The sequence below is a fragment of the Cryptomeria japonica genome, chromosome 6 (genome assembly GCF_030272615.1).
Source record: "Cryptomeria japonica chromosome 6, Sugi_1.0, whole genome shotgun sequence".
Taxonomy (NCBI): Eukaryota; Viridiplantae; Streptophyta; class Pinopsida; order Cupressales; family Cupressaceae; genus Cryptomeria; species Cryptomeria japonica.
In genome coordinates, this window is record NC_081410.1 from 443495722 (window position 1) to 443757756 (window position 262035).

Genomic DNA, 262035 nt, shown 5'->3' on the forward strand with positions numbered 1-262035 from the left:
TTCAATTTCCTGATCTACACATAGTTTCAGCAAAGGGCATTGAAGTGGATCCAGCAAAGGTACAAGCCATAATGGAGATGCCACCACCAAAGAATATCAGCCAACTCAGATCTCTACAAGGACCGATCCAGTCAATCAGAAGATTCATCGCCCAACTAGCAGATAAAAGTATACCATTCAACCATTTGCTACATAAAAATGTACCATTCAGATGGGAAGCCAAATGTACACAATCATTCTATCAAATCAAGCAATATCTAATGAACCCACCAATTCTAGTACCACCAATAGAAGGGAAGCCACACATTCTCTACATTTCAACAATAGATATATCATTGGGGGCATTATTAGCACAAAAATATCAACAAGGCAAGGAACAAGCAATATATTACATCAACAGGACATTAAATGGATATGAACTCAACTATACATTCATTGAGAAGGCTTGTCTAATAGTGGTATTTGCCTCTCAAAAAAATTGGCATTACATGCTAGCTCACACAATTAAGCTAGTTGCAAAAATTGATCCTCTCAAATATGTGCTCAGCAAAGTAGCTCTTACAGGCAGATTGGCTAAATGGGTCATGATTCTCAGTGCATTTGATATCCACTACACAGAGCAACGAGCTATCAAAGGACAAGTAATTGCAGATCCACTAGCTGAAGCACCACTACCGAGAAAATAACCAATAGAGATTGAATTTCCAAACAGGGATGTTCTTACTATTTCCACCGAACAATGGACCCTATACTTTGATGGATCCTATACTCAACATGGCTCAGGTGTTGGCATTCTATTCATCACTCCTGATGGGCACACCATACCAAGCTCATATAGGCTCATGTTTCCATGCACAAATAACGTTGTTGAATATGAGGCACTAGTTATAGGCATCAAAATGGCCATGGAATGGAGAATCATAGAATTAAAAGTCTACCAAGATTCACAACTAGTCATCAATCAAATCAAGAATTACTATCAGAAAAAGGACGACAAGCTGCTCCCATACAAATGAATGGTGGATGATTTCAGACAATATTTTTTACACATCACCTTCAAACAAATACCAAGGTTGGACAACAAAGCAGCCAATGCAATGGCTACTATCGCTTCACTACTGCAAATTCCAGAGCAACAAAGTCGTTATGAGTTTTTGGTAGAGCAACCGCTCTCCCCAGCCTATGACCATTCTAAATCCCACATTATCTATGCCTTGACTGGTTCTGACTCTCTGTTATACGGACTGATATACGACTATCTTAAAAGCAATATCCTACCTATGGACCTATCCCGAAACCAAAAATGCAACTTTATCCAGCAAGCCGCCCATTATACTCTCACTTCTATTACTCTGTACCATCGAGGTCTAGATGGTACTCTTCTTCATTGTCTTGATCATAATGAATCTGACTTCACTTTACAAGAGCTTCATGAAGGTATCTATGGCACACATTCAAGTGGTCCTACTCTTGCTAAAAAACTTTTGAGAATGGGATATTACTAGCCGACAATGGAAAAAGACTCTTACCATTTTGCAAAGTGTCCTAAATGCCAAATCCATGGCAATCTTATACATGCACCAACACAAGAACTACAACCATTCACAGCATCCTGGCCCTTTTTCCAGTGGGGACTGGACTTAGTTGGCAAAATTCATCCTTCATCTTCAAATGGACACAAGTTCATTATATTTGCAACATAATATTTTACCAAATGGATTGAAGCGGTCCCCATGACCACAGTAACTGGGAAACAAATTGCCTCTTTTATCCTTAATTATCTAATCTACCAATATGGCATTCCATGTTCCATCATCACAAATAATGGACGACCTTTCAAGAACCAAAATTTGCAAGAACTATGTGACAGATTTAAGATCCAACATCATTTCTCTACACCTTACTACCCACAGTGGAATGGTCAGGCAGAAGCATCCAACAAAACAATATTAAAAATCCTAAAGAAAATAGTGAATGATGGAGGCAAAGATTGGCATGTACAACTCAATCCAGCACTTTGGGCATACAGAAGTAGCATCCGTACACCTACGAGAGCTACACCATATTCATTCAGAAGCAATTTTACCCCTGGAGGTAGAAATTCCATCTCTTAGGGTCTCTTTGAAAGGCCTAATTCTAGATGAAGAATATCGAGTCAATCAACTACAAGAGCTAGAACTTCTAGATGAAAGATGCCAACATGCCTACACTCACCTCAAAGCATATCAGCAATGCATGTGCAGAAGCTACAACCATGAGGTCATTCCCAGAATTTTTTAAATTGGTGATTTAGTACTCAAGGAAAATCCTAGAAATCAACAAGATCAGGAAAAGAAAGGGAAATTTGAACCTAACTGGTTAGGTACCTATGTCATCATATTAGCCTATAGATTAGGTGATTATCAGCTAACAAATTTAGAAGGAGATGTGCTCGATGAACCAACTAACAACATCCATTTGAAGAAATACTACACTTGAGCAGTCTAATGCACGGAAAAGTCAAAAATATCAAAAAATCAAAAAATATCAAAAATCAAGAAAAAGCAAATAAAAAGGTACAATAAAAGCAACTGATGAAAACTTGGCAACATGCACTATTGTGAGAGGATAAATCCTCTATCTATCTATTGTAACAAGTCATTATATCCATAGTCAAGCACTATCGGCCATCGCCCACCATTTTATCACATTATCCAGGTTATACTTAGCGTAGTCATTATCCTAGTTTATCCACATATCCCTTCACTGCATCTCACCATGGCTTGGCAATCACTATACATATCTGCATTAAGAGGAAAACTCAGCTAGGGGCAGAATTGATCAAAACTTGTAGTACATTCAGAACATCGAAAACTTGTAGCAAACTTAGAGCATCATATCCAACAAACAAATCAACAATCACAAAAACAAACATTGATCATTTAAAAGGATTCACAAAACATAATGGATGATTTTCTAAAGTGTCAAATATATGCATCTTGCATGAAGTTTTGACCATTTTTGTGCTTAAATGTTTTGAACTATTGGATCCTCTACATTTTCTCAACGATGCATCAAGCTAGAGAAAGTCATGGGGACTCCAATATTTTTTTAGTTTTCTGCCTGTGAGGCGATCACTTGTACTATGCAAATACTTGTCTCGAGACGTGATTCAAATAAATCACTAAAGACATGCTTCTACTTTGCGCATACAAGGTTTGATCTTGTCTATTTATACGCAAGCCACATTCAAGTCGTCCTAGTTCAATTAAACCTTGACGGTTGTGCTATCTTGCAAAATCAAAAATCATGTAATTTTTTCTCAGATCATTATGGTTCAATTCTACCATTATGCTTGTATAAATTTTCAACATATCCCAAACAAATCAATGCTCAATGATGATACCTACAAAGAAAGAAAAAACATGTGACTATACAGAGATGACAAACGGAAGAATGAGGATGCTCAATTAGTTGCATATCATTTTACAATTAGTTGCACATCATATCATACATCGCATTTTCAAGATACATCTCACAGCATATCATATCATACATCTCATTTGCAAGATACATCTCATATCACATCATATCATACATTTCATTTTCAAGATACATCTCATAGCACATCATATCATGCATCTCATTTTAAAGATACATCTCATAGTACATCATATCATACATCTCATTTTCAAGATACATCTCATAACGTCATGCACTGACACATCATATTCTTCACATATCAAATCACATACATCTAAGCATTGCATCATCATCATAGAAACACCAAAATCATATAGAAAGCATTATCCATAACAAATCACATGAGGATCAAGGAAAATGGTGTCATATATATATCTCAAAAATGATCAATGTACAAAATATGTCATGTTTGTGCCAATACAAAAAAATGATCAAAATACAATGGAGACAACGTCTCTCAGTTGTCACTATCTTCTGAGGGTGACGGTCTCGCAGCTGATGTCCCAATACCTAGATCTCCGGGTGGATCCTATCTAGTAGGCCCTGTCACACCTCTACTCTCTATCCTCGAACTAGTCTCCCTAGATCGACTGGATCTCAAAGCTGTGAAACTCAGCACTTGGTGCTCCCTGGGCACCACATCCTCGTAATGCCTCCAGTAGTATTCCGCCTCCTTGGCTCTCAAAGCCACCCATCTCGAGGTATCTGTCATCGATCCACCCACTTCCACTCTCTCCAAAGCCTCTGCTCGAGCCTCAGATCAACCCAACCTCTCTAGAACTGTATCCCGCTCAGTGGTCAGCTGTGTAATCTACCGCTGATGTGCCAGTAGTTGTGTCTGTAGGTGTTGCACTGATAACTGCAGCGACCTAATCTGTGCATCCTCCCAATGCGTCAGAATCTGCATCTAGACGGGTACCTATGAAGTGGTACCCCTATCCCTCTCCCTATCCTTGGTGCTAGTGGGGGTAACACATCAAACCTCCTCCTCTGAGCTGGGTATCTAAACTCGTCAGTCCCTCCCACTGCTGCTATCACCCTCCAACTCTAATAACTAAACCTCTTCTCCCTCTATCCACTACACCTCACCACACTACTCTCTCCACCTAAATCCCTCTGTCACCACCATCACCACCCCTATCTCCTCTCCTCCCCTGATCTCCACCCCTATCTCCTCTCCTCCCTCTATCACCTCACCGACCTCAACCACCTCCTCTAGCATCTCCACCATCATCATCTCCACCATCCCCACCTCCCTCATCCAGCTCCTCTCCATCCTCTCCCTATCTCCCTAGCCTCTCAGGTTTCTCATCCTCATCATCATCAAAAGCAGGAATCATCTCCATTGGATCTGATATCCTAGCCACAACATGCACCACAAATAGTGTGGCGAACTCCTCTATCATCCCTACATCCACTACCCCATAGGCGTAGTCCCATATCTGGTCAACTAAGTGAAATAACTCCTCAACTAACGTCGTGCTATCAATAGTGGGCCCCCACTCTGGTATATCCTATCTCCAATGAGCATATAAGCATGCTCCCTGTGGAAATCCTGGCTAATGACAATACTGCTGCAACACTCAGCTATGCAGGAATCTCTCAATAACAAAGGGTGTCCACCCTATAAAAAATCAGGAGATGTAAACATAGGGCATCTCCATCCCATCCTCTACCCATACCTCGCACTCTATGTACGGTCTCCAGACAATATCAATATAATCTAAAACTCTCCTCCAATGCTCTAGTTTTCCCAACTTACGCTAGACAACTATCCCTTGATATCCGTATGCATAAGCACACCCAATAGGACTATCTCTATCCGCAAGTGGCCTGGCTATGGGAATATGCTCCCACACCCATACCTGTAGTAGTGTCACTCCAGTGGATATATTGTTGTACCCCAAGTAAACCACTTGATGCAGATCCCTGTATAGGGCCAGCATAGCTGACCCCCATGCAAATCGGTGACCCTGTGTCACCATGTCCTCTAAGACCAACCCCCATCCTACTACGAGTCCCTTCAACCTACGGTCAGGACATAAGAAACCACCTATGAATCCTGCCATCACTGATGGTAGAGGAGCGTAATCCAAATCAATGAACTCCTACCAGGGGATCTCATATCTGCAAACCATATCATCCTGTAGAATTCGGCGAAGTGCATCTGTTCCGCCTTCCTCTGTCTACTCATATGGTAACAATGCACCTACCATAGGAATCCGCAGAATCCAGTATTAATCCTCAGGTGTCACTGTGATCTCACCTATCGCCAAATGGAAGGTGTTGGTGTCACTATGCCACCTCTCAGCCAACACTGTCAATAAACCCCAGTTAATGATAAACCAAGGCATCTCTAATAAAGAGGATAGGCCACACCTCTCAATGATATCCTTGTCAGCCTATGTCAATCATGGTATCAATGACCACGGTCTCAGAAATCGCTCTCGCGACTAAACAACCTTAATGCACTCCTATCACAAACAAAACAAGCCCAATATCAGTTTTCTCATCAAATCAATTCATATCAAAATCAAATTCATATCAACTTGAAATATCAAAAATGTAATCAAGTTCCACATCATATCAAATCCATTTCCATATCAAATCATATCAACTTGTAAAACAACTCAAGTTCCATAATCATATCAACTTGTAACACAACTTAAGTTTCACAATCAAATCAACTTGTAACACAACTCAAGTTTCACATTCATATCAACTTGTAACACAACTCAAGTTTCACATTCATATTAACTTGTAACACAACTCAAGTTCCACAATCATATCAGCTTGTAAAACAACTCAAGTTCCACATATATATCAACTTGAAACAAAGCATATCAAATCAAGTTCATATCAAAACATCCATATCAAAAACCACATCAACATCAGATCAACATCAACTTGACACATTACAAATCAAATCAAGTTATCTATCCACAAACCATATCGGAACTCATATTGGACAACTTGTCAAAACAATGATAGCAGACACACAAACTGAAATTTGCACCCATCCCGACAAAACTGGCAAAAACCTACCTATTTTTCTTCATCCAAAAATCCTACTGTACCCAAATTTTTCTGCTCATGTGCTAAACAATCTTATCTATGCACTAGCCTACACCTATGCGCTATCTTGTCCTATCAATGCACTACATCATTAACCCTACACGCTAACCTGCACCTATGCACTACCCTATCCTATCAACGCGCCACCTAAACTACCCTTTGTGCTACTTCTATGCTATGCACTATCCTACTTGGTCCCTTTGTTGCGAACCTAACCCTACGCGCTAGGTCATGCCTACGCGCTATCCTACTCTACCAATGCGAGACCCTCCTAACCCTATGCACTAGATCTTTCCTACGAGCTAACCTTTTTCTCCTATGCACTACCCTATGCCCCCAATGCGCTAACCTAGTTCAATGTGCTACCCTAACCCACCCCTGCGCTATCCTAATCTACCTGGACGCTACCCTACTTCATTGAACTCTATGCACTACACAACTTATCTTATGCGCTACGGTTTTTACCCAACATGCCTAAAAATGACAAAACAAAAATAAAAAAGGGGTAAAAAATGATGACTTACCTGTGGTCCATACGTGGCGGGCCTCCGATACCTCCGAACACGCTCAAATCGATGAGAAGCAAAAGGAATCGGCATTTTGTCTTTTTCTCCAAGTGTCACTTTCTCCAAAGTCAACAAGCACAAATGAGACAAAATAGATCACTTTTTACTTTTTTATAGGGTAAATGAAAATTAGGGTTGCGTGGACAAACATGTAAATTGCTCGTGGTCTCATTTCTAACCCTCGCAAACATTATTATTGGGAAATGAATCAACTTATCGCATTCAACATAGACAAAAATTTAAAATGCAATCAAATTTTCAAATTTTTGATTCATCTCCTGAGGGGGCATTATCAACATCATTTATCAAATATGGGGCATCGGTTATCAAATCTTGGGCATGACATGAACATCTCAACACGACATCACACTGATCATAACCAAATCATGACGACACATCATTTTCTTTGAATCAATATGTGCACACACGTCACTTCAAAGAGGGGCAAAATGTAGACGTATAAAAATTACCATATTCCTAAATGAATATTTAATGTTCATTTTACTCTCATTCCTCTATTTAGTTAAATCTAATTTAATTAAATCACCCATATTCTTCTATTTAATTAAATAAATTTTTCAATTTATTTATTTGAATTCACGGAAGACCTTTACATCATTTAATTGAATAAATGATTTTATTTAATTAAACCCCTTCTCTCTAATTTTTAATTAAATTAACATTTAATTAAATAGTTTATCCCAATTAAATAAATCTAATTTATTTAAATTCCCAACTTGCAACCAAATTGAAATAATGCAATTTATTTTAATTAAATTCTATTTTCTTCACCCACTTGCATTTTCCTACATCTCCCACTTGCATCTTAACCCTCTTCCTAATTTCTTCTAGATTCCATCTAATCCTAATCAATTAGCCTAAACCCATCCATTATCCCCTTTCCCTAAATTTGAGGAGGTCACTTCTCAAATTTGGAGTAAAGTCTTCAAAAGGCATTAAAGCCTTTATGCCTTCAACAAGTTAACTTGTTGAATAACCCCAAATTTGGAAGGACTCTTACAAATTTGTCCCCAAATTCTTCAAACAATTAATGGTTATCTAACCCTTAGTGGCATGGTTAGAAACTTTTTGCCTAACTGAACCCTCATCTAACCCAGGGGTCTCATCTAACCTAGGGGTCTCATCAAGCATTCATTTCTTTGACCATGGTTATTCCTTTAACCCTTGCACAAGAGTTTATCCTTTGGGTAAAATCTTTATCCAATGGATAACCTTAACCTAACCTTAACCCTTACCTCCTAAGGTAACCATGAGGTCTTCTCAAGCATTTAATGATTCTTACCTCTCCTCTCAAGCAGTCTTATGCTGACAATTGTCACCATTTCATTGGTGAAAATTGTAAACATGGATTGATAACTTTCAATCCTGACCCTTTATTAACTCCTTCAATCTTGACCATCCATTGCCCTATATTCCCTATAAATAGAATTATGATTCCTCCATTTTAGGAATCCAAGCTTTTAGTATCACATTTATGCTCAGTTTTATCAATACATCTAGCCTCTCTTTATAATAGAAATTAATCTAATAATCATTTTAGAGTATTTATGTTATCATTAGCTTAAATCATTAACAAGTATATCATGTTAGGATAGTATTGCTACTAACCAAGTCATCTTATAATCTAGTTTAACTCATTTATAGAATCATGCATAAATAGGATGCATTCATGTTAAAATCAATCTAAAGCATCCCTCGTTCTTGCATTCGTCATCCCTAAGTCACTTTTCTCAGTGATCTGAGAGCAAAGGCATTGGCTTGAGGGACCTTGTGAGATAGAGAACCATGGAACCTACCTTGGGAAGTTGTGTCATTCCTCATGACTCCATAACTTACACCAAGAAGTCCTATGGGTGTGTGGACTATCCCTTTGAACATCTTTTTTTCACATTTTGAATTTCATTGACCCGCTTTTCCCGCATACAGCAGTAATAAAAAGTTGACCGGTTAAGGTCTTACGAAGAGCTTTGCTAGGAGTGAATCTTGTTAGAGATCCCAAGCTTGATTAGAAGCTTATACCCTATTAAGAGTACTACCCTTTTAAGAGTAACCTTGCTGGAGGATTTTAGAATCCAAACTAATGGATCATCTTGTTAGAGGATTTGTACAATGAAGCTTGTTAGAGCTTACCCAATTAGGGGATTTAGTTCTGTTGTAATGATTAGAATTCAACAAGAAAGATTTTTTCTGTTCTAAGTAGCACAAACTTGCTTGATCAGATCATTCTAAGTACATTCAACACTACTCTCCATCTAAACACTTATCGGTCTTTAGCAAAAGTATTCGCATAGATCACCTCTACTATACTTGTTCTCTCTTTTTTATCTCTTTTTAAAATGCTTTGCTAAGATGTCTCTAAATAGGCATTCAAAGCTTATGTCATCCATATGAACACAATTTCCTAGGTGCAGTGTATCTAGACATTTAAATATAACTCATCACAAAAATGACCGCCAAACAAACGGTGCTAGTAACGCATCACAAAATTAGATACCGGTTAGAGCAGTCAATACAGGTTGGAATAAAACTAGTGAATCATTGTCTAGGAATCTTCCACTTGATCTTCACCTTCAACTTCATCTTCACTTTGATGTCGACTTAGTGTTACCATAGGTTATCTCTTAGGCACATACCAATTGACACAAAGTACCTGTTAGAGATAGACCTTAAACATACCGGTTGGTAGTAAAAACCAATTGAAGTTATACCGGTAGTCAATGTAATCATATATGTGTGTGAGAGTGTTTCAAATAATGACAATAAGTGATGAATACATTACAATTATCATCAAGCCAACAATCTCCCCCTTTGGCAATGATGGAAACACTTAGAAATTTTTAGAGTAATACAATACCGCTAAGTGTGCATACACAACATATTCCCCTTTTAATGCAATACTCCCCCTTAATCCATGCATAAATACAAAATTTTCAAAAACACACATACATATTGTATATGGTGAAAATGGATAACAATAACAGCAATATTGAAAGGCTAAATGAATCCAACCACTAAACCCTAGCCCAACAATGAACAAAGATCCACCATAACATATGAAGATTACCTAAGACAATGCAAATAATTCAAAATCACAAAGATTATACCATCACATGTCCAATAGGGTTTTGATCTCCATTCTTCCTATCTCCATTGATCTTGCTTGATATATTTGCTCTCAGATTTTTGTATGCACAAGAGCTCAACAAAGAACGGAATGTGGTTGCAAGTAGGATCGTAGTGTAACCAAGTGATCATTAGCATGAGTCATTAGTCATTAGGGCTTGACAATGAAGGAAGTATCTCCTTAAATAGAAGACACAATAAGAAATGGAGGGTTAAGATTGAGAGGTGTAAAAAGAGAGGTCGGCTAGGATTAGAGGGTAGGTAAAAGAAATACCAAAATAATGAAAGAGGTAGGTAGTGTAGGAATTAAGAGATGAATGACATGTGTCATGTGTAGAAAAAGCTAATGAATTAATTAAATAAATAAAATTTATTTAATTAATAGAAGAAATAGGATAATTAAATAAATAAAAATATTTATTTAATTTAGGAAAGGGTAATTTAAATAAATAAATGTATTTATTTAAATGAGAAATAAGGCTAGAAGAGGATAAATGAATTAATTAAATAAATAAAAATTTATTTAATTAATAGAAGAATTAGGCTTAGATAATTAAATAAATAAAATATTTATTTAATTAAACATGACAATTTTAGGTGTCTACATTTTGCCCCTCTTTGAGACAATGCGACTTGTCGCGTTGTTTCAAAGAAGATAAGATGAACTGATACAGAGTTGCCCCAGTATGGGAATAATATGCCCCCTCGAGAGATTGGATGAAAATGTCTGAAAAAATTGCAGACAATCTCTCGATAAGAAAGAAAGGCTAGAATGGATTGACCGAATAAAGTGACAAAGTCACAGGATGAGAATATTGACTCGGGAAATGAAGGCGAGGGCTAGGGTAGGCTATAAGATAGACCACGGGAAAAAGACATCCTCATTGTCATCCACACCCTTACAAGATCACAGTGCAGAGCGAGAAAAGAGCAGCAGCAGTCAGCAGCGATGGCCTTCGTTCATAGATTCGACCGCGTTCGCTGATTCCAGAGGCCAGCAGAGGCAGGAGAGCCGGTAAGTACCACCAAACCTCCTCGTACTTTCACGCATTTCAATTTTTGTCATTAATGCTCAGTAGGTAGCAATAAATGCGCTAGGAATAGGACATTAAAAAATGCAAAAACGTAGAACCGCGTCTGTGTCAGTGCCAGGCACGTCTGTGTCCAACAGGCGCGTCTGTGTTGGTTCCAGGTGCATATGCGTCTGGGACCGCGTTTGTGCTTTATGCGGGTGCGTCTATGCATTTCAGACGCGTTTGTGTCCTGTAGGGGCGTTTAGGTTCCGAAGTCACGTTTGTGCATGATGTAAGCAGGTTTATGTCCAAAAAGCGCGTCTGTGTTGCAGAAGCGCGTTTGTGCAGTCAAGAAGCGCGTTTATGAGTTTAAAGCGCGTTTGTGTGTCAAAATGCATGGTTTTGGTCTTCTAGGTCAAATCGGCAGTTCTGTGATGAACATACGCTGTCGATTGGATAAGCTGCTGAGAGGATACACTCAAACAGGTCCTCTAGGAAGACTAGGATAGATCAAGGCACTTTGTGATGAACAGGGAGCACCAAGATAGAGTACTTTGTGATGAACAGGGAGTACCCAAAGTATGAGCAGCACTTTGTGATGAACAGGGAGTGCGAAATGTGAGTAACACTTTGTGATGAACAGGGAATGTCACACACGTAGTACTTTGTGATGAACAGGGAGCACTACTAGGATAGATAGCAACACTTTGTGATGAACAGTGAGTGTCACTAGGATAGATAACCATATGCATTTAGATAGCAAGTAGCATTTTGTGATAAACAGTGAATGCCACGATAACTGACATGATTGATTGTGTGACTGCAGGAGTATCTGCCTATGTTAGAGTCATGGGAGAGATTCCCGTCTACATAGAGATTGCGACCAAAGTTGTCGTTTGAGGACAGAGCTACTATTGAGGAGATGGGCCTTAGACATGTACTATATGTGCCTGAGTTTCGGGCAAACATGGGTTTGCTGACTGCGCTGGCGGAGAGATGGCACTCCGAGACTTGCACGTTTCACTTACCGATGGGGGAGATGACAGTGACCCTCGAGGATGTATACAGGATACTGCACATACCGATCGATGGAGAGCTGATCCCATACGATCGAGATGGAGATAGGGAGGCATTGAGACAGGTATTTCAGGACCCTGGATTGGAGATGAGAGCAGGACACGTGGCATGGGATACCATGACCGCGACAGGTTTAGCTTTACCAGCTGTGATCGGAGGAGCCATCAGTGGGTTCTTGTGTCCTGACAGGGCTACACGGGGATTGGTAGTGGGCTGGGGAGGAGCACTGGAGACATTGGTGACCGAGCACACTAGATATGCATGGGGGCCATGTGTCCTGGCACATCTATATTATGAGCTGCATCAGTTTGTCTACCACGGATCAGTGGGACTGGGTTGCCGAGTGACACTGTTACAGGTGTGGGCATATGAGCATCTGCCGATCACACGACCGATTCACTTCAAGGGTAGAGGGCATGGACGGAGCTTTGTACATCTGTACGATATGATTACTTCACAGCCTCGGATTGGCAGGCTAGAGCACTGGAGGCGTGTGATAGATGACATTGATGTAGTCATCTGGAGGCCGTACCTGGGGTGCGAGGAGTGGGAGGATGACATCATGGAGCTGCCATATACATTCAGGAGCAGATATCTGATTGGGCGGACGCCCTACATTTTGGAGAGGCAGCTGGTAGACAGGGTTGGCAGGTAGTTTGGCAGGATCCAGAGGATGCCACGAGGCTCGGGTATGTATGCCCGTACAGTCAGGGATCAGGCACAGTTCGGGCCATTGTTATCGTATGATCAGGCCGTCACACAGCTGATAGAGATGATGCCACTACCCTGGGATATGTGGCCGGAGGTTGAGGATGCAGGTATGGATGCAGAGTACTCTGCATATTGGGCAGAGCATCCGTTTCCACGGTTGACAGATCCAGGAGAGCTGCTGGAGGGAGAGGTTGGAGGGGATGATGATGATGATGGTGGAGGGGATGGAGGCTGAGGCCGATGGAGGCGGAGGGGAGTAGTGGGGGAGAGGAGAGTGGCACCTCGGAGGGAGGGGGGACAGGAGGGAGCAGCCCAGGTGGTGAGGGGTCGCGGTGGATTGCCCCTGCAGGTACCAGCAGCACAGGGACCTAGATAGGGACAGGTGCAGGGATAGGTGCCAGTACAGGCACAGGTACAGAGACAGGTGCAGGTTCCCAGGCATGTACAAAGACAGGCACCAGTTCAAGCACCGAGACAGGTACAGGTACAGGCACAGGTACAGGCATCTGCAGAGGAGGAGGCACAGGCCGAGGCTGAGGGTGGAGATCCAGAGGAGGATGAGCTGCTAGAGTTGAGAGAGATCTGCCAGGGCCAGGCAGACGAGATCCAGGAGTTGGAGCGGGAGAGGGATCATCTCAGGATCAGGCTCAGGGACACAGAGCGGGAGAGGGACCAGGCTATCCAGCGATATACTGAGGCTGAGACAGCTCTGAGGGTAGGGAGGCAGGCGGCAGAGGATGTAGGGGCAGGCTACGCATATGTGCTGCAAGCCGGAGAGGAGATCACCTATTGGAGGGACCTCTACTATGGTGCAGTGCCAGCGGATCAACAGGCGAGGAGCTTCCATAGACCATCGCGGACAGCGACGGCTACGGGAGGGAGTCGGAGGAGGTAGACATCTAGTGGTGGGGTCATGGGTCCTCCACCACCACCAAACAGGCAGGGTGATCCTAGAGTGGGTCCTTCTACAGCTCAGCGTCCGTCGAGGCCAGGCGGCTCCGAGGGAGGGAGTTCATCATAGCCATAGAGGGCTCCCCTTTGTATCAGTATATGTACCATTTTTGTATTGTAGACACCTGCGGGTGATTTTGTAGCCATATGATTCTTTTGACATCATTGTATCATGACACATTTGATTATATATGAGATGAGTCCCCATTTTTGCGGCAGCTATATGCATGTGTACCTTATGATGAGATGTATGTTTTATGATATGGATGCTTATATGATATGATGCAATGCAATATATTTTTGTTCTTTTATGTTGTATATGTGATGCATGATGCAAATGTGAATGTATGTAATGCAAATGAATATGATAATGCAAATGATTATTTACATGATGGAAATGTAAGATGTGCTAACATGTGTTGTATGCAGGATGTGATGCAATTGTGATATCTATATGTATGTATGAAATGCTTATATGTGGTGATGCAGGTGTAAACTATATGAAATGCAAGTGTTTTTGGTGTGTCATTATACTCAGTCATGTGATAGCGGGCTACGCGGACTCAAGAAGGATGATGGAAGTCAATCAAGAAAGGGGGATGGAAGACAGAAGATATGAACGTGAAAGAGCTTCTTGTGCGTTATCATCATTGAGCTTTATTATGGCAAAATAGGTTATGACAATCGAGGCATTTGTTCGACCCAGAAAGTCATTGTACCTGTTTGCATGGAGATAAGACAGTCACAAACAAGGAATGCCCCAGTTCATACTAGACTCACAGTGTCCTCATATCCTTGGACAAGTCATAGCATTACTAAGAGACAATCCACAGACAGCAAACAAAATAGGTGATGATACCCCATCCTCGCCTTTCTAGTCAAAGACATCTTGGAGATAGTATCTCTAGTCAGAGACATCCCAGAAAAGCTAAAAGACATGTCACCAAAAAGATGAAATCAAAAGAAAACCAAGACTTGACACCAACATCCACTGTAGTCCTCAAATTTAGTGTCTCTTGTCACTTGTATAAGTCATGTTTGATTGTGGTCACAATGTTCACTTTCACAAAAAGGATAGATTAACACTGAACCATATGTTGTCTAAGTCTGTTGAAAGATTTGATTTTGTTGAGGCCCATTGTTGCTGCTGTGTCTCATCTGAAACTGACTGAATCCATGAAACTGATACTTTATTGCGGAGAAGACGAAGCTTTATTGCGGATCTGCGATGCAAATGTTGCTTTACTGCGGATTGTGCGCGAATAGACTTGAAGAAAGCTGAAAGAAACTGTACTCCTCGAAACATGTGATGTTCTTAGTTCCACACCCATTACTAGACGTAGGATTTGCCTTAGTCACAGATAGGATCTGATTTATTATGGATGGAAAGGGAGTGAAAAGGGAGGTTTATTATGAATGGCTAACCAATCTTAGGTAGATCAATAACAAGCCATGATGGGAATAGGTAAGTTTATTGTGAGTGAATAGGTTGTGAGTGTGTGCAATGTGAAGGATGAAAGAGAATCCTGAAGGAGGGAGGAGCAAAGTCTCTACGCATGGCACTGGTGACCCAGTTTTCACCATGGTACTTGCCCAGGGCGCCACCGAAGTGGTTTTCACCATTGGACGAAATTATTTTTCTTTACTTTTTTGGATTTTTCAGTTTTTTTTGTGTCACAAGGCGCCTGTTTGCCAAGTTTTCACCAAGTAACGATTTTTTTTTGTTTTATAATTTTTTTTTGTATTTTTGAAGTTTTTTGATTTTTTTGTATATTTTTTGAATTAGAATACTCTGAAGAGCTATGTGTAGAACCTGCGAAGATGCATGCTGTTGATAGGATCCTCCAAGGGTTCACCTTCTGTAGTTGAGAGCTGATATGCCCCAGATCCATATACCGCTGTGATGATGTAAGGACCAAGCCAGTTTGGTTCGAACTTGCCCTTCTTATCTCTGTCTTGCTGATTCTTGGGGTTCTCTCTGAGGACTAAGTCACCTACCTCAAATGTGTGAGGCTTGACTTTGTGATTGTAGCTGCGACTCATTCTTTGTTGATAAGCCTTGAGATGATTAAAAGCAGTGTGTCTTCGTTCATCCAGCAATTCTAGTTCTTGTAAGCGAGAGACCCTGTAATCTTCATCGTTGATTATGTTTCTCAAAGAGACCCGTAAAGAAGGTAACTCGACCTCAATAGGCAAGATGGCTTCAGTGCCGTAGACAAGTGAGTAGGGTGTAGCTCCTGTAGGTGTGTGGACACTTGTGCGATAGGCCCAAAGTGCAGGATTGAGTTGGATATGCCAGTTACGGCCAGCGTCGTCGACTGTCTTTTTGAGGATTTCAAGAATTGTTTTCTTAGACGCCTCAGCTTGGCCATTACCTTGGGGGTAATATGGTGTGGAGAAATGATGAGAGATATGGAAGCGCTCATAGAGTTCACGAACATCCTGATTTTTGAAGGGACGCCCGTTATCAGTGATAATGGAAGTGGGAATACCATATCGGCAAATGATGTAGTTCAGGATGAAGGTAGCAATTTGTTTCCCAGTGACTTGTGTGAGAGGCACGGCTTCAATCCACTTTGTGAAATACTTTGTAGCTGTGATAATGAATTTATGACCATTGGAAGAAGGAGGGTGAATCTTGCCTATGAGATCGAGTCCCCACTGAAAAAAGGGCCAAGGAGATGCAAGTGGTTGTAGTTCTTGTGTTGGTGCATGTATGAGGTCTCCATGAATTTGACACTGCTTGCACTTCTTGACAAAATGATATGAGTCTTTTTCCATAGTGGGCCAGTAATATCCAGTCCTGATGAGTTTCTTGGCCAAGGTAGGACCACTAGTATGTGGACCACATATCCCTTCATGCACTTCCCGTAACGCAATCTGAGCTTCATCACTTTCTAAACATCTAAGAAGAGTGCCATCTAGACCTCATCGGTATAGGATATCAGCTAGAATGACGTATCGAGAGGATTGGCGAATGAAAGCGCGGCGTTGGTTGTTCGATAGATCGGGAGGTAAGATATTGTCGCGAAGGTATGTGAATATGGAACCATATAACTGGGATTCAGGACCAACAACGCATATCATTTCAGTAGGAGTGATCTCGTATGAAGGAACCAGCAGGTTGTCTACCAAGAACTCATAGCAGGTCTCATTCTGCGGTAGATCAATTAGTGAAGCAATTGTAGCCATGGCATCTGCAGCGCGATTCTGTTCTCTTGGTATCTGCTCAAAATCTATCTTTGTGAAGTACTGTTTCAAATCATCTACCAGTTGTTTATAAGGCATTAGTTTTTCATCCTTTGTTTGGTAATCATCAGTTGCTTGACGGATGACAAGTTGAGAATCCCCAAAAACACGAAGTTCTTGGATCTTCCACTGAACTACAATTCTTAATCCAGTTGTTAATGCCTCATATTCTGCTATATTATTGGTGCAAGGAAATGATAGGCGGTATGACTTTGGTATAGAATCGCCTTGAGGAGTTATAAAGAGAATACCAGCTCCTGCCCCATGCTATGTGTATGAGCCGTCAAAGTATAGTTGCCATGGCTTTGCATGTGATATTGTTAAAAATGATTCATCTGGAAATTTTGACTGTAGAGGAACATCATCTATCATAGGGGCATCTGCTAATTGATCTGCAATTGCTTGTCCTTTTATTGCTTTTTGATCCACGTACTCGATGTCGAATTCACTCAGGATCATTACCCACTTGGCCAGTCGTCCAGTAAGTGTAGCTTTGTTGAGAAGATATTTTAGTGGATCAATTCTTGCAATCAACTTAGTTTTGTGAGTGAGCATATAATGTCGTAATTTTTGTGAAGCAAAGACCACAGCGAGACATGCACGCTCAATTGGTGTGTAGTTTAGCTCATATCCTACCAATGTGCGACTGATATAGTATACTGCTTTTTCCTTGCCGTCAGCTATTTGTTGTGCTAGGAGTGCCCCCAGTGCTGTTGGAGTAGCTGATATGTATAGTAGCAAAGGCTGATCTGGAATTGGTGGCATCAAAACTGGCGGATTCAAAAGATAGTCTTTGAGCGTCTAAAAAGCTTGTTGACAGTTCTCATCCCATTTGAACTTTATGTTTTTAAGTAGCAGGTGCTGGAAAGGATTACACTTATCTGCAAGTTGTACTATGAATATTCGTATGGACTGGAGTCTCCCTTGTAAAGATCAGAGTTGACTGATATTCCTGGGTGGTGGCATGTCCAAGATAGCCTTGACTTTTGCTGGATCGGCTTCGATTCCTCTTTTAGACACAATGAATCCTAGGAGTTTCCCGGAGGTTACTCCAAAGACACATTTCTTTGGGTTTAATCTTACCTTGTATTTTTCCAACCGATCAAAGATGACTGAAAGTATGTCCAAATGTGTATCTCTGTCTATTGATTTTCTCAAGAGATCGTCAACATAATCTTCCACTGTTATGTGCATGAGATCATGAAAGATAGTGGTCATTGCTCTTTCATATGTAGCACCTGCATTTTTCAGCCCAAAGGGCATGACATTCCAACAAAAAGTTCCCCATGGACAAGTGAATGATGTTTTGTGTTGATCTTCAGGTGCAATCCTGATTTGATTATAACCAGAGAATCCGTCCATTAAAGATAACATTTCGTGACCTGCTATGAGATCAACGATCAAGTCAATGTTTGGTAATGGGAAGTCATCTTTCGGACAAGCTTTGTTGATATCTTTGAAGTCTGTACATATTCGGATACTGCGATCTAGTTTGCTGATAGGTACTAAATTAGAGATCCATTCGGGATAATCAATTGGGCGTATGAATCCAACATCCAATAATTTCTCCAGCTCTGCTTTGACTAGTAATGCCACTTGCGGATGCATTTTCCTTAATTTCTGTTTTACTGGCTTTGCCCCCGGTTTGACTGTCAAATGATGCATTACCAAATCCGGATCTAGTCTAGGCATATCAGCGTATGACCATGCAAAGTTGATTTGTCTTTCCTTGAAGAAGCTTATGAATTTTGCCCTTTCAGACTCTGTCAAGGATTGAGCCAGGAAGATGTTGTGTGGAACCTCTTTTGTACCAATGTTTGTCTTTATAGTCTCTTCTACCAACATGGATGATTTTTCCTCATATGATGTTGGGAGAATGTCGAGCCTTCCATCTTCGGGTGCCTCAGAGAGGTTTTCGCCCTCAGATACGTCCTTTCTTTTTACTTTTTTGGGATCAGATAGCGCCACAGTGTGGTTTTCGCCATAAGACCCTTGTTTTGTTCTTATTTTCACATTTTTGCGACTGGAAGGTCCGACACCCTCACCAAAATATGCCATGTTGTTGAGCTCTATGGTGTATCCTTCCTTATGGTCCCCAGGGGGCAGATTATCTCGTATGCCAAGATAGTCGATAATAGCTTCGTCATTTTGAAATGTATCAAATTGTGCTGGTCCTTCATAATCCCAGTCAATGAGTTGGGGGTGAACAAGGGGAAGGTCTTTAGTGTTTTCAGAATTTGCAGGGCGAAGAGTGAAGATGTGGTTATATTCGGGTATATCGAGGCAATCGTCGAGGTCATCGATGGCACTCTCCTCATCAGTTTCGATTGTGAGCAAATCCAAATTGTCATCACTAGTAGCGCCTTCCGGGACTAGTGTCCTCATCCTATGTGATTTCAACCTAGGACCTTGAAATGAAGACTGTGCGGGATCCTTATGGGTTGGTTCTTGACCAACTTTGAACTTTTTGTAAAATTCCTCTTCTTCTGTGGGTTCGTCTGGCTCTCTAAATGTCTCGGTGAGCTCATAGTCACTGGAGGATTTGTCTGAACCCCATTCCCATTCATTGGAATCTGTAGAATAGTAGTCCTCTTGTTGAACTTCGGCAACTTTGATTTGTGAGGTCCTTTCTGTGTTTTTATTGTGTCTCTTAGAAGTCAGAAAACCAAGTCCCTTTGAGCGTTCCCGTCTTACAGTTAATTCAGGTTGTAAGGGCTCCATGGCGCCTTCTTTGTGTAACCCAAGAGGGCTTTTTCCATCATACCCGAATCTTTGTAGAATTTTGAAGCCTTTGCCATAATTCTCACAGGGTAGAATAATCTGATCATGTGTGTCCTCTTCAATGTCTTTATAGAGCATTTTATATAAATTTTCTTCTTCTAGTTCACCCCATCTTTGAAAGGTAGTAGGATCCCATTTGAGTATCATGATGGAGATTTGCTTGTTAGGATGTGGCCTCCCATATTCTTTTGGAGAACTCATGACTTGTCATAAAAACATGGTCTGATTCAAAGTGTATTCTCCCATGCCTTTATCTTGAAATTTGCCTTTAAGTTCACCTTGTCTTGAGGTCAAAGGTTTCAATGACTCAGGATCAATGTATGTCGAAGAAGGAGTAGCCTCACGATTACTGGGAATGATGGTCTCAGTATGTGATCTCAAGTTATTGCAATATATGAACGGATTTGGATCACCGTTGACCGTTACCTCGACTCCATTATGAGGAAACTTAATGCATTGATGATATGTTGATGGGACTGCCCTCATTTCATGAATCCGAGGACGTCCTAGCAATATGTTATATGTGAGATCTAGATCTAGGACTTGACAAACCACATCCTTTGTGACTGGCCCTATTCTTAGCGGTAAGGTGACTGTGCCCTTGGACGAGCGCTCTTCATCATCATAGGCCTTGATGGTGATTTGATTTGTAGAATTCACAGCCTTGTCAGAATATCCCAATTGTTTAATGGTGCTCAAGGTACAAATGTTTAGACCTGCTCCTCCATCTATCAGGACTCGCTTTATTCGATGTTTATGTATGAAGGCTTCAACATGTAAAGGTGCATTATGTGGCTGACTTATGGAGGTGTCATCGGCTTCTGTGAATGTGAGGGAGTGTGGAACGGATAGGTATCCCACCATGGCTTGAAACTGGTCCACATTCAGATCAGTAGGGACAGTTGTATCTCTCAAGATTTTGTCAAGGATAGCTTTATGAGCGGGGGATATGCGTAAGAGCTCAAGAATGGAGATGAGCGCAGGTGTCTTCCCTAACTATTCTACAAGGTCGTACTCAGGTTTTGTAGATGAAGAAGCGGTGTTTTTAGTTGAGGCACCTGGCAACATAATCTTACCTCGACGGGTTGTAAAATGACATTCAGAGGTAGATTCGGATGAGGATCCAACACCTCTTAGGACAATCTTAGGTCACTGAGGAGGATTCTCAGAATTTTTGTTCTTGATAGTAATAGTAGAGATATGATTGTCCATTGAGATGTGGTTGATAGTAGAATCATAATTATAAGGTGCTCTAGTGTAATTGGCTTGATCATCTGTGACTTTGCCTTTTCCTTTGTCATGTTTTGGGAATGGTTCCTTAAACATCTCATGTTCTTGATTAGATGAATGTCCCTCAATCTCAATGTCACCTCTATTAATGAGATCTTGCACAATGTTCTTCAATCGATGGCAATTACCTGTTTTATGACCCTTGCTCTTATGAAATTCACAATACTCATCATCATTCCACCAATTTGGTTTGACCTTCGGTTCATATGGAGGAAAATCTGGAACTGTGATCACTTTGTTTGCCACAAGCTTTTTGAATACTGATTCGAGTGGTTCTCCCAATGGAGTGTACTTCCTTCGTGGTCTAGAAGTTGTTTGATTGTTCACTTGATTGTTGGTAGAACTTGATCCAGAAAAGATAAAATTTGGTCTCACTGTATTGGCATCAACAACGCCATCATTAACTGTATTCTTGTTCTTGTTCCAAAATTTTGGTTTGTCCTTTCCTTTAAAGTCCTCTTTGTTTTCTTTAAATATCTTAATGACTCCTTGCTCAATTAAAACCTTTTCTGTTGCTAGGCCCTTTTCAATAACATCCTTGAATGTAGACAAACAAGCTTTTCTGAGGTCATATCCAATGTCCTTATTAACATTTTGTGTGAACATTTCTACCATTTGTTTCTGTGGGATTTCACAAGAGCATCTGCTAGCTAAATTTCTCCATCTTTGTAAAAATGTTGCGAAAGATTCTCCTTCCTTTTGTTTAGTATTGCACAAGGTAGTGACTGAAACATCTGTTTCTATATTGTAAGAGAAATGCTGAATAAATGCTTCTGCTAAGTCGCCCCATGACTTAATACCGGGAGGTAATTGAGAAAACCATTCCATAGCTTGATCACCTAAGCTCTATGGGAACAACCTCATCAAGTATGTTTCTTCTGCCACTACCTCAATGCAAGCTGTGAAGAATTGTCTTATGTGTGCCTTGGGGTCTCCTTTCCCTCTATACTTGTCAAATTTTGGCGTCACAAAATGTGCAGGAAACGGAGGCATTGGAATGCTCTTATCAAAGGGATAAGGACATATATCTCTCATAGTGTATGTTGGTTTTGATGTACTCATGTCCTCCATTTTCTTTTGTAAATCTCTTATTTGTTGCTCCAAATTATTCTTGGGAGGAGATTGATTTCTTGTAGCATACCCCGTGTTTGAAACACCCATTTGAGGAGGAGCTTGTTGCATGTATGGATGATACTGATCGTAGACATGTCCATATGGAGGTCTATATTGCTGCAGCATATATGGAGCACTTGGCATAACTTCATGTTGAGGGACCCCATATCTATTTTGTGCATATATACCATATTCAATAGGTATTTCATTTTCCATTGTGTTGCCCCCAATTTTGACATGAGGTCTCCTTGTGTCAAAATTTTGAGGATGTCTTTGAGTATCTACTTGTTTTGAGCATGTGATTGAGCATATCTATCCACATAAGGCTTCCATGATGGTCTTTGAAGATAAGTATCATATGTTTGAGCTTGTGTGTGTGGGATTTTTGGTTTTTGAAGTAAAACTGATGGTGACTCTGGCATCATATTCAATGCTCTATTTCCTCCACTATTTGGTCTTCTTTGATCCATGTTGGATTGAGTTTGTTGTGAGGGTCGACTTTCCATAAGTTGAGACATGTCAAAGTCATGAGGTATTTTAGCTCCACTTTGTGCCATCATGTGTAAGAAGTATTGTCGATCTCTCCTCATTATCTCTTCAACCAATCTATTGAAATGAGGATTCATTATGGATTCTTCTATGTCTGCTGATAGTATTGAAAGGCTGTCCACATTGTCATTGCGTGTAGCATTGTTGTTTGTGGTGTTTGTGTTTTCCACATTTGGATTGTTTCTATAAACATCCATGTCTGGTAATGTAGTGTGCTCAGGATTATAAAATAAATCATTGTCATACTCATAAGAACTCATGTTTGCGGATTCTTGAGCTTCTTTAGCTATTCTCCTAGATTTTTGAAGGTGGGTTTCAACCATGAACTAGGTGTTTGACCAATATGTGAGAGACTAGATGAAAAATATAGAAAGAGTATGGAAGACCAAGAGTTGTATGGAGTGTAAATGAATCTTGAGGTGTACTTGCAATGTCCAAAGTGTAAGACCAAGTATGTAAGTAGTAGAGTAGGTGTGACTTCCAAAGAGATGATCGTTTCTCTTGATGAGGTAAGCTGACCTTGACTCTAAGTAAGACCAAATGAGACCCAAAGGTAAGAAACCTTGATGAGGGACCACTTAGCAAAGTGTAGTTGTATGTAGTGTGTTGAAAAAGTATAGTGAGGACAAGCAAGTGACCCTTTTGACCCAAGTTTAGACAAGTATGAATGTAAAATGAAATGTGAAGCAATGATGGACTGTATGAGACCTTAGAACAGGTTGAATGCTAGATGAAACCTGAAGAGACAACCTAGGAAGCTCAAGTATGCCGAAACTGATTTCCTTTGTTTGTTGTACTGTCAAAATTTTCAATTCCTGACACAGACGCCTCTGTATACTTCACAGACGTGATTCCCAGACACAGACGCTTCTATGTTAGACACAGACGCTGCTAAAAACACAGATGCTATTCTGCCCTTCACAGACGCACTTATATGATGCAGATGCAGTTAAAACAGACATAGACGCGTTTCTATAAATTTCATGCAATTTTTCCAATCTGTGAAGTTATTTTGTTGTGACCAAATCCAACTGTTTGACTGTTTTTCGTGACAAGAGGAAACAATGTTGATGACTCAATGTTTGCAAACTGTTTAGACTCCAAAAGTGTGTTGTGTGATGTAAAATGTTTTGCATACACTTGAAGACACAAAAGACACAATGTTTTGTTGTTTAGTCTTGAATGTTTGAGTGTTTAGCATAAGACAAGCACAAATCTTAAGGTTGGCCAAGACAATAGTTGTTGATCCCACATAGGGTTTTACCCCCGAGGCTACGCTATTCAGAGCGGATACTTAGATGCTTGACCTCACTGGCTCCACCCTCGGCACTCACTTCTTGGGTCAGCCAAGCATCAATCCCCATGAAAACTTCCCATGGCGAACTTTGTATCTCTACTAAGAACCGTATGTGTGTGGGCCGCTACCAGAGGTCCAACCTCCTGCCTCAACAACTAGAAGGATTTGGGCTTCTAAAACAAAAAGTTGCTAGTAAGGGCATCCGCTCGTGTGGCCATACATGCGGCACTTTCAGCTCTGTAAATACAAAAGGCTCCCAGCTGGTAGGGGTTACGCCCTACAAATGATCAAATAAATTTGATCAAACGGGTTTATGGGGAGACATAGTGTCGGTATGAACTAATCAGCACACGTTATTCATAGTTTTCACCATGAATACATTTGATTATAGTGGCTTGGAAGAAGATGGCTTTTCTTTTGCTACCACTTGGGTCGTTCTCTTCTCACTAGTAGTCCTAATGACCACACGGGAAGACAAGCCCTCTAAAGATTAAACAAAAAGAGCCTATTGCTCAAGACACAAAAGACAATGATTCAATTTTAGTGCACCAATGTAAGTGTTTGCTAATCTATGAAAACAAGGCACACAACAAAATTACAAAACCCTAGCTAAGGCCCTGCAACAAAATTGTTAGTAGTTTGGGTTGTTTCAAATGATAACCCCTTCCTGCAAGCACACAAGTTAGGTAAATTTTAGAAAACCCAAAAGACTTTGTGAAAAGGGGCCTTCAACAAAAATGTTTTTTGCCTCCAAAGCAAGCTGCACAAACTTAGTTAGCTAGATCTGCAAGGGTTAGTGCAAAAATAACCAGATCTGAAATCCTAAGTATAAAATCCGAAAACCCGAATCAAAGAAAAAATTTGAAAATTTCAAAACAGAAGACACAGACGCTGTTATACCAGACACAGACGTGGTTCTGTGATGCACAAACGTGCTCAGAGAACACAGACGCTCTTCCAGAATGCAAACGCAATCAGATTCAACCCAGACGCGTTTTTAATTCACAGACGTGGTTCCAGAAACCTGCAAAATAAATTTTGACAAAAACACAGACGCGATTCCTGATCTCGCAGACGCTTCTGAAACTCAGAGACGTGATCCGAACGCTCGCAGACGTGGAAATACCTAAAATGCCGTCGAAAAATGTCCGATCTGCAACTTCAAAAATGCAAAATCTGCAACAAAATGTTAAATGCAAAGGGACAAGAGTCCCACCGGGCGTGCCAAAATGTATATGGTGAAAATGGATAACAATAACAGCAATATTGAAAGGCTAAATGAATCCAACCACTAAACCCTAGCCCAACAATGAACAAAGATCCACCATAACATATGAAGATTACCTAAGACAATGCAAATAATTCAAAATCACAAAGATTATACCATCACATGTCCAATAGGGTTTTGATCTCCATTCTTCCTATCTCCATTGATCTTGCTTGATATATTTGCTCTCAGATTTTTGTATGCACAAGAGCTCAACAAAGAACGGAATGTGGTTGCAAGTAGGATCGTAGTGTAACCAAGTGATCATTAGCATGAGTCATTAGTCATTAGGGCTTGACAATGAAAGAAGTATCTCCTTAAATAGAAGACACAATAAGAAATGGAGGGTTAAGATTGAGAGGTGTAAAAAGAGAGGTCGGCTAGGATTAGAGGGTAGGTAAAAGAAATACCAAAATAATGAAATAGGTAGGTAGTGTAGGAATTAAGAGATGAATGACATGTGTCATGTGTAGAAAAAGCTAATGAATTAATTAAATAAATAAAATTTATTTAATTAATAGAAGAAATAGGATAATTAAATAAATAAAAATATTTATTTAATTTAGGAAAGGGTAATTTAAATAAATAAATGTATTTATTTAAATGAGAAATAAGGCTAGAAGAGGATAAATGAATTAATTAAATAAATAAAAATTTATTTAATTAATAGAAGAATTAGGCTTAGATAATTAAATAAATAAAATATTTATTTAATTAAACATGACAATTTTAGGTGTCTACACATATTATTACTCCCCCTTTGACAACAATGTCAAAATGATAAAGTAAAATACATACATATATATAGAAAATCTGTATCAAAGTGTTCATCATATATTACAATTTTAAACAAGTTCATTCATTGGATATTCTCATGAAAATATTATTGAAATTCTGTTACATATGGGATAGAGCATTCTTCCATGATTCCAGTATGTTGTCTGTATACTCAGAGGTAGAAAATAGTTGAGAATATAATTCTTCCATTGAATCTAGCATGCAGGTTTCAGGAGTAGCAAGAATAGCTTCTGCATTGGAGTAGGCTCTCCGAAGAATGTCAATCCGTGAGGTGAGCTGACTCTTGAGCTCTCTTAGAGATTGGAATCTCTTAGCTCTCTCATTATCATACTTGTTCATTTTGTCATGCATTTCATCTATAGACCAGTTAAAGGCATGAATAGAGTCCTGGATTGGGACATATGCCTTGCATAACCTTTCTATTTACTGCTCAGTCTCAACTTGATTCTTAGAAATATCAGAATAAAAGAAAGTAATATTGGAGGTAGATGCAAGATACTTTCCTCTAGATCCAATATCTTTCTTTAACAGAATGCCATTATGAGGTAAAGTCATTTTTCTATTTTCAATGTGCTTAGCCAATTTATCTCCATATGCCTTCTTGTGGCTCTTCTCATCAGATATTTGAGTAGCATCTTCAAGCAATTTGATTTGATCAGATGCATCTGCAACTAGTTGACCAAGTTTGCTGATAGGAGTAGGAAGATGTGCAATAGAGGTTTCTGGTAGTAATCCAGACATAATTTCTACAGCATTCTAGATTGTCTCTGCCTCAATTCTTTGCTCTTTCAACCTCTTCTTGTGTGCACGAAATTGCATAACATTAGCAATCTTTATCATTTCAGATGCACTCAAGGTATTCATGTCAATAGGTCTTGAAATACTTAAAGAGTCTTCATCATAATCATCAAGTAGTTCTGGCTTTGCCGATTCTGGGGGTGTACTCTTAATGATGGCTCTTTCTGTGCTCTTCTTTGTTGCATCTTCTGTTTGTTGAGTAATAACTTCCTCGGTAGACTCATTTTGAGTAGTCTCAATGACTGATGGAGATTGGGGTTTCTCTAGTTGTTCAGTTGCCGGTTCACTGACCTCTTTTAGTTGACTACCAGGTTGATCACCTGATGTAACCTGTACTTATGTGATTGTAGGAGGATCCATATCTAGTGCAGAAATGTCTCCAAATAGGTCTACTGTGTCCTGAATATCTTCATCAACAAGAATAATGGAATCATCCTTCTTCTTAGTTGGATAGACAACGTCAGCTTGAACAATTTCCTCTTCATCCATTTTTGGTCAAGGAACATCTTTTGTGGTATCATCCTTACTGCTTGAGTGGATGAAATCTTCCCTCTTTTTTATTATATAGGCTAGTTAATGTGTCTCAGACTCAACAACTAATCTTTTTCCATTAAGAAGCTTCAATCTTCTTACTTTAAAATCAAAATATGCTTTGTATTCCTCAGTTAAAGCATTAATTCCATTTGATGATACATTGGGAAAATACTGTACAAATACTTCATCAAAAATCTTCTTTTCTATTCGAATGGCTTCTTCCCATTTATCTAACAAAGTATTATACAAAGAGACTGAAATATCTTTCTCCAAATCATGTGGAAATCTACTGTAATGACCCAAGTACATTAGTACCTATTGAAGTACTTGCTTCTGTTCATCTTTAGTCAAAGAATCGTAATGTTCTTTGACACTGTCAAACTTGTTTCTTCCCAATGACTTCATTGTTCTTTCAAATGTTGTGTCAGGTTTGTAGGTGGCAATGTCTATAGGTGTAGTTTCCTTTGGCATTACCTATACCTTCTTAGGTGTTCTACCAGTTTTCTTTTCCTTTTTAGGTTCTTCTTCAAAATCTATACCCTCAGACTCTGGTTGCAAAATCAGTTTCTTGTTCCTCTTCTTTGGTACACACTCCTTCTTCTCAGAAATTTTAGGTGCTCGTTCCTTCTTGGTTAGGACACTTAGAGTCACCCTTGTAGTCTTCTTCATAAGAGATTTTTCATCACATTTATTTTTCTTTCCTTTTGCTTTTTCTACAGGTGCAATACTGGTTTTAGTTGGTGTATCTTGGACTACTAAGATGTCCAATTTTGCCTTCTTTTTGTCTTTGGGTGATGCTAACAAAGTATTAGCATAGCCAACTAGTAAGTCATGATTGACCTCGTAGCTCATATCTTCCATCTCTTCCTCCCTTGGTTCAATTGCTTTCATCAAGCAAAAGTCAGTGGTAACCGTGAAGATTATGTCTTTTTCAAAGTGTTTTACCACATCTTCAGGTAACCTCATTCTCAAGCTCATCTTCTTCTGGAATTCATTAAAGTACCTCTTCATGGCCACTAAAAAGTTATTCTTCATAGCCTTAATGTTGTTCTTGATCTTTGCATTGATCGGTTGTTCTTTGGACCATTCAATGCCACCTATACCAGGTAGAAAGTTCTGAAAGTAGAAAAATAACCCAGCTAACAGCTGACCATATTTGAACTTCTGAGTATTGTCCTTCTTAATGGATTTCAAATTTTGAAATAGCTGGAGTCTAATAGCTTCACAAATATCATAGTCTACATTATCAATTATCATTCCATGTGTTGTATGAATTGTTGCGGATCAAACACTGTTAAGTCTACTGGAGTAAAACACTCCGTAGCCTATCACCATTGCTGCAAGTTTCATCGTAGGGTCCCTGATATTGTTGATAGAAAAAGCATGCCTATCGGATGTAGAACCAGTTAACTTGAAGATAGTATCTTTTGAAATTCTCCTCAACCCAAGAACTTTACCGGTTGAGCAATAACCCGTTACAGCCCTAATAGCCTCCTTGGTTATTGTGTGAGTCCTCTCCAGATACATATTTTCACCATGGACTCGACTCAAAATTATTCTTATGTGTTCATCCTCAAAGTCTTCAAGAAAGTAGGCAGCATTATGAAACCCTTTTTCAAAAACCCTAGCATATTTAGCTGCAATCTTTCCATCCTTATTACAGAGTGATTTCAGCTGAGTATAGATGTGAAGAGTTCCCAAATCTTCAATTTTGCAATCTATATAGCTGGATAAATCACCTTTGACCATGACACCACTCGGGACTTGCAACAATGCATTATAAGACATAATTTCATCTACCTTTAGAGCTTCCTCAAGCTCAGCAGTGATCATCAACCTCCCTACAGACTTAGAAGTAGATGCCATTCTAGATAAACAAGTTTCGAGGTGGTATACAAAGAAATACCTAGAATCTTGCATGTCACTCCGTTTCCCGGTTGGACTGATCAAATGCACTCCCGTTCACTTCTCTGCAGCTGTTGATTCAACTTGATTTCTCTTAATCACAAAGAAATTCACCAATTCACACCAAGACAATCTTTCTCTACTCTGTAATCACCAAAAATCACCAAAATTCAAAATTCAAAAAAAATTATTTTCCACTTATTTTACAAAAGGGGTTCAGAAATGTTCTACCGTTACGCTCCCCTTAGCTACATTAGATAGGCTTAAGTCACCGGTGCTGGATTCTCTTCACTAGGTGAAGGAATGATTTCCTCTACAGGCAATTCTTCACTTTTCTTCTTCCAAGTCTGGTTCATATCTTCTCTTGTTTCCTCAACATCAATTTTATGTTTGCCTTTCTGATCCTTGAAAGAGTTGACAAGTTTATTGTTCTTTGATCTACAAAACTTTGCTAGGTGCCCCAATTTTTTGCAATGGTAACAGACCATACTAGATGATCTCTAGGGTCTTGCATTTCCTCTTCCTATTCTTTTTCTACAGTTCATAGCCACATGACAAAGGTTATTACAAAAGGTACAAACAACATTTGTTCCCTTTTTCATTTCGAATGGACTAAACCGGTTGCCATAGGATGTTTGCCAGTTCCTGTTTACCCGGTTATCAAAATTCCTTGTTTGATCACCATATGGTCTAGGATGCATGTGTGGTATAGGATTGTTTGATCCATATCTGCACTCAATATGTTTATGCCCATACATTCCACAAGTGTAGCAATGTCCATCAAACTTTCTAGACACATACCTAGCATTAATATTGTAACTTGCATTCTTGTTAGGTTTGTTCCTACAAACATTTGTAGTATGACCAGGCTTATGGCAAACAAAGAAGATGGGTTTGAAAGCCTTCTTACCGGTAGTCTTATTGACATTACAAGCAGTTTTGTTCTTTGGATTATTGCTCTTTGTGCCAGAGGATTCACCTTTTTCAGTTGTATGAAAACCAAGTCCAGAGATATCACCCTTAATTATCTATGATTGAATTCGTTCTTCCAACATGGTAGAAATTTTAATGAACTTCTCTAATTTCTCATTGGCTTCAATAATCTTTTTGACAAGATCTTCATTATGCTTAGACAAGTTCTCTTGTAGAGACGATGCCAACTCAAGATCTAGCTTTAAGTTCTCCTTTTCTTCTGTTTCAGCTATTAAGTCCTCATGCAAAGTATCTTTTAAAATCTCATTTGATCTTTATGATTTCTTGATCTCTTACCTTGATAAGATCTTCAGCACCTCTTCTGGCTTCCAATTCCTGACTCATGCAGACTGTGAGACCTTCCAGCTCTCTTCTTAAATTTAGTTTCTCACCCTGCAACTTTTCAACTTCTTATGATAAAGCATCAATATTAGCTTCATCTGAAGAACTAATGTCAGATATTTCTAACAGTTTTTTAGATAGCTCTCTCCTCTTGACTTGAGAAGCTTTCAGTTTTCCCCTAAGGGATTCAACTTCATTTCTACTAGCTTCTAGCTCTCTAGCCATCTCGAAGTAGCTTTTGTCCCCCATGGTAGTTTCAAGATTCCCTTCTAAGTGGTTAGGCTTCAAAAAAGTTAGGCTCTGATACCAATTGATGGACTTGAAAAGCACTAAGAAGGGGGGGGGTGACTCAATGACACCAAAACAAACACTACTTTAAACACTAACTGGTAGATGAGCTTAACCAAGAAGTTAAACAAAATATATGCTATCCAAAATGAAATAACAACATCCACATAAAGTAGAGCATCCATCATAACACAAGTGTTTATACGTGGAAAACCCAAATAGGTAAAAACCATTGTGAGATGGAACTCACAAGTTAACTATCCACAGTAATAGAAAACTGACCGGTTAAGGTCTTACAAAGAGCTCTACTATGAGTGAATCTTGTTAGAGATCCCAAGCTTGATTAGAAGTTTATACCCTGTTAAGAGTAACCTTGCTGGAGGATTTTAGAATCCAAACTAATGGATCACCTTGTTAGAGGATTTGTACAATGAAGCTTGTTAGAGCTTACCTGGTTAGGGGATCTAGATCTCTTGTAATGATTTGAAAACAACAAGAAAGAGTTGATCTGTTCTAAGTAGCACAAACTTGCTTGATCAGATCATACTAAGTGTAGATGTATAAAAATGACCATATTCCTAAATGAATATTTTGTTGGCATATGTGCAAGAGTATGATGACATGATGATATTGTATGTTGTCATTGATGTCAATGTGTTGAGAAGTGAACCAGTATATTGAAGTTAAGCAACTGACAAAGAGAACCGGTATGGTGATGTAAACCGGTATGTGTGCAATAAGTGAAGAGGTATGCTTGTCCAAGTGAACCAGTATGATGTTGTGAACTGGAACCGATATGTCAAAACAAGAACCGATACATGGAATGTGGTAGGACTACCGGTTGGTAGTCTTAGCTTCAGGGTTTCCGGTTGAAGTGTTCCAAGCCTGTGTGATTCAATCGATGACATTGTGTGATGAGTTAGCATTGTAATGGAGATCAGATCATGTTGCCACATCAGCCTCATGCATGTGAAGGATCTTGCATGAAGGAGATTGATCCTATCAACCTCGAGAATGTGCGAAGTCTTTGCAAATGGTGGAGAATGCATGATGGGTTATCGCCTCCATGAAGCAGTGAAGAACAAACAATGGAGAATATCTTGAGATCTGTTCAAGACCATTGTATTCAAATGCAAAGTGCTCAATGGTTGGGATTGAACTGATCAATTGCTTAACCTAAGTGTTTAGGGTTTAGGGTTTATGCTACCGACCTATCTATGTTCTATAAGGTCAATGTTGTGTTTCATGTTGAGGTTGTTGGCAAATGTTGTATGTGTATCTAAGTGCAGAGATACGTGATTCTTGCCAGACCAGATAAGAGGATTGATACCTGCATAGTGTGTGTGTAGAAGGAAGGAACTAAAGCGGATCTACATTGCCATTGAGTGCTATTACCAGATCATTGTAATACCTGTTGATCTTTAACTACTTCAACAGTTGGAAAATCCCTTAACCGGGTAGCTTTAACCAGCTTGTTGTAAATCCTTTAACAGGGTGACTCAAAGCCATTGAGTTCATAAAATTCTCTAACAAGGTAACCTCTAACAGGGTTTAACCCTTAACCGGGCATTCTAGCCATCCCTTAACCGGGTGATCCCTAACTGGATCAGTTCCTAACAGAACCTGTTGTAACAGTCTTTAACTAGACTAGGCTTCTAACAGAGCAGAATTCTAAAGAGTTCAAAAACAACATGTGGGTATTCATCCCCACCGTGGTTTTTCCCAGTTGGGTTTCCACGTAAAATATATGTGTGTCATGTGTGAGGCCTCTTTCATGTGATGCTTTGTTATTTTCTGTCAAGCGGTGAATCATGTTATGCTAGTAAATTATTGTATCTCTGATGATAGATTATCTATTTATGCATAAGGATAAAGTGGAAATGAGGGAGTAGGTTGTATGGAAAGCTAAGTGTTGCTGGTTTATGTCTTTCACAGTAGCATTGTGTTTAACCGGTAGTAATCTAGTTCTGACCGGTGTTAGTGATTGCCAGTTAAGTTCACTATTTGCAGTCAAACTAGTTAGGGAAAATTTATTGTGCTTGTAATGATTCACCCCCCCCCCACCTCTTAGTACCAGTTTGTTACTCACCATTCATCATTAAGTTATCAATTGGTATCAGAGCGTCCTCCAAGTCCTCTATGTTGTAAGCTTAACTGCTTGAGGGAAAGATCCTATTGTAATGATGAAGAGGGAAGGTCCAAATTTCAATAGAGATAACTTTAAAATATGGAAGGATAGAATGAATATATACATCAGAAGTAGGGGTGCTCAACATTGGAGCTATGTTGAGAACGTTTATGTTATCCCTACCGGTACTCTCACCGATGACCAAAAGAGAGAAATTTAGGAGAATGGGCAAGTCATGAAGGCCCTAATCAGTAGCTTATCTGACATTGATTTTATTGATGTCCAGGATAAAGACAATCCCAAAGAAGTATGGGATACTCTTGAGAATATCTATGGTGGTTATGAGCATGTAAACCAAGCTAAGGAAGAAAGCCTTAGAGGGAAGTTTGAAGACATGCGGATGGTTGAAGGTGAGACCATTCAACAATATGGAATATGAATCAAAACCATTGTTGGAGATATCAAGAGTGCAGGTGGTAAAATGGAAGATTCCACTATTGTCAGCAAACTTTTGAGATCCTTATTACCGGTCTATGCAATAAGGGTTGTTGCTATTTAGGAGTTGAGATCTATAGACAAGACTAAGGTATCCCTAGACTCCATCATTGCAAAGTTGACAGCCTATGAGCTAAATAGTTTTGATGATAGTATTCAGAACACTGAATCAGCTTTTAGAGCATCTGTTTCACCATCCAGAAAAGGAAAAGAAGCAAGAACCAGTGGTGAACCAAGACAAAGCAAAGAAATGGATGATGAGGAGATTCTGATGGAATTTGAATCTCTTCTTGCCAAGAGACTTCCTAAGGGAACCGGCAAATATAGAGGTAAGCTTCCTTTGAAATGTTTGTCTTGTAATTGGATAGGACACATTGCTATAAACTCTCCTAATGGTGACAACAAGGACAAATTGGAAAGGTTCAAGAAGTTCAAAGGAGGAAATCAGAGAAACTATTTTGTAGCAGTTGATGAAGGTGTCACTGGATAGGAGTCAGAAGCTGAAGAAAATGAAGATATTATGTTTGTTGCAGTGAAGGAAGATGTGTCAGACAAAAAGGCTCTTGTCTCTTGCTTTGATAATTCAAATGAGTGGATTATTGACAGTGGTTGTTCTCACCATACAACTGATGATCGGAGCAAGTTTATATCTCTAGAAAAGTATGATGGTGGTGTGGTTCACTTTGGTAATAAGGCACCATGTATGGTCAAAGGCAGAGGGTCCATCTCTCTAAATGGAAAGAGCAGTGCTGACAATGTGTATTGGGTGGAAGGTCTCAGACACAATCTATTGAGTGTTGCCCAGCTGAATGATGGTGGACTCACTCTAGAATTCAAAAATGGAGTCTGCAAAATCAAATGAAAGAATGTGAACTGATGGCCACCGGTATGCAAACCAAAGGTAACTTATTTCAGCTAAATGCAAATATAAGTACATGTCTTATGGCTAAGTTTGATGATAGCTGGATATGGCATAGGAGACTCTACCATATAAACTTTGATAACATAGTAAAGGCCAGTAAGATCAAGGCAGTTAGAGGACTGTCGATTCTAGCAAACTGGAAAATCCTTTGTGCAGAGAATGTCAACTTGGGAAAATGGCTTCCTCAACCTTCAAAGGTAAATCTTTCACTGCTAACAACTTACTCAATCTTGTGCATACTGATTTGTGTGGTCCTATGAAAACTAGGAGTGTGCAGGGAGATAGGTATTTTATGATTCTTACAGATGATTTCTCAAGAATGATGTGGGTCACATTCTTGAAGGACAAGTCTGAATCCTTTGGAAAGTTCAAAGATTTCAAAGTACTGGTAGAAAAGGAAAGTGGTAGAAGAATCAAATACCTTAGAACTAATCAAGGAGGGGAATTCACTTCCAGTGAATTCAACAAATATTGTGAAGAGAATGGCATCAAGAGACAATTGTCTACCCCCCAGACTCCATATCAGAATGCCCTAGCAGAGAGAAACAACCGGACTATGGTTGAAGTGGCTATAACTATGTTGATCCAAAGTAAGGTCACTCACACCTTTTGGAGAGAAGCGGTGAACACTGCAGTCTACACAATGAACCAGGTACTCATCAAAAAGGGAAAGGATAAAACTCCTTATGAGTACTGGACTGGTAAGACACCAATGGTAAGCTACTTTAGAGTGTTTGGTAGTAAATGTTACATCAAGAGGAGTGAACATCAGAGAAAGTTTGATGATAAATGTGATGAGGGAATATTCCTAGGGTATTCCACTAAGAGAAAAGCTCTCAAATGTTTCAACAATAGGACTCAGAGAATTGTTGAAAGCATCAATGTTAGGGTTGATGAAAACTCTAGGAAACCTGAGGAAACCGGCAATGAGCAAACTGGTAGTAACCTTCTGGGAACCAGTTGCAAATCAGCCCAGTACCAGTAATTATGCCCCTACACTGGTGGATGTTGATGCTAATGAAGATGAGGATGAAGAAGAAAAGCAAGAGGAATCTGTTAAGAACATACCTAGGTATGTCAAACTCAATCATGATCCAAAGCAAATCATAGGAGACAAGGATGCAGGAATCCTTACAAGAAGAAAGGTCAGAGAAAACTCATGTATGATCTCTGAATTTGAGCCTAAATCATTCAAAGAGGCACATAAAGATGAAGATTGGATCAAGGCAATGAAAGAGGAACTTGATCAGATAAAAAAAGGAACATGGTCCTTGGTACCCAAACTAGAGCATAAAAATGTCATTGGTACCAAATGGGTTTTCAGAAATAAGCTGAATGAAGATGGGACAGTGATAAGAAACAAAGCCAGACTGGTGTGTAAAGGGTATGCTCAAGAAGAAGGATAAGATAATGGAGAAACCTTTGCTCCAGTAGCCAGATTGGAAGGAGTTCGTATGCTTCTTGCATATGCAGCTTTTAAAGGATTCAAGGTATACCAAATGGATGTAAAATAGGCATTCCTAAATGGAATACTTGAAGAGGAGGTGTATATAGAGAAACTAGATGGGTTTACCCTATCAGAAGACAATGACATGGTGTGTAGGCTACATAAAGTCTTGTATGGACTAAAGCAGGCACCTAGAGCATGGTATGAACGCTTGTGCTCCCATCTGGTGAAGATTGGATTTGAAAGAACAAGTGAAGATAGCAATAGCTACTTGAAATAAGAAGGAGATCAAATTCTGATCTGTGAAGTATTTGTTGATGACATCATCTTTGGTGGAGATGACAAGATGAGTCATGATTTTGCAAATGAGATGAAGAAGGAATTTGAGATGTCACTCTTAGCAGAGATTAAGTTCTTCATTGGACTGTAGATTCAACAAATGAAAGATGGAATCTTTATTACTCAGTCCAAGTATGTCAAAGAGGTGTTGAAGACCTTTGGCATGGAAGACACTAAACCGGTTGGTACACCAATGGTGACCAGTTGTAAACTATCAAAAGAAGATGACACAGCACTGGTAAATGAGAAGAAATACCAATTAATGATTGGTAAGTTGCATTATGTCATGCATAGAAGACCAAACATTGCACATGTAGTGGGTATTATCGCTCGGTTTCAGCAAAGCCCAAGAGAATCCCACTTGGTAGTAGTCAAGCAGATTCTTAGATATCCGAAGGGAACTATTGACTATGGGTTATGGTATCCATACAATAATGAGTTCAACCTGAAAGTGTTCACAGATGTTGATTGGGCTTGTAATGTAGATGATCGAAAGAGCACAATCGGTAGTGCATTCTTTCTTGGTGGTAGATTGGTCTCATGGATGAGTAAAAAGCAGAGTTGTATCTCTCAGTCTACAGCAGAAGCAGAGTATGTTGCAGCTTTTATGAACTGTACCCAGACTATTTGGATGAAGCATGTATTGAATGGCTTCAAAGTTCCTATATCTGAACTGGTAAGTATATTTTGTGACAATACAAGCTCAATTAACATATCCAAGAATCTGGTTTTACATATTAGAACCAAGCACTTTGAACTCAAGTATCATTTCTTAAGGGAAAATGTTTAGAACAAAGAGGTTGTATTGGAACATGTTTCCAATAAGGAGCAGTTAGCAGATATATTCACCAAGCCTCTACTGAAGGCTTCATTTACCTATTTGAGAGGTGAATTAGGGGTGCTTCCCCTTCACAAGGTGAACTAAAAGTATGTGGTCCACATCAATCAGGTATTGTAGTGTCCAATCTTTTCTAGGATTGATGTGTTGAAGGATGCTACTCCTCAGGGGGAGCAACATAGTGGAACAGGGAAGCTTGTGCCTCCACTTTGGCATTGTTGTCAAAGGGGGAGAAGATGTGAAGCAGGGAAGATATCTACAGCAATAGGGAGAAGATGTGATGCTGAGTGATATCTTTGTATATTGCCATCAATGACAAAGGGGGAGATTGTTGGAATATGTGCAAGAGTATGATGACAGGATGATATTGTATGTTGTCATTGATGTCAATATGCTAAGAAGTGAACCGGTATATTGAAGTTAAGCAACTGGCAAAGAGAACCGGTATGGTGATGTAAACCAATATATCTGAAATAAGTGAAGTAATATGCTTGTCCAAGTGAACCGGTATGATGTTGTGAACCAAAATCGGTATGACAAAATGAGAACCAGTACATGGAATGTGGTAGGACTACCGGTTGGTAGTCTTAGCTTCAGGATTTCCAGTTGAAGTGTTCCAAGCCTGCGTGATTCAACCGATGACATTGTGTGATGAGTTAACATTGTAATGGAGATCAGATCGTGTTGCCACATCAGCCTCATGCACGTGAAGGATCTTGCATGAAGGAGATTGATCCTATCAACCTCGGGAATGTGCGAAGTCTTTGCAAACGGTGGAGAACGCGTGATGGGTTATCGCCTCCATGAAGCAGTGAAGAATGAATGATGGAGAATGTCTTGAGATCTGTTCAAGACTATTATATTCAAATGCAAAGTGCTCAATGGTTGGGATTGAACTGATCAATTGCTTAACCTAAGTGTTTAGGGTTTAGGGTTTATGCTGCCGACATATCTGTGTTCTATAAGGTTGATGTTGTGTTTCATGTTGAGGTTGTTGGCAAATGTTGTATGTGTATCTAAGTGCAAAGATACGTGATTCTTGCTAGACCAGATAAGAGGATTGATACCTGCATAGTGTGTGTGCAGAAGGAAGGAACTAAAGCAGATCTGCATTGGCATTGAGTGCTATTACCAGATCATTGTAATACCTATTGATCTTTAACTACTTCAATAGTTGGAAAATCCCTTAACCGGGTAGCTTTAACCAACTTGTTGTAAATCCTTTAACAGGGTGACTCAAAGCCATTGAGTTCATAAAATCCTCTAACAAGGTAACCTCTAACAGGGTTTAACCCTTAACCAGGTATTCTAGCCATCCCTTAACCGGGTGATCCCTAACTGGATCGATTCCTAACAAAACCTGTTGTAACAGTCTTTAACTGGACTAGGCTTCTAACAAAGCGGACTTCTAAAGAGTTCAAAAATAGCTTGTGGGTATTCATCCCCACCGTGGTTTTTCCCAGTTGGGTTTTCATGTGAAAAATATGTGTGTCATGTGTGATGCCTCTTTCATGTGATGCTTTGTTATTTTCTGTCAAGCGGTGAATCATGTTATGCTAGTAAATTATTGTATCTCTAATGATAGATTATTTGTTTATGCATAAGGATAAAGTGGAAATGAGGGAGTAGGTTGTATGGAAAGCTAAGTGTTTCCAGTTTATGTCTTTCACTGTAGCATTGTGTTTAACCAATAGTAATATGGTTCTGATCGGTGTTAGTGATTGGCAGTCAAGTTCATTGTTTGTAGTCAAACCGGTTGGGGAATAGTTATTGTGCCTGTACTAATTCACCCCCCCTCTCTGTACCAATTTAGTACTCACCATTCATCATTAAGTTATCATATTTAATTTTCATTTTATTCTCATTCCTCTATTTAGTTAAATCTAATTTAATTAAATCACCCACATTCTTCTATTTAATTAAATAAATTATTCAATTTATTTATTTAAATTCACTTAAGCCCTTTACATCATTTAATTGAATAAATCATTTTATTTAACTAAATCCCTTCTCCCTACTTTTTAATTAAATTTACATTTAATTAAATAGTTTACCCCAATTAAATAAATTTAATTTATTTAATTCCCAATTTGCAACCAAATTAAAATAAATTAATTTTATTTTAATTAAATCCTATTATCCCTCATCCACTTGCGTTTTCCTACATCTCCCACTTGCATCCTAACCCTCTTCCTAAAAACTTCTAGAATCCATCTAATCCTAATCAATTATCCCTTTTCCCTAAATTTGAGGAGGTCGGTTCTCAAATTTGGAGTAAAGTCTTCAAAAGGCATTAAAGCCTTTATGCCTTCAACAAGCTAACTTGTTGAATACCCCAAAGTCTTCAAACCATTAATGGTTAACTAACCCTTAGTGGCATGGTTAGAGACTTTTTGCCTAACTTAACCCTCATCTAACCCAGGGATCTCATCAAGCATTCATTGCTTTGACCATAGTTATCTCTTTAACCTTTGCACAAGAGTTTACCCCTTGGGTAAAAGCTTTATCCATTAGATAACCCTAACCTAACCTTAACCCTTACCTTCTGAAGGTAACCATGAGGTCTTCTCAAGCATTTAATGCTTCTTACCTCTCCTCTCAAGCAATCTTATGTTGACAATTGTCACCATTTCATTGGTGAAAATTGTAAACATGGATTGATAACTTTCAATCCTGACCCTTAATTAACTCCTCCAATCTTGACCATCCATTGCCCTATTTTCCCTATAAATAGAGCTCTCATTCCTCCATTTTAAGGATCCATCCAAGCTTTTAGTATCTCATTTATGCTCAATTTTATCAATACATCTAGCCTCTCTTTATAATAGGAATTGATCTAATAAACATTTTAGAGTATTTCTATTACCATTAGCTTAAATCATTAACTAGTATATCATGTTACGATAGTATTGCTACTAACCTTGTCATCTTAAAATCTAGTTTAACTCATTTGTAGAATCATACATAAATAGGATGCATTCATGTTAAAATCAATCTAAATCATCCCTCATTCTTGCATTCATGATCCTTAAGTCACTTTGCTCAGTGATCTGAGGGCAAAGGCATTGACTTGAGGGACATTGTGAGATAGAGAACCATGGAACCGACCTTGGGAAGTTGAGTCATTCCTCATGACTCAATAACTGGCACCAAGAAGTCCTGTGGGTGTGTGGACAAGCCCTTTGAGACCACATTTTCACTTTTTGAGTTTCATAGCCCCACTTTTCCCGCATACATTTCTGGCGCCCACCGTGGGGCTCAACCCTATTGGCATATTTGATGATGTTATTGTGATTGTCATTGATGGACACACACTTGCTTTGAGATCACTTTTTGTATGTATGAGTTATGCTCAACCGGTATTATGTATTATAGCCTTTAGGCTATCGGTTTTTGCAAAAAGTGTTTACTGATCCCAAGCGGTATGAAGACCTCAAGCAGTTTGAGGATCCCAAAGTGGTATGAAGAAACAAAGTGGCAGTTATCATTTTCCCAGTCTTCTTTTTTGTCAACCGGTAATCGGTTTAATATTTGAACTGGTATTACTCTATGATGAGTTTCCAACCGGTAATCGGTAAAGTTGTATGAACCGGTAATACTCTGTGATGGGTTACCAACCGGTATTCTTGTGATGAGTTATCATCCACCGACACTTTGGCGGTGATTCTATGTCATGTTACCAAATGTGTCCAGATGCACCAAACCTATGAACTTACAATGTAATCCTATTGGACCGACATGAAATCAGATTCCTTTATAAGGACATCATGTCTAGGGTTTTATGAGGTGTTAGGGTTTTTGTATGGTTGATAAAGTTTTTGCATGTGTGATCACAGAAGAAGATTAGGTCTATGTGAAGAAATAGAGTGTGAAGATATTGAAGACTGATGTAATATTGAAATGCATTAACAATGAACTATCAAGGATCTAACCAAGCATAATGTGCTAGTATTTAGATCACTCACTTGTTGATTACTCACATCTTTGACAAGTCTATAACCCTTAATCGAGTAGGCCTGGCAAAGCCTTTATAAATCCTCTAACAAGGTGGTTCACAACTGTGGATCTGAAATCCTCTCACAAGGTAGTCTTTGATCGGAGTTATCTCCTAATAAAGATTGAGATTCCTAACAGGATCTGTTCTGGTAAAGAACATTGTATGACCTTAACCGGTCCGGTTACTATTCTGCAGATAGTTACTTGTGAGTTTCATCTCACTGTAGTTTTTCCCATTTGGGTTTCCACATAAAAATCTATTATGTTATGGTGATTGTGCTTCTGTAGGTGAATGCCTTATTTGTTGTTTGGTTTGCATTTGTGTTAACCGGTTTGCTGGTAAAACTGTTATACCGGTTTACTGCTAAACTGTTTAAGTGTTTAAGTTTAGTATTTTTTGGTATAATAATTCACCCCCCCTCTTAGTATTCATCAATTGGTATTAGAGCTAACCTTTCTATAAGTTTAACCACTTGGAAAAAGATATGGGGGAATACACTGTGAGGGAACTTACTCATCGGCTCACTCAGACCGAGAAAGCCTATGATGGACTCAAAGTCAAATATAAGGCCTCTCTGGCAAAAAAAAGAGAGCATGCTGAAAAATTGATGGAACTAACTGAAAACAATTCCTCTGATGAAGCGGACATGGAAGCCCTAGTTGAAGAAGTTGAAAAAATGAATGAGTCTAATGCCAACCTAAGAAGGGAACTTGAAGGACTGACTATCAGGATGTGTCAAGAGCTTGAGAACCAGATAAAAGTTGAAGGTCTGGTAAAAGACAAAAATCATGAGATCTCCAAGCTAAAGCAAGAAATCAGTGCACTTATCGCTCATCTCCAAGAGAGTAAAGTGGAAAAATAAGAAATGCAAGGTGAACTAAGCTTGGCTATTTCTGAGAATGCAACCTTGAAGGAGTCCAATGTTGCTGTTTCCAAAGAACTCACTGAGTCAAAGGAAATACTTGCCAAATTCAATAAGAGCACTATTAAGCTAGAACAAAAGCTTGAATCAGCAAAACCGGTGAAGAATACCACTGGACTTGGTTTTTCAGGTTATGAGGAAGGTGAGACCTCTAGAACAAAAGATGTAGCATAAAAGAAGCAACCAACATCAAAGGATAAAGGTAAGAAAAAGTTCAAACCTATTTTCTTTAATTGTCTCAAGGAAGGACATACTGCTAATGTGTGTAGAAATAAGGCTTACAATAACTTTCCTTACTTTCTAAATAATAAGCCTAGATCCAATAGATTCAATGGAAATTGTTATGCATGCAACAAGTTTGGGCATAGAGCATTTGAATGCAGGTCTATCATGCACAACACCAGAAGGTATCCTCAAAGGAGTCAAGGAGTTTTTTCTGAACCCTCTCGAAACCGGAATCCAAACCGGTTTAATACCTACAATCATCAGTCAGGTAGCAGTGGCTATCAAGTGGCAACTGGATGGAGAGAAACCTATTTGATCTGTCATGGAAATGGTCACACTACTGCAACATGCAAGAGGAAGAATGGAAACATGAATAATGGACCTTGGAGAGCACCTAGAATGGTTTGCTATCATTGCAACAAATTGGGTCACACAACAAGATTCTGTAAAACAAGAAGGAACATATCAGATGATATACCAGTCACACTGGAAGGAAAGATTGATGTTGAAACTGTTAAGATAGATATGAAGACAACATGGAAGAAGAAACCTGAAGAAGTGTCACAAGAAGAATCGGTTTCTGCACCTAGTGTGGAAGTTGCTGAACCGGAAAACTAAGCTACAAAAAAGCTTAGGGGGAAACAAATTGATGAAATGTTTCTAACCCTTGTTTTACATCAGTAAAAGACCTTAACCGGTATGTGATACCTGTCAACTGGCAGAAGACCGAAAATAGTAAAAGGCAAATTAGGGTTTACGCCCTAATGGTGGAGCATTTATTATGGTAGGTGGAGAATTAATTTAAAAGGGATTTTCAAGTCTTTTTCACTTATCAATTTGTGAGCAAAGTTTTCAAGTGCAAAGCAACAAAAGGCGATTTGTCTTGGGATTCAGAGAGATTTTAAAAATTTGTAGAAGAATCAGAAGATAATATCAATCGGTCAAGTGTAGAACTCAAAGCGGTAATCTAGCAACCAAAGTAGTGTGTGGCGAAGCGGAATTTGCAAGCCCTAAATCTCGATGTGCGAAGGTATTTTTTGAGTTTCTCTGTTTATTATGGATTCTGCATCGCACTCTAGTTCTAGTGCACCCATTGATTCAGTTAATTTCATCCAACGGAAGGCAAAATATAATGCCCTATCCTAAATACATGTTGGTGTTATAGTTGAGGAAGGTATTTAGGATTATATTGACTATAAAATTGAAGACCTAGGATCTCTAGTGATCCATTCATAGTTAATCCTATTCTGCAAGAAGGACAAGAAGATCAAACCGGAATACAGCATCTTGGAAAAGAAGAAGCTTCACAATGTCATCTATTTCCTTGAAGAATTTACGGATGATCAAATATGCATCATTCTAAGTAGAGTGCATGGTGACAAAATGTATTTAAAGTGGAAACATGACATCACACCGAAAGCGATTCATACCGTCACCGGTTTCTGTAACGTTGGAGATGTGTCTGCCCTAAGGAAAGTCATTAAGACGGAAATGACAAAGCTCAGCAGTTTTGTGAATGACCAACAGAGAATGACCATCAATACCATCAAGGATGATATGGTCAAATATGCCTGCATGGTGATAGGTTACCAGACATTCCATGCTAGCAGAATTAACTATGTCTCTACCGCAGCAGTAAATGTCGCCTATAGGATGATCATGGAAGATGCCTCATTTGATTTATGTACCTGTATGCAAAGACAACTTTTGATGAATCTGAAGTCAATCAAATAGGACAATGCCTTAAAATTTAAATTTGGACAACTATTGGTCAGATTGTTCTTCTACTTCCAAGGCTACTTCTCAGGAATCGGTGATATTCAATGGTCTACTGACCAACCAATTACCAAGCAAATCAGATAAAGTCTTCAAGTGGTTGGAACCAGTTATCCTGGAGCCCTAAACAAATACTTTGATGAGTTTAGATGCAAGATGAGCCAAAAGGTGAGAATATCTGGTGATATTGTCAAGAAGTATGAAGAGGACATCTGCTTCACCATCAATGTAGATGAGTGTATAATGGAGGCGGTTGAGCCTAGAAAAGAAAAGGTGGAACCTATGGGATATGAGGTAATGTATGATATGCTAGATGGGTATGCTTCTACCCTACTTGTCTCACCGCTTGATCCTAAGAAGAAGAGAACCGACACCTATCTGGAAAGGGTTACACTGGTTGAAGATCCTTCAATAAAGAAGGGAAAGGAAGTGCCATCTGTATCAGCTCCGGTTACTTCAACAAGTCCTAAAGTGACCAAGCGGTCACCAGCAAAGAAGAAACCAAAAGTTGCACCCGCCAAGGTATTTGAGAGGAAGCGAAAGACAAAAGGCAACACACCGGACTCAGAGGACACAAAATATGAAGAACAGCCTAAGAAGACTAGGCAAATGAGGAAGAAGACAAAGACAACCAGCATTGAACCGACATCATCAACACCGGTAAATATTGATATTTCCTCTTACAAACCTTTGACACATTGTCAAAGAACTATCAAGAATATTAGGAGAAAAGTGTTGAGTGATTTAGTAGATTATTTTGATGATTTCAATGACAATGAGAAAGAGGAAGTAGAATAGGAAGTCATTCAATATTTATGTATTAATGACCGATCGCCATCAGAAATTAAATCTGTGACACCAGATTCTTAATACAATTCTTTAGATAACAAATGGTGCATTGCCATAGAAAAGGAACAGGAAATAAGAGAGAAAATATTTGCTCAATATTTTCCTGATGTGTCTAATTCAGAACTTTATGAAGTTATGGAAAAATATAAAAGCCTCTTCTTCATGAGAAGAAGGAGACTCTTGTTGCTAGAAGGGAAAGTCTCTGAAGTGGTGAAATATACCCACTCTCATGCCCAAGCTGCTCTAAGGTTGCACCAAGTGTCTGAAGCCAACAAGAAGGTTGAGCAAGAACCGAAAACTAGACAACCGGATGAGGTGTATAACAGTGAAGGAGAACAGGTCACTGATCAAATGGACCCTATTGATATTGATGCTTTGGATGGTGAAAATGTCACCCTGGATACAACAAAGGACAAAGCTGACAAAGAGAAAGTGGACAAGGAGAAACAGGACAAAGAAAAGGCTGATAGAGAGCAAGCGAAGAATGAGAAAAAGAAACAAGATGAGGAAAAGAGAAAAAATGAAGAGAAGAGGAAACAAATAGAAAAGGAGAAAAAGAGAAAAGAGGAGGAGGAAAAGAGAAAACAAGAAGAGGAGAAGAGGAAGCAGGAAGAGGAGAAGAAGAAATAGGAAGAGGAGAAGAAGAAGAAGGAAGAGGAAAAGAAACAGGAAGAGGAGAAGAGGAAGCAGGAAGAGGAGAAGAAGAAACAGGAAGAGGAGAACAAGAAGAAGGAAGAAGAAAAGAAACAGGAAGAGGAGAAGAGGAAGAAGGAAGAGGAGAATAAGAAATGAGAAGAGGAGAAGAAGGAAGAAGAGAAGCGAAAAAAATAAGAAAGGAAGAAGGAAGAAGAGAAAAGAAAGAAAGAAGTAGAGGAGAAAAAGAAGACAGAAGAAGAAAAGCAAAAAGCCAAGGACAAGGAGGAAGCGGCAAAGAGCGTACAAGTGGAGACCCCAAAGGCAACCAGTACTCAAGCCAAACCAACTGACATTACCAGTCCCATTGACCTCCAATCTGCAAATGAAACGAAGTTGCTGCAAAGCATTAAGGTTGCCCAAGAGCGACTGGAAGTGCTAAGGAGGAAAAAGGAGGAAGGTGTTATTCAAACTGTGGTGGAAACACTTACCAGTTTGATTCCTGGTACCAATCTCCCAACTACCAATTCCTCTCTAGCTCAACTGAAACTCCTATGCACAATTGTAGAGGACCAGGTGCAATGCCTGGAAGATGTTGCTAAAGCCAATGCACAAAAGAAGCATCAAAAGGATCTGAACACTGCCTTAGTGAAGAAGTTAAATGAGCTTTCATCATAACTTCAGAAGGCACAAAACGACATAAGAGATGCTATGGATGAGGGGAATCTACTACTTAGTAAGATTAGTTAGCCCCATCTATTTTGTGATGATGTGCTTGCACAGAAGGAGAAGTTGCAATCTGACCTGCAAGCATATATAAGCACCTTCAAGACACCCTATGATTCCTTCACCACATTTGGGCAAACCATTCACCGGTTTCAACTCCAGACTGCCAGAATAGAGTTAGAGATCAGCAACCGGACACTAAATTTGCAGGATCTTCAACTGGTTCTACTACCAAGACTACAAATACTTCATAAATGCTATCTCAATTTGGATGCCTTAACGGTCACTCAAGAGATGAGTACCTTGGATGCCATGGAGGAACAAGTTTTCCAGATGCAAACGAAAAGTGAGGTTGCTACCTCATTTCTTGAGTCATGGTCTTTATCCATGAAGACATTTATGCAAGACTTTAAATCAGTTTTTGACAAGTTTCACTCTTTATTGTCATAAACTCTTATGATTTTAATGATAATGGAAACAGGGGTTATTCAGCTGTACTTTGTCATTGTTGGCAAAAGGGGAGTAGTATTTTGTATTTAAAATTTTGATGCATGTTATGTATACTTTCATGTTTATCTCTGTAAGAGAGTAGTATACATTGTTTTTTTTCTGTAAAAGGGGTAGTGTATATTATTAGGGGGAGTAATTTTGATTATGGCATATTTTTGTTGTAAAAAACTTAGATGTCAAAAATTTTCCTAAGTGTTGCCATAAATGCCAAAGGGGGAGATTGTTGGCATTTTTGATGATGTTATTGTGATTGTCATTTATGGACACACACTTTCTTTGAGATCAATTTTTGTATGTATGAGTTATGCTCAACTGGTATTATGTATTATAGCCTTTAGGCTACCGGTTTTTGCAGAAAGTGTTTACCAATCCCAAGCAATATGAAGACCTCAAGTGGTTCGAGGATCCCAAAGTGGTACGAAGAAACAAAGCGATAGTTATCATTTTCCCAGTCTTCATTTTCGTCAACCGATAATCGGTTTGATATTTGAACTAGTATTACTCTGTGATGAGTTTCCAACCGGTAATCGGTAAAGTTGTATGAACCGGTAATACTCTGTGATGAGTTACCAACCAGTATTTTTGTGATGAGTTATCATCCACTGACACTTTGGTGGTGATTTTGTGTCATGTTACCAAATGTCTCCAGATGCACTAAACCTACGAACTTACAATGTAATCCTATTGGACTGACATGAAATCAGATTCCTTTATAAGAACATCATGTCTAGGGTTTTATGAGGTGTTGAGGGTTTTTGTGTGGTTGATGAAGTTTTTGCATGTGCGATCACAGAAGATTAGGTTTGTGTGAAGAAACAAAGTGTGAAGATATTGAAGACTGAAGTAATGCTAAAATGCATTAACAATGAGCTATCAAGGATCTAACCAAGCATAATGTGCTAGTATTTAGATCACTAACTTGTTGATTACTCACATCTTCGACAAGTTTGTAACCCTTAACCAGGTAGGCCTGGCAAAGCCTTTGTAAATCCTCTAACAAGGTGGTTCACAACTGTGGATCTGAAATCCTCTCACAAGGTAGTCTTTAATCGGACTTATCTCCTAACAAAGATTGAGATTCCTAATAGGATCTGTTCTGGTAAAGAACATTGTATGACCTTAATCGGTCTGGTTACTATTCTGCAGATAGTTACTTGTGAGTTTCATCTCACCATGGTTTTTCCCATTTGGGTTTCCATGTCAAAATCTATTATGTTATAGTGATTGTGTTTATGTGGGTGAATGTCTTATTTGTTGTTTGGTTTGCATTTGTGTTAACTGGTTTGTTGGTAAAACTGTTATACCGGTTTACTGCTAAACTATTTAAGTGTTTAAGTTCCATATTTTTTGGTATACTAATTCACCCCGCCCTCTTAGTATTCATCAAACCCCATTAATCAACTTGGTTTTTAAATCTAATCACTTTTGTAGGTACGCGAGAAACAGGAATCGACGCGTAGGGAACATCCCTTAGCGCACTTGGTTAATAGTCCAGCATATCCGACTTATTGTTCGGCGTGTGGGACTCATTCCCTAGCACGTGCAGACCATCACTTAGTGCATAAACTTTATTAACATTTTTTTGTAGGTCTCGGCACAGGAAAATAACAGAGCAGCGCATTCAGAAAATAGTTTAGCACATCGGGTCTGTCTGATGGCGCATCCCAATTATCTTGTACCACGTACAGTCTTTTCTGTAGTGCATCACAGACAGAAAACAAAAAAAAAAATTATAACCGAGCTTAAATTTAGACTTGTAGAAGTCCACAAAATCCAAGATTTTTTCTAACTATTTTGATTGGTATTTTGCAGGATTTTGACAATTTCTTGCAGGTGGAGATTAGTTTTATTTTCAGAATTACAAATAGTTTAAATTTTTACTAACTTAGTTGAGTTAGTTAAAGTTTAGAGTCTTTTTTAATTTTTGTTGGATAAAATTGAACTCACCTTATTTTGGGCAAATAAAAAGAACCGCAAAAACAATCTTTTTTTACTTTTTCTAGGAGAAAATTTTTCACTTTGGGCTCTAAAAAGAACAAGGAAATCTTTCCATTTTTGCAAACAAAGGGCTTTAAAAAGAACTTCACCATCCTTTGGTGCATAAAAGGATCCACTTAAAAAAAATTCAAAGTAAAAGAATCGCACATGTCCAAAGTCATTCACAATTAAGGAGGGAAGATCTTCCCCTTTTGATCGATTTCTTTCATTGACCAAACATCAAATTTGCTTTGTTGACCAGATTTTTTTCCTAGATCAGAAAATCATTGCTTTAAAGGGATAAAATAAACACCATGTTTTTGTGGAGCAACATCTTCGTATAGATTTTAATAAATCATTGCAATGACGAGTTAAAAAGAATAATTGTTTGCTTTGCTACGAAAGTGGAAGGAATATGCTCTCCCCTTAACTGGGTGATCAAAAAACCAGACCACTCTTATGCTTTCAGTGTTTATTGCATTAAATCCTTTAGTAGGCCTGCCTTCCTGAGGGGTTGAAAAACTTTTAAAGCCATTATTTGGCCGGTGTGAAGGGAACGACCTAAGTGGGGAATGACTTTAAAGCCAAGTGTTCTAACCCACTATAATCAAAAGTGGAAAATGATGAAAGTCTTTTTCAATGGTTGTGTGTAGCGATCCTTCCCCCAATATCCTTGAGATACGTAAAGTCTTTGTTCTAAAGGTTGGGAAGCCTCCTGAGGGAGTTTATCACTGATGACCGAACGAGAAGCCTGATTACGAACTTTAACATAGAAAATTTGAGCTGAGTCAACATCCAGACATTTGAAATATCATAGTGTAAGGGTGGGGAAGAATCCACCCCCAAGATCGCTCACCATATATCTCCCAAGATAACTACTCAATTGTGAAGCAATTCACTTTGGGTTAATTTTTGGCAAAAGGCAAAAAAATGGGTGCCCCCTAGCGGGTGACAAGGTTGTTTGAGCTGACGGAGTATCGAGACTAGTGGGCTATGATATTACTTATGACCCTTGAATAAAGAGTCTGACTGAATTGTATGTTGTTGTGTCTAAACCTGTTAAAACATTGGGGATTTGAACACATCCTCGCAGAACATACACTCTTTGTTTAGATTAAGCAAAATGGTTGTCTCTTTTGTGTTGCGCTTTCATTTATTACTTCAGAAAATCATCCATCATCATTGAAAATAAAATCCAAAAATTGCAGAAAAACAACCCAAGTCAAACTATCAAGGCAGTTTAGTGCGTAAGAGAAACCTCCTAGCGCATGGAAACCATCCTTTAGCACATTTGACCTTCACCTTAGTGCATTAAATTTGAACATTAACGCTTCATAAAATCCAACACTAGCAGTTTAAAGGAGCGCTTTTTAAAAACATTCTAGTGCATGGAAGCAACAGCTTAGCGCGTAGGGATCAAGAATTAGCGCGTAGAGACCAGTAGCTAGCGCATTAACAACCCATATTAGCGCATAACTTTTTAAACCAAGACAAATCCAAGGCAAATCAGTTAGCACATCACAAAGGGTAGCTTAGCGCATGGAATATGTTCTCTAGCGCGTTGAGGACTTTCTATAGCGCATTGCGTCTCTATCTTAGCACGTGGCAAAAACTAGAAAAACAGGGGGCAAAACAGAGGCTATTTTTGAAAAATCTGAAAATAATTTAGGAATCTTTCCTTCCTCAGCCTGAACTTCATCATCAAAATAGAGTATCAAAATCTATTCTCAAAGCAAGTTTTCCGTAAAACAAAGTTGTTAAAATACGAAAACTAGTCAAAAGATAAAACACATCTCTCCTATCAAAATCAGGAAACCTCATCACAAGTATCAACAGGTCCTTCAATCAAAAGGATTTCTATCCAAAACACACTTGTTTTTAACACTCCAAGTTGTCAAATCGAGTTTCCATATCGGGAGAGCTCGTATTCCATATCATTTGACACGCTTTGTCATGAGGAGGCATCTAAACCTTCATTTGATAAAGTAAAACTTGAGTTTCAAAAACAAGCTAAACTAAATCCAAAATAAATCAAAGGAAAACATTGATCGCTTGTGCATGACTAATCCTCATATTCTAAGAAGAAAGAGTATTTATCATAACACTAAGTTGAGGAAACATTAACCCAGTTCTCTGAAACTTGTCAAACGGAATAAATTTTTATACATCAATCACCAACTCTTCAAATCTCATCGAACATTCCTTCGTCATATCCTCTTGTATCTTCAAAACAAAACCAACAAATTTGACAAAGAACCATTGAGGAGTAGAGCATTCTGTCAAAAATCAGCATTCAGTTAATGCCTGAATCAAGGAGGAAAGATCAATCCAACCTTATTCCCCGAAGAGTGCATCACTTACAACATACCCCGATTTGAACCACCAACCCCTAAACAAAACATCAAAGAGGAGTTCATTCCCTTTGTCACAGAAAGATTCTACTAGATGCCTGCAATTACTCACTCTCAATGAAACAAACAAAGCGAAATGCAACCAGAGTCTAGCATGAATCGAAGATTATCAAATCCTCGAGTGTCCAAATCTAGAGGACACCGAAATTTCTGAGGAACTCCTCCAAGACTGCTAAGAAAGCGCTTCATTTCAAAAGCTTGTGGAAAGACTCATGGAAAATGACAAAGAAATATATTTTATCGCGCTCACATGCAAAGGAATTAAACTCCCTGAAGACTTTGACACTGACATATTTAGAACAGGATCTCGACATTATGACTATCAAGAACGACAAAGAGAGGAGGAAGCACGTGACCCTGAACAAAAACATACCTGAGAAAAATCTACTGGAACAGATTTTGCCCGAGGAAAACATCCCTGAGCAAAACATACCCCACCACACACCATTTCAGCTTCAAAACAATGCAAGGGGAGAACTCTTCCCTCAGCAAACAAATGCATCTTTGATTTCTCTCACTCAACAAATGCAAATGTTACAAAGACAAATGCAAGACATGCAACAAGGAACAAAAGTATGGTACTCTTTAACTAAAATTTGTCCTTATCCTTTTGACAGATGGTTAAACATGGTACCTTTTCCCCCAAACTCAGATATTCCCAAATTTGACAAATATGATGGGAAAAGTGATCCTCGTGATCATTATCAAGAATTTTGTATCATGAGTCTTGAATTTGCCCATGATGACACCTATTTTATGAGGTTATTCCCAAGAAGCTTGGGAGGACAAACAATGGAATGGTTATCCAAAATCACACCTCCTGTCAGATCATTCGATGAATCAGTCAACAAATTCATAACTCGATATTCCTATAACATTCAACATGCTATCACTATGCTAGATGTCTGTAACACCAAGCAAAAAAACAATGAAACATTCATGGTATTCCTTCAATGTTGGCGATGTATGGTTTCAAGATATCCTCGAGATGTTCCCGAAAAAGAAAAGATGGAAATTTTCATCAACAACTTGAATAGTGAGATGAGTTACATACTCAAACTTCAATGCATACCATCTTTCACCAAATTAATTGAAAATGGCATTCAAGTAGAGGAGGCATGTGTCAAGAAAGGAACATTGAAATTCTTCAAAGAAGGAACAAGTTCATCCAACTACAACAACCAAAACAATAACAACTTAGAAAAATCTAGGTTTTGGACCTGAAACAAAAACACTAGAAACGAAGGAGGAAATGCTCCTAATGATGCAAAATCCAAGCAACCAGTGTTAGCTTTATCAGGAAATCCTCAAACTACAAAGAATCCAAAATGTGTTAACCAAGGTACTAACATTTATGTATCGAATACCAATCAAGATCAACTCAATAGAAACAACGCCAACAATACCCAAAACAATAACACCAATCGACGACCTAATCCAAACTCACGAGGTAACGCAAATAACTTTCTGAAACGCATTTACACACCACTAGGACAATCCTTGGAATTAGCATTCAGAGAACTCCTGGCAAACTAAATTATCTCCTTACCAGCGATCAACAACTTTGAACCACAAATCAAACCACCCTAGTGGAATGACTCACACTTTTGTGATTTTCAATGAAACCAAGGTCATCAGACAAATGATTGCATGAGACTGAAAAACATTGTTCAAGACATGATTGATAGAGGCGATTTCACATTTGATGGTCTCAAGACAAATGGTGACCATGGAGCCTTTAAGAATCCTCTTCCCAGCTACAACAAGGATGGGCTTCAACATCAACTGATACACGTGGAGCTCGTATCAATCACATATACAATAACACCATCAATCATATATCAATTGAGAACAATCAAGTAAACATCATCACAATCAAAGACAAGCGTTAACATGAATCCGTCAATGTAACAACTATAGCTCAAAAATATGTCTTGAAGGGGCATACGTCAACAACACACATCGTACCCAAGATTCAATATGATCTAGTGAGTCAACTATACAAAACTCCTGCTCAAATATCTATACTGGAGTTGCCAAAACTTTCGCCAAAACACAAGGACATCTTGGAAGAAGCGCTATTGGAAACAAATGTACCTCAAGATCTGGATGCTAACAAATTCCAAGCCATGGTCGCTCATATGACAGGACCTCATAACCTCACCTTTTCTAAGCATGATAATATATCATTGAGCCATCCACACAATACTCCACTCAACATCAAAGTCTTGGTCTACAAGCATCGAGTCAAAAGAGTATTAATAGATGGAGGAGTTGGACTCAATATCTTTACCTTGAAACTTATCTATGCATTGGGCTTCTCTGAGCAATCTATTGATCCATGCAAAAAGATCACTATCAAAGCATATGATGATGAAGAAAGATCATCTAAAGGAACATTAATGTTGCCAATTTAAGTAGGACCAATACAAAAGGACACTATGTACCAAATCTTAGACATAGACCTCACATATAATATCTTATTGGGTCGACCTTGGATACATGAAATGCAAGCAGTACCTTCTACTTATCATTAGTGTGTTAAGTTCCCCTACAATGGATAGGAGATTTCTATATCAATAGATCATAACCCATTTGAACATTGTAATGCTATGGGGGAAGCCCAAGACAGCTTGGTTCAACATAATAGAGAAAAACAAAGTTCCTCAGCACCAACTATTCAACAAGAAAAGTCTAAATCACTATCTATGGATTTCAAGCATAAAATGAAAATCAAAGAGCAAGGCATGGGAGAATACTCTTTGGAACCTTTGTGTTTAGCCAACTTACCAGCATCGCCTAAATCTCATTGATTACATATAGCATCAACACATAAAGCAAACCAACCCATCACCAAGTTTGATGGCAAATTTATCCAACTAGGCACTCTAGCACATGAGGAAAAAGACATCCTTAGTTGGCTATACAAGGATGAGGAAGTAGATAGAGCGATTAGTGTGGAGGTAGCTATACCAACACACCTATATGGAAAAGGTTACTTGATCATGCAACAAATGGGATACAATGGCAAAGGACCTATCGGCAAATGACAGGAAGGCGTCACAAAACCATTAGATCCTCCTTCACAATTTAGTAAAGACAAAACAAGATTGGGCTAGGAACACACTCTACCACCAAGGAAGATACCAAGAAAATACCAAAAACCTCAATGGAAGGCAAAGAAGAAATACAAGGAAAACTCCTGGCAGGAAGCACTATTTGAATCAGCAGAGACAATACGTAAAGAACGAGAATATCAAGAAAGAAAGCAACATCAAGAGAAGCCCATCAAACAAAAGAAGGAAGTCGCTACTACAGAAGTACATCATGTTCAAGAACTAGTTTCCGACAAAGAGGAATCACCTCCTGATAACATCATTCCTCCCCGAGGAGAGATAGTATATAAACAAATGCAAAGAGTGGAAGTAGGATCTGACACAAAAACTGAGAAAACGATTAGACTTGTATCAATCATCAAAGACTTGTTTTCACCCTACAACATACCTATCCACAACACTGCCAAAATATGGGATAATACCTCTAAAACTAATTCCAATGAATATGAATGGGGCAGCTATTCCAATGTTACTAAAGATATTATTGCAAATGACAGTCATACACCCATCTCTCAAGAAGAACATGGCATAGAACTTAGACTCCTTGAATTTGGTCCACAAAATATCTATGATGCCAAATAAAAGGAGCAACGACATTACGAGCAAGTCTACATAGAAGATGATACCATCGAAGACCTCAACGAAATCCTTAACTTCTTTAACACCCCGGCCAACCACGATGATACCTCCATCTTGACACTTACAGCAGCTGAACTTGATCCACCTAATGATTCTTTACCACTTATCTTTCCTGACCTCATAGACTAGGATGAACCTGAAACTCATGACATACCAATTTTCCCGAATGATGAATCCATTATCCATTACTTATGTACCGTTAACCCAAAAACAAACTCTACCAGTGAACAAAGTAACGACAACTGCAAGCAAGGGAGTGCCAAGTCTCTCACTCGCAAAAATGAACAAGATAAAAGATCTACTGTTGAAAACCAGTCAATGGCAGTAATAGATCACAAAAAAGTAAAAATAAAGGATGCATCTGAGGGTGAAAAACCTTTTTAAGGCACCTAAATATGGGAGACTTGACACTCTTCTTGAACATTATCAGGAGTGATTACCCATATTGATTGAGCCCACTGAATCAATCGACATTGGTACAGCAAAAGTGGCCAAAAACATACACCTTGCAGAATCTTTGACAAAGGAAGAAAAATCAAAGTTTATACAATTTTTCAAAGAAAAGTAAATCAACTTTTCTTGGTCATATGCAGATATGCCTGGGGTTGATCCATAATTAATCATGCATCACTTGTCCATTGCTCCAGGAGCTAAACCAGTCAAGTAAAAATTAAGAAAGATGAATCCACATGTAGCACTCATGGTCAAAGCTGAGCTGAAGAAACTATTAGACGTCAGATTTATTCGACCTATCGACTATGTTGAATGGATTTCCAACATTGTACCAGTTTCCAAACTAGATGGCAGTATCAGAATATGCACCGATTTTAGAGATGTCAACAAAGCTTGTCCAAATGATGACTTTCCTTTGCCCAATATCGACATAATTGAAGACCTCACAGCAGGCCATGCAATGCTATCACTAATGGACATTTTTTCAGGCTATAATCAAATCAAGATAGCTCCAGAGGATCAAGATAGAATAGTGTTTACCTGTCCTTGGGGAACATATTGTTGGAATGTCATGCCTTTTGGATTAAAGAATGTTGGGGCAACTTATCAATGAGCAATGACAACAATCTTTCATGACATGATGCATACCTTGTTGGAAGACTATGTGGATGATTTACTAGCTAAATCATTTACCCGGGCAGAACATTTAAGCATCTTAGAGAATATTTTTGACAGATTCAAGAAATTCCAAGTCAGGCTCAACCCTAACAAGTGTGTCTTCGGGGTTACATCTGGCAAGTTACTAGGCTACATAGTTTCAGCTAAGGGTATTGAAGTGGATCCAACAAAGGTACAAGCCATAATGGAGATGCCACCACCAAAGAACATCAGCCAGCTCAGATCTCTACAAGATGGCTCTAGTCAATCAGGCAATTCATTGCTCAACTAGTAGATAAAAGTCTACCATTCAATCATTTTCTACATAAAAATGTACCATTCAGATGGGAAGCCAAATGTGCAGAATCATTCTATCAAATCAAGCAATATCTAATGAACCCACCAGTTCTAGTACCACCATTAGCAGGGAAGCCACTCATTCTCTATATTTCAACAACAGATATATGACTGGGGGCATTATTAGCACAAGAAGATCAACAAGGCAAGGAACAAGCTATATATTACATCAGTAGGACATTGAACAGATATGAACTCAACTATAAATTCATTGAGAAGACTTGTCTAACAGTGGTATTTGCCTCTCAAAAGTTTTGGCACTACATGCTAGCTCACACTATCAAGCTCATAGCAAAAATTGATCCTCTCAAATATTTACTCAACAAAGCAGCTCTTATAGGCAGATTAGCCAAATGGGTCATGATTCTTAGTGAATTTGATATCCACTACACAGAGTGACAAGCTATCAAAGGACAAGCAATTGCCGATTAACTGGCTGAAGCACCACTACCTGGAAAACAACCAATGAAGATCAAATTTCCAAATAGGGATGTTCTTGCTATTTCCACCAAACAATGGACCCTATAATTTGATGGATCCTATACTCAACATGGCTCAAGTGCTGGCATTCTTTTCAGCACTCCTGATGGGAACACCATACCAAGATCATATCAGCTCATATTTTTGTGCATAAATAACGTGGTTGAATATGAGGCACTAGTTATAGGCATCAAAATGGTCGTAGAATGGAGAATCACATAATTAAAAGTCTACAAAGATTCACAACTAGTCATCAATCAAATCAACAATGACTATCAAACAAAGGACAACAGGTTGCTACCCTAACAACAGATGGTGGATGATTTGAAACAATATTTTGTACACATCACCTTTTAGAAAATACCAAGGTTGGACAAAAGAGCAGCCGATGCAATGGCTAGTATCGCTTCACTACTGCAAATTCTAGAGCAACAGAATCATTATGAGTTTTTGGTAGAGCAACTGTTCTCCCTAGCCTATGACCATTCTGATTCCCATGTTATCTATGCCTTAACTGGTTCTGACTCTCCATTGTACGAACTAATAAACGACTATCTTAAAAGCAATATCCTACCCATTGACCTATCTCAAAACCAAAAAAATCAACTTTATCTAGCAAGCCGCCCATTATACTCTCACTGCTGATACTTTGTACCATCGAGGTCTAGATGGTACTCTTCTTTGTTGCCTTGATTGTAATGAATCTGACTCTGCTTTACAAGAGCTTCACAAAGGAATCTGTGGCACACATTCAAGTGGTCCTACTCTTGCTAAAAAGATTCTAAGAATGGGATATTACTAGCCGACAATGGAAAAGGCTCTTATCATTTTGCAAAGAAGTGTCCTAAATGCCAAATTCATGGCAATCTTAGACATGCACCAGCATAGGAACTGCAACCATTCACAACATCCTGGTCCTTTTGCCAGTGGGGACTGGACTTAGTTGGCAAAATGCATCCTTCATCTTCAAATGGACACAAGTTCATTATAACTGCAACAAAATACTTTACCAAATGGATTGAAGCAATCTCCATGACCATAGTGACTAGGAAACAAATAGCATCTTTTATCCTTAAATATCTAATATACAGATATGGCATCCCAAGTTCCATCATCACAGATAATGGATGACCTTTCAACAACCAAGATGTGCGAGAACTATGTGAAAAATTCAAGATCCAACATCATTTCTCTACACCTTACTACCCACAGGGGAATGGTCAGGCAAAAGCATCCTACAAGACAATATTGAAAATTCTAAAGAAAACAGTGATTGATGCAGGCAAAAATTGGCATGTACAACTCAATCCAGCACTTTGGGCATATAGAACAAGCCTCCGCACACCTACGGGAGCTACACCATATTCATTAGTATATGGATCAGAGGCAATTTTACCCTTGGAGGTAGAAATTCCATCTCTCAAAGTCTCTTTGAAAGGCCTAATTCCAGACGAAGAGTATCGAGTCAACCAACTGCAAGAGCTAGAACTTCTTGATGAAAGATGCCAACATGCCTACACTCACCTCAAAGCATATCATCAATGCATGTGCAGAAGCTACAACCATAAGGTCATTCCCAAAATTTTTAAAATTGGTGACCTAGTACTCAAGGAAAATCCTAGAAATCAGCAGGATCGAGAAAAGAAAGGGAAATTTGAGCCTAACTGGTTAGGTCCCTATGTCATCATATCAGCCTATGGATCAGGTGCTTATCAGCTAACAACTTCAGAAGGAGATGTGCTCGATGAAACAACTAACAAAATTCATCTGAAGAAATACTACACTTGAGCAGTCTAATGCATAGAAAAGTCGAAAATATCAAAAAATCAAAAAAATATCAAAAATCAAGAAAAATAAAATAAAAAGGGTAGAATAAAAGCAACTGGTGAAAACCTGGCAACAGGTGCTATTGCGAGAGGACAACTCCTCTATATATCTATCTTTACAAGTCGTTATATCCACAATCAAGCACTATCAGCCATCGCGCGACATTTTATCGCATTATCGAGGACATACTTAGCGTAGTCACTATCTGGGTTTATCCACATATCTTTTCACCGCATCTCACCATGGCTTGGTAATCACTATACATATTCGCATTAAGAGGAAAACTTAGCTAGGGGTAGCATTGATCAAATCTTGCAATACATTTAGAAAATCAAAACTGGCAACAAACTCAGACAATCATATCCAACAAACAGATCAACAATCACAAAACCAAACATTGATCATTTAAAAGGATTCACAAAACAGGATGGATGATTTTTTTAAGTATCAAATGTTTGCATCTTGCATGAAGTTTTGACTATTTTTCACTTGAACTTTTTGAACTATTGGATCCTCTATATTTTCTCCAGAATGCATCAAGCTAGAGAAAGTCATGGGGACTCCAATATTTTTTAGTTTTTTGTCTGTGAGGCGATCATTTGTACTGTGCAGATACTTGTCTCAAGATGTGATTAAAATCCTATCACTGAAGACATGATTCCACTTTGAGCATACAAATAGTTTAATCTTGTCTGTTTATTGAAATCCGCACTTAGGTCATCCTGGTTCAATTATACCTTGACGCTTGTGCTATCTTACAAAATCACAAATCATGTAAATTTTTCTCAAGTCATTATGTTTCAATTATACCATTCTGCTTGTATAAATTTTCAACATTTCCCACCAAATCAATGCTCAATGATGATACCTACAAAGAAAGCAAAAACATGTGACTATACGGGAATGAAGAACGCAGAATGAGGATGCTCAAATCAGCTGCATATCATTTTACGATTAGTTGCATATCATTTTACAATTAGTTGCATATCATTTTACAATTAGTTGCATATCATTTTACAATCAGCGACATATCATATCATACATCTCATAAACAAGATACATCTCACAACATATCATATCATACATCTCATAAACAAGATACATCTCACAACATATCATATCATACATCTCATAAACAAAATACATCTCACAGCATATCATATCATACATCTCATTTTTAAGATACATCTCACAGCATATCATATCATACGTCTCATTTTCAAGATACATCTCATAACATCATGCACTAACACATCATATTCATAGAAAATCACATACATCTAAGAATTGCATCATCATTGTAGAATAATCAACATCATATAGAAAACATCATCCATAACACATCACATGAGGATCAAGAAAAATGGTGTCATATATATATATATATATATATATATCAACAATGATCAATGTACAAAATATATCATGTATGTGCCAAAAACAATAAAATGATCAAAATGCAATAGAGACAACATCTCTCAGGTATGACTATCTCCTGAGGGTGACGGTCTCACAGCAGGTGTCCCAACACTTGGATCTCCAGGTGGATCCTATCTAGGAGGCCATGTCATGCCTTTGCTCTCTGTCCTTGACCCAGTCTCTCAGGATCGACTGGATCTCGAAGCTGTAAAACTCGGCACTCGGTGCTCCCTAGGCACCACGTCCTTGTAATGCCTCCTATAGTACTCTGCCTCCTTTTCTCTCAAAGCCATCTCTCTTAGGGTATCTCTCATCAAGCCACCCATTTTCACTCTCTCCAAAGCCTCTGCTCAAGCCTCAAATCAACCCAACTGCTCCAAAATTGTATCCCGCTCAATGGTTAGCTGTGTAATCTGTTGTTGATGTGCCAATAGTTGTGTTTGCAGGTGTTGCACTGATAACTGCAATGACCTAATCTGTGCATCCTCCCAGTGCATCAGAATCCACATCTGGATGGGTACCTGTGAAGTGGTACCCCCTATCCTTCCCCCTATCCTCGGTGCTGGTGGGGGTAACACATCAGACCTCCTCCTCTGGGCTGGCCATCTAAACTTGTCAGTCCCTCCCATCACTACTATCACCTCTCCTACCCTCTCCTCTCCCCCAACTCCGATAGCTAAACCTCCTCTCCCTCTATCCACCATAGCTCACCGCACAACTCTCTCCACCCAAATCCCTCTAGCACCACCATCTCCACCCCTATCTCCTCTCCTCCCCTAATCTCCTCTCCCTCTATCCCCTCACTGACCTCAGCCACCTCCTCTACCATCACCACCATCATCCCTTCCACCATCCCCACCTCCCACATCCAGCTCCTCTCCATCATCTCTCTGTCTCCCTAGCCTCTCGAGCTTCTCATCATCCTCATCATCATCAAAAGCGGGAATCATCTCCACTGGATCTGATATCCTTGCCACTGCATGTGTCGCAAACAATGTGGCAAACTCCTCTGTCATCCCTGCGTCCACTACCCCATAGGCATAGTCTCATATCTAACCAACTAAGTGAAAGAACTCCTCAACTACCATCGTGCTATCAATAGTCGGTCCCTACTCTGGTATATCCTGTCTCGGTCGAGCATACAAGCATGCTCCCTATGGAACTCCCTGCTGACGACCATACTGCCCCAACACCCTACTATGAAAAAATCTCTCAATAACAAAGGGCGTCCGCCCTATTAAAAATTGAGACATGTAGACATAGGGCATCTCCATCCCATCCTCTGCCCATACCTCGCACTCCATGTATGATCTCTACATGGTCATATCTATATCATCTAACACTCTCCTCCAATGCTCTAGTTTGCCCAGCTTACGCTGGACAACTATCGCTCGATATCCATATGCATATGCACACCTAGCAAGCCTATCTTTGTCAGCCAGTGGCCTAGCTGTGAGAATATGCTCCCACGCCCATACCTATAGCAATGTCACTCCAGCGGATAGACTGATGTACCCCAAGTAAACCACCTGATGCAGATCCTTGTATAAGTGGGCCAGCATAGCCGACCCCCATGCAAATCGGCGACCCTGTGTCACCATGTCCTCCAGGACCAACCCCCATCCTACTGCCAGTCCCTTCGACCTACGATTGGGACATAAGAAACCACCTATGAATCTTGCTAGCACTGATGGTAGAGGAGCGTAATCCAAATCAATGAACTCCTACCAAGGGATCTCATATCCACAAACCATATCATCCTATAGAATCCAGTGAAGTGCCTCTGTCTCGCCCTCCTCTGTCTGCTCATATGGTAACAGTGCACCTACCACGGGAATCCACAGAATCTGGTAGAAATCCTCAGGTGTCACTTTGATCACACCTGTCGCCAAATGGAAGGTGTTGGTATCACTATGCCAACTCTCAGCCAACGCTGTGAATAAACCTTGATTAATGATAAACTGAGGCATCTCTAACAAAGAGGATAGGCCACACCTCTCGATGATATCCCTGTCAGCCTGTGTCAATCGTGGTATCAATGACCACGGTCTCATAAATCGCTCTCGCGATCGAACCACTCCAATACGCTCATGTCACAAAGAAAAACAAGTCCAATATTAGTTTCCTCATCAAATCAATTCATATCAACTTGAAACTTTGAAAATCTAATCAAGTTCCACATCATATCACATCCATTTCCATATCAAATCATATCAACTTGTAAAACAACTCAAGTTTCACATTCATATCAACTTGTAAAACAACTCAAGTTTCACATTCACATCAACTTATAAAACAACTCAAGTTCCACAATCATATCAGCTTGTAAAACAACTCAAGTTCCACATATATATCAACTTGAAACAATGCATATAAAATCAAGTTCATATCAAAATCAACTTGAAACATTGCAAATCAAATCAAGTTATCTATCCAAAAACCATATCGAAACTCATATTGAACAACTTATCAAAACAATGACAACAGACACGTAGACTGACAATTCACACCCATCCCAGCAAAACTGGCAAAAACCTACCTATTTTTCTTCATCCAAAATCATAATTTACCCAAATTTCTCCGCTCATGCGCTAAACAATCTTATCTACATGCTAGCCTGCACCTATGCGCTACCATGTCCTATCAAAGTGCTACCCAATTAACTCTACGTGCTAGCCTACACCTATATGCTACCCTGTCCTATCCACGAGCCACCTAAACTACCCTTCGTGCTACTTCTAGCCTATGCGCTATCCTACTTGGTCCCTGCACTGTGAACCTAACCCTACACGCTAGGTCATACCTATGCGTTATCCTATACTACCCATGCGAGCCCCGGCTAACCCTATACACTAGGTCTTTCCTACGCGCTACCCCTTTTCTCCTATGCGCTACCCTGTGCCCTTGATGTGCTAACCTATCTTTATGCGCTACTCTAACCTATTGTTGTGCTATCCTAATCTACCTGGACGATACCCTACTTCATTAAACTCTATGCGCTACAAAACCTATCATATGGGCTACAATTAAAACCCGACTCGCTAAACCGTTAAATTTGCGTGTAAAAATTCAAAAACATGATCAAAAATGACAAAACAAAAATCCAAAAGGGGTCAAAAAGGTTGACTTACTAGTGGTCCATACGTGGCGGGCCTCTGATACCTTTGAACGCGCTCGAATTGATGAGAAGCAAAGGGAACCAGCATTTTGTCTTTTTCTCCAAGTGTCCCTTTCTCCAAAGTTAACAAACACAAATGAGACAAAATAAATCACTTTTTACCTTTTTATAGGGTAAATGAAAATTAGGGTTGCATGGACAAACACGTAAATTGCTCGTGGTCTCATTTTTAACCCTCACAAACATCGTTATCGAGAGATGAATCAATTTATCACATTCAACATAGACAAAAAATTAAAATGCAATCAAATTTATCAAAACAAATCAAATTCTCAAATTTTTGATTCATCTCCCGAGGGGGCATTATCAACATCATTTATCAAATCTGGGGCATCGTTTATCAAATATGGGGCATGACCATCCATTGCCCTATTTTCCCTATAAATAGAGCTCTCATTCCTCCATTTTAAGGATCTGTCCAAGCTTTTAGTATCTCATTTATGCTCAATTTTATCAATACATCTAGCCTCTCTTTATAATAGGAATTAATCTAATAAGCATTTTAGAGTATTTCTATTATCATTAGCTTAAATCATTAACTAGTATATCATGTTAGGATAGTATTGCTACTAACCTTGTCATCTTATAAACTAGTTTAACTCATTTGTAGAATCATGCATAAATAGGATGCATTCATGTTAAAATCAATCTAAAGCATCCCTCATTCTTGCATTTGTCATCCCTAAGTCACTTTGCTCAATGATCTGAGAGCAAAGGCATTGACTTGAGGGACCTTGTGAGATAGAGAACCATGGAACTAACCTTCGGAAGTTGATTCATTCCTCATGACTCCATAACTGGCACCAAGAAGTCTTGTGGGTGTGTGGACAAGCCCTTTGAGACCACATTTTCACATTTTGAGTTTCATAGCCCCGCTTTTCCCGCACACACTAAGTACATTCAACATTGCTCTCCATCTAAACACTTATCGCTCTTCAGCAAAAGTATTCGCATAGATCGCCTCTATAATATATATTCTCTCTTTTTCATCTTTTTTTAAAATGCTTCACTAAGATGTCTCTAAATAGGTATTCAGAACTTATGTCGGCCATAGGAACACAATTTCCCAGGTGCAGTGTATCTAGACATTTAAACATAACTCATCACAAAAATGACCACCAAACAAACGGTGTTGGTAATGCATCACAAAATCATATACTGGTTAGATTAGTCAATACCGGTTGGAATACAACTAGTGAATCGTTGTCCAAGAATCTTCCACTTGATCTTCACCTTCAACTTCATCTTCAATTTGATTCTGACTTAGTTTTACCATGGGTTATCTCTTAGGCACATACCAGTTGACACAAAGTAGCGGTTAGAGATAGACCTTAAACATACCGGTTGGTAGTAAAAACCAATTGAAGTTATACCGATAGTAAATGTATGTATGTGTGTGAGAGTGTTTCAGAAATGACAATAAGTGATGAATACATTACAATTATCATAAAGCCAACACTTTGTGGTATTTTTTGTGTCCCTTTATGGTTCCTTCCTATCCTTCCACAGGTGTCAAGCCTACATTGTTTGGACACTTTTTATTTTCCTTAATTTTCCCCAACCCATGCATGTCCCTAGGTTCTCCATGCAACAAATCCCTTAAAACCAAATGAATTTGACCTAGGGATTAGGATTCAAGGGAATCACTAGATGCCAATTGTTAAGAATAAAAAAATTCCACTCAATTTTCCCTCTAACACACCTAAGAAACAAATCAAAACTCAAGAAATTTGAGGATTGGGCCTCATGGATCTCCTTTATGAATCATTTATATCATATGAAAAATGATCGGGGATCCCTGATCTAATGTAATCGAACATCAAGCCTTATTGTTAAAGAATCGAGTGACACGTAGTTCTATGACCACCTATAGGTATGAAATCTCAATCCACACTAATGAGATGAGAAAAATTTAAGTTTTTCAAGCCTCAACAATTGGGTGTCACCTTTGAAGTTTTACTAGAACTAAGAAACCATACCCTCGATCCTCGACACCTTATGTCTGATTGGCCTTTAGTTGACTGGACATTGAGCACTGGAGATGTGCGGTAGTCTTTACACTTGGAATATCCAAAACCTTGATCCCTAATCCCTACTATCACCTTCCCTTGAAATATTTTATAGGATGGGCTTGAGGGTGACTAAGTCTACAATGTGAAAAGGTCATGGTAAAGACTAAATCTCAACCTCTACCCTTTGAGGATCCTTGGTCCCAAGTACTAAATGCCTATCAAGGATAGTCCAGGCCCAATCCTCGATCCAAACCTAAACTCCATGTTTTTTGCTCATGTTTCATGCAACTCAAAGATTTGTTTTCATATCAAAGCATGTTATGATGAATTTAGAGAATAATATCAATATATAGATCTTGTCTTACATCATGTATTTTACTAAATTAGTTATTTTGTGTAGAAGAAGTAATGTTTGAAGAAAGAGTAGCTCCAATGAATTACAAATTTCTTGATTACTACCCTCCATCCATGTTAGTGTCTTTTGATAGATAAATAATAGATACAAATATAGGTCATATTGACTTGGATGAGTTCATGAAGAGAATGGACTATCCAAGTGGTAGAAGCTATTAGATGTCATCAATAAAATCTAGACGAGTGCGGGTAGCAGCTTTTCGAATCTCTTTCCAATCCTCAAACCTAGTGTTTGGTGCCAAACTCTACAATGCATTTGAAAGAAAATTCCATGGGCCTATAGAGGAAGTAGTCCTAGATATGACCCCAAACTCAATTGAAAGAGTATTTGGTGTTCCTCCATATGATGACTATGCAAAGATGAGTGTAGTTTTTGGAGATGTATATTGTAAGAATTGTATAGACCCTATGAAATACATTAACGACCATTTGTTGGAGAGGCCAATTAAAGAACAAAATTTTTGAAGTTGAAGAAAATCCATAGAAGCATGCTATATACGGATATAAGAGATCAAGTCACTCTCCTAAGCAGAGAAGTAGGGTTACTTGATGTCAAAAAATTCTACAATTATTAATGAAATTTATATATATTAACCTTATACTAATTATTAGTTTCTATAAAATCCTCCCCCGATACCCATTGTGTTGTATTTAGAAGAAAATTTCCTTGATTTTCAAAGACTATTTTAGCCATTATTATGAAATGCATAAATGAATTCTATTTTTCCCTACCACACACCAAACATAGGTATATCCATGTGGCTTCAAAGAGTAGGAGGGAAAAGTTTTTTCTTTAGAAATGTGACCCAACACAAAAGAATATAAACTTTTGCTTCATCATTATATTTACCATCCATTTGTAGCCTCCATTTAGGAATCATGGTTCACATGAACAAGATATTTAAAATAAAGAATTATGATATAAATGTACTCAAAATCCTCTAGCTCACCAAATCATCATTTTTTCAATAAATGTTATGGTGTAAATCCAAAGTCATCTATTTAATTGTTTGTTGGTTTAAGACTTGATCATAATTCAACATTGCTCTTGATGACACTTTCTTCAATAATTTCAATTATAGAATTGGTATGAATATCTACTCCATTGATTATGGAATATAGCGAAAACAAGAGCAATCAAAAAATTAGAATAACTCATTACCCCATTACACGGTGAAAAAACAGGGTCACAAAATATAGCGAAAACAAGAGCAATCAAACAATTAGAATAACTCATTACCCCATTACATGGTGGAAAAATAGGGTCACAAGATATAGTGAAAACAAGAGCAATCAAACAATTAGAATAACTCATTACATGTTGAGGAAGAAATAATCAAAGTTATCCATTCTTTTTTCATTGAATTAAGAATATATAATTACAAAATATAAATGAAAACGATAATCATTAGACCATGGACAACAAATTAAAATTGTTATTCATAATAAATACATGTATTTTTCTTATCATTTAACACCATATTTACAAAAATAAATTTTATTTTTTCAAACTATCTATACAAACAATTTATTTCAAATTAAGCAAAATGTTCTACATTAACATAAATGACACTTATTACATATTGAAGAAGATATAGTCTAAGTTGTCCATTCCTTAGTGACCAAGATAGTTAAAAAAAGTCCTCTTTTTGTGTTCAAAATAGCCTATTTTTTAAAGTGTAAATTATTATAAGTGAGTGGTAGTTATGTCATTGTGGGTCTCATTCCATAATATTACAAGTTCACTTGCATGCTTTTGTTTTCTTTTTGGCTTACAAAACGTTCATTGGTTGCACAAAACGTTCATTGGTTGTTTGGACTTTTTTTATTTTCCCTAATTTTCCCCAACCCATGCATGTCCCTAGGTTCTCCATGCAACAAATCCTTTAATGCCAAATGAATTTGACCTAGGGCTTAGGATTCAAGTGAATCACTAGATGCCAATTGTTAAGAATAAAGAAATTTCACTCAATTTTCCCTCTGACAGACCTAAGAAACAAATCAAAACTTAACAAATTTGAGGATTGGGCCTCATGGCTCTCCTTTATGAATCATTTATATCATATGCAATATGATCGAGGATCCCTGATCTAGGGTAATCAAACATCAAGCCTTGTTGTTAAATAATTGAGTGGCACGTAGTTCAATGACCACCTATAGGTCTGAAACCTCGATCCACACTAATGAGATGAGAAAAGTTTAAGTTTTTCAAGCCTCAACAATTGGGTGTCACCTTTGAAGTTTTACTAGAACTAAGAAACCATACCCTCGATCCTCAACACCTGATGACTGGTTGGCCTTTAGTCAATCATACATTGAGCATTGGAGATGTGCAGTAGTCTTTAAACTTGGAATATCCAAAACCTTGACCCCTAATCCCTGCTATCACCTTGCCTTGAAATATTTTGTAGGATGGGCTTGAGGGTGACTAAGTCTACAATGTCAAAAGGTCATGGTAAAGACTAACTCTCAACCTCTACCCTTCGAGGATCCTTGGTCCCAAGTACTAAATACTTATCAAGGATAGGTCAGGCCCAATCCTCAATCCAAACCTAAACTCCATGTTTTTTGCTCATGTTTCATGCAACTCAAAGATTTTTTTTCATATCAAAGCACGTTATGATGAATTAAGAGAATAATATCAATATATAAATCTTGTCTTACATCATGTATTTTACTAAATTAGTTATTTTGTGTAGAAGAAGTAATGTTTGAAGAAAGAGTAGCTCCAATGAATTACAAATTTCTTGATTACTACCCTCCATCCATGTTAGTGTCTTTTGATAGATAGATAACATATACAAATCTAGGTCATATTGACTTTGATGAGTTCATGAAGAGAATGGACTATCCAAGTGGTAGGAGCTATTAGATGTCATCAATAAAATCTAGACGAGTGCAGGTAGAAGCTTTTCAAATCTCTTTCCAATCCTCAGACCTAGTGTTTGCATGTGCCAAACTCTACAATGCATTTGAAAGAAAAGTCCATGGGCATGTAGAGGAAGTAGTCCTAGATATGACCCCAAACTCAATTGAAAGAGTATTTGGTGTTACTCCATATAATGAGTATGCAATGATGAGTGTAGTTTTTGGAGATGTATATTATGAGAATTGTATAGATCCTATGCAATACATTAACAACCATATGTTGGAGAGGCCAAGTAAAAATCAAAATTTTTGAAGTTGAAGAAAATCCATAGAAGCATTCTATATATGGATATAAGAGATCAAGTCACTCTCCTAAATAGAGTAGTAGGGTTACTTGATGTCAAAAAGTTCTACAATTATTAATGAAATTTATATATTAACCTTATAATGATGATTAGTTTCTATAAAATTCTCCCCCGATACCCATTGTGTTGCATTTACAAGAAAATTTCTTTGATTTCCAAAGACTATTTTAGCCATTATTCTATTTTTCCCTACCACACACCAAACACAGGTATATCCATGTGGCTTCAAAGAGTAGGAGGGAATAGTTTTTCTTTAGAAATGTGGCCCAACACAAAAGAATATAAACTTTTGTTTCATCATTATATTTACCATCTATTTGTAGCCTCCATTTAGGAATCATGGTTCACATGAACAAGATATTTAAAATAAAAAATTATGATATCAAGTTACTCAAAATCCTCTAGCTCATCAAATCATCATTTTTTCAATAAATGTTATGGTGTAAATCCAAAGTCATATCTTTAATTGTTTGTTGGTTTAAGACTTGATCATAATTCAACATTGGTCTTGACCACACTTTCTTCAAAAATTTCAATTATAGAATTGGTATGAATATCTACTCCATTGATTTCTCTAGAAATATATTGAACAATGTATTTCTCTAATGATTTTAAGAGTGAACAAACTTGCTAGAGGAGATTGTTAATTTTATCATTCTTGTAGCCTTTTTCTTTTTTAAAACATTTAGTACTATCATAGAGTGACCTTTGGTTACTTTTTTTTTACAATCATTAAATTTATTAAAATTTAAGCCCAAAATGAGGCCTTGCACCTCTACTTCATTATTAGATCCCTCTTTTAGTTTTTCAAAAATTCTTCAATAATTTCACCCTTTTCATTTATTATGATACATATATAACTCCAAAAGATTCCAGATTGCCTTAGGAAACATCATTTGGATCCATTTTATACCAAAAATTATTAGTGGTTCCGTTAAAATTATTTTCTTAATTTTGAGTAATCAACCCTTTCAACCCCGTTAATAGGGGTTTTGAGGCCTTACCAATTTCTAACTCTTTGATTGTCCCAAATTATAAAGGTTTTTTCTTTTAAATATCGAGAATTTGTTCTATTGTTTATAACCTCTACCAAAGTTAATTCCAATTTATTAATAAAAAAATGACACTGATAATTCTTTCTTGAAAAATTTTTACATTTCTTTTTCCCAAAATTCTCATATTATTATCAAATGATTCACATATTTGAATTGATTGATTTATTTTAAGTATGGGCCAAGATTGAAATGACTTAAAATATCATTTGGTAGAGCACTCTTCCATCCTAATTTGGAACAAATATATTTCCATTTTTTTTGAGAAATTTGACAATTTAGTAAGATTTGATTGATATTTTAGTCATTCTATTTACATAACACGCATCTCAAACGACCATTGTAATTGAGCTTCTAAAATATATCTATTGTTAACTTCTTCTTTTTTGTAGATCTGCCCATGTGTAAAGCCCATCTTTGAGGAGACAATTTGTTCCCACAAGGGTGAATGGGTATGATAGTTCTTTGTTTTATAGATTCCCCCACCACACATCTAATCTTTGTTGAATATTCTTCATTTTTTTGAAAAAAAATCCCACTTATTATGCCTTCATTATTTAAAAAGAAAATTTTCTTTTTCTTTAAAATTTATTTTAGATATAAAATCTGATTGAATGAAAGGTTCATATTATTTAAATTTTTTTTATTCTTAGTTAGTTTCTCTATATTTGAAATAGAATTCGCATGATCAATAATTTTTCCCTTCTTTTTTAGTTGGTACCAAAATAATGGATTTAATCTACTGATGGGAAACCATTCGTGAATCTTCCTAAAACTTCTATTTCTTATTTCCTAGATTAGATTATTTATGATAATAGCTCTATAAAATAGAATAAAATTCTAAATATTGGAACCAAAACTTTAATTGGACTTAAAGAATCTATGTATTTACTTTTTAGAATTTTAACATAATTTAGATTAAATTTAGAATATGTGTTATAAAGCTTTGTTTTGAATAATTTTAGTTGAAAATTCCACTCCCCTTCTTTAATTTCCCAAGCTATTAATGGAATCTTTAAAATCCTTTTATTTTATACTTAATTTTCACAAGTTTTTTAAGGATGTTTATAAGAAATAGATTAATATACAAGGATGGATGATACAACTTTCAGCATAAGAATCTTATGTACCCATAACAACCACTTACCTTTATAGGATGCCATCATTTTGCACATGTTTCATTAATGGACTCTACAATTTTGTGGATTAGTAGCCTCCATATAAAGGAATACATAGGCATTATTTTTAAAGAATACTTGACTTGTAGTCCAAGATGTTCATTGCATCCTTTTATAGATTATGGTGTGCAAAGAAGAAAAAAAAATTATTTTAGATGGTTATTTTTTTTTAATTAAATCTTGTACATAATAGTTTATAGTTTTCTTAATTATTTTTCTTATAATTTCTAGATGAATCAAATAGTAAATTATTATCTATAGATTATTGATGTTCATTATCATTCATTTCCCTTCTTAATATGATACCTTTCTGTAGCGTCCTAAAATTGCGACACTTGCAATTTCGACTGCATTTCAGTCTTCACGATGGCGACGCAACACGCAACCTGAATGGAGACCCTGAAACCTGATTACGACACTAAAAACTGCATTTTTCAAGCACCCTGGCCTGAACCTCCTTGCACCCCGTTGTCCCGGGAGGTGGGACCAGAGCGCCCAGCGCCCTGGTCCTTCAGGACCAGAGCGCCCAGCGCCCTGGTCCTTCAGGACCAGGGCGCCCAGCGCCCTGGTCCCTGGGCCTATTTTGGGCCCGGTCTCTTTTGGACTTCGGGTCTTTTTGTTTGCAATTTGGAAATTATCATTTCCTGGTCGGCCTAAGGTCGGGAAAATCAGTCTATCAACCCTAATTGGCAAGTATATAAACTACATTTTCTCTCTCATTTTGGAAAAAAGAGGATGAACATATGTGAAAACGACATTCAAGCATTCAAGCATTCAAGCATTCAAGCATTCCTTCTAAGTCTCCATTCAAGGCTAAGTGTTGCATTCAAGTCAAGGATTCAACCATTGAAGAGGAGATCACTTACTACATACTACTACAACATACAACAAACAACAACATCTAAACCTTCGCACATGAGGATACAAACATCCTTAGAACAAGGTATTAGTACTTGTTTTACATTACAGACATTTACATTTACAGCATTTCTCATTTCTTGGTTAATTCCAAAACCGGGGTTTGACCTAAAGGCAAACCCCTAATCCCTAACCCCCCAATCGTCTTCGCTTTTCTGTGTGTAGGTTGCAGGTACGTGGCTGAAATTGAAGATCTGGAATCCTTGTGCAGAGACGAACGGATCCCCCTTCGTTTCGCGGATTTTTCGGAGGACCGTGGCGCCGGGCGCCATCGTCCCGACAACTTTTGTTCAAATTTGCAGGACAGCGCCGTATCGACATTCTACTGCTAATTCAAGGTCCGCAGCTTCATACTATATCCCTATCTCAGTTTATAAAGCGAATCTTTGTCACTTTCTATGCATTCCTAGCTTAATTCTCCTATGCACATTCTTTACAAAAGAGGGTAGCCTTTGCTGTCTTAACCCCTTGAAACTCATTTAGCATCCAATCTTGCATTACGTGGGATTGGATCTTGTGGGTTTCAACCCCTCTTTTGAATGTAAAGTATCTCCCTTAAGTGAAAACCATCAACCCTAGCGAACCTCCCTTCTCTCTCCTCGGAGTTGGAAGAAGGGAGAGCAACTAGGGTTCGATCGCGATTTTCCGCTTTACATTTTGGTGAACCCGATGTGAACATCCTTTCTGATTATTCATGATTAGATCTGAAAATTGATTCCTTGATTACATTTCCATGTTTGATCTTTTGCAAAATTTTAGAGGTGATTGCATAAAAACCCTAAAATTTCTTTTTAGTAATTGAACTTGTGAAATGCTTAATTGTTAATGCTTGTTTAAGATCTGCCCTTCTATTACAAATTATCAGTTCATATTTGTGCTTTAATTTTGAAAATTAAGTGGTTAAGTGTCAAAACTCTAATTTTTGAAACCCTCTTGATTCAACATTTGTCCGACAATTTCACTGATCAAAACATCTCCAAATCAGCTGTAACTTTGGATTCCGCAATAAAATCACAATATCTTTCATCCTTGAAAATTTGGAAAAAAGTTGCGAGGACCGTGTGCACTCCGAGCGCCATCGTCCCCGACATTTTTTCCGAAATTTCGGGAGCGAGATCTTACTGTATTTTCCTGCTAAAATCCAGAATTTTGGTTGATTTTGTCAATTATAACACTTTCAAAATTACAGTCAAAGTTGGTCTTGTGATTGCTTGGTTTAGGGCTTCTAATCATTCAAAAATCATCGAAATTGAAATTTTGTGTCAAAATTGTGTTCTTACTATCCTAAATCTGAAAAGTGTATTTGCATTCATTCGAAATTTCAGTGCTTTATTCAAATTCTTGCAATTTGTGACTTTTGAAATTAAGTGCTTAATTACAACAACTTTGATTTCCGCTTTCAAAATTGAATTTTGCGTGAAATTGAGTCAATTTTTGAATTTCAAAACTTGCATTGCTTTTGGCATTCCCTCTAAAATCATAAAATTCAAAATTTCAGTTTCCCTCTCTTTTTCAAAATTCAAATTTTGCATTTTTCGACAATCTTGATAGGGTTCAATTTTGAATTTGCAACTTTAATTTGGCCTATCTACAAATCGTAAAATCACTCAATTTTTTCAGATTAGCTTTAAAATCATCATACCTTTCATCCCTGCAAATTTTGAAAAAAGTTGCAAGGACCGTGTTGCACTCCGAGCGCCACGGTCCCGGACATTTTTTCCGAAATTACGGGAGACTGTCGTGATTGCATTTAACAGCTTAAATCCAGAAATTTTGCTGATTTTACTGAAAATTGCTACCTCTAAATTCAAAATCTTCTCTCTCTCTCTAGTGCATGAGTTTTACAACAATAAGCCCTACCTCCACTATTCCCGTTAGACGAAGTTGTAGAATTAAGTCTCTCCGAGGTTTAATTACTGAGGAGATGGAACCTAATTTGAATAGCCTTTTTAACGAGGACATGGGTAATTCCCCTAATCCTCCTAATGATGAAGAAGCTCTCCATAAGGTTTTTGTAGAACAACTTTCGAAATTAGATAACCAATTTGATGATTTTCACCAATGAATGTCTCATGAGTATCCCGATAGTCAAGCTCTTCCTTTAATTGAGGGTCTAAAACATATGCTTCAAAGTGATAAGAATGGAATTGATATTTTGCGTGGTATTGCACACATTGTGGATTCTAATGTGATGCCTATAAAGAGTTGTGCCGAAACTTTAGGTTATACACAACCTCCTACACAAGTCAATCATTCTATTCCTTTGACAACTCCTATTGCTAGCATACCTACTTTTACATCAAACATAATAACTACTTCTATACAAGACATTCCCCCTGTGATCACTAGTCATGGGGGCAATCCTCCCTCTTCTTCAATTAACCCTATTCCTTCATTCAATCCAACTTCTTCATTCATTCCTTCAATGAGTGTTCCTATTACATCTTCACAAATGAACATGACGCAAGGGGACAATTCATTTAACCATTCCATTCCTCCTTGTAGTGTTCCTCTTGTCCAATCATCCCCTATGATGGACTATCATAGGGTCCCACCACCTTACTCTCTACCTTCTTTCAATAACATCACACCTCCATCTCAATCTAACACACCTAATATGAACTCTTCGACTGAAGCTACCATTAACAATCTTGCACAAACTGTCTCTTCTTTACAGCAACAAATTGCCTCTATGAATCAATCTAAGTTTAGTGTGCCCACATTTGATGTTGCCAGCCCACTTTCTCTTGACATTGTTCGAGCTATTCCCCTAAACATGTTGAAATCCCGCATTTGGAGCTTTATAATGGTAAAGATGATCCTCTAACACATGTTAAGACTTTTCAAACAATTTGTACTGATTTTGCTTATGACCCAAGGTTGCTTGCAAAATTGTTTACTAGAACATTAAGAGACAAAGCCCTACAATGGTATTGCTCATTGCCTTCTTATTCTATTACTTCTTTCGAACAACTTGCAAATGCTTTCATTCAACAATTTCAAAACAATATAAGTCCTAAAGTTACTTTGATTGATTTAATGCATTGTAAACAAGGTGTTAAAGAAAAAGTGACTGATTTCATTGGTAGATATAAGCATTTGTATGCTCAAATTTCTTTTCCAGTGCCTGACAATGATATTCAAAGAATCTTTATTTCTAATTTACAAAAAGATATTCGAGACAAACTTCTATTTTCTGAGTTTACTTCTTTCCAACAATAGTGTGCAACTCTTCACAATTATCAACTGACTATGAGTCAAATGGAACAATCACATCCTATGGCTCCGAGTGATAAGGGTGATAGCAGTCAACAACCATTTGGGAAGTTTAAACCAAACAGAGATTCCATCAAATTCAATGAAAACATCATCAACAACAATGTGAATTCAGCATCAGGTGTGCCTCCTATTTCTAAATTTTTCAAGAAAGAAAGAAAGTATACTCCTTTGAATGAATCATTGCATAGTATTATGAATAAGTTATTGGAACAAAATGTGCTTACTCTTCCTCCTATAAGGCAAATTGATCCTGCAAAGATTACTTCACCTTATTTTGATAACAAAGCTTTTTGTCACTTTCATCGTCAGCCTGGGCATGATACTGAAAAATGTTTTTCTTTAAAGGGTAAAATTCAAGATTTGATTGATAATAATACTATCTCTATTTCTGGAGTGAATGATAAAGGCAACACATCTGTAGCTCCTTCTAACCAAAATCTTTAGATTTTTACTGATCCATTACCTTCTCATACCTCTAATGCGATTGAGGCTAATGATTCCTCTCTCTCATCTGATGGTCTTGTGTCTATGACTCCAAATGTGATTAACTTTGTAGAGCAGAAAGAAAATCCTAAAGAACCGTCCATCACATTTGATTCTAGTGAAACCATTAGGGCACCTGATGGTCCTTTATACATAGTTGCAAAAGTCAAGAATACACCTTGCCGTGGAGTGCTTATTGATCCTTCGTGCATGGTTAATGTTATTACTGAAGAATTTCTTTTTACTTTGCAATTGAATCAAGTGGTCTATGACAAAACAGATGTGGTTGTGAAATTATTTGATGCATTTTCTTCTCCTGCAATTGGTTCTATTACATTACCTATTGAGGTCCATAACAAATCCCTTGATGTGAACTTTGCTATTATTCCTTCGTCCGAACAATTTTGTGTGAAGCTTGGCTATCCTTGGCTATCTTCCATGAAAGCTATTGCTTCTCCTATTCATAAATGCTTGAAATTTCCCCATAATGGTGAAGTTGTTACTGTCAATCATAGTCTCTTTAAACCAGCTGAAAGAACTTCTAGTGTTCCTATTGATTACTTTTGGCCTAGACAATTCCAATCCCTTCCTCCGCGAAGTGATCATCTTTTCAAATCTTATCAAAAGTGGAAAACAGATATGATCCTATCTTTAAGTGAACCTAGAACACCTAAACTTGATATTCCTATCGTTCTTGAGAAGCAAGTTCTTCCTTTGAAAGATAAAACTAATGTCTTTACTCAAGAAGATTCCCAACCCATCCCCATGGATGTGACTATGTCTATACCTAATAAACCTTCTAAAAGTAGACCCATACCTCCTCGTCATGATGGACTTGGTCTCCTTCCTAAACCAAAAATTCCTCCTTTATATGGAGCAGTTCCTCCTCCCTCCTTCTATAGAGAGAAGAGACCTTCTTCTTCTCCTATTTTCCAGCCTAAGAGACCACAACCTAAACACCCAAGTGATAAGGATGAGAACATTCCTCCTCCTCAATCTTCTCCACTTCCTACTAATACTAGATGTAATCGTTCTGCACGTGAACGCCGACGAAAGCGTCGTCTTAGAGCTCAAGCAGCTGCTTCTCAAACTTTACAATCTCCAAAAACACCTTCAACAAGCATTATTCCATTTTCTCCTCAGCCGGAAATTGAGCCTAAATCTCCTAAACATAAGATGCATGATGGTCTTGATCCTGTGCGAGTTAAAGATCCTATTTTTATAAATTTTGATGATGCTATAGATGAAAATGTTATTCATGATGAACATGTTACTCCTCTTGCTTCTGATAGTGAATATGAACTTGTTGATATTGATAACCATTTATCTAATGAATTTTCTAAAGCACTTATCCTAGCTCCTAGACAAGAACAACGTGGCCTGGAACATGAACATAGCCCTTGTTTGGATCTTGTGATAGCTCCATCTACTATGTTGGATGTTCCTCCTCTAGCGTGTTCCCTGCCTTCTCGAAACATTGATCAGCAAGATCAGGGGGTAGATGACGTGCTAGACTAGTTACATTAGCATAGTAGATTCTCTCCTCCTCTCTTTTGTTACTTCTTCTATATGTTATTCTCATTCTTCTATTTGTTGTCCTTAGTGTTGTCTACTTGAGGACGATGCAAAGCATTGAGATCTCTTTTGGGTCTCTCTCATGTTGACTCAAAAGACACATGTGTTCCCTTCTTCTAGGTGACCTTCCTTGATTGGGGAATGAAGAACAATTACGCATACATACATATGATATATATATATACATGACTTATCATACAGCATACTGACCCCGAGGAAAGCGAAGTCACCTCGTGCTTTGTGTTTTGTGTCTATTATCCTTGGGTTTATCTCACACTTGGGGGCTAAATCTTTGCGATAACGTGCTCCTTTCCTTTCTCATTTCTCATGTGTATCACTACGTTAAAACAATCACCCCCGTTGAGGCGTGTGTGATCGCTTTAACGTAGGGGGGCATACACCCTGTCTATCCTTTCAAAATACTTGAAAATTTCTTGGCGAACTTAGCTTTGCCTTGAAAATTTTTGGTATTTCTCTTGCATGACTCATAGTGAGGGAACCTTACTACTGACAGTCATGGTTCTCCCTCGTGATTTTCCCTTTTACTTTGTCAATCGAAGTCGTAAGATCCTTAGTCCACTGGGGGCTTGGTGTGTCTTGCCTCCTTGACGTGGTGAAAGTCTTTCAATGTTGTTTCCTTGTACTTTACCGGAAGTATGAGCATACATACTCCCGCTAAAGTGGGGGCTAAATGTAGCGTCCTAAAATTGCAACACTTGCAATTTCGACTACATTTCAGTCTTCACGATGGCGACGCAACACGCAACCTGAATGGAGACCCCGAAACCTGATTACGACACTAAAAACTGCATTTTTCAAGCACCCTGGCCTGAACCTCCTTGCACCCCGCTATCCCGGGAGGTGGGACCAAAGCACCCAGCGCCCTGGTCCTTCAGGACCAGGGCGCCCAGCGCCCTAGTCCCCCAGGACCATGGCGCCCAGTGCCCTGGTCCCTGGGCCTATTTTGGGCCCGATCTCTTTTGGACTTCGGGTCTTTTTGTTTGCAATTTGGAAATTATCATTTCCTGGTCGGCCTAAGGTCGGGAAAATCAGTCTATCAACCCTAATTGGCAAGTATATAAACTACATTTTCTCTCTCATTTTGGAAAAAAGAGGATGAACATATGTGAAAATGACATTCAAGCATTCAAGCATTCAAGCATTCCTTCTAAGTCTCCATTCAAGGCTAAGTGTTGCATTCAAGTCAAGGATTCAACCATTGAAGAGGAGATCACTTACTACATACTACTACAACATACAACAAACAACAACATCTAAACCTTCGCACATAAGGATACAAACATCCTTAGAACAAGGTATTAGTACTTGTTTTACATTACAGACATTTACATTTACAGCATTTCTCATTTCTTGGTTAATTCCAAAACCGGGGTTTGACCTAAAGGCAAACCCCTAATCCCTAACCCCCCAATCGTCTTCGCTTTTCTGTGTGTAGGTTGCAGGTACGTGGCTGAAATTGAAGATCTGGAATCCTTGTGCAGAGACGAACGGATCCCCCTTCGTTTCGCGGATTTTTCGGAGGACCGTGGCACCGGGCGCCATCGTCCCGACAACTTTTGCTCAAATTTGCAGGACAGCGTCGTATCGACATTCTACTGCTAATTCCAGGTCCGCAGCTTCATACTATATCCCTATCTCAGTTTATAAAGCGAATCTTTGTCACTTTCTATGCATTCCTAGCTTAATTCTCCTATGCACATTCTTTACAAAAGAGGGTAGCCTTTGCTGTCTTAACCCCTTGAAACTCATTTAGCATCCAATCTTGCATTACGTGGGATTGGATCTTGTGGGTTTCAACCCCTCTTTTGAATGTAAAGTATCTCCCTTAAGTGAAAACCATCAACCCTAGCGAACCTCCCTTCTCTCTCCTCGGAGTTGGAAGAGGGGAGTGCAACTAGGGTTCGATTGCGATTTTCCGCTTTACACTTTCCATTTAATTTTGTTTAATTTTACTTGTATATATCTTTCAAAGGCATGTGCCATTTTGATGAACAAGAAGATGGAGATTGAATTTCCTTCTTTAAGACTTCTAGATGCTCAAAAAAATTGAAGGGCCAACATTTATCAAAATTGAATATATTGGTCTGGAAATGAAATTATGACTACAATCCAACCATTGTTTGCTAAAACCATATCTTTCCATTACTTTCATTAAAAATCTCCAATCCATATATCATAAGCTTTCTTAATATCAATTATTAGTATCATGTTGTTTTCTTAAATAAATTTTATCAAATCAGTGGCTTCCTAGATAATTAAGAATCCATCCAATATTGATCTCCTATGCACATACCCACTTTGTTATTTCACCACCTACATAGTAAATTTAATCAAAGTTCGCTAATAAGATATCCTTTTGTATTGCAAATAATAATAACTCCATTTATATAAAAGGACCCCAAATAAATATTCTACCTAGAAATGTTTAGAATCTCGTAGGTCACCCTAGTAGCATTGTCCTAATATGCTTCAACATTTTCATTCATTTTATTCAATCCATATAGGCTTACACTAACATGGTATATCATATTTAAATTCGCAATAGTTAGTTAAGGTTTAGTTCACACAATTTATCTAATGTTTATAAATACATAAGCGATCACTCAATATTGGTTTATAAGATCCTAAATATATTTATGGATTTAAAAACAGATTTAATTTGACACAACAATATCTCTTTCAAAAGAAGAAGCTTCATTGAAATAATCCAATAATCCTCAAAATTTGAGAACATCGTAAATACACTCAAAACTATGGAGAGCATATGGCAAAAGTCATAGGGCAAAAGTTTGATTACCTTATCAAGATAGTTGAAATCAGAACAACATATAGCATTCACATATAATCACTTAATATTCATTGAAATTATATTCTTTCTTTTCTAGAATTGACTACATGTAATGTCAAAATTGTTATACACCAAGATTACCTCTAGAACTATAATTAGAACTATTCAAAAAAAATGTTCTATATTCACAAAACATATTTGTACTACTTAAACTTGACATCCAATATCTATAAAGCTCACATTGTACTCCATAAACTTGACATCCTTTCTCTATATAATATTTCTAAAAAAATATCAAATCTTAATAAAAAATAATTATTAAAAAACAAATAAATTAAAACAAAAACCTACAATTCAATGAACAAATAAAGCACTATAATCAATTTGAATTTTAATTAGCCCATCGAAACAAGTTGATTTGTTAAAAAAAAATCAAATCAAATCTAATTCAATCATACTTTTAAAAAATAATTAACATATACTTCATATAATATTATAATCTTATATAAAAACAAATATAGTGACATATATACAATCTAATTATTTTTATAAATTTTCTTCTTTTGTTTATGGAGGTCATCCACAAATTACGTTTTTCTATCTGATACGAGAGCACGAGCCTTTTCAATTGGACCTCTAAAACTAAGAGCCAAGGATTAACGGGTATCCATTCTGTCAAATTCGCTTGAGGCATGATCCCGACCTCATCCTTTTTCAAGATGTCGGAGCCATACACTCAGCAAGACTTGATCCCTAGTGGGCCCATTAAGAACCATTCAACTTCACCAACAGATCAAAGGCTCATTGACTTTATAAAAAAATTAAACAAAAATATATTTGAGAAAAATTTTATCGCCCAATTGAAATCTAAGCAATATACTTTAGACTACTACAAAAAGAAACAACCACGCATTATTTTTTTATAATAAAAACAACGTTAACCTCAATCCACATATTGCTAATAAAATAATACATTATTAATGAAATCAAAGACTTAGGATACTATAGTAAGTAAACCACCACTCGATTTGATGATATTATTGAATATCTTTTTTGGTTGAATAAACATAAGTACACCAAAACTACCATACAAATAGACTCTTAAGAACATGCTTTCACATTCAAATGTGTTATTTTCCTAAAGTTAACGGTCCTTTTGACTAGAAATGGACTTACATTATTTTTATACTTCTTTGAACTTATTTTAATTTTTTTTCCTCAATGTAATATTTAGTATTTAAATGATAGCATTTTTTTAATTATAGTTCGATGTTTATATTAAGAGTTGTTTTGGATTTGATTCAATATCTTAAGAATTTATATATGTTATTAATTCTTTATTTTTTAATTATGGTCTTTAATTTAATGTAAAATTATATTTATAGTATTGATTTATTTTTTTAAATTTAAATTTAATTTTGGATTTTAGTTTATTTTATTTTGATTTGTTCTTGTTTATCGATTTAATTGTGAAAATTTGAATTTGAATATTAATGTGTCGTATAAAAACATACACGTCTAGGTTTTTTAGTCATTTAGGAATCACACTGCAAAAAATATTCGCATTCAAGTACCTACATTGTTACTTCAATTTTCGCAATCATGTGAATAAACATACAATAAAATGTATGTTTCTTGGTATGTAATTGATCACCTCAAACATTGTAGAATTGGTACAACAAGGTTTAACTAGGGCACAAAGCGCAAAAATGGTTGACTTCCCTTCCTAGCATAACAATCTCTATGGGTCTTTTTAATACTAAGCTACTGAGTTTTTGAGATTATCATACACAAACATATTTCTAAAGGAAATATGCATCAATTTTAAGACCATAAATATGAGGATCAAGTTCGAACTTGTTGGATTGAACCTTGATAGAGAATAGTCACATTTATAGTTTGTTGAATCTTAGTTAAGACATTTGATTTGATTCTAAGATAAATTATATACTCAAAATATTCCTCATCACTCATAAAGCTAAGCATTCACAACCTCTTTTATTGACTTTAACATTTATTCCAATACTTACTTTAAAATCAACTCAAATTCTAGGTTAATTGTTGAGCCTAACCCTCAAACCCCTCTAGGATTTTGAAATTATTTCTTATTGCAAATTTATTTTATCGTTTTCACCCTTGCTTAGTATATGAAATCAGTGTATGACAACACTTAAAAATAATTAATGCATCTTCTAATCATTTCTCTTCATTTATTCTTCCAATAATTAATAAAAAAAATTATTACTTAATCAAGCTAACAACATTTCTTCACTCATTATTCAAATTTGAATTTACTCTCCACTTCGATTTTAATTAAATTATTTTAATTATTTCATTAATTATTCATTTCTTCCATGTTAATTAAATAATTTTGATTATTTAAATAATTTATTAATTTTCCATCCTCGCACATTAATTAAATAATTAATTCATTTCCATTTATTCTTCTAGTTCATAATAATTAAATAATAATTTTAATTAAGTAATTGGCTAATTATTCCTCTATAATTAACTAAATTATTTTAATTTATTTAATTTATTTTTTTTCTAAATGTATTTCCTCTAAAAATAAAATAAGATAATTATTTTATTTATTTTTCCATGTGTACATGAATTGAATCATTTATTTATTTTAATTATTTTATTAATCATTCTCATGCATTTCCACCTCACCACTTAACTAACACTCAATTTCAATCTTCTTTCTAATCTAATCAGTCCACTCACAGTCACTCTTACTTATCTGATCAATCAATCATTGAGTCATGAAATCAATTAACTCCTCAATCTTCTCAATCAATTTCTCTCATCAATTCTCATCCATTGATTTACTCATGATGATGTTAATCTTACCAATGGCATCTTCCTATATTTCATGATAGTTATATATCTCTAGGTTTATTCTTTTATGTTTCATATCATGACATGAATGTGTAATATGATGATACTACTTTAGCATGTCATATATATTGCTTGAATAATGGTAATTATCCATTATTTTGTGATACATTACAAGGTGATATTTCTTCTTAGTGATGAATTCATACTTAATGATTCCAATGATGCTAATTATGTGTCTTTACTTATTAATTCATTTTCACTTGTATATTATAAAATTATAGATGGCAATGCCTTGTTAATAAACTATTTTTAAATCACTTTGATTGGTGAGCCATTGCAATGGTTGATTTATCTTGTATTTCTTATAGATCATTCACCATATGAGAATATTGTTATATTGATTATTTTCCATGTTCTTGAGTTATTATGAACACTATGGATTTGTCCATGCTTATTTATGCTACATCATCCACTTCACCTAATAATAATATAGATTACACTTTCACTCCTATTAAGCCAGCTATATTTCACTTTGTCTCACTTAAGAGAATTTTTATTCCTTCTTTCTATCATCCTTTAAACCTCTTGTGCTTCAAGAAATGCTAGATACACCTAATCATACTCCTATAATAGTTTAGTGACTTCTACTTCATAAAATTATCATGAAATCGGGCATACATATTAGACAATTAAAATGTGATAAAAACATGTACCAAATAAACTAGTTTAACTCAAATTCCTAATTTGTTTCCTTCACCTTGTTTGATAATAAAGTCACATAAAGAGTATAACTTAGTTGATCAAATTCATAATACTCAAGTTAATATGATATTTGGTTCTATGTCAATTGAAAGGAGTTATCAAGGAGCCCATGAGTGGAGGTTTTTAGTTGATACATCTAAATTAGATTGATATCATCAAATCTTATAATAATGGTCAGGTAATGTTAGAAGGGGGAACTAGAATGCAACAAAGTTTGGCCCACCAAAAAATATCTTATTTAATGATTGGGCCTAGCGGCAAATTCCACTTAGTGAAGAAAAACCAACACTCTTAAATGATGTGATTAATGAAGAGAGAAGTAGAGAATGAAAATGATTTTTTGTGATGTATGAGAAACCCTTTCGAAAATAAAAAAGAACTTGAACTTTATTCACATATAAAATTAGTTGGTGGAAATAAGAGAACATAAATAATGATTTTAATAAAACCCTAAATGATCTTAATTTTATTATAATTTTAAAATTTCAATATAGATCATAATAGTGAGATTGAAGATGTCACATTTTCATTTAAAAATACTACTCTAAATAAAATAATATGAAATTTAAAGAAAATGGAATTGAATGGAAATTTTTACAATTCATGGCTAGCTTGAAAAGGATGAAAAAGAGGGTAGGAGATTCATGAGTTTTATCAAAATATATACCTAAAAGGTTTTTCATTGTCAAATTTTCAAGTGGTAAATAAAGGTGGGAAATATTATATGGAGGTCCTTTGTTAATGGAGGGCACAAATTTTTATAGCAATAAATAGTCCAAAAACTTTGATACTATAATTTTCTAAATCCTAAAATAATATTGGTAATGATCTATTTTGAAGGATATTGGTTCTAGTTTAGAAAAGTTCAATGTTGTGATGAAGAAATCCTCAATGGTGATTTAAGAGTCTATGCTAGAATCTACATTCTAAAAGCTCAATTTTATATATTCCCAAAATACGTCTTCCTATATTCATGTATGAGTAAATCGACTCAATTGGTAGAAATTAATAAAATTTCCATCTTTTGTAGATTTTGTATGTCAAAATCTCTAGCTATAAGCTTAACTATTATCTTAAAAATGGAAAGGGAGTGGATAATGAAACAAAATTTAAACCACAATTGCAATGAAGAGGAATTATGCAGTATCTCTAGGATTTATCAAAATCCTCCCTCACTTTGATTTTAAAGTGATAACAATATTGATCCTTATTCCAGATAAGAAAGATAGTATCAATATTTTAGAAACGCAAGTGATGAGAATCTTCCCATCCCAATGTCTAAAGTATAAAAGGAGCCTTAGTTTAATAATATGTCCTATAGTCAAAAATAATAAATTTTAATCAATAGTTTGAATGATTTAGTTGATGTTGAAGGCAAGACAACCAACCAAGAAAGAGACATGGACAATTTGGTATATGTATGTACATATGTATATGTATGTATGTATGTGTGTGTGTGTGTGTGTGTGTGTGTGTGTGTGTGTGTGTGTGTGTGTGTGTGTGTGTGTGTGTGTGTGTGTGTGTGTGTGTGTGTGTGTGTGTGTGTGTGTGTGTGTGTGTGTGTGTGTGTGTGTGTGTATTCCATCACTCAAATTAAAATAGAGAAGGACAACCCTAGTTTTGGTCTCACAACAAGGAGAGGAAGAAAAAAAGTAGAGCAACTTACTCAAATGAGATCAATTCAAGGTCTCAAACAACTTTAAAATTTAAAAAACAAATAGAAAAGCAAGCAAGGAAGGGCCCCCTCACAAGCCCATATATTATATCATAGAATATTAGAGGCTCAAATGCCCCTATAAAATTATTAATTATGTTTCATCTTGATGTGTAGGAATAAGATACCATAATTCTACAAGAAACCAAGTTAAGCATTGAAGAAACTACCAATTTAGTACAAAAATGGTTTGAATAGAAAGACATTTTTACTTCAACCATTGGAAATTTTCATAGTAGAAGCACTATCTAGGAAGCATGAGAAAGTTGAAGCTTTATTATGTCTTGTCTCAATATTAAAAGAAATTTGGATAGCAAAAGCCAAAGCAGAGTGGTAGAATGATGTTACTACAAGTAATATCATTCAACAATTACCGAGTGATCCCAATAGTTTAGATAAGTTTGTTGGAAGGGAAGTGCCTTGTGGTTTTTATTAGATTTCAACCTTACAATAAAATGTCACTAAAGTAATAGACAAAGACGAACAAGTTGTCTCCAAAATATTATGTCCCATACCAAATCATGCAAATGATAATCAATGTTGCCTGCAGGCTTCAGTTGCCATCAACAAAAAGGATACATCCAAATTTTCATGTTTCCTATTTGAACAAAGTAATAGAGCTTGATATCCCTACATAGACAATGTTGTCAGAGATCAATGAAGAAGAAATAATCTTATTGGAACTAGAGTTCATTCTTCAAACACTCACAAATAATTTGAAGATTATAACACCCATTATCTCATCTAGGGGAAGAGTTCACCAATTGAAGATGTCACATGAGAAGATGAAATGTTAATTTAGAAGCATCCACACTTGACTATAATTAAGGACAATGATTCTTTGAAGAAGAGGGACATGTTATGCCCTTTAAGAATATACAAAGGTTTATGAGTAGTCATCTTGTGGCTACCCGTAATGGTCAAATTTTAAACCTTAAGACAAACAAAAACAACAGCTTTTTTCAAAACATTTTTACTAACATGTCTACCATGATCAACCTAGGAGTGTGATGTGCTCACCAGTTGTCTTTGTGCATGTGATGTCTTTGTCAGTGTGGTGCCCAAGTGTGATAAAGGTAAAAGAAAAATGGGTATATGATTCCATCCTTGCACCTCTTTAAATCGAGAACAACTGCCTAAAATGGTTTAGGTGCCAACTCAAGTGGCCCATTTAAGAAAGAGCCATGTATGGGTCAGTTTCCATAGTCCCATTATGATAAAGAGAAGGGTGAGAATGTCACGCCATCCTAATGCAACTCCAAAGATTCATAATCCTTTGAATAACTCTTTACAATCACATGACTAAAATTAACATAGCATTGACACCACTCTACACTTACAAAGAGCGGTCAAAATTACTAAAAGGAACTCCTACACTTCTAGTATTACAAATAATTTTGTGAGAAATGTTTGATTATTTTTTGTGATAAAATCCATGTTTCAACATTTTCTTACTAACCTTAACTAAACTATGTCTCACTAGTCCACATTAGGGCTCATTTAAAAACCTCATGTGTAAAATAATGTTGTCCTCGATTAATTTTTATATTGGAAAGGTGAAGGCCACATTGATTCAACTATTAGGAGTTTAAAAGATATCTTTTTTGAAGTTTTAAGCATTCACAGCTGATGGTAACCCCCTCTTTCCCCTCTTTATTTACTATCTAGGATCCCTCACTTGAAAAAACCCAACTGATTAGTTTTACCAAAATCAAGGAGTAGTATTATCATTACATGAAAATGAGTAATCAAGATAGCTTTTAACATATAAATTTCAAATATTAATTTTGTATAATATACTTACATATAATTTGATTTAATCATTAATCATGTATTTATCTTATCAATTATAAATAATTCAATGTCTATTATATGTAATCCTTAATTTAAACTATGTATTTATTTAGTTTAAAAATTTGCATTTATTTACTTATTTATATAAGGTATAGAATAGTAGTTTGTTTTTCTCACAAATTTCTCTTTTTGTGACAATCAAGAGAATTATTTATTATACGTACCAGGTATTAAAATTACTTGACTTAAGTTTATTTCCACTTAGGTGCCCCTGATTTTTTTTTTCTCTAACCTATGCACCACCCCTAGCCTAAAAAATTGCTACTTGCAAAAATCTTATACTCTTAATTTTAAATTATCCCATGTAAGCCTACTTGTAGTACCCTACCAAGGAACCCCCAAGGACATAAGACAAGAAAGCATAACTAAAACTAGAATAAATTTTTTCTGAAATGATTAAGTTAATCATAAATAAATTTTAAAAACAAACTAGCTCAAATCACTAACTTATGACATCATGTCACAACTCAACAGTGCACAAGCAACGAATTAGACTCCAAAACACCAACCAAGCATAGGGGAAGACTCAAAACACCTTAGGAAAGTTCAAAATAGGGTTTCAACCCTCTCAAGGCTTCAACAGAAGCTACAAGACTTCAGTTTGCAAACTAGGCTTTCTCCTCAGTCCTAGGTGTGGCGATCGTCTTCCTACAGACACGATCATGAAAACCGATAAATTTGACACCATAATTACTCATAAAAACACCAGTGGACCACCTTAGATGTTCCCTATACTCTGTAAGACCTAACAGACAACTTTTGAGAACAAGGCACCCCCTTTTGGGGCCTTTTTCTTTTCTATTGCAATTTATTCGCCATTTCTTCATAAACAAGATTGTCAGTACTACCACCATCAATAATAACATTAGATAATTTACCTTCACACTTACATCTTGTTCAAAATAAAATTTTCATTTTATTTGATTATTTTCCTTCATTCATCAAAGCTCTTCTTCTAACAAGTATTTCTCCACTTTTAGCATCTTTTGAGTGTGATGCGTTAGCATCTTCATCAACATGTGCAACTTGTGCATTACTTTTAGATCTCTTATTTGTCTTCCCTTTATCTAGACACGCATAAGCTCTATGACCGCCTTCTCTACATCTACAATAAGTTATTTTGTAATTTCCTCATAGAGGTCATCTGTCATATCTTTCTCTTCCTCTAAAATTTATTAATTTGTAATATGCAAACATAACAAAGATTTATTAATTGAAAGAAAAATATGATTTATTTTCCAAATCTAAGCCTATTGGCTTCACATTTAATACAAACAAATATTATTGGAATGTCTCATAACTTGCAAGAAGAAACTACAAAAAATAGCCTTCAAATTTGATTTCTCTTCATCTCCCTCCTTCATCTTCAAACCCCTAAAAAATCTATGTCTGGAAATGAAAGGATGAAAGTTGAAGTTGCTAGACTTTACCCAAGTCACCTCAAACTATGATTTGGTAACCCCAAGCTAAAGATTACACCAAAACCAAAAGGGAAGCCTCTTTTCCAATTATAAATTGCATTAAATATCACAAGATGCTTTTCCAACTCCACCTCCAAACCGAGCAATAATATTAGTCAACTAGATCGCCCACTCCACTCAACAAGACCCTGAATCAAAAACTAACCAACAACTTTTTCTTGGCCTCCATTTTGAATAGCTATCATATAGGAGGGAAACTATGAGTGGTCAAAATGATAACTCCCAAAAGATCAAACCCGAAGAGGAATGTCCCAAGTTTAAAGAATAATATGTCACATTCAAATTTGAATCACCTAGCTAAACTTGCCTCCTAAACTATAAGAACAAATATTTAATAAAATATTGGCCTTTTACTATAAATTTTTGGTTTGATCAAAATAAGTGATAAACAATAATTAATAGTAGAATTTAAAGATAATTTGTAGGGATTGTAGATTTTTAAACCAATATTGACTTTTATATCATGTGGTAAGATCAAATTTATTCAAAAATTTGAATTGAACTTTTGTGTTTTTTATTAGTAAAGCAACGTTAACTAGGACGTTAACCCTTAACATAGTAAAAACTATCAATCACATACAAACAACACCAAAATACGTGATGTTGGCATCTAAAGCAATAGCTCGAAAGCAATAAGAAAAAAAACACATTCATACAAGCCAAAGAAAACTTGCCAAACCGGAAAACACCCAAAACCCCAATCAAGGAAGGGGAGAGACACACAAATCCAGACAAAGGGGGGTTTGGGGGAGGGGAGAAGACTTCCCCTTCCGCCTGCGAGAAACCATTGTCTAGGTGATGTTGTCATTAGGACCATTAAAAGAGAGATCAATCAGGAGGGACCCCACAGGGTTACAAACAGTAGTGTCGATGGAGTGCTACAATAGAACAACAAGAGGTTATTGTAGAACAACAGTAGGTTGTGGCGAAACAACACCAAAAGCAAGTCCAGTAAGAGTAGATCATGGCTGCAGAATAGGAGAAGTTGGGGTGGGGGCCTCAGGAAAGGAGGCCACAATAGGAGGATCAATAGGAGCTTCAGCAACAGTGAGGGGCACAACTTCCTCCCGAGATGAGACATCATCCTCATGAGAGGAGCTAGTAAAATCAAAATTGGGGGCATTGACCATTAAATGATTAGTAGTAGCATTCTTCCACCAAGTAGTAGCACCCCTATGACGTGGAATAGAATAGTTCGCAGTAATATGACCTGTTGAATAGCACTTCCGACAATGAAAAGGGGGGGCCCTCATAATACAACGGTTGCGTCCAAGGCCTATCACCAACCATAAGAACCACATCCCTTGAGAGAGGTGAAGAGATGTCAATATCAATTAAAATGCGGACAAAAGTATAGTGCCCCATAGAAGACGTGGCATCATCCACTTTCAAGAAATGACCAATAGAGTTGCCAATGCCCTCATAGCAAGATTGTTCCCAAAAATGGAGAGGAAGATTAGGAAGGCGAACCCATACTAGATGCACATTAAGTGGTTCAATAAAGGAGTTAAAAGAAGTTGTCTAAGGCTTGATAGAAAGAGAGCGATCTCCCCAAGCCCACAACGTACCCAACACCAAATCTCTATCTAAGAAAGAAGTAAAAGAAGAAATGAAAAAACCTTTAGCACAGAAAAATGCTCAATGCTAAAAGCAACCAAAGGCTTCCAAGAATCACTCACCCAATGATGGAGATCTGAAGAGAAGGCCAGAACCCAGCAAATCTGCACACCAATGCACATCTTTGATAGGAATCAATATTCTCCATAACATCATGACCACAAACCACCACAAGGGAGGATTGGGATGAATCCCTTTAAGAAGAGCAATAGATTTGGCCACACGAGGAAAACTTCGCCAACCAGTGAAAGAGGGAGGTCAGGGAGGATCCAGGGCAACACCAGAAGCATTCGCACCCCCAATAACAACACCAGCAGAACGACCCCCCGAACTAGCCGCCACACCACCCAGAAGAGAATCCAGGAAGGGGGGAGGGCACATTTTGTCCGCAGCAGCACTGTCGGCAAGCACAAAGGCACAAGGGCCAGCGAGGGCATCACAATCAACAACACAGTCATCAGGATGTGGGGCATGCAAGCCACCCACACCACCAAGCACGCCAGGGAAGGAGCCGTTGCAGGCCATTGTAGATGCCTTTTTCAAAATTGCCCTTCCAGCAGGAAAAGCATCGAGAGAACACATCATAGATCGATAGGTAAATTTAACTATTGTGTTGAATAGTATAATGTAAAGAAAATAACAAATATTTATTACATGTCCTTTAAATATATAAAAATTCTTGTAATATAAACAAAAGGTGTCAACTTTAAAATCATATCAATAAACATTAGAATTAGAAATAAGTAATAGTACAATAGAAGTTGTTAAATAGTTATATTATGTTTTTTTTCTATCATTGTAACTTTAAAAGAGAATAGCAATGCAATAGAAAATTAAATATGTTTTTAAATTCAACTTTGGATTGGTTGCAAAAATTAGATTGATAAACTATTTTAATGATCCATGAAAGCTAAAATTACAATTAAAAATAAATTTATTAAAGTTTAATGTAATATATCAAAAACATTTAAATATTGAACAATATTTTTTAAAATTACAAATTATTGTAAAATGTATATATATATTCAAAATATTAATAGGTTTTTTTTGTTTTCTATAGAATAAAATTAATGTAATTTTTATATTTATTTTATTAATATAATCAATGTTATACGTTTCCTATACAAAGTAATGTGATATAAGATTATAGTAGGATAGATAAATAACTATAATTTTAAATTAGGAATAAAGTGAAACTACATGAAGTGGTGATGCATGTCTTGTTTGGATAAAAATTAGTTTTTACAAAATAGAAATGATCATGTTTCCTAATTGATCGATTTATAAAGTTATTTTGCATATTCTTTTATTGAACATATTAAATTAAAAAGTAATTTAATAATATGTTTGTAATGATAAATTTTCAAAGCATATTAAATTATAAATGAAATGAGTTTTTATTCAATTGATAAATAAAAAATAAAATCTATGTGATGCAAACAAGATGTTTATTATTTTATTTCAATCAACCCATTCGAATTTTTTGTTACAACATTATGTGATTTTAAATGACACTCATACAACAACAAATGATATAAAATAACTCACCCAAACCACTCACAATTAAAGTTACAAAACTATGTCCAAACAATACATATAAACTTCAAGAAACTCAACTCTCTTCAATTTTAATTATCGAACAACTTCAAATATGGAATAACAATAAAATAAGGTTATGAATACCTCATTTACAAGTACTTTGGCTTTAGAAAACATGCATTTGGATTGGGATACAAATTGTGCAACTTCACGGTAATTTCTAGGTTAAGTATTCAAAACGAGTAATCTTATTGATGTAGAATCTTGTCCTCTTCAACATGCAACTTCTTAAACCTCTTGTTGTAGAAACATAGAATGTATTTTAATATAAATATTAGTCTTACAAATTTTAGAATAGTGCAGCAATAAAGGACATCAAACAATGTGTTGAAAACCAACTACAATCTAGTGCAAACTATCAGAGACATCTTCTTCCATTTTCTCCCAAACCTCTGAATCAACTCAACAATATTTCCTTCTTCTTTTTCAAAATATCTCTTTCAAAGATAATTTTGTACTTCTTTTTCCTCTTTTTTGAATCAAAATTGCTAAAAATGGTCCCCCAATAACAGCCTCCTATGCCCACTTTGCAAACTCGCATCAATTATTGATTTTAAATATTGAGTATATACTAACACTAATCACCATTTGAACATTAAATATTCTAACCACTTTTATATTTAAAATATCTTGTTTATTTTATTCGCATATCCAAGTATTACAACAATAGTGACTCTTGATTTCTCAAAGATTGTAAACTTCATTAACCAAACCTACAAACACCAAAAGGAAACAAAACTAACAAAAAAAAATTTAAAAAAAATTGGATGATGCAGAATTTATCTACAGTCCAAGATGCTCCTTCATCACTATGTAATTCATTTGTTGGAGTATTTTTATGATAATGAAGTTGTTGCAATCTTAATATCAATCACATTTTCAAATTAAAACAATAGAAGAATCCAACAAGTAGAACTAATTTTAAATTGATGCATGTATCGATGTATTGATATCATGTTAAAAAAAAGGTAGACATAAATAATTTGTTTAATAATTACAATCATAGGGCACATCATAAAAATAGCAACTAACCATTTTAAAGAAACTTAGGAAATAGATTAAAAAAATTATATAAGATTTTATAATTGAAGATGCTTTTTCAAATCAAGTATTTATACATTTACTTATGGATTTGAATAATATATATGTTCATCAGTAATGGTGGTAAGACCTTCAATATAATGTTAAGTTTGGTTCTAACATGAAACTAAACTTTCTATCACAACTAACACTAAACTTTATTCTAGGAAATCAAACTAAACTTGAGTTTTATTGAATTCAACAACAGAGAAACATTATGTTAGATATAAATACACCAAAAACTAAAAAATCAATGTTAAAGTTGAATTCTTTTTGTCTAATTTTATACTATAATAGATAAGAATTGTCTAACTATTCACTTAATTGCTATTGTCTTTTTTTTACAACATATAGACATCAAGACAATAGATCTACCTTGCTAAATATGCACAATTGAAATATTATTTCTTTCTTTTATGATTATATATTATGTTCATTCTAATTAAACTGAATTATATATTTTTCTATATGCACTACTACATTCTCTTATTAATATATTCAAATTATTATTCTTTAAAATCTATCATTACACTGATAGGCATTCTACAATAGCAATAAGATTAACAAAAAAAATTTAAAAAAAATTGACTTATTTTTCATACCTTAATTATGTCTAAAATTTATTTTGTATATAAATATACTAATTTTATTTAATCAAAATTTTCTATCACATATAAAGTTTATTTACTTCTATTTAATTTTCCTTAATTCAATACCTAAAGAGAGTTAAAACCAAAATTAGTGATGGTGATTGACAAACAAGCATAAACATGGTGTGTGTCCATTGCTTGTTAACTTTTGGAAAACAACACATTTTAATAGGTTTGTAGTACTTTTTAAACGACCCACTTTTATTCTACCAAAAAAGATATTCAATAATATCATCAAATTGAGTGGGTGGTTTTACTTACTATGGTATCCTAAGTCTTAGCTTTAGTATTATTTTATTAACAATACATGGTAGCCCTCTTATTGTCTAAAGCTTATTGGTAAATACAATGTTGTTTATTGTTTTCTAATTAAAATAATCTGATTATAAAGATGTCCTATGATGATTTGTTTTTTAAGGATAAAGCTCTCTATTAATAATCAAAACACAAGTTGGTATGATTCTTTCTATATAATCTAATATATATTTCAAAAGTCCAATTTAATTTTTAATGAATTGAAAAAATTGGAATACTTTGTTCGTATCAACAAATTATTATTTAATTAATATATCCTATAAACATATGATTTGCATTGCGATATCGGATATATATATATATATATATATATATATATATATATATATATATATATATATATATATATATATATATATATATATATATATATATATATATATATATATATAAATAGTTTTTTAGATTTAAATGAAAAAATTAGTTTATTTTCATTAGGAAAATATTATAAAAAATAAAATGCAAAATTTATATAAAATTATTCTTAATCAAAATTAATTTTTTTTTCAAGTTTATATTTTCTTTTTATTTTTTGTTGAAATATTTTATTCACTTTTCATTTTTATTGATGAATATTTATAGTCTGACCAAACAAGGAGAGGCCACAATCAAGAGATGTCATAAGAAAATGATTAGAAAAAATCAAAAGCAAAATTTATATCAGTGTTGAAATTATTCTAAAACAAATTTAAATTATTATTTTTTTCTTTAAAGTTTATATTTTGTATTGATATATTTTACTCAATTATTATTTTTTATCATTGAATATTTATAGTTTGGCCTAAACAAGGAGAGGCAGCAATCGAGGGATGTGATCCCCGACATGAACGCACAATAATCCAAACTTGCAAGCACATTAGCATAAGGGAATAGAGCCCATGAGCCACCAACTCAGCGAGGGTCATTTGACATGAACATCAACAACATCAACACAAAGGTTCTAACTACGGTTTATATCTTGATGACCACAATACCACCACCACTTAACCATCACACTATGAAATGAAACTCTATTTTATTCAATTTTTTTAATCAATAAATTACAAACAAAAAGTCAACACCCCATATATATTGATTAAAAAAAATATAGGTAAAAAAACAAATCCACAATGGAGGGTTGAACATGACACCATAAACATGGAAGCATAATTTATCTTAAGAGATCCTACACTAAGATCATCATCTCTTCCCTTCTAATAGATTATTTCATCCCCAAAATTATGGCAACTTTTCCTATGATATATTCCTTCTCGATTTCTCTATGTTTTACTTATTCTCAACCAACAATGTACTTATCTCACATGGACCTACTATATTTTTTTATTTATCAAGAGCACTAACTTCACAAGGAACCCCATAAGTCTTTTTTGCATTTGAATTCGCTTTACACCAAAATCTATTTTATTCAATAATCATTTTAAAGAATTTTTTTATAAACAAGTTTTGAAACAAAAATTAATCATAAAATAATTAAAAGGAAACATTAAAAATAATATAAATAAAAAAGAAAATAGAAAAAAATTGACAAGAATAAATAAAGAGGAAAGTCAAAGGAAAAGGAAGAATTAAAGAATTAAAAAATAGAATTAGAATATTCTAGGTGAGTGGATTATATTTCATTATTATAATTTTAGATAATATTATTTCAAATAATTAATAAAAAGAAGAAATTGTTGTAAATATATTTGTTAGAATTAATTAATAAATTGTATAAATTTATTTTTTATCTAAATTATAATGATTTTTTATTAAATAAATAGAAGAAATTTTGATAAAAAGGAAACTAAATCAAACATAATTATTTATTTATTTATAAAAAACTACAACTCAATTTCCTTGAGTTCAAATTTTATTTAGATTTAATACTTTAAAAGCCTTATCTAAATTAAATAATTTAAATTTTTAATTTATTCGATTTAACATTTTTATTAAAAAAAATTTAATTGTTTTACAGCTAAATATATTTAAGTTTGAATCAATTGATTAAATTTTATTTTAAATTAAATTAAAACTTACTTGAATATGTAGTTTCTTAATTTGTGATTATTCTTGTTTTCCAATTTTTCCTTTGTCGGTTTTCCTTTTGATACGTATCTTTGCATGAGCATTTTTTCTTTGTATTGCTTTTATCCCAAATTTTATACTTTTGTACATATTTTGGTTAAACTATTTAGAAGTATTTATAATCTTTTATTTAGTCTTTATTTATTTCCTCATTTTTATTTATTTTTTCATCCTTGAATCGAGTGCAAAACCTTCACCGTCCTACCCCTCTCCTATCTTTATCTAGCCTTAAGCTGGAAGCCATTGTCTAATGATGGATCACATAATGTGATCCAAAATGTTGAAATCAAATGAAGGGCAATATTATTATACAAGAAATCACAAGGAAAATCACACTCACATTGATTATGACAAATGAATGTGCAACATAGTGTTGTGGGTCAATGGCCAAAGTTGGATTGGCAGCCATTTAACCCTCCAATTTCTTAGCTTGTCTACTTCCATTTGTAACCATTGACTCTCTTTCGTCAATTCATTCCCACAGCCCAAAAAAGAAAGGTGAAAATGTGTATAAGGATGTATGCTGAATAGTCAAGGTGATTTCAATCATCTTGTAGCCATTTGAAAAGCTTTTAACTAAAATTTCGAAAGTCAGTGTGCTCACTCTCCCCAAGGGAATACCTTCAACATAATTAAGTGTTATTGCATGCAAGTCCCAACACTTTATAGGGAACTCTACAGCTATTCTTTTTAATGAATTAATTTCTTTGACATTTATTTCAGTATATAGGTCTTTAAAATAATGTTATCTTTTATTATTATTATTTTTGATAAGTACTTCCAAAGGGGCAGCTCCCATAATATAAAAGGTTCAAAACCAGATTAAAAGCATGCCCTTGCCACAAGGAGTGCAACATAGAACAACACAAATATGCAGTCATAATTCCATATTATGATAAACAAAAATTTAATTTGATATGATCTACACAGTCTCTATACCAAGATGTTTTATCTTTCCCTTATTTCCCTTTTTTCACAGACAACCTAAGCACCATTTGATGTTTACCTATGGAGATATTTTCCCCTTAACCTCTATCCAACCATGCGCTGATTGGGAGTCCATTGAATTCTGATGCACTTCTTCGAGGGGTGACATAAGCCTCATATCTTCTGCCCTTGCCGAATCTGTATGAACCCCTGCCATGGCACCACTATCATCCTATTTTGGAACATCAGAGGGGGCAGCAAGGGAAACTAGATGCCTGAGGCCAACACACCCCAAGGAGGCCACGGTGATGTCTAAAGGAACACAATTGTTGGAAGCTTGAAGCAGAATGCTTGAAGGAATTGCATTTGAAAAATCCAATGGAGACGACACAAAAGTGCACTTGGTTGTCTAGGAAGAAATTATGTGAAGGTTGTCTTCAACACCAAACCACCATGGGCACATAGATCAAGAAGTCTGCTTTCCATAACTAGAGTTATTAAATTTAACTAAAGTTTTTAAATTTTGGGCATTTTGGAGTTAAGTGCTTTGTAGAATAACACCTTCTACACCTTAAGGCAACCTTCTCATAGTCTACTTGTTACCTCCAAAGCCACTTGCCAACTTTCAATGAAATCTCAATTGGAATGCCTGTGGAAACATCCATTTCCACACAAATCCAAGCACAACAGCTGGTACTCACATAATTGGTTGTTTCCTCTGGGGCACATAAATATCTTCCCAAACTGTTGCCAATAGTTCGCAAACACTCCAATTCCCAAAATTGAATCGGAAGGTATGGTAGTCAAACCCAAAGACATGTATTAGTAAAAATCTTTGTGTGGGGATCAAATGAAGGATACTAAGCTTTCAGGCACAAGAAATCGCCTTAAAACACCAACAGACCATTCGTTAACACCTTGTCCTTATCCTCTTGGGACTCAGACTCAAGGAAGAAGAAACTCCTTGCACGAGACAATACTAACCTCATCTTTCAGCTAGTATTTCCATTCGGGAGAAATCCAATCATGCAAATCGTTGCAACTTTGACAAAAACTTTACAAATCTACATGAGTGTATGGTCTTGGAGGAACTCCTCCCAGTCATGGACAAGCCCTTTGTTGCAAATCGTTGAAATGTGCCCAATGGGAAGCGCAAATGGATCGAAGAGAGAGATTTATCGCTGCCAGTCACAACCCCGCCAGCAAGTTTATCCCAGTCCACATTACACAACTTACTGGAAATAGAAGCCCTACCAGGCTTGAGTAAAATGCAGCCATTCTGAATCCGTAAACCCTTAGCGTTGTGTGCAACGAGCAAAGAGGGAGGGGGAAAGCCCTACTCCCAACGAAGGAGAGTACCCAGAGATCGCTGGGGGGATAGCTTTGGGCATCACAAGCCCTGGCATCACTTCACACTACCTCCGCAAAGGAGGTTTGCACAACACCACCTACACCTGAACTAAAATCAGAGCCTTCACACAGGATGCCAACGCCATTGAAGTCGCCCTTCTCACAAACCGAACCGAAGAACTTAAAGGCCTTATCGTCAATGATAGCAAGAGGAGAGAAAAGGAGCGAAGGTGTGCACTACATTGCAAAGCAGAGATTAATATTATCATTTTTATTAGAATCTTTTATTATTGTAAATATGTATGAAATTTGTTATTGTCATCATTACACATTGTTCACAGGTTGTTTACAAGTACCTACCCTACTAATAGAGTGGGGGCTTTAGCCATGTTCACTACTGCTAACTGCTTTTCTTTGACAAATCTCAAAAGTACAGTTTCCAAATGATTTTTCTTTTAGAGCCTGCTTTCTTTGCAAATGCACGTAAGTGTTTTCCATAAAGTTCCCCTGAAAATAATCATTTTTATATTATCATCCATCTATTAGTGACAAAAGGTTTATTCTCAGATTAGTGTGCCATGATTTTGGCAGCCATACTATTAATACGCCCAAACTATGAACCTTTTACTCCACATCAAGTAAAACAAATAAAGATATGAACATAATTTTTCATTTTTGTTCAGTTTTTTATAATTTAATTTAATTTGTACACCAAAGGAAATCCCAACAATATACACATTAATAGTCCTACCCGTAAGCCACTAATTAGATAAGGTCCATTACAGCCACAACCAACAGAAAACAGCAATACAAGCATCCCAAACATAGTAATAAAACAACTCAAACTGAGGAAATTTTTATTTATAAACAATACCACTACAAAAGAACAATCTAATTAAAGCATTTATTAAATATTAAACTACCATCCATAATTAGTGGCCTGGTGCTAGAAACAAAATATCAGGGAGAATTCACATATTGGAGAGCCAGGGGCTAAGATCAACAGGGATTTTCCTATTTACACAGGAAAATAAAATACAATGACACCCATGTAAAATTAATTACTTGTCTTACAACTCGCTTGTCTAAAATCGATTCTCTCTTTAAAGATACAGCTGTATTCACCATACAGTGAATTCTTACAAAAGTTTTCACGGATCTAATCCTGTGTATAGTAAAAGATCTTTTACTTGTAAAAGAAAAAGGGGAAAAAAAACTGATAGTTTCATGCCCAAAAATGTTTCGGCATACAACCAAAAGCCTCTGAAATGCAAGTGCTCAGAAAACAGCTAATAACTGAACTGTTTTGCTGTGGCACTAACTCTTAATGTTTTATTGCCTGATATTGCTACAGGACAGTTTTCTTGGTCCTTTTTCTTGATAAAGATTGGTATAACAAAATACCTGACCAATCTTTTATTTGAAACAATATACTAATTCTCTAATTCAATTTTCATTAGGAATAAAAATGGTGGTGAATAGAAAATTACAAGATAAAGAATGGATTATACGTCATCAAACAGGGTTCACCCACTCTAAATAAATGGATGGCCAAACTATTATAAGTAACATAAAATTAAAATTTGGATTCGCCAATCTAATACCTGACTGATTTTTCATGCATTTACCTCAAATTGTAGTCCACCTTTTGTGAGCACTTCTGCAAAAACTCCAATGCATCTCTGGCTACACTTTTAACATCAACGGCACAGAACAAATTATCTTGGCCATTGATAATTGTTTTCTCCAGCATTATTTCAGAGTCAATCAAAAACTCTTTAGAAAATAACGTTTCCCAGTAATCCTCACAAGTACTCTGTAATTTAGGAGAAGATAACAATTCAGTAACTTTCTCAAAGGTTGCAACATTCCGGCCGGCTCCACAACCCATTGCTGTAGCACCACCAACAGCATTTGCTAAAGCAAGAGTGGTTATTAAAGGCATTGAATTTATATAGCCCATAACAATGGCAGATGCAAAGCTATCTCCGCATCCTACGGTGTCTGCAACATGAACCTGGAATACATTTGAATTAATTCCTATATTATTTTTATCAAACAATGTCAAAAAATTAAAGTAGACAACCAACGTCATATTCTTGAATCAACATAAAGACCTTGAATGCTGGTGCGTAGTGATAACCATTTGATGTGACCATCAATGATCCTCGAGATCCCAGTTTTATAATGACCCACTTAGTGTTGAGCCCACTTTGAAGTAAATCTTGGGCAGCCAAAACAGGGTTGGAAATTTCAGTCAAGGACTCAGCCTAGCAAAACATATGACATTGACTTCAGGAGCTGGAAATATTTTCCATGGTATATATATTAAATCAGTTTTTAACAAACATAATTGTGAAAGAATCTCTAACCTTGGAAACAAGAATGATACATACAAAAAGGCTGCTTGAAGGATTGAGAAAAAGACAAATTTTACAATTATAATATGAGAAAGTATTTTTCTATATTAAATTTATAGTTATCCAGATAGATATCACTGTCTCATAGATAGCAGCATTGAGGAATATTAGTTTGGTACCAGGTAACTATCACTTCCTAATAAGAATGTACCAACAGGCCTATTGAAAAAGGCTCAGAACAGTTGTGATGCATGTAAGAGCAATCTATCACAATTATCGAAAAACTATTGCATTCTTTTGGATGTAACAATAGACAACGAAAATGAGCTAACACATAACAAATGAGAAGGCAATAAATGCTAAAGAACAGCTAAACATCCCTTATTTTGCCATTTTTCATTTCATAAAAAGACAAAGAAAGAGAACAGCAGTGAGAAGGAGACAGGAACACTAAAACTACGTCATCTGAAGTAAATTTATTATCCATTATTCATTTGCACAAATCCTTTTGAATTTGTTTTTTATTTCTTTCAAAGTTTCAAACACTTTGTACTTTTTTTATTTTTTTTGTTTTATATTTGCACTTGCAGCTGTGTTTTCAAAAAGAAAAGAAAAATATAAGCAGCAATAAGAGTTATGGTAGTGAAGATGAAGAGGTTGGGATTCACCAAAGAAGCCAAAGAGGTCTAGGGATTATTTTAGGTGTGGAAGTGTTGCAACTACTGAGGGTTCAATAACCCATTATAATGCTTCTAGACTCCTAAACTCCTTTTGCAAAAGGCCCATTCGATTTGAGCAAAAAAAACAGATGCAATTTACAACAGGTGGTAGACAAAGACAACAAAAATTCAAGGGGGAGTAGAGTTTAATTATACCATTTATGCAACAAGAATATAGGGGCAGTTACTTGGTCTCGGGTTCGACTCTGAGGCCTAGATTCACCCGATGGATCTGGCTTACGGGCAGCTTGGTTCATCTCCAGGGACTAGTCTCGCGGCACTCTCGCCTCAGCTCGCCCCATAATGGGAAACCTGTGTCGCTGGGCTGAGTCGCAGGGATACCCTGGACTGTTGTTTGTAATTAGGGCTGGCGGATTCCAATTGCCTTGGGCAACATTGGAATCCGCCTAAGGGGGCCAGCCCCTTCTCCAACATATAGGGCCAGGCCCTATACCTCTCGGCTACTCCTAAAAGGTCCCCATGCTACAAACCCAACACGCCACCATGATAGGGCCGACCCTATCCACTTCGCACAAAAGGAATTAAATAAATTAAAAGATAAATTAAAAGGTTCATTTGCAAGGCAAGCTGACTTAATTAGAAGTATTGCCACTCCTATAAATAAGACATATACTTCACATAATATTCATCCATTCAGTTTTATGTATATGCAAAATACATCTGGAGGTAGCGAACTTCTTTAGAGGCAGCAGATCATAGCGAACTTCATTAAAAGGCGGCAGAGTACCAGTCAGATCACAGCGAACTTCATTAGAGTCAGCAGGTTATCATTAAAGACAGTGATCTCCATTGAAGGCTCAAGAAAACCCCATAAAAGGACTGCGAACTAGTTGAAAGGTGCAGCTAACCCTTGTTATGCACAGCAAGTCAGATTAGAAGGACTGTAAATCATGATTTCTGTCAGTAAGCTAGTTGTGTAGACTTCTATGTCATCTTCCTTGTGACTGCAACATCTATACTCCAGATAAGTGTGTAATTATCAATTGAATCTAAAACCATAATCAGATCTGAGGATCTTTTTTGGCTGGGTTTTTCCTCCTAGGAGGTTTTCCCAGGGTAACCTTGTCTTGTCTTTATGCATTCATTTCTTACTATGCTTAAATCTGGAAAACAATAAATCTAATTAATCTAGTTAGAAACAAATTCTGATTTTCTGAGTTTTATTTAATCTGAAAGTACTAAAACTAACATGGACTACCAAAAAAAAAATATAGGGGCAGTTACAGAAAAGTTTATAGTCATCTTTTATGGATAGGTGGACAGGGTAAAAGTTTGTGCAAAAATAACCTTGGATAAGAAAGCCGAGGTGACTTGGTTGTATGTGGAGAGTGAAGCAAGAAATAAGGCTGTATCAATAGACACCACGTAATTTAGTATGGCATTGCCTAGCCAAACCATGGAATGTTGAAACTTAAAGGGGAGAGGATTCTACCAAGAAAAAGGAAAGAGTTACTAGTGTTGAGGGAGGTTCATTATGCAATGACAAGCAGCATAGTAATTGATTGCCAATTTTTCCTTTGCCCATGCCATCTCATTTCATGTAACATTTCTCCCTATTCCAAACAAATGATACCACATAATTTAGTACGGCATTGCATAGCCAAACCATGGATATTGAAACTCAAAGGGGGGAGGGTTCTACCAAGAAAAAGGAAAGAGCTAAAAGGGTGTGTCATTGCCTAGCCAAACCATGGATGTCGAAACTCATAGGGGAGAGGGTTCTACCAAGAAAATGGAAAGAGCTACTAGTGTTGTCGGGATATTCATTATGCAATGACAAGCAGAATAGCAATCGATTGCCAATTTTTAATTTGCTTTTGCCATCTCATTTCATGTAACATGTCTCCCTATTTCAATCAAATGATCAAATATTCAATTTTTTGTCTATCCCTCATTTACCCCCAAGAGAACATAAGCTACACACTAGCCTCCTTGATAAAGAGTATTCTTGTTCGGACTTTGATGTGCTATTCACTTATAGAGAGTTATTGTTTGTTATGAAGAAATTTGAGTGCAAAAACCACAATAATGTTAGTACGCTTATGTAGTAAAATGTGGTGAGAGTTAAACTTTGCAGTTTGGTTTGGAGATGTCTTATACATTGTTGAAGCCATGTAGCAACTACATGAGGTCTGATAAAGTTACTGTTATTGCATCTTGTACATAACACATTGCTAGTGTATGTACAATGCTAAAGTATGTGAGGCATTACTGGAGTGCTTGCAGCAACAGAGATGTTTTGGGAGGTGCTATAGAATACCACAACACATGAAAGTATCGTCTCTGGTACTGCAAACCATGGGAATGGTCTTGGCATTATTGATAGGAAATATTTGGTCAACAATTAAATAGTTGGATCATTTGTGAGAGCATCTAGAATAATGAGTAGCTTGTTTGTTTTGAAATCCCTCATAGGAATTGTGTGGCAAGTATGGCATCACATGAAGTCCTAGTTAAGTAGCGTGATGGTTGACATTCAATAGGTGGTTGGAATGTGGATTCAATTGTGATTCCAAGAAATGACTCAATCTACATCTAGTCCACAACATGGAAGGAATAGATTGATGTTCAAATGATACTTGTGGTGAATATGCAATTGTGAAGTGCATGTAGAGGTTGTACAGTACAGCTCTACAACTTGGAGAAGGCAAAAATAGGAGATGAATTTGGATTTTGTATTTACAAATTAATATAATTGTTATTTTTCTTTTGTAGTTGGGTTTTTTTTTCCAAATGAATTTCCCAGGATAACTTTTGTGTTTCAAGTGTTTTGTGGATTGTGTATGAGTTTATTTTTTTCCATAATGTTTTTCTTATTGGATGCTAACACAGAAAATTTTAATCTCATCGCATAATATAAAGTTTTGGGGCAATCAAGTTACCATTATTTCTCAAAATTCTAATTTGAATTTGGTGATGGAGGACATCGGTCGCACTTGGCTAAGGACAAGCTACTATATTATCATGGATGGATGGACCAATATTAACATCAGCCACCCATCCATATCATAGTCACATGTGTTGTTGACTCTTTTTTTCTTACAGCTACTGATTATTCAAAGAAGTATAAGGATGCAAACTTCCAATTTCAGATTTAGGAGACCCTAGAGGAGGTTGGGGTCTCAAATGTTATTCAGGTAGGTGCTCACAGATTCAGCACATATATGTAAGTTGGCATGATGATGGAGGGTACTTAGAAGCACATTTTTTGGAGCCTTTGTTATGTTCATGCATTGAACAACACATTGAAACACATAGGGAGTGAAGAGTGATGACAAATATAAGAAATATACACATGCTCATTTGCAACCCTCACACCTCACTTACTCTTTAGTACTTTTTCAAGTAAAGGATTCCTCTAAGATGTGGAAACTAGATATGTCAGCTACTTTATTTTGTTGAAGAGGATGTTTAAGGTGCAAGAGCCTCTACAATTAATGATAGTTAATGCAAAGTGTGGTAGATGGGCAAGAGAATATATAAAATTTAAGGCTAAGTTGTCAGTTTGGGTTTGAGGACCAGGTACGCTGGTTTGGCATAATTTTGAAAATGGGTTTTGGGTTTGTTTGGGTTCATTTGTACAAAAACAATGTAAAAATCATATAAAAATAAATTTATGCAACCTAGAAGCATACCATAAGTATCATATAAACAATGAAATCACCATAAACTTGTAATCATAGCATCATGATCATACCATATGCTCTAGCTCTGACAAGATAGATCTAGCTCTTGGGGGAGAGAGAGATAGAGAGAGGTAGTGAGAGGAGATAGAGGAAGGTGATAGGGAGAGAGATAGGCCTACAGTTCAAGGCAAATAAAGTGAGTGAGATAGAGAGAGCAAGAGAATGTTGATAGGAGCCTGCTGATTACTGAAATTTGACTAAGTTTGAAAATTTATAAGATCTTCTAAAACCTAAAATTAGCATTATAACTCTTTGAGATTTGAAACCACTCTCAAACATCCTACTAATATATACATGAAATATAACTTAAAGTATAAGAACCTTTCTTATACTTAAATGTTATATTTCATATATATATTATGGCGAGTCTGTGCGAGTCTCGTTTCTATGGTATTAATGGTCACTTCTAGGGTTCCCATGGTGTTAAAAGTCAAACTAGATGCCAAAAAAGGTTTTAAAATTGCACATTTTTGTTTGGTTTTTGTGCCTGAGTATCTTGGTTCACCCGAGTTCCCCATGACGAACCAAGCACCAAAATGGTGCACCCCACTCGAACTCGCAAACGAACCAAACCTAGATCCCGCACCCCAAGGGATGAACCTTGCAATATAGACTTTAGGAAAAAGTGTGAAGCAAAAGAGCCTTGATGATGATTGGTGGTCTATAATGAGGTCAAAATTTATTTTATTATTAAATTATCAATTTATTAATGTTTGCAAATAGTGAATAATTTTCATTTTGTAATAGAATTCACTCTGATTTTTTTTTTTAACTTTTGTTTGCAAATACATTTGCTCCCTCTCACCTATTGTTCAAGTCATTAGATATGATAATACAAGCTCTCCTAGTCTTGAGAGATTTACAAGACATTTGACAACATGGTTGGATAGATTAAGAAAGAAATTTATAGCAAGAATCTTGATTAGGATTATATGAGGAGCATATAAAGCCCACTGTGATACAATGGTACAAATAAACACCCCCTTCATATGATGGCATGTTCTCTAAATCCCAAATGATATGCAACAAGGCTTGGAAAAGTATCTCATTCTATTGATGCATGAAGGTCCTAGAAAAAATGTATAGCAATGAGGAGTCAACCTTACTTCAAATGCAATGACTTACCTTTGTCAATCTTCAAGGTCCAACATTTTGTAAACCAAAAGGATGGTTAGATATGGTTGCATTAACTTAAATTGAACCTATTGGATGGTGGACATGGCATGGCAAGGAAGCAAACAAAGTTGAAGATGCTTTGCCACTTACCTCCTTTCCCGAGTTGCTAGTTCCTCTACTACAAAGAGAAATTGATCTCGCAATGGAAGAAGGCATGGTGGTCAACGCTGAAAAGCTTACCATGGTCTTACAAGAATTTCATATAAACACTCAACATCACATCTACTAATGTCGATCTGCAGTTTGATGATTTGTGCAACAAACTCTTACAGCAAAACAGATGGAAAAAGCAGTTTGGTAGCAACAGTGATTCCCTTAGTACGGTACAAACCTTTGTAGCCAACAACAAGGGCAAAGGCAAGTGATCTCAAAAGAAAGGTCAAGGACAAACTGAAGATACTTCAAAGAATCTGAAGAATATCACATGTAATTATTGTGGTAAACTTGGTCACATTAAGAAGCATTGCAAAAAGAGGTTAGTTGATCAAAAATACAAGAGACTTCACCAAAGGCTCATGTTGCAAAGCATTTTGAGCAAAAGGAACCAGCCTTGTATGCTTTTATGGCCAAATGACTAGCAGATCACTCCAAGTCTTCTGCGTGGTACATCGATTTTGGATCATCTAGACATTTTTCACACAAGGATTGATTCATTTAGTATATGGCTTGCTCAAAATCAGCGATCTTCGATGTTGACGAGGAGAATACAGTTGTCGGCAAAGGCAATGTTTAGATTTCATCTAGAGGGAAATCTCTTATCTTCCTCAATGTACATACCATGTTCTGGGAATGGAGCTCAATCTACTCTAAAGGAATCAGATCATTCACCACTATCCCAAGTTCAACATCATCTTCAGCACACACAAGTGCCATACTATTGATAAGGAATCCAAGAAAACCATTGCACTTGGCATAGAGGATAATGGCTAGTATTGGCTTGTTGACACTGGAGAGATTCAAGAGCATGCATTGGCTTCAAAGAATTCATCTGTTATCAGTACTCTTTGCATCAACGTTACAGGCAGCTCAACCTTTCGTATCTCTCTCAATCGACTCAAGAGAATATGGTTGTAAGTTTACTAGAGATCTAGCAGCTGATATAGGTTGTTTGCAAAACTTGCCAAGCAAGGAAGCAGCAAAATAGTCCATTTTCAGAAGGACAAGCTAGGAGAGCACAAAAGGTCATTCAATTGGTTCGTGCAGATGTATGTGGACCAATGGATACACCGGTCACTAGTGCCAAGTATTTTCTTTTGTTTGTAGATGATTACAATAGGAAAATGCAGGTGTTTTCCTAAAAGCAAAATCAAAAGTGTAACAAATCTCAAAAGTTCAAGTCATTAGTACAAAAAGCTTTTGGTTCTTCAATAAACATTCTTGGGTTAGATGATGGGGGTGAATTTGATTCCAATGAATTCACTGGCTTCTGTGCTAAACACAGCATCAAATGCTAATTCACAACACCTTATACATCTCAGCAAAATGGCTTAATTGAGAGGAGTCGTACAATTAAGGAGATGGCTCAGCGCATGTTGGAGAATCACAGTGTTCCCATGAAGTTTTGGGGTTGAGGTAGTTTACAATGCAATGTACCTTCTCAATAGGTCTCTAACACAACAAATGAAAGAGAAGACTCTAGAGGAAGAATGGTCTGGGAGGAAGCAAGAGTGAGCCATCTTAAGGTTTTCGATTATAACGTGTATGTCTAGATTCCAGATGCCAAAAGAACCAAAGTTGACTCCAAGAGTTAGTAGTTAATGCTCACAAAATACAATGACAATCATAAAGCCTACAAGTTAATTGATGTGGACACTGATCGTTTGACATTCAAAAAGAATATGGTGATTGATTGAAAAATTGGGGCTTTTCAGCTCTCATTTAACATCAAAAGTTTTGAAGATCAGACCTTGAAGGCTAAAGATTTAGGTGTCTAGCTTTCATTAGCTACACCTGAAGGGGGGGATATTGATGATTCTGAAAATGTGGAATCTCCCAAACCAGTACATGTGCATGTGCCTATACAAAAAGAGTTTCTTCATAAGCATCCGGATGTTGATCCGGATCAACATCCAAATGATACAGTACTGGACAACCCAAGTCATGATGACCACACTGATTTGGATGGAGGCAATTCTTCAAAGAGACCTAAATGGTGGCAAAAACTCATTGATGATCTAAGGGATAATGAGATGATTGAAGGCAAAGCAAACAGTACATAGTAATTTTTTGCACTTATGGATAACATTCAAAGTGTTTGTGAACCCCAAGATTTTCCTAAGGCAAATGTTAAACCTGAATGGGAATGGAAGTTGAACATCACAGCCTTATGAAGAATAGGACATGGGTTCGTTCAGATCTTCGACTAGAGAAGAATCCCATAGGCTGCAAATGGGTGTACAAACCTGATGGCACGCTTGACAAGCACAAAGCACAGTTGGAGGCTAAAGGATTCTCATAAAGACAAGGTATTGATTATGAGGAGACCTTTTCTCCTACAACAAAGATGAGCATCATCTGCTTGGTTCTAACTATGGCAGCTTAGTTTGGTTGGAAAGTCCATCAAAGGGACATGAAGAGTGCCATCCTCAACGGTGACTTAGAGGAAGAAGTGTCCATGCTTCAACCTCGAGGATTTCAAGTTGTGGGAAAAAAGCATCAAGTATGCCGACTACCAAAGGCTTTTTATGGCCTGAAACAAGAACCAAAGGCATGGTACATAAAGATTGACAGGTATTTGGATGGACAAGGGTTTCAAAGATTTCCCTAAATGTCAAAAGTGTAAGTGATGACATCATCCTTCTGGTCATATATATGGATGATATCATCATAGCAAATAGTGAGGTAAGTTTGAATGAGCAAATCGAATGGAATTTGAGCAAGGTTTTTGACATATCAAACCTAAGCCTCCTACATTATTGTTGAGGTGTAGAGGTTTGGCAGATAACTGGTGGTATTTTCATTTCTCGGTCTAAATATCACAAGTGTTTGCTAGACAAGTTTAGAATGACAAATTGCGAGATCTCATCTACACCTTTGGAGACCGGGTTGAAGCTTTCAGCCAAAATAGACTCCAAAGTTATCCATGAGTCAACATTTTGGCAACTAACAGGCAGCCTTATCTATCTTACCACCACTAGAATTGACTTGAGCTAAGTTGTAACTTACATTTCCAAATTCATGACAGAAACTAAGGCAGAACATTGGATTGCAGCAAAGAGGGTATGTGAAAGGTACACTCGACTTTTGCATTCTATATAGCAGAAGCAAAGATTATAGGCTAGTTGGGTTCTATTGATGGTGTTTTACGCACTATGCAACATAGAATAAAATACTAAGTATTCTATCCTCTCTTGAACAAAGACTCCCAAATGCTAAGCTGCATGATCAAGTGGGATGACTCCAAGGTTCTCGAATGTCAGGTCTTGATGTGCTCTGGATAGACTCAGTTGTATATGATGTGATATTACTAGGATCACAAGATGGACTTACATTGAATGCTCGAATGTTGCTAGAACGTGGGATTTCACTTGGTTTGAAAAAAAAAAAAGAAAAAAGATAAGGGTTGAGAAAGCTATTCTAATCCTAGGAATGTGAGAGCAATGGACATTCTTTGATGGAACTCAAACTAAGTCTTACTTCGACATGCAATGAACATCTCCACAAGGCTAGTGCGATCTTCTAAGGATAGCTTTATGATTTTCAAATCATCACCACAAGTATAGACACCATCAAGTTGATGCATATCAATGAAGAAGAGATAATTGAAGTTAAGCTTAGCTAAGGATCCAATTGACTATGCAAGGAACTTTACCATCGGCAAGGTGTTAGTAGTATGGATATAAGAATTTCACTATTGATCGTACACAAAGTCTTCCATTCATCTAAACAACATGAAAATCAAATGAGAAGTAGAGACCATGCAAATTGTTGAATCAACATATAGAATTCACCATATCTTCAATGAAGTTTACATGCTTCTTGCAACAATATCTTGGCAACAATATTTGCCTTCTCTTCCTACTCTGCTCTAATTATTTGCTACTCTACTACTTTCTTGAGCTCTATCTATTAACTTTACAAATGAAGTGGAGCCTTATATAGTGCTCTCGTTACAATTCAGTGGCTCGGATTGATTCACAATCAATGGCCAAGATTGAAAGATAGAAACCATATTGCAAAGCATTTAATGCTTGACCAATGATAAATTTACAATTGACGTGACATGTCCTTTGAAAATTTGACCAATAGATGGTGATGATAGGTACATCGAACTTTGTGCCCATGTGATAGTTATCTTCTTTTGATGAATGAGTTAGGTACATTGAATTTGGACACCTTATCTTGAAATGATGTGACTGGATAAGTGATGACTAGGCACCACCTCATCTTGTTTGATCTTCGTAACTCATCACAAGATGTAATTGAATGAACGAGACATATCTCTTGATACTCAACATGTCCAAGCTCTCGATGTGATGATGATTTTGCTCATGTTGATCTTCTAACTTTGATTAACTCTTCTGAAACTATCTCTTGTCTTGATCACTTGCATTCTTGAACCTTCATCTGACTATACTGACAATGATTCTTGGATTTCCGAAGGAAATTCAAGACTGAAAGTTTCCACTTTGAATGCTTGATGATAATTGTTATCGGCTGCCTTGATGTTGCATTAATCTTCATTGTGTCTGAAGTCTTCTTGTATTCCCCTTGAAGTGTATGACTCCTATTCTTGCCTTATAATGCTTTAATGATGATCCTATCAGCTGCTTTGTATGAGCTTGAGACTTGACGTGATGCAATGTCTTCCTCGGTCCTTGTCTTTGCTTAGGTGATGATCTTCTTGTTGTATATGAGCTGATAAACGTTCACCTTGGAGCTGATCCTTATCACATGTTGCAATTGAAGTGTGCTAACGTATCATCATGCTGATCATATTCTTTGTATCCGCTACCACCCTTGAAGTTATGATGAAATCTTCCATGCCTTGAAACCTTGACCTTCTTCACATTCCTTTGAATGCTCATTTCACTTGCATCAAACCAGGAACCAACAAATCTTGAATCAAAACATTGTAAAAAGTACTTAATCATGCTTTCTACTACCTTCTTTAAGTCTAAAAATGAATTTTCTGATCATGAAAACATCTAATTTTAAGTCTGATTTTATGTCTCAGGCCAGATTCTTCACCAACTTGGGTCTGATTTTGTGTAAATATCATGAAATGAGCTCTCATTTCACACCTGATTTATGTCTGATTTCCCACTTTTTATGCCTGATTTGATAAATTTCAGGTCTGGGACACGTCTGATCTGCATTGAATTCATGTAGCAAAGGAGGTGTTAATCCTTAGATCGCTGATTGTCTTTGCTTGTGACGAACCCTGTCATTGCCTTGGACACACTGTATCATTCCCTTAGACAGATCTTGTCATGTCTAGGACGCCTTATTCTAGCCCAGGATGGGTAGCTTTGGTCAAAGGACGAGATGATTCTAGCCTAGAACGGGTGGTGTTCTAGCTTGGAATGACTGGTGTTCTAGCCTAGAACGGGTGGTGTTCTAGCTTGGAACGAGAGGTGTTCTAGTCTAGAACGACTTGATAATGCAATTGTATAAATGTTCTAAGTCAAGAGATGAGATGGTTCTAGCCTAGAATGGATGGTGTTCTAGCTTGGAACGAATGATGTTCTAGCCTAGAACGGGTAGTGTTCTAGCCTAGAATGACAAACTCATTTTCATGCCTTAGCTGAAATTTTTATTTTCAAGGTGACTGAATTCGATGCCTTATCAATGACTTCGCCTTGGCCTAGACATAAATCGCTGTCAATAATAAATAGTTTCACTGTGATTGATGATCAATCCAGATTGCTCCTTGATTGAAATCGCCTAATCCGCTGTAGCATAGAAAGAATTGCTGTGATCTGCAATAAGTTTTGTGCAAAATCAATTTTCACTTGATCAAATGCAACTGAATAGACATGGTAACTCATCACAAAGCCGACATCTTTTAATGTTTGATGATCATCATTCAAAATAGAAATCAGCTTGGATCATATTTTAATATTTTGCAACTTGAAATTGAATGAAAGACTATTGCATTGTTGAAAGATCAAACTTAAAATAGCGCCTTAAATGCATTCCTTCGTTTTGATCAAATCGTTTTTACCAAATTAAATGCTTTGCACTAAAGCAGCACCCTTATCAAATGCCTTGTAATCAATTCTTGAGGCCGACTTGGTTGAATATATAAAATGTTTTTTAATTTCCTTTTCGCTGAGAGGTTTACATCATGATAGCCGACTTGATATTATTGCTTACTTGATGTCAGCATTTAGGCTTTTATTTGTATAGCCTAGTCAGCATTTACCCTCTCATTTGTATTGACTTTATCTTTTCAATTGCATCATGACTTCCGCATTTACCCCTTCACTTGCATTTTGGTATTTTGCTCTTCATTTGCACAATTTGTTTTGAGGTGGCTTTACGAGCTTCATTTGTATTAGCAGATCGGCTTCTCATCATTCATTTGTAGCGATTTGCTAGCTGGGTGGCATCAAGGGTTTCATTTGCAAATCAAGGTTTGTTTGATCATTTTTAATCGCTTAATTGCCCCTTAGGTGAATCGGCTTTATAGACTTCATTTGTATGAGTTGATTGGGTTGATCAACTTTTGATGATCTCCTTGAACCTTGGTAAGTCGGCATTTTTAGCTTGATTTGTATGAGCTCATTCATTCAATCAAACTTGATCGCCCTATTTCACCAATTCAAGCCAGTATTCATGTGTTCATGTGTACCTCTTCATTTTGTCAAATTCAAATCTGATGTTGGCAAATTCTGTAGGGCCACTCGCACAAGGTCATTTGGTGGAAAGACAATCTTAACTTTGCATGGACATAATCCTCATTTCCTAATCAGTCATTGGAGCTCCATTTGCACAAGGTGATTTGAAAGATTGAATTTTACTTGCCTTCACCTATCAAGACAAATCGGACTTTGAAGCTTTGCTTGCACAAGGTGAATTTGACTAAGTTTTGATTGGATTTTTTTTAAGTTGTGAAGTGCCACCAACATGCCTAATGTCCAATTCCTCCTCATGTCTTTCAGTTTATGCAATGAGCTTAGACATCTTAAGCTGCCGATTCTGATACTCTTTGTCTCACATCCTTGTGTTCCATTCCTCATTTGTTTACAATCGTACCTGCAGAGAGACATAATTTGAATTAAAACATCATGCACATTAATCATATCTCTGAGTGTGAAATAATAATTGGTCTGATTGTGGTCTAAACTCAGAAAAATTAATGCACCAAAAATTAGAAATTGCCTTTAACATCAAAAATCTTAAGAATACTTGATCGAATTCTTTGATTTTATTATTTTTTGCCTTTAAATCAAGGGTGAATGAGGTCTGATAAAGTTCCCAGAGATCTCATAAAGGCATTGGTCAGGGACCAGCCTACTTGAGTCTTCTTTCACACGACTTATCTCTTATAATTCACCTCTTGATGCTTGAAAATCTTCTCTCCTTTGAAGCAGATCAGTAATTAAAATCTTCTTTCAATGTGAATCCTGTTTGAGCAGATACGAGCTTGGAAGTTTGGATTAAATTTGAAGTGGAGTGCTCTATCTTCTCCATCCTAAAATTTTAGTGGGGCCCAAACATGCCATGGATGTGTAAAGGGGGGTAAAGGTGTAATAGTGAAGGGGATATCGTGGCTAGAAAGGATGATGGGATGTGGTAAAGAGATGCCACGGGTTAAGGTGGAAGGGATGTGGTGTAGAGTGAATGCTACGGTGGGGTAGGAGTTATGAAAAAGGAAGTTTGTGGAAGGTAATAAAGAAGGTGTCGGGAGATGGGAGTTATAAGGGATAAAGGATGGTAGGTTAGAGAGGGCTGTAGGGTGTGGGAAATGAAAGGGGAAAATAAGGATAGGTGTCGTGGGATATGGGAAGATAAAAGAGGTTGATGGTGGGTAGTGAAAGGATAGGTTAGGATGGAATGGGGTTTAGGGAAGAAAAGGGGGTTTAGGATATAAGGAGTGGGGGTGTTGGGGAATATAAGATAGGATGATGTGGGAGGTATAAGGGGTAACGAAGGGAGTTAGGATAGGATAGGAGTAGGGGAGTAGGGTGGTAAGAGAGTGTGGATAGTGGAAGGTGAAGTGGAAAGATAGGAAGGAAAGTTGGAAAGGGAAGTGATCGGACTTGGGCACCCACTAGCAGTGCTGGGAGAGGCAGGTTAGAAGCTTGATTGGGCAAAGGAAGTGTTGTGTTTGACTTCATCCTAAAGAGAGGGAGCTTTGTCCTAATTTCCTCCTGGCCACTCAAGAAACTACACATCTTCAAAGTGAAAGGCTAATAGCTAAAAGACTCAAAAACTAGCCTAGAAGCAAAAAAAAAGTGCAAGTCCCCATTTGCAATGGGGCGATGTGTGAAAACGTCACAAAGGGTTTATAGACTTAGATTGGGCAGGTTCAATTGATGACAAGAAGTCCACTTCTAGATATGTTTTCAGTTAGGTACACGTTAAGTCGCATGAACTAATCAGAAGCAACAAGTAGTAGCTTTTTCCTCGATAGAAGCAGAGTATCAAGGAACAATCAAAGCAACATGTGAGGTAGTATGGCTACAAAGGATGCTTTCAAACATACAAAAATCTCAAGCAGGGCCTTCACCCTTGTTTTGTGACAATCAAGGGGTGCTAAAACTGGCCAAGAATCCAATCTTCCACGAACATAGAAAACATGTGGAGCTTCATTGTCATTTCATATGACTTGTAGACGATGGATTGGTGATGTCGCAGTACATTCCAATCGAGGAACAGACTAAGACATTCTTACCAAGTCTTTGAGTCCCAACAAATCTGTAAATTTTGAGATAAGTTTGGTGTTGTCAACAAATTGACCATTAAAGAAGGATATTTGTAATGAACCTAGTTAGAGCCTAGGTTGGCAAGGTCATCCTTTTGCATTTTTTTTAATAATAAATAAAGTTTTGAATAAATTGAAATTAATAAATGTAATTATTAACATTTTATCCCTGGGGCCGACTTGCATTATATAAGGAAATATTATTAATATTTTTCCAAGAGTAGATGATTGTTTTTAATATTTGTTGGGCTGACCTGTTCTGACCAACACCTATATGAGGCAAACAGATTTTATTGAGATCATCACAAAATTATATTGCTTTAGGCACTATTTGCTCTTCTTGGGAAGAAACCCTCAGGTGGGACGACACCCCTAGCTGACTATCCTTTCTTTTGCACAACATTGAAGGGAAAAGTTGAGAGGCTCACAGACGAATGAACCTCAGGAGCATCAACAAAAAGGGACAGGAAGAATCAGAAAGATTAAATCGCTCAGATCCATCAGCAACTGCAACCATAGTGAATTCAAATCATGATCCATCCAACTAGTTGTAAGGGAATTGTTTATCAGACTTTGATATTCATACAATCTCTAATTTAAATGTAGATGGAGGGCAAAGTTAGATTATGTAGATAAAACTCCTATTTTCTGAAAGTACAATCATTCTCTATAACCGAAATAAATATTTGATGGCAAAATCATGAAATCTAAATTCATTAGTTTTAATTTTCTATTATTACATATTCGTAAACCAATTGTTTTTTTCGATTCATTTTGAGGCTCAGGATTATAGGAACTAGGTTTCTTTCAGTGGTATCAGAGCCACTGTTCTGCTAGCCTATGGATTGATGAGTGACAAGGACCAAAGATACAAGAAAAGGGAAAAGAAGAAGGCAGTGGTTGATAGGGAAGAGGCAAATCCCCAAGACTTCATTGTGGAGATCAACGAGATTAATGCCAACATCTAGGATGTCTGGTTCACCTGTCCTAGCCCCAAGTTTTGGTCTAGTTCGACCTAGGTTCTGGTCTGAGGCAAGTCCGCCTGTGTGTCTAGCCAGGGTCCGTGACCACGGGGGCTAGTCCGAACTGGTTGGACCAAGTTCAAACTCGGGCCAGACCTGAGCGAATTTTGTCGGACCACAAGCACACCAAGCAGAAAAGTGACGCCAAACAATATTTTTTTGCAAATTTTATAATATTTTGACATCAACCACCCTAAAAAGTGGATTTTAAATGATTTATGTTGGGTTTTATGTCTCATTTGGTGTGCAAACAGATTGTTTTCTCTTGAGTTGGAGCAAATACGTAATTGAGCAAAAGTTTGGTTGAACAAGAGAGAGTTGGAAGATCGCTTTGTGAAGCTTGATCAAGTGTTTGTGCTTCATTCCTACTCCTTTGTAAAGCTTCTATTGGGTGAAAGAGGTAAGTTTTTTTTCATTTTATTTTGTCTTTGTTTTATTTTTTAAGATTTTTTCATTTATCTTTGATTCATAATTGTCCAAAAGATCTACCTTTTTTTTTTCCATTCTCTTGTTTTTATTATGAATATGTATAAAATTTATTGCCATAGGAACTACAATGCCATCTACCTTTTCCTCCATAGTCAATAATGAACAACAACCAAATTTTGATACTCCTTTGTCGAAGTGTGTTGATATTATAAGACCCCTTCCAGATGGTGGGGGATTCCATTGGAAATGTCTAGGTTGTGATAAAGAAGGGAATAGTTCAGATTTTAGGGTGGTAAGCCATTTTTTGTGGAAAACCTGGAAGAGGAGTCGAGAAATGCCCTGGAAAAAAAATGCTCCTATACCAAATGAGACAGTATTAACATATATCATGGAGCATGAAGAGACTAAAGAGAGAGAAGCACATAGACGGAATATGCCCATTAAAAAAAAATCAAAGGGAATGCAGTCCCCATCTTTGAATATTATGATAGAAGACCACCCCTTTTATACTACGCAGCTAAGACTGACACTGAAACTCAAGCACCCATTCCACGCAAAAGAAAGGGGCCTTTGGAAACTTCATTTCAAAATGAGAGCCAAGACATTGCCAACAAAGATATAGCAAGATGTATACATGCAAATGGGTTGCCTTTTAGTGTTGTTTGCTCTACATACTGGAAGAAGATGCTGAAAAGTGTCAATGAAGCTCCAAAAGGTATAAGGGCCCCGGTTATGACAGATACGCAACACCTTGCTGGAAAGAGAGGTCAAGGGGGTTGAAGATGTATTGAAGCCCATAAGGGATTCATGGATTGAGACAAGGGTATCCATTGTTTCAGACGGGTGGAAAGATTCAAGAAACTATCTCTTGATCAATGTCATAACGGTGTCCCCTAAAGGGGCAATGTTTTTGAAATTCATGGATTGTGAGGGGCAAGTACAAGATGGGCAATAGTGGGACCTAGTAATGTTGTTCAAGTCATAACGAACAACGCAAAGAATTGTAGAGTTGCTGGTTTGTTGGTTGAAGAGCGATATCAGCATATCTTTTGGACACCTTGTGCGGTTCACTCACTCAATCTTATGCTACAAAATATTGGGAATAAAATTGGGTGGATCAAAAATGTGTATGCAGAGGCTGAGGATATCCAGATGTTCATCACAAACCACGACGTCTCAAGGAATTTTCAGACTATTCTCAAATTTGGAGCTATTGAAGGTAAATGAACTTAAATTAGTAATTTAATTTAAAAAAATTAAAATTAGTATTTTACATTTTCTGATTTTCATAATTTGATTGTGTAATGTGCATTCTTTTTACATGTTTGTCTCTAATTAATTGTATTTTTTTCCTTTAATTTCTATTACAAGTTGTTGAGACCCGTTTTGCATCTAACTTAATCATCTTGAGAGGACTTGTGAAAGTAAAGGCGGCACTTTGCAATATGGTGATCAGCAATAATTGGTCTATATGGAAGCAAAGCAGCAGTGAGAGGGCAGCAAAAATTAGTTTATGGATATTCGATGACTCGTGGTGGGAAAATGTGGAGTGTCTCATTCGCTTCACTGAACCCATTATGGGATTGCTTCGCTACACTGACATGGATAGGCCATGCATTGGAGAGGTGTATAATGGCATCGATTCAATGCTTGAGAAGATGAAGAAAATCATAAATGACAAAGAGCAAGACCCTAAGGAGACCTTCTTCAAACAATTGCAAGCAATTATTGTAGAACAATGGAACAAGATGACCACTCCTCTACATCTTCTTGCCTATGCATTGACACCAAAATATTATAGCAACCAATTTCTTGATATGCCGAGAAGGTTCCACCATATAGAGATTTAGAAGTGTCTGATGGGTACAAGGCAACATTCCTTAGACTCTTTCCTGATGATAATATGCGAGATTTGATTTCAAATGAGTTCATAGAGTTTGTGAAAGCAAGAGGTCTAAGTATTGATGCTCTTCGTCATCAATTTAAGAAGGATGCTCCCTAGCCAACAATTCCAATTGTTGGAGCCCCTCACCATCAAAATTATATCACAAGTAAGTTTTATTTATAATTTTAATTTACATTTTCTTCATAAGTTACTAGTAATTTTAAAACAATAACAATACAGTTTTAATTGTTTACTTTGTCTTGTCTTCATTGGTTGCTAGTTCATTTGCATCAAAAAGAAATTGGAGCACATATTCTTTCATCCACTCAGTAAAGCACAATAGGTTGAATTCAAAAAGAGCAAAGAGCTTAGTATAGTGCATTCCAACTTGTGTCTCCTTTCACACAAGCAAAATGAATACAAAGAAGGGGAGTCAATGATCTGGGATATGAATGTAGAGCATATGGACTTGGATGCTTCCACTTCTCAGGTTGCAATTGCTGCATTGGAGGACTTAAACAGCCAAAATGTTATTGGTGCAAATGATCCCATTGGCCTTGGCAGTATTTGTGAACTAATGCCATTGAAGAAAAACAAGAAGAAGAATGCATTAGATGATTTAAACTTAGTATAAAGTTCCAATTGTTGCAAGTTGAATTTTGAAACAATGATACTGGAACTTGATATTATCATTTTTATATTTTGATGTTGAACTTGAAGTATATGATGCTATGTTGGTATGATCATGATGCTCCGATTACAAGTTTATGGTGTTTTTGTTGTTTATATGATATTATGTGACATTCTAATCTTAATTCATGCTTATAGACTGCATATATATATATATATATATATATAAGTTGTCGGTTCAGGTTCGGGCACCGGTTCGGGTTCAAATAACCAATACACCGATACAGCAAAATTTTGAAAAGGGGTTTGGGTTCGTTGGATTCATTAGTACAAAAACATATATATATATATATATATATATAGAGAGAGAGAGAGAGAGATGCAGCCTATAAGCATGAATTAAGATTAGCATGTCACATAGCATCATATAAACAACATAAACTTGTAATCATAGCATCATGATCATACCATAACAGTATCACATACATCACCTTTAATATCAAAATGACAAAATATTCAAGTATCATTGTTTCAACTTTCAACGATTATTAGTTTAGTTTCTTATTATTATTTCAACAATTATTAGTTTAGTTTATTAATATTCAAGTTTCATTGTTTCAACTTTTCACTTGCTTGTAGTCATGTTGCTTGTGTGAAATGAGCAAGTTAATGTTTTAAAAATCACTTTTAGGGTTATATTTTAATTTTTTATGTGGTGGATTTCAAAAAATATTAAATTTTGCAAAAGCAATACACCATTTTTGGGCCATCAGAAACCTGGTTCGACCTGGATCCTCTTGGGTTTGACCTGGGTCCTCTTGGGTTCAACCTGGTCCAAACAGGCTTGTGAATCACAGCCTTGTCCGGACCACAGGCGGACCAGACCAGGACCGGACCTGACCAGTAGATGTTTTTGTACTAACGAACCCAAACCTTATTTCAAAATTTTGCCATACCGGCAAATCGGTTCTTCAAACCTGAACCCAAACCGGCAACCTAGGCCAGTGCGAGGAATGCCATGAGGGAGATGGTTCAATTGTTAAGAGTAATGATCCAACAACAAAGTGTTGATAGGCCCATTCAAAATGATGCTGAAGGCAGCAGTTCGGGTGGAAGAAAAGCTTCAGTTGGTGGTAAAAGAGCTTCAGCTAATGGTAGCAGAGCTTCAATTAATGCCATGACCTTCAAGGCTAAATTTCTTGACAAAGAAACAGCTGAAGGTAATGGGGAAGAACAACCTAATCTAGAGGAAGACACAACAAGACTTCATGATGCATACCATGCCCTAAGCACTATTATTTGTGCAAATCTGACTTTCAAGGACTATTATGAGATGAAGAAAGCAACTGGGCATGAGAGGAAAGGGTTTAAAGAAAGAAAGGACATCCAACAGCAATTGGGAAATATTACTATCCCAATTTTTAATGGATCTAGGAGCTCATCAGCAAGAGATTGGTTGCAAAAACTAGAAACATGTTTCTCATTGAATCCAATGCTTGAGGAAGAGGCTTTCAAATTTGCCACCTTGCATCTTGAAGGTGTGGCTCACAAACGGTGTTACCATGGCCTGGTAACCCAAGGGCATGATTCAATCACTACCTTGGAAGACTTCAGCCAAAGATTGATGGAGAGGTTTGATAGGAAGGATCCAAAAACTTATTTTAGAGAGTTAGCACGGCTGAAGCAAGAAGATAAGATGGAAGATTACTCAACAAAATTTCAGATGCTAGCAATACTAATTTCTGATGTTTCAGAAAAAAAGCTTATGGTCTTCTTTATAGAAGGCCAGGCTTAACCCCTCAAAGGGTTAGTAAGAGCATTTAACCCAAGCACTTTACAAGAAGCCATCAAAAGGGCTTTGAGTTTTGAAGATTCAGTGAATAAAGATAGATGATGTTTCAAGCAAACAACTCATATGCTATCAAAGAAGCCTCCTCAGAAGAGTACAATACCACCTAAGACAAATACAGTGGAGATGTCTAAAAATGAGTTGAGAACAAAAATATTATGTTTCACATGCAGAGAATCAGAGCCACCAGGTCATAGATGTTTGGGAAAGGGGCAGATACATTATATTGAGGTCATTCACGATGAAGACACAGATCACAAGGCAACAAGGAAAGATTTGGATTCAAATCTGCAGTCGCTTTAGGGCAAGCAAAAACCAGGACAAGCAGACTATAATGAACCTACTTAGACTCTAGGTAGGCCAGGACATCCTTTTGTATTATTTTAATAATAAATGCAATTATTAATATTTTATCCCTAAGGCCAACTTGAATTATATAAGGAAATATTATTAATATTTTAGATGATTATTTTTAATATTTGTTGGGCCAACCTGTTCTGACCAATGCCTATATATGACGCACAAGGATTCAATTAAGATCATCAAAAAAATTATATTGCTTTAGGCACGATCTGCTCTTCCTGGGACGAAATCCTCAGGGAGCATTCTCAGGTGGGACAACATCCCTACCTGACTATCCTTTCTTTTGTGCAGCATTGAAGAAGGGAAATTGAGAGGCTCACAAAAGAACAAACCTCAGGAGCATCAACAACACAGGACAGGAAGAATCAGAAATATTCAATCCCTCAGATCCATCGGCAGCCGCAACCACAGTGAATTCAAATCGTGATCCATCCGACTAGCTGTATGGGAATTGTTTATCAGACTTTGATATTCATACAATCTCTGATTTAAATGCAGATGTAGGGCAGACTTAGGTTCTGTAGATAAAAGTCCTATATTCTGAAACTAGAGTCTATTCTCTGTAACTGAAATATATATCTGATGGAAAAATCTTGAAATATGAGTACATTGTATTCTGGAATATTGCCCTCTTAGACGTCTCTATCTTGCAATCAGTTCTAATTTTCTATTATATATCCATAAACCAATTGTGTTTTTGGATTCATTTTGAGGCTCAGAATTAAATTAATATGGTAATATTTAGTTATAATGGTCAAATAAGTTGTTAGGATAAAGGAATATTCTTTATTCTTTTGGCTCATCTACTTCTCTTAGTTGTTGATCTTATCCATATCAGATAAATCATTTGTAACTCTTATTTAAGGAGACTTTTACTCCTTTGTTAATATCGAATATCTTGGTAATCATTCTCTGTGTCATTACTTTTCATAATAATAATACGAAACTTCCAGACTCCCACGTCATAATTAATACTGTTCATTTCTGCTAAGTCTGGTAGCAACTACAAGCATGCATGCAAAATTATGTGATAGGAATATGAACATAATTTTCAATTCTAGCAACATTAAGGTACTGTGCCCTACATTTCATAAAAGTAAGAAACTTAATTAAATGTCAAATGCTTAGGAATCAAACTCAATCATTGTGGCACTTCAGGTGCTTGTGCTTTGTTTGCTAGACTTTTTCATTTGAATTGAATCAAAAACCATTGCAAATTTGGAACATGTAGATGTTAATATTATAGTGGCAAAAGAGAGCATAATAGAACTTGTGAAGATGACAGAATGCAATCTTCATGTCTATAATTAACCAAACCCCTTAAAATGGAAAACTTGCAACTGCCACCTCTTCCCTATTTGATATAATACTACAACCTAACAAGCTCATATTTTGAGAACGATTTAACCTACCTCATCAGCAGTCAAAAGGAGAACATCACTCATGCGTAAAATCCTTCTGAGTGTCTGTTGTTGCTCAGGAGTCCCATGAAGAAGGGACTTGTTACGTGGTCCTGGATCAAAAAAGATCGCAGTCCCTGCAACCCTTGCACATTCAAGCATAGAAACAATTAAACCAGGGGAAATCTCATCAAAAAGAAATCCGTTGCAGAACAGAACCTTGGACTGCTTAATCACTCCCTCTGCTTTTGCAGATAATTTACTGATCCATTTAAAAGCAGGCTCCTTGTTGAAATCAAATCGACTGCAAGAAAAAGAATAACAAAAACTTTAGAGAAAAAGAAAAGATGAAAATATCCCATGAAAGGAAAAAAAAGTGCATTGCATCCATAAATCAGTCAGTAATTTCATTCTCGTTTTTCCATTTTTCAGACATATTCGGAAGAAATAAATGCAAGAAAATTACAATTTTCTAAGCCAGTAAAACTATAACAAATGAAAAGCCTCAAGATAAAAGACAGCATTATTAAAAGCTGAACGGTACGAATATAAGTATCAAATAAAGCAAAAATGTTCGAATACAATTAAATAAATGAAAGAATCATATCTACTGATCCATGCCAGGGCATATATCTGGGACAGCAAAACATTTCCCCTGATTTTGGGATCATGAAGGGGATAGCTGGGTTATAGAGAATAATACACACAAATAGATATAGCACACACACACACCCAGACCGAGTGCACGCAGTAAAATTAAATAAAAATATATATTTTAATAATTTCCATTTGCATAATTATAAAGAAATGAAATTCAAATAACACCCTTAACGAGCAAGTTTGAACACTGAAAACCAAAATCAATCTCTCGTATAACAATTAAAATCAGTTAATACAAATATAGCAATTTTATTCTGCTATTAGCCATGACAAGTCACAAAATGCTTGGCTGCAACATTAAGCATCACCCTCGATAATCAGAGATGCCATTCGATGCATATCCCGTGATTCCCAAAAGCTCATCATCTACATTGGACTCTAAATCAGCTATCTCCTCCTACAAGGCCCCAACCAATTGTGGATGTCCCTATTGGTCTTCATCAACCTGTATCAACTCATAGAATTCCACTTTCCTTGTACTTGTGCATCTTCAATTTATGAGGTGCAAGGCACTGTGTTCAACACATAGCTTCTACAGTGTCCTAGAAGTAAGCATGTTCCTCTTGATAGAGTGGAAAAACCATGTGGAAATATTCCTTGGTTGAAAAAATAACAACCTATGAAAAGTGAATAGCAAGCACATCTAGCATCATCAGGCCGCCCTCATCTAGCCACTACCATCCTTTTGAATCATACAATAAAGTGAGTCAACCCTCCCTCATCATGTTGTAGTTTGTAAGACAATTGAATGTATTCCACGCAACCTAAATGCACAAAGCCTCCTCTATACTGTACATATTCGCAAAGAACTTAAATTATACTTTATTTGCCTCCCCATCCTCTATACTGTACATATTCGCGAAGGACTTAAATTATACTTTATTTACCTCCCCATCCTTTATACTGTACATATCATTTAGTTTGTACCACAAAGTTCGCTAAATTTTGCTGCAAAAACTCAAAATTTGCCTAACTTAATAAAAAGGCAACATATCTGTCAAAAATTGCCCAAAAGAATCTTACAGCACACTTTTACAAGCAAACCCTCAATAAACAATATTGCTAAGGTTTTGACTTTTATTGAAGAAAAATGAAATATTCACATGCACTAGGGCTTTTCATTTGTATTTTTTAAACCCATGACTGCCATTGCCAATCCAAAATAGCATTTATTGTGATTTTCTATGGCTTGGGCCCTATACAATATTTGTTATTTGTCATAATCTCAGCCCTCATAAGATTTGTTGTTCTTCACTTCATCTCTAGCCTCTAATGATTATATTTTATAGATGCCTATGTAAACACTGGTGTGCATGCTAGAAAGTGGAACGCTATTGTGTGTTGCCCTTGGCAAATGTCAAATGTCATTGCCATCAATGGCTCTTGCGCCTAATGTTTTCACACACCCACTCTTAATATATTTTAAACTTAGACTTTATCATATTTTTTAACCTTGAATTAAAATTTCAATAATGCTTTTTTATGTTGTATTATTAAAAATTAATTTTATAATGTTTTACAATTTTATCCCATTTTGTTTAATTTATTATTTTTAGTTTTATAAGTATTTTGCTTTTTATATTTACAGATTTTATAAAATTTTAGGAATTTTTTATTAGTTTTTATTATTTTACTTCTAATAGGTTCTAAAATTTATTTACTTAATTCAATTTTGACCTTTAATTTTTATGATATTTCTTGATTAATTTATAATTTTCTATTTAGTTTTTATTAATTAATATCCATTTGTGTTTTTTAAAAATAAATTCTATTATTTCTGGTTGACAAACTTGTTCTAAATATTTTCTTCACCAAAACTTGAACATCAACCTTGTGACATAATCTATAAGTACTTTCACAACATGTGTGGAGCCAACCTCCCTTGTAGTGTCCTTCAAATTCTGAAACTGAAATTATAAAGGCGTTGGGTGTTACAAAGTATAAGAAAGGAAAAAGACATATTGAAATGCCACTTATACTTAAATGTTATATTTCATGTGTATATTCTGGTGAAGAGAAGGAAACTGACCTGAAAAAACAAAAAATGATAATTTTTTGACATGTTTGGGCCTCTTTTTTTAGTCTAGCCGAGTTTTTTAAAGAAACTCGCCGAGTTTTTGCAAAAAACTCGGCGATTACTAAGCGGGTTTTTTGCAAAAACTCGGCAAGTTTTTGTTGCGAGTTAAAGTCATAAAAACTCACAGAGCTCAAAAACTCGCCGAGTTTTTTGAAACTCGCCAAATACTCTGCAAGTGTGCCATCTATGGGGCCCAGAATAATATCCCACCTTCTATCACCAATAGTGGAAATATTGGATGCATCTACGATCTTATTTGAAAGGAGTCACCAATAATTAAAACAACAGTAATCCTAGTATTCCTATGCCAAACTATTAATACTCCATATGAACATTAAGATATCGGCAGATATAAAGTATACGGCAATCATATGATGGAGCGGACTATTAGTGAAAGAAAATTTAATATATTTCTCAGCTCTTATTAAGTTCACCAATAAAATGCAAATCTCCAATTGATACACTCAAAAATACAATAACAATTAAACCCGTCACATATCAATATATCAATCCTTATTTCTGATTCTAATAGGAAACCTCTACAAATTTGTCTCCAATGGAGACTTCACAAGTTTGGCAAATGTAGACTCTGTCACGAATCCACTCACGGGAAGAGCCAGATTTTCATCCAACACTTTTACTAAACTCCTGAAGGTTTTCGTCTCCAGAAAGCATAAAATGCTTATCAAATCCCAAGCATGCCCTTGCTACAACCTGTTGTGACCATTTCACACATCGCCCCATCGCAAATGGGGACCCCCTCTTTTTTTTGCTTGTTTTTCGCTCGTTTTCGCTTTCGTTTTTAGGGTTTTGTTAGTTAGTTAGTTGTCTGGATTTAGGGCCAAGCCTTAGGGTTTTAAATTCTGCCTTTTCAAGCCAAAATCCAGTCGTTTTTGAGAGCTTTTGAGCTTCCTTTTCTAGGATGCAAATTTTGAATGCAATGAATTCGCCAAAATGGTCTAATTTTCAATTGGAATGTTAATGCAGAGCTTAGATTTGTCTAAGTGTTGGATGTCAATGCGAATTTTTTTCCGATTGAATATTTTGACCAAATTTTGACTTTTTTTGATTTTGACCCTGGGCATTGGAATTGGTTTGTTTTCGCCTCGTGAAGTGTTAAAATGTGAAAAATCATGTTATTTTGGCCTGTAGGAGCAAAATCGCTCCTGTCCCTCAGTGAAGGACGGGAGCTCATTTTCAAATATCTCATCATCCCTGCAGAGTCCAGACAAATTTTACGTTTGAAGTGATGGAGAACGACGAGATCTTTCCATTGAATATAAATTGAAGATTTTTATAAGCACAGAAATGCCTCCAGGAGGAAAATCGCTCCTGTCCCTCAGTGAAGGACCGGAGCTACAATTCAAATTTCGCCTTGTCCTTGCAAGATTTCGAAAACTTAATGATTTGAGGACGTCCAAGGGAGGATGCTTTGCCAAATGAATATAATTTGATATGCAAAAACGAAGGAGAATGGCCTATATTGACCAAATCGCTCCTGTCCCTCTCCAAGGGACCAGGGCGAGGTACCTTGTAGCTCTCGTCCCTCTCCCAGGGACCAGAGCGATTTCCTTCATTATGCAAAATCCAGACAAAGGTCAAGGCAAGTTTACGTTCAAAAACAAGGGAAAACATGAGATAAATGCGTTGAATATAAATTGAAGATTTTTGGGACGTCCATAATAGTGTTAAATGCCTAGTTCGCTCCTGTCCCTCAGGAAGGGACCAGAGCGATTTTTGATATAATTGCTTTTTTTGCAAAGTTACAAACAATGTCAAGGCATGAACGAATAGAGTGAAGAAGGACGAGTCCGTTGAATATAAACTTGGAACCTGGCAAAGTGAGATGAAGGCCACAAGGGGAGGATCACTCTTGTCCCTCTCCAAGGGACCAGGGCGATACAATGGTGATGATACTTCCTACGCAAGTTCAAGGTCGTTCCTCCAAAGTTCAAGGTCGACACAAGTCAAGACAAGGTGGCGAGGGACGTTTCAAGGCATTTTCAATCGAACGCAAGCATCAAGGTCGTCGCATTGAAGGGATTTGCACTCTAAGACCCAGGATCGCTCCTGTCCCTCAGGAAGGGACCAGAGCGATATTTCCATTAAGTCATCGATTTCAAAAGACAAGCAAGTGTTAAGCTACCAAGAGGATCGAAAGGACGTCATTACACGCATTGAAGATAATTGCAAGTTGATAAAAACAAGAACAAGCTCACAATGTTGAACTTCGCTCCTGTCCCTCAGGAAGGGACCAGAGCGATATTGAGTGTATTGATCAATTCATGCAAAATTACGTTGAGTCAAAGTTTTTTCAAGGTCACACGAGGTTCAAGACATCTTTTTAAAAGTGATATTCAAGGGTTTTTAACGTCCAAATGTTATTAATCAAGCTAAGGAGTCTATATCGCTCTTGTCCTTTGGACAAGGACCAAGGCGATTATTGCAAAAACACTCATACTCCTTCAAAGGCAAGTCAAGGCGAGGATGGACGAGGTAAAAAGACATTATTTCGAAGACGATAAACAATGAACCATGGTCAAATGTTACCAACTTGAGCTCAAAACGGAGAAAAGACATGGATCGCTCCTGTCCCTCTCCAAGGGACAAGGGCGATGTTAGGCAAAACACATGATATTCTTTGAAAATCACGTTAAGACAAGGACGCACAAGGTTTTAAATGGCATTTGGAAGATGATACAAGGAAAGGATCGTATCAAAATGGAGAATTTCAAGCAAAAACCTTAGGATCGCTCCTGTCCCTCTCCAAGGGACCAGGGCGATAATGGTCATGAGATGCACTTGTTCGCACAAGAAAGAAATTCAAGCTTGAAGGACCCAACAAACATCGCAAAATCAACGTGGAGATGAGGACCTTGGACGTAAAAATTGCAAGAGTCATGACAAAGTTGATGGATCGCTCCTGTCCCTCAGCCAGGGACCAGGGCGATGAGGTACGTATCTTCCCACTTTTTCATTTTTGGGCGCTAAACAAACATTTTTGAATTTATTTAAATGCTAAAATTCGATAAGTTTTGAAAATTCAATTAAATGGCATTTAAATATTGCGCTTGATATTAATTAAATTATTTTGCCTTGTAAAAAATCGAAATTCCCATTTAAAAAACGCCAGGCATTAATAGTTAATTATTTAATTAATATAAAAATCGATTTGAGCGCCCAATTAGGCAAGTCGGCCTTGTTATTTTATTGCAAATCATTTAAAAAATGGTTTTATTTTGTCAAGTCGGCCTAAGGGGTGAAAGGATGAGCGCGCTATAAAAGGGGAGTGAGAGATTTCATTTTCACACAATCATTTTGTTTTTTATCCTTCATGCGAATTGAGGAAAGCAAAGGTGGTGCGAAGTGTGCTTGAAGGGTGGAGTGCGAATTGCGTTGAAGACCAAAGGTGGTGCGAGTTTCATTCATCCAAGGGTGGCGCTTAGTTATCAAAAGGTTGTGCGAACTTGAGGATCCATTTAAGACCAAAGGTGGTGCGAGTTTCATTCATCCAAGGGTGGCGCTTAGTTATCAAAAGGTTGTGCGAACTTGAGGATCCATTTAAGACCACGTCAAAGGCGATAATTGAAGATCACGTTCTCTCCAGAGGTGGCGAAGTCAATTTTGAGGAGATCATATTGAAGATTATTTTATACCTCAATTTTTGCCTAAGCGAATTTCGTTTTTGCATTTTAGAGTTAGCTCTCTATCGAGGTATGGCGATTTAATTATTATTGTTTTATTCATTCATCGTCATATTTCAAATTTTGAAATTTTGAAATTTTGAATCTCTTAGCTCAATCGTTGTTTTTTAGGAAATGATAACTCTAGAGACTTATCATGAGGTTTCCTAAAAACTTTTCTCTCTTATTTACGCTATTTATTGCAAAATCTATTTCTTATAATGAAATGTTGTGTAGGTATGGCGACCCCAAAGGCGGGAGCATCCACCAGCCGCTCGGCTCTCATGAAAGAAGATCAGAAGACCGAAGAAGTGGAGACCAAGATCGTGTCAAAGTGGAGCAACATTGGAGATACAAACTTGGGGAACTTTAGCACGAAGAAGTTCCGAGAGGTCCCTTACATCGGCAAGCCATCACCTGTCGCCCGGAGAATAATAGAGAGTGGCATCATTAAGGCGGCCGGTTTTCCTCCAGCTATTCAGTGCCACGAGTTGATGATCGAGTGTGCCCGTCATTACAATCCACAGTCCAGGACAATTGTGTCCAACGAGGGAAACACTTTGGCGTACCTTTCAGAGGAAGCCATAAGTGAAGCCTTCCATCTTCCAGAGCACAGGGACATGATATATAAGAGCATTGAAGGAGCCAGATCAGTGTACGATGATGATCCAGATGCTTGCCTAAGCATAATCAACAAGAACTGGCTACTTAAGAGTCGTCCCCGTCTGAGCAAAGTACCGAACACACCACACAGGATTGATTTCCAAGAGGAATACAGAGATTTGATTACCATGCTCAACAGAATTACATGAGCACCTCATGCCTTCTATTTTGAGAAATGGATGTTTTACTTCATCCAGGTGATTGTTCAAGGAAAGGGTACGATACATTGGGCTAGGATAATTAGCCATTGCTTAGACGTACAGTTGAGGAGACTCAGGGCTACTAAGTCCTTCCACATGAGTTCATACGTCATCTATGCCTTAATCAGGAGCGTTGAGTACGCAGGACTACCTCACAGAGGAGTGATTGGAAGAGGACCCGGCGAGGTCAGAGCTTGTGAATCCTATACCTACTTGCATCATCCACCAGGGAAGAACTACAAATTAGTCAATGATACTTTCACGATGAACATCACAAGGACGTTGCAAGGAGGGATTCACAACAGATTATCTCAGGATGCCCAGGAATTCATCAAGAGGTACGGTGCTTGGTTCATTCAGTTTCCCAAGTTCACTTACATTAGAGTGCATGGATGTCCTTTACCTCCATACATGTTGCCGAGGTACCCGACAGATAGAATTGTGTTACTTGAAGTAACAAGGCAGTTGGCAGCATATGTGAAGGCATTCAGACACAGACATCAGAATGGAGTTCAGGTACCTATTATTTTGGGTAATTCAGTTGAGGTATGTCCCAATGTCTCAGCCATGGATGACGCAGAGAAGGAGTTAGCCTTGTATCCTTTTTCATCTTTTGCTTGGAGGAATAGTTTTGATCCACATGGACATTTAGAGGAGACGGTCGGTAGAAGATTTAGACATGAGCACCAGATTGAAGATTTTATGATGAATCTCCTAGATGATCTCGAAGTGAAACGAAGGATACATTCTAGATTGCCTTTGGATTTCATCAGGAAATGTAAGATTTACAGAGTGGCCGACCAAGCTCAGGACAACGGCAGGCACGTCCAATCTTCATATGATAGAGAAAGCAAAACAATAAGTTTGAATTGGAATGAGCCCGAGGCCGTGGATTTAGATGATTTGATGGCACCAGTCTTGTCTTGTACTCGCAGATGGGTAGACGTTCAGCATCAGAAGTTGAGAGAACAAGGCATAGCTATGTCTTTTACTTTGGAAGAAAAACCAGCTGAAGGTGGAGCCAGTGTTAGTGAAGGCAATCCTAATCCTAGGAATTCAGGTGAAGGTAACCTTCGATGTGCCAGTGAGGGCAATCTCCATTCAAGAGGTTCGAAGAGAAAGGAAAGATCAGAAAAGAAAGAGTCTTCCAAGAAAAAGCAAGGTGCCAACAAAGATCAAACACCAGGTACTTCTTCCAGACCAGAGGATAGAACAGTTCGAGTGGAAGAGTCCATGGAATCGATGGTACAGAATGACAGACAGGAGGAAGGACAGGCACAGCATGTTTCATCCGATGGATCTCTCCAAGACTATGATTTAGAAGAGGATAACGAAGTAACATCTCCTCCCAGACAAGAAGAAATAGTACATAAAGAAATTCAAGTTCAAGAGACAAGATCGAATATCCCAGATTGGTTGAAGGAAAGATTGACTAAGGTGATCGTAATTGAGGACGAGGACAGTGCAATTGATTTAGAGAGCCTCGTGGGACGTTCACATATGACAACAGAGAAGAAGAAGGCTACAAAGATGTCCAAGATGATTCGAGATGAGACTGGATCTAGAAAACTGCAGATAGCTACACCGGCAGCAGACAAATATGAGGGTGAGATCCTAGCAGAAGACTATCATATACAGACTATTGAGTTAGGACCATCCACAGCAGAGCAGACTTTAGATGATGCCACCGACACATTTGAGGCATTGAAGGACAAGCTTAGAGAAGAAGTGGAAAAGAATAGAAAGCTTGAGAAAGAGGTCGGTGCATGGAGGACATATTTCAGTCATATCAATGAACCTTTGGGACGTCAGGATCCAGTTAGATCACCAGTGCAGGCATTGCCCCTTCAATCGATCAATGAAGCAGAAAGATTCAGGAACCTGGTCCAGCGTACATGTAGTTGGATGGATAGATCTCACACGGTGGCCATTGAGTTTGTTACAAGGATGTCGAAGATCACCCATCAGGCTATCCAAGTTCTTGAGATTATTCACAGATTGATGGCAACAGTAGCTGCATTTGCCCATACCAAGGACGTTGTCATCCCTGTCTTGAAAGTTATAAGACACACATCCAGAAGAATTTTAGCGCAGGAGAGGGTCTTAGAGGGTGATTCTCACAGTTTGTTTCAGTGGTCAACCTTACTCCATATAAAGAGTGTTCTCTTCGAGGACATCAGTGTTAGATGTGGTCAAGTTGAGGAGGTGATCAATCCGATCCAGGATAGAGTATTTGAGGTACTTCGTACCATTCTTGGCAGAAGGATCGAGGTCGAGACAGATGTGGATTTACAAGAATTTGAGGATAGAATCACGATCATCTTTCGCAAGGACGCAGATGTTACAGATGAGCAGTATGATCAAATGTATGCCACCATGCTCCTGATTGATAGAACGAAGGAACTTGAACCTACTTGGGACGCAGCTCTTCTAGATGCATTTGATCAGGTTATCCACTTAGAAGAGAGTATCAAGAATCTTCCCGAGATTCCAAACACAGAAATCGAAGGAATCGTGACAAAATTCATTGCATATGCTAAGAAAGAGAATTGGAAAGGGAATAAGATTCTAGATGAAAGGTTGTTACAGATGACATGACATCTTATTTCTCATTGGTTGATACCTCCTAGATTTTTGTGCCAAATTTAATATTTGGCTATGTATTTAATGTTGTTCAGTAAAAAGGAGGTCATTTGTAACAAACCCTAATTAGGGTTTAGGTGTCATGATCTTGTCCATTGATTTATTTTCAATCTGGACCTTTCATTGTAACTGGGGATGCTATTTATACCCCCATTTTTCATTTCATTTGGTAATAGTGAATAGTGTAAGAGATAATAGTTGATGTAATAGAAGAGAGATTAGAGTTAGAAGCAATTTTTATTTTGTAGCAAGATTGAGTCTTGAAGAGAGAAATTCAAGCAATTGTTGTATATGATGACTTGGAAATCAATAAAATATTGAAGTTATGGTGTTTTGTTGCAAATTACTTAAGTTATCTTCATGGTTGTTGGATGTACTTGAATCACGCTCAATCAAAGTAGTTTGTTAATTTGAAAGACTAAGTGTGAGATTTGATATTTGGTGGGATTCGCAATCCAAACCACTAGCTTCTTGCTGATTGTAGGAACACCTTGCGTGGTCAACTGGAAAACATTTTGAGTCCTTAACCTTCAAGCATTCTCGTATCTAGGATATGTACCTTCGTAGTAGTGTCCTTGGTCTTTGATGCATTGAACACCATTATTACCTTAGAAGATCGCACTAATTTCAATTGAGTTGTTATCTTATGGCAAAATTGAAGTTGGTTGAGTCTTGCCAAATCTCATTCATGCTAAGTCGTTCATAGGGTTAGGCTAGATTAGACTTCCTTAAACCCTGTCCTTTGCCATTTTTTGAAAGTTCCTTTTTAGTTTAGTAGAATCTTCGAGCCTTTGGAATCCGTAAGACGCCTTGGAGGAAACAGCAAATCACATCATACCACTAAAAAAGCTTGTCCACACGTGGAGACCCCACTAAAAGAACCTTGGAGTCCATCTAACTGATCCTTTTTGCAGATCTTCAGCAGTTAGAGACTATTTTCTCAAGAGAGGATAAGATGCCTGTCGGTATTTTATTCTGTGTATGATTGTGTACAAAATACACGTCAACACAACCCTAGGACCTTATAAAGCCCTCCACGAAACATCTAGAAGATCAAGCCAACTGAAAAACTTTATTAAATAAAGTGACCTTATAATAATATTTAATTATTTTATTGTTATTTAATTAAATTAAATTAATATTAAATCATCGAATGAATATTTTTTTTATATTTTGATAACTTAATAAAAATCAATTTAATTAAATGACACTTAAAAATTGGGGAAATTATAGTACTCTCGGCCCAAACATTGCTTGTCCTCAAGCAATTCTCTGCTGCACCACCAAGATCCCAAACTAGCCATATGAAAAATATTACATCATTCCGCTGCTCCACTCTGACGCAACCAATAATGCCGAATTCTGCAGCTCTAATATCCTGAAGCATTCCCACTATCAAGCTGATTGATGGATCTCAAATCATCACAGTCATGCCAAGGAAAACTAGAAGGGCAAAAGTCCCTTATCATGTCACCAATGCCCAATGTCCATCCAAGTTTGTATGAGTTCCTAACGATGGGATCAATGATCATCCTAAGTGCATAATCACTCGTGATAATATACCAAGTGCTGCTGTTATAAATGAGGACAGCATCTATTCGACTTAGAATCTCACACCAAGTGAAGCAATAAGTACCTCCAATGACGATGGAAGATAGGAGTTAAGCAATAAGCCAACCTTCAATAAGAGGAAGATGATACAATCCTTTCCAACTCCTCCAATCAGCTGATGTCCCTGAAATCTTTGTGTTGTCATCTTGCCATGTATCAAGGCTCCGTTGAGACTTATCCACTCCAAGTAAATGCCACACAACATGAAGTACATTGATTATGCATACTTCATACCCTGAAAATTGAGCAACTTCACACTCCAATAGTGTCTCATGAGGTGGAAGAGTAACAATAGCTTCTCCAAGAGTGTCTACATGATTAAACAAAGCTGAATCACTAATGGTCCCATCCATTTTCACTCCTTTATAAGCTGGCCCAAAAAAAGTACGCTCTACCATGAAAGCCTCTAGGAGAGATAACTCCTCAAACTCTCCACGAATGACCAAAGGTCCAACCAAGAAATTTGTGCCTCCCTCCACAAATGTAGATATAACACTAGTGGCTGATCCACCAAGTGCGTGCTCAGCTATTCCATCCTCCTCTATGATTTGGGCCTTCAATGGATTCTCTAAAAGACGAAACTCATGAACCTTATAATGTGTAGAAATAAAAAAATTTGAACCATATCTCTTCCCATGTCCACACAAATTTGAATGATCCTCTTGTAAGTAGTGTCTTGCTTGGGCAGTCAGCCACTTGGCCTTCCTATCTCTTTGTAGCCATCAATCAGATGTACTTTGTGACTTCTTAACATCCTCCAATGTATGATGCACAAAATCAGAACCTTTGTGAGTTGAATCTTCAATACATTCCTTGCACAAAATTTGATTGCCCATATTGGGAGACTCCTCAATACCGTCATCCTCATATGAAGTGGCTGTTGTCACATGATTATGCCAAGGTGAGGAACTGTTGTTGTCAAGCGAAAAATCAGAATGGCAGTCATACCTTTCTGTAGTGTCCTCACGAGCCTAAAACACTCCCTCCTTTGTTGAGGGTTCTCCATCAAGCACTGCTCCTAGATATGTCTCTAACTGAAGATCACACCTCCATCCTCTTGGCTATCATGTTCATAGTTGTGCCATTGATTTTTGTTGTCCCAAAGTGTGTACCGCACCAAAAACCATTCTCCTCAAGGTTGTCAACAGTTCCAACTAAAATACTGTTGTCAACAATTGAAAAATCAGAATTTTCCGAATTTAGGGCAGCAACGTGTCCAACCAAGAAGTCATCCTCTCCAAGATGAGATGTCAAAACACAAGGACGTCTATTCCATTCTAAATCAAGAATAATTTTTCTCCCAAGTGCACCACTATCATCTGTTGATGGCCCACAAGGAGTATAAACAATCTTCTCTCCTTTAATCATAGTTTGAGCCTTCATTGCAACTTCTTCACTAAGAGGTTCCTCTTCAACAAAGGCTGATCCAAAAAAAGTATCCAACTGAAAATTGTTGCAAACTAAATCCTCTTCTCTATGAAGATCCTCCATCCCTTCTACAATTTTAGTAATTTCCTCTTCCTTATGTGTGGCTGCATCAATTTTAGTAACTTCTACATTTTCATCTTCTTTTCTTTTTAATGCATTAAAATATATCTCATCAAGCTGAAGGCAATGATCTCTATCCAGAATTAGGTGTATGTAATTTAATTTCATCATAAACAAAACTTCTTTTTGAACCTGTAAAAATGCAAGAGATAGTTCTCCTTGAATCTTCCAACAATAATCTGCCAGCATCTTATGAGTGTCATCAACGTGAGCTAGGACAGCAACAATCATGTCTTTGTTTACCCTCATTTGACCTTCCAAGTGATGTGACTCTTGAAGACTAAAATTTTCAAACAAATGTTCTGACTTGCCTTCATAATCATGCCATTCAAAAGCAGCTTCCTTCATAAAATGTCTATCACCACAACAGTAAGTAGAATCATTTACCTCATGCTCTTCTTCAACTGCTGATGCAAAATCAGACTGTGAGAAGTCTGAATTTCATCTTTAACTTTATACTTATCAATCCATTTGAGTGTTACATCCCACTTGTGCCATACTTGATTTTGTGCAGTATTTACGCCTTGATACATGTTAACCCTAGTGCATTTTTGATATACTTGTATGATGAATAATGTGCCTAGTTTTTTGCTTTAAATGATGAATTTGTTCAGATAATTATGCATATGTGAATGATGATAATTATGCTTTCTATGATGATTTGCTGTACTTTGATTGATTAAATTGATGAAATTGCAGTTAACAATATGATATCATGTTTCACTTCTGTCATGAATTATTAATTGTCAGAACTAGACAAGATTGGATCTAACCAATTTCTGTGGGCCAAGTGTGTGCAGGAGACCGTCGTCCTCCACGAAAGGAGGGAAAGTATCATCAGGGCGGGAGGTGAAAGGAAGGAAAGGACTCAATGCCATTTCAAACCCCTAACCTAAGCCAAGTAAACCTATGTTGATCTTGTCAAACCTTGTTAGCCAGTGCGCTAGGTAACTTGGTAGATCAGTGCAAAGAATTTAGGGTTTATAACCCTAGGGTTTGTCGCTTCTCGAGATAATTATTAATTATTTCATTAATTATCAATCAAGTTGGTTGGGACTAATGTTACTTTTATTATATAAATATATATATTTATGTATATGTATATATATGTTACATATATATCCTATACGAGTACCTGGGTACGAGAGTACGTATACATGATCATATACGTACTACTGCAGTTAGGTATTCGTAGGGAGTATAGGTTGCCTATATATAGATATACATAAATATGTATATTTAATCAATTTATAACTTGTATGGCAATGTTTATTTTTAATTAAATAAATTATCATTTGTCAACTTCTATTGGCAACTCTACAATTTAGTAATAAAATGAGAGGGGTAAACATATAATTAACCTCTCCTAAAAATAAAAATAAAAAAAAATTACTAGTCGAATTGGCTTGGTATGCATTTTAATAAATCTTACTTTATCGCCACCTTACTTAATGAATATCGAGCATAAAGAAGGTTAAAAAAAAAATAATTAAAGTAGAAAGGGAATTAAACTATTATGTCGCCATGCTAAATACATGAGATATCGGGCATTTGAAAGAATAAAACAAAAAAGTTAAGGAAAAAACACCTCATTATTTTCGACAAAGAGAAAATATTTTTCACGAGAGAGCTTCTTCAGGAAGCCTAGAAAGTGCAAAACGCGTGAGGGCTGCAATCACGTGAATCCTGAAGCTGAATTGTGAATCCACATGGTATTAGGGCGTGGCAATGAGGAAAAACGTTTTGGCAAATACATAAGCGAAAAAGGAATGGAAAAGGATTCATTCTTTCTTCATTTTTCATCTTGGATGGCAAGAACTATTGAGACATGGACCAGCTAGGACTCGAACCTAGGACCTTCCATATGCTGCTGGAGTGCTCTACCACTGAGCTACTAGCCCCTCTTGGACCATTCCATCGTCGGTCCAGGTGTGGCTTATTTCCAACACCAACACCCCCCCTTAAGCCACACCTCTCGTGTGTTTGGGGCTTCTAGCCTAGACCTGGCTCTGATACCATGTTGAGACATGGACCAGCTAGGACTCGAACCTAGGACCTTCCATATGCTGTTGGAGTGCTCTACCACTGAGCTACTGGCCCCTTTTGGACCAGTCCATCGTCGGTCCGGGTGTGGCTGATTTCCAACACCAACAAGAACAAGGGTTTGGCTCTGCGAATTCTCTTTTCTGCTATGCGTTTCCAGGACCAAGGGTTGGGCAAGAACTTGGTTGCAGGAATACATTCCAAGAGCTTATTTTCCTTCTTTCACAGGTCATGTATTATTACTAACCTGGGATTATGGGTTACATCTCTCCATTTCTCATTTAGTCTGAAATTAATGTTATGGGAACGGAAAGAAAGGAAATACTAAGCTATATGTTTCAAATTATTTCAAATTATGGATGGATTTTCTTTTAAAAAAGAAATGGGGAAAAACTTCTAAAAACCCCATGGCAGATTTTGCTAATTTCTAAGTGTGCTCAGTCTGGAGCAAGTGTAGAGAATCCTTTGTTTATTTAAAAAAAAAAAGAAGTTAAAACTGCTGTAATTTCAAAAAAAAAGATATACGTCTATACTTGCCGTGGAATGAAAGGTTATTTTTATACATATTTTCTGTATATATATATATATATATATATATATATATATATATATATATATATATATATATATATATATATATATATATATGAGACATTCTGCTATATGGGACAGCAGTGCTGTATCTGTGCATCCAATATTTTAAAAAAAAAACAGGGGTTTAGAATAAACTGGTAGAGATAAACCAGCTGGAATAATATTATAACAACAGTACTTTATACTTTTAGACTGAAACATTTCAATTAAACCTGGAAAACCTGCTAGATTTGTTCCTTATATATATTTCAGATTTGCAGAAACCTTATGTTGGATAAGGCTCTAATAGTTTGCAACTATAAGAGAATTGGATATTATGTACTGCTGTAACTAGGCTGTTAGTTTCTTTGAACAGCAAAACCCTGTTTCCTTCATAAAAAATTGTGAGCAAATTATCGTTAATGGAGTTCTTTAATAGAACTCCTAACTCTTCATTACTTCAATGATGGGTTAGAGTATTAGCCTCTTGAAGGGAGCAGTCCATTCTTTTTCTGTTATAAAGAGAAAGAGGGGGCGGTGGGGGGGGCTGTTAACTTGCATCACTGCTTTCTTACAAACTAAGCGAATAAGGGTGTATGTAGTGTTATATACATACTTACATACATATACCACATGTATAAGTACTTGCATATACATGGCTGTGTGTGTGTGTAAGCATGGAAGTGTAATACTACATACCGGTATATTTATAATATACAGATTGAATTCTTAAACTGCGAAATAAACTGAAAACAATTATAACCGCAGTGTCCCTCAGTTTAGAATCGGAAACTTGCATAGTCTCATGTTTAGAAGACTGTTGACACCTTAATCAAAATTCCTCAGTTTTGCTTAAACCTAAACAAACCGATCAGCAAAGTCAAATACACTATCTAATTGAGATTACCCTCCTGGTTATTAAACTAACCTATACCCTAGCCTAGGAAGGCAGTGGGTAGAAGAGCACTGTGTACATGATGCAGTTAGCATCACTATTGGGAGTTCATTCTCAAGAGGCCCGGACAATAGAGACATGTCCGGCAAAATATTTTCCATACTTAGGAATTGTACGTACAATTGGCAGCTCTTATGCCCCCTAACTTCCCAAGCCAGGGATTCAGTTGATACATTTTAAAACATTGCAGTTAGAATGAGGAAGAAATTAATGATAACACTTAGAATACTAAAACTGTATCCATTGAACGCTAATACAAAAGTTGGGCCTTAGTTCCCCTTTTGAGTTCAGTTGAACTCCTAAAACCTAGACTTATTGCGGAGAAGGGTGAGATCATTGACAACACGTTAATTCGTGCTTACAGTGTAAAACCTTGGCCAAGGTGGTGTTGCATAATCCATGCACTCGTCCGATCTTTAGCACCAGATACACCCCTAGTCAGAGCGTCATACTAGTAGGGAGTTACCCTTAGTGTATGACCGACTAAGAGTGTAGGTCCTAACACGAAGTCTCATATGGCATTGAGTTCTCTTTTTTCCTTTACCTCCCTGCGAAGGGCCGGGCCAATCCAGATGGATATGGCACGGGGGACTAGATAGTTCGTGGTTGGGCGGAAAAGCGCCCTAATGATACTTTCCCTTCTCACCAATATCATGACAGAGTTTGAAATTCAGAATTTAGCATCAGTTGAAAAGTACTCTCTAAACCCTATCTCTCTTTAATTTCATGCAAAGTTATTTATTTCTTAATTTTACATGTATGCTTAAATTTAGTTCAACGTAATTAATCTTTCAGTTCCTGTTATTCTTGTTCCTGTTTTAAAAAAAAAAATTTAAAATCCTACTTGCTATGTTATGTTAACGGCTATAATTGCAACAGTTAGATTATTTGAATTGATATCTCTTTTAAATTTCTAGTATGTTACATTGAGTGTCCTCAATGCAAGGTTTTGTTGTAACGTATTCACACATCGCCCCATTGCAAATGGGGACCCCTACTTTCTGCTTTCTAGGGTTTGTTTTTTTAGGTCTTTTAGGTTCTTGTCTATTAGCCTTTGCACTTTGAGAGTTGTGAGAGGGATCATTAAGATAGCAGGCTCTGCTTGAGCTAGGGTGAGTCAGTAGATGGTCTAGGTTAGGGTTTTTTTGAAAGCCTTCCCTAGGTCAAGTTTTGCTCTTATTTCTAGGTGTGACTAGCCTGAGTTTGAAGAGGTCAGTGAAGTTTTGTGAGTGTCATCTTTGAGAGTTTAAGATTGGTCCAATAGGTGAAAGATGAAGCCTTAGGTATGATTTGGTGTGAAGATGACTTATTTATCCTCTGGGAACGCCTTGTGCAAGGCCAGACTTGGTGAGATAAGCAAGAAAGGTCAAGAAACTTGGCTAATCAGGAATTTCGCTTCTGACCCTTCCAAAGGGTCCAGAGCGAAATTTCACAAGGGACCTAAGATTTGACCTAAGTCAGTGAGTGGTTGAGCAAATTTGCAAAGATATGAAAGGAAATGCATCAAAGGGTTGAGTCTAGGGCGAAGTCAAGTCAAATTCAAGGTAAATTGAGCCAAGAAGAGGAATTTCTCTCTAACCCTTCCAAAGGGTCCAAAGCGAATTCCTCTATAAGACACTCCACCTTGACCCAAACTAGGAACTAGCTCATTCCCAGGCATTAGTGAAGGCAAAACACTCATTTGGATGAGGAAATGTGGGAAATGAAGTCAAAATTTGAGCTCAAGGAGGAATTTTGCTCCTGACCCTTCCAAAGGGTCCAGAGTGAAATACATATAATGTTGATATTAATTAGGGAAAGGGCGGATTCAAATTGCCTTAGGCAACATTGGAATCCGCCCAAATAAGGTCTGGCCCCTCTTCCCTCTAACGTGGCCCTATCACCCACACTATAACAAATAAACACTCAGCGCACTATCCAATAGGGCCAACCCTATTAACAAGGCAGATAAAAGGAAATAATTGAAAGTTTAATTATTGAAAAGCTGACCCAGTTAAGGAGTTCGCTCCATATAAATAAAAGATCAAGATTCATTTGTTAATCAATCAATTCAATCTGCTTCCTCATGCGAAACCTACATGCCTAATGCGAACTCCAAGAAATCACAAGAGATTTGCACTTAAAGCAATCTGCATATTGAACGTGGTGCGAAATACATGATAGCTACAGCAACATACATATATTGGAGGTGCGAAATCATGACAGCAACAGCAACATACATCTGCCATTAGAAGGAGGTGCGAAATCCATCACAAGGAATCAGTGAACTTCTTAAAGGTCTGCAATTAAAGCAATCTGCATATTGAACGTGGTGCGAAATACATGATAGCTACAGCAACATACATATATAGGAGGTGCAAAATCATGACAGCAACAGCAACATACATCTGCCATTAGAAGGAGGTGCGAAATCCACCACAAGGAATCAGTGAACTTCTTAAAGGTCTGCAATTTAGGTTAAGACAACATCAGCATCCATCTCCCACATAATAGCAAGTAAATGTTGAAGGCAACCACCGTGATCTACCATACCTCCAGTGACAGCAAAATCTGAACCTACAAAGCACATGAGATAAGTGTTATAACTATAATCCATAATCAGATCTGAGGATCTTTTCTGGCTGGGTTTTTCCTCCTCCTAGGAGGTTTTCCCAGGGTAATTGTGTCTTGTCTCAATTTCTTTATTTTCTTTGCTGTGTTAAATCTGAAACTATAAATCTCTAAATCTAATGAATCTAATTAGTAAATAAATTCTGATTTTCTGAGTCTTAGTTAATCTAAAAGTGTTAAAATTAACATCGTATCAGAGCTATAGGCTAGATCAACTTTCAGATTCAGAATTCAGTACTCCTTTATTTTAAGATTGTTGTCTCATTTTCAGGTTAGGTCAATGGGGCTGAAAGTTGAAGATAGGCTTGATGGGAATCTAAACTTTACTGCATGGAAAGTTCGAATCAAGTTGGCTCTAGAGGAAGAAGATCTTCTCCAATTCATAGAAGCAAAAGAGCTAACTGAACCTACGGATGCAACCAAGCTAAAACAATTCATAAAGGATGTTGTCAAAGCCAAGAAGATTCTCATTGATTCAGTCAAAGACCACCTAGTCACCTCTATTGTCTCATTTACCACTGCAAGGGAAATGTTCAGCCATTTACAAGGTACATATGAAATTAACAATCTTAGTAGGGCAATTACTTTAAGACAACAACTAAATATCAAAATGGCAAAAGAAGATTCTATTATTTCCTACTTTATGAGAATTTCAGAACTAAAGAATCAGCTAAGTTTAATTGGCCATAACATGGAAGATAAAGACCTTGTCATGATTGCCCTAAATGGTCTACCTCACTCATGGGAGTCATTTATCCAAACCATAAGTGGTAGGACTGAGTTACCCACCCTTGATCGCCTTAAAAATGACTGTATCCAAGAAGAGTCTCGCCTCATCACAAGAGTACAAACCAAAAGTCCCCATATAGATGATCGTCACATGCTTGCAGCACAATGCAAGAAAGGGGGAAATTGGAAGAAACCTTATCCTAAAAGAAATAGAGAATTCAGACCATTTAGTTCCCAGCACCCTTGGAAGAATCCAAGAGATACGTCGCGTGTCCGTTGCTTTAGATGTGACAAATTTGGTCACTATGCTAAAGAATGTCAGCATAACCCTAACCAAAGTGAAGCCAACCAAAATGAAGTATCAGAACAAAATGATGATTTTTTATTCATCTCCGCTCTGTCTAGCAGTGTTCCTTCAGATAGCAATACTTGGTTGATTGACAGTGGTGCCTCCAGACACATCACTGGGTATTGTGATCACCTTTCAGACTTAGTAGAAAAGGATACCAACCTTCATGTAGTAATTGGTGATGACGCTCGTTATTCGGTAAGAGGTTCTGGCTCTACCTCTCTAAATTTAGTTTCTGGTATTTCCTTGCACCTCAGTGATATCTTGTTTGTTCCTGGAATTAAAAGAAACCTAATTTCCATTTTTGCTCTAGAATATAAAGGTTATCAAATTGCATTTTCTGATGGAAAAGTTCTTGCATGGCCTAAGAAATCTAGTTTTAAATCTACTCGCATAATTGGTCGTAGATATGATAGTCTTTATAAACTCTCTACTAACCCTATTCAAGCACTCATTAATAAGGTTCCTGAATCCTGTGAGTTATGGCATAGAAGGCTTGGACACTTGCATTATCAAGATCTTCCATCCCTTGAAAAGTTAGTCAAACGTATGCCTAAACTCAGTCAAATCCATGATAACACTTGTAAAGGTTGTGCTATAGGTAAAAATGTTAAAAGTCCATTTCATAAAAGTGAAAATAGAGCTAAAGACAAACTAGAACTTGTTCACTCTGATTTATGTGGTCCTATGTCTATAGCTTCTCCTAGTGGATTTCCTTATTATGTAATCTTCATAGATGATTTCTCTAGGAAAACTTGGATCTACTTCTTGAAATCTAAAGAATCCGATGAAGTCCTAAGTAAATTCAAAGAGTTCAAAGCATTAACTGAAAACTCCTCTGGTAAAAGAATTAAATGTTTAAGATCTGACAATGGAGGTGAGTACACCTTCGGTAGCTTTTATGATTTTTGTGTTGAGTCAAGAATTAAGAGGGAGTTTTGTGTTCCATACAATCCTCAACAAAATGGTGTTGCCGAAAGAAAGAATAGGACTATTGTGGAGGCTGCAAAGGCTATGATTCACGATCAACACTTGCAGACCTCCCTATGGGCAGAGGCCTCCAGAACAGCTGTATATATCCAGAATAGATGCCCTCACCATGTTCTAAAGAACATGACCCCTGAAGAAGCCTTCACAGGATCCAAACCAGACATCAGTCACCTCAGTATCTTTGGATGTCCTATTTATGTTCATGTGCCCAAAGAAAAGCGAACCAAACTGGAACCCTCCGAAAAGAAAGGCATTCTAGTCGGTTACAGTGAATCCTCCAAAGCATTCAGAATATACATCCCAGGTCAAAGGTATGTTGAGGTAAGTAGGGATGTTACATTTGAAGAAGATATTGCTTTTAAGAAATCAAAAGGTTCTTGTGTTATTGATGAAACTAATGACAATCAAGATATAAATGTTGATTCTAACCCTGAGATTCTGAGGGAGCAAGTAGAACCTCCACCTCAAGATGATCATGATGATCCACCAAAGCCCATGAATCCCACTGATATTCCTAGCGACATTGTCGTTACCAAAAAGAGGCCTCTTTGGGTAAGGAACACCATTCAAGAAGCTGAAAGATTTGCTGCTCCTAGTGGCACCTTTCGTCAAACTAAGAGACCTCAGGTATTATCCAACTTCGTTGATTTGATGTGCAATCTCATTGAAACTGAACCTTGCAATGTTGAAGAAGCCTTGATTCATCATGCCTGGAAACTTGCTATGGATGAAGAATATCAGTCAGTCATCAAGAATGATGTGTGGGACATTGTGCCCAAACCCAAAGGTAAATTTGTTGTTTCCTCTAAATGGTTATTTAAAATTAAACATAATACTAATGGTAGTATTGAAAAATATAAGGCTAGATTTGTAGCTCGTGGTTTTTCTCAAAAGGAAGGCATAGACTATGAAGAAACATTTGCTCCTGTTGCTGGATATACCTCTATTAGAACTATAATAGCTATTGTTGTTGCTAGGGGTTGGAAACTACACCAGATGGATGTTAAGACTGCCTTCCTCAATGGTGTCATTGAGGAAAAAGTATATATTGGGCAACCTGAGGGTTATAAGATTCAGGATAGATTAACTCAAGTGTGCAGGTTAAAGAAAGCTCTGTATGGTCTTAAACAGGCTCCTCGTGCTTGGTATGAAAGAATTGATAAATACTTGCTAAGTCTAGGCTTTTGTAAAAATGATGCTGACTCTAACATATACTTTAAGGTAGCCAATGATGAAATGCTAATTCTAGTTCTTTATGTGGATGACTTATTCCTTACTGGTAAAGATGAACTTATTATTAGATGCAAGAAAGAATTAGCTTCAGAATTTGAAATGAAAGACTTAGGTCTAATGCATTATTTTCTAGGTCTAGAAGTATGGCAAAGATCTAACGAAATTTTTCTAGGTCAAGGAAAGTATACTATTGACATTTTGAAAAGATTTAGAATGATGGATTGTAAACCCATGTCTACTCCTATGGAATCTAACTTAAAGAAGTTAAGTGTTTCTGCAGCTAACTCTGAATTTGCAAATCCATCCGAGTACCGGCAGTTGATTGGATCACTGATGTATCTAGTTAGCACTAGACTAGACATGTTTTGCTGTAAATGCTCTCAGCCAGTTCACGAGCATGCCCAAACATGTTCATCTTGTTGCAACCAAGCATATCCTAAGATACTTGTGAGGCACAGTTGGTTTTGGGCTGAAGTATCCACTTAACACTCCAATAACCTTGGAAGGTTATTCAGATGCAAACTGGGTTGGAAGAGTCAAAGACAAGAAAAGCACCTCCGGTATTTGTTTTAGCTTGGGATTCGCAGTAATCTCTTGGGTTTGCAGGAAACAATCTTCAGTGGCATTGAGTACTGCTGAAGCTGAGTATATTGCAACAAGTGTAGCTTCTAGAGAAGCAGTGTGGCTTCGAAAGCTTCTTGCAGGGCTGTTTGGTCAGGCTTGGGATCCTACAGTTATTCACTGTGATAACCAGAGTTGTATTAAGATGTCCATCAACCCAGTGTTTCATGACAAGTCAAAACATGTGGAAACTCACTATCACTTCGTTCGGGACACGGTGCAAAGAGGTGCTATTCAGCTGAAGTATGTCAGCACTGATGAGCAGGTTGCAAATATTCTTACCAAGCCTCTATCCAAAGTGAAGTTTGCGTACTTCAGGGACAGACTTGGTATTATGGAAAATGAAACCCTAATTGAAAGGGAATCTCAATCTCAGTAATACATTGTGTTGTATCAAACCACCCTCTGCGGGCAATGTAAGGTGGTATTGTAAACTTCTCATGGAGAAGTGTAATTAGTAACCATCCTCTGCAGGCAATGTAAGATGGTATTGTAAATGTTAAACCACCCTCTGCGAGCAATGTAAGGTGGTATTGTAAACTTCTCAGGGAGAAGTGTAATTAGTAACCATCCTCTACGGGCAATGTAAGACGGTATTGTAAAATGTTAAACCATCCTCCGCGGGCAATGTAAGATGGCATTGTAAAACTTCTCAGGGAGAAGTGTAATTGTTAAAACCATCCTCTACGGGCAATGTAAGATGTTATTAGTATAATTGATTGACCATCCTCTGCGGGCAATGTAAGATGGTCGAAAAGATCCTCTCCACCCTCTGCGGGCAATGTAAGGTGGATCCAGTCTAGGCTTGTGTGCAAGCTGGAAGATTGTATTATGTAATTCCATTTCTTGCTTGTGTATGCAAGATGGAAGATTATAGTTATGTTCTCCTCCCTAATTAAGAGGGAGTGTTGATCTTAATTACGTAAAGGGCGGATTCAAATTGCCTTAGGCAACATTGGAATCCGCCCAAATAAGGTCTGGCCCCTCTTCCCTCTAACGTGGCCCTATCCCCCACGCTATAACAAATAAACACTCAGCGCACTATCCAATAGGGCCGACCCTATTAACAAGGCAGATAAAAGGAAATAATTAAAAGTTTAATTATTGAAAAGCCGACCTAGTTAAGGAGTTCGCTCCATATAAATAAAAGATCAAGATTCATTGGTTAATCAATCAATTCAATATGCTTCCTCATTCGAAACCTACATGCCTAATGCGAACTCCGAGAAATCACAAGAGATCTGCACTTAAAGCAATCTGCATATTGAAGGTGGTGTGAAATACATGATAGCTACAGCAACATACATATATAAGAGGTGCGAAATCACGACAACAGCAGCAACATACATCTGCCATTAGAAGGAGGTGCGAAATCCATCACAAGGAATCAGTGAACTTCTTAAAGGTCTGCAATTTAGGTTAAGACAACATCAGCATCCATCTCCCACATGATAGCAAGTAAATGTTGAAGGCAGCCACCGTGATCTACCATACCTCCAGTGACAGCAAAATCTGAACCTACAAAGCACATGAGATAAGTGTTGTATTGTTTGCATAACTATAATCCATAATCAGATCTGAGGATCTTTTCTGGCTGGGTTTTTCCTCCTATGAGGTTTTCCCAGGGTAATTGTGTCTTGTCTCTATTTCATTATTTTCTTTGTTGTGTTAAATCTGAAACTATAAATCTCTAAATCTAATGAATATAATTAGTAAATAAATTCTGATTTTCTGAGTCTTAGTTAATCTAAAAGTGTTAAAATTAACATATAAGACCCTATTTCTTCACAAAATCTTGAAGCGAATGCCAATTTCAACTAGATGATGATAGGGGGAGGCCTGAGAAGTTATATCAAAGCCAAGGAAGGGTGAAAAAAGGTGAGAAATGAGCTCAAGGAGGAATTTCGCTCCTGACCCTTCCAAAGGGTCCAGAGCGAAATTCACATAACCTCTATATTGCTCCTTGTTATGGCCAAGTTTTGGACTTCTAAGGCATGGTTGAAATGACTTTGATATGTTCTTGCCTTTGAAAGGTGAATTGAGACGATGGAGTGGTGAAAATTAATCTAAATCTAGAATTTCACTCCTGACCCTTCCAAAGGGTCCACAGCGAAATCCTCAATTTGACCCTCTATTTTGCCTAAAACATTGAAAAGTGAGGATTTTGAGCTAAGTGGATGGCAAATAGACTTGATTGTTGTGAGGAGAGGTGAGTTTGATCAAGTTTGAAGGTGGATCGAATGAAAGAAGTGTGAAATCAACCTAGAGTGTGAATTTCGCTCCTGACCCTTCCAAAGGGTCCAGAGCGAAATTCTCCATAAACCTCATTTTCTTCCTTGTTTAGGCCAACATTTTAGTTCCTTAGGTATATTTGGAAGTGGATTAGCATGTTTTTGCCTTAGGAAGTGATTAAAAGTGAAGGAGTGAAGAATTGTGTCCTAAATCTTGAATTTTGCTCCTGACCCTTCCAAAGGGTCCAGAGCGAAATTCTTGAAAACACCTATTTTCCCTTTAGATGAGGTCAAATCCTTGGTTTCTATGGTGTGGTTGAAAGTGGATTAATTTATATTGGTTTTGCAATGGAGATTGGAGTTCAAGAATGAGAGATCTTGCCTAGAATGTGAATTTTGCTCCTGACCTTTCCAAAGGGTCCAGAGCGAAATTCTCAAAATCTCTTTTCTCTTCAAATTGTCAAGACAAATGTTGATCAAGGTGAATTGAGCTTGAAGATACCCCTAGGCATGCCTTTGAATAGCTTGTGACCACCAAATGTGAAGGAATTGAGCTAAAACTTGAATTTCACTCTTGAACCTTCCAAAGGGTCCAAAGCAAAATTCTCTATAGGTCCTGTCCTTGGCCATGATTTGGACTGAATGTCTCCTTTCAGGCCTTCTTAGGGGTCGAACAAGTGTTGCCTTCATGAGAGAGGGATCCAAAGATGAGAGTCCAGGTAAAAGAAAGTGAGAAGAATAGACCTAAGTGAGAGAAATCGAGCAAATCATGAATTTCGCTCCTGACCCTTCCAAAGGGTCCATAGCGAAATTCTCAAAATCACCTAGTTTGCTCATGATTGAGATAAAGAGATGGATTCCTAGGCCTTGGTGGAGAGAAGGCTAGTGTATGCTTGACTTGGGAGGCATTTTGGAGTATAGAAATGATGGAATTTAGACTTAATCATCTGACCCTTCCAAAGGGTCCAGAGCGAAACTCTTAAAACCTCTATTTTGCTCCCAATTTTGCATCAAGCCTAGTGTTGATTGAGATTAAAAACATCCTTAGACATGCATTTGAGTAAGTTATGGTCGCAAAATGTGAAGAATTTGTCCCAAAATGCAAATTTCCTCCTGACCCTTCGAAAGGGTCCAGAGCGAAATTCCTAGGAGGTCTAATATTTTGCCTAGGTCCTTGAGCAAAACCTATTCCTAGGCAATTTTGGAGGCGAATGACTTGATCTTGGTAAGGTAATGTTGAAAATGAGGTCTGATTGAGCAACTCTGTCAAATTTCGCTCCTGATCCTTCCAAAGGGTCTTGAGCGAATTTTATTAAAGGGTCTGTCCCTGGAGAGGATCTTGAACGAATTTCATTCTAATTCCTTCTTGTAGATGATTTAAGGTAGGAAATGCTATGTTAGAATGAATTTATTATGTGTACTTAATCACCTTTTGGTTTGTTTTGCAAATGGAAGAAAATCAGGCCAGGTCAAGGACCACCTATTCTAAGCCCATCATTATCAAGGACACTTCAAAGGCATGGAGGAGGACACTTCAAGAGCAAATGTTTCCTTCTAACTACATCTAGCTTCATATTTTCAAAAAACTTCCATATGGAACTCTCTTTTAATTCTTAATATAAAATTGTGGTAATCAAGTCTCATGAAGATTGCATAAACTAAGAATCAATCAAGGAAGGCAGCCATAAATCAAAGATGAGAAATGCCAATCTTTTACCTACTTCACTTTTACGAAATGGACCTATAGTACAATCATTATGATCAAGGCATACCTTCAAGTGAAGAAACCAAGCTCCCTCTTAAGCTTTAAGGCATGGTAATTCAAGAAACTCTTGAAGAGAAAATATCCTAATAGAATGAATTAACATGTAAAGTAACTTATCTAGACTTCCACCATTGACAACATGTGTCAAGATTGCTCAAAAGGATATTGCCAGTCTATGATCAACTTCAACCATAGTGTAAAGCTACACAACATTCTAAAATTGTTTTCCATAGTTGAATAACAGAGAGTTAGCTTATATTAGAAAACCAAGGCAAGTGTATGACTTTAAAAAAAACATTTTACAAAATCCATAAGCAAGGTATATAAGCCTAATTGTCTTTCCAGCCAATGCGTAAAATCAGATATGAGTATCGACCACTCAAAAGGATACACATTGTAGTTGAGCACAAGCATATGATCGAAAGCCAACTTCAATAAGTTAGATACCTCATTCATCTTAGGTTTCATCATCAAGAGAATACTTACTTCAAAGAATGTAATAGGTAGTATGCTTAAATTGAAGAGATAGTGTCACAATGAATATTATGTAAGGATGATGAAAGCCATGACAAAAAATGCATTAGAGCTGAAGGCAATCCTCTACACAAGAGGAGCAGAGCAAGGTTATAATAACTGCATAACAAAGAACATGAGGGCCTATTATGAAGAGCTGAAGAGAACCAAGTGTTACACAGTCACAACCCTACATGACAACCTTATCCAAACATAAAACAGAATAGAAAATGCAGTCCATACGATGTTAAGAGATTTGATACAAATCAAGAGACACACCATAAGAGTATATAATTCCAGAGCAGCAAGACTATTGAGCATTTCAAGACTTAGATAGAATACAGTGCATCAGAACTATGCAGCAAGTATCATAAGGGATCAGATCATAATATGAAGATAGTAAGGTTAACATTGGGCATAGATACTAAGTAGAATGTCTATCACACCAATGACTGAGGTTCCATGTTTCTGAATCTCCTATAATTTATTCATCTTTCTATTTGTGCTTGTTGTTATATCCATCATAATACTCCTAGATTTATATCTGAATACACATGCTAAAGTCTTAAGTGCCAAGGATGTATTTAGATCAATGCATCAATTTGGATCACCACATCAATTAGGTTGAGAGCTAAACATACTTAAAATAGAGAGTAGGGCATAACCATCTTCAATAGTTCAAACTGGATTAGAACAAATTCTTAACACAAGAACAAGGCTCGAACTAGGGTGATTGTTCCAAACCTTAGAAAGAAAGATAGGCAATACTAAGATCTGAAAACAAGTGCACAAACCAACATATGAAAGCACCCTCAAATGAAGTAGTTAACAAGCAAGAGAACCTTGTGCACTAGATAAGGCACTAATAACAATGAGGTAATCAGATGCAAATCTCCAACCAGGTGGGACCCTATAATTGAGAATAGAGGAATGAGAGCACCTGAAATCTTATTCTTGCTATCGTCCCATCGATGCCTTTAATTTGTCACGCAGACATTGTTGTTGAATTTTCTAAGTCATGGTAGACTTCTTGAATTGCTTTAGCTCATCTAGATCCGAAGGCTCTGTCAGATCCTTATCTTTCACAAACTGTAACGGACCTTCCATGGTGTAAAATTTAGGGCACCTTCAAGTCTGTCCTCGACTTTCAGACCTGTATCCATCTTGCAGAACTAACAACAAACTAAAAGTGAAGGACAACTAATAATCTGATTATTTAGAATGAACCTAAAGCTCTGATACCATGTTAATTTTAAGCAATCAGATGTTAATCTTAAATAATCAGGTTACAACAGAACAGTAACAGCAATAAAAACACAAAACAAGACACACCAATACCTTGGGAAAACCTCCCTCTTGGAGGTGAAAAACCCAGCCACAAAGAACAATGTGTATTATCTCAAATGTAGGCAATTACAAGGCAAAAGTGCTTATCTCAGATTGTTGTTCAACCAGCAAGATAACAGATCTGAATTCCTCTTTATATGATAATGGAGATTGCAGCCCTTATCATCAGCATCAAATTCGCTCAAGACAAGTCTTCATTAGCTTCGCAAGATCTTGATAGCATCACCTAACAGCCAGCCTTCACACAATGGATGAGGAGCAAGTTCGCACAAGAGAAAGAGAGAGACCGCCAAATGTTGGAGAACAGATTACATGTGTTGACAGCCTTAAGAATGATTCGCCTTGTATGTTAAATTGATTCTTTATGCTATGCAAATGGCTTGCTTATATACTTCACTTGTGGTGTCAAGTCTCAAGTCGGCCTACCTTGTTAATTTAATAATAATATTATGTATATCGTCCAAATAGGCACAGGGGACTAGTAAGTCCGTGGTGGGGTGGAAAAGCACCCTTATGATACTTTCCCTCTTCCAATCATTGAAAAGCTAATTGAAGTTCAGAATGTATTTCAAGAAAAACTATAATCCCTAATGTCTCTACTTTACTGTTTTAGTAAATTGTAGACGTTGCAAGTATGTACTGATTACATCTATCAAGATTAAATCTTTGATCATAAAAAAAATTAATATGCTTTTTTTTAACTATTTCATTTTTTTAAGATGTTAGTTGATGTAATTCTCTTTTTAATTTCCTTTTAAAATGTTGTTGTTAAAGTTGCATAGTGAATGCCTATTACATATAGTAATAAAAAGTTGAATTTAAACACGTCTGGTACTTTGCAACAATACTTTACTACCAAAGTCATTTGAACACTCAACTGTCTTGTCATAACAGTTGACCCTAGACTTGTGTTGCCCTGACCATTTCATACCTAGTATGAAATTATAGGTGCCTAAAGGTGCTACAAAGAGGTAAACTTGTAATGTCCCCTTCTCAAGCATGATGTTTCAGTTGACCGATGGCCTATTTCGGAGACTCAATGGGTGAAATTAGGGTTTCCAGTTTTGGAGGTGGTTGTTGCTCGTGAATTAGAGTTTGGATCGCGGATTCTTTTTGGGTTTTCAGAGAGCTTTGCAGTGGTATGTCTGGCTTTGCGTTCCAAGCACTTTTTGTAATTTACTATTTTTAGTAAATTCTATTTCTGGCAGTGGTCCTGATTATTTTGGCATAGTTGGTTCTCTTCTTCAGTTGGTTCAGTTGGCTTCGTCACTTTTGGCCTTGGGATGTTTTTGAAGAGATAAGTTCATTTCATTCAAATAATGTTATGTTTTAATGTTATATTTTAAAGTTGACCACTTGGCCTAGCTTCATCACTTCAAGTTGTTTTAAAAGGTGGTCTTCAAGGGTGGACGCATCATGGAAGGGATTTAATATTTCCTAAGGTCTAAAATCTTGCTTATGAAAAGCGGTGCCAACTTTATGAAGAGAAGTGAATTAAAATAAAGGTTAATTAAAGCTTTTAAAAGTGGCATCATCTCTTGGAGGAAAATTCAAATGTGAAATTAGCGCACACTTTCTAGAAGCCTCTTGAGATTCCTTGTTAAGCTTATAAATGGAGGCCTCTTCCCTTCATTTGGGCATCTTATGTCTATTATAATGTTACTCTGCTGGAATGGTATTCGGGTTGCTTCGAGGAATGAATGCCTCCTAGCCTTGGCATTGCTTCTTGCTTGAAAGATAGCAACTAGTGGTGATTTAGTGTAGTTGTGAGAGTTTGTATTGAGGATTGCATTGTAGCTTGAGTTGTGCTGGAAGTTCAGTTATTTGCATTTCATTTCATTTTTGAGAGTCGCGATTAGTAGGGCAGATTTGTAGTTTCGCTCATATATTTCAAAATAAAAACATATTCATTCTGGGTATTGCATATTTCCTCTTGTTTTGGCTTGGCGCTCCTTTGTGCAAATTTGCAGATTCTAATATGAAGTTTTTTATTTTATAGAGAAAAATCGCCATTCTTGCCTGGCGTCACTGCTGGGAATTGCCTTGGGGTTCGTGTTAAATAATCTGTTGGGTTAATGTTTGATTTCTTGGTATTGGTTTGGTCGCCTCCTTCATAGGAAGCCATTGCTTTTGGTTTTGGGTCATTCGAACTAGTATTGAGAGAGTAATGAGCATTTTAGTGATTCCATGGTGTTGCTGATTAAGCATTTCAAGTGCATGTCTGTCATAAATCAGAATATTAAGATTGATCCTTGAGAAGAATTTCTTGGACTTATCATTTTTGTTAAGCCCGAGAGAGTCTTCTATATTGTTGCAGCATTGTATAGTCTTAATCTTATGATTTTGGCAAGCATTCACTATCAAATTGTAAGCTGAACAGTAGAACTGGCAACATTTCTTCTCATTTTCATTTCACGCTTGTTATTTACATTTAATTCCATTTCTAAGTTCTTAGCATCTCCGCCATATGGTAGCTCCATTCCCACCCTGGGTTTGAAAGCACATGCTTGGTGTCGAGTTTTCCTTTCGGCAGTTGTAATTGTAAAGATCCTCTGACCATATGTTAGTCCATCTTGGGCACATTCTTGGTTAGAGTTGCTTTCAGCATGCACTAAGATCCTCTGACCATATGTTAGTCCATGTTGGGCACATTCTTGGTTAGAGTCACCTTCAGAATGTTTTAAGACCCTCTGACCATATGCTCACGCCTTGCCCAACCCGGGATCCTGGTGTACATTCTCGGTTAGAGTTGTATTCCGCATCGTTTTTGTTTAAGTGCTAACCCTAACGGATGTGTGTTGCATTACTTTTTGTAATTGAAAAATTGAAAAAAATTGGTATGGGATATCTCAAAACTTCAGTAGTGAAGTTAGGAAATTCAACCCTTGTCCCAAACAGGCATTGCTCTACCGGAGCTCTTGACTAGTTTGCATACTCAACAAACCAAGAGTTAGCCATGAAGCCAGCTCTTTTCGGAAATTTACTAAGAAAATTGGTAGAAATGAAGTTTTCAGTAGCTCCTGTATATATGAGTATTGTAATGGGAATACCATAAAGTGTACCAAGAGATTCCACTGGAGTAAAAAAGTATTCTACCTGTCGGTTATCTACTATCGCATTAATCCTCTGTTGGAAAGTGGTCTGCTGAGGTGGCAGAGGGTTCCTCTGTTGTTGCCCTCCATGTTGTTTCATTGGGCATTGGTTGGTGGAGTGGTCGCGGTTGGTGTTGTGCTTGCCTCCACAAGTATAACATCCCCCTGGGAGTCTTTTCTTTTTTGCCCTGTTTCTATTTCCCTCACTGTCTCTCTTGGATTTATTGAATCCATTTTGATCCCCTCGATTATCTTGATGGCCTCCTTTGAATCCTTTACTATTTTTATTACTCAACTCATACATGTTTCCCTTTCTCTTAAAGGTCTGAGAAGGTTATGACCAGTTTCCCTTCTTTCTATTCCCGTCTCATATAGAATCATCCTTACGGAGCTTTTGTTCTTGTCGGACAGCCTTCTCATAGGCTTCGTCCATGCTCGAAGGGGCTAAGACATCCACCGAACCCCCTATATGGTTATTAAGGCCCATGATAAATTTTTTGATCCTATATTTCTCATCAGCTTGGAACGGAGGTACATACTTCAATAAGCGGGTAAACCTCTCCCAATAGGCGAGTATTGAGTGTTCCCCTTCTTTCAAATCCTAGAAATCAATCAACTTCTATTCCAAGAATAGCTGAGGCAACCACCTTTCTCTAAATATTTCTACAAATCTATCCCATGCTATGTTGGCCGATCTTAAACCAAGTTCAACTTTCTTATTTTCCCACCAGTCAGTAGCCTCTTCGTTCAGCTAGTAAGCCCCCCATACTGTTTTCATATTTTCAGTGTAGTCTCGGATTTCGAAGTACTTTTCCATATGGGTTAGTCACTCCTCTACGGCATCTCCTCCTTCTGATCCATCATACTAAGGTGGTTTGACCTTCTTCCTGTCATCAGAGATTCCACCCACTACTTGTTTATCTCTCCTATTCAAGTTATGGGACTATGTTCCCCAAAACTCACTCTGACAAGTGTGTTCCTATTCTATTTCCTGTCTCTAGACCGAGACTCATGTTCTTCATTGTGGGTTTTTGTGTGACCTCCCTCCCTCTGCTCCAAAACTAGGAGCCTGTTCTGAGTGTCTTCCATCATGCAGATAAGCCTATCTAGCTTGGTGATTGGACTCTGTGGGGCTCTAGATTCTCCTCTGCCCTCTTGGTTTTGAGACATCATAGTGTTTCTTGATTAACTTGTTGTTTACATTAATATCTAGTTTCAGATTCCATCTAATTTTCGTTATTTAAAAGCAAAACATTGAAACAAGAATTTTTGTTTTTACACAACCAAAATTGATATTTTACTAATATTGAGCACACCAAAATTGTTTTTTTTTACATTATGTACAATGCAAAGATCTTTCTAAGAGCTACTATCTGATGCAGTCGTGAGCCGTTCCTGCCCCTCAAATTCAGAGAAAGCTATTGATCGGAAACCGGAAGTGGGTACCAATTGATGTGTGTTTTATGAACATACGAACACAAAATAATATACCAAGGTATCTTATCCTCTCTTAAACAAAGTCTCTCAAATGCTATGCTTCGCGATCAAATGAGACAACTCCAAGGTTACGAAATGTCAAGTCTTGACGTGTGGATAAGTTCAATGGTAGATGTGATATGATGTCTTCACTTGAGGACTTACGCAACTGTTTGTATTTGGAAATCTTATCATGAATTTGGAATAGGTTTTGCCAACGATTTAGGATTTTGCAATATAGCTCTTGATCTAATCTAACAAGGATTTTAAAAAAAGGACAAAAGAAATAAGGGTTTAGGAATTCTAATCTAAAACCTAGAATGCAAGAGGCAATGAACAATTGAATGGAATCCTACCAGCCAAGGTCTCACCATCAATGAACAATTTGACACAAGCTTAGTGCAATCATCTAAGCTAAATCTCATAGATGTTCAAATTATCACCATCAACATCAATACCATCAAGGCAATGCATACTAATGGACATGCAATAATTGAAGTTAGGTTCAATTCTAAATTCAAATTGACCACGCAAGCCAAGCTTACAATCAGCAAGAAGCTAGTGGTATGGACTGAATGGATTCCACACAAATGCATTCAATAACTCTTTCATTCAATCTAAGAAACTTGAAACGAATTCTAATCTAAATTCTATTCTAATCTTGGAGGCAATGAGTGAAAGATCCCTGATTATAATTCTGATCCAAACTACTGAATGTTTCCAATTTTGGTACTTTGACCAGCGAATGTGTTTTTGGCTTTTGTAAGTTTTGGGGGTTTTGACAATGCATAAAGGAAATAGCAATGCAATACAAAGTAACTAGTAACTACTAATTGAAATCAATTATCAGATTTCTGATTTTATTAACAGCAAATATTTATTGCAAGATATTAATGAATTACAACACAATAATGCCAAATATGGCCTACTAGAGGTCCAACGCCTTGCCTAGAGGGCTGCTTTATTAGCATAAATGAGTCCAGGTGCTGCTACAGGAGCTCTCAATGAGCCCTAACTGCTCCCATGAGTTTATTTCCTCTAGTAAATAATTACCAAAAACAAATCTTACATAAATAGACTCGATTGTTGCTATTTCCTTCAAACCCCCAGGAGAATTCACTGAAAATGTACAATTTTCCACATTGATCTGCTCATATCTCTCTCCTGTGACATCATAAGCCTGAAAGAATGATATCAACCCTTATTCCTACTGCTGACAATGAGATTAGTCCAAAAAGTTCCAAGTAAAACCCTTCAATTTATTTTTAATGAATCCCAGGCAAGAAGGGATAGTACGGCTGGCCCTGAGTGATGTAATTTTGCCCTTTGAATATCACAATCTGCTGGAAAATGTATGAAAACTGCTCAGATCAGACGGATCAGACCTGACAATACTGCAAATGGTGACTTCCTACTGTAATCTGACCCCAATCCTCAAATGATCGTCAGATAGTGCTACCATGGGGATGCTAGTGATGTGGGTTTCCGTCCACACAAGCAAATACTGGAAGGGTTTCGTCCTCCAATGGCTGCATAGGCAGATACGTGCTGCTGCAAGCTTCCAAAATAAAGAAATGCCAAAAAATAATGCATCAAAAAGTGTCTCCAAAAACCCACGACTTCCTGCTTTATTCACCTTTACCCTAAACGTATCACAAAGGCATCTCCCAAAGATTCCATTGGAATCTCTCTCTCTCAAACTTGGCACCTAGCTAGGAGGGTGAATTCATCATGATAAAAGTTACCACCTTTTAAGTTATATTATTTGCTTGGGGAATCGAATCAAAGGGTGAAATTAAGTTGTGACTTAAATAAGTTACTTTTATTAATATTTTCTATTTATAGAAAAAGTAACTTATAATCTTTTACAAGCTTTTATTAGCTTATAATATAAACTTTATTAAATAATTCTTCACCAGGGTCCAATAATTGACTAAGTATAGCTCCTCTTGGTGAATCCAACATCTCCTAACCCCATCATTTGTTTGCGGAGATAACTAACAGGCAAATCTAGATTCTTGAGATATCACTAGAAAAATGGGGACATTACAATGAGAACCATAAATGCATACAACACTTAAACAGAATCACCAAACTTCAATGATTGTATTCAAATCTGCAACATATAGGCAACAATTCTCAAAATATCTCGCTTACAGATGAGAGACAATGGGGTATATATAGGGTCTCAAATGAAATGAATGGCCAAGATTCATTTAGAATCAAGGTCCAAGATCATGCCAACACTACCCTAAATTTGCCCTAATTAGGGTTTACATCAAAAAAAGGAATTGCCAACATGTGACACAATAGAATGACACCTAGTCATCAAATAGGGAATCTTTAGAAGATTTTGGCCTACATCCCTCTCTTCAAAAGCATATTCCAAGAATCTGGCAAGGACTAAGTTGAGCTCCTCCATGGTGACACTAGGCAAAGCATCCTGTTGTGCATCAATTACATCCAAACAGGCATCAAAAACATTCTCCCAATCTGGCATAAGTTTCTGCAAATTGTGGATGTGGATCAACAGGGAAACTAAAACATCAATCTGATTCTTCTTCAAAGAATCCAAGTGGTTGAAGTACATGAACTTCATCTTTTCTCACAATTCCTCTAAGTGTAGACCATTGGAAGCACTGACATCTACCCCTAACAACTCTTCGATGGATGTAAGGATTTTCGATTGAATCTCATGGATTGATCCCTCCATCTCTGCACAATCTTTCCTTGCATGATCATAAGTAGACTTCCGCATGGCCAATGAACAATACCATCCCTAAAAATCATAAATAACTCCCTCATGCACAACTCCCTCGTCAATCAATGTGGGCATCGGGATTCACTTCAACACCTTGAGGCAAGGAATTGTCTTTTCCGGCACTAGCTGGAAATCATCCCAAACTCCTTCCAAATATTGTATCCTGAACATGAGCATTCATGATTTGTCAAATGCTTGGAAAAATTGAGCCAGGAAATCATCTGCTTGTTTTGTAACATCTTCAATCCACTTACCAAATTTTGTATGTATATTCCTCGCTGCCTCATGATCAAAGGGAAATCTGCGATCAAATGCAATAGGTGAGACAAAAGTGGGATCCTCATGCCTATGGGAACTCATCCCTGCAATATATTCCCTATGTCTCCTATTCTCATCCTTATACATATTCTTCTTTTCAATTGTCCTATCCAATCGTGCCCTGATTGCCTAGACTGTATCATCGAGTTCTTGGAACTCTTGTTTCTCTGTAGTTTGTCCAAGGTTGATCCTATTAATCTGGTAATCCATGGGACTAACTACATCTTTGGTCACATCACCCATCGAGATAGCCACTTGTGCAATTCGCATACTTGTTTCATCTCTAGCAACATTAGAGAATATTTTAGCCTTCTTCCGCTCTTTCTCTTTGTTATTCATCACCAATATCTTCAGTGGGTTGTGTCCCTATCATCTTTCTTTTCTCCATGCTTTGCAGTAACCAATCGGGAATGGAGGAAATCCCCATCCCATCATCGAGGCAGATCTCTTGATAGAGTCCTCTCAAAGCTAATGAGATGACATCGTCATCTTCTTCCTTATCTTTGGTCAAATCAAACACATTATTGCCCAAACTAACATTCAACTGAATGGTGGGAGATCCTAGTTGCTCTTCATCCTCATTTGGCGGTGTCGATTGTATTGTAGCATGTAATTCCTAATTATTCTCCGACAAGATCTCCGTATTGGAACATTGTTCAAACTCTTTGCTCTTCTTTGGCATTCTTATTTCCTTTACTAATGAGGAACAGATGGTGCATAAAGGAGTGCTAGGCTTGTGCTTCTTCTTCTTTGATTGCAGACTAACTACCTCCTTGCCCTTCATTTTAGATTCTCCAGGCATACCCTTCCTTCTTTTGGGAGCATGGCTCTCCTCATCATCATGTATCCTTATATCTATGGGTGTTTTTTCATCATCATCGAGGGAAGGCTCCACTTGCCTCATTTTTTCATAGGTGAGGGTGACATCCATTTCTATCAATTTGTTCACATATTTGTCTAGCCATTCCCTAGAGAAATCATTAACTTCTCTCATAAGTTCATTCAAGTCCACCACCTCAAGTTGTGTCCAACTAGGCCATAAGATGGGCTTGCTCATCTCATTTTCATACTGCGGATGAGTATGATCACTATCATCAACTACCTAATCAGGAACGGAAAAGAGTTCACATTTCCTCATGAAATCCATAAACATTCAAGACCACATTCTCTTCCTTACTGCTGGCTCATCCATGACATTAGCCTGAAAAATCCTCAATGTCAATCTTATGTATGAACTTTTCTCCTCTGATCTTCACAACATTCTTATGCAGATCAAATCGATCCCTGCCCTTGTATGTTCCAAGGTGATAAAACTCAAGTTCTCCAATGACTGAACTAGCTGCAGCTACAGCGTGGCACACCTCCAAAATCTTCCCCAATGCAATAGGGAGAGTTATCCCTATTTTGTGCTTCTCCTTCTAGATAAAATCATATTCCACAAGTTGTCTCGCCACCTCAAGTAGGATCATCTTATCAGTCAAATACCTAGGAAGTTTCTGGGGTTTGGATCTAAATCTTTGAATCCGCAGATATGCGAAGGTGGGAAATTAAATGTACTGTGATCCATATTTTTCAATAAGCTTCACTGCCGCCTTGGACAACCATTTGTGGATCGCGCCCTGCAGTAGCCTTGTGATGTACATGGTGAAAGCATCATTCACCCTTCTATAGTGTTCAATCTTATGCATATGAAGTTGTGGATAGCATTCGTAAACTCTATACTGCCTAGGTCTGTTCCCAACTTCACCTTTGCATATCAATCCTTTGTATGTGACAAATCTTGCAAGTACACAAAGTAGGAAGTCATTCCAAATGACTTGGTTTTCTCCACAATTCTCAACTAGAAGTCGAGGTTATCACTTGAAATCTTGGCCCAATTGACCACTATTCCTCTTACAGAATCCTGGACAAAGTAGAACATTCAGCCCTCAAATAAGGCACCTTGAGGCATCCTCATCACTCGATTGAGAAAGAAAATCAAGTCACCATATTCATCTTTGAAGTTCGTACATAAGAACCTCTTGGGAAATTTAGAATGGTTAGGCCTAGGCTCGATTATCCACTCTTTATTCACAATTGTCATGCATGCTTCCGCCTTCTTCAAGAATTTAGCTTCATATTCATCCTTGGTTTTCTCTCACATATCCGCACTCCTGGGGATTCCAAACACTTCCACGATCGCATCTTTGGCAAGGTATGCAAGCATGGCCCCTTTAGGTGATCTAATCATTTGGATCATCAAGTCATAGTGCTTTGCACACTCCACAATTAGCTCACTGCATTGTATGGATGGAGGAAAGCAAACTGCTTGGTATATGCCACTCTTCATGATATTGGCAGAAAGTGTGAAAGGAAGTTGATTCTTCACTCCGAACATTCTTTGTCGCATCTGCTCCATGTCTAGGAATTCCATGTTTGTGTCCGTAATTTTCTTCCATCAGGATGACAACTGTGAATCTGGATAGAAACCTTCTTGCACTATCCTCAATTGTTCCTTCCTCGCAAAGATCCCTGCCTTAGACATGGCACCTGTATGAAACTCTAAGTCAATATCATAGAAAAATACTTAAAAAGATGTGTTTCCAGAATTATCTAAGTTCTGATTTTTAATGATTTTCACAAATTTAGGGACGTAAAATCAGAAATTCTAACAATGTTTATCACAAAGTATGGAAACAACATAAGATTTGATTAGGGTTTAAAACCCTCATAAAATCTCCATTTTCAGACTTGCATAAGGTCTGATCATAAAAACAAGTTTGAAGACAAGCTAGTATACTCAGAAAATGGTAAAAGATAAGCTCGAAAAGTATACCAAAAGTTTGGAAAATACTTGGAAAATGAGGTGGAAAGGTCTGATTTTATAATTTCTAAGTTTAAGTACACCTTCCAAGGTCCAATAATGGCTTCCAAAAGTCTGAAGACACGCTGCAAATGTTAAAAATCAGTGACTGGAAGTGGTCAGTCATATAAAGTGTTTGCATTTGAATTATTTTACCTCCAAGGTCAAAATGCCTATGCTTGGGCAAAACATATGTGGCTAGAAGTGATTGATAAGTCTGAAGACAAGGCTGGAAATGAAGCTTCAGACTGTAACAACAATGGTGTCAACACAATATGCCTCCAACCTCCTCACAATTGGTGTCTAAACACAATTGCCCAAGTGTGAGGATGGCTGGAAATGAAAAATCAGTCTGGAAATGTAAATCTCAGCCAATGACCAGCAATGGTGGCCAAGAATGATGTCCAAATTCGCCCAGCAAGCACTTACATAAAAAACGCCATGGTTCCCAATGATGGTGCCAAGCACGATTCCTCCAAATTGCCCCCAAAGTCTGAAGCAATTAGCCACACCAAAATCGTAGCTTTCCAACAATGGTGCCACACTTGCAAAATTGCCAAAAATGTGGCTTAATCAGCCACTTGAATTGCTGTAACACCCTCTCCAATGGTGGCGCCCAGGTCTGGTTGGGCAAAATAGCCCACTTAAATCTGCAACCTCTCTTCAATAATGGTGTCAAGCTGACACTTGGGCAAAAATCGCCCACCTGGGACTTCTAACTTGCCTCCAATCTGCCGGTTGACTATCACAATCAGCACTTATATTATTATTTTAATGTTGGCTGGAGCAACTTAATCACCTTGATTTTTCACCACACAAGCAATGTGGGGTAAATCGATTTGACTTGGGATAAAAATTTATCATTAAATGATTGTTGCTGGGAATTAAATAATTAGCAACAAGGTAAAAACAATCAAATGTAGGCACACTTGGCATTTATAATCAATTACTTTCATTAAATTAGGGTCAACTGGGGAAAATCGATCCATGTTGGGACAATAAAATTCATTTAATTTCACCATAACTCATCACAATTGGCCATTTGGGGAAAAATGACACCCATCAAGAAACATTAAATTACATCATTTCATTCGTTAAGTCCCAAAAATCCACTTTGGGGAAAATCGACCCCCATCAAGACAACTAAATTTCGTCATTTTACTTGCATTGTCCGAAAAAAATCACCTTGGGGAAAAACATAGGTCATCTGGATACCAAATTCTTTCATTTTCCTCCACAAATTCCACTTTGGGAAAATTCGATCCCATCTGGATAACTATCTGCATTCATTTCCTCAAATTTATCCCCAAATTGGTCCAAGGGAAAAACGACCCTGATCAGGACAAAGAATTTTGTCTGCATTAAACTTCATCATTCATTCTTGGGGAAATTCACACCTCATCAAGAAAATTTCCAACACCTAGTCAAATTTTGGGCTTCTCAGTGAAAAAACGTGGTCCATCAACACAATTCTCAAGATACATGGGTAAACATGTCTCTCATCAGGAAAATGAGTGGGGAAAATCATGACCCATCGAAAAAAAGTCCTTTTAAGCCTTAAAACTCAGGAAACAAGATGTCCATCGGGGAAACTCATTTTAGACTTTAATTTCATGTTTTCCATCAGGACTTTGATGATTTTCGCACCACTAAGTATCCAGACATGTCAAATTTCATCATTATGCATCGTGACATTCACCATTTAACTGGATTTTGGGCAAGAAAATTAGGATTCCATCGGGACAAAGTGCAAATTTTGACTTAATTTACCTACAGGGAGTGGAAAAACAACTCCTAAAGGACCTCTTGATGCTTAGGCACAAAAAATATCACCAACTTAGACACACTTTGGCATATTCATGCTCAAATCACACTTGTTGCAACTTCCAGACTTTAGACAAAATTTTAAGATTACTAAAAATTTTGACATTTTTACACGCTTGATCCTACAAAATTCAAAACCCTAAATGCACCCTAGGCATAATCACTTCAAAACTAAGACTCATGCTTTTGAAATCTCAAAATTGCCACCTAATTGCCAAAAACCCTAAACTAACACGACAGAAAAAGCAAGAAAGAGAGGGCCCCCATTTGTAATGGGGCAATGTGTGAAAAGGTCACAACAATACCCCAGTTTCTTTCGAGTCTACAGACTTATGTTTAATTACAACAAAGTTTGGTGTTTTGTTGTCGGGTTTTGGCACTTTGTTGCCAAGGATTTTGGTTCTCACTATTGCCCTCCTAGAAGCAATCCAGGGTTGTCTCTCCCTTTTAAATCTTTTTATGGCATCCGCTAGGGTTTCATCATCAGATGGCAGTGAGCAGCATGAATAATCATGCTTGAGATTCATTACTCCCCAGAGCTGGGAGTTAACCGGATAACAAGCTCGTTTCCATTTTGTGGTTCGAATCCACATCCTAGCAAAATACCAAAATGTTTCGCTTCAGTTAACTACCGTAGAATTGTGGTGGCGAGCCCTAGGTTCAGTGTCGAACTCAATGCTCTGATACCATATGTAACATGCATTCACTATACAACTTTAACAACATTTTAAAAGGAAATTGAAAAGAGATTTACATCAACTAACATCTTAAAATAATGAAACAATTAACGTTAAGCATAATATTTTTTTTGATCAAAGATTTAAACTTGATAGATGTAATCAGTACATACATGCAACTTACAATTTACTAAAACATTCAAGAAAGAAGAGAGGTTTAGCGATTACAGTTTTCCTTGAAACACATTCTAACCATCAATTAGCTTTCCAATGATTAGAAGAGGGAAAGTATCATCAAGGCACTTTTCCACCCAACCACGGACTTACTAGTCCCCCATGCCATTTACAACTGAAAAGGTCTGACCCTTCGCAAAGACATAACGAGAAGTTGAACTCATGCCATCTGAGACTGGTGTTTAACCCTACACAATCCCTAATCAGTCACACATTATAGGCTACCCTTAACTAGTATGACCTCTGACTGGGTTGTATAACTGGATTAACGAACTAACTGACACTCAGAGAAATTAGCATCACCTTGGCCAGAGGTTTTTTATATAATTGCAATCATGTTAACGCATGAAGTCAATGTTCATCACCCTACTCGGCTGCAACTTGAACTTTTAGGACATAGGTTCTTTTCTAAGAAACTTAATTAATGGATGACCACTAGTCTTTCATCTTGGTAACCAATTACAATACACATAATTCGAGTATCATAGCTTATTTGAAAATGAAAGATTCAGTCTTATTGTTTTGAAGTGTATCTTTCCCCCTCCGGGTTCATTACTCCATGCTTTAGACCGACATAATACCTTAGTGTGGAAAAGATATGATAGGCAACAGGGCTGCTAGCTCTCATATTCGTGCTAAGCTTCTATGTTTTGTATGCATTATGAGCATACCTGTTTTCACTGCACTATCCAGGTGTACTATGTGTTTCTATAAATATTCCAATCTGCATTTAAGAAGTGCTATAGAGCTCCCTTATGTCTATCTAACCTTCTTCACACTAAGGGTTTGCTCACTAGTTTATTTAGGCTCGATTAAACAGAACTGGAAAAACTTCTAATTATTTCAATTAAAAAACAGAATAAAATTAAAGAGATGTCACTAATGAATTGTGACTCTTGGCACTTCTATGCAATTACTATTTCCCAGTTCACATTCTACTAATTTTTACTTAATTTCTGGGTTTCATTTCTGCCTTAAGCAAACTACCTGAATGTTCTTCTTGGTTACAATTCTGCAATTGGAATGAACCCCAACCAATAGGGTTTAGTTCAATTTCATTTCTATATTCAGCTATGAGAAGCTACAGTTAACAGAGTATAAGCGATGCATTTCCCTTTTCTATTTACTAAAGTTTCTTATGAAAGCTTCAGCTCAATAAGAAATATTTACTTGCTTCAAACAATGCAGGGTTTCTTTACTTCCGTAATCATTCTTTCTTTTGTCAGCCGAGTATTGGAGAAATTAAATCCTATTTCATTCTTCTCCTATGAAATTAACTTGCTTTTTAAGATTCTCAAATTCTGAGGGTAAAAATGCGTATTGCATTCTTCTTTTATTAGCTAAGCTTTCTCTACAATTTACATGCACTAGCTCGGTATTGGGTACATGACCTGGTCTCAGCAGCGAAAGATATGAGTCAAGGTGGCTTCCTTTGTTGAGAATTTCCACACCCACGATGCTTTTCCAAGCTTCCATGAGTGGCTTATACAACAGCGTCGCTAAGCTAAGAGATTCCAGCTCACGTAGCAGAGCAAGCAATACAAAACACTGTATATTTTCTAGTAGAGAGTTCCAATATTTTTCTTTTGAAAAAGATTACGCAGTCCTAATAATAATCTTCTTACAGATACCGAAAGACATTATAAAATATCCCCAGAGAAACAGTTGGATTCATCTTTGTTAATTCCAATTTGATTTCATTTCATTCAAATTTGACAAGCATGCCTCAATCTCCACCCAGCCACTATGGCATTACTCAGTTCGAACTTAGGTTCGAATATTGCTTAGCTTATGAGTTTCTTTCTAAAACTAACTTGCTGTTTTTATATATGCAAAGCGGTGTTTAATACAAGTAATAATCTTATTCATGAATAAGGCACCCGCAAAATGGTTTCATATTATAAACATACCAAGGATTGGTAATAATGATTTTAAAATAAACTTTATGTTGCACATGTATGTATATATTTACATATATACAACATGTATACATATCTATATACACATGTATATGTATGTATCTCTCAATGTCTTGAGTACATTCTTATATTTACTTTTATGTGTGTGTGTGTGTGTGAATTGAGTTTTTTTTAATAATTAATAAATAATAATCATCAAGGAGTTCCATAGCTATAGCAACATAGAGTAAAGATTAGGATCTGAAAATGGTTTGGTAGCAAGAAAAGAATACCAACTCCAAGACTAGGACAGTAAAAACCCTAATCATCTACAGTGACCAAAATAGAGTTACTTGGCACATATTGGTTAATGGTGACAAGGTCAACACAAATCAACACGACTCAACTTACAAATAGGATTACATATAGCATTGAGTTCTTTCGTTATCTCTCGACTTGATGATACTTCCCCTCCCTTCTCGGAGAACGACGATCTCCTACACACACTAGGTCAAATTCAAGTAGTTAGTCTAAAATTTTAACATATCTCTGTCATTGCATTTATTAATAACAAAAGAGAACATCTCATATTCCATCATGATTTAAACTAAATCATCAACATATGTTCTACAAATTATCATTCCACAATACCGAACAACAGGTATCGATGCATAAAATAACATCTAAATATCTAGGGCACAAGTGGGGTGTAACATATCCTTCCCCTTGTGAATCATCGTCCTTGATGATTTAAAGTATCAAAAAAAAAAAAACATGAAATTCAACATTGTTTATCCAGTGTAAAAAGGAAACAAATTCAACTATTGTAAACATTAAACAAATGAATGAATCTTTGATGGATCTCATTATAATCTTCCCAAGTGGCGCTATCCTCAGAGTACTGATCCCACAGGACCTTGCACTGAATGACCTCTCTATTACGTAAGCGACGCTTACGTACCTTGAGCACCCTGATTGGCTTGATCATGACCACCCTTGGGTCTTGTACCTACAAAGAGTTCCAATCAATCATGTGTGCAAAATCAGATATATACTTCTTCAGGTAACAAACATGAAATACATCATGCAACCAGGTGAGAGCTAGTGGTAGAGCAATTCTATAAGCAACCGGGTTGACGATCTCCAGGACTTCAAATGGTCCTACATAACGAGGTACAAATTTGGAAGACTTTCCAAATTTAATGGCACTTTTATTGGGTTTAACCCGTAGAAGCACTTTCTCTCCCACTTCAAATTGTCTAGGAGTTCACTTTGCATCTGCATAGCTTTTCTGCCAATCATTAGCTTCTAATAACCTTTTTCTGATCAGCCTAACTTGCTCTTCCATTTCTGAGAGCATTTCTAGACCGAGGGTTATCTGATCTTCCAACTTATCCTAGTCGATAGGAGTTCTACACCTCCTTCCATATAGTGCTTCAAAGGGTGCCATCTTAATGGATGATTGATAGCTATTATCATAGGCAAACTCAACTAAAGGAAGGTAATCTTCCCACTTGTACTGCTAATTCATGCAATACATTCTCAGGAGATCCTCTAACACCTGATTAACCCTTTTTGTCTGGCCATCTATCTCTAGATGATATGCGGAGCTGATATTCAACGGAGTCACTAAAGCTGCAAACAAAGTTTGCCAAAATCTGAATGTCAATCTGGCATCCCTATTTGAAATAATCTTTTCGGGTATCCCATGCAACCTAAATATCTCTTGTACAAACTTGTAGGCAATGGTAGGTGCCCTGACTATTAGGTTTCCTGGTATTAAGTGAGCTACTTTCGTTAATCTGTCAACTACTACCAAAATGGCATCATGCTTATTTCTACACATAGGCAATCCTTGGACACAGTCCATGTTGATTATTTGCCATTGCCAAACGGGAACTGCATTGGGCTGTAATAACCTTGTAGGGTGCTAATGTTCGGCCTTAACCCTTTGGCATTCAAAACAACTAGCCACAAACCTTGCGGCATCTTTTTTCATTCCTTTCCAGAAATACAAGGGTTTAGTATCAACTAAGAGTTTAGTAACTCTCGGATGTCCGGAGTAGGGTGTTGAGTGTACTTCTTTCCACACAAAATTCCTTAATTTGGAAAATTCGACCATATACATCATGCCTTGATATCTCAATAATCCATCAATTTCTATTTGGAAACCCTCGTATTGTGGATCTTGAGGGTTAAGTCATAGGGCTTCTTTTACCTATTGGTAGTATCTATCCCCCTCTAACTGTTGAAGCATACAATTCCTAAAATCAGTATGTACTACAGTAATGGCATTAATGTGGCGTCGACGGCTCAAAGCGTCTACCACCCGGTTTTCTTTACCCTTAATGTAATTAATCTCAAAGTCATAATCGAAGGTCAGTTATAACCATCGTCTTTGTCGTGCATTGAGATTGGGTCATGTGAAAATATATTTCAACCCCAATGATCAGATTGAAGCTCAAACAGTTTGCCTAGCAAATAGTAACGCCACATTTGTAAGGTATGTACTATTGCCACGAGCTCCAACTCATGAGGTGCATAGTTTTGCTCATAGTTTTTAAGCTTTTGGGATTCATAAGCTATAACTTGTTCATTTTGCATGAGAACTCCGCCCAATCCTTCCCCTAATGCATCATTTACTACCATGAAATGGCCTTCAGGATCTAGCACCTTTAGAATCGGCAACGAAGTCAACTTTTCGTTTAGAAGCTCAAAAGCCTTCTAACACTTTTTAGACCAGTCAAATCTCTTCCCCTTCCTCTGAAGTGAAGTGATGGGATAAGCTATGAATAAAAAGTTTATTATGAACTTCCTGTAATAACCCGCTAGACCCATGAATTTTCTCACTTCGTGCACGTTTTTTGGAGTTGGCCACTCCAAAATTGCTTTAATTTCTACCGGATCTACTACTATTCCCCTAGCTGAAATTATCTACCCTAGGTATTGTACTTCTTTATGAAAGAAGGTACATTTGGATAGCTTTATGTACAGCTTGTTTTCACGCAAGCGCTGAAGAACAATTGCAAGTGTTGTAGGTGTTCTTCTTCATTCCTAGAATATATCAAGATATCGTCATGGAATACCAAGACAAACTTGTCAAGGTTGTCAAGAAATACACTATTCATTAAGTTCATAATGGCATTCGGACTATTGGTAAGCCCAAACAGTAAGACAATGAACTTGTAATGCCCATAACGAGTTCTGAAGGTTATCTTGTGGATATCATCATCTTTCAATCTCAACTGATGGTACCCTAAGTGCAAATCTATCTTGGAGAATACAACAGCCACACACATTTGGTCGAACAAATCATCGATGCGGGGCAAAGGGTATTTATTTTGGATGGTTAGTTTGTTTAACATCCTATAGCCAATGCAAAGGAGGAGGGTTTTGTATTTCTTCTTGACAAAAATCACTGTCGCTCCCCATGGCGACACACTAGGTCTTATCAAACCCTTACTCAAAAGCTCCTCCAACTGGGCTTTTAACTCCATCAACTCAATAGTTGTCATGCGATAGGTAGCCTTAGATACTGGAGCTGCCCTTGGCACTAATTCGATAGAGAAATTGAATATCCTTTTGGGTGGCAACCCTGACAGTTGTAAAGCGGAAAATCGCGATCGAACCCTAGTTGCACTCCCCTCTTCCAACTCCGAGGAGAGAGATGGGAGGTTCGCTAGGATTCGATGGTTTTCACTTAGGGGAGAGACTTTACATTCAAAAGAGGGGTTGAAACCCACAAGATCCAATCCCACGCAATGCAAGATTGGATGCTAAATGTGTTTCAAGGGTTAAGACAGCAAGGCTACCCTCTTTTGTAAAGAATGTTGATAGAAGAATTAAGCTAGGAATGCATAGAAAGTGACAAAGATTTGCTTATAAACTGAGTTCGGATTATAGGATGAAGCTGCGGACCTGGAATTAGCAGTAAAATGTCGATACGGCGCTGTCCTGCAAACTTGAGCAAAAGTTGTCGGGACGATGGCGCCCGGCGCCACGGTCCTCCGAAAAATCCGCGAAACGAAGGGGGATCTGTTCGTCTCTGCACAAGGATTCCAGATCTTCAATCTCAGCCGCGTACCTGCAACCTACACACAGAAAAGCGAAGACGATTGGGGGGTTAGGGATTAGGGGTTTGCCTTTAGGTCAAACCCCGGTTTTGGAATTAACCAAGAAATGAGCAAGTGCTGTAAATGTAAATGTATGTAAAACAAGTACTAATACCTTGTTCTAAGGATGTTTGTATCCTTATGTGCGAAGGTTTAGATGTTGTATGTTGTATGTTGTAGCATGTAGTATGTGATCTCCTCTTCAATGGTTGAATCCTTGTCTTGAATGCAACACTTAGCCTTGAATGGAGACTTGAAATGATCAATTGCTTGAAGGAATGCTTGAATGCTTGAATGCTCGAGTATAATTTCCACGCTTTTCACATCATGTATCTCTTATCCCCAAATGAGAGAGAAAAATGTAGTTTATATACTTGTCATTTAGGGTTGATAGACTGATTTTCCCGACCTTAGGCCGACCAGGAAAGTTAATTTCCAAATTGCAAACAAAAAGACCCGAGACCCCTTAGGAGACCGGGCCCAAAATAGGACCCAGGGACCAGGGCGCTGGGCGCTCTGGTCCCACCTCCCGGGACAGCAGGGTGCAAGGAGGTTCAGGCCAGGGTGCTTGAAAAATGCAGTTTTCAGTGTCGTGAGCAAGTTTCGGGGTCTCCATTCAGGTTGCGTGTTGCGTCGCCATCGTGAAGACCGAAATGCAGTCGAAATTGCAAGTGTCGCAATTTTAGGACGCTACATTTAGCCCCCACTTTAGCGGGAGTATGTATGCCCATACTTCCGGTAAAGTACAAGGAAACAATATTGAAAGACTTTCACCACGTCAAGGAGGCAAGATACACCAAGCCCCCAGTGGACTAAGGATCTTACGACTTCGATTGACAAAGTAAAAGGGAAGATCACGAGGAAGAACCATGACTGTCAGTAGTAAGGTTCCCTCACTATGAGTCATGCAAGAAAGATATCAAAAATTCTCAAGGCAAGGTTAAATTTACCAAGAAATTTTCAAGTATCTTGAAAAGATATGAACGGGATGTATGCCCCCCTACGTTAAAGCGATCGCACACGCCTCACCGGGGGTGATTGTTTTAACGTAGTGATACACATAAGAAATGAGAAACGAAAGGAGCACGTTATCGCAAGGATTTAGCCCCCAAGTGTGAGATAAACCCAAGGATAATAGACACAAAACACAAAGCACGAGGTGACTTTGCTTTCCTCGGGGTCAATATGCTGTATGATAATTCATGTATATATATCATATGTATGTACACATAATTGTTCGTCATTCCCCAATCAAGGAAGGTCACCTAGAAGAAGGGAACACATGTGTCTTTTGAGTCAACATGAGAGAGACCGAGAGATCTCAATACTTTGCATCGTCCTCAAGTAAACAACACTAAGGACAACAAATAGAAGAATGAGAATAACATATAGAAGAAGTAACGAAAGAGAGGAGGAGAGAATCTGCTATGCTAATGAAACTAGTCTAGCACGTCATCTACCCCCCGATCTTGCTGATCAATGTTTCGAGAAGGTAGGAAACGCGCTAGAGGAGGAACATCCAACACAACAGATGGAGCTATCACAAGATCCAAACAAGGGCTATGTTCATGTTCCGAGCCACATTGTTCTTGTCTAGGAGCTAGGATAAGTGCTTTAGAAAATTCATTAGATAAATGGTTATCAACATCAACAAGTTCATATTCACTATCAGAAGCAAGAGGAGTAACATTTTCATCATGAATAACATTTTCATCCATATCATCATCAAGATTTATAAAAATAGGATCTTTAACTCGCACCGGATCAAGACCATCATGCATCTTATGTTTAGGAGATTTAGGCTCAATGTCCGGCTGAGGAGAAAATGGAATAATGCTTGTTGAAGGTGTTTTTGGAGATTGCAAAGTTTGAGCTCTAAGACGACGCTTTCGCCGGCATTCACATGCAGAACAATTTCGTCTAGTCTTAGTAGGAAGTGGAGAAGATTGAGGAGGAGGAATGTTCTCATCCTTAGCACTTGGGTGTTTAGGTTGTGGTCTCTTAGGCTGGATAATAGGAGAAGAAGAAGGTCTCTTCTCTCTATAAAAAGAAGGAGGAGGAACTGCTCCATATAAAGGAAGAATTTTTGGTTTAGGAAGGAGACCAAGTCCATCATGACGAGGAGGGATAGGTCTACTTTTAGAAGGTTTATTAGGCATAGACATAGTCACATCCATAGGGACGGGTTGGGAATCTTCTTGAGGAAAGACATTGGTTTTATCTTTCAAAGGAAGAACTTCCTTCTCAAGAATGATAGGAATATCAAGTTTAGGTGTTCTAGGTTCACTTAGAGATAGGATCATATCTGTTTTCCACTTTTGATAAGATTTGAAAAGATGATCATTTCACGGAGGAAGAGATTGGAATTGTTTAGGCCAAAAGTAATCAAGAGGAACACTAGAAGTTCTTTCAGCTGGTTTAAAGAGACTATGATTGACAGTAACAACTTCACCATTATGGGGAAATTTCAAACACTTGTGAATAGGAGAAGCAATAGCTTTCATGGAAGATAGCCAAGGATAGCCAAGCTTCACACGAAATTGTTCGGAAGATGGAATAATAGCAAAGTTCACATCAAGGGATTTGTTATGGACCTCAATAGGTAATGTAATAGAACCAATTGCAGGAGAAGAAAATGCATCAAATAGTTTCACAATCACATCTGTTTTGTCATATATCACTTGATTCAATTGCAAAGTAAAAAGAAATTCTTCAGTAATAACATTAACCATGCACGAAGGATCAATAAGCACTCCACGGCAAGGTGTATTCTTGACTTTTGCAACTATGTATAAAGGACCATCAGGTGCCCTAATGGTTTCACTGGAATCAAATGTGATGGAAGGTTCTTTAGGGATTTCTTGCTGCTCTACAAAGTTAATCACATTCGGAGTCATAGACACAAGACCATCAGATGAGAGAGAGGAATCATTAGCCTCAATTGCATTAGAGGTATGAGAAGGCAATGGATCAGTGAAAATCTGAAGATTTTGGTTAGGAGGAGCTACAGATGTGTTGCCTTTATCATTCACTCCAGAAACAGAGATGGTATTGTTATCAATCAAATCTTGAATTTTACCCTTTAAAGAAAAACATTTTTCAGTATAATGCCCAGGCTGACGATGAAATTGACAAAAAGATTTGTTATCAAAATAAGGTGAAGTAATCTTTGCAGGATCAATTTGTCTTATAGGAGGAAGAGTAAGCACATTTTGTTCCAATAACTTATTCATAATACTATGCAATGATTCATTCAAAGGAGTATACTTTCTTTCTTTCTTGAAAAATTTAGAAATAGGAGGCACACCTGATGCTGCATTCACATTGTTGTTGATGATGTTTTCATTGAATTTGATGGAATCTCTGTTCGGTCTAATCTTCCCAAATGGTTGTTGACTGCTATCACCCTTATCACTCGGAGCCATAGGATGTAATTGTTCCATTTGACTCACAGTCAGTTGATAATTGTGAAGAGTGGCACACAACTGTTGGAAAGAAGTAAACTCAGAAAACAGAAGTTTGTCTCGAATATCTTTTTGTAAATTAGAAATAAAGATTCTTTGAATATCATTGTCAGGCACTGGAAAAGAAATTTGAGCATACAAATGCTTATATCTACCAATGAAATCAGTCACTTTTTCTTTAACACCTTGTTTACAATGCATTAAATCAATCAAAGTAACTTTAGGACTTATGTTGTTTTGAAATTGTTGAATGAAAGCATTTGCAAGTTGTTCGAAAGAAGTAATAGAATAGGAAGGCAACGAGCAATACCATTGTAGGGCTTTGTCTCTTAATGTTCTAGTGAATAGTTTTGCAAGCAACCTTGGGTCATAAGCAAAATCAGTACAAATTTTTTGAAAAGTCTTAACATGTGTTAGAGGATCTCCTTTACCATTATAGAGCTCCAAATGCGGGATTTCAACATGTTTAGGAGGGATAGCTTGAACAATGTCAAGAGAAAGTGGGCTCGCAACATCAAATGTGGGCACACTAAACTTAGATTGGTTCATAGAGGCAATTTGTTGCTGTAAAGAAGAGACAGTTTGTGCAAGATTATTAATGGTAGCTTCAGTCGAAGAATTCATATTGGATGTGTTAGATTGAGATGGAGGTGTTATGTTATTGAAAGAAGGTAAAGAGTAAGGTGGTGGGACTCTATGATAATTAGTCATAGGAGATGATTGAACAGGAGGAACACTACAAGGAGGAATGGAATGGTTAAATGAATTGCCCCCTTGCGTCATGTTCATTTGTGGAGATATAATAGGGACATTCATTGAAGGAATGAATGAAGAAGTCGGATTAAATGAAGAAGAGGGATTGCCCCCATGACTAGTGATCATAGGAGGAATGTCTTGTGTTGAAGTAGTCATTATGTTTGATGTAAAAGTAGGTATGCTAGCAATAGAAGTCATCAAATGAATAGAATGATTGACTTGAGTAGGAGGTTGTGTATAACCCAAATTTTCAGCACAACTCTTCATAGGCATCACATTCGAATCCACGATGTGTGCAATACCACGCAAAATATCAATTCCATTCTTATCACTTTGAAGCATACGTTTTAGACCCTCAATTAAAGGAAGAGCTTGACTATCAGGGTATTCTTGAGACATCCATTGTCGAAAATCGTCAAATTGGTTATCCAATTTTGAAAGTTGTTCTACAGAAACCTCATGGAGAGCTTCTTCATCATTAGGAGGATTAGGGGAATTACCCATGTCCTCGTTAAAAAGACTACTCAAATTAGGTTCCATCTCCTCGGTAGTTAAACCTCGGAAAGACTTAATTCTACGGCTTCGTCTAACGGGAATAGTGTAAGTAGGGCTTATTGTTGTAAAACTCATGCATTAGAGAGAGAGAGAAAATTTTGAATTTAGAGGTAGCAATTTTCAGTAAAATCAGCCAATTTTCTGGATTTAAGCTGTTAAATGCAATCATGACAGTCTCCCGAAATTTCGGAAAAAATGTCCGGGACCGTGGCGCTCGGAGTGCAACACGATCCTTGCAATTTTTTTCGAAATTTGCAGGGATGAAAGGTATGATGATTTTTAGAGCTAATCTGAAAAAATTGAGTGATTTTACGATCTGTAGATAGGCCAAATTAAAGTTGCAATCTCGAAATTGAACCCTACCAAGATTGTCGAAAAATGCAAAATTTGAATTTTTGAAAAAGAGAGGGAAACTGAAATTTTGAATTTTATGATTTTAGAGGGAATGTCAAGAGCAATGCAAATTTTGAAATTTGAAAATTGACTCAATTTCACGCAAAATTCAATTTTGAAAGCGGAAATCAAAGTTGTTGTAATTAAGCACTTAATTTCAAAAGTCACAAATTGCAAGAATTTGAATAAAGCACTGAAATTTTTAATGAATGATAACACACTTTTCAGATTTAGGACAGTAAGAACACAATTTTGACACAAAATTTCAATTTCAATGATTTTTGAATGTTTAAAAGCCTTAATCCAAGCAATCACAAGACCAACTTTGACTGTAATTTTGAAGGTGTTATAATTGATAAAATCAGCCAAAATTCTGAATTTTAGCACAAAAACACAGTAAGATCTCGCTCCCGAAATTTCGGAAAAAATGTCGGGGACGATGGCGCTCGGCGCCACGGTCCTCGCAACTTTTTTCCAAATTTTCAAGGATGAAAGATGTTGTGATTTTATTGCGGAATCCAAAGTTACAGCTGATTTGGAGATGTTTTAATCAGTGAAATTGTCGGACAAAGGTTGAATCAAGAGGGTTTCAAAAATTAGGGTTTTCACACTTAACCACTTAATTTTCAGAATTAAAGCACAAATATGAATTGAAAATTTGTAATAGAAGGGCAGATCTGAAACAGGCATTAACATTTAGACATTTCGCAAGTTCAATTACTAAAAAGAAAATTTAGGGTTTTTATGCAATCACCTCTAAAATTTTACAAAAGATCAAACATGGAAATGTAATCAATTTTTTCAGATCTAAGCATGAAAAATCAGAAAGGATGTTCACGTCAGGTTCACTAAATGTAAAGCGGAAAATCGCGATCGAACCCTAGTTGCACTCCCCTCTTCCAACTCCGAGGAGAGAGAAGGGAGGTTCGCTAGGATTCGATGGTTTTCACTTAGGGGAGAGACTTTACATTCAAAAGAGGGGTTGAAACCCACAAGATCCAATCCCACGCAATGCAAGATTGGATGCTAAATGTGTTTCAAGGGTTAAGACAGCAAGGCTACCCTCTTTTGTAAAGAATGTTGATAGAAGAATTAAGCTAGGAATGCATAGAAAGTGACAAAGATTTGCTTATAAACTGAGTTCGGATTATAGGATGAAGCTGCGGACCTGGAATTAGCAGTAAAATGTCGATACGGCGCTGTCCAACAAACTTGAGCAAAAGTTGTCGGGACGCTGGCGCCCGGCGCCACGGTCCTCCGAAAAATCCGCGAAACGAAGGGGGATCTGTTCGTCTCTGCACAAGGATTCCAGATCTTCAATCTCAGCCGCGTACCTGCAATCTACACACAGAAAAGCGAAGACGATTGGGGGGTTAGGGATTAGGGGTTTGCCTTTAGGTCAAACCCCGGTTTTGGAATTAACCAAGAAATGAGCAAGTGCTGTAAATGTAAATGTATGTAAAACAAGTACTAATACCTTGTTCTAAGGATGTTTGTATCCTTATGTGCGAAGGTTTAGATGTTGTATGTTGTATGTTGTAGCATGTAGTATGTGATCTCCTCTTCAATGGTTGAATCCTTGTCTTGAATGCAACACTTAGCCTTGAATGGAGACTTGAAATGATCAATTGCTTGAAGGAATGCTTGAATGCTTGAATGCTCGAGTATAATTTCCACGCTTTTCACATCATGTATCTCTTATCCCCAAATGAGAGAGAAAAATGTAGTTTATATACTTGTCATTTAGGGCTGATAGACTGATTTTCCCGACCTTAGGCCGACCAAGAAAGTTAATTTCCAAATTGCAAACAAAAAGACCCGAGACCCCTTAGGAGACCGGGCCCAAAATAGGACCCAGGGACCAGGGTGCTGGGCGCTCTGGTCCCACCTCCCGGGACAGCAGGGTGCAAGGAGGTTCAGGCCAGGGTGCTTGAAAAATGCAGTTTTCAGTGTCGTGAGCAAGTTTCAGGGTCTCCATTCAGGTTGCGTGTTGCGTCGCCATCGTGAAGACCGAAATGCAGTCGAAATTGCAAGTGTCGCAATTTTAGGACGCTACAACAGTTCCTTTGGGAACACGTCTAGGAAGTTGCCATAGTCTGACTTCAAGTCAAGTTCCATGCAAGAATACTTTACTACCCAAGTCATTTAAAGCACCAGTCTTAGATTAGTTGAACTTCTTACTTGAAGAAGTATATAACTGACTTTGCACACATGATTGATTGGAACTCCTTACAGGTATAGGACCCAAGGGTGGTCATGATCGAGCCAATTAGGGTGCTCGAGGTACGTAAGTGCCGCTTGCATAATATAGAGGTCACTCGGTGCAAGGTCTAGTGGAATCAGTACTGTGAGTAAAGTGCCACCTACGAACATTATAATGAGATCCATCAAAGATTCCCTCATTTGTTTAATGTTTACAATAGTTGAATTTGATTCCTTTTTATGCTGGATAAACAATGTTGAATTTGATGTTTCTTAATGATAATTCAAATCATCGAAGACAATGACTCACAAGGGGAAGGATATGTTACATCCCACTTGTGCCCTAGATATTTTGATGTTATTTTATGCATTGATACTTGTGCTCAGTACAATAGAATGATAATTCGCAACATATATGTTGATGATTTAGTATTAATCATGATGAAATATGAGATGTTTGCTTTTGTTATCAATAAACGAAATGACAAAGATATGTCAGGATTTCAGACTAACTACTTGAATTTGACCTAGCGTGTGCAGGAGATCGTCGTCCTCTGAGAAGGGAGGGGAAGAATCATCAAATCGGGAGATAACGAAAGGACTCAATGCCATCTGTTACCTTGTCTGTAAGTTGAGACATGTTATGTCAACCCTGTTACCATCAACCAGTGTGAGCCAAGTAACCCTATTTAGTCAGTGTAGATGATTAGGGTTCTTACCATCTTAATCTTGGAGTCGGTATTCTTTTTCTTCTGACCAAACCATTTTGAGATCCTTATCTTTATATGTTCCAATAATTATGGAACTTCTTGATGTTAATTGTTTATTATTATTAAAAATAAAACCACAATTTGTGCACATGTATAAGTACATACATGTATGTATTTGAGACATTGATAAATACATACGTATACGTCCTTGTATATATATATATATATGTACTCTTGCAACGTAAAGTTTATTTTTAAAATCCTATTAACCAAAATTTGGTATGACTTAAATACGGAACCACTTTTGCAAGTGCCTTGTTCATATATAAGATTATTTCATTTATTTTATTTTTTTGGGTCGGTAATATTTTGTATTTTATTGCATTATAAAATATAGAGATTACAACAAAAATCGGGCTTCCAGACTGCAAAATAGCCCTACTTTGGATATCATCCTTACATTCTTCATCACTAAAAATTCCAAAACCCCTAGGCAAAATAAAAAACAATTAACAGCAAACCCATCCCACTTTGTTAAGCTTTGTCGCTCCTTTAAACAGGGTAAAACACAGTCCTTTACCTCCTGAACTAAATCCACCCTAACCCTATAGCATCTTGCAGAAAAGGGTTGACCCCACTAAAAGCCGCCATATATTACTATGTATTGTAAAAACAACTAAAACTATCTTATGACACTTTATATGCAATATCTATAGTCTTTAAAGCTTCAACTCGGTCTAAACAGAAACAAAACCAGTATCATCTGTGAAGCTTGCACCAGCCGCTCTCCTTCTCCTTACCCTTGATCGCCTGCCTCTAGGAATCACCTTTGGCCATGCCCGTGTCAACTCATTGTCTTCCCTCTCATGACGTAGAATTATCCCTTTGAATCTTTCTGAGGCGCGCGCTCTTTCCAACACATATGCCTCCTTATCCACCTTCCCAATCCATTGAACAAAGGAAACTATGCCAAATTCATCGGCATCCTTTGCATCTTCAAAGCCTTCTGAATAGTCCAGTCCAACTCCAAGCACAGCCCACTCCAAAATGGAGTCCAAACCATCGAGCAAAGCATCATCAAAAATGGAGGTAGCAGCCCACTTTACCGTTTTTGTGTTTTCACCAATTCCCAGACCCCAAGCTATAACCATTGATATATTCTCCATCTTGATGAATTCTCCATGAGATAAGGCCCCACGACCTCCATTGTCATGTTAACCGCCTCTACTTCCTTAAAGCGCAATAACCCCGACATTCTATCTTTACTCACAGCTCCCTTGAAACCCTTCTGCTGTTTTCTTGTGCTCACTGTGAAATTCGCCTCCATGTTTTTATTTTTAAGAACTCCAACACGCTGCCAATTCACCTCCTCCCTAATCAATTTTTGCACATGAATGTTACCGCTTCACTCTTTGACAAAATAAACCTTGCGAACTTCGCCTTTTTATAAGCCATCCACAGTCCTGAATTATTGATCTGACATGCCACCCTACTAATCATGCCATCGCACTTCCCATTGTCCTTGGAGAATTCACATCACTAGCCACCCATCTTAACATGCTCACCAATCTTTGTGTAAGATTTTGAATGTGATGTCCGAGAAAGAGTCGTACATTCACTATCATTAAAAGATTGGATACCTCATAAACGCCGCCAATTCCAACTTTCAATTCCAATCCTAAGCGGATCATCCTTCCAACCCATGTGTGAGACATCATATCAACTTTACCAAAAGAGGGAGCCGCACATATTATTATGCAAGATGACATCACTTGCCTAACATCACTCGCCCACCGTCTAAAACCTATTCATTGCACTATCGCATCATCCAATGTTGAGATCCCTTGGAAATCTTCCAATCTTACTTCGCCTTCCAACTGAAAGGACAAAGCCCATTTAGAAAGTCTATCTGCAGTCAGGTTGCCTTCTCTTCGAATCTGACTAATTTTGAAATTTTCAAAAAAATTTAAATCCTCTTTTAATCGGAGCAATAAATCCTTGTAAATGCCATGCTCTGATATCCCCATTCATTATGGCCTAAATTATGATCAGGGAGTCTCCTTCCAGATGGAGATTTCGAACACCTTTGATTCTGGCCAATCTAACTGCTAATAGAGCAGCTTGCGCTTCAGCCTCATTATTCGTGCATCTCCTTAATCTTTTTGCTCCACACTTAATTTAGTCTCTAGAATCATTCCACAAAACAAACCCTACTCCTGCCACATTTCTGCTAGATTGAACCGACCCATCAAAGTTCACTTTAAACCAACCCTTTTCTGGAGGTTTCCAATGAGCATCCAAAGCTTTCTTATTTTGTCTCCTATTGTTATCCAATGAGTCATGCCTAATTTTGATTCCCGGCCAAGCTCTCTATATATTCCTATCCATTAAGGTAAAGGGAGAAGTCAACGAAAGAGATTGGGAAGCTGCTGCACCTACAACCTCTTCAATAGCCATATTAATTCTGAGAAGTAGTCTACTTACATCCTCAACCTTATCCTGAAATATTATACGGTTACACTCTTTCCAAATCTCCCATATGACTAAAGAGGGGCTAATTCGCCATACACTTGAAAGGGTCGACTTGCTTGGCTGCCTTGGCCAACTTTCAAAGACTTCTTTGAGGGAGGATTGAAGAGGGCACTGCCAATTTAGTTTCCCTTGAAGATCATACAAACACCTCATTGCTACCTCACATCTCAATAGTAAATGATCTACTGACTCCTCCGACTTGCTGCACATCACACATTTGGAAGGGCCCATAAAACCGAGCCTTTTTCTTCTCTCCCCTGTTAGAAATTTGCCTTTAACAGCTAACCATGCAAAAGCACCAGCTTTCGGAAGACACTCTTTACTCCAAAATAGGTCCCAGATCCTTAAGTGATTCTCCTCCCTACCTTCCAGAAATTGATAACCCAATTTAATTGAATAGTTCCTATTCCGAGCTCCACACCAAATCACCCTATCCTCTACGCCTGTAAGAAAAATCCTTCTTTGTTCCAAAACATCCATGAGTCGTCGTTGAGACTGAGCAGATAGACCTGTTGTCGCAAGATCCTTCCAAACCCATTCCTTTCCAAAATCCCCCATCGACCATCCTCATATAATCTTTAACTCGATCACCCCAAAGTTGCACCAAGAGATCCTTTATCACTGAGAAGTCCCCTATATCTTTAATGGCTGAAAAACCTGCCCAAGAGTCTTCCCAAAACTTAGCTTTCGACCCTTTACCAATCTGCGAAGTGAGATGATCAGTGACCACCCCTCGGCAATCCACTATGAAATTCCATATGGCTGACCCTTTAGGGAGGTTACGAATTGTAGAAATTCTATAATCTTCTGGAGAATCCAAATATTTTGCTCCCAACACTTTGACCCACATTTGGTCTGGATTAGTGTATATGCTCCACACCAGTTTAGCCCCTAAAGCTATATTCATTTTGTGCCAATCTCTAAACCCAGCACCGCCTTGATTTTCACTTGACAGATTTTATCCCATGCCAATAAGGGGATTTTGTCATTGTCATTTGCTCCATTCCAAAAGAATTTTTTCATCCTTTGTTGAATTACATTAATAACCTTTTTTGGGATCTTTAAACATATCATTGAGAAAATTGGAATAGCAGACACAACAGATCTTATCATTAAAATTCTTCCAGCTGAAGTAAGCCATCTACTTTTCCACCAATCCATTCTATTTAAGCAGTTGTCAATCAGATTTTTCCACAGATCAGACTTATTTGCACCCCCGAAAAAAGGAATTCCTAAATATTTACCTGGAAGAACTCCCAATTTCATGCCCAAAATTCTGCAAATCTCCCTCTGTTTACATGGTTTGGTGTTAAAAAAAAAAATTCAGATTTGAACCAATTTACTTTTTGACCAGAAGCCTTTTCATACACATCCAAAGTCTCCTTAATGACTCGAGCTTCCCTTGCTGACGCATCCCCTGCCAGGAAAGTATCATCTGCAAATTGCAGGTGTGTTAGAGGATTCACTCTCGCTGCATTTTGAACACCTTTCCAAACCCCTTCTTCCCACTTCTTGGAAATGAACCGCCCAAGAACCTCTGCCATAATAATGAACAGAAAGGGGGAGAGAGGATCACCTTGCCAAATACCTTTCTTAGACTCAGAAAAACCTTGAGGGCTTCCGTTTATAATGACTGAAAATCGAGGGGAGCTGATACAACTTTGCACCCAAGCAATCCATTCCTTACTAAAACCAAATCTCCAAAGGACTTGCATAAGAAAGTCCCTATTCACCTCATCATAAGCTTTCCTTATATCTACCTTAACCATCATCTTTTATGTCCTTGTCGTCCGAATGGAATGAACAGCTTCATGTGCGAGAATGATACCTTCATAAATAGATCTGCCCAGGGCAAAGCCACTTTGTTCGCTAGAAAAGACCAAATCCAAGACTAGTTTTAATCTATTCGCCATAACTTTGGATATAATCTTGTATATGGTATTGCATAAAGAGATCGGACGGAAATCATCAAAAGATGTGTACTCTGCCTTCTTTGGAATCAAGGCAATAAAAGTGTTGTTGAAATCCTTTAAAACAAAACCCCCTTTCCTTGACTCCTCCACCACTTCCACAATATCATTTGTAAGGATGTCCCAAAAATTTTGATTAAAAAAGGGCTAGGAAGCAATCTGGCCCTATAGATTTGTCCGATCCTAATCCAAAAATAGCTTTTTTCACCTCCTCCAGTGACACCGGGTGCATTAACATTTTGTTGTGTTCTTCCTTGACACCTAAAGGAATAACCCCCAGAATATGATGCATATCTCCTCCATGGTTCACCTCACCATTGAAGATATCTGAAAAATGTTTAACTGCCTCCAAATTAATCTGATTTAAATCTGTAACAGTCACCCCTTCATTATTCTTTATGGAAAAAATCTTGTTCTGAGATCTCCGAACTTTGACTGAAGTGTGGAAAAATTTTGTATTTCTGTCTCCATCTTTCAACCATGTTTCCCTAGACTTTTGTCTACAAAATATTTCCTCTCTAGCTAACACCTCCGAGTATCCTTTGTTCAAAAGTTTTTCTTTAATGAAAGCTTCTTCATCCATTCCTTGGCTGATTATTTGTTCATGAAGTGCTTTTAACTCTTCTTCTAGTTCTAACTTTTAATTGAAAATATTCCTAAAAGATTCTCTATTCCATTTCTTGAATTGCTCCTTTAAAAATTGTAGTTTTTTGAAAAAAATAAAGGCTTTGTTACCTGGTCTTTCCGGAATATGCCTCCACCATTGTTCCACAAGATTTCTAATATTGCTATCCCGTAGCCACATTGCTTCAAATTTAAATGGGCATCTCTCCGAAGCACTGTCTTCTTGAATTCTGAGGCAAATAGGATAATGATTTGAGCCTATTATAGGTAGAATTTTAGCAACACAGTTCCAGCGGCTCTCCGTCCAATCCCCAGCAATAAAAAACCTATCTAACTGCTCTGCTATGTTCAGAAAACCACTCCTATTAGTCCAGGTGAATTCCCCTGTTCTGAAGGGAATCTCAAGCAGCCCAGAATTCATGACAAAAGCACTAAAGTCTCTCTGACTCTGCCGATTCCAGCCCACGCCACCCATTTTGTCTGAGGGGCAAAGTAGAGCATTAAAGTCTGCACCAAGAATGAACAAATTTTCCCTGTCATTCCTCATGATGTCTGATAACTCATCCCACAACTGCAATTTCATATTAGGGTTGTTAGGCCCATAAATGTTGATAAGGAAAAAACAAGTTTGTAACTGCTTTGATATAATTTTCAGCCACTGCCACCACCAAGTGGTTCTAATGACAACCACATCTATTACCGACTCCCCCCAAAGAGCAGCAAGGCCTCCAAAAGCACCTTGAGCTCCCACAAGACTACATTTCCAAGATTGAAACTTCCTAGAAAAAACACCAAAATGCTCTTCTTTGATCTTTGTTTTCTGCAAAAAAACAATGTCCGGACTCACTTGATCAAGGCACTGTTTGATCAAGCGAATCTTGTCAAGGGCATTGCAGCCGCTGACATTCCACGATAGCCTTTTCCCGATCTCAATTTGCTTTGGCCTGCAGCATTACCCGCCATTTCCAACTTGGCCTCGTTAGATTTGGCACCCCTTTTCTTTTTCTCTCCCACTTTAGCTTTTGATTGGAGAGATAGAGTCATCGCCAAAGTTCATTTTTCATGGGTTCCTACTAGGGCTGAAAAACCCAGTTCATCATCTCCATCTTGTGAATAGGATGACTCACCCTCATACTCTGAATGTAGAAGATCCCCTCCACTATCTTTTACTCCTTCAAAAGAGCTTTCCAGATTTCTTATCGGTGATATTTGAATGTCTTTAAAAACCGGATCCTCCATAATTGGGTCTGGATTTTCAATCAACATTTCAGAGACGATCGTCAAACTTTCAGATTCTGGGGCCATGGTAATCTCCTGATAAGTCATAACAATAGGATCCTCTGCTTGTTTCACAAGATTTGTTGAGGATGCATCCATTTTCTCCAATTGGAGTTCTCCCTGACCAGTGCTATTGCTATCCTGTATTGTAGGGATTTTTTCCTCTTCTAGATTCCCCCTGTCCTCCATTTGTAGCAATCTTCTATCTTCAAAAAAGGGATTCTCCAAACTCCACCCAGCATCCTGCGCACATCTCCCTTGGGTGGCATCAACACACCCTGATTTATTCAAAGGCAGGGGTTCTTCTATATCCATCATCCAAAATTTGCTTTCAGAGAGACCAAAGGAGTGTGTTTCATTAACAAAAGATTCATCGATAGCAGCCTTCTATGAATCGAATTTGTCCATCCTAAGAAACTTTGTTGAGTCGTTGCTACATTTTGAGGAAAATTGAATCGCCCAATCCTTTTCATTCCAATGTTGTTCCCCATGGTAGCCTTCTGACAACCTGATCATTTCCTCCTCTAAATGATGTTGCATCGCAACTTTGCCTTTATCATCTTTTTTGCAGAAACCCAACGGATGGATTTTGATAGAGCAGCTTGAGCACGACTCCATGTCTTCTTCCAAAATTACTTTTTGTTTCCAAAACCCCGACCTTGTTTTGATCTCTAAAGTGTCGGGGAGATTGTGGATCGGCTGCCAGTTGATGCACAACCTAGAGACCAAACTAAAATCAAAGGGGTCGACATATTCTTCGACCATCAAAAACTCACCCAGTTTACCTCCTATTTGCTTCAATGTTTCCCGATCCTTATATTCTTGAGGGAGACCAGGCAGTTTTATCTAGATGAGGACAATTTCTACCAAAGCTTTATAGGGGTTGAAGTTAGGCTTCCAGGCTGAGATGTTTAGTCCTTTCCCTTCCAGAAAAAAGGGCTCATTCTCTATTATCCAGTCTCTATCTTGCACTGTTGGACAAACAACTTGGTAGTAACCATTTCCAAGTGTTTTGAGATATATTCCCTCCCCCTAGTTTTTGTTGCACCAATCCCTAAATTTGGAAAAAGTCGGCAACATTCCTCCCCATTTTACAAAAAGAGCTTTGTCAGTCAAAAAACTAAGCGACTCCTTCCATGCTTCATTTGATAACTCTACAAACAGCAGTCTACTAACTTCTGCATTAGGGTTTACCTCTAAAACCTTTGCTACCTCGGAGGAAAGTTTTGGCCGCCAAAATTTCTCCTGAAACGTTCTGAAATCCACTTTTGGACCAGAGTAGATATCCCTAAAACCCCGAAAACCACTGTTCTTTTGCGCCCTAGGAGGGCTGACCCTGCGATCCCCAAATCTATTCCACCCCTTTGATATCCCCGGAGCCTTCCATGTCCAATTTTTCTAAATATTCTGCTTCCAATAGTTGTTATTCCAGCCATTGTTAATGTTCCTACCAAACGGCCATCTATAACTAGTTCCTCCTCTGTAGAGGAAGCCCTCGTGCTTCTTGAAATCGGACCTCCCGCACCGCTCCGCCATCTAATTTCCAAAAAAGATTATTTCTTTTATTAAAGCACCGTTTTATATATATTAAACATCGGGTTGGTATGACTCATGAGGATGAACAACGTAAGTTAAGCAATTTTCGAACCCATGAATTGAAATGGTTAACGCCACAACAGTTACCCGGAATTTATGGCATGCTTGCAAATTCATATGAAATTAACTCCAAATTGGAATGAAATTCAAATTGAAGGAAATTAATTCGAAATGGGCAAAACTATTTCTTTACGGAAGATATAGAGATCTTTTGTTTTTGGAAGGAGCATCATTACGTTTTGGGGAATGGTAGTGTTCTGAAACAAAAAAAAAAAGGTACGCTTGAGCTATTTCATCGAGAAGCATACATTGCATTTAGCTTGGTTGTTTGTTGCAATGTGAGCTGGAATCTCTTGGGTTAGCAGCACTACTGAAAAAGCCACTCATGAAAGCTTGGAAAGGCATCGTTGATGTGGAAATTTTCTGCAAAGGAAGCCACTTCAACTCATATCTTTCGCTGTTGAAACCAGGTCATGTACCCAATACTAAGCTAGTGCATGTAAATTGTATAGAAAGCTTATGTAATATCCCTACATAAATATTAATATGTAATCAATTATATTATTTCTCATCTTATTAATTTATTTCTTATATAACCAATTTCTATCTTATATTCTTATATAATCAATATCTAAATATTAATTTATAAACAATGTTTAATAGTTAATATTAATTTATAATCAATAATAATTAATATTAAGTGTAAGAGTCTTATCGCTATTGAGTTATGTCTGAATCTCTAATCAATGGTACTCCTGTGAAGAGCTTTCTCTGCAAGTATATTGTAATTTGTTATTGATTGTTGAATAATATATTGAGCTCCTTTTTGAATAAATACTGTTAAAATAATAATACAACAGATGGCGGAGCGGAGCGGGCGGTCTGGTTTTAGGAAGCATGAGGGTTTCCTCTACAGAGGAGGAACTGGACAGCGATGGCCACTCGGGAATTGCAACCAGAGGACTCGGAAATTTTGGTCATGGAAGGCTCCGGGAATTTCGAAGGGTTGGAACAGATCTGGAGACGGTAGGACCAAACCACCAAGGATGCAAAAGAAAGGCTTTTTCAGGGGCTTCCGGGATATTAGCTCCGGTCCGAGAGTGGATTTCAGAACGGTTCAGGAGAAGTTTTGGCGACCGAAACTCTCTCCGAAAGCAGCTAAGGTTCTAGAGGTAAACCCCAATGCTGAAGTTAGTAGAGTGATGTTTGTAGAGCTTTCAAATGAAGCATGGAAGGAATCGCTTAGTTTTTTGTCTGACAAAGCTCTTTTTTGTTAAATGGGGAGGAATGTGGCCGGCTTTTTCCAAGTTTAGGAATTGGTGCAACAAAAACTCGAGGGAGGGAATGGATATCAAAACACTGGGAAATGGTTATTACCAAGTAGTCTGCCCAACAGTTCAGGATAGAGATTGGATAATAGAGAATGGGCCGTTTTTTCTAGAAGGAAAAGGTTTAAATATCTCAGCCTGGAAACCTAACTTTAACCCATTTGAAGCTCTAGTTGAAAATGTCCTCATCTGGGTAAAACTACCAAGCCTTCCTCAGGAATATAAGGATCGGTAAACATTGAAACAAATAGGAGATCTCATCTGGGTGACTTCGTAATGACCGAAGAATATGTTGACTCCTCTGATTTCAGCCTAGTTTCTAGGTTGTGCATCAACTGGCAGCCGATCCACAATCTCCCTGACACCTTAGAGATCAAAACAGGGTCGGGGATATGGAAACAAAAAGTAATTTTGGAAGAAGATATAGAGTCATGCTCAAACTGCTCTATCAAAATCCATCCACCGGGTTTTTGTTAAAAAGAAAACAAAGGCAAAGTCGCGATGCAACATCATCTAGAGGAGGAGATCATCAGATTGTCAGAAGGCTATCATGGGGAACAACTTTGGAATGAAAAGGATTGGGCGATTCAATCTCTCACAAAATGCAGGAAAGAGTTAACAGAAGCAATTGATGAGTCTTTTGTCACTGAGGCACATTCTTTCGAACTTTATACAAGAAAAATCGGGACAATGGATATAGGAGAAGCCCTGCCTTTGACTTTAATAAGGTGTGCAGATGCCAATCAAGGGAGATGCGCTCAGGAAGCGGGATGGATTTTGGAGAACCTAAGGGTTGAAGTAAACAGGCCTATTTCTTTGGAGAAGAGGGCTTCTATAGAAGAGGGAAAAATCCCAATAGTTCAGGACAGCGATAACAATGCTCAGGAAATATCCCAAGTGGAGAGAATGGTGGCATCCCCTACAAATCCAATGAATCAAGTGGAGGATCCCCTTGTCCAGAATTACCAGGAGACTTCCATAGCCCCCGAATTTGAAAGCCTACTGATTGTCTCGGAAAGATTAGTTGTAAACTCAGATCCTCTTATGGAGGATCCAGTCTTTAAAGATATTCAAATCTCACCAATAAGAAATCTGGAAAGCTCTTTTGAAGGTGTAAAAGATAGTGGAGGGGTTCTTCTAGATTCAGAATATGATTTCGAGTCATCATGTTCCCAGGATGGAGATGATGAACTGGGCCTTTCAGCCCTAGCTGGAACTCATGATAAGCGATCTTTGGAGATGACCCTAGCTCTTCAATCAAAAGCTAGATAGAGTGGGAGAGAAAAAGAAAAGAGGTGCCAAATCCAACAAGGCCAAGTTGGAAATGGCGGGTAATGCTGCGGGCCAAAGCAAATTGAGATCGAGACCTCTTCCCGGGGGCAATGAGGACCTTATCGTGGAATGTCAGGGGCTGCAATGCCCCTGACAAGATTCGCTTGATCAAACGATGCCTTGATCAAGTGAGACCGGACATTGTTCTTTTGAAGGAAACAAAGATCAAAGATGAAGATTTTAGTGCTTTTTCTAGGAAGTTTCAATCCTGGAATTGTAATATGGTGGGAGCTCAAGGTGCCTCTGGAGGCCTTGCTGCTCTTTGGAAGGATTCGGTGATGGATGTGGTAGTTATTAGAACCACACGGTGGTGGCAGTGGTTGAAGATTAAATCAATGTAACTTCAAACAAGTTTTTTCCTTATCAACATCTATGGACCCAACAACTCAAATATGAAATTGCAAATGTGGGATGAGCTGTCAGACACCATGACGAATGACGGGGAGAATCTATTTATTCTTGGAGGAGATTTTAATGCTCTTCTTCGCCCCTCAGATAAAATGGGTGGTGTGGGTTGGAATAGGCAGAGTCAGAGAGATTTTAGTTCTTTTGTCATGAACTCAGGACTGATTGAGATTCCCTTCAGAACGAGGGAGTTCACCTGGACTAATAGGAGGAGTGGTTTTCTAAATATTGCAGAGCGGTTAGACAGGTTTTTTATGGCAGGAGATTGGTCAGAGAGTCGTTGGAACAGTGTTGCTGAGATACTACCTATTACGAGCTCCGATCATTACCCTATTTGCCTTAGAATTCAAGAAGACAGCGCCCCTAAGAGATGCCCGTTTAAATTTGAAGCAATGTGGCTACGGGACAGCAATATCAGAAATCTGGTCGAACAGTGGTGGAAGCACAATCCGGACAGTCCAAGTAACAAAGCCTTTATTTTTTTCGAAAAACTTCAGTTTTTAAAGGAACAATTTAAAAGATGGAACAGAGAAACTTTTAGGAATATTTTCAATGAAAAGGCTGAATTAGAAGAAGAGTTAAAAGCTCTTCATGAACATATAATTAGCCAGGGAATGGATGAAGAATCTTTTAGAAAAGAGAAACTGTTGAGCAAAGGATAGTCGGAGGTGTTAGCAAGAGAGGAAATCTTTTGGAGACAAAAGTCTAGAGAAACATGGTTAAAAGATGGAGACAAAAATACAAAATTTTTCCATACTTCAATCAAAGTTCGAAGATCTCAAAACAAGATTTTTTCTATAAAGAACAAAGAAGGGGTGACCATTTCAGACTTAAATCAAATAAATCGGGAGGCAATTAAACACTTTTCAGATATCTTCAATGGTGTGGGGAACCAGGGAGGAGACATGCCTCAAATTTTGGGGGTTATCCCTTCAAGTGTGAAGGAAGAACACAATAAAAGGTTGATGGAGCCAGTGTCAATGGAGGAGGTGAAGCTAGCTGTTTTTGGCTTAGGGTCAGACAAATCTCCAGGGCCAGATGGTTTCCCAGCCCTCTTTTTTCAAAAATTTTGGGACATCCTAGCTATTAGAATATTTAATTATATTTTAGTCACCTATATTTAGTTCCTTGTTAAATGGTCATTTAGCTTTTAAGCTTTATTTAACATTTAGCTTTTTCTTTTTAGTTAATTAGCTTTTAAGCTTTATTTAGCATTTAGCTTTTTGGTAGTTCACTTTAAACGACTTGTTCTTAATTTAGAACATCGTCTTGTAATCTCTATATATATGCTTGTATATTCAACAATATCCGATTATTGAATCATTCATTCAATTTATTTTTCATGGTATCACAACGGGTCGATGGAATTCTTTAAAGTTAGCCGATTTTTTTTTTAAAAATTCATGGCCTTCTTTCTGGAATATTTTTCAGATTTTGTTTTTAATTGTTTTTTAATAAAAAAACGATTTTGCTTTTTTTAAGGCTTTTTGAGGGTTTCAAGGGTTTCTAGTTCGTGGGCAAATTTCTTTGTTCTGGGCAGCAGTTCATGTTTTTTTAGAGCTCTGGAGATTTTTCGGGCCTACAACCAAGAGTTTTTTTTTGCAAATTGAAAATTTTCCTAGGGTTTATGCATTTTTCGACTAGGGTTTTGACCCTTCATTTCAAGTCGAAATTTTATTTTGCTTGCAGATTCTTGGTGGGTTTTTCGAGACCTCAACTGGGTCGTCGTCAAATTTTTTTGGGTGCATTGTTTTTCGTGCCTCAATTTTTGAGTCGTCAAATCTGCATTTTGTTTTCAGATTCTTGGTGGGTTTTTTGAGAGCTTTTCAAGGTTGGTCTCAAATTTTCTGGGTGCCTCGTTTTCCGTGCCTCAAATTTTGTGCCAACAAATTTGCCTTGGAATTTAAAAAACAGTGAGCGATTTCTGCTAATTCTATGGACGTCGGGAATTTTGTCTCTTTTGGGCGCCGTTTATGTTGAACATCCGACCTAGGGTTTCTGCCCCTATTTTTTTGCGTTTTTTTGAAAAAAAAATCGTCAATATTTTTCTTTTTTTTTTACAAAAAAATCAAAGGTATTTTTTTATTTTTTGCAAATTATTATTTTTTTCTGATTATTTTCAGGAAAAATTTCAGGTTTTAAGTTTGCAAGAAAATTTTAATTTTTGGGTTTCTTCCAAACCTCGAAATTCGCACCTTGGAATTCATGCCAGAGTTCTACTCCAGGGTTTAAGATTTTTTGTGCAACTACTTCTATTCTGATTTTTTAATCAAATTCTTTTGTCTCATGCTTTCACTAGGTTGACCTCGTTCAACCTCCATTTTCGTGATGGCATCTTTGACCAACATCATGTTGGAACACAAACAGAAGCTCAACAACTGCCACAACACCTAGAAACAGTGCATGTTCCACGATATCTGAATATCGTTGCCTTGATCAGATTGATTTAGGCCAGACCTTGTCCTACAGGTCCCAGGGTTTTCACATTTTTCTTCCTCAAAAATTGTTCGCAAGGTTTAGAGTTTTTTCCTTAAAAATTATTATCTGTCATCTGCAAAGCTTGCGTGGGTTTTTTGATTTTTCACCATAAAAAATCATGGGAGGGTTTTGCTTGATTTTTTTCTCAAAAATCAAGGTTTTACCACGTGATGTTGTCTGGTGTTTTCCCGCATGATGTCTGATGTTTTACCGCATGATGTTTGGTGTCTTACCACGTGGTGTTTTGGGTCTTGCCATGTGAAGTTTCAAGGTTTTGTTCAATTTTTTCCACAAAAATCATTTTAAGGGTTTTTACCATTTTTTTCCACAAAAATGATGATTTGTATCTTCAGTTTTGGAGGGTTTGTCGATTTTTCCTCAAAATCATGGTTTCAGGTTTCAGTTTGGTTACCCAACGTCGGGTTGGATGGATTCTGGTATTCTTGGTCATTAACACTTTTCAGATCCAGGGAGGGTCTCCACCGCAGCAGAGTGTTCTTTTCATTTGTGATCAAAAGACCTGCAATGTCTTCTGTAGGGTAGTTAGTAGATAGAATGACCATTAAGGGAGGGTATTAGAATACTTAATTATATTTTAGTCACCTATATTTAGTTCCTTGTTTAATGGTCATTTAGCTTTTAAGCTTTATTTAGCATTTAGCTTTTTCTTTTTAGTTAATTAGCTTTTAAGCTTTATTTAGCGTTTAGCTTTTTGGTAGTTCACTTTAAACGACTTGTTCTTCATTTAGAACCTTGTCTTGTAATCTCTATATATACGCTTGTATATTGTTGAATACATTATCCAATTATTGAATCATTCATTCAATTTATTTTTCACTAGCAGATGACATTTTAGGAGTTGTAGAGGAATCAAGGACGGAAGGGTTTGTTTTAAAGGACTTCAACAACACTTTTATAGCCTTGATTCCAAAGAAGGCTGAGTTCACTTCTTTTGATGACTTCTGCCCGATCTCTCTATGCAACACCATTTATAAGATAATATCCGAAGTTATGGCAAACAGACTAAAACTAGTTTTGGATTTGGTCATATCTAGTGAACAAAGTGGATTTGCCCCGGGCAGATCTATTTATGAAGGAATCATCCTTGCACATGAAGCTATTCATTCCATTCGGGCAGCAAGGACAGAAAAGATGATGGTTAAGGTGGATATAAGGAAAGCTTATGATGAGGTGAATAGGGATTTTCTTATGAAAGTCCTTTGGAGATTTGGTTTCAGTAAGGAATGGATTGCGTGGGTGAAAAGTTGTATCAACTCCCCTTGATTTTCAATCATTATAAATGGAAGCCCTCAGCGCTTTTTTGAGTCTAAGAAAGGCATTAAGCAAGGTGATCCTCTCTCCCCCTTTTTGTTCATTATTATGGCAGAAGTGCTTGGGCGGTTCATTTCCAAGAAGTGGGAAGAAGGGGTTTGGAAAGGTGTTCAAATTGCAGCAGGAGTGAATCCAATAGCACATTTGCAATTTGTAGATGACACCTTTCTAGCAGGGGATGCTACAGCAAGGGAAGCTCGAGTTATGAAAGAGACCTTGGATGTATATGAAAAGGCTTCAGGTCAGAAAGTAAATTGGAACAAGTCTGAAATTTTCTTTTTCAACACCAAACCTTGTAAGCAAACGGAAATTTGCAGAATTTTGGGCATGAAAGTGGGGTCTCTTCCAAGCAAGTATTTAGGAATTCCCTTTTTTGGAGGTGCAAACAAATCTGATTTGTGGAAGAACCTAATTGATAGTTGTATAAATAGAATGGAAGGGTGGAAAAGTAGATGGTTTACATCAACTGGTAGAATTTTAATGTTGAGAAATGTGGTGTCAACTATTCCTATTTACTCTATGATGTGTTTAAAGATTCCAAAAAAAGTTATTAATTTAATTCAACAAAGGATGAAGAAATTCTTTTGGAATGGGGCAAATGATCAGGTCAAAATCCCATTATTGGTATGAGATAAAATTTGCCAAGCAAAGATTAGAGGGGGTGTTGGGTTGAGAGACTGGCATAAAATGAATATAGCTTTAGGGGCTAAACTGGTGTGGAGCATATACACCAATCCAAACGAAATGTGAGTCAAAGTGTTGCGAGCAAAATATTTGGATTCTCCAAACGATCATAGAGTATTCACAATTCGCAACCCCCCTAAAGGGTCAGCCATTTGGAATTTCATAATGGATTGCCGTGGGGTGGTCACTAATCATCTAACATGGCAGATTGGTAAAGGGACAAAAGCTAAGTTTTGGGAGGACTCCTGGGCAGGTTTTTCAGCAATAAGAGGTTTAGGAGACTTCTCAGAGATAAAGGAGCACTTGGTGCAACTTTGGGGTGATAGAGTAAAAGATTACATGAGGTGCATTCAAGGAGACATTCGAAAGGAATGGGTTTGGAAGGACCTTTCGACAACAAATCTATCGGCTCAGTCTCAGTAAAGACTCAGGAATGTGTTGAATCAGAGGAAGATCTTTCTTACAGGCATAGAGGATAGGGTGATTTGGTGTGGTGCACGGGACGGGAACTATTCAGTTAAATTGGGCTATCAATTTTTGGATGGAAGGGAGGAGAGCCACTCAAGAATATGGGACCTATTTTGGAGCAAAAAGTGCCTTCTGAAAGCTGGTGCTTTTGCATGGTTAGCTGCCAAAGGTAGAATCCTAACAGGGGAGAGAAGGAAAAGGATTGGTTATGTGGGCCCTTCCAAATGTGTGATGTGCAACAAAGCGGAGGAGTCAATAGACCATTTACTTTTGAATTGTGAGGTTGCACAGAGGTGCTGGTCTGATCTTCAAGGGAATTTAAATTGACAAGGTCCTCTTTAATGCTCTCTCAAAGAGGTCTTTGAAAGTTGGCCAAGACAACCAAGTAAGTCGGCCCTCTCAAGTGTCTAGAAAATAAGCCCCTCTTTAGTAATATGGGAGATCTGGAAAGAGCGTAACCACAAAATCTTTCAGGATAAGGTTGAGGATGTGAGTAGGCTACTGCTCAGAATTAATAGGGCAATTGAAGAGGTTGTAGGTTCAGCTGCTTCACAATCCTTCTCAGTGACTTCTCCCCTCACCTTAATGGACAGGAATATTCAGAAAGCCTAGCCGGGAATTAAGATCAAGCATGGATCAGTGGCAAGCAACAAGGGGCAGAATAAGAAAGCATTGGAAGCTCGGTGGAAACCTCTAGAGAAGGGTTGGTTTAAAATAAACTTTGACGGGGCAGCCCAAACTTCCAGAAGTGTGGCAGGAGCAGGTTTTGCTATGTGGAATGATAATGGAGATTTAATTAAATATGGAACCAAAAGACTTAGGTGATGCACGAATAATGAAGCTGAAGTGCAAGCAGCTCTACTAGCTGTTGGATTGGCTAAAATCCAAGGTATTTGAAATCTCCACCTTGAAGGAGACTCCTTGATTATAATCTAGGCTATAATGAATGGGGAGATCAAAGCGTGGCATCTTCAAGGATTCATAGCTCTGATTAAAGAGGAGTTAAAAAATTTTGAGAATTTCAAAATTAGTTACATACGAAGAGAAGGCAATCAAACTACTGATAGACTTTCCAAATAGGCTCTGTCCTTTGAATTAGAAGGTGAAGTTAGACTGGAAGATTTCCAAGGGATCTCAACTCCGGAAGATGTGACAGTGCAATGAGTGGTTTTCAGGCGTGGGACGGGTGATGTCAAGAGGGTGATGTCATCTTGCAGAAAAATTTGTGTGGTTCCCTCTCTGGGAAATTTGATTTGAAATCTCGCACAAGATAGGAAATGATGATCCGATCAGATATGGCAATAAAAGCTGGAAGTGGCGGCGTTTATGGGATGCTCAACATTTAATGATTAATTTCTTCTTGGAAAACATTTAAATCTTTCATAAAGATTGGCGAGCAAATTAAGATAGATGGCGGATGTAATGACTCCCCAAGGATTTTAGAAGTGCGTGGAAATGATTAGTAGGGTGGCATGTCACATCAATAATCAAGACCTACGAAAGGCCTATAAAAAGACGAAGGTAGTCGAGTAAATATTGGCAAAGAGCGAAGCGACAATATTCATGAGCTTTTTAGGGTAGAAAGAAGGCGAATTTGCAGAGTGAAGGAGCTCGTAATTTAAAAACATGGAGGCAAACTTCACAGTAACCACTAAAAAGCAGCAGAAGGGATTTAAAGGAGCTGTGAGCAAAGATAGAATGTCGGGGCTGTTAAGATTCAAGGATGCAGAGGTGGTTAACACGGTGACGGAGGTCGTGGGGCCTTTATTCATGGAGAATGCCTCAAGGTGGAAGGTGAATTTGATAATTATTTCAATGGTGATAGCTTGGGATCTGGAAACTGGTGATAACACAGAAACGATTAAATGGGCAATTTCATCCATTTTTTAAGATGCAATGCTCGAGGGTTTGGACTCCATCCTGGAGTGGGCGGTGTCTGGGGTTGCTTTTCACTACTCAAAGAGTTTTGAAGAGGCTAAGGATGCTGATGAATTTGACATAGTTTCCTTCGTTCGGTGGATTGGGAAGGTGGATAAGGAGGCCTATGTTTTGGAAAGGGCGCGAGCCTAGGAGAACCTCAAGGGGATAATTCTAAGGCATGAGAAGTAAGACAACGAGCTGACACCGGCATGGCCGGAGAAGATTCCTAAAGGCAAGCAATCAGGGGTGAGGAAACGAAGAATGGTTGAAGCAAGCTTCACAGACGATGTTGGGGTTGCCCTAGTTTAGACTGTGTGGAAGGTTTATTTATATAAATATGTCTTATATAGTGTCGTAAGGTAGTTACAGTTGGTTTTTACAGTGCTTAGTGTATTATGGCAGCTTATAGATGTTTCAATTTCTGCAAGATGTAGTTGGGTTTGGGTGGTTTTTGGTTATAGATGGTTAGGGGTTGCAGTTCACCCTGTGTGAAGTAGTGAAAGCTGAACAAAATGGGAAAAGGTCTGTTTAATAGATGTTTTTTGAATTTATGGGTTGTGGGGCTTAAGGGTTATGAATGTAAGGAAAATATCCATAATTGGGCTATTTTGCAGTCTGGAAGCTCGAATTTTTTATTGTTATTTCTCTATATTATAATGCAATAAAAAACAAATTATTACCGACCAACAAAAAATAATATAATAAATTAATCTCAAGTATTGAAGTGCTGTTTGAAAAAGCACGATCCCATTATTCTTAGCAAAGACTTTTTAAAAAACTCACGATATATGGAAGGGGTGCAAGGAAAGGGTGTTGGCACGTCCTTGCTCACAAGACCCTTGAAAAAGCTTATAAGGACAAAATTCCAATGGGGAGAAGGCATCGAAACAGAGGAAAGAAAATAAAAGAAAAAGGTTGTTAGTGGATGTCTGCTGCCAACGGTATGCTATTACCATTATACTATAAATGTTTATTTTGGGAAATAATCTGCTGTAAATTATTATATCAGAAATATGATTAAAGGAATACATACATACATACATACATATATATATATATATATATATATATATATATAAGTTACCGGTTCGGGTTTGGATTCAGGTATGGATTTGCGGGTTCGGCAAAAAAAAAAATTCTTGGGTACATGTACGGGTTCGTCTGTACATATATATATATATTAATTATAAATTTATATATATACACATATATTATATATATCTTCAATATATACAATCCATACAAAAATAAAATATACAATGTGACTTTCCATACATAAGTCATAAATCATAAATCATAAATCATAAATCCATAATTGCCAATGCCAATAAATATCCATATATCGCAAATGTTATCAGTAAACTAATAACTAGAGTCTAATATCATATTCATAATTTGCAAAAAAGGTAATATTCAAACTTCAAGTTTCAACTGATTCAAGTTTCAAAATGTGAATGTCATGACACAATAAAAATTCAAATTACAAGCCATCTATGGGATTTAAATTCCATATTCATCTTCACCTAAACCATCCAACCCAAGCCCAAGGTCATCAAGTGGTTCAAATCCAGCATCAATTGAACCACTATCAAATGGAATGTCACACCCACTAGCCAAGTCTCTCTCAAGTTCCATAGCTGCCTCGTCTATAGAGACTTGGGCAAGTTGTGCAACTGTAGCATCTAAATCAGCACACTCAGGGGCTAGATCCCAATTCCTTGTTGCACCCACATTATATTCAAGGTCCTTATGTGACAACAAACGAAGGTTGGAGTGTACGTAGACCAAATCCTCAGCACTCTTTGCACCCAAACAATTACGTTTGACTGAGTGGATGAAGGAGTATGTACTCCAATTCCGCTCAACTGAAGAAGAACTTGCAACCTGTTAAAAGTTAAAACATTATTAGAAATTTATAAATTATAAAATAGAAATATGATAGCATCAAATGGAATTGGAAAACTATAAAAAATAAAAAGATACGTACTTGGGAGAGAAGTTTAATTGCAAGAAGCTGCAAGTAAACGGAGCCTTGACCATGTACATACCACCACTCATCAGCATCCATCCCATATCTAGCATTGAGAGCTACAACATCATGATTTTTTGTGGATACAAATTGGCCAAACTCCTTCATGACAACATTTCTTGTCTCCTCATCTTGATATATCTTTTTAAAGTCAGCTCTATAGCCAGAAGCAACCTCTGCATCTCTATATGGTGGTACCCTCCTTGGTGTTGCAAGCATCTCTGCACTATAAAATTTTGGTGTCAAAGCAAATGCTAAGAGATGTAAGGGATTGGTCATCTTGTTCCAACGGTCAACAATAATATTCTACACAACTTTGAAAAATGTTTCCGTTGGGTCATTTACTTTTCTTTTTATTACTTCTCTTATTTTCTCCACCATGCAATCCATGCCATCATAAATCTCACCCAAACATGGGCGATCAGTATCACCATACCTAATCATGCTCATGATGGGCTCAGTGAAATTCAAAACATATTCCACATTATCCCACCATTTCTCATCAAGGATCAATGCTCTTACTTTTAGAGCTCTTTCTGTCTGGGCTTGCTTCCATACACTCCACAATCCGTTGATGACCATAGAACTCAAGGCCTCTCGCACCTTCACAAGTCGTCTTAAGACGAGTGTGTGAGATGCAAATCGTGTTTCAACTACCTAACATGACATAAGAAAATACACAACATATATCAATTATAAAAAATTTAAAAAATTAAAAATTAAAAAATAAAATTAAAAATTTAAATTAGTAATTACCTTCAACAACTCCAACTTGGAGAAGGTCCTAAAAATGGTTTGTGACATATGATGATTAGTCACAAACATTTGAATCTCCTCGCCCTCCTCGTGTAGTTTTTTCACCCAATCAATTTGTGTGCCAATCTTTTGCATGATTAAATTGAGTGAGTGGACTGTACATGGTGTCCAAAAGATGTGACCGTATGTAGCCTCCACTATAGTCCCCGTTGCCCTACAATTTTTAGCATTGTCCATTATGACTTGGACAACATTTTGAGGCCCCACCATGTCAATGCATTCTATGAGGATATTGGCAATGAAACTTGCATCTTTCACTTGCCCCTCACAATCCACCGCTTTGAAAAACATTGCCCCTTTAGGGCACACTGCTATAACATTGATCAATGGCCTATTTTTACAATCTTTCCATCCATCAGAAGCAATGGTCAAACCCGTTTCCGGCCATGTATCTTTGATGACTTTCAACTGTGACTCTATGGATGCTTTCTCCTTTGCCAATAAGGTGGTTCTCACCTTTTCATACCCTAGACAAACATAATCAGAAGGTGTGTTGCAAAGGGTATGTATCATGTCCCGAAAGTAAGGTGATCTAACAAGGTTGAAAGGAAGCCCATTGCCATAAATGCAACGCACAATGCTTTGATCTGCAATCTCTCTCATTTCATTTTTTAAGGCAGTATCCAATGGGCCTCTTTTTCGTGAAGCCACAACATTTTGATTCTCTAGTGGAGCAACTGGTGGTTTTGGCATGAAAGGATGTGATCCGGTTGGTCTTGTGGAGCCAATACTACTAGAAGGCCTCGTAGTCTTCGAGCTTGACTGGACAAGAGGATAATCAATCTTTGCTTTGCCACTTCTCCTATCAGCTTCCTCTTGTTCTCTAACATATTCCAAAACTAGAGCTTTTGGCAGCCCCTTGCCATCTGATCCCTTACAAAATTTTATTCCACGCCCGGGGATGAAACAAAGGTGGCCTTTCACTCGATAGTATGAGCTGGTATACTCAGTGCCACAATGGTTACACTTCCAAACAAAACCCCCATCACCAGACACTTGCTTGATCGTTGTTGTATAATGCCAAAGTGGTGAATCTTGATCAATTTTAAAAGGGTTATTTTCAGTTCGGGCATGGGGAATTGAACTAGAGCTTGCACTTGCACTTCCAATTTCAGCCATTATGTGTGATTATATGAATAATGCACCTAAAATAAAAAGAGAAAACACAACATTATTGAAAAAAATTGATAAAATTTCGGCATCATAACCCCATACTATGCATACAAAGTGTAAAAAAAAATACAAAACTTATTTAAAAAAATTTAGAAAAACTTTTTAAAAAAATTTTAAAAATTGAAAAAAACTTTAAAAAATTCTTGAAAACTTGTAAAAAATTCAGATTCACTAACCTTTGATGGCTAAGTCTTCCTTCTCCAATGATTCCTATGCCTTTTATGCGTGTCTCACATCTTCATAGTCTCTACCTTCAAAGAAAAATGCAAAAACTAAGAAACCCGGCTTTAGAGGAAAAATCTTCAAAAATGCAAATAGAATGAGTTGAATGAATGTTTTGATGCATGAAATGTATCATAAAGGGGCGAATTAGGGTTTACTTATTAATTTACTATTTTTTAAAGTACTTTTTTATTGGTTTTTATTGTTTTTTGACCCATGGGCCTCGTTTTTTGGGAACCCATGGGCCTGGGTTCACCTGGGTCCTCCTAGGTTCACCCGGGTCCTCTTGGGTTCGACCTGGGTTCCACCCGGGTCCTTCCCAGGTGGCCGGGCGCAAGACCCACAGGGAACCCGACCACCTGGGAAGGACCCGGGTGGAACCCAGGTCGAACCCGGGCCGGACGAGGACCGGGCACAAACCAGGACCCAGGACCCACAGGGAACCCGGCCACCTGGGAAGGACCCGGGTGGAACCCAGGTCGAACCCGGGCTGGACTAGGACCGGGCACGAACCAGGACCCGGACCCAAGCCAATACCCAAAGAACAAGTAACTTAGATATATATATATATATATATATATATGTCTTTGTGTAGAAATTTACAGTATTAGATTGAAAATCAGAAAGAACTCATTAATAAACATTAGAGAGAATATGAATATCTCTTAGAAGAGAAACTAACTGGTTATCTAATTGTAGAATAGCAGTAAACACTATTACACTGGATATTTACAAACATACATGCAGTCAGATATATAATAAAACTTGATATTTAAATAAATTATGATAACAGTAAGAGAAAATTACTTTAAATTGGTATAATAGTGAAATTACTTAATATATAATTGCCATTACTACCAGTAACTAAGGAGAGGCAATGGACTTGTTTCCAAGAGGGGCAGTCTATATCTAGTCAATGGGTTGTTTCCCAAGAGAGGGTGGGGATCAGCGACCTGAGAACCTTGAGGACAGGGTTCAAAATGGGGTAAGGGCTTGAATCTGTAAACTTTGAGGGAAGCCTATTGAAATTGGTATCAAAGCGCTTGGCAACATAGTCATTCTCTTCCTCTTAAACTGGAGTAATGCAGGGGTTAAAAGTTATAATTGTTGAAGTTAATCATTTAAAATTAATTAATGAGCAATTTACTTATCAATCAATCAAATCAATAGAATATGGAATGATACACATTTGATTATTTTTGATAAACCACTATCTTATTTTAACTAATCTAAGTCATACTGAAATAAGGTTAATTATGACTAAATAGGGGACATTTCAGCTTAGCTAATAAAAGAAGAATGTAATACGTATTTTTACCTTCAGAATTTGAAAATCTTAAAAAGTAAGTTAATTTAACAGGAGAAGAGTGAAATACGATTTACTTCTCAAATACTCATCTGATAAAAGAAAGTACAATTTTGAAAGTCTTTTAAAGAACAGAATAATATGAGTTTACATACTTTTTCAGTAAACATTAGTTTGTTTCATTAAGGAAACATAGCAATATTATCAAAGAGTACAGCGAAGCTCTTGTGCTTGGCTATCACTGCCTTCAATGAACCACATTGTGGTATCAAGAAATAAGATTAAACCTTGGTCTTCAAGAAAATTACGGCGTAGTTGAAACCTAGAAACTGAGCCATAGATAATATTTTGAATGTAAAAGAAAACTATAACCAGTAGATTCTGGAGGAATTAAATTAGAGCTTGACAAAAATACTGTTAATGAGGAATTTTAATCTCTGGTAACTGTACAGTTGAAAACAATTTGCAACGGACAGAAAATGGTAAACTATATTAAGTAGACAGTAAGGGAACTACGGGAATTATGAAACATCACTATTGTCCTAGACTTATATTTTGTAAAGAATCGACTTAGATAATTGAGTTTAGTGAATTCATCGTACCTTCAAAACAAAGAATTTGTTCTTGTTCTCTTGAGAGGGCAGTTTGCAGCTCAAGGGTTCAGGAATGAACTCTATATTTCTCTAGTCCATGATAATGCCAATAAAAGAATCACGCTACTCCCATAAATGTCACCTCGAGATCCTCATTGACAACCAATGAGCTTTGTAGAGTCATTATGCAGTTAGCATAAGGTCTGACATGATGACTTGGAAATCCTTTAAGGGTTTAGTCAAGCCGAGTAAGGGTGATGAACATTGACTTCATGCATTAGCGTAATTGCAATTACATTAAAACCTTTGGCCAAGGTGATACTATTTATTATGAGTGTCAGTCAATTCGTTAATCTAGATATACAACCGGGTCAGAGGTCATACTAGTTAGGAGTAGCCTATAGTGTGTGACCGACTAGAGATTGTGTAGGGTTAAACACCAGTCTTAGATGCCATGAGTTCAACTTCTCGTTACCTCCCTGCAAAGGGTCAGGCCTTTCCAATTGGAAATGGCACGGGGGACTAGTAAGTCTGTGGTTCGGCGGAAAAGTGGCCTGATGATACTTTCCCTCTTCCAATCATTGACTTCCTTTATTGTTTTAGTAAATTGTAGACGTTGCATGTATGTACTGATTACATCTATTAAGTTTAAATCTTTGATCAAAAAAAACTTATTATGCTTTCTGTTAACTATTTCATTCTTTTAAGATGTTAGTTGATGTAAATCTCTTTTTAATTTCCTTTTAAAATGTTGTTGTTAAAGTTGCATAGTGAATCCCTGTTACATATCAGTATATCAGTCCTTATTTCTGAATCTCATAGGAAACCTCTGCAAATTTGTCTCCAATGGAGACTTCACAAATTTGGCACAATGTAGACTCTATCACAAATCCACTCCCACGATGGACCAGGTTCTCGTTCAACCCTTCTGCTAAACTCCTAAAGGTTTTCGTCTCCAAAAAGCATAAAACATTTATCCAATCCCAAGCATGCCCTTGCTACAACCCCAGGACGTCCTTATAAAGTCCTCCAGGAAACATCTAGAAGATCAAGCCGACTGGGGAACTTCACTAAATAAAGTGACCTTGTAATAATATTTTATTATTTAATAGTTATTTAATTAATTTAATTAATATTAAGTCATCAAATGAATATTTTGATAACTTAATAAAAATCAATTTAATTAAATGTCAACTTAAAAATTGGGGGCATTATAGAAGACATGCATGGCTAGGTTAGAATTTGCATTGCCATCCAACAAAGTAATTTGGCATCATGGCCAGAGTACTACCACCATTGCAATAAAATTAGAATAGTTAGAAAAAATTATTTATAAGTACATGCGATTAAATTCCATTTAATATGGTATTAAATTTAATTCCAAATTATTAATGTAAAAATTAATACCTAGTGTTACCATCTTCCTTGATTCCATTGTGAATATATCAGAGAATAAACCCCTTGCCTGCTTGAGAGATGACAATGATGGCAGCTCTGTGATGGCTACGCATCCTTCCTCTAGATTGGGAAAGAATGAGAATGCACATAAATGAACCTGTTATCATTTCTCCATCCTTGTTGAATGATGAACTATAAAAATTGGGATTCAAGAAAATGTTTGCAACAAGAAGTGACAATGCATTTGGTGAAAAATGTGCAAATGGACATGAATAACCCTGATCTCATTTCTCCGTCCTCATTGCATGTTGGACTATAATAGATACAAAGAGTCAACAAATAACCTACAATATGGAGGTGACAATGCATTTGAAGAAAATTATGGAAACCAAAATACACATGAATAACCTTGTTCTCACTTCTCCATTCTCATTATATGCTGGAATACAATAGATAAAGTGATTCAAGAAATAATCTACAACACGGAAGTGACAATGCATTTGGTGATCCCATCTTACATCAATGATCTCTCAAATTGGCATGAGTTTGCTCTCATTATTCTACATTTTGGACTGCATTGCCTCCTTTGCCATGTCCATGGCTTCAAAAAAATAACAGCTAGTGGATTTTTCCCCATCAACCAATGGAATGTATGGAGGAAATCGAATTCACACGAGACAGAAAAATTCAAATCATTGATCCTAGATGATTGGTGAGCTTGTGTAGACTACATTTTGAGTTTCACCAAGCCCATCATGAGTATGAACAAGCTTGTTGATAGATATTGATCATGTTTGGGAGAAATCTATGATGGCATGGACACCATGAAAGAAAAAATAAAAACCATAACAGCAGAGAAGGATAATGACCCCAAAGAAACATTTTGCATGTGCGTGAAAAAAATCATTCTTGACTGCTGGAACAAGATGCCCACACCCTTACATCTCCTTGCATGTGTATTATCTCCCAATATTATAGAATAGAGATACTTTCTTTGCCTAGGAGTATGGCAACATAGAGACAACAAAGTTGTTGAAGGGTACAAGAAAGCATTCAGAAGAATCTTCTCAAATCTAGAAATAGTGGGTAATGTTAGAACTGAGTTTGTTAGGTTCTCTCATCACAAGATCATAGAATTTGTGGTCTTTTGAGACAAATATATGATAGATGCACATACATGGTGGCACCTAAATGGGCAAAGTTATATGTTCCTCCAACACCTTGCAATCAAACTTCTATCATAGATAAGCATTTTTATTTTTTTTTGCCATCAAACTTCTATCATAGATAAGCATTTTTTTATTTATTAGCATTCTTACCATTCTTTCACATTTTTAAGTTATATTGACTTTCTCTCCAATTTCAACAAATTGTGAGTTCTTCAATTAAACTAAATTGGAGTGCATAGTACTCGATCCATTCAGTTAAGCACAACTAGTTGGCTACCAAAAAAGCAAAAGATTTGGTCTATGCAACTTGCACCTCCTATCACATAGGAAGTTGACTAAAAGCAAGGGGCAACAAATAATTGGTATATAGCTCCTATATGTCAACTTACGTGATCTAGCTAGTGGGAGAGTCATTGTAGTTGCTTGTGGTTCAGATGAAGTTGAACTATGTGATGACTTAGATCTAGATGCTTTCATTGGAGAGCATGATACAATTTTTTTATCGTACTGATTTAACATATATGATATCACACCAAATTATCAATTACTTTTATCGCTATCAAGTATGATAGTATCAAATGTCAAATGTAATTTCAATTTTGTATTATGCATATTCTTAGTAGCAAGTATCAAATGTGTTTTCAATTTTCTATAGTGTATATTTTTCTTTGCATATGCTTATGCACATACATATATACTGTCATACCCATGCCAGGGAAAAACAACTGTTGTAAAGGCATACCCAAACCCATACGAATTCTCATACCAAAACTAGCAACTTAGATCGGTACCCATTATCAATATTCGTTGTGGATGGACTGATGTTTGGCCACAGCACCATTTGAGCTATAGATATGCCATACCCATACCCAAGAAAAAACAATAGCCACACCAGCAAACCCTGAACCCATACCCATTCTCATACCAGAACTATCAGCTTAGAAACTTAAATCAATAGCCATTATCAAGACTCGTGGATAGATTGATGTTTGGTAGCAGCACCATTTGAGCTCTTGTTTGTGAGCATCTTTTTTTTTTCAGTTTCCTCAATACTACAACTGCTAGATTTCAATCACAAATGATTTATCATTGAATTGCATGACCATTACATCTGTCTTTTCATTGCAGCATTGATTGCATGTTGGTTGTTGCTTCATTTTTATTAGACAAGGGTGTCATTCAAGATGCATGTATTAGTGGGAAAACCAACTTGTGATATGTGACTAACGTGAGGATGGGTTGAACTATAATCATTCTTGGAAACTTATCATTGGCCATACTAGTGGTTGCAATATCTTTCTCTACAGCAGATTGGTTCATGTGCATTATGCTTCTTGTTGCCACATGGTAATGACATAAGACACCAGTAGTCATGTGATGACTGTTCTTAAAGTATGCCTTGTTATGAGAGAATTACTCTTGGAAAATTATCATTGGCCATACTAGTGGTTGCGATAACTTTCTTTATGGCAGCTTTGTTCATGTGTATTCTGCTTCTTGTTGCCACATGATAATGACATAATGTGATGACTGTTCTTAAAGTATGCCTTGTTATGAGACACTGGTCTAGTCTATGACTATTCAGTTAAAAGAATGCTCTTGGTTGAGTCCATAGCATCATACACCTTGCTTGGAGTAGTAATTGATCTCTGGCTGTTGCTTGTTGCACATCATAGATCATTGGCTTCGGCATTTGATCATGCCATCATAGTTTAGGAGGCATGCTTTTATTGAGAGAAAGTCACCATCAAGGAGGAATATTATGTAATAAAACCTTTCCATTTTGTGTCCCCAACCAAATTTAAGGGAGGATATTAATGTGTTAGCTTTCAATGGGATGAAATATCCTAAATTGCAAGACTATTAAATCAAGTAGAATCAATCTTTGTTTTTTTAAGTGTTATTATTTGGATAGCCAATAAATTGCATATTTCTTCTTCCTTTGTGCAAATTTAATAATTGAACTTTACAAGGACTCAATCAATGTACTGAATTGTTTGAAAAGTGTGACAACTATTCATAAATCCACGGCATTAATAAATGATATTTATTACAATGCTTTTCGAATAGATTGTGAAAAATAGCAACTGGTCTTGGAATTTCTTTTGGATACATTGGTACAAATCACACCTGCTATCTTTTTCAATGCATGGCCAGAATGCACTAAACAATCCAGATAAGTATCTCTTCTATCAAAATTTACCTTGTACCAGCAACCAGCCTTGTCCAAGGTGGCCTTCATGAATATGGGGAGCATGACCAGTGACACATGAATCTAGGTATTATCAGGGGAATCAAAAGACCGTAGCCCAATCTTTTGTTAATATTTAATATGCTTCATTTTCATTAAGGAAAAATACTACTTTACCGTTTTGCCGTCTGCTTCAAATATGATATCCATTCTCTAATCCTTCCAATCAACTATGGTTTCTATATGGGGCCAGCTGTTGATTTTGTATCCATGTTTTGATACCCTTATTGGGTTTCTTTCTTTAAAAGGGTATAATAAATTGGAAAAGAGCTCTAACTTCAATGATTTTCATCAAAATGCAAACCCCAAATTGGCTGGAAACAACCAAACTATGTTAAAAATGCCTCCAAAATGATGTGGAAATGTTTTTCAAAATGTTTCTGAGTTGATTTGGAACTTTTGGAAGCCGAAATGTGTTCAGATGCCTAGATCAGATCCTTCTAATGCAAAACAGAACATTACTTCCCAATAATTTAAGTTCACATTAGACAAGTCAATCTCCAACTTATATAAATCAATCAAGTGAATGACTCTTCCCAGTGGAATCAAAGACGAGTCAATTTATGTTGTATATATAATATCCAGATGTATATCTGATTGCAGGAAAAAGGAATATTTGATGATATAGTAAAAACGTTTTGACAGTGAACTGCTGATTGTTCAAACACCTGATATAAGTCCTTATCCACAACAAATAGGAAAACACATGAAACAAAATATGGATGTTAAAATCAAACCAACAGGAATATGCTCCTCAAGAAGCTATTTAGTCTTCGATTAAGCTTTAATGCTCCTTTGTTTTGATGAAAAAAATAAAATAAAATAGAAGAAGAATAATGCAAACTACAAAGGCATCATATACCAAATCAATTACCTACAAAAACTATGGTGTCGGCCTGGGTCTACAAGAACCCAACACAGAACTGTCTCATTGTCATTACTGCTTAGGTTTTCACTATTTTCATCAATTCTCACAATGTTCATGCCTTCCTTCTCCAAAACATCCTCCAGGAACCAACCATACTTTTCATTGCCAAGTTGACCAAGTGGTACACAATTCAGACCAATCCTGGCAGCTGCAATAGCAAAATTGCAGTTACCACCTGCTTCCCAGTATCTCTGCACACATTAATATCACCCTTAATTACACATCTTTCTGTAAGTAAAAACGTACAGAAAGTTGACCAAACAATCATAATAGGTTATTTGCATCTAGTTCCAAATCTTTCTATAAGTTAAGACATACATAAAGTTGACCAAGCAACCATAATAGGTTATTTGTATCTAGGTCCAAGCTAAATTGTATTTACAAACAACTTGAAAGCAGAGAATTGGTTAAATACTGTAGTGCACAAAAAATTATCCTGAAATGTGTGTGGAAAATTAGCTCTTTCCAAATCTTTGTGTGCAGATATACTATTACCAGCTATGTAGAAAATGTGTTGGGGTGCTGTTACAGAAAAGGATTTGCAGCAAAGATTGAAATGATTGGCTGACAAGGGGTGCAAGTTTGCAACTATATAAGTAGCTAGACAGACAGAGAGATACACACACACAGAGGGAAACACACATATAATTCTAGCATTTAGACAGACTCACACACACACACATATATAACACTGGCAGTTTAAAAGTTGCACTTTTGATCCGAAAACTTGGTTTGGATGTTCAGATCTATAAGGTTCTCAGTCAAACGTGACAATAGTAAGCTGCTGCAGGTGTCTAGAAGGTTGCTGTGCAAGAGACCTAGTTATTCTGCAGCATCTTAGTTGCTGCACAAGATATTGTCTTGGCTGCACAACAGCATCTGCTGTGGAAACTATATTTTGTGCTGAAGGAATAGACAATGAGTGTTTGTTTAGGATTAGGGTCTCTTGGATCTTAGTGATGATCCGGAACATCAAAATGTTGCATATGAAGTCTGTTATCTTCATTCATACTTGTTGCAGGTCACTTCAATGCATAAAACAGCCTCTGGGAGGTTGTGTAAGTAGAAGAATAAAAAGGGACAGATTTGTCTCTTATTGGAGAGGTTGATTCACCTTATTTTTAGCTGTATTTTGTCTTCATCAAGGGGTGCGTTAGGCCAGCGTCAATTTTTCTTTTTTGGCAGACTGTTCTATTTTATTAGTGGCTAATTGGTTGGACTGTGATGTTTCAATTCCCTTTTCTGGCGGGCCGTTATTGTGTGTGTACTGGCCATTTACTAACCACACTGGCTGTCTGGGCAAGCTAGTAGGCAATGGTGTCGCAGTGGTTACATGGGCAGTTACTGCCATCTGTGGCAATCATGACCTTCCAAACCAAAACAACTATTATAAGGATGGCCAAGAATGCCATCAAATGGGGGAATCCCATTATGGAGCAGGATCGTCAGGGGATTTAAGGCTGGGATTGGTGCAGTACTAGGGACGGTGGGCTCAAGAGAGGATATTCTCAAACTATAATCCTATTTTGAAAGAAAATCATATTTTTTTATTTAATCCAATTATAATCCTGGCCAAAACAGCATTTCATCCAAAAAATTGCTTCCAACTAGATATTTTAAGTAAAGCACTGTCGAAAAATGTAGATACTAAAAATTTAAAACAAACACAAAACAAGCAAAACTTTAGTCATGAAATTATGAATTTAATTAAACAAGAAAGTTACTAGTGCTGTGCATTTCCATAACGATTGTGTTATCTTTAGGGACAACAAAAATCAGGTTGCAACTTTTCAACATATCATCACTTGCAAGTAGGGATCCAACCGGCTGGATCTACCAGTCAAGATGGGGTGTCACAGAGGAAGAAACCCAAGCTCAAGCCCTGGTGGTCTGAAAGACTCTTAATTACCAGATAAAAAGTTTGATCTCTTTGATTTCTAAAAATAATCAATTGTGAACAAAATGGAATTCATTTAGCTGTATGTTGTTTTCAGAGGCAAGACATTCAAATTGAAACTTTGCAACCCATCATCAGATATGAGTAGGAAGTAAAATTGATTTCCATGTAATTATTTTTTCGTTGCGAGGATACCTGGAGAGTAATGGACCCAATTATTTTTTCACAACGCACGGCACACACACGTAGCCTGTCTTTAGCATTGCCATTTTAACATGAGCAGCTTAACTGCCAAAGTTTGAGCCCTAGCCTTGAAAATGCTAATTGTTCTACCTTACTACTCAAGCAAAGTATCCTGGACTTTAACGTGTGAGAGGCAAGAGATTTCTATTTATAATTCTGAAGGCATCATCGATTGTGGGCAGAAAAGGAGTTGATTAATTTACTAAAAAAAATATTTTTTATGCATTACAGTATAATTTCTTATTAAAATTAACAAATATTGAGTTTAAGCTGATTACAGATAACTAGCTTATTACTATTATTGATTTGTATAGTTGGAAAAGATGAGTTCGAGTAGTATACGTATTGAGATTTCAAAAGGAGAACTCTAAGTTCAAATGCTTAAGGGAGATAATAGAATATCTAAATTGGATACATTCTATTTTAGAATATATAACCTTAAATGCTTAGGAAATATGATTATGTATTTTTAATTGGGGAAAATACAATATCTCAGCTGCTAGGTGTGGTATACCCCAACAGGTCGAATGCAAACCCAGATAACTTTGATGAGAAATATGAGACCTTGAAACAGAAGATTACTCTGCAAAGGCAATTTTTACCATATTAAAAAGAAAAGAAAAAGAGGTTAACTTATGGTTTGCCAGGGGGTCTTGTGGTTGAATGGGAGCTTATGGCTGCAAGGGAGTGTATTTAATGTGGATGACCCAGGTTCAAACTCTGTTAGGCTTAAAGCCCACTGTGTGCAAAGTTTGAGTGTGACCTCCACCAGCCTGCAATGGTAGGACTATTTACACTAATCTTATTAATTTCTAATACTGTTCACGGCATTTGATAGTTAAGAGATCCACTAATCTTGCAGGATGGTAAGCCATGAACTGGAACATGACAATATTCTTGCAGAAATCTATCAGAAATATAGCCAATTGAAAAATAGTAGCCACTAAAATCATATTCAATTTGCAGGAAAAAACCTTGAAGGATTGAAAGCGGCAAGGTGAGCATGTACAAATATCATGCAGACAATTTGCCAAAAATATATAGCCAATTGATGAATATCAGCCACAAAAATCATCCCTAATTTTCAAGCAAAAATATCCACTAATCTATTGGAAGTGGCAAGGCAGGGCATGTACAAACCATTTTATAGAAAATTTGTCACAAATATAGCCAATTGACTAAATAGTAGCTTCTAAAATCATCCCTAATTTGTGGACAAAATGCCCACTAACCTTGTCATGGTTGGAAGCAGAACATTTCTCAAAAAAACAGCCAATTGACAATTATTAGCAACTAGAATCATCCCTACTTTGTAGCCAATTAAATGCAATGACCTTGTTGGGATTGGAAGCAGCAAGACAATGCATGTTCAAATTTCTTGCAGAAAATTTGTCAAAAAGTATAGCTAATTGACCAAACAGTAGAAATTAAAATCATCCCTAATTGCAGACAAAAATGTCCACTAATCTTGTCAGAATTAGAACCCACAAAGTGGAACATGAACAAATATAATTGCAGAAAATTTATCAAAAAATAGCCGACGGATTGGCCAAATATTAGCCACTAAGATCATCCCTAATTTGCAAGCAAAGCATCCACTAACTTTGATGCGATTAGAAGTGGCAAGGTGGGGCATATGCAAATATTCTTGCTGAAAATTTATCATAAACATAGCCGATAGACGAATAGTAGCTAATAAAATCATCCTAATTGGGAAACAAAATTATCAACCTTATGGGCATGGGAAGCACCGAGGAGGAACATGTTCTTGCAGAAAATTTGCCAAAATAATAGCCAGTTGACGAATATTAGCCACTAAAATGATCCCTAATTTACATAGAAAAATATCCACTAACCTTGTCCGGATTGGAAGCAGCAAGCTGGAGCATGTACTGATACCTGTCCTCCAAAGAAGACGGGGGCAACTCCGGCACATTCAGCACAATGTCCACGCACAGATTCCCCAATGTCACCACATCCACACTCTTCAAAACATTCTCATTAACTCCTTTGAATTTGTCACCATTAAGCAATACTGCCTCTATCCTACGCCTGCATTTACACCTCTTCTTCTCTGCATTACCATTTTCCCGCTGCTGAAGCTTGCTACAACAATTCCCCCAGCTATTCAGGGTTTTAGCCCTAGCTAACCGTAAGCCTTCTCCTTGATTACATGACTCTGGTACGACGATGTTCCTAGTTTTGCTAATGCAGCAGTCATAATAATGCCCTGTGTGTAGAGACATCTGCACAATAGTTTATTTTAGGCACTCACTAACCAGGGTTAGCGTGCTCACAACAGAGTTAATGATCGTGCATCTGGTGCTACATGCATTCTACTCACTGTGCTTTGGAAAAATGAATAAATTAGGGGAGAAAAACAAGAGAAGCCTTTTTCTGTACCTTTGTTTGCAGGGATGGCCAAAAACGAGGAAAAAATGACGGTGGAGGAGAAATTGCTTTTCAATTCAAAATGGGCTTGAGTCATTTTGAACCATAAATTTACCCTTAGAAGCGTATATATTCTCACATAGCTTTCTCTTTGTTCATTGGAATAATCCATTCCTCTTAATAGGTATGGAGGAGATTCTTAATAATTTCTCACCCAAAAAGACTTTATATTCTCTATTTTGTTAGTAGGTCAAGTTTAGAGGTGGTTTTCTAATACATGGGTTTATTTTGTATTTTTAATCTTAGTAATAGATTTAGTTTATAGGTGGTTTATAATGTATGAGATTATTTTGTACTTCTAGTTTATAGAATATGAGATTATTGTATGTTTATATTGTGTAGATGTAGTTAATTAATGGCGTATAATTGTGTTTTATTATGTTTTATAATGAGGCATATAGGGGAAAGGACCCCGTAGTTGAGTTCGTTTGATTTAATACCCTCATACTTGTTGATTTAATGTCCAACTTTTGTACAACATTGCACCAATAGTTGTATGATAATTACCAATAATTGAATGAAATATACCATTTGTTGTGAAAAGTAACCAATCATGTGATACCACGTCATCTGCATAAGTATTGGGGCCCATTCGCACACCTATTGGTCTCACTTTTTGGGGAGTTGTTTTGGACACCTTGGCAAAAAGCATGCTGATGTGGCATCATATTTGATGATGTGGGCCTGAAACCTTAGTTATAAGCAGGGGACTTGCCAAGTAAGTTGTTGTAATAGGATTTTGAGAAGCATGAAGTTAGGGTGCACAACTACTGGGTCCTCTCCCCTATATCTTATTTCATATGGAGCTCAAGCTTGAAACCTCTTTTTCAAGAGTACCAAATTTTGACAAACAATTTAATTAAAGAAAATTGAGAGTTTCTTTGATTAGGGATAAGTTCTATTGTCAGTATATAAATTTGAAGTGTGCTTATGCAATAATAAAGTGTTATGGTATAGATTTATACTATTTGGCCCTCTTTGTATGAGACAATATTGTAAAAAAATGTAAATGCTACTGCTAATTGATAACTCATGTGAATATAATGATCTACAAGATGTCTAAAAATATAAGTTTTTAGTTACTTAACGAAAGGGTTTTTTGTATATGCACTAAGGATAAGGTCTCATTAGGGGGCTTCAGGGTCTATTTTCATGGAGTAAGTGATCTTGTGAAACAAACAAACAAAAAATGTGCTACAAGATTATTTGAAATTTGTTCCTAAAAAACAATAGCCCCTACTTTTTAGGACTACATATTTCAATAGGTGAAATTGGGATGGGCTTAGAAATTGCCCCACTAGCTTATGATTTTTTTCACCACTTGTCAATTAGCTATTCCTTCCCGAAAAGAAATAGAAAGAAAATGATGTTTGTTCATTACTTTTGTATTCACAACATATTTTGAATGAGACCACTAGCTTCCCTATTTTTTGAACTTAAACTTTTGTTGAGTTTCAATACTAGATTCATGGTACCACTAGCTTTAAAATATACCTGAAAAATCTTAGCAACACCCACTAAAAAAAATTTAGGAAGCCCTTCTCCATGAGACCTTACCCTAATTAGATAAAAAAGACAAATAAAATGAAAGTATGACCCTATATATTCCAAAAAAATATATACAAACCAACATGCTATATCCAATGCTAATATAAATATCTTGAAAAAAATCAATGTAGCGTATAAAAGAAATGATGTGGTAGTTTGCATGTCTTAAAGGTAAAATCGCACTTATTGGACTCCCTATGACATCCCATTTGCCTTCAATTTTTATTACTTGCCTACTAGTGTTTTTCCATATTTTTGTTTTATATAAAAACTCGGTGTGTTATGTAAAGTCACTACTTTATATAGGTGGCAAAGTTATGTTCATTATGGCAATTTTTGGGTGAACTGGTAATTTTGTGTGAAGTGATGATTTCATTAAGACCAATTTCATGTATGACTTACTTTCAAAATGAGAGTTATTGTGTTTTCTCTTATATTTCATTCAATCAAGATTCACAATTTGTTCTTTATTTTTCAATAGATAATTATGTACAAAATATGAAACTTTTTTATTTATTTACTAAGATACGAGAAATTTACAATAGACACTAGGCTTTACACATTTTTTTCTATAATCAAAATCTACCCAATTCAACCAAGCTAATTACAACCATTATTATTTTCTAGTATCGATATCCCCATTTTTCTTAGCCTTACCTTATAGATTCAACCATGGTCATCTAATTGCAATAGTGAAAGCAAAGACACAAGGATTTTATTTTCAAAACTACATAGCCAACACAACTTGTTTTGCATTTGTGGCACTCAACTCCAACTATGAATGTACTTTTTTAAATTTTAGATTATTTATTTAAATAAATTTAAGATCTATAATTTGTTTAATTTTTAGATTTATATTACTTATATTGTTTGTGGTAGAATAGATTAGTTCCACGTTCATTACATATATAAGAAAGTAGAAGTAAAAATAACTATCTTATATAGAAGTAATTCATTAGTCTATATTGTGTTTGCAAAACCAACATAATTATTTAAAAAAGTTAACCTCGTACTTCTTTCATTTGCATTCATTTTTATGTGTTTTACAATAGATCTCTATATAATTGGAGATAAATTATGTTGTTTTTATATAAAGAATTTTTCAAATCTTCAACTTTAAAGCATGTACTCTCACAAATTTAACTTTCCCAAGAGGGTCTTCTCCCTTCATAGAGTAATTTTTCTTAGAGTTTCTAACATCCCAAATGGATTTCTTCTAGAAAGGTTTTAAGAAGAAATTTGGTATAAATGTTCAAACAAAACCTTCATCAAAACTTAATTATCACAAACTATAAATCTATAGAATTGCATTGCTTGTAACGAAATTTATGTTCATTAGTACTAAAATTCATTAAAGAAACTTGGATACAAGGAAAGGTGTCATAACATGTCCTTTAATCTTATCCAAGCACAATGACAACACATAGCAAGAATGAAATAAAGAGTATACATACATACATACATACATACAGAGAGAGAGAGAGAGAGAGAGAGAGAGAGAGAGAGAGAGAGAGAGAGAGAGAGAGAGAGAGAGAGAGAGAGAGAGAGAGAGAGAGAGAGAGAGAGAGAGAGAGAACCATAACAAGAAATAATCTAGACACAAAATTACTAAAGCCAATATATTTCTAACAACAAAATAACCTTAATACAATACTAGCCTTCAATCTTAAGTTGAAGATCAACATTATCAATCAAAGAAGAAACCATGTAGGATATGACCTTTAATGGTGGTGGGCAACTATTATTAGTGTCCTTGTGAGATTGACCCAAAAAAAGTGAGAGCCACAAATCCCACTTCATACTCCTAAAAATCCCCTCAACAAGAAACCTAGGGATTTGAATGCTTACACCAAGCTTCACTCACAACAAGCATCTTAAAGTGACAAATACTATATATCCCAAGCCTTATACTCATAGGCCTAAGAAAGTAACAAGCAAGGGAAAACTTCTTAGAATCTCCATCACCACCTTTCCCAATCTAACCAAGAAATAGTTAATTTGTACAAACATATTTAAGATGGATGCCCAAGTATGCCTCCAAGACTGTAAGTAATAACATCTTCTCCAATTCACTATTACTAATCTTACATCCCAAGTTTTATTTGTGAGATGTGACCCAAATGTAGACACCTGAATTTGATTAATTTAATTAATTAAATTTAACTATCCTGAATGCCTTTAATTAAATAATTACGCATTATTTCATTAATTGGTGTTCCCTCTTTCTAGCTAATTAATTTTATTAATTACGTTATAGCCTTCTTTTAATTAATTATTTGTCAATCATAAATCATTTAATTAATTAAATCCACCTCCTTCTTATATTAAATAAATCAAATGCATAATTTCACTATTTAATTTGTTTTGTCATTTCCTCCTAATTCTCTCATAGAAATAATTAATTTAATTAAATAGTTATATTTCCCCCACATGTCTCCTAACTCTAACCCTCATCTAATCCTTCCTCTAAACCTTAGCCATTTGGCTAACCATAGATTTTAGTCAACCTTATCTTCTTCCCCTCCCCATATGTGTGTGCATTCCCAAATATCTTGAATTTCCTAATATTCTAGGAAATTCCCTAAAATTTGGGGAAATATCTTAAACATCCCAATATAACCTTCCTATTTGGGTGTCTCTCCCAAATAGGCATGTGCCCTCAAGGACACATGTTATTCCATAGGTATTATTCAACCATATCCTCTTTCCCTCCCCACATGTGTGCATATTCCCAAATATCTTAAATTCTCTAATATTTGGGGAAATATCCAAATTATCTTGATATTTGGTGATATCTTCGTATTTGGAATGGAAATATCTTGAATTTCCTAATATTTAGAAAAATATCCTAATTATCTTGATATTTGGAAATATCTTCGTATTTGGAATGGAAATATCTTGAATTTCCTAATATTTGGGGAAATTTCCTAAAATTTGGGGAAATATCCTGATTATCTTGATATTTGGAATGCAACCTTTTTTTATTCGGGTGTCTCTCTCCCAAATAGGTATGTGCCCCCAATGACACTTGTCATTCTTTTCCATAACACTTGCCCTTCTCAAGGACACTTGTCATTTCAATCCATGGCACTTGCCCTTCTCAAGGACAAGTGTATCATTTTCATGCCTCCTCTTCTCCTAGCTTGGCTTATTTATTCCCCTCATTTTCCTTCACAATCCATCCACTTCTCATTTTCATATTGTTATAATGTCATTTTGAATCCTCATCTTACATCCATTTTGTATCCACTTTCATGCTTTCATACCATCGTAATGTTGAATTATTCACTCATCCTTTGCATAACCATATCATTTTAGCATAGCATTTGCATCTATCATTAACTTAGCATCTTTCATGTTTACATAATCATGGAGCATAATTGAGCATCTACAACATAGTGAGTGCACATAAAATCAAAGGACAATCAAATCAAGGAAATTGAGTTTGCACTTGTGATTGTTTTCATTATTTGTTTCGTTAACTTCCTTTTAGCGTCCTTACCTTGAGTGTTTGGTTAATTTGTGTTTGCTTGATTTTTAGCTCAAGCGTTTTAATCTTCATAGTCTCACACTCACATTTTTTTTGCACACACCAATTATTAAATATTTCTTTCAATATTGAATATATTTTTTAAGATCCTTAGCCATTGAATGCATTCCTCCAATAGTCCAATAAGCCACGCGTGATTATTAATTTATGATCCCAAGCACTAAATACATTTTCCTCAACATGCCACCAATGTTAAAGGCATGTGTAATATTACAACAAATCCCCTAAAAAGATATTGAGCTCCCAAAGTATGGTAACTCGCATAGAAATAGGCCACAACTTCACAAAATGTCAAATATTCTCATGCAAATCTATAATGCCTTATCTCGACATTGTTTTCAATAGAATGTTTATTTTGAGGTTAGTAGGAAGTGGGTTCTCATTGTTTACTATTTTTTATTGATAAAAGGGTAGGTATCCACCTATATAGTAAAATACTAAAAAATATTTAGAAGCTTGGGCTCTATGAAATATAGCAAAAAATGAAAGGAAGAGAATTATACACACTTATTGGAGTTGAGGAAAAACCAACTCTAAAGCTCTCAAAGATCACCTGCATGCAAACCTATCACAGAAGGAGAGAAGCAATAAAGCTATGAAGGCCAGAATTCAGAGATCCAGAAAAGAGGAGTCATATTGATTGTGCAACAAGAATGCAATTCAATAATTACAGTTGTTATAAAAATATAAAGAGAGAATCCTTACAAGAGGATACTAGAAACCCTAAAGGAGAAAACCCTAAAGAATTATAAGATTCCTAAGTTTAGCTTAAGCGTAGAGTATAATAGACTAGTAATTAAATAAATAATTATTAGCTAATAAAAGATAACTCTAAGACCCCCCTTTAAGATGAACTTAGGAAGTAGCTAAAAAACAACTAAGGACTAAAAAAACATGTAAAAAATGCAAGAAAGCAACAATGGGTCCTGACAACTAGGCCTGATGAGGTACCCAAGTACAATAAAATCTTTGTAAAGTGGAGAAAAAGGAGAAAACCATGTGGGAACAAAACTCCTCTCCAAGAAAAGATGAAAGCTCAAGTGAAGGACTAAGAAGCCTCCAAATAAGAGTGTTCCAAAAGATAGGAACAAAAAGAAGAGAATGAAGAACACCACTGAAGCATGAAATAGCTGCAAACACTGTCGAAGAGTAATTGCTGATCTGAAGAACCTCCATTGAAATAGAACATGATCAGGTAGAGAAGACTGTAATCTGCATGAGTGCCCTGAAATGACACTACTCGAATCAGATGGCAAACAAAGGCAAACGATTGAACACGAAGATACAAATGGCATGAAACACCAAAGCCTGAAGAGTTGATCAATTGAACCAAGGAATCATTAGAACCAATAGGACAAACCTCCCCATAATGCTGAAAAGGGAGAGGGACAGGTACACTAAAAAGAACGGCCAACAAGAACTGCATGACGAAGAACAAGGAACATCGAAGGTGCAGAGAAAGTACATAGTCTTGTGGAAGGAACACTCACTTGACACACATCATGAGGCTAATGTCGTGGAAGAAACACTCACTTGACAAAGGTAGATGACAAACAAAAGGCAAACATCAACCCCCCCACGGCACTTTATAAGTAGTGCATGTACAATAAGGCACAAGATGTGCAAGATCCCAAGTATACAATGCATGGTGGCACTTTATCTCAATGCATTTGCAAAATAAAATACTACAATGATAAGAAGAGACAGCAGGCTCGAAACAGAAAGCCAAAGATGATACATCCTACTCAAAGAAATAGATCCCAGGACCTGAAACATCCAAGATATTCACCAAAGTGCTGAAAAGAAAAAAACTGAATAAAATATACCTGGAGTAGAATCTAGAAAGAACACTCATATGACTGGAAAGTATACAGAACAAACTTTCCAACAATATAAAGTTTTCAAAAAATGGAGTTCGGATACTCAAGTGATGTCTCTCGGAGTGCAAAAAGGAACCTCTGGCTTTGACAGCAAAAAATGCCATCCAAAAAGTAAAATCAAAAGTTCAAACCTCGAAATCTGGATAGAGCTCGGGAAGAGATTTTCGACGATATAAGTTTTTTTTAAAAACACCTTAGTATGACCAAGTTACAGGCAAAAGAAAAAAAACCCCTCTTGTAAGGCATAAAAAGGGTAAAATTTTTTTTAAAATTGACGCATTTTTTTTTCACGAATTTTTTTTTGACGCATTTGCAGGTACAACCATACGAATTTTTGTGCCTTGAAAAATGTGCCAATAAAAAATCATGCCCGAGATGCCCCTGTCACCAAAAATAGGCAAATTATATATCAAAATTCATGGAATTAGCTTTTTGAATCCATTTGTGAGGTCCTTTGGCACCAAAATGTACCCAAAAATTATCTACCCCCATAAATAGAAAAAAACAACTGCACAAACCCCCAAATACACAGATCTGAAGTACAAGGCCCAAAATCTCTCATGAAGAGAACAAGGTCATGCAGATTTGGAGCTCTGATACCATATAGGAGTTGAGGAAAAATCAACTCTACAACTCCCAAACATCACCTGCATGCAAACCTGTCACAGAAGGAGAGAAGCAATAAAGCTATGGAGGCCAGAATTCAGACATCCAGAAAATAGGAGTCATATTGATTGTGCAATAAGAATGCAATTCTATAATTACAGTTGTTATGAAAAATACAAAGAGAGAATTCTTATAAGAGGATACTCAAAACCCTAAAGGAGAAAACCCTAAAGAATTATAAGATTCCTAAGTTTAGCTTAAGCGTAGAGTATAATAGACTAATAATTAAATAAATAATTTTTTATTTTGAGGTTAGTAGGAAGTGGGTTCTCATTGTTTACTATTTTTTATTGATAAAAGGGTAGGTGTCCACCTATATATTAAAATAATAAAAAATATTTAGAAGCTTGGGCTCTATGAAATATAGCAAAAAATGAAAGGAAGAGAATTATACACACTAATTATAAACTTTCATTGAAGCTCAAAAGAATAGAATTAAAACAATCATAATCAACAAAGGGTTTCCTATGGTCTAAGTTGCACAAAAGAGAAGAAACAACATCAGGAGAACAAGTAGACTATCTAATATGTGTCATAGGAAGTGGATGGCATTGAATACTTTGGCACACAAACCAATTGCATTGCTACCAAGATCATGGGCAAGAGAAGAGTATCATATCCCCACTCTTATTCTTTTGCAAAGCTACTACCATTGCATTGTGGACACATATGGTTGGTTAATACCTTGAGAGATAACTATGAGAGAAAATTCTATCAATAGGTGTCAAACCATGCACCACATCATATTCTTTAATAATTTTATGAAATGAAGCATTTCATAGCAAGTAATATTTTAAAAAGCATAACCTTAACCAATTAAGAAGACGTGAATCAAGGAATAGATACATGTCATTAGATAGGAACATTTAAACCATCTCAAAATAATTCAATTCATGGGGGTAATCTTGGAGTAGACCTTTATCAAGAATTGACTGTATTGCTACCCACACTCACTCACACTCAAAAGAGAAGATGAAGCCAATATTAATGGAATCATATGGACCTAGTTCCTTGGGATCCCATTTAAGTGGGTATGTAGATCCAAAAATTCTTCTTGAAAAGGAGTATTATCTTAGTAGTTGTGCAAATGAAATGCCAAATAATATGTTTTCAAGGGAATGAATATCCACTTGAGAAATTTCTTAAGTGGGATGTATTAAATGTAACACCCTGAGGAAAGCACATGACATAAAACTTATCATTAATTTCTAGATTTGTTGACAAGATATTCCCTAGAGGAGACTAGCATGGTTGAGGTGGTCTGAAAAGACAAATTCACTAGAAATAAATTATGTCACCTCAAATGTAGAGATTCACTCCCTTCTATATTTGACTTTAAATCAACACACAAATCCTTCATACATGGCATTTAATTTGTCACAGGGGACTAAAACCCACAAACAATCTCAATAAAATGGTGAACTAGGAGTGAAAATATAACTAGGGGAATCAAGAAACTAAAAATAGGATAAGTTTGCAAGTTGACAATCTTCCTAAACTATTTTTTTAGAATCAAGTTTTTATACACTACTTGCAAGTTGAGTTTAGTGATGTCCTCTTTCAAACCAATGACCATGTACCAAATTAATTATCACATGAAAAAAAATGTTTATTTTCTCTTCTTTTTTTTTTAAATAATAGATACAAAGAGATACAATCAATCATGTTTATTTATTTCTTTAATTTGTTCCAAAAAAACATCTCACATAAAAGAGTGTTGATAATATTAATTTATCACTTCTATCAAATGAATTAACTTCCTTTCTATTTATTTCATTTTATATAGATTAGTTTTCATTCACACTTTAACTATTAAAAGCACTACCATTTATTAATTAATTCATTTGAAAGAAAACACCTATTATTAAAAAAATAAAAAATATATATAACAAAAACATAATACTAAAAGATCACATAGCATTCAACATCCCAACACAAGTTTCCTATCAACCACATTCAATCAAACACAATTAAACATCCACTCATCCCTAAACAATTATTTGCAAAACCCTCATTATTTTCATACTTTATAGCAACTTGAGATTGCGAGGGCATGGAAAAACATTGAAATAATATTAAAGTGATTAGTACTTGAATGCAATTTTATCCAAAATAGTAACCAATTCAACACATTAATCAAATTAATAAAATTTGGTGCATGTTAGCTAATCATAAGGGTACTTGTTGAAGTTAGGTACGAGTGTGTCACAACCCTCCTTTATCACCTTTTTTGATTTAAATACAAAACTCTAATTATATTCTTTGGATGAATTATTGAATGGATATTGTAAGGGAATAAAAATAATAAACCACACACACATGGAAAATGCATATATATTTTTAATTTGTTATTTAATTTCCCGCACCCCAAATTAAGGCACATGTTGTAGGAGGAATAAGAAGCTTCTAGAGGCTTCTCCACCTCCTTGCATGTAACTCCTCCCACTAAGCCTAATCAATTTGCATGGAGGCCAAATTGGGAGAGAATCTCTTTTTTTCAATTAATAATTAGGTAGTGGGAATTTGAAATTTCTTTTATAAAATAGGTACAAGTTTCAAAAGAAAAGTTAGCTATTCCATAAGAAATTTCTGCAAGTTGAATTCTCCTTTGTAGTCCACTTTCATTGGCAGCTAAGATTTTTGTTGGGAGGATTTCTCTTCAATTTGGAGGATCAAGGAAGACTCTACACCATCTTCAAGCATCCAGGTTCCTTCAACTTAGTTTATGCATCTCATTTTTATGGTAGATTAGATTTGATTAGATTAATTATGAGTATGAAATTCATTTGTGTTTTGTTAAAGAATTAGTTTTAGATTTTGTAGAAAATGAGAGTCATGGTTTAAATAAGATTCATTGTTTAAATTCTTGATATGAAATTAGTTTTAGATTTTGTAAAGAATGAGATTTATGGCTTAAATGAGATTCATTGTTGAAATTTTGATAAGGAATTAGTTTTTAGATTTTGTAGAGGATGAGATTTATTGTTAAATAAGATTCATTGTTTAAATTTTTGATAAGAAATTAGTTTCAGATTTTGTAGAGAATGAAATTCATTGTTTAAATTTTTGATAAGAAATTTGTTTCAGATTTTGTAGAATAAGATTCATTGTTTAAATTCTTAGTTTCAGATTTTGTAGAAAATAAGATTCATTGTTTTAATTCTGATAAGAGATTAGTTTCAGATTGAAAGAAGTAGAGTAAATGGAAAATTAGATTCATTCTCTTCAGGTTATTTTGATAAAAATTAGATTTCCCTGTGTAAAGAATAAAAGAAATGAATTTCTTTCTCTGTGAATGAATTTTCCCTGTGTAAAGAAATGAATCCCTCTCTCTGTGAATGAATTTTCCCTGTGTAAAGAAATGAATTCCTCTCTCTGTGAATGAATTTTCCCTGTGTAAAGAAATGAATCCCCTTCTCTGTGAAAGAATTTCCCTGTGTGAAAAAGAAAAGAAATGAACTATTCCTTTCTTTGTGAAAGAATTTCTCTGTGTGAAAAACAAAAGAAATAATCTATTTCTTTCTCTGTGAATGAATTTTCCCTGTGTAGAAAACAAAGGAAATGGAAAAATCCCCCTGGTTACTGCTTCATTTTATCCCTGAAATTTAATCTACAAACATTGTTAATTACCTATTATTACCCTACTCTGAGTACTCTTCAATAATTTATTAAAAATAATTATAATACTCCTGTATAAAAAAAATGATAATAATAATATTATAACATATATATATATATATAACCCAAAAGCAAGAAACCCCATCGAACGTTAGAAAAATCTTCTTACGCCTCCGTAACGCACGGCTTTCCACGTGCATTGGTCGTTGTTTGCATGGACGGTTTCAATAAACCGTCGCAGGGTACGGGGGGCCCACGGCATCCCCTCATCCCTGCGGACCTGCGCATGCAGGGCCGCAGGGGTGATCGGACCCGTGGTCCCCACCCCGCAACCCCCTTTATTATCATAATAAAATGCAAGCCTTTTTCCATTAAGTTTTAAAATTGATTTTTTTTTGGTATTTCGAAATTTGAAGTTTTAATTTGTTTTTCTTTTTAAAAAAAATAATAATCTAAGTTAATTACCATTTAGTTAATTTTTTTTTTAAGTTGATAATAATGACATTTAGGAAATGATGATTTTTTTTCCTTAGTGTAAATTTAAGGATATTGACTTTCAATTAAAAATGGGATTAATGTGTAGCAAGATTAATTCTTCTAAAAAGAATCGTTGGGACACTTGATTGGTCCTTAGAGATTAACTTACCTTATTACAAATACTTAGATTTAATCGTTATTTTGGATTCGTTAAGTCATCTTACATCATAGATTAATTGCTTTCGTTAATGGTTCATAGCATGCGAATTATTTATAGGATAATTATATCTTTCATGCAATTACTATTATGCAAGTTTCATTTGTTATGCAAATTACACTTCAAGTAGTTACTTCAATTATTTACGCTTTCATTTTCGTTATTCGTAGTTAGATAACTAAATAAAGGAAGTTGGAAAACCAAAACTAGCAGCGTTCGGTATATATGGTGCCTCTGGGTCACGCTTACGGGTAATGCCGTCGTGTTGAACTACTGCACTTAACGCCTAATAAAGCTGCATTAACGACGTCTGTGGCATCGTCCCTATAAATCGTCGGGGAGTAATAAGGGACATTTGGAAGTTAAAAATCCAAGGGGCGGGTAATCCCTCTTGGATCGATAATTTAATAAGATAACTTTTAAAAGGAATTTCACATCCGTTGAGATAAACCATAGTAAACCCTTCTTAGGGATGGTCAAGTTAAAAGCTCTCGTGAAATTTACTTTATTTATTTATTTATTTATTCACCTCGAAGGGATATTGGTGATTTGCAATTGGGTGATGCTCATGATAAGTATTAGGTTCTAATTATTTTGTTTAGGCCACAAGCAATAGGCCATCTTGAGCCTTCGCTTAAGTGCTAACTTCGTGGGTAGCAACCGCAGAGAAACTGTCTGGGACACTGACCCTAGAAAGGGTTGCGTACCCACAAATCAGTTTACATCAAACCATAGATTAGAAAATAGAACTACATACTTTACGTCTTGATCCCGTGCCGAAGCGGGTATGTAGGCAGTCTTGGGACGGAGTTGTCCCTCGTACTCAGGCGTTCGTGGGTGGGGTCTAGGCTTGGTTGAGTAAGAATCCTAAATGAAAGATAAGATAATCAAACTTAATTCAATGCATACTCGGAAGGAATCCCGTATGGATTCGCTTGACTTCCCGAGGCTTTAAGCCAAATTCCGAGGCGGAATTCAAGCTTGTATTATTTTCTTATTACTCCTAAGGACGGCGACCTCGGTGCATTCTTGTTAGAAGAATGTAGTACTTAGTGAGTGGCTCAGGACCCGAATGGTCCCGATGAGTCTAAGTCTTTGGCCAGAGCATCTCCTATCCCGTTTGGATGGATGCCTACCCCGTATGGGTAGATGCCTATCCCGTATTGGATAGATGGAATTTACATCCCGTATGGACAACTGCCTAACCCGTATGGTTAGAAGCTCATCCCGAATGGATGAATGCCCAATCCTATTTGGACGGATGCCCAGAGTATGCAATTGAATAAAACATAATAAAGGAAAAAAAAAAATAGGAAAAAAATATATATATACTCAAATTTTGTTGGATGAATTATGGTGGGTTATTACAGAGTGAAGCCTAAATATCCCTCTCGATTTATATCTCAATCATATCCAACCAAACACATTTATTCAAATAAATTCACCAAGTCACCAAAATCAGTAGAATCCACGTAATCCTCACCCGTCTCAATAATAAATACCAACATATCATCAACTTAGTGGCTTGACTTGGCCCAGACCCAAGAAGTTATGAATGACAACTTTTTCATTCATATAATTTTGGTGAACCTAGCATAAAGAATCCCAACTTTCTATTTTTTTAATTTTTTTTCTTTGTTTCCCTTCCTTTTTCTTCCTCCTCTTTCCTTGTTTTTCAATGCTTTACATGCCATAAATATGTCTGGATTTGAGAGAAATTATTTGCAAACAACTTGTTCACTAAGGGCCTACCATATCCAATATTTAAGATTGAAATGAAATGTATGGTAACCCCTTATAAACCTCTAGGCTCATTAGCCCCTCTACCTTGTTAAGAACCCTTTATAATAGACGGGTAGTGAGGAATTCAACACCTCTGCTGAAGTATAACAATCAAATTCCTTTTTAACCAAATTAGTTATCATGATTGTATATGCAAGATTTCATAATAAAATAAAAGTAAGACTAAGGAAATACTAAAGCCCCTCATTCTAAATCAATTTTAACCTTGAATTGAACTAAAGAGAGTTCAAACAATATTAGATGCATGGCAAAATTGATAACACAAAACGCTCTTTGTTGAAATTGATTCGCTTGAGATGCAATATATGTGGTTGCTTAAGAACTTGTACAAGAATTCTACAACATGCACTTGTCAAGCTCATATCGTTCTCCTTTTTTTAATGAAAGAATAGGTTGAATTTATAGATGTTCAATTATAGATGTGAATAGTGTGGATTTGATTTTAGACAAATGATTCAAATCAATTTAGAATGAGTGGAAAATCTTCATTGACTAATAATAGTAAAAAAGTTAAAGAGGAGCTATGATGAATTTTTAGTGGGATTACAAAGGTAATGTGGGTGAGTATAGTTAACTCTTTTTATTCATTTATTTTCAATATTTAGTTGTGCATGCATTGAAAATAGGAGCAAATCGTTGATGAGTTATGATGAAATGTGAGTGGGAAATTCTATTGTTTATTATTTTGTGGAAAATGCGTCAAAATGGTTTTATTTATTTATGTTGAAATAAATGGATGAATGCTAAGCTAATTAACTAAATAGAATGAATTATTTAATTAATTAGTTGTTATAAATGGAAAGGGGAATTAACATGATAATGATGAAACATCAACATGACCTATTAGGGTGCAATGTTAGATGTGTTCTTAGAAGTTGGTGAAATTTAAGCATCTACGAGACATGTCAATCTCTTGACCTCACCTTCTAATCCCAAAACAAATATATATACAATTTCCTCAACACAAAAAAGTAACATATTTAAGTACTTATAATGTGATGGTATGACAAATATAACAATCATCTAGTTAACTCAAGGGTGAATTAACTCATGTAACAATTCAAGGGAATATTGTTCCCATTACGAACACTAAGAATTATATTCAACCTAATCCTAATAGTGTACCCATGGTTCATACAAGGACTAAAAAAGAGAAAGAAAAAGCAAAAGATCTTCATGGATTCATCAAAACAAAATATAAACCAACCAATAAAAATGTCACAAATCCTTTATGAGTTAGTTGAACAAGTAACAAGAGTTAACCAAACCAAAATATTACCATAATTAAGGCCCTTATTACTACTTATTAAGTGAATCTAACATCTAGATGCTTAGTGAGAGAAATAATAATCTCTACATTAACCCTCCTAGTAAAAAAAACCAAATTTTACCATCTCCTATACCTCAAACTATCAATAACCTATCTCTAATAATTACGAACCAAGCCAATCAAGAGACTAGACAATTAACTCATTGCTATCATCAAATTTTTAAGAATATTCGTAATAAAACTTACCTACCACATTACCCAAACACATTTTTCATGGTAGTGACCCAACACATTCCTACTTAGATGATTCCTCCACATCATTTAGTCACATTTCCAACACTCCATATCAATCCAACATCTCTCATTATCCTAAAACTCCAAGATTCTTATACTTTCCTCCATAACAATACCCTACATATACATCTATGCTTGGATACTCTTCAATTAGTGATCTCATTATAGTCACCTACCTAAACTGCCTAAATAAACCCTTAATTAAGCAATCAAGGGTGTTATGTCAAGGCTACAGTCAAAGCTAAATTATTATAGTGAGGGTTTTCTTAAAGACGGTAGAGATTGTTAATTTGGAATGGTGTGATAGGTTACCTAAGTTTTAATCTATTCAATTAAACGACTAATTATTGAGTTTGGTGCAACATTTGATATGAACAAATCAATAAAAAAGAAAACAAAAAAGAGAGGCATTGCATATCAAGTAAGATAATAATGATCTCATGGAACACTTAATAACCCAGAGAAGATATAATTTATAATACTAAATTAGTTCCCTACACATGGACCACAAAGAATTATGTGATGTTTGACAAAAAGGTCTAGAGAATACTATAAGATTTTTATAAATTAGGCCCTTGAGAATTCCTCGTGAATTGATTGATTCATAATTTATAGTGGTAGGATGAATTACAAATCAAAAGGTGGGCTCTCACTCTAGTATAGAGAAACCAAATAAATAAATAAAACACAAACAATAAAAATAACAATAACAATTATGCACTAAAATTCTAAAGAGTAACTACAACAAAAATATAACAGAGATTTTTATACCCCTTGGAACAAGATGAATGACAGTGCCTATGTGGGTAACTACAATTGTGCTCCAATAATAACAATAGTGGTAACATGTCATAAAGGCATAATGATTCAATATGTAGTCAATGTATTTAATTATTCACAATAAATTGGCCATAACTAATCAAACATATTTCCTCAATATAAATAGCCTAATTTATAAATTATATAATATTTGAATGACCTTGATATGTATTCAAATAACCAAAATGATCGCTACAACCCTTAGCCAAGGTCATAAAGTACTATATATTTTATAAACTATAATAAAAAAATATTTTTTATATATAATATAAGGTTATGCAACACAATAAATTATAGAAATTACAACAAATTCATCAAATATTGCTTGAGGATCAAAATAGATTATTCATTGACATGTATCTTCACCCTTAGGACCGTTCATCCCAAACTAGTTGGGAGCCCACTGACCCACTGAATGAAAATCCTAGACTTATCAAAACCTTTTTCTTTCTCACCATCAAACTAGTTAAAATCAATAATTGTAGTCAAACCCTTACTCTTTTGGTTCTAAAGTGATATCCACTGTCAAAACCCTCTTTTTGGAACTTGATATGGCTTCTTCTTGTTGTTGTTGTTGTTATTAGAAAGAAAAGATAAATTTAAATGAGGTTGAAGTTTTTAAATAAAAAAGAAGAATTAAATAGTGGTGACAAACTCGTGAGGTCATAATTTACTTGGAAATTATTTATTTCCTCAATATTCTAATTGAGCACGTGATGTAGGAGAAATAAGAAGATACTAGAAAAGCAATTTTCAAATTCAAAATATCAAGGAATAAATATAATATTTAGCAAATATATGACATGGGAGTTATAAATTATTCTATGACACACTAGTACATTCGGGTCAAAATTTCGACGGCAAATCGTCGAGATTCCGACACAATTTCGTCGCACTACCGACAAAAAAAGTCGTTGAAAACTTTGTGTCGGAAGTTCCGACTATCCTTGTGGTCGTCGCAATTCCGACATCACCTCCAACCTTTCTGACGGCCACCATGGATGCTCATACCCCAAAAGAATACTATCGCGATCTTAGCCTATCGTCGGAATTCCGACTCCAAAGGGTAAAATTCTGACAGAGGAGTGTCGTCGAATGCACAAAATCCTCATTGGAACTCTCCTGGAGGTCGTCATCATCGGCCTCCAGGAGAGTTCCGACGAGGATGCTGTGCATCCGACGACACTCCTCTGTTGGAATTTTACCCTTTGGAGTCGGAATTCCGACGATAGGCCGATTTTTTCGAATTTTTTTTTTATAGAAAAAGATTGACATCGGTATCTCTCTTCTATCTCTCTTCTCTATCCCTCTCTACTATCTCTCTTCTCTCTCCCCTCTCTAGGTCTCTTTCTCCATCCCTCTCTTCTTCTCTCCCTCTCTACTTCTCTTTCTCTACCCTCTCCAGGTCATTATCTCTTCCTCTCACCCTCTCTCTCTCTCTCACCTCTATAGGTCTCACCTTCCATTCCTCCATCATTACCCATGTTGTCAAGTTGCAAGATATTTCCCAAAGTACTTGGTTGCTAGGGTTGATTTTCTTAAGTGTTGGAGTCGAAGTTAAATGAGACCTGCATGATTAAGATGTATTAAGTGATCAAGTCACCAAGATCTCAATTGTAAACATGACTAGGTTCTAGGGTTTTAGGGTAGCATAGGTCAAGATTGAGGTATGGCGGTCAAGAATTACCTTCCAATGACAAAAGACATCCAAATGATGAAGAATGAAGGTGATGAACTCATAGAAGTTTGGAGGAGATAATTTGACTAAGCTAAAATTTTGTTTAAGTCATGGTCATGATACTAGCTTGCTCATCAAGAGCAATTTGTGCAAATGAACCCTAGAAATGTGCCCATGCTAGAGAAACAAGAATTCCAGTAAAACCTAAGGCAATTCTAGTAAGGGGTCAAAATTAAAGAATTAGGGTACAAAAAACAAAATTTGGCTAAGTTGAGATGTTGCTCAAGGATGACCTAAATCATGGAGTGTAAATCAATCATGAAACATGAGAATGGATAGGTCTTGACCCAAGCAACGTAAGTCCCCCTTGTGATTCCAATAGATATCACATCATAATCATTGAGTCTATCTGCAATATCAAGTCAAGACCTGACTATTGGAATCTTGGAGTCATCCCATTTGATCACGTAGTTTAGCACTTGGGAGGATTTTGTTCAAGAGAGGATAAATTTGAACATTAACAATGGTGGTAGAGTTTTGGAACTTTGGGAACAAACTAAGAATAAGTATAAGAATTGCAGATGAAACTTTGGCATACTAAGTGTTTAAACTAGTCAACATAAAAAAAATGGAAACGATTGCATTAACAATAAGAATGGTGGGTAGAGGTTTGGGGTCAATGGGTGGTTCCCCTTGTGGGGGGTTTGGGGCAGAGCCCCCATCAAGGTTAGGGGGCATTGCCAAACCTTTAATACGGATGATATTTTCACAATAATTTCACCATTTTTGTTTAGAATTGGAGTTTCTAATTGGGGGCCATGGGAGACTCATAGGCATCCTCAAGATGGTCAAGAGACTCCTTGGAGTCCCTAGGATGTCCCTAAGTGGTGCGGCAAGGGGATGTTTCCCCTAAGTATTGCATCCTAGAAAAATAGGGATTTTGGAGGGGGGGAAGGGGTCCCCATGTTTCAATGGTTTCAAAAGATTCTAAGTTTTTTTTTTATCTTTTCATAACAAAATATACTCCTCTTGCATCCTTGGATGATTTGAAAATTGAAAACAATTTGACAAGAAAAAACTAACTTCTAAAGTTTAGACTTAGTTTTCTTTTTTTATCCAAGTCACTACAACATTTCAATGATCAAAGTAGCTTTTTTTTGGTGGTTTCGAAGCATCCAAAAGGCTTGAGAAATTCAATATTATCTTTCATTCCACCAAAATTGGAGATCAAGAAGCATGCTCACAAACAAGGATTTGTTTGTAACTTAAGGCAATCGACTAGTTTTTGGGGCATTTTTAGGTCTAAAGAACCTACCATTGTGTCAAAAAGGCCCATAAGACCCCATTTTCATCTAAAACTTGTCTCTTTTGGTCATAGAAGCATTTAAGGAAAAAAAAAATCACACAACCAATGATATGCCTATACCATACATATTTGAGTTGAAATAAAAATAAAAAATTGACAAGGTTTGGAGACCATTGAACAATTTGGGAGATTGCTAATACATACACTCAAATTTATAAAGTCTCAATTTGATGTACTTAATCTTCGAGAGGCCTATACAAAAGCATTTTGTAATTGCGAACTAAGATAAATTTCCATTTTTAGCAGTTTTCATCATGGATTATGGTATTAAATTCCGACATTCTATTGTCAAGATAAATTCAGAGAACCATTTGTACTCGAAACAAGGGATAGTGAAAAATTACATTATGTAGGATCTCCTACCTTATCTCATTGAATTCATTCCTACACCAAGTGACTATGAACAAAAACGTAGGTATTTAACAACAATGACATGGTCCATGGACTAGTGATCCTCCTCTTGATACTCCATCTACAAATGAGAACATCTCTTATACACGTTGCTACTTCAGAATTAAAAGTTGCTTCTTCTAGAACTTTCCATGATTCTTTGCAATAGGATTATATGTCTTCTAGATTCACCCCACTAGGACACATTCCTATCAAGCATCTTTACTTTTTTGAAAAGTAGACCACATTTCAAATCTAGATGACACCATAATGACTTTGATTTCCTCTTGCAAAATATTCTTCCATCATGTATTGCTTCATTGAAGTTCAAATTTGCTTCTTCAAGGGCTCTCAATGATTCTCTATATAGGATTCTTCGTGTCTATGAGATCCACTTCATTGGGAGGCCTACTTAAACATTTCACATCTGTTTGTGGACTCTCACCTTTCAAATATTGATGAAACAATTGAGAATATTTATCTTCTCATTGATGACAATGCCCATCGAGTTACATCGTCTCCCATTGTAAATTCACTTGTTCTATCCCCACCATATCATGCAACATGACACATTCTATTTCACATTAATTAAGGTCTCACACTTCAATGAGATTGGAACCTTTTGTAAGGTGTGATCAATGTGCTATCATAAATGCAAAGCCAAAACCATTTTGATGAGATCATGATCCCACTAATACTATTTTGCCTTGTTAATTTTGCACCCACAAAAATGATAGAACCAGATATAATATGCCATCAATGCCCATATACCGACAATGCTCAAGATGAGCCACTTAGAGGTAGAGTTTAACCACTTTCCATATAGGTAGATTATCTCTAACCTCATTTTCCCTATAGGTAACTGATTAGGTTCATTTTAGAGTCTTATTTCCAAATATATACCTTTATGTTAGCTTTTTGCTTTATTATTTGCCTGTTTATGCTTAATCTTGTCAATTTTGCATAATTTTACTTAGTTCTTGCATCTTCAATGAAATTATATCTAATCATATCCAATCACATCAAAATGGAACAATTAATCATATTGTTGGTCTCTCCTAGAGGAATTAAATTGAACCAAATTGACTATTCCCCAATAAAATGTTTTGAAAAGGTGAATGTATAAGTTTGTAGTTTACTTTCCTAGACTAGGACCCCATTTCATCAACATTTCACTATGAAAGCATAAATATTTTTTCTTGAAGAGAACATCTTACAGATTATGCTTCAATGTATAACACGTTTTCATAATCAATCATTCGACTTCACATGGATAAAAGAATTCACATATTCTAAATCATGATCTGATGATGTGAACAACTCATATGCAACTATATGGCATGCAAAGCATTTATTTTAACATACACTTATTCATCCACATTGCAAGGATAACAATACAAGGCTCACATATTGGTCTAAGAGGATGCCATGGTCTCTCAAAGTAACCAAGAACCATATGAAATGATGGTCTTGAATCCACACACAACTAGGGAGGATCCATACGATTATGTATGACTTCCCCCTTGTTTGTTTAATGGGATTAGCCTCCAAGACATAGCCGTCAATAATCACTAAGAATGTACAAGTGGATCGTAGCTACCCATACAACAAACACTTACCCCTATCCTCAAATTTTCCCAATGTTTGATTCCTTATATACACTCATCCAAGGTTATCTACGTCGATCTTGGTGAGGAATCACATCACAACAAAGAAGGCAACATTTAAAAATAGTAAGAGTTTCACTAAACTACCAAAGATCATAAATATTGAAAGAAAGAAAAAATAGTACCAATAATAAGTAAAATAAATGTGTTCAATTCCAATAGCAAATCAAACATAACCACAATAACTACACAATAGAGAAAACTCGCAATAGTGATTAAACTAATTCAAACAAGATAAAATAAAATTGTTGGCCCATGCAACAAAGATGAGAGATCATCAATAATTGAAGGAAACTTCACAATCCTTAAAAGTGCACATTACATAACTATACGACTAGAAATTGTGGCTAAATAGAGTGAAGATTCATCATGACTCCAATAATAGTCCCTCATGTGTGCATTTGTGGCATGAACACAAAAACTCCCACATGGCATGGCCATGTACCTAATGGAGAAGACATGCCTAGGCTACATGCCCAAAAAACATGACTATAATAATAGTCCCTCATGCATGCATTTGTGGCCTGCACACTACAAATCCTAACATATCATGGCAATACATCCCATAGAGAAGACACACCTAGGGCCACATTTCACATAGCAACGTTCCTCACAAAGAAGACATGCATAGGGCACATGCCACATAGCAATGTGTCTTATGGAAAAATGTGCATGCATGTCACACACCAAAGCTATATGTATACATCATGAGGCACATTCATATGTTATCAAACACAACCTATTGCATCTAACATGAGTTCCTCTCTACATGTGTGCAAATCTTCCAACACTAATCGCCACTAAGAAGGAATAATATAAAATGCATCTTCAAATATTTGTGTGTGTGTGTGGAATTGTGTCTTTGAACCCAAATCGCTACCATCAACAACATGTAACCATCACCTACACTATATCAAAACATAAGTATGGTGTGACATCATATCTATTTGCATAATGTCAAAACACATGCAAACATGAAAATCATCATAGCATGACAAAAATCAATCTCCACATGTTGGAACAAAGATATAAATAAGATAATAGGGTAAGAGGAAACCCGTACCAAGAACCACATACCAACTATCGGCAATGTCATCAAGATAAATGTAGGATAGGATACCACTATGAGCCATCCAATGGTCCATTCTATGAGGAGAACTAGGGGATACTATCTTTGAAAGGTGTGGTCAATAGAGATAATCCCTACTAATGCCACAATATGTCACCATAGCTTCTTGAGTTTTCCATTCTTCTACTTAACACCACATTTATTGAGTTCCTCAATAGTGAGGTTAGTTCTCAATAGGATGCACAAACATGTAAACACACAATCATGGTTTCATCATACTTGTACAACAATACAAATTCATTTTTCTAGTTAATTACTTAGTGTAAAAATAACTCCATTACATAACATACGGCAATAATCACCATACGTTTTCAAATAAACTGCCCAAACATCAATTGGAGTTACCCTTTCTAAGGTACAAACATAATTTATTTATAACTTCAAAATTAAAATAATCACAATACATCCAAATAAGTTCAATAGTGCATGGAAATAGACAACATGATCCATAATTAAACCCATAAATTACCCTAATTGGATATGCTAATAAAATGGTGTCTCAAATAATAGAGATTATGTTGGACCTATAATAGAGATCTGGACTTTGTTTCATCATACACAAGCATGGTTTCATCATACTTGTATCCAAATACACCATCCATAGATAGGTACTCGGTACCGCAATCTCATGGGTACCCTTTTAGCTGAATTTACCTTATATTTAGGTGAATCTACCCTTGTATCATTCCTTGATCTAGTATGTCGTTCCACCAATCAATAATTTTTCCATATTCTTGGGAGAATACACTATCCCTCAGGTGAATATGCCATATCCTTAAATGAATCCTCCTTGTCATCATCCTAAGTCCTCTTTTTGTTAAGTCTTATCCCTTCATCTTTAGGAAAATCCACCTATCCTTATGTGAATCTACTTTCTCTTAGGTGAATCTATTTCACATAAATCATTTATCTTATCCATCTTTCTTACGCAAATGGTGAATTTTTCCTATCCTTAGATGAATACACTCCCATTTAGGTGAATCTATCTAGTTTTAGTCTCCTTCCATTATTTTGTCCAAATTTGTATCCTCTAGTTTACACGAATCTACTTGTTCTTAAGAAAATCAACCCTATCATTCTAAGGAAAATTCACCTTGTCATCATCCTTAATCATCTACCTTTCAAGTGTATAGTCCATCCATCCTTGGGAGAATCTAACATATTATTGGGAAAATCCACTCCCTCTTAGGTGAATCCACCTTTTCCACCTTCTCACTAATCTATTATTTGTTCTAAGAAGGACACAAAAGTGGATAGAAAACAATCGAGGAGATAGTACTCAAACAAGTATTAAGGAATTGCATTAGTGACATGTCACAAATGTGAGTTATACATGTTCCAAATTGATTGATTCTCATGAAGGAACTAAGTTATCTACAATAAATAGCCACCCAAGAAACCCATTTGCTTTAGGCAAACTATCTTCTTAGTAGTAGCTTAATTCTTGAGACACTTGATTTAGATACAATCTTGTAAATGGTGTTAAAAAGAGTAATTAGTCACCAACCAACCACACTCTTCATTTGTATATTTAAGAATTAGTTTGGTCAAACCTTGATTGTAACAAGCATAACCAAATCCTCCATGATAAAGTTAACAACAAATATATTATTGCATAACCAAATCTCTGTGGTGGGTGTTCAACAAATATATTATTGTGTGAATTGCTTTTGTCCAAAATGTAGGAACTTGATCTACATATCCATGAAGGCATGATTAGGTCTCTATACAACACTATTTTGTTGATGCATATATGTAGTGGTTAGTTGTTTTCTTTTAGTTGTGGATAAACCATTTTGAGTGAATTTCTCATTTACTTGAGCATTTTGCATTTAGAGAACAACTGGATGACCATTAAACAAGGGGTTTAAACTCTTTGAACTTCACAAATGCTTGAGCTTTTCTTGTCAAGCAATGTACCCACATCTTAAAGACATCAAATTATGAAAGATGATAGTCCCAAATCTACAAATGACTGTCACAACATAGTGAATAAGGGAAATCCATAGATACATTAATGAGTAGCCCTAGATCAATACAAAGAGAGCACATGCATGCTAAGGGAGCATTGAACAAGCCTTTTTCAGGATAATATAATGGTAGTAAAAGAAATCAATAAAGAGCATACGCTCATCAAGAACAATTCTTAGCCACAAAGATCTAAGGTAATCATAGAGGAGCTGATAATAAGTGAGTTCAAGAAGACACACTCAAGCCTTCATCACATTCCATAAAAAGAGAATCATTATTCCATATAATTGGAAGGAAATGATATATTGCAAAGATTACTATGAAGGTCTAAAATAGTAAAAGAGATGAGACTAATCTTTTATTTCTACTTACAACAGTGAATTGGTTGAGATATACTCATAGACAAAGTGAATGACATGTATGAAAACAACCTCAATAAAGGTAAAAAGGACAATAAATAGTAGTGATAGATGACAATGCATTGAATGTGCCAAGAAAAAGACAGTGGAAGCCATGGAGAAATCACTATCAAAACAAAGCCATTAAATAAAACTATGTTGGTGTAGCTTGAGAAGCATAGTAGAACAATGAAAAAAGAACACTACTTGGTCCTTGAAAAGCATGTAGTCGCAATGATTGAAAACCACAATGACAACATAGAGGGCATGAATGTTTGGAGTATTTCCATTCTTAAGAATCTCATGATAGTCCATTATAGGACAGGTGAAGTGCACTATGAAAGTGTCTTAAAAAGCTAATATAGCCATAAGTGATAGTGCCAATACTTAGAGTTCAAATCCTCATGAAATACAATCATGTTTATCTCAATGCAACGTTTGCCAGCATCCTCCTTGCGTGTGCCAAAATAGGAGCTTTGGAACAAGGTATGGACATCCATCAAAGCATAATCGAAGGGGGTTTTTTGTCAGAAATTAGTTGCAAATGCTCCAATAACAAAAATCGCAAAATGGGGTAGCATACACACGACATGTGAATTGTATGGCGGAATACCTCAAAGAGATGTCATTTCATGGAATTTTAAGATCGTAGGATATGCACAAAATGGATTAATTCGCAAAAAAAAACCAATTGCCCTTGATTGCGAAAAAAAATTAGTTGCCCTTCATTGAAAAACAAAGAGTTCCTTTGATTGCAAAAAAAACCTTACCTTGCTTGTGCAGAGATTGCTCCGGCGGGGGGGGGGGGAAGGGAGGCAAGACGGTCGCCGCTTGCTTCGGTTTGCTTTCAAAATGAAAATGTGTTGTGTTTTTTTTTTTAATAAAATGCCCGAGGTCGTCGGAATTCTGACGAACACGGGCATTTTTTTTTTTAAATCAAATTTTCACACAATGCTCCTTGTCCGTCGGAAACCTCCATCGGAATTTGACCCCAAATGTATTAGTGACAAGAATAATTCTATTCATAGTTCTTTTTATGACAAAGGAGTTACAAAATTTATTTTTGATAAAATGGAGGAAAATTCAAATTTGAATTTTAAATGCATGGTCAAATGTAACCCCCACTATGACAACAATCACTTTTGCAATAAATTAATTTAAAAATTATTTATTTTCTCAATATGTTATTTAGCACATGTTGTAGGAGAAATTAGAAGCTTCTAGGGGAATCTTCATTCCTTAATTTCCTTGCATGCAACTCCCCCCACTAAGATATTAATCAATTTTGCATGGATCCAATATTAGAAAAGAATCATTTCTTTCAATTAATTCTCTGGATAGTGGAATTGAGGGATCTTTTCTATATAATGTATGCAAGTTTTTGAAAAGAGGGAGGTTGGTTATTTTGAAGAAAGAATTTTTATCAAGTTATTGAAAGTAGTAGGTTTCTCTTTGAGTCACATTTCATTGTAGGATTGTTAAGTAGTTGTTTTCAAGAAATTTCACAAAGTTGCTAGGAAGGATCAAGGGAGGCTAGCTTGAAGAATTTGGAGGGGATTCTACATCGAGCTTCGAGTTTCCAGGTTCTCCTCTCTTCGCATTCTTTTAATTAACATACATGAACTTTGTATTTTGCAAGAAATAGTTTATTTTTTCTCTTGGAATTTATTTCATATAAAATATCTACCATCTTAGTTAATTAGAAAAATTAATAAAGGAAATTCTATTAATTCAAAAAAAGAATATATATATATATTTGTTGTTTCAAAAAAAAAAAAAAAAAAAAAAAAGTAAACCTTTTCTCCTTAAAAACGCATGTAAGGATATCTATTTATTTAATTAATTTTCTTTAGGGAAAAAGAAGGAAAGAGATCTTGCTTTTGCTTTCTTTTCTATTTAAGTCTAGATTTGTGCAAAAATCCTATTTTTCCTATTTAGTTTTTTTTTTCCAAGAATTAATTCTTCTCTCTATGAATAGAGATTAATTACCCGTGCATCAATCTTGTTTTCTTGTTTTATTCTTTTCTTTCTTGTAAATAAAAAAAATTAATTTCCTCTGTACGAATCTTGCTTCTTATTTTTATTTTTTTTCTTTCCTATGATTTAATCTTTCACTCACCCGTGGGTTTGATCAATCAAATGAAAATCTTATTCCTTAATAGTGAATTTTTCTTTCTACCTCTCTGTGATTATAAAGTTGTGCACCAGAAGCTTATTTCTCTTTGAATGAGGATTTGATCAATTGTGTGTATTTCTTTTGTTCCCGTATTTTCCCTCTGTGAGTAGTCTACTTCTTTGTGATTGTAGGAAAGGAAATTTTCAAATGTATTTGATATTCTCTGTAAGAATAAAATAAAACTACTCTCTCTCAAAAATCTATTCAACAAATTATTGGTGCCTTGTGTAAAGTATTTTCTCTGAAATTTTCCTTTCTAAGAAATCTGTTTCTTAAATTATTGTTTTATACCAATGTTTCTAGAAATTCGTTCTCTTAAATAAACCATTTCTTAAATTATTGTTTTATATCAATGTCTCTGGAAAATCATTCTCTGTAAATAAACCTTTTCAAAAAAGAAAATACATCGCAGAAATGTGTGAAATATGTTGATGCCTCCCGAAAATCACTCTGTAAATAAAACTTTTTAAAAAAAATGCATCTTAGGAATATGCAAAATCTGTTGATGCCTCCCGAAAATCATTCTCTGTAAATAAAACTTTTTTAAAAAAATCTCAAGAATATGTGAAATCTGTTGATGCCTCCAGAAAATCATTCTCTGTAACTCTGTATTTTCATCATACAACTATTGTCTATATTTTTTTATTTTATTTAACCACTAATAAATAAATCAGTAGTTATTATTTCCATGAATAAAACTTAATCAAAGTAAGATTAGGTATTAATAGCTTTTAAATAAAATAAAAATATAATAATTTATTAATAATATTAATATAGTAAGATTATGTTAACACTAATTTTAATAATTTGTTGTAATTATTAATTTTAATAATATGAAAATGCATACATAGAAAATGATTGTTAATTTATCAAATTTTATTGTATCACCATTTGTAAATTCTAAAGGGGATTAAAATTGGAAATAGGCCCCAACAATTGAATCTAGATTAGATAAATGGGAAATCATTTGTCAAGTGATTGGAAAACTTAGATAGGAATGAACAATTTAAATTCTTCACAATGAATTTTAACTAAGTAGATTTATTTAATTGGATGATTCATTTATTTCATGAATTTAGATTGATATTTCCTTTCTTACCTAAGTATCAATATTATTTTAAAAGGGGGTAAAATTAGAAAAAGACAAATTTAATATCATGCAAGTTACATATTTATTGTCATCATACCAAATACATATTTATGATTATCGTGCAAGTTGCATAATTGAAGTTACCATAGTCCTCATTTTGAATATAAATCTCTTAGTAGTAGTAGGTTGAATATTGGATTGCTCTTTATTAGATTCCAAGATGCAAAATAAACAAGGTATTTAGTATAGTCAATAATGGTCAAATTTATTTTCTAACCTTAAGAAAACATAAGATTAGTAAAAGGGGGAAATTCCTGTTAGAGTATTCGGGTATTCACTTGATTAATTAAACAATACTTGTTTAATTATCTAAGTTCCCTTTATCTCTTTTACACTTAAGCTAACTTTAGGTGCATAATAATTAATTCTTTTATTAATTATTATGTGCAAACCTAGGTTTTCCCTTTTAGGGCTTCTTGACCTATTAAAGGTTAAGTTCTTTCTTTTCTTTGTAACAAGAAGAAGGATTATTACATTACATTTTGTGAATATTGAGCTCTCTCTTTTTGAGCATATTTTATGTGTATTTCTTTCTTCTGTCATTTGCTTCCTTGCTTCTCTGTGTAACAGGTTTTTTAGCTTGCAAAGATCATTTGGGCTCCTGTGGTGTTGTATTTTCTCAACTCCAACATGGTATCAGAGCACAGGTCTGCAGCTATTTGTTCCTGTTTTTGAAAACTTTTGCATTGGAAGCAGATCTGGGGTTTCAAACAATTTTTGTGTGTGCTTAGGGATAGGCCTCTTTTTTTAGCACTTTGGGCCTAAACGGACCTCACCATCGTGCTCAGAAGGCCCAAAAACCTCTACAATCATATAAATTTGTCTATTTTTTACTCCTGAGCATCTGGGTGAAGTTTTTCTCCAACACCAGCCGCATGGCCTTGGCACGTAGTTCAAGATTTTTTTTTTTTAAAATAAAATATTTTTGGCTTTTTACAGCATGCAAGCCGGATTTTGATTTTTTGAAAAATCTTATAAAAAAATAAAAAAAACTCAAAATAGGGCAACAGAAAAAAAAAATTGATTGGGCTAAAGTTTTTTTTTTTTTTTTTTTTTTGGGGAGGGGGGTTTCCCACGGTACGTAGGGTATCGTGGGGCCCCCTGCCACCATTCAGGTCTGCACCGCTGACAGAGTGGGCCTCGTCGGGCGTCCTCCGACCCCTGCCTTCCGGTGGCCCCGCCTGCCGGCAACCTGGCTTCTCACCCCTCGACCTCTGTCTCCCACGGCCCCGCCGACCGCCGCATCTCCCCAAGCCCCACCGCCCCACTCCCGCCAACCTCCCTGCGGCTCCCCTCCGACACCTCAGCCCCTGCCGCCGGAAACCGCAACTTCGGCCACCTCAGTCGCCGCCCGGCCCAGCTCCTGCACTGCCGCCCGACCACCTCGGCCCGCTGCCATTGGAAACAGCCGCGCGACCACCGAAAGCACTGCCAGGGCACCACCAGCCCGCCACCAGTGCGCCGCTCACTGGCCACCTCCACCCGAATAGTGACCAGACTACCCCTTCCTCTTGTTTTGAAGGGGGGTTTGGTTTTTTGGTCATATCTTGGGCATACAGAGTAGTTTTTTCGAAAACGAATAGGCATCAGAAAGCTGGTTCCAAGCCGGACCTCATCATGTTGGTAATTTTTTCCAATTTTTCTATTTGACTACGTTTTTTTCCAGTCAAAGTGAGGTCTCTTTTTTGCACTCCAGGGAACGTAGAATGAGCATCCGAACTCCGTTTTTCAAAAAAATTATATTTTTGGAAAGCGTGTGCTGTGTACTTTCCAGCCATATGAGTCTTATTTCCAGATTCTTCTCCATGCATATTTTATTTAGTTTTTTACTTTTCAGCCCTCTGGTGGATATCTTGGTTGTTTCAAGTCCTCGGATCTCTTCTCTGAGTAGGATGTCTCGGTTTTTGTTGTTCTTTCTGTTTCCAGTCTTATCATCATTGTAACATTCTCTTTATGCAAACACACTGAGATAAAGTGCCATCATGCATTGTTTACTTGGGATCTTCCACATCTTGTGCCTTATTGTACATGCACTATTGATAAAGTGCCATGAGGGGGTTGATGTTTGCCTTGTTTGTCATCCACCTTTGTCAAGTGAGTGTTCCTTCCACGAAATTTGCCTCATGTTGTGTGTCAAGTGACTGTTCCTTCCACGACACCATGTATTGTCTCAACACCTTTGATGTTTCTGGTTCTTTGTCATGCAGTTCTTCTTGGCTGTTTTTTTCAGTGTTCTTGTCCCTCTCCTTTTTCAACATTATGGGGAGGTTTGTCCTGTTGGTTCTAATGCTTCCTTGGTTTGATTGATCAACTCTTCAGGCTTTGGTGTTTTCATGCCATCTGTATCTTCGATTTCAGTTGTTTGCCTTGTTTGCCTTCTGATTCGAGTAGTGTCATTTGAGGGCACTCATACAGATTACAGTCTTCTCTACCTGGTCATGTTCTATTTCAGTGGAAGTTCTTCAGATCAGTAGTTATTCTTCGACAAAGTTTGCAGGTTCTTCATGCTTCAGTGGTGTTCTTTTCCATCTCTTTTTGGAGTAGAGTTTTGTTCCCACGTGGTTTTCTCTATTTCTCTAGTTCATAGAGATTTCATTGTATTTGGGTACCTAATCAAGCCTTGTTGCCAGGACCCATCTTTCCTGCTTTCAGTAGTTGTTCTAGGTTTTAGCTTCTCCCTAAGTCTAGCTTAAGGGGGGGTGTTACAATATTCAGGTATTTACTTGATTAATTAAACAATATTTGTTTAATTATGTAAGTTCCATTTATCTCTTTTACACTTAAGCTAACTTTAGGTGCATAATAATTAATTCTTTTATTAAGTATTATGTGCAAACCTAGGTTTTCCCTTTTAGGGCTTCTTGACATATTAAAGGTTAAGTTCTTTCTTTTCTTTGTAACAAGAAGGAGGATTATTACATTACATTTTGTGAATATTGAGCTCTCTCTTTTTGAGCATATTTTCTGTGTATTTCTTTTTTCTGTGATTTGCTTCCTTGCTTCTCCTTGTAACAGGTTTTTCAGCTTGCAGAGATCATTTGGGCTCCTATGGTGTTGTATTTTCTCAACTCCAACAATTCCATTTAATGTAGGGGTAAACCTCATAATAAAGCTTCATACAATCTGCTTGGTATAATCTATATTGTTATATCATTTATATTATCAAATTTGAAATCATTCTACCATGAGACTTGTCTTAGTTTGCAAACCTCAATCAAGTTTTCGTCTTTCATTGTAAATGTCTAATGAAACTTAGCTTCAAAGATGAATGAGTTATGATTTCTTATTGTTGGACTCTTGCCTTAATATGGGTTTTGAGAATCCCTTTCCATGATCACTTAGAAGATTAAACAACAATTTTAATTGAGGAAGATCTAGGAGTGAACCTTAGCTCTCATCTAAGAATTTGAGATTGATAAAGTTATTAAATAACCAAGGGTTAAATTTCTTCAAGTGGGAGGGTTAGTTACTTCCTTATAATGTTGCGGAGGTTTTGGCATTGGCTCAAAAGCAACTAGACAAAGATTATAACTATTTAGGAACTTTTTGTATTTTGGTTAATTGGAATTATTTAGGAACTTTTTGTATATTGGTTAATAGGAATTACTTAGGAACTTTTTGTATATTGATTAATAGGAATTACTTAGTGTATATGGTGAAAATGGATAACAATAATAATAATATTGAAAGGCTAAAATGAATTCAACCACCAAACCCTAGCCTAACAACAACAAAGATCCACCATAACATATGAAGATTACCTAAGACAATGTAATAAAACAAAATCACAAAGATTATACCATCACATGTCCAATAGGGTTTTGATCTCCATTCTTCCTATCTCCATTGATCTTGCTTGATATATTTGCTCTCAGATTTTATATGCACAAGAGCTCAACAAAGAACGGAATGTGGTTGCAAGTAGGATCGTAGTGTAGTCAATTGATCAAGTTGTTTAGGGTTTTTTAATGAAGGAAGCATCTCCTTAAATAGAAGACACAATATGAAATGGAGGGATAAGATTGAGAGGTGTAAAAAGGGAGGTCGGCTAGGATTAGAGGGTAGGTAGAAGAAATAATAAAATAATGAAAGAGGTAGGTAGTGTAGGAATTAAGAGATGAATGACATGTGTCATGTGTAGAAAAAGCTAATGAATTAATTAAATAAATAAAGATTTATTTAATTAATAGAAGAAATGAGATAATTACATAAATAAATATTTATTTAATTTAGGAAAAGGATAATTTAAATAAATAAATGTATTTATTTCAATGAGAAATAAGGCTAGAAGAGGATAAATGAATGAATTAAATAAATAAAGATTTATTTAATTAATAGAAGAATTAGGCTTAGATAATTAAATAAATAAAATATTTATTTAATTAGACATGACAATTTTGGGTGTCTACACTTAGGAACTTTTTGTATATTGGTTAATTAAAATGGATTGATTGGAATTATTTTCATTGGTTAATTAAAAGTGAATTGATTGGGATTATTTGACAATCATGTTCATATTGTTTAACTAAAAAAAAAATTGATATTCATAACGGTTGATTAAAGGTAGATCGATTGGTATTAATTAGGAGCCTTATTCTTACTGGTTAATTAGCAAGAAATCTGTCTCTCTCTTAACCTCATATTTCAAACATGGGTAATGTGGTTATCAAGATCTTTTCCCTTCAAGCAAGTAGGCATTAAATTGGTTGGTAACCTTCTTGCAAGCAATTCAATATCTTTCATGTATTAAGTGCTTATTAAAAGTGTAACAGTTAGTGATTCAAACCATTTTGTAAGCTATTTCCTACAAGTATCCTAGCTTTCAAGAAATTGGAATTTTCATGTATTTAGTTCAAGAATTAGAATTTTATCATAGTTATTTTCACGAGAATGTTACTCCAAGGTAGTTGATTTATTTATTTTTCATCCTTGTCAAATGTTCCTTTCGATTATATCTTATTTTCAATGTCAAGCAATAATTTATTTTCCATGTAATAGTTTCATAATTGTTAAGTAAAATTTTATTCAAGCTTTCGTGAACTTATGGTTCATTCCTAGTTGGATAACTAAATAAGTGGAGTTGAAACCAAAACCTTAGCAACGTTTGGTATCTATGGTGCCTCTGGATCACGCTTACGGGTAAAGTTGTTGGGTTGAACTACTTCACTTAACGCCTAATAAAGTTGCATCAATGACGTCTATGGCATCGTCCCTATAAATCGTCGGGGAGTAATAAGGGACACTTAGAAGTTAAAATCCAAGGGTCAGGTAATCCCCCGTAGATCGATAATCTAATAAGATAATCTTTGAATGAATTTACATCCACTAGTTAAACCTTAGTAAACCCCTTTAGGGTTGATTGAGTGAAATGCTTTTATAAACTTGGCTTAATCTTGAATAATTATTAACAATTGACAATTGGGTCAAGGGTGACGCTTATGATAGGTGTTAGGACCTAGATATTTTAGGCCACAAGCAATAGGCCACCCTGAGCCTTTTCTTAAAGCTACCATCGTGGGTAGCAACTATGGAGAAACAGTTTGGGACATTGACCCTAGAAAGGGTTGCGTAGCCACCAAAATAGTTTACATTAAACCATAGATTAGAAAACAAAACTACATACCTTACGCCTTGATCCCATGCCGAAACGAGTATGTAGGCAGTCTGGGGACAGAGTTGTCCCTAATACTCAGGCGTTCGGGGATGGGGTCTAGGATTTGGTAAAGTAGATGGATTGTGAAGTCCCCTAATTGAAAGATAAGTGTAATAAAAGAAAAAGTAATTCAATGCATACTCGGAAAGAATCCCGTATGGATTTGCTTGACTTCCCGAGGCTTTAGGCCAAATTTCGAGGTGGAATTCAAGCTTGTAATATATTATTTTACTTGCTCCTAAGGACAACGACCTCGGTGCACACCTATTAAAGGAGTGTAGTTCTTAGTGAGTGACCCAGGACCCGAATGGTCCCGATGAGTCTAAGTCTTTGGCCAAAGCACCTCCAATCCCAAGTTGGATATATGCCTACCCCGTTTGGGTAGATGCCTACCCATATTGGATAGATGAAACCTCTTGTCCCGTATGGACAAATGCCTAGCCCGTATGGTTAGATGCTCATCCCGGATGGATGAATGCCTAATCCAAATGGATAGATGCCCAGAGTATGCGATTGAATCAAACACAAATGACTAAATAAGTAACAAAAAAAAAAAAGTCAAAAATTCTTGGGTTATGTAAAGTGGGTTATTACATCCACGAATAAGGATCCCAATTTTCCACCTCTCTTCGAACAAAAAGGAAAGGAAAATTCATTGAGTTTGGTAGAATTAGATATCGATGGGAAAATCAATCTTAGCATTGGACTTAAGTCCAAAACAAAAAGGATACCTTCTAGTTGTGTATCCTCACCTTGTGGAACTCCAATTAAAAGACTACACTAGAGTGGAGATAATTCCTTAACTTAATATTTATAAATTTAAAATGATATTAGTATAAAAAATAGAAAAATAAAGTTATGAAATAAAAGATGGTAAAAAGAAATAGTTAGAAGACATCAGACTCTATCAAGAGGAAAGGTTGTGGTCTCAAGTAGGTAGTTTGTTTGGTTTCTTTTATGTGTAAAGGCATTTTATCTAGATCCTTCTCTCTTGTTATGGATCTAGTTCAACTTAGTGCAAATATAATGTTAGGTCCAATTTTAGATGCCTTTATCAAAAATCAATTGCTAATTGATTGACGAAACTTGACCAACAACATGTGAAAAGAATTATTTGTGTGAAATTTCAAATAGAAGATATTTGTAGAAGACCTTCATACAATGTAAAAAAAACTGAAAAAAATTAAACAAATTATATGCCACATACTTATAAATGCTTTTGAAGCCATAAACAAAAAAAAGTAGAGAAGAAAATTAAATTGTATATGTGTGTGTATATATAGAAACATATAAATATGTATATACACTTATGTATGCACATACATACATATATATGTGTACTTTATATAGTAAATGTGTGTGCATACACATACACATATACAACTTGTACCTTTCATGGTGTCAAGATGTCCAAGTTATCAAGCAAATGCTAAAAAGTGAAAAAATTTAATAAAGAGCACCTAGGGATAAATTTAAAAAAAGTGTGTGGATTGAATGATAAAGATCCTCAACACCTTTCGAATTCCACAAGAATGACCAACATCGAAGATCATGGAACAAAATTATGAGCTTGGGAATCCAAATAGAAGGGTCAGTGTCAAGTTACAATAAATATTGATAAACAACAAAATCAGGCGGATTAACCTACACCACTATGAAGTTGGTGGAACTATCTTTCCAACAATATATGGATTGCAAATTTCTAACTCTATATGCCCAATATATGCTTCATGGAAAAAATCAACTATATAGAGTCCAATGAAAAAAGAGGAGGTTGGATTAAGCCCTAGGCAGATTGACCCCTCGTCATTGACATGACCATCCTGCATCAAAAGGTAGAAAAAAATCTAATCTAGCAATAGCTCAATTCTCTGATATAGGAAAGGGTTTACAAATCCTTAGCTCTAATTACATGTTGGAATAATAAATAATCCATAATGAAGCTTCACACAATTCAAAGGATCAACCAAGAAACATGTCTTCCACAAGAGAATGTTTGAAGAAGAGCTTGCATGAACATGAGACTGAAATACTTAGTAAAATATAAAAATAATTTAATTGATATGATACAATGTACAAATGAGCCTTGCTTATATAGGCAAGAGCATGAAGTAGGAGTAAATGGGATCTTGACATGCACCTTAATCCTATTGATGAGACAACTACCTTTCACACAAAAGTAAATGCATCATGCAATATATTAAATTCCTAAAGGAAATATTAAATAACGAGAGATGACTCATATCTTCTACAATGCCACCTAGGATAACTAACATGATCTTACGAACATTATTAAATAACAAGTTACATAAAGTAACTTTATGATAACTAAGTTATGCCAACTAAGACTAAGTAAGTTTAACATGCAAATGGCATTTCATGACAACTAATTGTCTTGTATGCCTATGCAAACTTAATACGTGAATAGGTTCCAACTAAAAACTAGTTAACATAAAACCAAATTCACACCAAACAATATTTTAATCTCTTTAAGAAACAATGTATGTAAGTAATCTCATGAGTGAAGGGGGTTCCCAATACTAAGGTATGTTGAACACCTTTGAATGTTGAGGGGAGATGAATCAACATATACTAAAACTTAACAATTAATTTGTCATCCATTCCAATTATCACATGTGCATAAGAAAACAACTGAAAACAAAAAATCAATCACACAATGACACCAAGATTTTACATGAAAAACCCAATGTGGGAAAAACCATGGTGAGAAATCTCTCACTATATAAAAATAAATAACAAAGTTCTAGGCCGAGGAAGTTCACTACTCCTGATTTGGACTTTCAAGCTAAGGCACACAACCTTAGGGAAAGATACAATGGATTTGCAAAACACTGAAGATGACTTATGCAGGGAAAGATATAATATATCTGATTACAAAGAGTAATTATAGTTGAGCTGAGTAGAAGTGCATCCTTTGGAATGTTGATTATTGTTCATTGTTCTAAACATTAGAAACTGGATTCATCACTGCTCATCTATAAATGTGCACCTTCGCACTTACATCACACATCATTCACAAATTTATACATCTCATACAATCCCCCAAAATATCTCTTCCTTTATATATTATCCACACAAAGAAGATACATCAATTAGGTTGGCCTAATTAGATGTAACGTGTAGAATATAAACAATTGATAACATGAAACCTTGGATGTATCATCCTTTTCAATCCACCAACATCACACTACAACCATGAGAAAAGATGAATCAATGTGGCAGAATGTGAACCCAAAAACTAAACCTTGGGTAACAATTTTTTCACCAATATAGTCACACTTAGTCAAAATTTATTGCGGGCAAACATCGATGAGTAAACTGGATATACCATATATAGTCATCACCATCAATGTCCATACATAAATATGAACCTATGAGTAGACTCCAAATACAATGCCACTGATCACATACTTTCGGACCAACTACCAAACCTTGGTTGACATCAATGATAACAAGTTTGACATCAATGACAACACAAAATCATATTTGCAATAATCTATGCCTTTACCATTGATGGAAACATCAAATTGGTATATCTCTCCCAAATACAACTATATCTCTCTCCCTTTGACATTAAAGATAAAGGACGTCTCTACATCACTGTACAAACTCTATCTCTACAAAAAAATTCCCCTATCTATAACAACTCCCCCTTAGGGTGTAAACAAAATTGAAATTGTACTCCGACATTCTTCTACTCATCCTCATATAACTGTATAAGAACAAACATTATTTTCCCGATAAAAACTAAGGAGCTTGTATAGTTGGGGGTATGGTGCCCTTGTGAAAATACTTAATTTGAGACCAAGTGGTCTTCCAATCATCTTCCACATAAGACAAATATTGTAATGACTTTCGATCTTCCAAAGAATATATTTTGCCTCACTGCACAAATCCAGAACCTTAACTACCTAATCCAACTTTTGAGAGTCTTCAAGAAGTATCACCGTGGTGATGAGTTGAAAGTCTGCAACATCTCTCAAATGAATGAGCTATTTCTTAAATTTATCCTTTTAACTAGTCAACAAATTTAGCTATATGCACAAGATTTCTATCTAAAGCCTTCCATTTCCATCCACATCCTTCTTTAAGTCTATAGCATTGGATAACTGTACAATTTGAGATTTTATAATACATATTTGACCCTTAATATTCTTAGTAGATTTAGGTCACTCGTGAAAAAACCTATATGTTCTGACTACATCCTTTACACTCTTCTAAAAAAAATTTAAGCTTTATTGAAGCTTGAAATGTGTGGTTGCACATCTATCTACTAACCCTTGTAATCTCTTCTCTTCCACCTTCTTCTCTACATCCTTAAAAAAATTGGCTTCCAATTTGGAAGCATGTTCCTTAAATCCATTGTGCAGAACCTAAAGTTGCTCCTCACTTGAAAAAGTGTCATCCAAAACTACTTCCAAAAGTCCTTCATGAAGGACTTCCACTGCATCATCAATAACTTATGTGTCATGCATGACTTAATGAACTTCTTGCAAGCAGAATGGTGAAGTATATCACCTAGATGAAGCATATGCAAACGAGACAATGGGTTAAGGTCCATCTTACCTTGAGACATGGCTACCAAAAGTACCTTAGAGGTAATCACCGATTCAAACTGCAACAGTAGATTCAACAAATTTGAAATAGAATCTCCGGAACGTCTGAAAGATTCTACACTAGGCTCTACATTCTTCTCTTCTTCGATCACCTTCACCTTTACATATTCCTTCTCTAGACTCTTCTTCTCTAGAATCTTCTTTGCACTATCTCCACACCCTTGTCTATCTACATTTGATTATCTGGAGTAGTTTTCATACTAGTATCACCATCTCTCTTCTCACTAGTCTCCTTTCCAAAAGCAACTTCAACATCATGAACATTCACTCCACTCTCCACCAAACCAGTATCAGTATTTATCTTCTCTATAGGAGAAGACACAATCTTCTTCAATTCTTCTACAACACCTATTGCTACCTCTTCAGTCTATTTGACTAATCTCAAATAGTCATTTAAAACCTCACCCATGATGAGGCTGACACTCTCTTTTGTTTTGAACCTTGTGTTAAGAGTCTAGATAATCTTTTCCTTGTCCTCCTAAGATAAGGGACTACATACCATATCTAATGTACATATCTAAATGTTAGACTCTTTACTTACAACATCCTTCCTTCTTTCAATTAAGGCCTTTAACTACATTGACAGTTTAATTACCTCCACAAAATCATGCTAACAAATAGTATTCACCAAACTGCTAAGATCAAGAGGTTGATAACCAGTATCAACTCGAGGGGTATCTGACTTCTTCTTCTTCTTTCACCTTTCTGTTTTATTTTCTTTCTTCTTTTCAACTACCGTCTCCTTCTTAGCAAGGGTCTCAGTCAAGGAGACCATTATTCTCTTTCTTTGTGTTGGGTGAATTCTGTAAACTTGTGGAGGTTTACAAAATGTGGGTTTCACCACAGTATGCAAGACAATATCTCTCAAAAGGCAATATATAGTCTCTCCTATTTATAAGGGAAGGCTCCCCCTTTCTACTGCAATCTATATCTAATATTATTCTATTTGCTAAGTTTACACTAATCCAAGATGTTACAATTACTTCAACTGTCTTTTTTTCAGATTAAGTATTTTTCCAGTTCTCTATTTGGAACAAGAAAGTAGCACTGAAGTTCAAAGTCTTCTTCTTACTACTATCCTATCAACCTTCTTTTACAAATGACTCTTTTCAACTAATATTTTACCAAATAACAAATGAATCACAAAGTCTTTATGTTGCTACTTTAATACAATTAATGAATTTTTTGACAAGATAATAAAGTAGAGCTCAAAGTCTTTAACTTATTACTCACACACACAATTCTACTTTCGAATTTCCAAAGTAACACAAAGTCTGCTTAGCAAATTCGAATTACTCTTCAATATATCACACAACTCACACTACTCAACTCAAATTCTTTGAGAATATCTAACATAAATGGCATAAGAACATGTAAATTAAAAACAAAGATGATTTCAACACAAAGTTTGAAAGCCAAAATTTGTCTTCTTATTTTGATAGAGCTTGCAAAATCACAATTCGAACACAAAGTCTCACTTTTCTTTTCACTTTGGCATAGTTTTGTTGCATAAAATAAAATATACAAATTATAATGAGCACCCCCATACATATAGGAGAGGGGAAATGAGCTAATCTAGGAAAGCTTCAAGAAACTATGACTAAGTCAACAACAGAGTCCTATATCACTTTGGACTTGTGTTGTTGTTACATGCAAAACTGTATATACAAAATGACACCTAAAGTGTCAATTGATACTATAAAATGCCATTTACACTAGAGATGCATAAAAATGACTAAGTGTCCAAAGACACATTTTTATCATCATCATCCTTCTTCAGAAAATCTTCATATTGTTGCAAGGTAGCCTATATTTTAGAATCATCTAGTGTTCGTAATGTTTGATGCCACTGAGGATGGTGGGAAGACCGGATAGGAGTCTTGCTCCTTGAAGTTCATTGTCTTTTCTTTGGAGATGATTTTAAAATAAGAATAACACTAGAGCATTGGGAAAACATCAACACTTGTAAGGAGCAAATCCTCAACCATCTTGATCATTTGTACTGAAGAAGATAATCATTACATATGGCAAATTTGGTATCATTAGGGTTTCCAAAACCCCTGTCGTATCATGGTAGAACAAGTGTAACTCAGGTCTACTAACCCTATTTTCATGTGTGCATTTAGTGTAATTTGGGTCTGTATACCCGATTTACACTTAAGCATGAAAAACAGTGATATGGTGTACATTGGGTCTATAGATACGAACTACACTTGATAAGTGTGGGTATAATAGTGTAGATTAGACTCATAGGTCCAAACTACGCTTTAACAAAGTGTATTGATAAGGGTGTAGGTCCGGTCCATGAACTCAATGTACACTGAAATTGATAAGACCATGATGTAGGTCGGGTCCATAAAGCCAAACAACATTGATAAATGCAATAAGCTTGATGACAAAAACATTTGGTGTTTTTTGGGTTCATAGGCCCGAACTACACCAAACATTAGGTGTGGTTTGGGTCTATGGACCCGAACAACAGCAAAATATGTGAATGCAAGGTAGTGTATGGGTGATGCTCGAGTCCGTAGGCCCAAACAAAACCAATAACATGGTGTAGTTTGGGTCTACCAACTTGAGCGATACCAAAAGGTGTAAGGAACAATAATAATAGTGCTTTAGGGTTTGTAAAACTTAAACACCCTTGTTTCAATATGGCTTAGATTTGAAAACTAACCACTCCATAATTTTGGGTAAAATGAAGACAATCAATAAAATCATGGTATGATTAATTGTTGTGGGTAATTAATAGGTGCATTTCGGGTTTATGAACCCAAGGTGCACTTATGTGCATGAATAGATGAGTGAAGTGCAAGGAGGAGATGCAATTCAGGTTTGTAAACCCGATTTGCACTAGGAAGACTAAATGGTGTAATTTGAGTTTATAAACCCAAATTGCACCTAGACACTTAGAATTTACAAGACACACCAAAGACCAAGAAACTTCAAATGAAGATTCTGAGATAAAAAATCATGAATGGGAAGTGACACAAATTACCTCAAAAGGTGTGCATAGAGCATATAAGCTACAAACTGGACAAAATTTGTAGGGGTTATCCCACAATTTGAGCAAGCCAAAATTGAGGATAACACTTTGGATGAGAGGAACATAACCCTCTACATCTGCATCATCTTTCTTTTTATCTCTTGTCCTCTTGGACCTCTTTCTTATCACAAACTTCTCCTTTTGTTCTCCTTCATTGGTGCAATTGTTGCCCAACTTCTCAAAAAAAGTGTATGGACCATATTTCTCGCTCATGGCCTTTTTCTTGAGTCTTTGACCCTTCTTCTCACTCATCAGAACTCTCACAAGGGTTCCAAAGAAGTTAATCTTCACCAGAGGAGAGGTAGATGTAGACCTAGTTGTCCTTTGAGCTTGTTTACTAAAAGTCCTAAACATTGTGGGTAGGTTAATCTTATTATACAAACTTTCCATTCTTTTAGCATGAGTTTGCTCATACTTCTTTCAAGTCATCTTGTTCAGAATCTCGATAGTAGTTCTAAATATTTCTACATGCAAATCTACCATCAATTGCAACAATGTCTCAATGTTCTTCTCAACATATTCCTCATATATCTCATATGGTAGCTTCAACAACCAAGAAATCCTTGGATCAACAACTTCTGTGTAACAATGGTCCTTGCTGACCAAAAAATTGACTTCATTTTTGTATTTCTAGACCAATCAACTAGGGATTCCTTCTCTTTCTTGTATCTTATTCTTAAATTTCTTGAACCAACTTGAATATGCAATGTTGTATGCCTTTGTATCCATATTAAAACTCCCAATGTGCTATTTTATCTGTACTGCTATAGGAGTGAACTTGTTCTAGACTTTACTCCTAACTCTCATAAGCTCATTCATGAACATAAATGCTAAACAAACTATCAGTGACCCATACCTAAATGGGCACTTGGTGTTCTTTGTCATATCTAGATTGTTCAAAAGCTTTTGTCTTAGTATCTCACAAAGATCAAACTTTTCTCTTTCAACCACCATTTGATAGGCAAAGTGTATTACGGTGGTGGTGGCAAAACCCTTATGGTTCCGATTGTATGTGTTGTACACCAAACCCTTAGTCACATAGTAGACACTTGAATCAGTGATGTCTTCAACACTCATAGCCCTCCTATTAGACTTCACACTGGTTAGCTGAGTCATTGCATCATTATTACCATTTTTATGATAGGAAGAGTGTTAGAGGTACACAATCCCACTAAAACCCTAATTGCATCCTTTGTAATTTTATGTGAGTGATCTAAAAACATAGTATCTCCATGGATTCGACTTAGGATTCTTTGAATCCATGCATGCTCATTGATGAAATCGGGTAACTCCTTCTAAATGATTAACCTCTCTAAAATATGTTTGTGTTGTTGTAACTTGAAAGTCACCACGTCATCTTCGATCAACTTCATCCCTAGATCTTTGAACTTCGTATGACTAACTCTAGTTAGGGGTACATGAATATAAGCCCTAACATCCTCCATGTATACTACATCCAACGACACCTTCAAAAATTCTCCTTCCTTATCTTTCTTTGTCACCATAAATAGATAAGGATTGTATTGGAATTGCGGCTTCAAGGATAGGTCGACAACAATAGGTGTAGCCATTTGAATCAACAAGCAAAATTGATAATACAAGATTTGTTGAATACCTTTGATCATATTATCGCTACAATTTGCACAAGAAATCTTTTTTCACACATAATAGCTCCCAAATTCACAACATCACAAGTGAACAAAATGAACTTAAAAATTCTATTTATCTATTACCTTCAACCATTTAGGTTTTGCATTGAATACACTTGACTGTTAGACACCAAAAAACTACTGCTCTATATTGACATAGATCACAAATACCTCCACAAATCACTGCAAAGACTTGGAAAGCACCAGAATATCCTTCATAACATATGTCATGTTGAAACCAATCTAGGATCAAAAAAATAATCAGGTTCTTAAGGTCTTCAATCAAATTTGCCCCTCAGATAATGCATTTTATCTAGCTTCCAGAGCAAGCATCGACACCGTCAGTGGGTACAAACCCATCCATTGTCTTGCTTTCTACATTTTCATTAGTTTTCTTCGCCCATGTCTTCTACATGTTTTTCATTTATATCATTGATATCAATCTTCTTTTCTGGAGTAGAGTTCTTCTCATTCTTTCCCCTACAAAACTTGGTAATGTGTCCTAATTTTTTTCAATTATAACAAGTAGGACCTTGTTGTAAACCACTTTCATTCCTTTTGACATTAGATTTGCACTCAACAACCTTGTGCCCATATTTGTTGGATGCATACCAATATCCATTGAAATATTGAATATTTCTACTAGTTTGTATTCACATATCCATTACACATCATTCTACTTTTGCATCCATTTGCCTCATGTCCAAACTTATTGCAAGCATAGAATTGTCTATTGAATTATTGAGATCTAATCTAACTTCTACATTCACTAGCTCTATGTCCAAACTTGTTGCATGTAAAACATTTACCATTGAAAGATGGAGAATACTTGGTTTGAGTAGGAGAAGGCTTCTTGAAGTTTTTCTTGTTCTGGACCTAAGTAAAAATGTTTTTTTTCTCTTCATTAGTCTTCTTGGATTCATTTTGGACCTTTTCCTTTCCCTTTTCATCTTTCTTGAGAGTTTTAGACCTTTCTCCTCTGTTAAAACCAAGCCTGTCTTTGTCCTTAGATGATTTTTTAGCACTTCGCACCTTATTAAGCAAACCACTACTACATTTGAGCTTTAGGTTCTTATTAATTTGTTCTTTTGCCTCTTTCAATTCTTTCCTCAACATGACACTTCTTATTCAATCTTAGTGCACTATCTAGATTTTTTATATAGCTTTGTTTCAAGATCATCAAATGGGCGTGTTCTACTTTCTTGAACTTTTTCTGATAATCTTCCAGATTACATAGAGCTAGTCACAATTCTCCTCCAAGATCCACAATTGTATCAATATACCATTCATGTGATTTCATAGTATCCAAATTTCCAGATTCAAACATTGTGTTCAAATCCCAAATCTATCTCAGTTGTTAGACTGTTTCTTTAGGAATCTTGCTCTGAAACCAATAATTGAACACCTCTAGATGCTAAGAAAGGGGGGGTGGGGGGGGGGGGGGGGCGGTGAATCAGCCTATATTAAAACAAAACCATTCATTTATCATTCATTCTAATTGTCACATGTGCAAAAGTAAACAATTGAAAATAAAAGATAAATCACACAATGACACCAAATTTTTATGGGAAAAACCACGATAAACTATCTGACAATATGAAAACATATTACAAAGTTTTAAGCTCTAGGCCAAGGAAGCTCATTGCTCCTAATTTGAACTTGAAAGCTAAGGTGCACAACCTTAGGAAAAGATGCAATGGAATTGCAAAACATTGAAGATTACTTCTTCAGGGAAAGATACAATAGATTTTACTACAAAGAGTAATTATTGTTGAACAGAGTAAAAGTGCATCCTCTCAAATGATGATTACAATTCACTATTTTAAACATATGAAACTAAGTTCATCACTACTCATATGTAAATATGAACCTTTTCACTTAAACCAGACACCATTCACAACTCAATATACAACTCATACAATCCCCCAAAAGATGTCTTCCTTTATATATCATCTGCACAAAGAAGATACATCAATTATGATGACCTAATTAAATGTAACATGTAGAGTATAAATAGTTGGCCTCAAATAATTTCTCCAAAGCAATACAAAAGATAAAGAAGATGTGTGACACATCACACCATGTTGGCACACCTTCCTAACAATCCCGAATCATTACCTTCTACTCTGCATGCTACCACACAAACCAAAAACACTCAAGTCGACTCTAGAGGATAAAAACCGAGCATGCTACCCAATCAGACATACTCATAATATGGTACATGCCTCCACAACACCCATGGATGCACAAAATAGTATCACATTCCATTAACAATACTATATCAAATAACCGCAACACCAGAATCATCAAAAGGAAAGGAATGTAAAATTTTTCCTGCAAACAGGTACAATGTCATTGCAAAACTGACACACAGACTGACACCAAATCATCTATAGATCAAATGAGAACATGAAACCTTAGATATATCATCCTTTTTCTTCCAAAACATCATACTACAACCATGGGAAAAGATGAATCTATGTGGCACAATGTGGACCAAAAAATTGAACCTTGTATGACAGATTGTTCACTAGAATAGTCACACTTAGCCAAAATGTGTTGTGGACACCTGAATACATATTCAATGCTCTGAAACAACCATGAGTAAATTGGATATATCATCTATAGTCATCACCATCAATCTCCATATATCAATATGAACCCATGAGTAGACTCCAAATACAATACCACTGATCACATACTTTTGAACCTTGGTTGACATTAATGACAAAATAAAATCATATTTGCAACAAGGTGTCTAGGTACATGGTTGAGAAGAATTAAAGAAATTAAGCATTAATATTGGGCATATTATTTAATGAAATCGTTCAATTACAACTAAGGGTTAAATACCTAAGATAAATTACAAGATAAAATTTATTCAATGTTGTAAACTCGAAATAATATTGGATGGGTTGCTTGATTCATTGAGCCGTAGGACAAATTCTGAGATGGGATTCAAACCTATATTTCTATGAATATATTTTAAATTATACTCCTAAAATACTAAAACAATGGTCCACTTCGAATAGGGGATTGTAGTATATAGTTAGTGACTCAGGACCCAATTATTCTCATATCTTTTATGGATTGATGCCTAACCTAGATGGATAGAAAAATACATACCCCATTAAATGGAAGGCTAACTAGTATGGTTGGGTGTTTTTCCTCAATTAGACAAATGCTTCTTGCATGGATGAAATGAACTAAAATTACAAGTTAATGATCTCTTAACAACTTGAGTAAAAACTACAACACAATACATGGTTGGATGTTTTTCCTAAATTAGACAAATTCTTCTCATATGGATAGAAGTGCAAGAAAATACAAATCAATGAACACATAACAACTTGAGTAAAATAGATACACTAAGGAAACTATAACATGGGAACAATTTTTCCACCATTTTTGAAAGAGGTGGCTACCACAACTTTTTTTTTTGTCAAAACGATGATATAGTTCTACAACCTCTGACAAGGGTCCTTAATAGCTCAACAATATTGGGATAAGTATACCAAATTGCTAATTTTTGTGCTGAAGTATGAAATAGATAAAAAGAACCTGACAAAGAATTTAATATTGCAACTAAATGCCAATATTGGGGTAAAACATGTTATGCATGAGATAGAAAATATGAATGTGGTATTACAAAAATCTTTAAAACACGTAAGGAAGTCACAACACCTAGCAACAAAAGGGCATAAATTTAACAACATCAAGAACCAATCATTCAAAAGAAAATATTAATTTAAGGGGAACTAAAACTTCAACATAATAAAATAACTATTTCATTGGAAAGGAGACCACCATCAAATCAAAACCCAAGGAATGACTAAAGTGGGAATAATAAGAACAAAATAGGTCTTTTCAATGAGGATACTAATCACATATCTTCCAATGATCACACTATTTAGAAATATTGTGAAGAAGTAACAAGCCTTCTTTTTCCAGGAAGGGATACATATTGAGGTGCTTCTAAAATATGTACCCTCTAAGTGAGAAGCTAGCCAGAGAGAGATAAAAAAAATCATCCAACCTCCCTTGTCCTTGCTACATTTTATTTGTCTGATATCACATGTGCATCTCTAAAATCTTCATTAGATGTAATTGATGACCCTAGGAAAACAAACATTATACATACATATTTAAATAGATATATGGCTTTCAATTGCTAATACACACTCACAAAAAAATATGACAATAACCACAAAAACACATAATATGAGTTTTTAAATCTTAACACCTAACTTTGTCATTCCTTTCATTGTGATAATTTAATAGACATCCATGTTATAGATTTATACTAATATTTTATTAGTTTATGATAAAAGCACCTGTAATGCCTATCATACTCCATTGTTGGTCATGTATTTTACTATCACGATATACATAGTTAACTCACTATTCTACAAACTCCATGATGAGATATGAAACAAGGTTATTCTTTGCTTCAATGGACCATGGGGTGACTAGATGTGATGAATGCATAATACCAAATTAGAGCTAAAATCTCTAGATGCTAATGTAGGTTGGCTTCCATTTAAAATCAAAATTTTATTTGGGTTTTGTTGTATTTGGATACTATATAATGGTTTTTCCAAACAAAACAAAAAAAGAAAAGAATTTGGTAGTTGATTATCCATAGTGATAATAACTAAGATGGCAGATGTAATTCTCAATGAATATACACATCGCACCATTCAATTATTTAAACTCATTGAATGATATAGAATGTAATTTTTAAACATAGTCACATTCATCTTATATATATCTATACATTTAATTTGAGCCCTCACATCGTTAGTAATAACTTCAAGGCATAAGAATCCAACTTTCTCTTTGTTGCTCCCAAATTAGTTTAGAGAAGGTAACAATATAAAAATATATCCCTCGTTAACGCAAGAATCGAACAATTTCCCTCCACATCGAAGATCAACACTATCTTAGATGAATGGACTCAACACTATCTTAGATGAATGGACTATCACACACTATCTCAATAAGGAATCAACTCCTCTAAAAATAATTATTGAACCCTCCTTTTTTAAGATTGCAAGAATCGGGTAGCCCTCCTCATTGA

The 262035-nt window shown here is 36.6% G+C and overlaps 1 protein-coding gene across 2 annotated transcripts; it reads right to left on the reverse strand.

Moving 5' to 3' along the window:
* Window positions 1-99743: 99743 nt before the first annotated feature.
* Window positions 99744-213922, reverse strand: LOC131037517 (uncharacterized). Of its 2 annotated transcripts, none has more exons than XM_057969676.2 (5): window positions 213309-213922; window positions 209259-209503; window positions 123135-123426; window positions 100828-100980; window positions 99744-100727 (listed from the first exon to the last, which is right to left on the reverse strand). In XM_057969676.2, exons 1-5 carry the CDS (start codon window positions 213696-213698, stop codon window positions 100335-100337), a joined length of 1473 nt encoding a protein of 490 aa, XP_057825659.2. In that variant the 5' UTR covers window positions 213699-213922; the 3' UTR covers window positions 99744-100334. The 2 variants fall into 2 exon arrangements, with proteins under 2 accessions (XP_057825659.2, XP_059063382.1); XM_059207399.1 differs by having other exon boundaries at window positions 209259-209460; window positions 213309-213440.
* Between the last annotated feature and the right edge of the window lie 48113 nt (window positions 213923-262035).

What these genes read in the sequence shown, in the direction of transcription:
- LOC131037517 (XM_057969676.2), bottom strand. Translation starts at nt 213,698, where the DNA reads ATGTCTCTACACACAGGGCATTATTATGACTGCTGCATTAGCAAAACT. An exon ending in CTGCTTCCAATCCGGACAAG is followed by an intron (nt 209,504 to 213,308) that starts GTTAGTGGATAT and finishes TAATGTGTGCAG; the next exon opens with AGATACTGGGAAGCAGGTGG. An exon ending in TCCTTTTGACTGCTGATGAG is followed by an intron (nt 100,981 to 123,134) that starts GTAGGTTAAATC and finishes ATGTTTTGCTAG; the next exon opens with GCTGAGTCCTTGACTGAAAT.